This window comes from Tinamus guttatus, unplaced genomic scaffold, assembly GCF_059628265.1.
Source record: "Tinamus guttatus ecotype Peru unplaced genomic scaffold, ASM5962826v1 Tinamus_guttatus_pri_ptg000602l, whole genome shotgun sequence".
Classification (NCBI taxonomy): Eukaryota; Metazoa; Chordata; class Aves; order Tinamiformes; family Tinamidae; genus Tinamus; species Tinamus guttatus.
The window spans coordinates 5,216,108-5,461,403 of record NW_028289136.1 but is presented as its reverse complement, the minus strand read 5'-3'; the positions used below and the strand labels follow the sequence as shown (position 1 = coordinate 5,461,403).

General features: G+C 44.8%; 11 protein-coding genes and 1 long non-coding RNA gene across 15 annotated transcripts in view; 4 read left to right on the top strand and 8 right to left on the bottom strand.

Annotated features, from left to right (window-relative positions):
* Window positions 1–6,739: 6,739 nt before the first annotated feature.
* Window positions 6,740–56,331, bottom strand: RSF1 (remodeling and spacing factor 1). The gene is made up of 17 exons (XM_088534990.1): window positions 56,119–56,331; window positions 35,165–35,256; window positions 30,743–30,835; window positions 29,868–30,073; window positions 27,865–28,019; window positions 23,570–24,744; window positions 22,625–23,197; window positions 21,454–21,651; window positions 20,583–20,687; window positions 19,560–19,639; window positions 16,642–16,696; window positions 15,547–15,656; window positions 14,081–14,148; window positions 12,767–12,974; window positions 11,490–11,713; window positions 9,274–9,465; window positions 6,740–8,041 (listed from the first exon to the last, which is right to left on the bottom strand). The coding sequence occupies exons 1-17, from the start codon at window positions 56,306–56,308 to the stop codon at window positions 7,464–7,466; spliced, it is 4,302 nt and encodes a 1,433-aa protein (XP_088391116.1). The 5' UTR covers window positions 56,309–56,331; the 3' UTR covers window positions 6,740–7,463.
* A 307-nt stretch (window positions 56,332–56,638) lies between these two features.
* Window positions 56,639–63,476, top strand: AAMDC (adipogenesis associated Mth938 domain containing). The gene is made up of 4 exons (XM_088534988.1): window positions 56,639–56,701; window positions 60,331–60,481; window positions 62,434–62,529; window positions 63,256–63,476. The coding sequence occupies exons 2-4, from the start codon at window positions 60,347–60,349 to the stop codon at window positions 63,394–63,396; spliced, it is 372 nt and encodes a 123-aa protein (XP_088391114.1). The 5' UTR covers window positions 56,639–56,701; window positions 60,331–60,346; the 3' UTR covers window positions 63,397–63,476.
* A 4,957-nt stretch (window positions 63,477–68,433) lies between these two features.
* INTS4 (integrator complex subunit 4) lies at window positions 68,434–96,032 on the bottom strand. Its single transcript, XM_088535027.1, is given in 24 exon segments — window positions 68,434–68,626; window positions 70,469–70,589; window positions 71,122–71,265; window positions 71,553–71,712; window positions 72,605–72,624; window positions 72,626–72,665; window positions 73,000–73,130; window positions 74,745–74,825; window positions 75,730–75,823; window positions 77,820–77,977; window positions 79,164–79,297; window positions 81,112–81,227; window positions 81,967–82,109; window positions 83,563–83,768; window positions 86,423–86,597; window positions 87,469–87,540; window positions 87,946–88,066; window positions 88,329–88,417; window positions 88,987–89,037; window positions 90,183–90,368; window positions 90,923–91,029; window positions 91,834–91,951; window positions 95,428–95,622; window positions 95,898–96,032. Coding segments are annotated over 24 exon segments (2,907 nt in total). The 5' UTR covers window positions 95,952–96,032; the 3' UTR covers window positions 68,434–68,435.
* A 1,547-nt stretch (window positions 96,033–97,579) lies between these two features.
* On the bottom strand, window positions 97,580–100,794 carry KCTD14 (potassium channel tetramerization domain containing 14). 3 transcript variants are annotated; one of them, XM_088534945.1, is made up of 2 exons: window positions 100,729–100,794; window positions 97,580–98,264 (listed from the first exon to the last, which is right to left on the bottom strand). In XM_088534945.1, exons 1-2 carry the CDS (start codon window positions 100,792–100,794, stop codon window positions 97,593–97,595), a joined length of 738 nt encoding a protein of 245 aa, XP_088391071.1. In that variant the 3' UTR covers window positions 97,580–97,592. The 3 variants fall into 3 exon arrangements, with proteins under 3 accessions (XP_088391071.1, XP_010213833.2, XP_088391072.1); XM_010215531.2 differs by having other exon boundaries at window positions 100,738–100,794; XM_088534946.1 differs by having other exon boundaries at window positions 97,580–98,274; window positions 100,742–100,794.
* Window positions 100,795–114,097: 13,303 nt separating this feature from the next.
* On the bottom strand, window positions 114,098–114,500 carry LOC148592422 (mid1-interacting protein 1A-like). Its single transcript, XM_088534925.1, has one exon. The coding sequence runs from the start codon at window positions 114,484–114,486 to the stop codon at window positions 114,103–114,105; it is 384 nt and encodes a 127-aa protein (XP_088391051.1). The 5' UTR covers window positions 114,487–114,500; the 3' UTR covers window positions 114,098–114,102.
* A 4,298-nt stretch (window positions 114,501–118,798) lies between these two features.
* Window positions 118,799–119,569, top strand: LOC148592421 (mid1-interacting protein 1A-like). Its single transcript, XM_088534924.1, has 2 exons — window positions 118,799–119,202; window positions 119,536–119,569. Exon 1 carries the CDS (start codon window positions 118,799–118,801, stop codon window positions 119,180–119,182), a length of 384 nt encoding a protein of 127 aa, XP_088391050.1. The 3' UTR covers window positions 119,183–119,202; window positions 119,536–119,569.
* A 3,095-nt stretch (window positions 119,570–122,664) lies between these two features.
* NDUFC2 (NADH:ubiquinone oxidoreductase subunit C2) lies at window positions 122,665–125,213 on the bottom strand. The gene is made up of 3 exons (XM_088534920.1): window positions 125,028–125,213; window positions 123,371–123,514; window positions 122,665–122,756 (listed from the first exon to the last, which is right to left on the bottom strand). The coding sequence occupies exons 1-3, from the start codon at window positions 125,164–125,166 to the stop codon at window positions 122,707–122,709; spliced, it is 333 nt and encodes a 110-aa protein (XP_088391046.1). The 5' UTR covers window positions 125,167–125,213; the 3' UTR covers window positions 122,665–122,706.
* A 974-nt stretch (window positions 125,214–126,187) lies between these two features.
* Window positions 126,188–137,163, bottom strand: ALG8 (ALG8 alpha-1,3-glucosyltransferase). Its single transcript, XM_088535030.1, has 13 exons — window positions 137,065–137,163; window positions 136,121–136,199; window positions 135,383–135,576; window positions 133,854–133,963; window positions 132,863–132,930; window positions 132,192–132,318; window positions 130,871–130,974; window positions 130,629–130,749; window positions 130,139–130,278; window positions 129,400–129,539; window positions 128,372–128,469; window positions 127,481–127,553; window positions 126,188–126,842 (listed from the first exon to the last, which is right to left on the bottom strand). The coding sequence occupies exons 1-13, from the start codon at window positions 137,142–137,144 to the stop codon at window positions 126,611–126,613; spliced, it is 1,566 nt and encodes a 521-aa protein (XP_088391156.1). The 5' UTR covers window positions 137,145–137,163; the 3' UTR covers window positions 126,188–126,610.
* Window positions 137,164–141,615: 4,452 nt separating this feature from the next.
* KCTD21 (potassium channel tetramerization domain containing 21) lies at window positions 141,616–142,800 on the bottom strand. Its single transcript, XM_010219880.2, has one exon. The coding sequence runs from the start codon at window positions 142,738–142,740 to the stop codon at window positions 141,958–141,960; it is 783 nt and encodes a 260-aa protein (XP_010218182.1). The 5' UTR covers window positions 142,741–142,800; the 3' UTR covers window positions 141,616–141,957.
* An 18,115-nt stretch (window positions 142,801–160,915) lies between these two features.
* USP35 (ubiquitin specific peptidase 35) lies at window positions 160,916–180,353 on the top strand. Its single transcript, XM_088534922.1, has 10 exons — window positions 160,916–161,606; window positions 162,573–162,708; window positions 167,492–167,621; window positions 168,968–169,069; window positions 172,543–172,701; window positions 173,100–173,293; window positions 173,412–173,505; window positions 175,152–175,258; window positions 176,881–178,102; window positions 179,970–180,353. Exons 1-10 carry the CDS (start codon window positions 160,925–160,927, stop codon window positions 180,138–180,140), a joined length of 2,997 nt encoding a protein of 998 aa, XP_088391048.1. The 5' UTR covers window positions 160,916–160,924; the 3' UTR covers window positions 180,141–180,353.
* Window positions 180,354–190,045: 9,692 nt separating this feature from the next.
* The window catches only part of GAB2 (GRB2 associated binding protein 2), a 108,020-nt gene continuing 52,769 nt past the window's right edge, over window positions 190,046–245,296 (bottom strand). Inside the window, exons 2-10 of one of the 2 annotated variants that reach the window (XM_088534980.1) lie at window positions 235,246–235,546; window positions 204,334–204,574; window positions 199,804–200,390; window positions 198,478–198,572; window positions 197,243–197,525; window positions 196,008–196,098; window positions 193,997–194,099; window positions 192,960–193,085; window positions 190,046–191,087 (exon numbers count right to left, since the gene is read on the bottom strand). In XM_088534980.1, the coding sequence (XP_088391106.1) occupies window positions 190,944–191,087; window positions 192,960–193,085; window positions 193,997–194,099; window positions 196,008–196,098; window positions 197,243–197,525; window positions 198,478–198,572; window positions 199,804–200,390; window positions 204,334–204,574; window positions 235,246–235,546 (1,971 nt within the window). In that variant the 3' untranslated portion in view covers window positions 190,046–190,943. The remainder of the gene's footprint in view (window positions 191,088–192,959; window positions 193,086–193,996; window positions 194,100–196,007; window positions 196,099–197,242; window positions 197,526–198,477; window positions 198,573–199,803; window positions 200,391–204,333; window positions 204,575–235,245; window positions 235,547–245,296) is intronic. The other variant, XR_015913941.1, reaches the window with a different exon arrangement.
* Window positions 195,110–245,296, top strand: part of LOC148592420 (uncharacterized) — a 381,317-nt gene continuing 331,130 nt past the window's right edge. Inside the window, exon 1 of the long non-coding RNA XR_015913942.1 lies at window positions 195,110–195,139. This is a non-coding gene — a long non-coding RNA (uncharacterized LOC148592420). The remainder of the gene's footprint in view (window positions 195,140–245,296) is intronic.

The following is a 245,296-nucleotide window of genomic DNA, read 5'->3' as shown; positions in this document are numbered from 1 at the left end:
GCAGAATTCCCTGTGGTAATTAGCAATTGCACAACCCCAGCGGCAAGTGAAGTGCGTGTTGTAGGACAAGACACGTTCGTGCTGTGGCTGCAACATCGCTGTGCAGTTAGATACAAAAAGGATGTAGGAGACGGAACCCGCAAAGAAAAATCACAAGTAGGAAAATCATCCCTCCAAGGCTTCGGCATTATCAGCTGCAGCTACTCAAGGGAAAAAACACCATCAGCTGGACTGTCCTAACAAAAACCAACACCAAATTCCAAGGCGGTATCACCGGGAAAGGTGGAATAAAGTGCAGCAGCCATTATTTTAAAAGGCAAAACCAAATCCCTCCTGGAGGTGCGTGGACCATCGTGATTAAAAAGCAACCTTACTTCTTCAATACATATTATACATTGTACATCAAGTTATTTCATTTTTTTATTATGACAATTTACATGTCATATTTATATGAAAGAAATGACAGTAGATATTATAACAAAAACATTATGAAAGAAAAGTTACACAATTAGGCCTACAAGCTATAAAATGGCTTCAGGCCCAGCTTATACACAAAGAGATCTGACCAGACTGTAGTGAGAGACAACGCTGAACAATTCATTAACAAAAATATTGGCACCAGCCTTAACATTTTTTTTTTTTACTTCATTTACAAGGAATACAGTATTTAAACAGTTGCGTACTGCAAATCTAAAAACATTAGCTGTTATTAAACTGCAGTTAACCCTTTGAGCACTGAGGCCACCATGACTTCCGTTTAAAAAACAAATTAATTCATCGTGTTTACATGCATGTGATATTATTCATGGGGAAAAAAGAGCCAGTGAAAGCACCACCTAATTTATGTGCAACAAGAATAACACTTCCAGTTTTTCGACGTCTTTTCCCCCCCTCCCACACACACAGTGTGTGTGTCCCTCAGTCCTTTCCCTTTGACGCTGCAGCAAGTCATGATTGCAAAGAGATTTCAAAATCAGGGTTCAGGACTCAAGAAATGCAAGGGTTAAACTCTACAAAGAGCCAAGCTTTGGGAACTCGCATTTAGCTCTCCAGGGAAACAAAAATGAGACCAATGAGGCCGTTTTTAAGGAACTCTGGGTTTCTTTGCACCTGTAGAAACAGCACACAGGAGTAAGACTAAACTGCATTTCACCTAAGTACACTGTAAATTTTAAGAGACCTCTCTGGCAGTTTTGATCTACTTCTCACAGCGATTTGGAGGGTAACTATTCTGCTAGCAATGACCTGCTCCGTGTTAACGGGGACAGAGAAAATACCTCGTGTTCACGTCTGATAAACAGCGTTGGTGCCTATTTGAGACCATCACACACACCAAGAACAGCGGCTAACACTAAACGTTGAATCACTCGAAGACCATCTCATGGCTGCTACAGATCTGTTCTTAAGGAGGACTGTGAGACGCAGGTAGGAACTGTGCTGGCATTTAAAACAAATCATTTTAACCAAAGTTAGGGGGAGGACTACCATTTATAATGAATATAATATAGGAATAAGATACTGTACAATAATTTAGAGTCCCTATAAGGAGTATGAAATGGAAAACTAAGCAAGGCAGGCAGCTTTACGATCCAATTTCCTACCACTAACTTAGGCAGCAGCTTAGTCTCTAGAAAGGACCTTATATTGCTCTAGGAAATGGTGCCCTGGTAGCCAGGCCTATCGTAGGCTTAGTAGAAGAATTTTATCCCCTTCAAGTCATTCAAGTTCAGACAGACTAACCAACCCCCGCAGGGCCTCTAGCTACCACGATCAGGATGAGAAAAGGAGAGTATCAGGATTATTTTCTTTAATACCTTCCGTTTGAAGTATAGTCCTTAAAGGACAAGTCCGAAGCGGTTTTAGGCTCATCTAAGACCTGGCTTGTGAGTTGCACGGGGCTGCACCCCCATTTTCCCCTTCCACTTCACCCACTCCCCGTCTCCTGCGGCTCCTCGGAAGCGCATCCGGCCGGCAGGAGAAAGCGACTCGGTCTGCGCGCGGGGAAGCAGCGGGACCGACTGTTCACAAAGTGCTGCAGAGTGCACGGAAACGAACCGCAGCCGCGGGGCAGCTCCCGCCCCGCGCTGCTCCTCAGGAACCTCGGGGCTATGGTAGATACATTTGCAGATACACGGGTCTTTTTTAAGCCCGTGTCCTCTCTCTCTGCTGTATTGCCCCCTCTCCTGAATATCAGCTCAAGGGTGGGGTACCAGCATTTACAAAAATGATAGGCAAAAACCCAAGTTGTAGGACTTAACTTCCTTTTAATTGCAGTTATAACTGGAGCCTTTACACCACGTATTCCATTATAAAAACTTACCTACTTTAGAGTGTTCTGTTCATTCCCCCAGAAGCTGTACAGTTTTTTTTAAGCATCACGCTACGCAATATACATCTTTTGCAATATACAAAATAAGTTAAATTACTCTGAAGCTTTTGGACAATTAATTCCCAAGCACACTCGTTTTTGCTGCTTGGAATTATCAGTTATTTTAACCTGATCTAAACTAACTTGGTAAGTGATGCACAGGTTTAGAAGTGACTAGTGATCTTCAATACCTCAACTGTTGCATTTCTGACCTCAGGAATAACTCTCGGTGAATATTTCTGAAGCCAGAGCTCTAGTTGGTCCTCATGCTGGAGAACCCAACTCTAAGGCATCCAAAATTAGTTAATTAGATTTTTTCTTGCATCAGTATATGCTAGAACAAAATTCTTTTTTCCCCATCTTCCAACATTTTAAGAGATGTAGTTCATACCTCAACTGTTATGGAAAAAAGTAAGATTGCCAGGAAAAGTGGGCTTGATCTTGCAAATCAGTATTTCAAACAAGAGTCCTAAGTGCTTCCATGGAAGCTTTAAATGCCTAAGGAAAGGCAGAGCTGTGCTCTTCCACATGAATTGCTGGAGTTTTCTCCACCAGAATGCAATAGTTGGCTTCAGAAAGTTATTGCTTGTTTGAAAATATTTGATTTTTTAAAATTATTATTAATAAATTTATTTAAGGATTTTATATACCCAGTGACCTGTAAGCCTTCTTCAAATGTAAATAATGTATCTAGGGTTCACACTACACATAATATCCATCACAGAAGCCTCGGAATAGTAGTCACTGCACATGTACCAGAACCAGTTTTCAAGGCTTAAATTACCATGTTGAAATAGAGAATACAAATATCTTGATCTGACCAATTTGGGGAGCATGACTGCCATAATCTAGCTTACTGTGCACAAAGTGGATTTTAAAAAGCAGGTGCCATAAAAATGTTTCCCTTGTTTACCTTTCATACAAGAAGTTTGTGAAAATATGCAATTTGAAACAATTCTTTGAAAACTTTAGACCAGCCCTTCCTACTGAAGAGCCTGAAAACCAGGTTGTAAGTGTCTGAAAACAGAGGTAAATAATGGACACCCTGACAGTGCACTATTAAAATTATTAAACATCTGTAAAATTAAAATTATTACAGCATCTGGATACCAGTAGAGCTCAAATGATAAATAATAAGCTAAATGGAGACAACTGTACCACTACCATCCTTTTTTTTTGGAACATCCTTGTTTTGTGAACATATTTGCCTTGAGGTTCTTTGAGTAACGTCTCGCATTTCGGACAGAGCAGGTAGCAAAAAGAAACAGAAAACAAGTCAGACTAAGACACCAGCTGCCACTACACAAAGAGGAACCGAGAGCCTTTAATCCAGACATACCTCAAGGGTGATGGAGCAGCCACAATTTAGAAAAAAGCAGCGCTGTTTCTCTCAAGTGCTAGTAGGACAGAGCATCTTTTCATTCAAAACAAAACCCAGTAGGATGTGATAATGTAATTTAACATGCACAGGCTCAAACTCTCAGGTGTTCAGGGTGGATTGCCCAGCACTGATCTTCCTACAAGACTGCAACACCATGGGGCTTATTTTTGGTAGTCTGGGAGTGTTTTCTGCTTTAAAATCACAAATATGCTTAGGATTAGAAAACTGAATAGCTAGAAGACAACAACCGCAGTGAAATTTTAAGTTCTTAACTTCTCTGGCTTGGTTAACACTCAGATCTCATACAGAGTTGATGTTACTGATCTGCCCGAGCTGTGTCACGCACACACAAAGTCCATTCCCCCACTCAAGTTATAGCTTCTTTCCCTCTCCAGTACAAAAACTGCACTTAAAAATCATTTCTTCCCAACCCGTTACACTGAGGAGTGTTCAGTTAAAAGAACAACAACAAAAAAAAAATCAACAAAAAAACACTTTTAGTGACAACCTGTATGGAATAAACAAGAATTTGTTTAATAAATGTTTTATATGATCAGTCAATAGCTGTTTTTCTCCTGCTGTTCAATCCATCACGTTAAAAAAATCCCTGGCCAGTTTTATTCTGTTTCTCATATGGTTTGAACACTTTCTCGTTAGTCTGAAGCAGCGCCTGAAGACGAGCATGGAAAGACATTTCATTCCTGATGTCACGAGGGACAGAGAAGAGCCCAACACGCCAAGGACACCCGAACGCCTGGAGGACATTTCCCCCGTGGGACCACACGTACGTCAACAGCAGCAGGAACCCCCGAGGGCACCATCAGCTGCCCCCATGCCAGAAAACACCGTCTTTCCCGGTAAGATATTGTACATTTTCCACCAAGCAGGAAGTCTTCAAAACGGGAAAAGATACAAGTTTGAAAACATAGGAATTGTGGGGGGTTTTTTCCACAGTTTCCACTTGGATAAGATTTCCCACTGATCTAAGCTGGTACTCGGGACCCAAGGGGATGCAGGTGGCCCAGGTAGCAAACGTGGCTTCTCAAACACAGAAGAGTAAATTTATAAAAGTGACCCATAGAAAGTAAAACTTGTAACAATTTCTCTTTCCACATTCACAAAACTTGACCTTCCTTCAATGCTCCAATTCTGCTTTCCGATCATTTCCGCTTTTACTTAACTCGGCACTCGGTTGTTTTCCTGGTTGCTATGGTCAGTATTTTAACTCCTTTGTATTTTCCTACAATTACAATTGCCTGCCCGCTAAATACTTATCATTTGGAGCCGACTACAAGCAAGAACATTGGCTACAGCACTGATCAGATACTAGAAGGCTCCATCAGGCAGCAAAATAAAATCTTATGGCACTGACAAAACAAATGAGAAATCATTGGTTGCCCAGTGTTGCTGCACGTGAATTTGACAGTTTGCACTGCAAATATTAAAAATGTTGAGCAATTATTAACATTGAAAAGTGGAAGCTGTATGTTCTCGCTTGTTTTAAAACACAAGTATATTAGAAATGTAGAAGCATTTATGCATCACCCAGGCAAAAAGTAGCTTAAAATGCTACTTATGCCTTTCAGAGCACATTCAAAACTTCTGTGCCTTTTCCCTAGCCTGTTTTAGCATCTGGTTGTGAAAACTGTTAATAGTTAACATAGACCAGGTGGAAAAATATTTAATCTTTAAAGGAATTAAATTCTCATTTAGAGAGTGACTTCTCTTTTTTAAATTATTTTTAGTCACCAGCGTGGCTGGCATAGCAAATATTGAATGTGTTTTCTATCTTTTTGCAGCTCTGATGATTCTAGTTCCATAGCAGGATACCTGGACTGCAGTAATCCAGGGACGCAGGAGTTACGGAGCGGTTCTGATAGAACTCGGGGAGAGGTGGGGAAACCAAAACAAGACGCTCAAGGCCAGAAGGTCGGTATTTTTGGATCTAGATTTCCTACAGAGGTATTTAGTAAAGGCCTAATGCCAGTTTTATTACAAGAAAACAGAAGTGCTTAATGACTAACTAGTAAATACAATATAATGGTAGGGAACCAGGTGGGGCAGGAAAGGAGAACTCACTCCTCGGTGGCAGCAGCAGTTTTGGTGCATCCATTGCCGGCAACGGACATAAACACCAGGCAAAAAAATCCAAATCTCAGAGCAGAAGGATTAATAGATGTGACCTTTTTGGATTTCACCATTTGGCAGATTTGCTTTAGCTGTGTGCTACGACATGTACAAATGCTACAGCCTGTATCTTAATTCAGAATAAAGAGAAAACTGAATGGTACCCAAAACAAATTTCAGCTTTGCTCTTTCCTATGTGCTCCACATTTTTTTTTCCTTTTCTATTTTAGTTTCCTTTTTTAAAAAAAAAATGAAAGAAAAGCACAAAACACTTCATGCCCCCTGAAATGTTGATGTCTTGGAATCCTGCGTTTTCTCTCAGAAATACTCTGCGCTCTTGAAATCTGTCGGTCACATGACGATTATTAAAATGCATTTTGAGAAAGTTCCAATGGCCAAAGGCCGACACTACATTCAAAATCCAGGCAGATAAGGAAAATCAAAACGAAAACACACACAAACCCCAAACAGAAAAACCTCCAAAAGGAAAACTGTTCCATTTGTTTACTTCAATTTGAAGTAGATATTAAGGACACGAATGGACCAGTCGCGGCTTATTTGAAAATCCCTCGATCGTTTGGTGCGCCGGAATCCTGCGGTCAGCGCTGCGGTACGTACGGACACGAGTCACTCCAGACGCTCCCGCAGATGGTTCAGCGCAAGCGGCCGGGCAGCAGCTGGGTTGGGGTGTCTGTGAGAGCAGCCTGTCACGATGCCATCCGAGCCACGGAGCAGCTTCATCTCCACACGTCCTCCCCGAGACGCTGGGTACCAGAGACCGTCTGATGGGCTACGCGTGAGACGGCTTTAGAAATTCACTGCTAGCACGTTCCGACTGCCAGGAAGTTCATTACAGTACACTCTACTGTACAAACACTTTAAAGGATGTTTATTAGGAAAGTCTGCAAGTCATAATGGAGAGTAGAGTTCTTGTTTATGGTACCTTCTTGGCCTCTTTATTAGCTGTGTTTACCTCCAGTACTAGAAATCAAACTGCTTCCAGGAAGGTGATTACTAAAATGAGCTATGGTATGTTAACCTACAACTCACAAGATGCGACAGTACAGACATTAATTTTTTAAACTGTCTGTTAAGTTGTAATCTAAGTTGTGAACATTTAAATATAATATATATCTCATATGAAAAAGCTAAAGCACAAGTGCTTCTGTACCCACCCCCCCAACACACCCCATGAGCCAAACCCACCCCCATTCCGGTTTGGGCCCTGACCAATTTGGAATGCTTCTTAGGCCACCCATTTGCACAAATTTGTATATGCACTCAGGAAATATAAAGTCAAAAATATACAAATCTCTTGTTGTTATAAGGGGTTTTTTTGTGTGTGAGTGAAATTACCCAGGACCATGGACTTGGAAGGAAAAGGGGGGTAAAAGAGGGAATTTACAGCAATTCATCTTCAAAGTTCAAAACTGGTCACTTCACAGAAAGACTGCAGGACTGGTGAAATTCTTGCTTCTAAAAAGTGATACTGTAGTGGAGAATTTTCTAGGAAAAATAAAACAGCTTTTAATAACTGGCCCGCTGGTATGAGCTACCGTGGAATAAATTAGCACAAAAATGGAAGTCTTATAACTGTTCACTGTTACAGACGTAATCAACAAGGTCAGTCACTCTCAAGAGTTCATCCTCGTCTTCCTCGGGCCCCACCGCCTCCTGCGCGCCGCCCGTGCCGTTGGGCGCCAGGCTGGCGGCGGCCGTGCTGTCCTTGGGCGCCGGGGGCTTCTCGCCGGCTTTGCCGATCAAGTTCTCAATGGTTTTACCCGGGCTCTGTCCGTTGGTGGAGGGCAAGTCCACCAGGCTGTAGTCCAACGGGCTCTCCACTTTGCCCACGTTGTCGAAGTCGTCGTCGTCGTCGCTCTCTATCCGGTAGCAGGGCTTCTTGGCGGCGTCCGCGGGCGCTGCCGGGGCCGGCGCCTTCGTGGCCGGAGCGGCGCTTTCTGCGGCGCCGCCGGCGTTTTCGCAGGCGTCCTCGTCGTCCGTCTCGATTCGGTTCAGCCGCTTGCGGACAGGCCTCCCCTCGTCTTCCTCGTCCTCCCCTTCCTCTCCGTCGGAGTACTCGTCTGTGCTCCGCCTGCGCTTCCGGATCAGCCGCTTGGACTCCTTGGCGGATTCGTCGTCTTCGGAGTTCTTGGATGTGTAGCTCTCTGCAATAAGCAGCAGACTTAAAGCCATTAGCAAATCTGAGGGCAGGCAAAACACCCGCACTCGCTCCTAAAAGCCACTTCTCCCTCGCAAGACGCACTTCAGTCTCCTTCCTCGCGTCCCCAACCCTAGGAGGTACCTTTGTCAAAAAGCTGCCTTCCTTTTACTTTTTACAGAAACAGAAGATGCAAAGACCAATAATTTGGCATTTTGTTTCCAACCTGAGGAGCGCCAGAGGCTTCCGAGGCAGGTGAATTTCCCCATATGATGATGGCTACGTGGCAGGAATAGCCTAGAGCAGCATCACTCAGAGCATTTGCATCACCCTGTGGCTGAGGAACCACAGACAGAAAAACAGCCAACATTATTTGCACTCCTCTTGCTTTTTTCCCCACTGGAAACGCACATGACATATATATAAAAGATATTAACGTATGTTCTAGCTGCTAGGGATGTTGCCAGAATGTCAGTATTTGCGCCATACTTACATTTCCAGTAACATTGTTATGTACTTAATATCACCTCAGAGCTGTGGGAAAATGCTGGAGTGGTACTTGATGGGACAGATTGTAGTAGGCAAAAAGTCAGCACCAAAAACGCCACAGAAATGGGATGGATTTCACCCAAAAAAGACAGTGTTACTCAGAAGTTGTTCAAAGCCAGAAATGCAGGCAGCAAAGACTTTAGTCACCACTTATTTTATATCAAAATACAGCAGTCCCACTCTATAACTCATATTACTCAGAGCAGACTTATTGGTGAGGGAAATAGCAACTATGACCTGTACTTAAACCAGGGGATGGAATGAGCTTTAGCAAGTACAGAGCAACACAGGGTAGCAAAACTACCAGCACAAACACAGCTAAATGCCAGAATTAAGACCCTCTTCTCCTACAGAAGAGAATCTTTGAAAGCTCTACGGGACGAGGCCTTGTGAGCTCTTAAACAGCAAAGTGACAGCATAATCCCTTTAATTACAAATTTTGGCATCTCAGACATAATTTTCCTCCCAGACATGGCAATTTCAGGCTGCAAAGACAGAATTAGGGACAACGAAGTCTTGGAGAAGTAACTGCAACGCTGCATTATTAGGTATGAGTGAATTGTTTGAGAGGGGAAGTTTCAGAGAAACATTAAGGAACTCTAGAACGAGGTTTCCCTCTGCTCATTTCTGAACTCCCCATTATTTCTCTCTTTAGGATAATGCCAGCGAATGGTGCACGGCTCATTTTACCTTCACTGTCCGAAGTGGAAAGCCTGCGTTTATGCACTCGCCGTAACTCCTTGCCGTATCGGACGCTTTTCTGGGAGCCGTCGCTTTCAGAATCTTCCTTGTAATTAACTTGTCTCTTCTGATTCCGCCTCGATCTTCTCCTCCTGGTTTCCAGGTAATCATCATCACTGTAATCTGTGTAATCAGCACTTTCTGTATAGAAAAAGAAGTTTGAAAAAGAAAGAAAGAAAAAGAGGCCATGTGCATTATTCCATTAAAATGAAACTTCACAATTTATGGAAGCTTTAGGTCAGCTCCAATAAAATTAAGTGTTCTGCAAACACGGGAGAGCCTCAGCAATCACGTCCCTCTACCTTGACCTACGCATTGGTTTCCCCCATGTGCTGCAAACTTAGAATAGCCTTTTTTAAAAGTCTTCTCACAAACCTCCCTCTTTTCGCCCTCCAGCTCCTCCAGAACATGTTGCCTTCCTGTCTTCTTCATTCTCTCACATCCTGGTGCCAAAGATGCCTCCTTTAGGATTCCTGCCAGCTGCAGCAACCCGACCAAATCCAAGCTGAGGACCGACACACTTTTCACTTTCCCTGGCAAGTACTCTCTGTCCATTGTTTCAATATAAATAAATTCCATTCTACTCAAAAAGCTTTGACAATAGGTACATTAAAAAATACTGACAAGACGAAACTGAGCTCCAGGTAAGATATGATTTTGGAAACTTTACATCGTTAACCACAGAGCTGGCTTCAATGGTTCCTACATTTGCTCAAAGCAGAAACTTTACGGAAGGAACTTACCATCATTCCCTGTTCTCGCTGCACCAGCGAAGGGCAGCTAGTGCCCTTAAGAATTCATCTTATTTACATTTTCGACAGCTGAAAAGAGCTACGAATCAACTGTAGCTGCTTTCCTCATTTGCTGTTTTTCCAAGCAGGATGTCCCTGATGGTTTGGTGCAGGGTTCTGGTTTGGTCACATACATCAGAAAACAAATGAAGTTGCATCTATGCATTGCAGAGTAGATGAGCAATCCCTTTGGACTTCTGGTTCTTAATCTTCATTAATCACAGCTTGCAGCTAGTGTTGCAATGCATTCAGGACAGGGAAACAGCAACTATTTTAAGGGTACGTACCCGTCTTCATCTGTCCACGCATTAACACTCCTTTTGGAAACTTCAAGGTAACCTATTCCAACGGGTCCTTCCAGAAGGACTTGGGAGGTAAAACACCCCGGACAGCAAGTCAACACCCTAACGTACCTAATATCGTAATTTCACAGTAACTGCTAAAGATTTTTGGCAATAATAGGACTGGATCTCAAATGAGGGGAAAACACGGAGAACAACCTTCATAAAAAGATGCTAATCACTGAAAGCTACAGAAGGAAAAAAAATCCCTCCTTTTGGTTCAAGCTGGTTCTACTGGTCTTGTCCATGGCCAGGCATTATTTTCATATTTTAAATTGTACAAACAGAAAATAAACAGGCTGAAGGACAAGTAGAAGGACGTGAATTCTTAGGTGCTCCTGTGATGCAAGAATCTATAGTGACTAGGGACCAAAAAAGATAATTGTAGAAGAGAGAGATTGTGTTAGTTATACAGTTTGCCTTCAAGCCTGCCAGACAGCACAGGATGCCACTCAACAGTTCACTACAGCTGAAGGAATTTTTCTTTCACACAAAGGGAAGGAAAACGTATATATATTTTTTTTCAGAAGAAGCCTTTTTTTAAAGGTATTCAGAAGGTCTTCAAAGAGATTTAAGAAGTAAGTTTTCATCTCCATCTTTACCCTTCCCTGCAATCATGTTCAGAACAGGACGGTATGGGACACCTGTAACTGTCCAAAAAGGTGCCCTTTTGAATCATAACATTGAGCATATATTTAAGTACATATTTATTTAAAATGCCAAGGACCTAGTGCTCAGTACTAGCTTCCTTCCTGGCATTCCCAGCAGAACACTCTGAGAAGACAGAATTTTGAACACCACAGTTTTGTGCAAGTGAAACAAGTACCAAATGAAGTGGATTTTACACTTATTAATTCCAATGACAAGCAACTATTAATTTGCTTTCCAGCCAGGAAGCAGAGATGACATACAACTCAATACAGCTACTGTGAAGGTAGCTCCGTACTACTAAAACACCAAGAAACCGAGACTCTCATCCTCCCTCTCTCTAGTGCAGAGTCCTTAATAACTTTAAATTATTTAGTGCACTCACCAGACTCTCTGCTCGAGTTCTCCTCGGAATCTTCCTCTTCATCATCTTCAGAGTATCTTTTTTTGACTGTTTTCCTTCGTAACCGCCTGCTTTGCCTCATGGGCCTGGAGAGGTGGCGCCGGGACACGCGGGCACAGAACTCGGAGTCGCTGTCGTCGTTGGACGGCGGGTCCTCTTCGCTTTCATCCAGGTTTTCCTCCGATATAACAAACTCATCCTGCGATCTGTTCCAAGGGAAACCAGTTTGGGAATACGATGGGAACACAGGTAAGTCACATACACAGAGCAGGTCTTGGCTTTCACAGTAACGCACGTGAAATCAATGGAATATTGACCTGGCTGCCAGCTGAATGTGAATTCATCCAACAGGCATTTAGCAGAGAACTGAGCTGAAATTGCATGGATACACTTGAAGCGCTATTAATTCTGTGAGATTCCTGCAAGCCACATTCATTAACAGGAAATTTCCAGCACATTTAGCTCAGCTATTCCACAGAAAAGTCCTCAGCACAGTCACAAGTGAAAAATCACCAGTCACTTTATAGGGCTATATAGCTTTGAATGTTGATAGTAAAGAAACCAGCCCTCCCCTCCATTACTTTTTATTATGCCTTTATTTATGTCTTTTATATCTTTAATGTAGCATGAAGGGGCCTATTTTTTTTTCTTTTTTACATCAGGAATTCCCCAGATTGATAATGAGAAACTCCAGCGGAAGAGTTTCCACTCGTCAGTGCTGTGTTCACTGTGTTCATTCACCATTTAAACCTTCACATCTCGTATTTGTTTTCCACACCATAAACTGCCTCTTTGGGTGCTTCCTAAGACTCAGCAAAGGTCAAGAACTGATTTCCCAACCTAACCGTGAAGTTTCACACGTTCTAAAAGGAGAAATTCTACTTTTCAATTCTTTATAGGGAATTCAGGCCTAACAAATCCCACAGAACTGCTGTAGTTTCAGTATGAAACAGCTTTTTTCTAGCTGTATCTTTTTGATTTCTGCTAGAATGTTACATCAGTCAAGAGCTTGGAGCACCTTTGGCTCTAACAAAACTGTGCACAGAATATCACAGTGGGGCCTCAAACACACCAATAAAATTTCCAGCACAAGTTTTGCCTACAGGAGAGGCTGGAAGATTCCAGCGCACAGATTTAGAGAGCAGATTATCCCCTATAACATGGGCACAAATTCCTGTGGCAGTTTTAGGGGCGCTGCAGAATCACAGGAACCCACAGGTGTCAGTGACTCGTGGTTGGAAGCTCAGCTGCAGACCTACCCATCACTGATCTTGAACTCATCTTCGCTCTCCTCTTCGTCCAAATTACTGTCGCTGTCCAGATCGTTCAGTCGCCGTCGTTTCTTGCGACGTGCTGCAGCAGCCCTTTGTGGTCGCTTGTTTTCCTTCCTCTCCTCCTCTAGGATTGTGGAAATGTCTTTGCCGCGGTGACCTGTGATGTTAGACATGTCTTTGCCTCTACCAATGCCTGTCAGAGACAGAAAGGAGAAAAAAAAAAAGTTAATTTTTAATTCAACTTTATATTTGTTTTCCTCCAGGCCAATAATCTCAGCTTCTGTTTCCTAACCTTTTCTGTTAAGGAAATGCATTTTTTTTTGCCTTGCATGGCTTTGTCTAGAGTCTTGTTCCTAACATGCAGAGCCCCAGACGTGATCACTTGGCAATAACAAGCTCAGTGTAGAAGACTGCAGGTGAGGGTCAGCATTCTGATACTGAACCTCAACTCAACATTACACCCAAAGTTAGTGCCTTTTGAGGGGTACACACGTCAGGAAATTCATCTTTGCTTCATAATACTTCATAATTAATTCATAAATAATACATCTTACAAGTGGACTCCTTAGAAGATGAAGAGTTTGAAGCTGCACTTTGACCAGGGAGCAGAGTTGCTCAAGAGCTGATTTTATGATATGATGTCTTAAAACACCTACAGTCACAACAGGTGATTTTTAGGCTGCCTGTTTCGATCCACCAAGTTACAAATCATATAACTGAAATATTAACAATTTCATGGGAATTTTCGCCAGGCTGATTAAGGTGATGTAGAAGAAAAAAATCTGTCCAACATTTCTCAGATATTCTTGAAGAATATCTTTTTTTCCCCCCTTATGTTGCCTTAGCAGACAACAAGGAACATTATTTCACTTTATTCACAACACAGTTTAGAAGTGGTCACATATCTGAATTAACATTTTTAAGGCTTTATGGACCAATTTTTCAGTGGGTAAATTGCAGACCAACTTGTGCCCAGTTTCTAGAGGTGACGAAGGTCAGTATCAGAACTTGCCAGTGAATCTCTATTCAGAATTTAGTGAATAATTTTTAACACTTTTCTTGCAGTGCTTATTTACATACTCTCATTTAAGCATCCACAAGCTAAACTTACATATCGAGACCAAAAACTTTAACCTGGAATGCCCATTAACAAGGGAATTTATTTCATCTACCCTGTGAAAAACTAATGTGTGCAGTTGAGAAGAGAGTATTACATTTGTTGCCTCTAGTATCAAAATAAATCTGGTCTCAGTATTTTATCAGCATTGCAATGAAAAACAGGTAATATCAGAAACATACCTCCTCCATCAGCCTCCTTGATATCATCCTCGATTGCTTCATCAATTGCCTCATCGAATTCATCAAACCTAAAAGCAACGTGTCATTTACTACTTTGAAGAGAACACTCAATTACATTATGAAAACACACCTCAAAACCTAAAACCGCTCCAAGAAATCAGACTGTAAGGATAATATGCTGAATATGAGATAAAATAATAATTTATTGAAAAGGTGTTTTTATTAGTTCTACTTGCTAGCAGACTATTTATCACTGCCTGACTGTCCTAACGTTGATTTATATGAACAGGAAACCACTTAATTTTACAGAAGATACTACTGAATTTAACACTACAGAATTTGAAAGAACTTGTGCATTTTGTTTCTTCAGTGAGGAATTCAAAGGGTTAACAACATTACCTTGAAATATTAGATACAAAAAGTGCAAATGTTATTAACCGCACAGGAAAGGCATTTTGCTTAGATGCTTTTTCTTCATTTTGTTTGCTGTTTTTTTAAGTAAAAATGATTAGCATTTGGATAATGCTTTCAGTGAAGATTCAGATCTTCATTCAACTAAAGAAAAGAAGATTCCATTTATGTTTATCTTGGTCCTCCAGTACAAACTCTACCAGGACAAGGAAAAAAAATGATTTAACAGTAGTCTGTATTCCAATAGCAACCACAAAACTCTTTCTTCTTTAAAATATAAGGTGATTTCTGGTCTCTCTATATATCCTTGGAATAAATGCATGTCACCTTTACAGTAAGGCAAGTAACTCTGAAATTATTTGCTCCAAATTACTCAAACCCTATTTACCATCCGCATCATTAAGACACTTTCTTGGAAATGTGAGGAATTACTTTATGCTGCCCAACTCCTAACAAGTATTCCGGAATCAAATGCGATACAAAGGTGTACGGAGGGCTGATACATCTGCAGGGAACCAGCACACTACACAGCCCGGGTTTATCTCCAGGTGGAATAAGTTTTTCAGCATTTCTTTTGCCCCACTGAAGGAAAACAAGCAAATACTCCGTGGCACTAGGAGGGCTTCACTGTGGACACAGGAGCTGAAGTGACAGCAGCAGTGCCTGTGCCCGTTAACTCCAAGTTGTGTGTGTATGGTGCAGTCTGTAAAGAGATTCTGACAGTTTGCATCTGAAGATTTAAAGTCAGGGTTTCAAGAGCAGTGTTATATTAAACATTATTTCCCCCAGATAATGTCTCTTTGCACAATGCACGTTCCACTGAAGTAATGCCAAATATTCCACAGGTCAGAATGTTTTCTCATGGTCAGATGCTCCCTGACCCGTCACAAATATAATAACAAATTTATGACTGGGACATAATGTTGCTTAAAAAATATACTTAATTTCCAAACCCAGCAGTGACATCTTCAGTATGACTTTTGCTTTACTAAAACTCAGCAATTAAGCAAGGTCAGATTGTGTTTTCTGAAGAGCTATTTAAACAAGCTGCCTACCTATAACTTATGCACTTCCGGGTCCTAGTAGACCTCCTTTCGAGCAGCTTTGATTTTGGCTTTTTGGAATCTTTCTTCTTTTCTTCCTGACCTTCTGGTATTTCTGGCTCCTGCTCATATAAAAAAGAAGGGTCAGAGAGCTTGATCTCCTCTCCCTCCGGATTTGTTAGGAGTGAATTCACACTAACCCATCCTCATTTCAAGTTGCCATAGAATGATTCATTACTGTGTTTGCACAAGCACTTGCTCGCATTGCCTTAATGGCAGCATAACTCCAGAGATACATAGCTCAAGGATTCAGGTTATTAAAACATTGTGTTTATATTAAAATATTGTGATTATAACTCAGGTGATACTTTCACAACTTGCAAAGGCAACAACCAAACAAATCGTTGCTGACATAGAAACCCCAGGACTGGGCATCTCTGCTGCTATACTTCTCCTACACAGCTCCTGCTGACTCCATAGGGCCAGCTGCTAAGGTCTTATATAATTCTAAAACCTTTACATCACAGAGCTTCACTGACATTCCAGGCAGGTTATTTGTATGACATTTTCCCAAGTCATTAATTTTCAAAAATCTGTCCCCAGGCTGAAATTTTCAAACATTTGCTTTCAGTGAGAGACACTTTCTCAAATTTATAAAGTCTTTACCATTTTGGTCACCAGAGGAAAAGGGAGAAAGGTTGCTTTACTACTACAGTGAGAGTGGAAAGTCTACCTTTAAAACAAAGACAGCAAGTTTTGTTTTAAACTCTCCTGCAAGAACAGACTTGGGATCTGTTCTTTTTGAATTAAGGCATCTGGCTAAGGCTAAGAAAACCACTTTAAAGGTATTAAAGTTGTGAGAAAGAGCATAGGAGAGAGCTCTGCTCAAAACCAGGTGTTAGCAATGGAGGGAAGACAGTTCTGAGACCCCTCAAATGATGGAGGATTCTGCACTGCCTACACGATAAAGCCCCCTAAGTTTCCACTGTAAATTCATGCTCAGTCTAAAACAGATATTAACATCCTTCTTGATGATCTAATATGCAAACACTGCAATTAAAAGGTTTAAGAAATAAAGAATAAAATGATACAGTCATACTAACTTACCTGAGGTGGAATGATGTTCTCTATACTGATGCCCACATAAACCAGCCGTTCTTTTCTTTAGGAGAGAAAAAGAAGAAAATAACCTTGAGAAAGGCTGCAGAGATATCAAATAAGGCTGTAATTCTATGAGGCTCTTACTACATGCTACAAATGCAAAGTTATTTTCGTTGGAATTGTATGTTCAATATAATTGAGTTGCACTTTCCCACACGTGTGATGGATTTTGCCAAGAGTTCTGACAAACAATAAACAGCATTTGATGATTGGGGACCCCATGGAAATGATTCAACTGGAGTGTAAAAAGGCAGTTAAAATATTCATCTTGTGATAGCCATTATGTATCAAGTCCATAAGCACCACTAATCCTGGCGATGCCAAAAGGCAGAAGAGGAATTCAAAATCGTCTTGATCTGAAAATACTATCAGAAAAACAGGATGCAATTCAGAAAGGTCAAGGTTGTGATTCTAGACTTAGGCAGGAACGATAAAGTCAAGAAACACCATGTAGGAAATAACTGGTCTGAACAACGACTGATAGAGTCAGGCTGTTGCAGAGACAACTGCAGACAGAGATCCTGTATCCTGTGAGCAGGAGAGCAGCCTGGGGACCCCCAGAGGAAGCCTCCAGACACACACGAAGCAGCTCAACACTTCAGACACCCGTAAGAACGGACTAGTCATAAACTATTCCTAGAAAACCCCGGAAAACATTTTCTTTCACATAAGTAGTTGTAATAGTTGCTACAGGGAAGCAATGAAAGGATGTATGAAAAGAAGGAGTCCACCTGATTTGGACTGGGAGAAGAGAAGAAATAGTCCCAAGGGGGATTCTCTATCAAGAAATCTGAGTATCTCGAACATGAATTAAAAGGGGTGTCCACAAAGGCTTAACAGCCCTTCCTTCCTGCTGGTGACAGGACAGGATTACAGAGGTCAGCCCGCACGTGAGAAAGCTGCAATCCTGCAGCGTGTTGTGGGGGCATCTTAAATGAACAGGGGGAGCAAAATAAGACTTTGCAACACTCTGATCTATACTTTTGTCAGAGTCATTACAACGACCATGAGATTGGAAGTTTTCATTAAAGAAGATTTATGACACGACCCTTTGGAATGCATAAGGAGAGCGGAACTGCTGTCTCGGTGCCAGTCCGAGCCTTGAAAGCTGCCAGTTAAATGGTAAGGAATGATCCAAAGCCAGAGCTCAGCAGCACCTCTGCTTCAAAAGCACAGCAGCACTGCTTCAAGGCTCAGATAAGTGTGTTCCTGGTAAGATACTTGGCTATTTTTTTCCCTCTTTGCCAAAAAAAGGCAGGCCAGAGGTCCTGTGACTTTGCAGAAACACTACACTAAAATAAGTTACTTGGAGCATGAAAATATATTAATTTACACATGGAGCTGTGATAAGGAGGATTTCTAACATAATTCTTGCTTCCTTCAGTCTTTTTACCTTGTAATTTACTAAAATAAACCATCATTAAGTTGGAAGAGACTTCAACATTCAACTATCACATTTTTTTTTACAGTCAAAGTTCTTTTCTCTTTTTTAAAAGACTTTTAAAAAAATGCTTATCAAGTGCAGTACAAAACGTCAGGTTAATTTGGTGTGAGGATCAGACTGCAAATGAGTTGTTAAACATCTGTTTCAAACCCTGAAAACAGCTACAATATGAACTGTATCTTCTTCTGCAAAGATTAGCAAACCACATATTAATGCAATACTACTGTTCCAAGCAAGCAGGGCCGACTGGAGAGGAAAAGCATTTCTTGCAATGTTTGCCATAAGGATATTTACCACAGTGAAACCATGTTCACTGGTAACGAGGCTTCCCAGCAGGAAACAGAGCAGCCAGTTCCTCTGTGTCCCACGTGTCTGCATTGAGGCCGTGCATAATTTTAGCTCCCTCATAAAAGAGCTAATTCTTTCATTTCCAAAGCTACAAATTCATTAGAATTAGCAGGCCGAGAACAGTTTTGCCACAGCAGGAGCTAGACTCACTCTGAGCAGAATTAGATGACCCCGTGCGAAGGACAGTGGAGCCTCCACTGCTGAGGTGGTAACGAAGAGGAGGTTTGGAAGGGAGCTGGGAACAGGCCAGGCTTGCGCTGCGCTTCCCTGCACAGAATCCCAACACTCCCTCGTGCCTTCGCTGACGTTACTGTGGGTGCTACCAGCACAAACCTGCTGTATCCTCAACTGCTTTTGCTAAGAGCAGGCTTTTCTAAGACCTCGTACTGCATTCTGAATTTTCCCTTTAAGATACAATCCCCAAAAGTTTAGCGACGTGCCTAAATGTTATTAAATTTTGAAAAAAATCTGCAATACACATCCTAAAAGCTGCAAATTATGCAGGCTGTGCTTCATGATGCTCATTTTCAGGTCTGAAAACTGCAAAAAGGAGTCCAACTGATAGAGAAATTGTAAGCACACCAGCCTGGTTTACACTGAGCCTTTGATAATGGCAGGAGTGGGCACAAAATGTCTTTGCAAGCTGCAGTGCAGCTGACCCACCACTACTGCAGCTGCATCTTGCAAAGCAAAGTTGACCAACCTAAAGCAACAAGGTTTGTAAAGCTCATTAATCTGGACGACCCTTGCAACAAAGGCAGGACTGACTGAAGCGTGCAGCCAAACCAGTGCTGAAAACCGTTCAATCACAAGTGTGTGAAAGCCAAACTGTTGTTCAGGCACCACCATTAAAGCTTCGTACAAATGCAATTTATTCTCTTTTGCAATTACTGGACTCCTTCTCCTCTCTTGTAAACTCTGCCATCACTGTGCCCCCAATACCCTCTCCAATAAGTAGGAAATCAAAGCAGTTTCTCAGTAATTCTCAGTCCCATCCACACTTCCCTCCCCAGCCCTCAGTTCTTTAGTGCTTGCTCAAGAACTTGCTGTGATCCCAACCGCAGAGCAGTACCTGCGCTCCGCACGCTCCTTCTTTTTTAAGACAACATCCAGATCTTGTAATTGCTCTTCTAACTTCTCACACAGCAATTTCTAAGGGAATAGACATCAATGATGTTTAGAATGAACATATTTGTAACGTATTTGTAAATTAATACCAAATTTTCATTGCATTTACAAAGTACCCTCATAGGAACCAGAGGATTTTACAGGCATAGCCACTACACAGTTACACATACAGTGACATTTGTGCCTGGCACTTATCTCAACCTTTAAAAGACATATGAAAAAGCACGTGTGCACCAAAGTAGAAAGCAGAGATGCACTTCAGCATCATCTTCTTACCAAATATTTCAGATCTTACTACATCAATTAATACTCATGGGCCACATATAAAAATAAAACTTTTTACAAACCCATCACTTGCCTTTTTAATGTTCGTTCCTCTCTCATCATACTCTTTTCAAGATTTTTTTTTCATACTCCACAAATTCAGTAATTTTTCGTATTATAAACAACAAGTAGCACTAAAGCAAAGAGATGCTTTCCATGCAAGCTGCAAATACCAAATCATGTATGGAAAACATCCTGGAGCATTCCAGACTGTGACTATTTAAACAGAAGATAGCTAAATTCTCTGAAGATAACTAAAAACTGATTCACAATACAATGTGATCACAATGTGATTTCCCTTTAGGGAAAAATTAAGCTATTATATTTTAATGCTACATTTGCTTGAAGTAATTTAATAAAAGATAGAAGAAAGCAAGTTGTGCTGGAGATTTTCACCTACACACCAGGAACACGCATTTGATAGCAATAAACTTAGTTTATCACTAACAGTAGAAAGGAGGGGAAAGGAGTAATATTCCCTCATAAAACTCCATGGCCAATGGGGAATATTGGCTTCCCTACGATCCATCACGGAATACTATTTAACAGAAAAAAAAAGGGGGTAAAAAATAACTTATTAACAGATCTCCACAACCAAAAGGAAGGCTGAAAAGAGGAAACTGGAGTCAAAGAGGAGTCGTACGTGCTGGCAAGGTGGGCAGAACCATTCTCCATCAGGGATTATCATCAGCGGAGGGCGCAGGCAGGCTGTGTGGTATCCGCTGTCGCACGAGTCGCACAACAAAATCTGCGGAAACAAAATGAAACAGGAGCATCTTTTGGCAAGCCTCTGCGTAATGAGTTCCAGAAGCGGCTTCCTCGCCAGCACAGAAGCACTTTGTAAATACTCTGAGCTGTGCCAAAACCAAGAAATCCTCTATCACTCATCTCTGGATGTTCCTGGAGCCAGGAGGGGTTTTTCACGGGGAATTTTAGAACTGTGATACATAAACTCTAGCTTTCCTCTTATGACGTGCTCTGAGGCACGTCCGAGTTTTGCACGACTCAGATCATGGCCATTCTGTGGCACTGGGTAGTGCTCTCTAGATCCTGAACCAAACTACACCCGCACAAAACGGTGGTATGAACAGTTCTGTCTGTGCACCCCTGTGCCCGTGAAGGGAACGTGGCCGCACAGCCAGGAGGGAGCCGCAGCATTCCTTAGCAGTTTCCTCAGCTGATTCCATGGCAGGACTGTGGAGCTAAACTCAGACTCCCAGGGGCATACAGAACTGGGAAACTATCAATTCACCCACAGGCAGAGCTCCAGATACCCCTCTCCGCTAAAACAAGTGACCAAGTTGACACGAGCTTTGTGAATAGCCACTGCAGTAAGAAGTTCTCTAATAAATGAGTTTAACCATGGGCTTCTTGTAATAATATCATGTAAAACCTAAACAGTATTCTCACAAAACTCCTCTCCATCCCCCAAAAGATGGACGTACCTTCAGATACGCTCCTGTTCCACCCTTTACTGCCAAGATGGTCAACAGAGGCTTTCCCCAGAGACCTACCAGCTCGGGGTGGTTGGGAAGACCACACTTCTTGCACGGCTCGTCGTCGTCAGCAGGCGCAGCTTCTTCCTCCTCCTCCTCTTCCTCCTCCTCTTCCTCGTCTGAGTTTTTTTCGCTCTCCGACTCCTCGCTTTCTTCGTTGCTCGAGTATTTCCACCTGCCGCGGGTCCGAGTGCCCGTCCACCGAACTTTGCTCCTCTGCGAGAGGCCATTTCAAAGAGAAGACACAGAAAGACTCACGTTGCTTCTTCCCAAATCTTCAAAATACCTCATTTTCTCTAGAGCCAAGTGAGTCATTTTAGCCAGCACAGCTGCAAATTTGCCGCAACACCATGCAGCGTTACTCAATTAATTGTGTTAAATTAAGTTTAGGCTTCATAATACTTTATCATTTAAAGACACATTTTTCTAAATGAAAAGAAATACAAAATATCCAATTAAAGATTTGTGAGTTTTTTTTCCAAGATGCTGAAATGACATCTTCCACACAAGTAAAAATACTAAGCCTTTATTTGTTGTTTTCCCTTTCTGCTCCATACCCAGAAAAATAGAGAGGATCAATGAATAAATGGGTATTATAATTACATAGATTTAAAAGCAAACTATAAACATGCACATTTAACTTCCTTCACCTCATAAACTCAGTATTATTTTCACTTGGCATACTTTTGAGACTATGGCCCCATAAGCAGGAGTTTATTGTGGGGAGAGAAAAAACAAATTAAAAAAAAGACAACCCCACCCAAAGCAAAATGTATATCCCATGTATGTGAAAAGCTAATTACATTGTAAATCCACTGCAAAAATAATTTTATGACTCTTCTCTATTTTCCTTTTTTTTTTTCATATTAGCTTCCTCAGATAGGAAATAAATCTGCAGAAGCTGAGACTGATCTGACTGTTCCACTTTCTGAAGGAATTTACTCAGGTGGATTTGGTCTAGTTGGTTTCAAACCAAGTTAAATGAAAGATCCTATAAACTGGTAAATCAACAGACATTCGTACTCACTTAGGGGAAGGTTTTAGACTAATCCACAAACCAGAATGCAAAAGATACTTTAACAAGCTGACCAAACAGACATTACCCTCAATATCCTCATGCATCCTCATGTTTTCTCCTTACAGATAAAACTGTCTTAATCTGGATTCCCAGGTAGTAAAACAATATTACCTTAACTTTAGAATTTGACTCCTTCTCCTGCTTTTTTGCATCATCTTTCCGTTCCGGTTTTTGGGCTGCTGCAGGTTTCTCCTCCTCCTCTTCAGCTCGTTTTTTGTCTGATTTCTGATCCCGAGTCTCCACGATTTTTGGAGTAGGTTTTGATATTCTCGGAGATCGCCTTAACGTGCGGCCAACGCCGAGCTCTTCTGGTGGTGGTTCTGCCTTTCTCTTCCTACTGGAGATCCTGATTGTTAACTTAATTCCTTCTTTCTGTCTTTCGGAAGTTATTTCCTTATTATCTGCTGCACAACTTTCTTCTTCAGAAACTAGCTTATATTTAAATTTGCTTTTAGGTGCTGGAGATCCCTTTTTGCTCTCTGAGGAATCCTCTAGATTAGAAGCATGGGCATCATTTAAACTCTCTGGTTCTGTCTTGACAGCCTCTGGCGCTTCCTCTTGTTTCTCAGGGTCTGCTTTTTCTTCTACTTTGCTTTCCTCAGGGACTATACTTTTAGTATCAGAGCTCTCCTTTTCTAAAATGCACTTCTTTGATGGAACAGGGGAAGTAGATGAAGGGGGCACCTCAGGAGATGATGATGAAGGGCGCACCTCAGGAGGAGAAGATGGAGGGAGCACCTCAAGAGGAGAAGATGGAGGGAGCACTTCAGGAAGAGAAGATGAAGGGGGCAGCTCAGGAGGAGAAGATGAAGGGGGCACCTCAGGAGGAGAAGATGAAGGGGGCACCTCAGGAGAAGAAAACGGAGGGCACATCTCAGGAGAAGATGATGGAGGGGGCACCTCAGACAATGATGATGAAGGGGGCACCTCAGCCAGAGCAGTTGAAGGAGACGCCTCAACAGAAGTAGTTGAGGGGGGCACCTCAGCAGAAGACAAAGGGGGTGCCTCAGCAGAAGACAATGAAGGGGGCGCCTCAGAAGACGATGCAGGAGGCACCTCAGCAGAAAACGATGAAGGGGGCGTCTCAGGAGCTTTGGGAGAAGCAGGTTTCGCCTCAGACTCACCTTTAATTTTCAAACTCTCTTCATCAGCTAGTGCAAACTTGGGCAGTTCCTTAGGAGCAGATGCATTTGTGGAATTTTCTGGCTTTTCTAAACATTCATTAGGCGGCGATCGCCTGTCCTTTCTGATTTTCACGGCTAGTTTCTCTTCAGTTTTTTTGGCACAGTCTTCAGAGTTTGAAGACTCTTCCACTACCATTTCAGTAGTTATGCTGTCGAGGGACTCTTTATCCACAGGACTAGATTCCTCTTTTAAAGGCACTTTCTGAATATCAGAGACCACAGACCCCACCTCTTTGACCACAGTTACTGCATTTTTCTCAACATCGCACACTTTCATAATTGTACTAACAGAGTTTAAGGAGTCTGATACCTTCTCCCCACTTCTACCATTTTTCTCCTTTAACGAACTGCTGTCTTCCTTCGTGGTAGGAGAGTGTTCCGACCTATTATTTTGTATGACAGTTGGGGTTATTCTTTCACTGCTGACCTCTCCATTTACTAGCACTTTCCCATCAGGACACAAAGCAGTAATTGTAGGGACCCTCTTAAAAGTCTCTTCTTCTGGTTTCCCTTCTTCCTTCAAGACATCCTTCGTTGGAGTTACACATTTACACAAGGACCCCTTTATTGGACTGTCATAGTCATCCGTCAGCTTGATCTCTCGCTTTTTAAGTGGTATTTTTGCCTGTTGATCATTTTTAAGTTTTTCACTTTCTTCCGCAGATTTCTCCACAATTTCTTGGGGAGTTCTGACATTAACACAAAAGTCTAGTCTCTCTGGCTCATGAACTACTATTTTGTCAGTACAAATTTTTACTTCTTTTAAGTCTTTTGGTTCTACTTTGTTTTCTTTCACCTCTACTTTAACAGGTTTGACATTTTCTTTAAATGAATCGCTTTCTTCTTTGACTGTTTGCTTTTCCTCATTGTATTCTGACAGTTTCTCTAATTTTACTATTACTGGCAATTTTATAATTTCTTTTTCTTCCACCTTCTCAACTTTCAACATATTTTCATCTTCTTTGACCAAAGGAAGAGGAAGGTTCTCCAATTCTTTTGACTGTTCCTCCACCACCTCTCTTTCTTCTTTAATTTTTAATTGATTTTCTGTTGAGAGAGAAACACAGCTATGAAACAACTACTTAAAGACTTAAAGAACAGATAATCCTCAATCAAGACAAATGTAAATCAAAAACAAACACACACACAAAAACATCATCTTTCTCCCCAGCCCAAATGAATCTTCTGTCCTGAGATCATTAAATTAGATCTGTTTAATGACAGTGTTACACAGGTGGGCTAATTAATTCAAGTCTCACTTGAATTTCTGAATTGTTTTGCTAGCAAAAATGTGTTATTAGAGCCTATTTCAAGTGATCTACCACATACGAATTGACCTTCTCTTTGCTGACATTGTTATTTTAGGAAACATCTATCTATTGTATGTCAGGAATTCAGAGAAAGCTGAATATATTCAACCCTACATTTTATGACAACATTCACCCAGATTCTCTGTTTCTGGGAAGCAACTAAATCTCCAGTGTGCTGTCCAAACGCAGATCATGTACAATGGTCTACGTTCTCTCCAGGTGCAGTTTTGGAAACAAGCCCAGTAATGGCAGCGTATTCCAGAAAAACCTGCACACCCTAAAGTATTAGATTATATCTAGTTTTGCTCAGTCAATTGAAAATGTTAAAGCTTAAAGTACAGGTCCAGCACCCAGAGAAACAAATAAGTTGAGGTATATAGTAATAAAATAAACTCATTTTTTTGTTTTGAGTTTTTTTATTACTATGTACCTCAACTTATTGTTTATCATTAATGTAGCCTCTTAATATCCTCAGACTTTATCTTATTTTTTATGTCATCCAGAGATAAAACTCATTGCAGAAATAGCAAATATAGGAGTACTCCACACATGAGAAAAGCATCTGGCAGCAGTTATAACAACTGTGCCCTAACTCTGAACAAAATATTTCCCCCTCCACCTCTACCAAAACTCTCTCCCCTCTGCACCATTCTACTTTTTTCCAAGTTAAGAGTTTCCCAAAGTGGTAAGAAATCCTACAGGGGAAAGTACTTGACAGCCAATTTAATTACATTTAAAGAAAACAAGAGTATTAGAAAAGATAGTGTGGTGAGGAAGAACTCATGCATTTTAGGATACCTTCAAACCCAAGGCTGGTATCCAAGTAACTCTCAGCAGCGAATACAGGAGTGAGGGAGATGCTAACTCTTAGTCTACCTTAAGCAATAACATTTTAAAGGCTCAAGGCCACTGTTTTTCCCTTAGCGATGTGACTACCACTCAGAGCCCTTCAAATGTAAAAGTTGTCCCTCTACAGACACGTTCTCTGCATTACTGAGACTGGGAGGCCTTTTTGGTGTCTACCTTCTGCCTTCTCTTTACTTCTTTCTCCCTAGACTTTGTTCTCAAAGAACAACTTTTTCTCTTTTTTTGCCTACTGCTCCCTCCAAAATTTCTAACATTAAAGATCACCAAATCTCTGAATTTCTTCTATCCTGGAACACAACGATCTTTGCTGTAACACTGTTTGCATCAAGTGGGCTAGTAAAAAGCAGAAGCATCCATTTGGTTCATAAAAAATAACATGAACTAATCCCAGGATTTCTGAGCACAGTCCTTGAACTAACAGGAAAAATTACTGAAATTTCTGAAGCTTCTTGACTCATATGGTCTAAATAGTGCTCTGTAAATATACTGACTGCACTTACATAGCTGCACCTATAAATTATTGACTATATGCATTGGACTGGTACTAGGACTAAGTTTTGCATCAATATAATGTACGTAATGACTCAAGTGATGGCTGGATGGCCAAGTATCCCATAGAGCTTGGGGACTTCACACACAGGACAGAGTCTCTAAAATATTTTCAGACGGTTCCTCTTGAATCCAATCCAACTAAAACACTACTTGAAAAGATCCAAAACAGACGATTTATTAAGCTGGCTTGACCAATTTTCAGTGAGCCCAAGGCCAGATCACTCTGTAGAACTGACTCAGTGGTATCTGTCACCATGCAGAGGTTGTCACTTGTTTGCAACATCCCATCCTGCAAATGTCTTAGACTGACAGATGCTGCTGCTCATGTTTTTTGCAACCTACTGTAATTTCTACAATAAGTCTTTTAATGCTTCCAATATTTAGCTAAATGTTTTATCAACTATTACTCAAATATTTAGCTAAATGTTTTATTCATTTCTTCTTTCCACACTTTGCTACTGCGAATAAAACAGCAAGGCTTCCCCTTCAACACTGAGAATCAAGAAAGGCTTTGGCTAAATCCATATATCCAATTAAATTAAACAGATCTGAAGAAACTCACACTAACACACTACAAATCTTAAATCTTATTTCTGAAGGAGAAAATGTTTTTCCGTAGAAAATGTTCTTCTGTGTTTTAACAAAATGTTAGTAGTGCCTGGAATAAAATGACTTAGGATAACAAACCCTTAACTTCTCATAACCTGACAAAAAAAGCAGGTTTTTTTAATACAAAATATTTTGGGCTAACTGGTACTTAGTAAAATAAATGCACAAACCAACTGGATACCAGATATGTGCAATGACATGATAATAAGGAAGGAAAAAAAGTTCTTTGCTGATGAGGACAATATAGTAGAGGCAGTTACGGTGTATCTCATATCCGAAATATTTTAAATTGTTTTAACTTAAGCTGACGTCTTTTTGAAAAATCATGTTAATTAGGAAACACCTGAGGGAATAAACGATATATATTTCTCATTGAAACTCAAAAGGCAAAAATAAACAATGCACCCAAAGTGTATTGATATCAATCATGGCATTGCACAAACAGATTTTTTTTTTGCTTTTGAAATTTTAATTTTGCTAGAACAGGGCAACAGTTGGACAACAGTTCAATGTGCCACAGAAAATATACAGTAGCAAGTATTTACAATATTGCATAAAATCTACAGGAAAGATAAAATTACTAAGAAAACAATGTATATACACAAGTTTCTTTATAAATAAAATACTGAGACTAAATAAACTCTAAAAAGTTCAGTAATATCAGCTATCTGGCATTTCAAAGTATTCAACATTTACTTGATTTACCTTGAACAGAAACATGTACTTAAAAGAAGTCCTAATCTAAACCAGTCAGTTTTCAGGAAGTTAAAATTCTAACAGTGCCACGGAGCAACATTTAAAATTGGAAAAGAAAAAGAAGCTAGAAAACCTTGTGGAGATGCTTCTTCCCCCTTTTTGGTTTCTTCATCTTCTACGCTTGGGCTTTCACGGGACGAATTCTCCTGCTGACTGTTGTTCTTCAGCAGGGCAGGATCTATTTGTGCTTTCAAGAGCTCGAGGGTCTCGGCGAGCTCATTTCGGTTTCTGGATGACAGAAGAAAAAACATATTGCCCAATAAGCCACTTACTCACCCCAAAGGGATTCATTAGAAAGAAACAAACGTCGTCTGCTTGAACGGGTGCTGTCCAGGAAACCATGGGTGTTACCTGGAAAACAAGAGTAGCCAAATCCTTGTCCTCTCGAAGTGGCTGCAGTTTTGCACTCCCATTTGCACTGCTTCCCAATTTATCCTTATTTTAATAAAATTACCTTATCGAGGAAGCTTAACCAACTTCACTCTCAAGTCCTGCTGGCCTGGATCCAAGCTGCTACTATTGCTCTTTCATTTGTTACTCTTACCAGTCTCCCCTGGTTTTACTTTGCAGTTTCATCTCTCTCAGTGGAAGACCTTGTAGTTTATTGCTCATGCACCAAAAAGGCAAGCCTACCATTCAAGGGAAAATTTCAAAAGCAATTAAATCACTCACGTACCTATAGAAGTACCCTATATATATTTAGTAAATACAAAACATCTAGAAAAATCCATCTACTTGACCTACAATAGGGAGAAAAACTTCACACACTCCTATACATGTGAGTCTCAGTACACTGATTTAAACTAAATATCTAACTAGAAAAAAAGAGCCTTAATAGACTATTTGAGATCTGATTAACAGATCATAAGGGACTAGAATATTAAGGCTCTGGTATTACTCCTTTTCAAAAGTCAATACTCAGCAAAGTGTTTTATCCCAGTTTACAGAAGGGAGCCTGGCAGGTCAAACACGCGGATTTTTGTGGTTTTAAAACCCCGTCAAGTTTTAGACTCCATTATTGCTTTTTTTCTGCTGTGAACGTGGAGCACCAGAATTTTCTCAGCAGAAACTCAATCCTCTCTACTTTTGGCACTCACTCTGGAGTCTGCAATACATGAGACAAGATAGACACAGTTCAGCTCTGGGTTGATTTATTTATTTGATGTATTTACTTCACTCACATGCAACAGCTGTCTGGTTATTATTATGGTTATAAAATAATAACCCATCGATAGTGTTTTCAACAATTCTGTATTACCTCCCTGGTCATAAAAGTTCTGGATATGTAAATAAGCCACAGATAAAAATTAAAATGTACAAAGAGAAAAAAATGAAAAAAATACAGACAGCATTTGACTTTTTTTAGATCTACTTCTAGCTTTCTACTTAACTCATCATTATCAACTCCGAGTGAACACACACTTGGAACCAGTTAAAAAAAATGTAGATAGAGATAAACCAGAAATGGATCAAACTGATTATTTTCCACTAAGAAAGATCCCATGTATATTTTGCTTAGATAGGAAAGTGAAAACCAAGATATACAAAGCAAGAATCACACAAAACAAAACTTGCAGCCCAACGTATCATGAAAAGATTATCAGACCAAACTGAGACACAAGGGCACTGGCACATCTTGTGCCCTTGCACCATCTTGAGCCAAATTCTACTGCAGAAGGTCTCTGGTGCCTTCCTGCATGGACTGTGAACCATTTTCAGCTTCATGAGGTTAAAACTGCAGTGTGATCCTCCTAAGAGCAAACTGTCCACTGATGACTCTCCAGTTAACATGGAGCAATTGTCCTCAAGAGATTCCTCTGTTCATATTCTACAAATTGTAGCTTCATAGAGCAGAAAATCTATATATAATTTGTCTGTTATTGAACCAGGGAGATGTTTGTCCTCTTAATTAAGATGATCCACATTCTTTCACTAACATATACACTTAAATACAAAAAACACCATCATCTGTAATTCTACTCTGCGAAAAATGGAGACTGAAATACATTTCTGAATCCCAGTCACAAATAATCACCTTATGACAAATAAAAACCAAGGGAAAAAAAAATGGAATACCTAACAATGCACTTCCAGGTGGATCCGTCCTGGTCATCCTGTTCTTCTATGTACATCCTGACATTATGTTCTTGATCCAGCTGGTACCAGTACATCAGGCCATCCTTGTCCCGCCCGATGGGCTGCAGACGCATCGCGTCCGCATCCTCCTCATTGATAATGTTCTTAAACTTTAGATTGTCATCAAACTGACATTCACAGAGATACTGAAACAAAGCAGAAAGTTGGGAGACTTAAAACATCAAAGTCTAAACAGAAATAACAATATCAGCTCATTTCCTTTTCAGTGTAACGTGAAACTTCTTTTTAAACCACTCTTCAGGTGAGTTCACTACAGCTATTCACATTTCCAGGTTATGTTCTTTTACAATCAGAGATAACTTTTAGATTTTATCACTGGCGAGTTAAGAAAGACTTATTATTATTATTATTATATTTTGCTTATTTTTTACACAATATCAGTGATCTCATTCTAAAATAAGACACATAGAGAACACACAGAAGTTGAAACCAACCCTTCTAAGTTCCTCAAGGATCAAGAAGATGAAGTCCAGTCTTTGTCTGTGAACTTCAGATTAGCACATTTAATTGCAAGCTAGGAAGCATTTTATGAAGTGCACTCCACAGACAAATATATACTGCCATAAAACACTACCAACAAGAACAGTTTTGTATGAAGTGTTCCACTCAGCTTGGGCCTCTCCCACTCAAATCAATATCATGGCTGTTAAAAGATCAACTCCACATTTAGCACAGCCAGCTATGGAGCTGTCAAGCTAAATTTGCAAGGCTTTAAAGTGTAAGAGAAAGCTAATCTGCAAGATGTTTAAGCAAGAGAGGAAAAGTCAGTCAAAAATTGACTTATGAATATGTACCTTCAGAATTCCCAGTTTGCATTCAACACTCATTTCTAAGTATCCTTTTTTCTCCATCTCCCAAGCCCAAGTGCTGTTGAATTCTTGGCATATCTGTCACAAACAGAATATTAAGATAATTAGGATTAGTGCATAAAAACAAGTCTCAACAATTACATATTAATAATACCTTAGTGTAATAATGACTATATATGATCTCTCAGAGCACTGAAAGTCCAAACGCCTCACATAAAAATAAAAAGTAAAGCAAGGTAGGTCAGCAAGCCCCACTGATACTGGAAGAGTGTTGCTGAAGCTAGTGGTTGATCACCACCAACTTCTCTAGACCTCTTAAATGAGGTAGCACAATCCCAAAGTGGGGAGTAACGAAGGCAACTCCTTGTCTTGCTGTGCAAAATCTCCCATTTTGGTTTCTTTGAGGTCTATTTGGCAAACAAGCTCCCTTGGGTAGATGTGTTTTCTTGTTACACGTCTTTGCAGCACTTACCACACAAGCCAACAGGCTCTCCTGGGGCCTCTGAGCCCTGCAAACTGCACTGCAGATAACAAAGGAACTGAGTCACTCCATGCTGTGAAATTAGTATTCTTTAGGAAATGCTAAATACTTTAAGCCTCAACCCATTTGATAAATATTTTAAAGTATTGTGAGAATAACCAACAAATTTACTAGAAATAAACGAAACCCCATCAATTTGGAAAAAAAAAATGAAAAGAGTAGCAGTAAAAGGTGGACAGAATCAGTGGGAACTCCAAAAAATCACAGTGTAAAAGTAATTTCCTCTCCTCCCTGAACAGCTCCAAATGCTTAACACAACTCTCACAAAAAGAGAGGAGATGTAAGCAAAAACACAACGTCTTATCAAGTCGAGACACAGCAGTGGGATTTCCAATGGATGAGGCCATTCTAGTGGAAATATCCACTAAAATGGGACAGAAGTTAGTCATGAATACATCAAAAAGAGTGTTTTGAAGTGCCACTGTTAATTCACGACTGTCCGAATTAGCAGGCAAAGTACTGCTACATTTTAGCCTGCAAGGAACCAAATCCTGCTGGATGTACAATCACAGCAACGTAGTCTTCCCATTGCTGGGAGGAGCTAAATAAAGCTAAGGAAAAAATAAACTAAGCCTGTAAACCCTGTCTGAAAACCGCTTTTCCTGGAAAGAGCAGCAGCAATAACCCTAAAATTCACCAGCCTGAAGCACAACCTAAATTGACCCAATGGTAAGCTAGTTAAGGGAGCTAAAATGAGAAGACTATTTCTCTTTTTCCTTTGGGGAGTTATGGTTTCTGCTGGTTTTATCCCTGCACTTTCTCACTCCGGGGTGAGAGAGGCATCCCTGTGAGCACATGGTAGAGGTTCAGGTCTGCACAGCAAAAGGGAAGCTCTGGACCCCCTTGCTGGCCCAGCCTGCAATTAGACCCGCTCAGCTCCACCAGAAATCGGAATTTAAACTATATTTATGGTGTGTGTAGACTTCCCTTGCATAAAACCAAAGCTCATAATAAGGGAGACACTTGCTCACCACTAACAAAACCAGGTTATTCTGCCTTTGCTCCTTCCTCCCTTTCAACATGACAAACAGATGTATATGAAAACCCTTGGTATAAGGGCACATGAGAGATATAAGAGCTGATGAAACATCTGCTCAGAGATGGCCACGTTTTGAGATGCTGCTTTTTACAGACAACTACTGCCACAGCCCTAAAAGAAAGATCTCAGTGATTCAGGCTCCGCTGAAACGTTGGTTCTGCCTTCACAGAGGGGACATGTCGACCACTCAAAAACCTGCTGCTTGAAGGAACAGCTGGTTTCTGTATGCTCAAGAGTGGTCAGTATTTTCCCACCCTGTAAAAAGAGGTCATACATAACTCTAAAATATTTCTAAAGCAGCTACGTGGGCATCTGACACTTACTACTACCATGCTCCAATGTTCACTGCAGACAACAGAAACAGGAGGGTGAGAGACACAGCAGAGAGCCCGCCCGGGTGGGACTCTGGACACCTGAACTCTAACAACTGGAGAGGAAAAGAGTGCTCAGAAAGAGCCCTCTGAAGGGCGAGGGATCCAGCTCGACCAGAGCCCTCCTATCTGCACAAAAACCACAAGCTACGTTAGACAAAAGCAGTTTTATGGCAAGTGACAAGCCCGAGTCGAGCGAAAGACCTGCTCAGCGCAGCCGCAGTGAATTCAGCCGTGGGTTTCTCATGAACAGCCAGGCTGGACCGTTCCCCTTAGCTGTTGCCATTGACAAGCAGAGTATTTTTATCCCAGACCCACCTGAGCGCGTGGACTCGCTGCATGGAGGAGCACAGGCAGCTCCCCGAGCCCTGCAGCCATCTCCTTCCCTGCTCAACCACCCTGACAGCTCCACCAGCAACACGGGCGAGGAAAGAACCCGGCTGCCACGTGAGCTCGCTAGCACAAAACAAATTGGGCTGTCGAAAGACCACGTTAGCTTCCTGCCACAAATTCAGCTGCTCAAATCCCAGTCACTGCTTAGGGAGAGTATTTTATGCCCGCCCTTTAAAGCAGGGCGGTCGGATAAGGCTTAAGTTATAGAAATTTGGCATACAAAACATACTAGCAATGTATCTTTTACATATGTATGCACATCTACACACATTTTGGGGAGTGTATGAATTGGAATGTCCTCCTATTTCCCTCCCATATAGTAAAAGAAGTCGGTCGCATCCAGAATGCATTACCCAAACTTGAGCAACAGCAACATATCAAGAGCTTCTAGTAGTGGAAAAAGAGGTCAAGGCTGCCTTTTAAGAGCATGTCAAATACTACTACAGACAGCTGCTGAGAGCACTCTCAAACCTTCTATAACTTTGCAGGTTTCCCTGTGTTTTGTGGCATCTTCTGATGCTCTTTGTTGTTTTTCTAAATGACTCCCATTACTTATATTCCATTTTTTTTTTGGTCTCATGATTCCTTTGAGCTACAGGCTATAAGAAATTGCCAGGTACCTTTGGAGTCTGGTAAACGAAGCCGAATTTATCACTGCTTAATGGGGACAACTGTTAACATGTTTACACTGTCTTAATGGGGATAATTTAAGGGGATAGTGGGAGAGTTTCCCTATTTTCCTGTCCTTGCAATGCAGTTTTCCAGACTACCCCCTTATCAATTTGCTTTCTCCCTCTGCTTTCTGCTTTTCCCACATCTGCTCCAACAGGGTATCTAAGTTCACTAGTCAGAGTTGTGATTTCTCATCTTTGAGGTATATAAAGGAATTTAAGACAGTACTTAGTAATACATAAGTCACACAGATGCTATATATAGATGACTGTATGTTATTATTTTAAAGCACCATCGTAAATGCTTTACAACTCTAATACTTCAAAATCTACAGAATTCAGTTAGGGAGTGAGATTTAATGCAAGGCCTTTCAGCAGGTTGTTTCCTGACACCCTGCCAGTCCTCTATCCATCATCATCTTAAGACTACACAAACCTCTTGGCAAATTCCTAACTCTGTGAGGCTTCTGGACAGCACCAAGGGGACAACCTGTGACTGGATCTTCCAGGAACTATAATTACTACAGCTGCTATTGCCATAATGCCTGTATTTCCACATATTCTTAGCAAGATGACAATAACATGACTTTTTTTTTTCTTTTTTTGGAATAGAAAATATTAATCAAAATACCTAGAAGGGAAAGGCTAATTTATTAATTTTGAATATTTGCATATTTTCCTTTTCTGAAGCAGTGCAACTTCTTTAAGCTAAAAACCACTTGCATGTAAGATGCCCAGGAAAGTACACCCACAATTAAAATATCAGCATAGAATTATCTCTGCCAGTAGAGCAAGGAGATGACAATAAAGCAATGGGATGCTGCATTTTTAGATTTGTAAGTTAATTGTTTATAAATAATTACATTGCCATCCTTTTTGTACAATTCTGAGCATGCCAATATAAATCACTGTGATATTTTCGTTTCTTATTAACACACCAGAAGAGAATTCCTGTATGGTCAGCCCCTGTAGTGATATTAACCAAGTGATAATGATTAAATCACACTCAAAAACTTGCTGTACAGATGCATATTTGCGACGGAAATCCGTTTAATTTAGCTTGTTAGTGGGCTAAGAAATCTAATTCTATGGGGAAGGCTTTGAGCCCTCCCCAAACATGTCATGAGCAAGGATGAAGCTACGTGCTCTTTTACATGCAAAATATATTGTCAGCTTCCAGAGATTTATGTATTAGATGGGCAGAAAGATTGAACCTAGGCAGGCAGAAAGTTAAGCTGGGTTCTTATGCAACTGGGGCCTGGGCAAGCACAGCAGTGTTGACCACAGCAGAGCCCCAGGCTCGCTGCAACTCGCAGCAGGGGCTGCTGACACAACAGCTCATCACTCGTCACCATTCCAGCAGTGCACAACAACACGACACACGTATTGTACCTTGATCAAATACTTCTCCCATCTGTCTGCCGTGACAGACTTCCCAATCTTTCTCATCAGTTTCAGGTGAAGCTCCACCAATTCTTTTGGAACTGCAGCATCGAGAGAAGAGGGGAAAAAAAAAGAAGAGGTTATAAAGGCTGATGTAAATACACTGCAATGCTAAAGACTGGCAACTTTGAAATGCTGCAACAAATGGTGTGGTTTTAACAAAATGTAACTTCGAGTCAATATAGGAGCCATTCCATAATAAGAAAACAAAGGAAAACTGGAATACTTACATGGGTCCTTTATAGTTTAGATTTACAACCTTGCCCGTCCCGTGCCCTCCCTCAAATCCCAGTAATAAATATGCAGCAATCCCAGCAGCATTAGAAGAACAACAGCCCAGGAACGACGTCCCTTGGGCACCTACGGAGAGAGCAGGAATGCCGCGTACTCCAGCGGGAGCCGCGCACTCCCAGCTGTCTCCGAAAATCCACCGGCATCCGTGCCCCAGGCCTGGAATATCTCCAACTCCCAGCTATTCCGGGCTGCGTGCACACCGAGAGAAACGTTCTGGAAACTCTGCCCTCCCGAATCCAGCCCTGCCGCCCACAACGGAGGGGGCAGAGCAATTTGTGCAGATCCCGGCGCCGAGCGCGGGAGGCTCCAGCTCCCGCCGAGCGCCCCGTCCTCGGCACGGCCGGAGCCGCCGCGTTCCGGCCCCAGCAGCGCCCGGCTCGGCGCCCGGCCCGCGGCAGCTCCAGCTCGGCCCGGTTCACACGGGAGATCTGGAAACCAACGTGGCACCACCAAGCGGCAAAGCCGCGCCAGCCCCAGGATCGTCAGCCTCAAAGAAAAACTCAAAAGAAATGTTTGTGTTTTCTTTTTTTTTTTTTTGCATTTTTATTTCTATACTGCTTGCTTAAAAATTTATTTTCAACGCCTTTTCATTGCTCTACGCGAAACACAAAATTGAAACCCCAAAATGTTACAATTACTTATCTGCTGCTCTGGTAGTATTACTTTATATATGATAAACAGCTGAAATAGCATTTTTTTTCCTAAACTAGTCATTATTCAGATGTTTTTTCTACTGCTCTGCACAAGTTTTGAATTTCGTTGTGTTTTTTTATTTATTTTTTAATATTCAAAAATATTAAATTTCACCCAACTAAATTGATGTTTTTCAATCAAATCCCTTTATACTGAGGTAAATACAACCTGCGTTTAAAATCTGCTTGGTGAAAGCACTAGTTTTCTTTCAATTGCTGCTTTTTTGAGGGAAATCATTGATGTTTTATAGACAGCAGTCTAATACCTCAACACAGGCCCATATATGAAGTAGCAGCCCAGTATCCATAAACAGATATATCTAAATGGAGATAATTCTCCAGCAACTTTAAATCATCCTGGCTGTTTTCCTTTTATTCCATTTATATCATTTACCTTTTTTTTTTGCATATTGAAGGAATCTAAGACATCTCCTCCTTGGTTTTCTTCGTAGTGCATGTCACAACTTAATTTTTTTAAAAAAACAGGTATCTTAAAAGGAACGGGCCCACAAGCCCTAACCCTGCTAGGTGCTGGGCACTTGCAGGGAGTGAAATGAAGCCCCAAGCACTTTACACACATGAGCAAGTCCATTAAAGCCAGCTCACAATTAGACTTCAGCTTGTGTTTGTGTTAGGTGGAACTGAGCCCGAGTACTCAGAAACTTCATGGATCAAAGCTTTTGTTTTGCTTAAAAAAAAAAAAGAAAAATCAGACCACATTTTGCACGGCTGCATATGCACTGGAATCCTATTTTATAGAAGCATGGATGGTTTGTTTAGAAGAATTCAATTCATAGTCCCTCTGAAAAACAATCCCTTGTTAGGGTGTTAATATTGGAAGACATGGAGCACGTTCACAATCCAAGAACTGCAGAGCCAATTTTGCACATCCTTGCTCAACATTTAGTCTAATTTCTACTTGTACCTACTGAAACTTCCCCTTCTAGACCCCCTGTTTTGGGGGCAATTCCAACATTTCAGGTCTTGCATTTCTAATAGCTCAAAGCTGTACTGCTGCAGCATCTTTTACAAAGAAGCTTCACAAAATATCTCAAATCCCCCTTTTTTAGTACCTCTCTAGGAAATGAGATGGGCAGGAAGGGAGAAGAAAACCACAGGCCAATTTCCAGGCAGAAAACACAGAGTCAAATGCAGACTGACCAACCAGGGTGCCCAAGGAAGAGCAGGAACAGAAGCCTAGGACATTAAGGCAACAAATTTTGAGGCAAAATAATAATATAAATAATATGTAGATCGCACAAAACAGTATCCACCTGGTTTGCAGAAAAAAATATCAGTTTAAGGAGGGGATGGTAGGAGGTGTGAAGGGTGGTGGGAGCCCATCCGTCCCGCAAACACTCGCCGGGCAGGGAATGGAAGATCATCAGCAAATTAAACTGTATTTGTGCAGTCCTAACAGCGCGTTGAATCTGGATCTCAACTAACTTTCAATCAACCTACTTTTGTCCACAATGTAGAGAGAATTCTTGACAAGAGTTTGTTGAAGAGAGATACCAATAATGATCATATTTACAACGTTCCTATGGCCCCATTTATAATACTATTGAGCTTAGCATAAGGTGCAATTAGTATTTTTTTTTTTTTAATCACAACAGTAGAATATCATCTCTTCTGTACAAGGGGGAGCAGCAACACACACTTCAGGGACTCATGTTAACTAAAAATGTACTGATTTTGCTTTTGCTTACAGTTTGGTGTGACGGAAGGACCGATAAATATTCTTCTTTACGTATTATTCCATTGCATATTGGATTTCTCAGCTGCTCTGAGATAACATCCATTGCAAGGCTTTGAGGAAAAGCGTGTGATGGAACACAGACCAAACAACTAAATCCCAACGAGATCTCAAAGCTTTCATATTCATTTACACTAATTTCAAGGAAAGAAAAAAAATAAGTTTCATAGCAGCTCTCAAATCGCAAGGCATAGCTCAATACTTAAGAGGTAGAGAAATCCCCAGGGCTAATAAGAACCAGAAAAGCACTATTTTAGAGGAAGAAGCATCTGTTTAAAGAATATTTTTAAAAAGAATAAAGAATAATTAAACCATGGTGCCATTGCTAACTATTCAGAAATTTATTTTTTCCCACACAATCGTGGATCAAGGACCCTGTTGCAGGTACCCATTAACCTTAATCGTGTTTCACCTTTACTTACGTTCCCAGCCAAATGTAAAACACCCACAGGTGAACTCATCCAAACCGGAGCCTCAAGAAACGGAGGGGGAAAACAGAAAATGGAGACAGGGAAGACAGGGGGAAGTTTGTTATCGTGGCAATGGTTTCAAATAAAACCCTGTTTCAGAGGAGATCTGGAGCGCTGGGCATGGCAGGGGATGAGCAGGGTGACGGCGGCTGGGACTGGAAGGCTGCAAAGACCCCATGGCCTTTCCCTCCCTCCAGGATGAAGGGAAAAATCCATGGAACCCCCCAAACGTCTCCGCTGGGGGAAGGGAAGGAGAAGTGACGTTTGGGATGCAGAGCCTGCCGGCAGCTTTCACGCTTCGCGAGCTCAAACAGGTCTTCCCAGTTTTACTAGTAAAACCCTTTGCCGGGCTAACCCGTTTTGGAAGTGAAAAACAGAGCTGCTCCTTACGATTCATGGAGCAAACACTTCCATCACCAGCTTGCCCCTTTTTCGGTCTTTCTCCCTTGACAAAATTCCATCTTCACACTGTGGCTCCACGGTTAAGCAAAGCCACGCTGGAGCAAAGCTGAGATCGTTGGGATCATTAATGGACCGTTTCTTGCCCATTTTTCCACCAAATGAAGCCAGCTCACACTAAACTAGAGTAGAAAATGTGTGTGAGTTACCCTGCATGACATCCCATGCAAAGCTTTAGGGTAAACTTACCCCCTGCAAACAAGGCATTGAGCACATGTTCCCTTAAACCAGAGTCCTGGATGAGAAGTGCAAGAGTGTCCAAGAAAACGGCAACCCTGTGTCTACCTCAGTTAATATTATACAAATCTCTACTATGAACTAGACAAAAAGTGATAGTGAACTTCAGAAAAATACCCGCAGTGCCAAAACAGGCGCTCATGTACATGCAGCGTGCTTGGTATTAAAGAAATTTGAAGTATTCGACCCCTTTTTGCATTTGATCCTTTGTTTCCATGCACAAGAAAAAGCAGCAGTTCCTGTTTCAAAGAACTGTCTAAACATCCCATCTCCTGAGTCACTTTGTTACCATCCTGCCTCCAGTCCTGTGCCCATAAAAGAAAAAGACTGCAGAGAAAGTGGGGGAAAAAAAGAAAGAATTAACTGCTCTCTTATTTTCACTTGGGAAGCAGAGTCATCAGACGGGCTGTGATCAAACTGAGGAACCAAAGAGAAAGAACAAGTAACATTTTAAAATCCTGTTCCTAGAAAGATCTTGGCAGGCATAAAAACAAATAAACAAACGAGCAAAAAACCACACGCTCACGTTTAAATGGCACTATGATCCTGGCCAAGTACTTTGAAATCTTGACGTTCAACTAAACCGTTTTCATAGAAATATCTGAGCACCTTACATGGTTTTTCTTTATAAATACCCACTAGGAAACACTCAGCCAGCCTAGACCATAAGGAGCATTCTCCATTCCAACATCATTATTCAAAAAAACGGATATTTTTATCCTGCTGCTTATCCCTTTCCATCCACATGCTGAGACCCCAGGACAGCCCCTCTTTCACTGCCACTTACTGACAAATTGCAGCCCAGATGAATGTGCCTGGAACTGGGATTGAAAAGCTCTACCCTTTCCCCCTAATTCTGTTATTAACTCATGTCCCCGGCCTACAAAATCTCGCTATGAGATTCCCATCTGACTTCACTCCATCCATCCTAGCTGCAACTTTCAATTCAACTCCAGCTATGAGATTTCTTCAAACATTTGCAGTCTATGACCCACCTATCCCATTTATTAAGCACTCTTTCTTCCGCTGTATTTTACCTTCTCCAACTGCCCTCGAATCAACCTGATGAGGATGTTCGTGTCCCCTGATGCCCACACTCCTGCCGATCCCTTTCTCAGCGCACCGAAAGCTGATGACAAGAAACTCATATGTGTTGTCATCAGCATAACTCTGCCACAAACTCAAGAATAAGACTCAATGTTCACCAAATCCTGACTGGAATTAACACCAGAGTCAAACTAGTCTAAACAAAATCCCTACACAAAAGTTGAGCTGTTTGCAGTAGCCCCTTAGTAGTTAAAAGATCCATTTTTCATTACAGGTCCCCTCTTGTTTTCATGTTCATTTTTCTTAAAAAAAAGCTCAGATATTAAGCTTCAGTAGAAGTGATAGGAAAAGACTGATGTATGAATAAATAAATTTAAGATTTAGGAAGGAAACCATGTTGTGCTGCTCAAGGAATAACCCAGAGGGAGAGAAAGAAGAAAATGACATTGAGAACAACAGTGTAGGAAAAAATAGCACGTAATTTATTTTAGAAACTGAAAATAACCCAGGAAAGGAAAGACAGCAAATAAAAGCCCACTTTATGATTTCAAAAACATTTACTGTATACAACGTGGGCACAAGTCCACAAATTGCAGATATATCAATGCCCAGTTGAGAAAAATCTGGCAATGGTGTAAAAACAAGTGCAGGGCACCGAAATGCAGGAACCAAAAGTAGCCATTAAAAACTGTCACACACTGCCATTGATCACCCTTGAGTCACTTCTGGCAACCACACCAGCCATCTCGGCTATTTTAAATCAATACCACTCAGATTGCTGCCACTTAATTCATGTATAAGCAATAACTTGACTCTCTGAAGCTACTGGGACCGCAGCCTATACAAGACGGAGCAGCAGAGACATCTTTCATCCTGGCTACTTATCACAAAATAAGAACTTTTACAAGACGAGCAAAAGTACATTTCCATTCCATTACCACTTATTAGAATTTACTCCAAAATCAGCAAACTAAGGCAAACGGCAACAGGGGCACAAGTTATGGGTGGCTTCATAAAGATGTCCTAGGAAAAGCACAAGGTGAGTTGGATTCCCCAGGAAAGGTTCACAGGAGGTTGGTCAGATGCAATTCCTAATAGGAATAGTGGAGAGAGATGTCTGGAAACACAACCTCCCTCCAGAAAGTTCAATGGCTGCATAAAATGGGAATTGTCCAAGGCACCTGGTGGCTCCTGAGTGGGAGATTCGGTCACCCTTGTCAAGGACACAGGAGCAAGAGGCTGGTGGTGACGTTTACTGCTGCCCAAGGAGGTTCCAAATTACTCCTGCCTCTCCTATGAGGGTGACCCTGCTGCAAGGCAAACAGCCTGGCAGAGAAGGAATTCCTCTTCGTGCAGCTGTGCTACGGCACAGAACAAAATGTGACGCTCAAGGGCCACAGAAAGGACAAGCAAAGAAAGGACATGCAAGTCCCTCCTGGAGAAACGGAGACGGAGTTTTAGTCTCTTCTTCCAGGCCCCAAATTTCTTAGATGTTTTTCCCTTGAAATCTGGGAAAGGGGAGCAGCAGAGCAGGAGGATTCACCTGAGGAAATGTTGGTATTTGCATCTGAGCTGGTTCTCTATAATCCATTACAGCCCACGGAGAGAGAAAGAGCCACTTGTAGGGAAGAGTCGCTCGTGCTGAAGCAGACATCTGAAGCTGGTCAGAGGAACCACTACATCTGGTGAGATTAAATCTCTTGTGGAGTGGCAAGTTGTTGTGGTGAAAACCAAGATCTACAACATACAATGTACATAGGTACTGTGTGGAAAGCTCCTCAGGCTTAAACAGTACCTAAACTCCTGCGTCCACTTCAGACACGGAATTGCAGCTGCAGAGCCGGCCCTCGTTCTTCAGGTCTCTGAGGGCACAGACAGGTCTGGCAGGCAAAAAGTAATTCACCAAGCACGGCAGCATTTAAACTGGAGGGAAAGAATATTTACCTGATTTCATTGAACTAAATTATAGCACCCTCAGTGCAGTGAATAAATGGAATTCAAGATTCAATGTACGAAGACAGAATTGCACACATCAGTATTTAAAAAGGCTTGGAGTCCTCAGTTCACGCTCTTAATGTGCTCTTTAGGCTGTAAGTTGGATGTGAGCTCTTCGTTTTTTAGTTCATTCCATGAAACTAGGACAAATTTAAAGGCATTTTCTTTCTTACTCTATTTAATTACTACAAATACCATCCTGGTGACCTGAGCTAGAGGGCTCAGGTACTGGCTGAAACCTCTGGCTTTAACTGAAGATGGATGGTGATTACACCACAAAACCACAAAATTGTATCCCATTTCTCTCCCATTTGAATAAATAGATGATATTAAGAAAGTCAGAGCAGGGTGAATGAAAACCCACTTCTCAGTCACATCATTTTATTTTTCATTTGTGCAATAACTTTATAGAACAGTATCAACAGGTGAATTGTTTCTTGGCAGTGTCTATGTTCAGCGTCAAGACTTTCCTGAAAACCTAGTCCTACAGCCTTAGATCTTCTGATACAAAAAAAAATTGAAATTAAAGAGGGTTCTAAAACACACCCATGCGATGAAAATTTAAATTTTATATTTTGCAAAAGGTTCAACAGTAATGCATTTATATAGGAAAACCAATTACCGAGTAAGCATCGAATATTTTACAAACAGGGGCATTGTATCTATCATGGTATGAGTGTTTTTAAAGCAGATTCACGTAGGCAAACTTCAAAGACAAGGACTATGCAAGTCATCCTGCAATTCTGAGCACATTTGCCTGTCAGCTGGAGGTCACGGTGCGTTTGCTCTGCTCCAAGGTAATGCCAGTTCATTAATTTATCAGCATGGATAATGGCAGTTCAAGTGCAAACGTTAAAATATCAAGAACTACTAAAGATCCAGGAAAAAAAAAAGCATAGTATTTCTGCAATTTGGGCAAATTACTCATAAAAGAGCACATTTGTGGCAGTTTACAAGGCTTTCTATGAAGGGAGGCATCATACAATTGGGAATTAATTATACACATGAATTTGTGTTCACAAGTTAAAATTTTACAAATTAATCCAATTAACACCAAACTTGAGGCTACTTTTAAACGGTTTTACAAAGACTAACAACTTTTTCTCCATTGCTTAAGAAACCCAGGAAGCAAATGAGAATAGAAATTTAAGAAGCAAAACTATCGAAGACAATTTATTGACCAAGGGCAATTCAGAAATAAGGAAATCTGCATGCAGCTTCAGACTGACTTTCTTTAAAGGAAACTACTTATGTTTAGTGATACTTGAACAGCAGTACAAAGCCAGGAGCTATAGAAGTTTCATGCCTTGAAACACAAGCAAAAACTTCCACAGCAAACTTATGTTTTGACCTGTTAAAACTATTAACATATCTACTCCAGGTGATGTAGCTCTTTAATTGCAAGAAATGATTACAACTTTGGGGCTGCTGCAGCGCTGCATGGGTAGCCAAGGCCATTGGCTTTAGGCTTGGTATCTATTCTCTGTTTAGACCCAAAATAAAAACAAATTTGAAAATACGAAGTTTCTTAAAAATCTTTTGGAATCAACAGACCCTTCCCTGGTGGTAGGGGCAGCACTTGGGACATAAAACGAGGCAACACGTCAGAATTACAGCTCATAAAACCCAAGGCTCTGGTCTGGGCAGTGACTACCATCTGTTGCATCGGCGCATGGGTAAATGAAACCCCTCTGCACTTACAAAATTAGCTACCCCCAGCTTATCTTTAAATCCTCTATTTAAATTTGAGACCAGCTTAACTGGAAGCAGGAAACTTCATCTCCCTATTCTTGCTTTAAGCACGTTTACTACACCTGATATTTGTTACCTACAACTCGTTGAGTTCTGGCCTCAGGAATAATTTGCAGTAATTAATTATGCATTACGTGAATAACACCTAAATTTGAATTATTTTAAAATTAATTCATCTATCATTTTTCTGTTTTGAAAATGGAAGAATACATCTCTCAAAGACTGATTTTGTATACTGTTAACTCTGAAGTTAGCAGTATACATTTTTTCCAAACCTTTCTTAAAGTGGAGACACTTTCAATACAATCACACCACTCTACTGATCTACCTGCAGTATCTTTTAACCATAGCTAAGCCCCCAAACCAAGATGAAGGCAAACCAAGCAACCTACAAATCTCCCACGTTTTAGGTATGAGCCTCAACCCATTCTTAACCTAGTTAGTATTTTGTCGGCTTTTAAATTTTAGCTCTACATTGACTGGGGCTCTTTCCTCTGACTTACTACCTGGGTACCTAGAATCTCCTTTGAGTTGTTAACAGCTAATTTCAAGCATTTTTTGTGGGGGTATGTATCATAAAAAAAAAAAAAAAAAGCAAGGTATGCTTATTTATAAACCTCAGTTTCAATCAGTGTTGTTAACCCTTCACAATACTTCTATCTCTGATAGTGTGGGTTTACCTTTCAACCCCAAAGCTAAAAAAACCCTCTTTTCCCTTTTTGGGGGAAGGAAATAAAAGAATTCTCTTATTTCCAGTCTGTTCCATATCCCAGCTGGCCTGAGGTTTCCGATGAGGCTTTGCCTCTCACCTCGTAACCGCTGCGGCGGTTGCCCCGGCCAGAGGGGTTGAGGGTGATTGCTCAGAGCAGGGATGAACAGCAAGCAAAGCCGCCCCCTTACCCGAAATCCACGGTACAAACGCAGAATATCGTCCATTTGAGCTGTGCTGTAAACCAGAGCGGCTAAAAACGTGATCCGTGTCTCACCCGATTCCTCCTGCCGCAAAAGAGGAGCTTTAGAGAGAGCTGGGGATGATAATTACTGTTTTGGTTAAAAGAGATGGAGTTGTTATGGAGCACGACCAACCCCTTCGTCAATGCCCTCTTTGAAAGGCTTTTTGCACATATAAATAAATAAGCGTTTGGTCCAGCACGATCCACACATCTCTAAAAGAATTCAAAGAAAACAGAATTATATTTTCCTTTGGAGGATAAGTATCTCAAATAACTATTGGAATTATGAAATTACAATTTCATAAAGTTTATCAAATACACATGTAAAAACTACTTGTTTTCAATTCCCCAGACCTTTCTTAGACTCTTCAGGGTGTATTAGCATATTACAGGCTTTTTTGTTTTTCCACTTCAGTGGTCTGCTATGAGCTTCTATGGTATTTTTACTAGCCGCTTTTCTAAACTTCTTGAGGACACTGAATGAGCACCTAAGCCTGGTAATTTAAAATGCTTTCAACTTACTAGTACACTCCAGTTATTCATATTTCACCTTTATTGCCAGAAAAAGCACCTAACTAGAAGGAAGATAGCACAGATTAACCTAGCAGTGACACCTTATGCAATGTTGTTCTCAGTTAAGTACCTCCTTTAATTACTGTATTAAAGCCAGAGCTCTACAACACCCAGGGTTTCCACATTCTGCCTTTTTTGTGCAAGAATCTCTTTTGCCCATTTGCTCTCCAAATCCACCTAAGACTTCCCAGCTCCCTTCTTTCCACTGGCAGCTCCAATTACACCCAGGATAAGGTTCAGCTCCTGCTTGGCACAAAAACGTGGACGTTTTGGCCTCGCACAGCCCTTTGCCACCTCTTTGTCAGACAGACGGGCGTTCTCAGTCCATCACAGCAGCACCTAGACCAAAGTCAGCAATTTGATTCTTTGTCCTGGGACTAGTTCTCCTCTCCCTTCTTATAAAGGTTGCTTCTTGCAAAATTTTAGGGTTACTTTATCAATTTTTCTTAACACATTTTCCCTGGCTACCCTTTCTAACTTCCTATTTTGCACTTCGCAGGTCAGTTAATACTGCTTGTCGTTATGGAATTTCTCTAAACACACTCATTTCAAGGGATATTTTTACCACTTATTGGAAGTATCTTCTGTCAAGCAATGCATTCACATTGACACCTTATGCCACCCAAAGTCCATTCCTTTTCAATGACTACGTCCATGCAATATGCTTCCTTCTTAAATAAATACACAGCACTCCAGGCAGACATTCCAAAGTGCATCCTGCTGCCACACCATTCTCTACCTTAGATGCTTTCTTGCAGTACACTCTTCAGAACTAACAGAACACAGTGTTGTAAGTCCTGGGATCAAAGGTTTCCACATTTCTACCATTCACTGATTCATCTGGCTTTGTACACCCCACAGTTTCCTCAGGGAAAAAAAAAAATCACTCTAATCCTGGTAGTTATTAATACTATTATATGTAAATATTAATAAAAGGCAAAGAACATGCACTGGCACTTGTACTACTAGATAGCTGGAGATGGCTTGGATAACAGCCAGGGCAGGACCAAATGGACAAACAGAGGAGAGGAAATCAAGTGGCAACTTACACATGGGTTTTGTTTAAGCAGTTTCACTTGGCATACTGCTGCTTGAGGGCTCTGCCAACTAAAACTGACTGTTCTGCCTGGAAAATGGTAGAGATTAAGACACCCAAGATGGAGCAGCAACTCCAGATGATAACTGCTCTTTTCCAGGAAGCAGGAAAGATTTGCAAGGCCAGGACTGGGGATGTGGAGAGAGGCTTGGCCTGCTTACCTGTTCTTCAAGCAGCAAATGAGCCTGTGAGTTCTGTGGTAAGCAGTGCTTTTATTCAAGGTACTGTGAGATTTAACCAACCATAATAGAAAGAAATCTAATACTGAAATAGTGATATCTTTAAAAATCATGCCTTGCTTTGAGAAATTGTTCTCACTTGACCATTACAGACATCAACAAGTCACCTTTTCTACTGCAGCTTCAGCTTTAAGAGATTTTTTTGGCTCCTGGGGAAGAGAAGAAACTGTCAGGGTTGTGCAGAAAAGGGCCAAACTGCATCTAAGACAGAGAAATTTTAGAGGCTACAGAGAAATTCTAGAGGCCACTAGAAATATTTGCTAATGCCAAAGCATTTGCCATGCTTTGTAGAGCAACTGAGGCTAAGAAGAGCTCACTGATTTATTTGGAGAGGGGAGTGGAAAAAGATGAGAGTGGTGTGAGAGAGGGTGGAAAGAACAGACTTACAGAGAGATCATGTTAAGTTCTGCAACCGGGACGAAAGGAAAAGAGAAAAAATATGTACGTCTTTGTGTAAGTTTTATTGTATTTCATATATCGATTTTGACATTTGGAATCAAGTTGTACATGGCAGATTTTATTAATTCCACAGCCAAACGGGTTGGTACTTCCCAAACAAGGAGGCACCAGCAGAGGCGGCAGCGCAAGGGAAGGGGCTCCGGGATGGATGATCCCTGCAGGCTGCCTGGATCAGGGGATATTGCCGGATGGATTGCCGATGTTGGACCCAACGCTTCCTCCCGAAGGAGCACAGCAAAGGCACCGCGAAGGACACGCTCATCCCGCTGTCCAGATATGCTTGAGGTGTTGAATATATCCATTTATTCCCATTGCCATCACCTTGGAGGAAAGAAGCTGCTCCATTGCTGTCACCTTGGAGGAAAGAAGCTGCGCTGTCACTTGGCTTCAGTGTTGCCCAGGGAGAGATGATGAGGTCAAAATAATTTCTACAGGGCACCGCTCTTCAGCAGGGCTGTATATTCATCATTCTCCACCGTCTGCACATTCTTGCCTGCTCAATCCTTCAGTCGCCCTGTCCTCTCCCTCCTTCACACCGTCCAGAGGACCTTTCCTTCTTGCCTTCCATCTGCAGCAGGATATTACCCTGTCCTACCAAGGATCTCTTTCTCCAAAGATCTGCCAGGCCTTCAGTCATGATTTTGACCAAGAAACATGACCTATCAGCTACTTAAGAGCACAGAAACACCATAAATATTCTGTTTTAATCTTCATATCAACAATGCTACACATGTTCCAGGAGTTCCCATGGGATGCTCAGTTTGGTACAGACCACAAAAAGAAACAAAAAGCAGCTAATCCCAATGCCATCTTAGCAAAGGACTCAAACACACATACCAGGTATGGCACCATACACATGCAGATCTGCTCGCTGCTCTTACACTACACAAGATTCACTTGAAGTAATGGCAAATATGAGAGCGAGCTCCAATCCAAGAAGCAGGAGAAGAGATGGGAAGTTCCTGAGCTGCAAACTACTGGATGCAGGAAAAATATCCTGAGAAATTCTGTTTTTTGAAGGCATCTAAACAGCATCAAGATATTGAGCACAAAACAAGTACCAAAATACAGTGCCTTCTGCCTTTAAATCTGTATTCCTGAAGGTCAGCATAAAGTCAACTGCAGTTTAGATTTGTGTAGCAACTCGGATATTTAATAATATTCACTATTTTCAGACAGGGAAGAATCTTACTGAAGCTTAAGATTTCCAATACAGATGCTATTTTGAGCATGTTGAAAAGATGAGGCCCCATGCTGGACAAAACTCTTAACTTGCATGGAATGGTATCATGACACAACTTACTTGGTTTTATATTAAGCTCCCCCACAGGGTCAAGCAGAATGTGCACAATCCCTAATATAGTTGAGTTTCAACACTGTCCCTGACCTAAATATTGCTCTCAAAGCTTAAAAACTGGAGGAGTCCGGCCAGCTGACACAGTAACACGACACTGGGAATGATATGAAGACTCAATGTGGAAAACCGAAGAGTTAAAAGAGGGATACACATCCATGCTCTATTATGAGACAGTTAATCCCAAAATAAAGTCATTTCCTCAATGAATAACTGAAAAGTTTAAGATCAACGGGGCTCATTCACATAATGTCAAATTAATCTAGAATGACTAGAAGTAGAGACAGGAGGAGTTTATTCCCCATTAGAGAGCTGCTTGCCATAAATTCATGCCAGGAGTGATTACTCGTGCTACTTATTCCCTCAGAATTCAACCCTGTTATACTGTCTGACCATCAACAGCTGGAGCCAATCCTCAGCAAATCAGTCACCTTGATGGCTAAAAACATGGAGTTACACAAGTTCAAGCAAGCTAGAGGAAGAGAACCCCTCTACACTACTCAAAAAAGTAATAAAAAGAGAAATAGAACACCAAATTCAGTAGTCTCCTACACATATATCCACATAAACCTCAGTTTTAAAATTAGATCCTCAATATTTTATGTATCCTCTGGTAGTTTGGTTGAGGTAAGCATACTGTATTTTATAATGGGTGGATTTAGAGATTTTACAAAAGAACTTCTGAAATTTGGTTGGGTCACTCAGTACAACAGGACAGCAACAATCTACTTAGAGTCTATCCATATTCAAATTATTACCTAACTGCAGAGATAACTTATGCAGTTAATAACTTAATATGACAGTTACTAACTTAATATGACAGTTGAATTTCCCACTCGTACAGGAAGGAGTGAGCTGAGATATAAGCACAAATGCACATCTACCTGCCAAGCAGATGGAACTGCTACCTCCAATGAGCTTGGCAAGAGCAAGCTTACAACAGTGAAACATCCACACATTTTATATGTGTTAATTAAGAAGATTCAACATTACTTTTGCCTAAAAACATGCATTGAATCCAGAAGTTTCTCATTGCCAGTCTACAACAAAAAAAAAGTACATTTGATCTCAAACATTAAATGTTGGAAAATCAGTCTTATCAACTGAAAACTATGGGCCTGGATGGGATGTACCCAAGAGTGCTGAGGGAATTGGCAGGGTTATTGCTTGGAGGACTGGAAGAAATTCAGCATCACTCCCATCTTCAAAAAGGGCAAGAGGGAGAAGCCAGGAAGCTACAGGCCAGTCAGCCTCTTCCATCCCTGGCAAGGTGATGGAGCAGCTCATCTTAGAGACCATCTCTAGGTATGTGAAGTAAAAGAAGGTGATCATGAGTAGTCAGCATGGATTCAGCAAAGGAAAGTCGTGTCTGACAAACCTGACAGCCTTCTACAATTAAGTGACCGCCTGGATGGACAATAGGAGAGCTGTGGATGTTGTCTACCTTGACTTCAGCAAGGCTTTCAATACCATCTCCCAGAACATCCTCATGGGGCAGCAAAGGAAGTGTAGACTGGATGAGGCGACAGTGAGGTGGATTGAGGCCTGGCTGGATGGCAGAGCCCAGCGGGTGGTGATAAATGGGGCCGAGTCTGGTTGGAGGCCTGTGGCCAGTGGTGTCCCCAGGGGTCAGTACTGGGCCCGGTGCTCTTCACCTTGTTCCCAGAGGGCACCCTCAGCAAGTTTGCAGGTGACACCAAACTGGGAGGAGTGGCCGACACCCCCGAGGGCTGCGCTGCCATTCAGAGAGACCTGGACAGGGTGGAGAGTTGGGCACAGAGGAACCTCCTGAGGTTCAACAAGGACAAGTGCAGGGTCCTGCACCTGGGAGGAATAACCCCAGGCACCAGCACAGATTAGGGGTTGACCTGCTGGAAAGCAGCTCCACAGAGAGGGATTTGGGAGTCCTGGGTGACAACAAGTTGCCCATGAGGCAGCAACGTGTCCTCGTGCCCAAGAAGGCCAATGGGCTCCTGGCTGCAGCAGGAGCGTTGCCAGCGGGCGAGGGAGGGATCCTGCCCCTCTGCTCAGCTCTGGGGAGGCCGCACTGGAGCATTGGGGGCAGCTCTGGGCTCCCCGGGACAAGGGGGACCTGGAGCTGCTAGAGAGGGGCCAGGGCAGAGCCACAGAAGATGACAGATGAGAACCTATCATATGAGGAAAGACTAAACAAGCCTGTCTAGTCTGGAGAAGAGAAGGCTGAGAGCAGATCTGATCAACATGTTCAAGTACCTGAGGGGTGATTGTAGGGAGGATGGGGCCAGGCTCTTCTCAAAGGTGCCCAGTGACAGGACAAGGGGTAATGGGTACAAGTTCAAACACAGCCAGTTCCAGCTCCATGTGAGGAAGAACTTCCTTGGTGTGAGGGTGCCGGAGCCCTGGCACAGGCTGCCCAGAGAGGCTGTGGAGTCTCCTGCTCTGGAGATCTCCAACCTGCCTGGATGCCACCCTGTGCCCTGTGCTCTGGGTGTCCCTGCTGGAGCAGGGGGTTGGACTAGATGATCTCTAGAGGTCCCTGCCAACCTCAACCATTCTGGGATTCTGTGAAAACTCTGCTCTGCTCTCTTCATTAAAAACGTACCTAATGTCAAGTACGAAACTCCGTAAAACTCTGCTTTCAGAAGCTACAGAGCTTCTGATGGTTCTGCCATGCGACTATCAACAACTAAACTGACTAGGCAGATGTTGGATTTTTTTTCCTGGAGAACTCTTAAGTTTAATGCTGGAAAGACTCCCAGCCTGGCAATACTGAAATTATAACAAGTGACAGTAAAAACCCTGACAGTTAAGCCACTGACACAAGTGACTTCAGTATCTAAATTCTTTTGAAAAAGGGATATTAAGTGCTTAGAAGATTCAGGAAAATGAAAGAAGCTTATCAAGAAGCTGCTCGTGAAGCTTGGTAGCTCCAAAGAATAGGACTTTTGAGCACCATAGTAATAATAATAATAAAGCTATAAATGGATTGCACAGGTGTTCCACAATCCATCTGCCTCTAACCTCAGTTCTCATTAAAGATAGAAAGAGGAAAGGCGAGAAGAGTGATTTACTCTATCAAGTATCCTATCAAGCATCTGTACCCAATTATACTGAGCCAACAAGCTAGGGGAGTTTTTATTACCAAATTCCAAACAAAACACATTCACACAGTAATTAAGAGACAAGCTTCAAGGCTGGGTCAATCTGTCAAGAGGCAAAGGAGATGGAAAAGTTCAAGCTCAGGTGAGAAGGCAGCAGAATCCCCTCAGTTTGGAGATCCACACACTGAAAAAAAAAAAATCACCCTTCGCATCCTCCCTGGCACCTTCAGCACAAGCATTACTGGAACAGGGCAGGAAAAAGAAAAGCAAGGTCACTGCTTTGGCAGGGAAATGTGCAAAGCGTGCGCACTTGTTGGCGTTTCAGTCTAGCACAAATCAAACCCTGTACCACTATGAAAAGCTTGCAGAAAAAAGTGATGAACTGACACAGTTTAATGGTCTTCAGAGCCTGCCATTCACCTCAGTGAGAGGTTCTCCCATTCACGAGCCCGGGAACCTGGCAAACCAGCCAGCGTCTGGGGTAGCCACGTGTAAAATTAGCTCTCTGCCATGGAGCTCACATTCTGCTAATATTTTCATTGACAAGAGCCCAAGTGCTTAATTAATGCCTATACCGATTCTCCAGCTATTTACAAACACAAAGGAGGAGGCAATTTGATACCTTGGTTCCTTAAACACGGCACTAAATATAGATCTAACTTTTGCTGCCCTCCATCACATACATTTAATCATACAACTGCTTTTCTGCTATGAGTGGAAAACCTTAATAAAATAATACAGCATGTGTCTGTCAGAGCAAGGAGAGCATGTGTGATGATTTGTTCCAATTTGCACAATTTTAACACCGGAAGTAAGCAGATGCAATAGAGATAATGTCCTATGGCACCCCTTAGGATCAGCTGTACTGCTACCTTAATTTTCCATCTAAAAGTTAAGTAATACCAGGGTTAATTACATTTTTCGTGATTTCTCCAAGCCCTTATAATACATCCCAGTTAAAATCATGGGTTTATTGGGTTACTTCTTAATAAATCCCAAGAGAAACAATTCACATTGAGGCACATCAGCTGACAAATTTTATGAACTACTAACCTCATAGCAATCTAAATAGATGCTCGACTTTCTTCCTTTCCAAAGCAGTTTAAGATTGTCATGGTTGCAGTCCAAGTCACCATATTTTACATCAAGCAAGGATGAGCCTTCTTAGAGGCAAGATTATTATTCATAGCAATAAAGAAAATTATTCACCAGATGACAGTGGGTCTCATTACTTTGAATAGTTGCAGCTTTCAAATGAGCCACCGGCAGAAGTTAAACTATTTTATTGTACAGTCTTCCTAAAAAGCTTATCCCACCATCCTCTGTGAAACCATTCAATAATGACTGGTGAAACCAAAACCGCTCATTGATGTTTTGTTATACAAGCACATTATCCACCAAATATCAAAGCACTCCTTGCAGAGTGGTTTGACCACCTGAAGACAAGATCACATCCTGGTACTGACAGCTAAAAGCCCTCAAAGAAACCTCTGATACTTCCTAGGTGCCCACAACTGCTCTGCATCCATTCAGCATCACTTTCTGCAAGGGAAAGTTGTTCTATGGTGGTCAGTTTAAAAGGAAACTTAGAAACCTTTGACCATCAAGACTGTATTGATCCCAGTCTATACAAAGCCCAAATTATCAAGTTTCTTCTTTGACTGCAAAATTCATCTGCAGGGAAAATCTCAAAAGAGATCCCTGACAGATTAGATTTAAAACTTGGTTCAGATTCTTAGAAGTTGGAGAGGGAGAGCACTTCAAAATTCTGCACCAATATGCTTAGATCTTGTTGCATATCACTGTCAATGCAAATTCACAGTCAAGGAGTGCCAATATCCAAAGCAAAACTGACTGTACATAACAAATCCAAATCTCTCCTGCTATCCAAATAAAGCTACAGACAGCTGGCAAACAGAAATTCAGAAAAAAAACAGGATTACTTCAGTTTTCACTCAAGCAATTTAACAAATACACAACTTACACCTTTACAAGAAACATTTAGAAGACTAATTTAAATAATTAGAGAGAAAAGCAAGTCATACAGAAACGAAATGATTGCAATATTTTTTTCCAAAAAACACAAAAGACTCTAGGTAAGAGCTAACGGCACCACAAAGCAAGTTCAATAAGTTGGTTTTACCAAGCAGAGAAAACGAACGAAAAAACCCCACACTATCACACAAATCATTGCACGAAGCTTTAAGGATCACCTAAATCTTAGCTTTTCACCTCCACACATTCTCCTCTAAAAGACAAGTAGATACCCTTCATAATTGCATCCAAATGCATGCAACATGTCAAGGAATTTAGAGATTGTGTTTTCAGAAGCTAGAAATTTGCTCCCATTTCTGCGGCCTGTCCTAAAACAATGAGCAAAACCTGATTTCCCTCCAACTCCCACAAAAATAAGGGGAAAAATACAGAGAAAATTTAAAAATAAATAATAAAATAAATAAAAATCAAGTATAACAGCAAACCATGACCACAAATCCACAATGCAAGTCACCTGAAAGCTTTTTAGAAACCAATTATCTGTTATAATTGATAACTTTAATTGCACGACTAAGGCGATTATAAAAAAAATGAACAAACGCACAAGTTCCATATACTTAAAACACATTTCACTATCTTGCCTTTTAATGTTTAATTTATTCCACAATTCACCTCAAAAAATTGGTCTCTCACATATTCATTTACATTCAGGGACACACTCAGCATGAATCTTTACAAACATGACTTTAAAAGCAGCACTTTCACTAAAAAGTCAAGTTCTTTAAAGTACATTTGTGGCTTTTATTTGTAAGTTCTGTGACAATTTAACAAAATGCTGCCTATTCTAACAAGGTAACAGTATATAAAGGTTATGCAAAGACACATAATGTAAGAGGTAGAGGCGGCCTGCAGAGTTGAAAACACATTCACATATTTACAAAAGTTGTTATTTTTAGAAGGCGGGGGATCACTAATGGTCTTTGTTTGCATTAATCAGGCGTTGGACAACGTAAGATTAATTAAATGCACTGTCTTGTTATGTGATTTTATTTTAACGGTGGCTATTGCAAACTCACAGATAGGATGTTTGCACATGGCTAAAGGAAATAATAAAAAAAGCAAATTCCTTTAAAAGAGGAAGGGCCAAATCCCAAATGTGTGGAAAAGAAACGCGGGGTATAGATTTCACGGGGGAGGGAGGCGTTATATGCATGGAAAACTATAAGGAAAAGCCGGAGCAAGAGCAGCGCAGAGCCGGGATCCTCCGGCAGCAGGAAGTTTCTCCGGGGGCTGCCGCGCGTGCGCCGTGCGCTCCGCGGTCTCCCTATGTGGCAGCAGGGCAGAGGCGAGGAGCAAAGCGCTAACACGGAGAGCAACAAGCCCCTTCTCCTCCATAGATCCCCCTGCAGCGGCCTCCCCCAGGCCGCTGTCTTGTCCAGGCCCTGCCGTGTTCCGTGGCACGGGAATCGGGAGAGCCTGGCGACCCGAACGGCGGCCGCGCTCCGAGGGGAAGAGGAGGAGCAGCTCCAAGGAAAACAGCGGAGCGCGCACAGACGTAGCCCACGGCTCGGCCTCGCAGGTGGCGGGTGGGGAAGGGGCAAAGCAAGGAGAATATTCCCCCCCTCCCCCCCAAAAATAAAGAAAATAACAAAAAAAACCATCCCCAAGAGCTGGAGGAGAGAGACGGAGGCCGCGCACAATGGAGGCCCGTGCCGGTGCCGGGGAGGTTTCCCGCAACGGCGGCCGTGGGGAGCGCCCGGGGCTCCCCCTCCTGCTGCTCCCCAAAGCTCTCCCCATGGCGGGTACCGGGGGAGGGGGACACCAAGGAGGGCCACGGCACTGACTCGGCCCCCAGCGGCAGTTTTGGGGAGGGAGAGGAGAGGGACACGCACAAATATGGGGGGGGAGGGGGGGGACAGCAGAGCACCCCCCCTCAATGGCGCTGAAGGAGAGCGGCCGCCGCGGTTAGCCCGATTAACCAAACGCAGCCCCGGTTAACAAAAAGCAGCCTTGATTAACCAGAAAGCGGCCTTTTCAGCTCATTTTCTCCTCCTGCAGAAACCCCACCCGTGCCAGTGGGGGGGGGGGGGGAAAGCAAACCCGAAAGCGGGGGTGGGGGGACGACACAAGCCCCCCTCCACGGGGCGGGGGGAGGGCACCTCCCAGGCCCTTCCCCCCCGGCACAAAAAGAGCTTCCCCCCCCCCACAACCGAGACCCCGCGGGGGGTTGGGGGCCGGGGGGGCCCTCCCCCGCCGGAGCTTCTCCCCGGGAATCCCAGGCCCCTCCTCTGCCTCAGCGCGCTCCACCCCCGGGGGCAGGGAGGAGGCGGGGGGGGGGGGGGAAGAGCCCCCCCCCAACCGTGTGTCCCCCCCGTTCTTGGCCTCGCCAAAACGCGGGGAGAAGCGATAGGGAAGGAGGAGGCGGGTAGGAAAAGACAGCCGGGCCGCTCACCCTGTTCCGCGGGCTCCTGCGGCGGCTGCAGGACGCGCTCCAGCTCGGGGAAGGGCAGCTCGGGCAGGTCCAGCAAGGCCCCGTAACGCTCGAGGAAGGAGCAGACGACGGCGAAGTTGGGCCACGAGCCCGGGCAGCAGCGGCCGGAGGAGGGAGGCGGCGATGGGGCCGGAGGAGCCGCCGCCGCCATCTTGGACCTGAGGATGGAGAAGGAGCCGGCGCGGGGGGAGGAGATGGAGGGGCGGGGGGGGCGCTGGCGAGCCGCGCTCGGGGACCCGGCGCGGCGGCACCGCTATCCCATAATGCCCCGCGGCGGGTGGGCGGGCCGCGCGCGCCGCGCCCCGCGTGACACGGGAATGAAAACAAGGCGGCGCGCGGGGCGACGGCGCGGGGTGGGGCGGGGCCAGCGCCCGCGGAGCCAATGGGAGCGGCCGCGCCGAGCGCCGGCACCGCCTCTCCTCCAATCGCACTGCGGAGGCGGGGCGGGGCCGGAGGGGGCGCCGGCCAATGAGCGCGCGGCGGCTCCGCCCCGCCCGCGGGGAACGGCTGAGGTGACGCGCGGGGGTCGCGCGGGAGGCGGCAGGTGCGTAACGCTCCTAACGGTCGCAACGGTCCTAACGGTCGCAACGGTCCTAAAGGTCGCGGCGGTTCTCGCGCTCGCAACGGGCCGCCTCAGGTCGCGCTCGTCGCCCAGCCGGGAACCGCGGGGCCGCCCCTCTGACAGGGCCGCCCGCTGACAGGGCCGCCTGGCGGGGGGAGCGAGGCCGCTGCTCAGCTGCTGCGGCCCGTCGGGTTTCGAGCGCTTGCGTGTGCCACCCTGCTCGTAAATCAACCTCCCGCCTCGCTCCTCTGCGTTCCCCGTGCTCCCCCCTTCACCCTGCCCCGCTCCTGCCTCCCTCGGATCTTTGCCCTTTGCTCCCCGGCCTCCGTCTCGTTTTCACGCCGCTTTTCTCCGCCTTTTTTTCTTGAAGTGAGGGGACACCCGCTGTCACCTCGCGCTGTCACTCTTCTTCCCCAGGCTACGCAGCAAAATTGGCTTGCTGAGCTTCTTCTCTTTTGCAGTTTATATCTATACCCTCCCTACCCCGTTTGTTTTAACCTAGTCTGCTTTCATTGCATTTTTATTGCCATTTAGTTTAAAAATCGCCTGAATTTGTTTTCCTAACTTAAGTATTGTTTCTGCAATTATGCTGAGTGCTGGGAAATTGCACACTGCCTCTTGCCATGGTGCTCACAGTCGATTTTGGCAAATGGTCTTTGGAGAAGTTACAGGAATTGCTCTGCCGAAAGCTTCATGCATGTCAATTTAACCTGTTTCTCTTTGACTTCAGGATGACATTAATTTTATGGAACACTTTATTTCTGTGCTATCTTACATTTTGCTGTGGTGCATTACTGCTGTTCCCCCTTTTCTTCAATCCAAATTGCTGCTGATGATCACTACTTGAAAGGAAAGTTAACTTCCTGAAAATAAGGCATGCCAGAAATTTTAAAATCCACCCTGTTGTTGCTTAGTTATGCTTAAATTTCAATATTCATTGGCTTCATTCTCAGCCTTCTGCTATTTTTTGTCCTGTCATCTTTAGATACTATGTCATTTCTTTCTTTCAATGTATTGTCCTCCTATAAATGTAAGAGTTGCTTCCTTATAGGCTCTCCAGTTTCTTGTGTTCTCATTGATTTTAAACTCTCTTAGCTTTGCCTATAGATTCCTCAGCCATTTCTCCTCTTCATGTTTGAGCTTCCACAGTTCTCACAAATTGCTGGTTTAATCATGTTTGGTAGCTGTAGTTCATTGTCTCTTTTCATCTTGACTGATACTGTACCTTTCAGCCAATGTCACAATGAAGAATTTAGGAATAACTCGTTTATTGGAGAAATATTTTTCTAATTCTTGCATGCTAGTGATTGGATCATGGCCTCCCTCAAGATTGGCCAAAGTCTTCTTTAAAAAGTTAATTCTTATTCACTTACATTTTAGATATCGTCATTAGTTCAAATAACAACTTGCCCTTACTAATATTTTCTGGCTCTATTATAGGAAATTGTTTTTAGATTATAAACATTTATTGGTTTTGAACTTTGTTGCTTAGTGCCAGATAATTCCATATTTTGATATGGTTGAAAAAAAAGATATTATGGAGTCCCTAGTTTATGTTTGCTACCCCTTTTGCAATTTGTACTTCTCTTTTGATTGCACAGTGCCAAACTTTTAATACTTTTGCTTAGGAAATTCTAATAATTATTATTCATAATAAAAATAATTCCTAATTATTTTATTGTTCTTTTCTTTTTGTCTAACCTCCAGATCTCCTAACTCCAGCATTTTGCTGTCTCCTTACAAGACTAAATTAAGTAAAAAATATTTTCTTTCTTCAGAGCCAACTTCTGGGCAGTTGGTTCTGCCTTTACACTTTGGTTGATGGGTAATCTCCATTATGTTGGGATTACTGTTACTTCTTCTATTATAATCTTAACTCAGCAAACATCTTCAGGAAAACACAAAAACAACAAAAAGAAGGCACTTAAGAACATTAATATGAGCCCAATGAATCCAGAACAGATAAATCTAGGCAAACTCACTTACAGCTGCTTCGCAGAGCACCCACATCATGGACTTCAGAAAGGATCAAGCAAGAAAATTGCGCCTTTATTATGTGGAAGTAGCAGCTCTGGCAGCCTCATTCCTTTGCTGCATCCACAAGAATTGTATTTTTACTTCATGCAACAACTGAAGCAGGATTCTGACATTCATTCCTGACAACCAGAGGAGAACATATTCTGTCTGGCCATACTTTGTAGTTTCCTGCAGGAGATTGCAGCTCTTCTAGCTCTTCAACCTATCCAAAGGTTGCTCTTTGGAGGGGGCTTATTTCTTTAATCAGTAGCACCAGGGTACCTAAGGTTGATTTTCCTGGTGAATTTGAATAATTTAAAATAACAACTACAGCAAAAATAGAGTGTGAGAGAATCTAGCTATTTGGAAGGATCTACCTTTTTGTTGTTGTTGTTGTTTATTTGGAACAGCAGAGCTCTCAATTACAGATGCAACCAACCTTTTTTGCTCTTTTATTTTTCTGTGTTGATTTCAGACCATCCTTCCTTCTCTGCCTTACCCTGAACTGGAAGGGCAGAGAGGTCATTGCTCTGTCAATTCACTGTCAAGCTAGTCTGAAACATTTCTAAAGTATCACTGTGTGACAAATATGTTGCAATTTAGTGCCACAGTCATATTGCAGCTACCTGAAGTACTGCAAAGAGCATGGGTGTCTTCATGGTACCGTTGAGCAGTTCCTTCTAGGGCACTGTCCCTTTCTGCTGCTGCCCAGCTATGACTGCGATAGCAGATCCAAAAATCCAGGTATTAGGCTGTGTGCCTAATACCAAAAAGCAAGATTAGTTTTTATGTAGCACTGATAAGGTCTCAGCTGCAGTACTTTGTCTAGCTTTAGGCAAAAGACATTTAGGAAGGATGCAGCCATTTGCTGGTTTTCAGGGAGAAACAGAGGAAATACTGCAGAGATTCAGGAAACAAGACTGACAGGCTGAAGAGTACTGAAGTTTATCAAATCTAAAGGAAAGGAAAAGAAGACTAAGAATGGATAAGTGTTCAGGTAGTGGAAAGATAGAAAGGTAGTGGAAATGATGAAGATTAAGTTGTCATCTGCAGTATAAAGCATTAAAAATAATGTTTTTAAAGGGGAAAAAAATGAAGATTTAGCTTTGACTTTAGAAAAGACGTTATTCAGAAGCCTAACTGCACCAAGAAATTACCTAGGGAGACTTGAAGTCTATAGGGAATGACTGGTTATAATTGATTCTATCTTGGGAAAGAAGGCCTGACCCTTTCAGGTCTCTGAAGCTTGTCTGATGTGGCAGTAGGAGGACTGTTGCTTTGTGGATGGCTTTTCTATTCATTTGCTGTACAAATGAAAAATCAGTTAGAGGCTGACATGTAGCTATCTTCTTGTTTTTGCTTCAGTATTTCTCGAGCTTTGAACTACAGCTAGTAAAGTAATAATGTGTATGTTTGCTTTTTAACCTCACTCGCCATCTCAAATTAATGAACACTCAATTCAATTCTGTCATCACAAAATCGTGTAAATAATGTCTATAATAGCTTTCCCTTCCAAGCTCCTTGCGACAAAAACTTTCTAATTATGTGCTACATATGTTAGCCTGATATGATGTATTAAATATCCTTTTTTCCAGACCTTGATTCAACTTCATGATGTCTTCCCCTGAAATTGCTTCCCTTTCATGGGGTCAGATGAAGGTTAAAGGCTGTCCTACAACATATAAGGACTGCAAAGTGTGGCCGGGAGGAAGCCGAACCTGGGATTGGCGAGAAACAGGAACTAATGTAAGTTTGCAGTTTAATTATCACCTTCCGTTTTAACCTGGACTCAAAGAATGGTCAATGGAAGAGTTATTACAGTAGCAACCAAATGCTCAGCAGGCTGCCTGTTGCTTCTTTCTAACCATTAGACTTTTCCTGGGAAGAAATGGAGAATGTCTAAGAAGTCAATGTGCAAAGAGGTCAAGGGGCTGCAGACGCTACTTCGTATGGGTGACAGGGAGTAGCAGCTATTGCCACCGGGCCTCACAGACAGCTGCACAGGTTGGACCACTATCATATTTATCTCAGAGCCCTCAAACAGTGTTGTGATAAGATGCTAGTAGCAAACTTTTTCCGACTTCTCATGGAAAGCTCGCAGCATGGCTAAGCACACAGTATCTTGTCTCCATAGCCACGCTCTAAGTGCTTGTCCTCACAGGTTTTGTGTTCTGTAAACTCCATCTGTACATGCTCTCATAACCATGTAAAACTGCTTACTGATTTTCCAGATTTAGAAGCATCTCCATTGGTTCTAGGGAGATTTGTGTCAATAATTCTTCCCATAATAGGTCTTGCACTTGTATAGCTGTATTGTTTAAAGAGAAAAAAAGTTTATAAGCAAAGGTTAAAGTGAAAAAGGCCTGCTGCCCATCCACTGCAATCTGCAGCTGGATCCACACTGCTGGGTCCTGAGCTCTGTGGAATTCGCTCAGCAGAGCTGAAGAACCTTGGGTTTTAGAACTTTTTATATCAATTTCTGGTGACATTTTTAAGCTGTCAGTGTGCAACTTACAATATATATATAGTACATAGAAAAAGCTAATGCTTTGATGCAAAGATATCTATACTTTGCAAAAAGAAAGATAGCTGTAAGGTAGCCTTTTTTTAACCTTTTTTATCTTGCTGTGTGTAAGAATAGCTTGATTATGAAAAGTGGAATTTTCACTTCTTCGCAGTTTGAAGGACAGGGTGTTTTTATGCTTGTTTGATGAGAGAAATTCAATTTTTTAGCAATATTGTTCTCTGATTTTATATGCCCACATGACTGGAGAAGCAGAACAGATATAATAGCTGAAAAGTTCCCAGATAGTTCCCAGCTCAATCCCATTTTGATGTTCAGTCAAATCATTTGAAAATTTTAAGTTCATAGAAGTCCTTAGAGTCCTCCAGCTAAGAAACAGTTAAGTCTATGTTAAATGAAAACCAGGGGAAGGAGGTTGTGTTCTTTAGAGAGGCAGGTTTTCTGGCACACTTTTTGCATCATGAAGAATCAAAGCCCATCTATTTAGGTTTTCCATTAGATATGCTACTTCTATGCTACTTTAGGTCAGGTTTATGCTTCTTACACCCAATTGTTAAGCTGGTGTTTTGACATTAATTAATCCAAGTAATGTAGTATTTTTCTAAAAGACTAAGAAGGATAAGGAATCTAGATTTATGAGCATCTCCATAAAAAGAGCTTTCTTTAGAAGTCCACAATTATCTCCCTACAGCAAAAAATTAGTCTCAATCCACTTAAAATCCTGTAAGAGAAACAGAGAGAGGAAGAAATAATTTATAGAATTTAAGATACTCACAAAAAACCCCACACAATTGCAAGTTGAAGAGGGGCCAAACTTAATCAAAAGTTGTGCCATATTTTACTTCTAGCCATATAGAGATACAGAAAGGGGGAGGAGAGGAATAGGGGGAATGGGGAGTTAGTGTAACATAATAATATTTTATGTAAACATTATAGGTGTATTTATAGATTCAATCAATCAACTATCGTTCTTTGTCTGTATATAACCACACATAGCTTTTGAAATTACCAGTATTGTCATGTTGATCACACACACAAGGGAAAGAGGGTTGTTTCACCTTTTAGTTTACCTATTTTAATCTGTTAAGCTATGTACTGTTTCAGAATATAGCTGAATCTTTTCTGGTTTATGCTTTCAGTAAAAAGTCTACTATTTTCTCCTTCTGATATTTAGCATTCTCCAGGAGTGCAACCAGCTGACCTTGAAGAAGTTGTCAAGAAGGGTGTTAAAACTGTAGTGATTGGTCGTGGCATGAGTGAGGCTTTGCAGGTGGGTTATTCTGTGATGAACATAAACAGGAACTGTTTGGTTTTCCTTCTTTTCATGTATACAGGACAAGGGAGGGTGCAAGGGGAAATCAACTGGGATGCTAGTCTAAGAAAAAAACTTATAAGGCCAAATTAGCACATCTGAGCTCCTGCTGGTAGCCACTGTCCTCCTGGAAGTAAATCCAGCAGTGGTGAACAGTAACACGTTTAGGTTCTGCTACAGGAGCAAAATTCAATGGAGAAGTTTTTAGAATGTCCCTGTTCTCCCCCAAACAGATTATTAACTAGCTCTCTAGCCTCTTGTAAATTCTGTTAATTAAGCATTTTTGTTACTAGTGTTGGCAGTGTCATTTCAGCAGATAAATTAACTGCAGAAAGCTCAGAAGTGCTGATCTTCAAAAGAAGGAATTCTGTAGCTTTTTGATGCTGTGAAGAACACCTTATTTATATTCAGTATTTGTTGGTCAAATTCTATTCCTGACCTAAAGAAGGGCCGTATGCAATACTACTAAGGATAAATGGGAGATATATACATACAAATGTTTTATTGACCAGAAAAATTGGTCTAAATCTTAAAATTTCCTAGCATATTACCAGTTTGATTACTATCAATATTTTTAGGCCATCTGCTAAAAACTGTGTTCAGTAACTATTTTTTTTTGAGCTATACTGTGTATGTGGAAAAGATTCCAATACCCGCTCTTCCCTTTTCCTTTCCTCCCCTCAGGTACCATCATCCACTGTGGACTATCTCAAGAAAAATGGGATTGATGTGTTGGTCTTGCAAACAGAGAAGGCTGTAGAAGAGTACAACGCACTGGCTGCTCAAGGTGTCAAAGTGGGAGGAATCTTCCATTCAACGTGTTGAAACCTTAGTTAGCACTAAGGCCTTCCCCGACCTCAGCCAAGACACGGATGTACTTTCTGACTGAATCAAGTTACAGTCAAGAGTGCAGACTGCAGTGCAAAGTGCCAAGGCGTTAACGTAGGCTGGAAATCTAAAAGGCAAAGATAATTTAGCAGTTCAGGATTTGAACAAATTGAGTGCTCACAGTTTATTTATGAAGGAGAATCGTTTAGATGCAGGATATATCCATACGCTCTTGAATTTGACCTTTCTGAAGATTGTTTATATTTTGGTTACTTATTTTTTTGCCTGTTTTGCTAAATTAAAGCTTAGGTTGTGAATATTCCTATTGGGAAATAGGCCACAACTACATTGTTAAGTATTGGAATAGAGCTATTAGATATTTGGTGAGTGAATGATAAAATGGAGCAAAATGTAGTAATAAGCATTACTGAATAAAGCAGTACTCTGTCATTAGTCACCGTATCACTAAGCTTTAAAAAATCCCAACTCTGCCTCCTATTGGTGATTTCATTCAGGATATTAACTATGTAGATCAATTTCTTTGTGATGAATCAAGAATACCACATAACTTGGCACTTTGAAATTCTACATTGAACTCAAAAAGGGAAAAAAAGCTTATGTGGTATAAACATAAAATGTGGACTGTAAGGAAATTTCCTATTAATTGTGAATATTAAAGTGTAAAATGTGTTTCAATGCAAAAGGCTGTAGCTTCTTAAAGCAATGTAAAACGTCAGCCTGTAGGAAATTAGTCAGAACTAAATTGTTGCTATTACGATGCTGCAGGCAAGCTGGGAATGGCTGTTGGATACTCAGTCACCAGGTAATGATGATCAGTTAAACACTATGCCAACAATTATATTGCTACAGTGAAGATTTTAGAAGTTTCTCACACATTTTGACCATTCCTGCTGTTCGTACTGTTTCTCCTGCTTGGTGCGGTCTGCTAACATGACACATTTTAAGTTACTTATTGTAGATTCCTTTTCACCAGGCTCACTAGTTTTTGATCTAGTCCATTTATATTAGCAAAAGCACAGAGATAACTAAAAGCCTTGAGGCTCTTAGAGCAATCCAAAGTGCTGATGCGGAGGCTTGCATCAGTATGAGACTGAATGACTTTCCCAAGACCCAAGAATAACCTTTCGCAAAATTACATGTTCTTTTTTTCTCTGTTTGCTTGTGCCATTAAGCTTTAAAAACCTCTTACTTCTTAAAATACAATCTGGTGTGAAAGCAAAGAAAAAGTGAGTACTTGGCAATGTAGAGTTTTTATCTTACAGTCTTTTTAATTGCAGTAACACTTTGTAATAGTGTGGCTACACTGAAGGCTAAAGCTTATGTAAAATGGCTCTGTCAGGTAACTGTTAGAGGCACTTTACACTGTTTTATGCTGCAACCTTCTAATTGTGCCTTTTATTTGGCAACTAGCAGGATACGGAAGACTCAATTTCAAAAACAGGGAGGTGCAGAGTGGGAAAAAGAAAGATGGATTTTTCTCTTTCAAGGGTACACTGCCTCCTGCTAGCATCAGTAGAGAAGTTCAGTGTCATCACAGAGCTAATGTGCTGTGTCTTCCAGCCCCATGTTTGTCACAGGTTCCCGAGTCAGCTTTGTCACTGCCACAAAAGAGCCTGCTCCACTCACTGAAATCCAGATTTCCTTCTCCCTGCCTGAAGCTGCCTTGCTACACGGTTTGAAAGAGCTGGGACCCACTCATCAAAACTGCTGTCTCTATTACAATGCTGTTTTCAGCTCACACCATAAATACATATATATATATATATATATATATATATATTTAGTTAAAATCTTCAAACCTGAATCATGGGAATGCAGTTTACAGAGCAGGCTTATCCACATCCACCACTTCTCTGCCTCCCACCATGAAATCCAACCTCCCTGTAGGCCGTGAACTCCCACCCTGACATGCTCGTTGAAATGAAGCCACCTCTGGGCTCGGCGCCAAGATGATTCCAGCGCCGGAGCCGCTGCCGCGGAGCCGCTGCCGTGGAGCGGCGCAGGCCCCGGCGCTTATCTCTGCAGAGCAGCCTCCGTGAGCTGGCAGCGACGGCTCGTCTGACTGCAACATGACCAGCATTTTTAAGGACACGAGACATCATCTCTGCAAAGCCCCGCAGCACTCTGCCTTTAAACTCTGATTTCTGAAGTCTCATAGATGCTGCAGAATGAAACTGTAAGATGCAGACAGCCCTGTCCCCAATTCTTTGTGCACATTACAAAAAACCAGACTGGAACAGGTGAGAGACAAGGATGAAAAATATTGATTCTTTCTCTGTCTGGGCCATAAATTGGAAAAACTGGGACAACCCCTGAGACAAGATGCAAAGAAACTCACACTTGTGAGAAACAGCTCAAGCTCTAGGGTCCTAATTGAAATGCATCCAATGTTCATTTTTCTTCCAAATAACTTTTGTTTGTATCTCTTGCAGTAAGTGTACCTGCCTACTTATTTTTTCTATATCTTTCAAGTAGGATATGCTTGAATTAATGGCTTCAATTTGCCCCAAATAACCTCATTCACAGTTTTAACTGTTCTTGACAGTTGCATTATTTAGCTTCAAAGTTCTAAGAATTGGATCTGTTCATTTGAAGCAGTCTGATTAGGGATTTGAAATTAAAAGCGTAGAGAGAAAAGCTCCCTCTCCCCCTACAGTTGCCATGTGCAATTAAACCTGAAAAGTTAAACAAAACGACACGCTTTCACACCATTATGGTACATCCTGGTGCACTTCCATAATGAAAAATCTTCTCTCTCTGCCAAATTCCTGACACTGCAGCTAATAGAGAGGGAAAAGGCACCAGGAGGTTGGGGAATTACCATCCTTACAGTTTTCAGCAGGTTCTTGGCCCTTGCCTCACTACAGCAGTGGGCTGGAACAAACTTCATGTTGCAAGACAGAAAAGATCTAGCAGAATCTGGCTGCATTTGGATGATGGTGATCTGAAATCCTAAGTTTCTCCTTGAAAAGAGATGAAAAAAAAATGTGAATTACATTTTTATACAAACTCCAGAATTTCTGGGAGCAGAAAATCCTACATATCTCAAACCTGGATGGGGAAGAAAGTGTTCACCTACAGGTGAATCATCTAAGGTCTGTACCTTAGATAAGAACCTCACATTACTTACAAATTACCTTTTGGATTTCCTACATGCTAAAATGTGATGTGAAAAGTGCTACTTAGCAGTGAAAATAAAATAAATCAGAAAAAAAAAACCCTCAGAAGAATTCATGTGCATTATTCAATAAAAATAAGGTGAAATATAGCAAGAAAGTGAGAGAAAGCTAAAATCTTCTCTGAGGTGAGAAGAACAAGGCAGAAAGCTGCTGCAGCATCACATATAAGGGATGTTTATAATTCTGCTTATCTACATAGCAGGAAAAACAGGGGCAAATTTGAATCTTGGAAGGAGTACAACAGAAAAAATAGCATTCACCACTGAATTTTAAAATCTTAAAGTGTTACAGAACATTTCCTTTGATTTGGCCAAAATTACAATGAATTAGTCATCTGAATAGGCAATATTTGAGGAAAAAACAGGAATCAGAAAAAAAAAAAAGAAAAGATTAAAAAGAGAAACCAACTATCAAATATACTCTATGATAAGACTGGAAAATTTCTTATTGGTTTTAGATTTTCAAGGGACTTTAGACATCCAAGATTATAGATCAAAATCTTTTCTATATCCCTTCAGTATTTGATTTCCAATAGTGACAACACAGGAGAGGGATCTTCACCTTGTGTGTTATATGAAAGCAGTTCATAGGGGAGCAAAAGAGCAGGAATTTGTCCTAGTGCTCAAAAGAAAACAAAGAAAAAAAAAAACAAGGTTTTGATACTGTAAATGAAAAAAATGTCACATCCAGCACTGAAATACAAAATAGAGCTTGTAAAAGTAGAAATATTTAATATATTAATATCCAAAGCAACTGAACAGTTACAGAGTCAGCCTTTGGCTGACAGTGCATCAGTGTTAAAAAAAGAAATTTAAAAAGTCTTAAGAGGACAGACCCACTGGGGTCTATGTGCTCATGCTTACAGCAACAAGAAACAGGTTAGGAGGAGTTTTCCAATTTTATTGTAGGAAGGCATATAAGGACTTCTGCATAATTATTTCATCTTTGTACAACTTGAAGGTATTTCTTCACTACTTTGCTTACCTGCTAGAAATACACTTTCTGTTTTTTCCCAGGCAGTTAATTTGATAAAACACAGGTAACACTTAGCTGCTGTACTGTGAAGTTCCACGCTTGAAATGTTCCTGGAAAATCCTCTCGAAGGATTGCCAAGAATCAAGGAGGTTCCTTAGTCTTAGCCCGACCTGATCAGAAAGGGCTTCCTGTTAAGCTAAGGGAAGCTGCTTCCAGAAACACGGACAAGTTCACCTGCTGCTGCTGCTTAATTAAGAGTGTGCTCAGCTATTTCAAGCTGATCAGAAAGGTTTCAACTGCCAAATTTCCAGAAATGAAAAACTAATCAGACTTTCTAATCTCAGCATGATTGGTCCGAGAAAAAGATCAACATACAGGAACAGATTCCGTAAAACTCAATGGAACAAGGTCGGTATTTTTTTCTACCTGTGTTATTCCACCTCATTGCTCCTGGAGGCAAAATAGGCAACTGAAAAGGGGAATTACAAGTCAAAGATAAGGATGTATGGCTCCTTTCAGGGAGGAAAAAAAAAGAAAACTTAACTTACTTTCAGAGTATTATAAAATAACATGGATTTAAATTCCTAAGTATTTACACAGTAAATACCTCAGGCAAGAAACCTAAAAGCCTTGAAGAAAATTTTTTCATTGGTGAAGACCATGGTATCTGTCCCAGTGAATGAGTTACTGGAATGTTGGCTGAGAATTCCCTTGATTTTGTTGATCCAATATAGAAACGTCCGCGGTTGTCGGAATTGTTAACCAGCCCAACAAGTGTTGTACTGATTCACTACCTTGGGAAACAAATCGTTTTCCCGTATCCCAACAGTCCCATAAACAGGTGCTTTTCCGTGACAGACTTCACCGCCTGGCAGGTTTGGGCATGATATAAACCTTGACGGGTTTGCTGAACGGAATGGTGCCCTCGATGCCGTTTTCGGATGGCGGGAGAGCCTCCATGCTGTCGCTCCACGTGGATTTGGGAATTTTAGCAGCCTTGCTCCTATTGGAATTGTAGGCCAGCAGCAACCTCACCTCAATCTGACACGGCTCTGAAGAGGGAAAACAGAACAAGCCAAACACAATGGTCATCACAGAGCAAGTAACCAGTACTGAGTGAATCTGTGAGAATTTAAAATTGGTCAAGATTTTATTTATTCTGGGTTAGAGAGGCATTCTAGGTTTATAAAATCACAACCCCAAAGATGTCTTGAAAAAAATATTTTTAAATTAATTTTGAAACTTTATTCTGTCATTACATTCAATACAGCAGCATTAAGCACTATCTTTTTCCTCCTATTCTTAGTCTCAGCTTAAAACAAACACTCCTAAGATAAACTAGCAAATCTCAAAAATAATTATCAAAAGGTAGCAGGCCTAATTTATTTCCCTAAATTTATTGCAAAAAATAAGTAAAATCTAGAGAGTCTGATCAAGACTCTCAAACCAGAAAATTACTTAAAGATTCTCCTCTGTTGCAGGTTTTTTACATTTCAACACAGCTTTTTTCCTTGTTTTTCCATCTCAGCAGTTAGGCAGGTATTGCTAATATTCCTAATTCCACAAGATGCATAGGATGAGTTTATTTTGTTCTCTCAGTGCTCACAACGAAAACAAGTTTTCCTTTATAATATGACTTTGAGTCATACTGAGTCAAAAATTTCCCTTGCAAACTGAAAAATTGTTTTAGCTTTTCCTTCAGTCGACATTACCAAAACCTCTTATTCCCAGTGTGTTCCTCTAGGCTCCTTCCAGTTTCTCTATGTAAGTTTTAAGATGCAGTGCCCAAAACTGGAGTAACTGCTGTCGCCTCTCTCCACATCCATCACTTATCCCACCTTTTACGTGAGGACAGTCCCCTTGCTACATTTCCTCTGGTCTTCAATGAGTAACTTTCTTGAATTCGGACAATTTCTCCGCTTTGCCAACAGCACTTTGAATTCTGACTGTGTTCTCTCAGCTGCTGCCAGCTTGGTATCATCGCCGCATTTTACATGCTTAAGTTCCAGTGTCAAAGCTAATTAATTAAAATAATGACCAGGGGAGATTCCAAAACAGAATTGCTTGGGAGCAAACTGAAAATGCCCTTCCAGCAAATACTGCAGAACCAGAAATAAGCACTTGATTCTGCTCCCTCTGGCACAGGATCAACCTTTAAATCCAGATACTTCCAGTCTTAGAAACAAGGCTGTTTTTTCTTCTCCAAAGCAAAACAAAGCAAGCAGGGTGAATGGATGTGCTATGGAAGTGCTGTGGAAAAATGGCTAAGTGAGAAAGAACACTGCAGAAAAAAAAAAATGTTGACTAAAAATTAAACCACTGAATCCTATTAACCAGAAAATAAACTGCATAGAGGAGGGAAAAAAAAGCCTGCATTTGAATAAATGCAGAGGGCTTAAAAGCAAACAAGAGAAAGGGAGCTGTGGAAAAATATTCTTTGATTCTGTTGTTTGAAATCCCACAAGCCAATTCCTGAAGCACTTGCATATGAGGGCAGCGTGAATGCCAGCTACAGCTCAACGGGAATGTCGGAGTCACTTACTCCACCAGAGATAGAGGGGGGTTTCTTAGGGCATAAAGGGTGACACTTTACTCAGCGGTGAAATTACACCGTGAGTACACACAGCCCCAAGGCTCCCTGCCACGCTCCAGTACCTGTTGGAACCAAAGCAGTGAATTTCAGTGAATCAGGTCAGCCGACTCCGTACTTTTAGCTGCGGGTGCAGACCTGCCTCCCACAGCTAACCTCCTCCCCGAGAGCCTCCAGCAAGACCACACATGGAGGTGGCATCTTTGTGCCCAAAGGGTCAAGCCAGGGAACTTTTCTGCCTCCAGAACAACGTTTGCTGTTGCTTGCAGCAGCGCCGACGCGCTCCCTTGTGCCATTGCCTCACCTGTCCAGGCCGTGTGCGAGAGGTAGACCTGTGTGATCAGCCTGTGCCTCCCGGGACCTGGGTTTCGGAAATCAGCTGGTTTGGGGTGGATTAACTGTGCTTGTCCATCTGGGTACAATACCTATAGGGGGAAAAAAGCAACGCTGAGGGACAGCTGCACGGGGACTGTGACGTGCACTGGTTTCTTCTGCTTTTGGCCTGAGTTCGGAAGCAAGTCCATAAGGAGGTGGCATCAGCTTCTTCCTCCGTGCTCTAGGCAGAGTTTTTGATTTATTGTATAATGCATTTTTCTTAACATCCTTCTGCACCCACCTACTTCTCTAGGTTTTAAACACGTGGTTCAACAGCAGGAAGAAAGCTAAGTTTTAAATACAGAGAATCGAGCACCTAGATATTTCTGTGTTTCAGAACAGCTTCTTCTCTCCTCTTCTTGCCATTAAGCAAGCCAGATTTTCAGCAGCATTCGTTCATGCTGGGGTTCCTAATGCGTGCACTACATACAAGCCACTTTCTGCAGGAGTGTTAAATTACAGAAACCCAACATTGCTACGAAGAAAGTGCACAATTATTTGCAATTGAGAACAACTGACGTCCTTAGGCCAACTCCCCCTGGAACACAATCCTGCTTGCGTTCATGCCAGGTGACTCCTTACCTGAACTTTAACAGTTCCCTGGGGATCCTGTACATGTTCCAGAGTTGCATCAACATCCAGCGCCACGACCAAGCCCGACGTAAACCGCAGCGGGTTATCCGATTCCCCTGTAGGCTCAATGATAGTTGCAGTAGCTCTATGGAGCTATGAGGGGCAAAGTGATTTGCAAAAGTGAGTGACAAGAAAAAAAGACAACAAGCTATTACTGTTCTTAACAGAGAAAATTCTGTGAACCAACTTTGGGTAATTTTAGATACGGTCAGGAAGTCAGGAATTACTAAATCTGTATTTTTAGCAACAGTTCTGGAGATTCTAGAAATCTAGTTCAAAGAAATAACCCTTGTGACCGATCGCCAGGATGAAACATGGTCTGTTGGTTTCTAAGACAGCTCAGAAGAACGTTGCATTTTAGTTCTTCACATGACACTGACCTGCTCTGGAAGAGGAAGGTGGAGGAAGGTGCTTTGTCGTAGTGTTGTTTGAAGGATCTTGACCACTTCCGAGGGCTTGGAGGTCACGAGCCTGGGCATTAAGTCCAGCAACTTATCGACAAAGCTGCCTTGCATGTGTGGGAGCTCTGAGATGAAACACCTGCAGGTGTTAAGAATATATTCATGAAAATCAAATGCTTACCCCAACTTTTTTTTCAACAGTCTGGTGATTTTCAGTCAAGTTACTTTATTTATAATTGTAGAATTAGATACAGAGTGACTTTGTAAAACAGGCAGTCTTCAATTTCAGTTTCAAAACTAGCAAATAAGTATTTTTTTTTTAAGCATTCTGTTACCATCAGTTCTGCATGTAGATTCCCCTTCTGATGCATATGCACCTCACATGAGGTAACAATTATTTTGGCTAATGTTGAGATGTCCATTTTATCAAGAACTGGAGATGCGGTTCTGCTCAGTCAGCTCTGGGTATCTACATCTGAGCACGTTGTCTGGATTTCCTTTCAAGTCCATCCAAAAGACCTCACGCCTCAGTAACCTGACCTATTTTAGGCATTGAGACTAGGACAAGATGAAAGAAGCACCTCTGTCTTCGCAGTAAGTGTCTGCCCAGGTGTCTGCTTCGTAAGCAGTGGTCTATAATGTCTATAACGTCTATGTGTATAGTGCAAACAGCTACAACTGGGTGACAGGATTCCCACCCTGAGCACGCAGATGGTTCATTTGCTTCGTGTGAAGTGAATGAGAGATTATGTGGCACCTCCAGATGCTCTGCATCTACCCGATAACTGCTTTAACTGCAGGAAAATCCAACACAAACGCTGAAGAGCAGGACCTAAAAGGGTCTTCAGCATAAAACTGCTGCTGTTAGTATCCTGTGAGGAGGTGGAGAGACCTCATTTCTGAATTATATTTCTGAATTATTCTGAAAGTCAAGTGTGGAACATAGAGAGGACATATACAAAAATCACCATCAGCTTTTAAAAACATTTTACATCTAAAGGAGAAAGTAAAAAAGCAACAGAATTTCTCACCTCTGAAAAGAATCTACTTCCTTGCAAGAACTTTTCACACATCCCAAAAAGGGGTTCGGCTCTGTAACGAGGAAGACATTCCTTTACTTATTTATTTTCCAATGAAGAAAGCTGGCTCTATACCTGTAAGCATTTAGGAATCCAGTTCAAGCTTACAGAAACTAGCAGATCTTAAAGAGGCCAGCAGGGCATTCTCAAAGGCAAGAACTAAACCAAACCCAGGAGACCAGAAGCATTCCCATCTCCTTCCCTCCTATCAAGCCCCCCAGAACTCATTGTTTTATGCATCCAAGTTACCCTGGGCATTCATTTTTATTACAGAAAGAAAAAGCCTCAGGAAACTAAGTTTATCATTACCCCTAAGGAAACCCCCTCTTTCAGCACGTCATCCTCACCCTCTGGTGGTCCGTGCAGTCACTATGAGCTGTAGAGCCTTGGCCTGCAGTCTCATGTGGTGGATAATGACCACCTGTCTGCCTTCCACGCCGCTGTACATGAACTCCATTTTATAAGTCTCCTCCAGGATCTGCCAGACACCACAGGGGACACAAGCCACGCGGCTCCGTTAAACTGTGCTGCAGATGTGATCCCAAAATCCCGCGATTCCGCGGCGCGACGCAGCAATCCCACCGGTCCCGCTCAGTTTTGCCTTTTAGAGCGGATTTGTCCTAATGCTTTTGGAAACAGCTTCACACTCAAAACCACTTCTCGTAGTTCCCACCTCCAGCTGCAGTATCACAAGACAAGCATCATTCTAGGTCCTTTTTAGACACACAGTTAAAAGCTTAGACAACACATTGCAATTTCTGTTACTGTAACGTTGTACCTGTAGAATAGATGGGCTTAAGCAGGCAGAAGTACTTAAATCAGTGTAATTGGCTTCACTACAACCAAACTGAACCCAAGAACTGGGGACTTATTAAGCAGGAAAGATTCCTGCACCTTGCACTGCTCCACGGTCACAACAGAGAGCAGCTTCCCAGGGGTCCACAAGCAGCTCAGAAGGGCACCCAGGAAAGACGGTTCAATCAGAGAAGATTTAAGAAGCCAATAGGTTTTTGTTTGTACTGGGCCCTGGGGAGAGCTGTCAGCAGCACACAGGGTTTTGATCCACAGCCTCTTATTACGTTCTAATTAACTGGAGACTCAAAATGTCAATATTGCCTCCCAGCAGATACACCGACTTGCCTTTACCCTTGGTTTGCTTCCAGATTTTATTAGCTTGCTTTCTCCTTCACTTTCTCTTTTTGGTAGGGTTCAGCTTTGCTTTTTCCAGGATCCAATCATTTATAGTAATTGGACCCACAGAAAAATTCAGGTTGGAAAGGACCTGAAGTGGTTACAACAACTGGTTACAACACTCACTGTCCTCCCCTTGGCCACAACTGCAGTCACCTCAGCAGAGAGCAACGGGGTTGTTCAGGGGCGATTTGTCCTTGGGCAATGCATTTTGGCTGCTGCAAACACTTAGAAATGGCCCCTCAAGGGATGGATCCTCCATGCCTGCTCAGGGCTGAGGTTTGGCCAAGCAGCCTGCAGCTCCCTGGATCTTCTCACCCTCTGGAAGATGGGCAAGACCTTTGCCTTTTCCCAGTCATCACGAACCTCCCTTTATGTATTTTATATCCGTCCCAATATATAACTGCAAATACTGTAATTTAACGCACCTGACCCTACGCACCCATTTGAGTGACATCCTCAGAGACATGAAAACTGCGGATCAGCAAAGCGACCTAGAACAAGTCTCAGGCTTGACTCGGGCAAAGAACAAGCCTGGCTTAGTTTGCTTCTGCGGTGGTTTCCAGTGAGTGTTCAGGTACCTTAAAAAGCTGATATGCTACAAGGTGACGTTCTACAACAAGACGACTGACTCCACATGTACATCTCACCCTACAACCTACCATTTTCCTAAAAGAAAAAACATTTTTAAGTGACCCAGAACACAGCAGCAAAGAAGTCATGCAGAGGTCAAAGCTAATATTAGTATTATCCCACGTTCCATTTACTCCACTTTGGTAAACGAGGATTTACTAGAGCAGACTGCAACAGAGGAAAATCAGAAGCAGATTATTGCTGCTTGCTGAGGAAGGGTTTGTACCCAAGATCTCCCTCCACAGAGGCTCAGCAGCTTCAGCCTCACCTGTCTGGCTGCAGCGGATGCCAACGCGTTTTGTTTCAGGTACAGTGGAGCTGCCACGTTCCACAGCTTCTCCTGCAGGGCCTGCAAAACAAAACCATGGAGAAATACAAAATATCACAGCCTTGCAGCTAACGTGAATTGCTTCCCCCCAGGCAACACCTGGAGGAAAGCCTAACCCCAGTGCCAGCCTTCTGCATGAAGAGCACGTTTGGCAGAACTTGTGGATTTAGCTGCTATTGTTCCGAGCTGCAACACCACTCATCCAAAATATCCTCTCTGGGTGGTGACTGTATTCCAAGGATTTGTGGGCTGCTATAAGATATTCCATCTGGCAACTACACATTTAGCAGAGAAGCTGAAATACACTCCTGGTTTTATGAGATAAAGCTTTTGTTGGGCACCTTCTGGAAACTGGTTTGTGAATTCATGCTTTGTGTATGTGTAAATACATATACATATTTATATATATAATATATAATTATATATACATATATATACATATATATGTATAGGTCACCTTCAAACACATAAGAATACCAGCAAACTAACCTAAACACTATCCCCAACACTACCACCAATGTATAGCTCAAGAAGTAAAGCAAGAAATTTGAGTTTCTGCTTACAGGAAGAAGCTGACTGAAAGCAGTCACTGCTATTTTATCAAAATAACCAGTTCATCAGCTAATATAAAACAGTTAGAACACTTCAGCACTGTACATTTCTGACAGAAAACAGATTTACAAGCTCTGCACTGGAAAAGCATCCACGGACCAGCTCTACAGAGCAGACATTGCAACGGTGCACTCATTTGCAAGGTTGCTGCATGAATAATTTGCTGCGTGAGGAAAGCAGGGACACTGAGTTGCCCCAGGGAACCTGCACTGAGGTTATGAACAGTTTTCTGCACGAACATCAGGAGAGGACGAGCAGGAAGGGGCTGTGGGCATTTCACACCAACAGCCCCCAAACGCAGAAGAAACCCAACCTTGATGAGGAGCAGCTGGCACTGAAGGTAAGTTGCAGTGAAATCTGCCATCCCTGCCAACTCTGACTGCAGCTCCCCAAGCCTCTGAAGGTCCCTGAAGAAAGTGGGAAGAAAAAAAAAAAAAAAAGGAGAAACTTTAAATCAGACAGCACAAATTTTCATCTGATTGCACCAGGGTGCAGCAACAGCAGTGCTGAACCAGCCCGCTCCTCCTGCATGGTCTCTCTGCTCATCCTCACGGCACCAGAAGTCAAATAAAAATGAGGCAGCACAAAGCAATTTGCACCTGGGGACTCTGCAGCAGCTTCTCCTGCTCCTGGGGGCTGTCATGAGCCCGGCAGTGCAAGCCACCGGTCTGTCAACCCACATAACTCTGCAGCCCTATGGGAGCCACAGAGTGGAGCGCTTCCAGAATTAACTTCACATTTCTGCAGCAGCCAAAGACCCATTTGTGCTACTCTGCTGGGAAATTAACTCCTCGCGTTGGCTAGAAAAGAATGTTCCCAACATGCTGGGCTCATGCAACCAGGAACATCTGAGCTGTAGCATTTTTAAAAGCTATAGCTTTTGCATTCTTAAAATGAGCTTCTTTATGTCTACTGTACTGATAATTGTACCACACAGCAGGTTTTATCCTCCAGAAAAATGATAGCCAATCAAACCCAAAAACCTTCCTGACACTGAGCCCTTAAATAAATTAAGGTAGCTTATTTTCCATTCTGTAATTAAAATAGGTTGGATAAGGTGGGTTCAACACGTTGTTCTTATCTGCATTTTGCTTTGCTCCAGAAACAAACTAAAACCATCTATTTCCATGTTTCCCATTATTACAAAAAAACAAAATTAAAATAAAACTGGATTTTTTTTTCTTCAGCCGACTGTTCTCTCATTTTAGCTGTGATGCTCCCATATTAATGCTGCAATCCCAAAACCCGGGCTCTGCCACACAGGAATTTTGCTGGCAGCCGAGACACTCAAGCAATCCATGACACTGTCTGTGAATGAGCAGTTGGTTTAGTGCAGTTCCTGGGTGGTGACCCCAGCAGAAAAAAAAAGATCCCACCACCAAAAATCATAAAAATTATTTCCATTAGGTCCTTTACTGCATGTCAGCAATGCTTGTGGCCATCTATATGATGCTCTCTGGCATAACTCCTATACTCCAAAAGGGAAACGCTCACAGTCTGTGAGGTTTCTGTTTTATTGTGCCTATGAGACTCTGGACATTCTGCCAAAGGACTAAGATGTTTAGTTCTGTTTAAAACATTTAATATCCTGAGTGTTTTGGGACAGCCTTGTAGATGGTGCACAACAGCTTCTAAACAGTCAAGAAATTTGCTTTTCACAGGGAGGTTTTCAGGGAGGAGCACATGGATTACCCTCCACTGCAAGGGAGTCTAAAGGTAATGTAAAGAAAAAGTAGCTTTTTATGAAAAAATAAAAGTTGCTGGGAATTCTTTATTCACATTCTGGATCCAAATACTGCATTTTACATTTTTTTTTTCCTGACACAAACTATGTATTTTTTTCTACAGTTTCTTTTTTGTCAAGCAGACAAATCCCATGGAAAGGATCCTTTGCAAGTGTTCTGTTTGTGTAAGTCAGTGCCCAGGCAAAATGGAAAAGGCAAAACAGAATGTGCATTCAGAAGCCACTCGGTATGTCCTTATCAACTGCAAACAGCAATGTAAAATAATAAAGAAAAAAACATGTGCATTGCAAATAATACACCCAAAATAAGGATTCAAAGCTGTGAGCCTAAAAAAATGAAAGCATGTTTGACCACAGGTGAACAGTTCAAGGGCACCCTTACCTGACCAAGCTCTGAAAAGATCTTCCCCTCAGTCACACACAGATATGTGGTGTCACTGAGATCCTGGGTTTTGTTTTGAACATGTCACGATTCCTTTTTTAAATCACCAACTCTGTCAGGAGGTTCAGACTAGGTGCCCAACAGCAAAGTAAACTACTCGCATTTCCAATCACTGCAGCTTCTTCAAAGCAATCGGGAATCTGAACCCAGTTTAATTTTATTTAATTCCCCAATTTCCTTGGGACTCTTCCACAAAGGCACCGGTTTGCAGCCTTACCGGATGGTGAATTCCAGCAGCTCCTGGACGCCCTGCGGGTCGAGGTGCTGGAGGTTGTAAACCCTCTCCAGGCTCTGATGCAGGAACTGCTGGCAAGGGTCCTCGTTTGGGGTGATACTGGGAGAGACAGGGGAGGACACCAGCTTTCTACCTGGCAGCTAAGCAAAAGAAACACATGCACAGAGAAGAGCTGAACACGAGTACAGATGCTCCAAAACGCTGCCTCGCTGGCTAGGGGCAAACACCTGACAACTCCAACTTATTCTTCAGATTCATATTTTTTGTCAAGTCTTTTGTGTCTGCATCTGCATGGTTTTATAATCACCTTCTGGACACACACCTTCAGTTTAAATTCCAACATCCCTCGGAGAGAAACATCTTCCTAATCTATAAACTATGAGATGCTGAAGTTGAGACCACACAGAGTGCAGCTCATTTTATGAGCCATAATAAGGCTCATGGCCAACATCAGCACCACTTCTATTTCCACGCAGGAATAACATGATCCAAAGTGGCAGGAAACATATCTTACCCATGAGTAAACCAGGTAGGGAGGATGCAAGGCAAACATTAGCAAGCTGTGCATAGGCTAAACTTCCTTTCCCATCTCTGCCAGCAAGTTCCCAGGAATCCTGCCCTCAGGTGCTCCCTCCTAACCACCAAACTCCCTGTTATTCTCAGCTGGGAGTTCCTCCAAATGTTACAAACTCCATATTGTAACAATTTCACAGAATCACAGGATGGTTGAGGTTGACAGAGACCTCCAGAGATCATCTAGTCCAAACCCCTGCGCCAGCAGGGACACCCAGAGCACGGGACACAGGGTGGCATCCAGGGGGGTTGAAGATCTCCAGAGAAGGAGACTCCACAGCCTCTCTGGGCAGCCTGTGCCAGGGCTCTGGCACCCTCACACCAAGAAAGTTCTTCCTCACATGGAGGTGGAGCTGCCTGGGCTTCAGCTTGTCCCTGTTACCCCTTGTACTGGCACTGGGCACCATGGAGAAGAGTTTGGCCCCATCCTCCCTGCATTGTCCCTTCAGGTACTTGAATATGTTGATCAAATCTGCTCTCAGCCTTCTCTTCTCCAGGCTGAACAGACCCTGCTCGCCTAGTCCTTCCTCTTACGATAGATGCTCCAGGCCCTTCATCATCTTTGTTACTCTACATTGGATCCTCTCCAGAAGCTCCACATCTCTCTTACAGCGGGGATTTAGTAGGTGACTTTTCTTCATGTACAATTCAACATTCACCCCCTTCACAGCTGGGGTTAAAAACCAAACCCTTCCATCCCCAAAATGTTACAGTGTTGGCAGCAACAAAGCCCAGGCCAGCGGTTCCACTCACTCGCAAGGGAGGCACCAGGTGGGAGAGGCTGTCGCGCAGGTAGGCGTAGTGCCGGAACGTGTGGTCCGAGAAGAGCGCGGGCATCGTGGGGCAGCTCTTAGCGGCGTTGAAAATCAGCACCAGAACAGCAATGTCTATCCAAATGGATCGTTAAGGGAAAACGAATGACAAAGCAGCTCGTGGGGGATCAGCAAGTTAAAGCAACAGCTCCACAAGCCTTTCCTGGCTGGAAATTCTTCAGGTTTTTCTATACAGGGGGAGGGTGCTGAGCAAAAAGCTGAGAGGCAGCTGTATGAGGAGATGAAAATGAAATAAAACATGTAAACATTGGAGAATGGGCCATATTGCAGAAGGGATGTTCCTGCCAAGAGGGGATTGCTCACAGGCAACACGAAGGACGGGAGCCAGGAGAACACGGGGTCTCGTGGTGGTGGTGCTCGCCCTTCCCCATCTCAGTTTACTCTCTGCTTACCTGTCTGGTACCCAAGTAGCACCTGAAAGAAAACATTTATCTCCGAGGCTTTGAAAACTGCTCTTTCTGCTATGGAGCAAAACCCCCTGAAAAATATCCCTCTTACACAGATTTATAAACTGAATCAAGGATTTGAACGTCAAAAAATTCTGGAATAGAATAACAAGATCATTTTCACAGTGCAAGAGCTAGAGAAGTACAAAAGGTAGCAAAAAGCAGCCAAAAAGCTGAAACCTTCACCTGCAAGAGGATAACCCCAAGGGTAACATCTCCAACAAGATCCCAGCCCAGAGCTTGAGATGGGCAAGGTCCTCGTTTGGGACAGAAGCAGGTTCAGACCCTCTCTCCAACACAAGAGACCTGAACCCACATTTCCTTCTTCATGAAAATCTGCAATAGTTATAGGCTGCCAAGGATAAAGGCAGCAGCTTGAGAAACCAATTCCCTCTCTTTGACTAAGATCCTTTCCAAAATTTAAGCTGAAACTACTAGCTAATTTGATTGAAACTTGCTAAACACTTTGAATCAAAGCAAAACTACACTTCCATATAATTTATTCACTTAAAAAGAAGAAAAAAAGCAAAAATGGGGAGAAATACCACCACCATCTCTACTTTGTGTTTTCTGGCTCCCAGACTTGTCTTCAAAGAATATCTCTCCATAGGATTTGGTAGGCAGCTATCTCCAGAACATCCTAAATAATATTCTCTGGTTCAAAACTATCCATTTAAACCACAGTCCTTTTCGTAGAATCATAGAATGCTTAAGGTTGGAAGGGACCTTTTCCCCAATGTTCCTTCAGTCCGCAAATTTACTCAAATTACTGGTTAACCGTCATATTAGTGATATATCTTTCCACCCAATTTTAGCCATTTTCAGTGCTCATACATTATTTACTTGACTTGCATAGAAGTTCTGCTGATGGCCTCTGAATGGAGATAAATAAGGACTATGCTTAACAGAAGGGGAGAGTTGTTTCAGTCTAACATCTCTCAGTATCCATAATCTCAATTATGTTCTCTGGTTGTATAGAAATGAGAAGAACGAACAACAGAAAACCAGGATTCCACATTTTTAAGGCATTTTCTGTTAAAGATGATGCTGTAACAGTTTATATTCTAGAGCATCAGAAGTACAAACATAAGGATTTCTGATTTTGAATTATTTCAAAAAGATTATAAATTTAGAGCATGATAGGGATTTAGCCACTGCTATAATGAAAAATGATAGTGGTGGTGGGGGGAGTTTTACATAAAAAGTTTAAAGAGTCTTTAAGATTAGTGCAAACTAGGCAAATGTTTTTCATATCAAAGGACACATCTGCAAGACCTAAACCTTGACCAATTGCTTGATAACTAGACTATTCATTCTAGAGAGGAAAAAAGGCTAATTATACCCCATAGGTATTTATGAAGGTGGTTCTAGATAACAGTCTTTTAGAGTCAAAAAGAACTACTGGTTTCATTGGAAAGATACAGGCTGGGTCATCCATGTCTGGTTCTGGAGTGTCAAAGAAAGGATGTGTGCTCAGGAGCTCCGGGACCAATGGAAGCACCAAAGTTGGATGTCGGCTCCCCAAGAACTTTAAGCATCTGAAAACACAAAGTTTAAAATATTTTTAATAACCACATATGCTGCAAAACACAAGAATTTAAAGCACTGCTTTGCTGTATTTTAGTGGCACCCTGAAGTGCCAATCAACCTCAAAATCCTCATGTCCAGGCCTTTGAGAAAACTCATGGCAATGCTGTCTCTTTGGGGCTGAGTATTTGCTTTAATGCTTAATGGCATCCAAGAAAACCAAGACAACAGCTTCAAAAAGCAAGGAATAATAAACACAGTTTATTTAAACGTAATGTCAGGCAGAAATATGTCCAAGAATACTGAACAGCTGGAGCTACTCAATCCACAAAAAGCTATTCAGACTAAATGATAATAGCAAATTTACTTTTTTTGGTTGTTTGTTTTGGAAATAAATAAAAGAGTGGAAGGTTTAAAAAACAAATAAATTGATGGCTTTCAATTGAGGGTTGAATTAATCTCTTCTGGGAACTCTGGGGATGTTTTGAGGTGGCTGCTTCTGAGAGGGGGCTGTTTCCAAGAGGAATCCATCAGTGCTGGATTTCTAGGATGAGTACAGCCATGTATATAAGGTGCAAAATCTGTATGTGAGGTGTGAGCATGCAGACTTCTTGGTGCAGCTGCTCTTCCAAACATTTACAGCACTACAGGATATTACACCTGCAACCACTTTAGCTAGTTAAGAAGTTGTTTCATTTTTCAAATACTAAAAAGTACAGCAAAGCAAGCAGATCCACTGAGCACACTTACTTCCATATGGATTCTCTGTCTGTGGGATACTTGGTCAGGTTTTTCAGGAGCTCCACCAGGGCAAGGTGGATGCCTTCTTTAGTGGAGACATTGGTGCAACACAACAGTTCGTGAAGAGCTTCCCGAATGTCCCTTGAAGAATCCTAAAAATCCAACCCAAATACCTTTGAGTTCGAGAGACAGGATACGTGTGCATAAACACCTATTTTAATCATAGCAATTCCTCTTCTTTGGATGAATTAGTGCTAGAGGCATCCAAAAAACAGTGCACATCTCCAGCTGATCTGTCACTACTAGCAGCAACAGTCCAAGGGACAGTCCACAGGTTATAGCAACTTGCAACTGGTTTATAGACATATAATAAAATACATTAAAAAGAAAAAAACAAGCTCTTACAAGTTGAGCTGTTTACTTCGTGCAAATAATATAGAATCCTTGATGTTCCACTTTTAAAGTCACATTTTACCCATTTTATTTACAAAGCAGGAAGATATGTACAGCAGAGCTTCTTCAAGCAGCATTTTTGGGCCGTGACTGAAGTCCAGCTTAAATAATTACATTCCTTCAGCCAAAAAACCACCTTGTGGTTTCATATATATGTGTTACACTTCATTGTTATCAGCATTTGTGTGGCGTTGCTGGAAAGACTGTGAAAATTTGACAGCAAGAACTGGATGCATTTCAGTGGTGGATTTGTTTTATTTATAACTTGCTAAGTATCAACAGCACATTCATCACAGCCTTGCACAAAGGAAGAAAGAGCAGTCCTCTTGTAAAGGCTCTTAAATGACAACACATACAAATGATCAAAGGAGGAAAACACTTCCTTATTCTGGCAGAAGGGAACCTAGGGATAGACATGCTATGGTTGGAAAAGAATATGTCCTCTAAGGACTGGAATGAAATGACACGGAAATGTTACATTCTGCCTGCATCACAAGGACCCCAGGAGGGGTAAGATGGAGACCAGAGAGGCAAAAAACTAGAGAAACAGATGGGAGAACAAGTCAGCTAAAGACAAGGAAGAACTATGTGAAAAAACACAATACAGAGCTTCAGCCTTGGGAGAAAGGCAAGGAGCAACCGCTAGAATTATTCAGAAGCTCCAACCCACCAACTTTTCCATATTTGCACCCTAAAAGCAATGCAGAAACTATTTTTTTTTTTTTAATCTGAATCTCTTATCTGAGATCTCTTATCTTACTTGAGGATGGATCTCACTGCCGAGACAGAAAGCAAGCAGCTTTCAGAACTGACAAAACCAAGAATGTGAATCAGGCTCACACTTCAGCCACCATAGCGTACAAGATAAATCACTACAGAAGCATTAAGATAGTACCCTAAATTTTTCCAGTCTAACTAGTAAATGTTTGTGCCTTCAAGGACAGATGCCCAGCTTGAACATACATAAACCAGGTACAGAAACGTTTGAGACACATGAAACTAGCTGCTGTGTTTGCAAGATCAGATCATACTCCATTTGTTGCAGAAATAAAAGAAAAAAGTGGTTTCAGCTCAAAGGATGAGCCTAATTAGCATCATATAATTCTAACGCCTTAAAAGACAGCAGAAAAGCTGATTTTTGCCCACTCTTACCTCCAAGACAGCCAACACAGTATCCAGCTGGTCTTCTCGCAGCGTGATGTTGTTGGAGATTTTTCTCATCGTGTGGATGGACTGCAGCCTCACCTCCTCGATCTCGTCGTTGAACATGTCCACTAAAAAGTCGAGGCATTTCTCCGCAAAAGCAGGAGAAGACTGAGCCAGCATGCAGAGGGCCTCCACCGCAGCGATCCGAACCTCTGGCAAAGGGAATCGGTCATGAGGATGGTTTAAAGAGCTGCCACCCCACGGTCACCACTCAAAATACTCAAGGGTTGAGCTCAGGGCAGGAGTTGCTGAAGAAACCTTGAGGACAAAGGAGACTAAGGCAGCATCCCAAGTCCTTTCCACAAGAAAGCCTTCAAATCAAGAGCCATCTCCATTAGAGCAATTTTATTGGTATAAATATATCTAGATGGATTCCTTCTTAGCCACCAATAAATATTAAGCCTTTCATAGCATGTTTTACAAGTATAGATATAACCCTGGTATCTTAAGCAAACTAATTTAGATAATTCAGCTCTGCTTGCTTTATTCTGCTCAACACTAATTGCTCAGAGCGTTCGTTGCATTTTTAACTTGCCGTGTAGAACTTTATGGATTGCTGAAAAGCCCTGGAGTGGCAGCATCTCTGCAGCAAACAGACCGAACTTCATTTCTTTCATGACTTTGGATCCCTCAAAAGGGAAAACATGCCACTAATTATTAAAACAATGCATAATTTAAGGAAGAAAAGAGAAAAACTGTCTAGAATGCAGTTATGCTGTAAAACACTGCAGAACTTTGAAGAATACCCAAATATAACGAGCTTAAGGGGAGATGAGATTTTCTTCTCTTTAGCCATCCACACTAGCTGCAATAATATTTATAGTCTGGGATCACTCGTATGCTGGGATCTTAAAAATAAGAATTTGACATCCTGCAAACATTATTGTTTTAAGTATTATTTCTATTTTTCACCCAAATTAGCTCATCTTGAAAACATTTATTTAAACTTCTAAGTTGCTTTTAGACCCATTGTTCTTAAAGAACATATTCAATTCCCGATGAATCTGATTTAGTAGAAAAACACAAACACAGCAAGGCCCCTGCTTATCCAATAACAAAACGTTTTTGCCACATCTGCTAGTCCCTGTGGTCATTAAGAACAAGGTATTAAAGAGAAAAAATAAAATAAAATAAAATAAACAGAACCATTTTGCCAATATTGCTTTCTATCTACATTATTCAGAGATGTGTATATACACTACCTCTATCCATTTTATTGACATTCCACAAAGGCACCAGAAGCCAGGGGACACAGTTCACAGATTAACAGACTTGTTCCAGTGAATAATTTTTATTGCTAAGTCAGGAAGAAGCAAAGTTGCTTTTTCAGACTTCAGGGGGAGTTCAGCTATTAGGAAGACATGCTTTAAATCAAAAGGATTCATGGACCAATAAACCATTTTTTACAGCACAATTAAAAGAGGCATTTTAGTCGTAGTGTTTTTATACTTTCTAATTTAGCATCATTCTTCCCATAACATTAAAAAGAAATTCAGGAAAAATGCTTACAGCTCAACCTTGTCAGGATTTACAAAAATACTAGCTCTTCTCAACAGCTCCTTACAACACAAGTATTCAATTTTCCCATTGGAAAGTTGGTCCAGAAAGCCTAAAATACAGACTTTCCTGGTTGCCATGGCATGACATGAGCGTGCTCAATGCTACAGCCAAAAGCCAAGCTCAGGAAGGCCTGTTTTACACTTTTACACTCAGAACTTACCTGGGTCAAAAGAACAGAGCCAATATTATAAGCTGGAGAAAGACAACTAAGGTCTCCCAATCTATTATAGCAAAACCACGAGACACCAGGATATTTGCACTATGTTTACTAGTAGAGGTGATCTGAGAATGTAGATATTTCCATTAAAGAAAATGAATTATTGACAACACTGCTCAAGACAAAAGCAAAAGCTCATCAGAGCTCTGTGTTTCTGAAGACATACAGAGCCTTGCAGCAATTTGCAAGTGGAATGAGTTCTAGCTGGCCAAGGATAGAACTTTTATACCAACGAAGACTAAAAAGGGCTTCGCTTGTTTAGTTCCTTGTAAAATTAAAGCTGTCTCTGTATTTACTAGGGGAGCTAGTCCCAGAGAGAAGTACCACCCTATTTAACCCAAAACTTCCCACCCACTAAGAGCAAATAGTCAACTATGGATGAACCCGGTCTGGAAATTAGAAGAAAACTGTTCACTTAAGCTGTCAGATCCTTAAATAGTTTGAAATATAATTTCTTTCTTTTTGCTCTGTTAATTCTAGCTTTTGTTAGAATGCAAAGCTGCTATATTCATGCAAGAAATTATTACTGGACTCCATGGTCACAGGTCTCTTGTAGTCTTATTTTATACAACATGAAGTTGTAGTAACATATCTCAGCAAGTCTGATTTTCCTTCCTCCAGAGAAAACTCCAGCTTCAAAGAATAGGAACGAATGTTTCCAATTTAGGACCACAGCCAGCTGTTAAATTTAAGTCAATAATAAAAAACAAAAAATTCCAGTGCGTTTCTGAACAAAATAAGCAACTATTTTTCCACCCAGACATCTCACTAAAACTTCACTGTCACGGAAGCTATTTCTAGATGGGTACTCAATGGAGAGCTTCAATTCAAAAAACTGTATAATGTTAGAACACCTTAGAAATAATTGGAAAAAATAAGCACAAAAAAGCAGCGCTCTGAAATCCACAATCCTCTCCCCAGAACACACACAATTGCCAAGAAATTTCTCTTTTTTTACAGAATAAAAGATGAAAACCCAGCCAGGACATACATGCTTCTGTAGTCAGTGCCTAGCAAGTTAACACTCACCATACATCTCATCCTCCAGGCCGTGAACAAAGGCCCCACAAGCTCCCGACTCGATGAGGTTCACAGCGCCCGTGTCGATCTCTTCTTTGGGAGCATCGTCTCCCCATTTCCGGCCACTTGAGAACTCCCCAGAGCTGTAGAGCTCTTTGGCTCGTTCATGTGCAGTCCGTTTCCTCTGTGCCAAGAAGTTTTTCAGTTATTTTCTTTGTATTTTTAATGTTGGGAAAGGATGACAGTTAATATATTGCAGTTAACATGTCTCTACACGCCATAAGAGCCAAACTGGGTCAGAGAAAAGGCCCCTCCAGTTAAGCACCCCACAACTTCTCTGCAAAAACAGATGCAGACACTTTAAACCTATTAAAACACAATTACACACCTCAATGGCTGTCCATGCTATACAGAGTTAACAGTGTGTAAATTGAAATGTGGTTCTCATTCAGCACATTTGCTAATCCTTTCCTCCAGTCTGTAAAGCAAGCTGTGCAGCACTTTGTTGAAAGATCCTTAAAGTATTTCACACAGCAGCGCACCAAAAAATAGCAGCTCTGGCTTCATCACTATTTTGTAGATAGAGGAACAGAATTTAATACCTTAAGTGAGAGGGTCACTTAAGGAATTATGCCTAAGTTTTGCTCACAGGGCTCAGGCACCCCAGTCTCTAGCTACCCATGTCTCTGGAAATGGATCTTTAGGACATTGCCGTAAGATTCCTCTGTGGACTAGAATGCAGTCTTTCCATCCACAATAAATAAAGCTTTTAGACAAAAGGTTGTCAGGAGTGCATAGAAATGTTTCCCATTCTTCTGGGAAACCTGAATAGCCTAAAGCTGTTCACTGCAAGCTCAACTAATGAAACCTAAAACCAGCAATTGCCTCATTGCCTTTAATCAAACAGAAAAATCTGTCATCATCAATTAACTCTTGGTAGCCCTGAGGCAAGCTAACCACACACACACACACTGCATTAACAATACCTGTTGTGTGATTTTAGTACACTACACACAAACAAACAAAAAAGCAAACAAACCCGAATATTCACATACCCTCAGATCTGACATGAGCTTCTTATCAAGGGTCTGCTCTAAGAAATGGGAGCTAACTTGTTGCATAGAACCCTAAAGAGAAAAAAAAAAGTATTATTGCAACGTATTATTCTAAATTACACCATGTATTTCCTGACAAATCTCAAAACAGGCCACAATTATTTCCATTCACTCTAATAGATTTATATAGTGCTCAGTGTGTTTGAAAGGCAGGTGGAGAGAATTATTAAAAGTATTTTCTGTTGCTTTTGTTGCTACTGAATACCCAGCCCTCTACCCTGAAAGAATCACTGCAGAGTTCAGCTGAGAAAGTATCTTTTTTTTTCTAGGACAACTCAACCTTGCACATTTTCTCTTTCCTTGAATTTTGGTAAAAAATGATGTAAACAGCTCTTAAACCTCCATTTCTTTTCAAATTTATGAAAAAGAGGGGTAATACAACATGAACTACGCTCAGATACAGAGAATGCCACTTACCAGTAATTTAGCAGCTTGCACTCTAACAACCCAGGAGCCATCACTAACCATGTGACAGATTTTTCCAAACGCATCATCCACCAGGCGAATTTCCTCATTAGAAGAAGGAATTGGGACGATGCTAACAGAGAAACATGAAAAAAAATGGTGATCTGATGCTATCCAGCATGGCAGAAAGCAAGAAATAGCTATTCTGAATGCCTAGGGACATGCAGTGAGCATCAGTAGCCAAAATGTCCTCTAGCTCAGTGATTCTCACCAGGTATCAGCATTTTGTACACGTCAGCTTTCTAACAGTGGCTCCTGAGATTTATCACTGTTTCTGGGATTAGGATTATTGATTTGCCACCACTTGGAGTCATTTCTCTCTATAAAGCACATACCTTTCAGGGTACAGTTGGCTGAGGACCCAAATGAGCTGAACGGCAGCACTTCGTACTTGCTCATAATCGTCTGCCAGCAGCTTGCAAGCCTGAAAAGATTTCCAGTCAGATATACCTGAAAACACCTCCAGCACTGCTGATCTCCCACAATGGATATCGGATTCCCACCATTAATCAGTCAGGCCAGATTGCAAATCAAGATGAAGTCGCTCTCCCCTCCTGCTCCAAATTTGATCAGATAGACTAGCCCTAAGGGAGTCAGCTAGCCACATGCAGAACTCCAGAACCTGTACAAGAACTGACCTGCTCAGCCCTGCAACCTCACCAACAAAGCAAATGAAACCTTCTTGCATGAAAAGGGGTTTACTCTTTGATGATATTACAAGATAAATGGAGAAAAGACAAGATGCTAGATAACTATGGGTATTATCTCCCTCAGTAAATAACATATTCCAATCAAAGTATACGTGGCAGTGCACTTGAGCAAAACAACATGCAAAGTGGACTATTTGCACCACCACATAACAAAAACACAGCTAGACTGCACACAAAGTACTCCATCCCCATTCAGTGACCTCAATCTCTCCAAGCATGTATTACAAAATCTGAAAAGTAATATAGACAAGCAATATAAACAACCAGAAGAACAAAGTTTTACCTGACAGTAAATAGCCTGTTGTAATTTTAATCCTCTTTCATGAAGCTGAAGCTACAGGAAAAAGAAAAAGCAAAGTTTAAAGTGACATAGTTTTATATAGTTTTAAGGGACACAGACTTAGTTTTCATGACTGTTTTTTCCTGCTATTTGAATAACATTACTTCTCTGCATTTCTTGATTCCTGCTATAATTAAGCCATTTCATGATTTTGGCCATGACAAGTATAACCTTTACCTAGGTATAAACTTAATACACTTCAAAACCACTTCATTTTGATTGTTAAGAAAATAAGGTAACATCATCTGGGCATCCTCCCAACCTTCATGCAACTTTTCAGTATTTCAGTCACAATCGAAAGAAATTCAATTTCATTTTTTAATCCTCACTCACAAAATATGGATGTAAATTAGTTGTTGCCGAAAAAATTCCATGGCCTGTAAACCTTTTCAGTTGCTGAACCAGAAAATAGTAAAAATTGTTCTACTAAACACAGTTTGGTTTTGTCTGGAATAAGGTCATGTCACAAACCTTACGCACAACCAAATGGATAATATCTGCCCCAATACAGTCAACAAGAAATGAGATGGGGTTTTGCTGTTTTCATTTCTTCAAAGCACGACATGCCAGTGAGATAACGTAACAAAAAATTAAACACAGTAGCAAGGAAAATCCTTATCAGGAATCCTAGAAGTGGTTATTGACACTGAATTCATTTTGAATACTCTCCTCCTTCAAACTATACACAGACAGCAAAATTTCCACTGTAATAGTAAATTTAGGGTCATAAATCTTGCTATAGATATGGTTGAAGGTCATTATAAAGGTTACCTAAGCAGGTTTTTAAAAAATGTAATGAAAATCAAGGATGAGCATAACCTCCAGCACAAGGAGATCCCAGATAGATGAAAACAAAATCTTATCCCCTCAAATCCATCTCATCCTTGACTATAGCTTTTCCAGATATAGTCAAAACAGATATTGTCACCAATCACCAATATGCTTTATGAGATATCAGTTGTTATTCTCACATTTCAAGTCCCATCTTATTTCTTTCAGGTAATTTTGACACATTAAGTAGGCTTTTATCAAGATCATTACACAATTTCTAATCTAAATCTCTTCAAATCAGTTTCCATTCATATCAGCTTCCTGGCACAAACCCACACAGTTCAGTTCATTATCCAAGCAACATTTACCATGGCTTTTATAGCTGCAGTCCTAACCCGGGGATCCTGGTCACTGAAGTGATCCCCTATGATCTTCTGGACGTCTTTGGCAGACTGACTTTCAGCTTCTTTTGCAACACCTTTTTCCACTGGTCCAAGACAGCCAATTAACTGAAGACACTTATTTCTTACACCATGGGATGAATCTGTCAGATGCTATGGAATAGAAGAAATTAAGAGATAAAAACACTGTTAAAGTGTTTTAAAACTATTTTAAAGCAATTTTAAAGCTAACAATTGTAACTCTAGAGTTATCTCTTAATCTCTTTAAAAAATATTTTAAACATTGACTTTTTTTTCCTGTTGCAGTGATGAATATATAGTTTGAAATAAACTATACGTGTGATTTAAACATTTTTAATTGCTTCATCTCCTCAAGAGGAGGCTTTCTCTTAACGAAAGGAACTATCTATCAAGCCATACTTTTAGTTGTGTATCTAACCATCATCTGCTTAACACAAAAATGTTTATCTAGTACCTAGAGAAAGAGACAACAACAGAGAAAACTCAGACATCTCACAAACACTGGTGTCATGTACAGACTCCTCAACGAGACTTGACATTGTGCTCATACTCTGTGCAGTTTTGGGTTGCTCCTTTCTTCAATACAGAACTGGGAGCTCCTTCCCAACAGGGATTCAACCCAAAATCATGCAAGAGCAGAGTCTTGCCACTGCAAAGGATTTATTTCCTCAGGAAGGCTACGTTACCTTGCAGGCTACCTCCACCAGTCTCATTCTGACAGGGGGATTCTCCGTGAGTTTTGTGCCGATTACCAAGAGGGTGTCCAGCAGCTGAGCAAGGACTTGGTGAGACTCTGCAAAGCAAAAATGCAAAGCAGTGAAAGGCTGCATAGCTCCAAAGGCACCTCACGAGAGGCAAAATCATTCAGGTTGGAAAGTTCTCCCCAAATTCTTCTCTTCTCTACACCAAACAAGCCCAGTTTCCTCAAATTTGCCTCGCACACTCCAGCCCCAACCAGCTTAGTGGTGCTCTGCTGAATTCACTCAACCTTATCAACATCTCTCCTGTACTGAGGGACCTGAAAATGGTTGCGGTATCTCAGATGTCACCTAAGCAGCACTGAGTAAAAGGCAATAATCTTGATTTATTGGTTATGGTGCCATTAATGCAGCCCAGGAGATAGTGTACCTCACTGCTGACTCAACTTCAGGTCCCAGACCATCTCTGCATTACCTTAAAATAAAATTAAACTGCAGCAAGTAACTACATGATGGTAAATATGACATTAAGACAAACACAAAAACCTACTTTTCCAAAAACAAACGTTAAAAGATGAACACATTCCTGCATTAATTCAGATGGGCTGGCCTGAAACATCAGGAAAGTACTCCACTTTAAGTAAGACTCTCCTCTACAACAAAACCCTATACCTTGGGATGCAAAAGCACACTGCATCCTCCCCCAAAATAAAGTTATGTATAGTAGACCATTCTGAGGAAAACGTTTCTTATCCTCAGAACATGATATTTTCTACCCCTGCTCACAACAGTAGGAAATAGGTAATAGACCAATAATTCCCAATTATACACTTCGGATGTCTCCTAAAGTCTATAAGATTCTGCCTTGATCCTGACACAATTTGAAACGTGTGACTTACTCTCATTCTGAAGCGTGTTGATGGCATCATCCATAATGCAGTCTGGGGAAAATCCTGCAGTTTTTGACAACAAACCCAGCAAGGAAGCAATCTTCAATCTGACAGAGGCATCGTTCTCCTGTGATGAAGCAACCACAGTCATCTTCATCCACTTCTCACTTGAAAAGCATTAAAGGTCACACGCAGTAGGACCCATACGCAATTCAACACATGGGATTTGAATTTCCCTGCCATTCTGCTCCCTCACTTCTGTCTTTTCTGTCTTATCTTATCCATACTGTTCTATCACATGGTAAAAAATTAACCATATTCGAATGTTTCTGTGGCAGCTTCCAGGACGTTCTGAAATAAACATTCTACTAATATCAGCATTCTTCAAAATTGCTTTCATGTTGTTTGAAAATTGATATTCTAAACAACTAGGTTTTCAAATACAGAATCACAGGATGGTTGAGGTTGGAAGGAACCTCTAGAGAGCATCTAGTCCAACCTCCCTGCTCCAGCAGGGACACCCAGAGCATGGGGCACAGGGTGGCATCCAAGCGGGTTTTGAAGATCTCCAGAGCAGGAGACTCCACAACCTCTCTGGGCAGCCTGTGCCAGGGCTCCGGCACCCTCACACCAAAGAAGTTCTTCCTCACATGGAGATGGAACTTCCTGTGTTTCAACTTGCACCCGTTACCCCTTGTCCTGTCACTGGGCACCTTCGAGAGGAGCCTGGCCCCATCCTCCCTACAATCACCCCTCAGGTACTTGAACATGTTGATCAAATCCCTCTCAATCTGCTCTTCTCCAGACTAAACAGGCCCAGCTCGCTTAGTCTTTCCTCATACGACAGATGCTCCGGTCCCTTCCTCATCTTCGTGGCCCTGCCCTGGCCCCTCTCTAGCAGCTCCAGGTCCCTCTTGTCCCGGGGAGCCCAGAGCTGCCCCCAATGCTCCAGTGCGGCCTCCCCAGAGCTGAGCAGAGGGGCAGGATCCCTCCCTCGCCCGCTGGCAACGCTCCTGCTGCAGCCAGGAGCCCATTGGCCTTCTTGGCCACGAGGACACGTTGCTGCCTCATGGGCAACTTGTTGGCACCCAGGATTCCCAAATCCCTCTCATGGAGCTGCTTTCCAGCAGGTCAACCCCTAATCTGTGCTGGTGCCTGGGGTTATTCCTCCCAGGGCAGGACCCTGCACTTGTCCTTGTTGAACCTCAGGAGGTTCCTCTCTGCCCAACTCTCCACCCTGTCCAGGTCTCTCTGAATGGCAGCGCAGCCCTCGGGAGTGTCGGCCACTCCTCCCAGTTTGGTGTCACCTGCAAACTTGCTGAGGGTGCCCTCCGGGAACAAGGTGAAGAGCAGCGGGCCCAGTACTGACCCCTGGGGACATGGCTACCCACAGGCCTCCAACCAGACTCGGCCCCATTTATCACCACCCTCTGGGCTCTGCCATCCAGCCAGTCCTCAGTCCATCTCACTGTCCCCTCATCCAGTCTACACTTCCTGAGCTGCCCCATGAGGATGTTCTGGGAGATGGTGAAGTCTCTCAAGAGAGACTTCAGTGTCATTCTCTCCATAGTGACAAATACTATATTAGTAGGGAAAAAAAATATCTATTTCTAAACCTATCTGAGAACCCTTTTCACTTTTCGGGCCAAAATTAAGTCCTTTTAGCAACTGCCACTACTGTTGGCTTGCTACTCAAATCAGTTTACACACATTACTCTTGTTCTGTTATTAAAAGGACAACCCTCCCTATGAAATCAGCAATTTCAGAAAGGCTGCTCATAAAGGCACTTTCAAGAGTTTTATGAATAAAAACTACAGTTTTATCCTTATCAAGTTATGAACAGCCTGCCCCACAAAAAGGTATTTTTTCCTTCCTTCTCATGGGAAGGAAATCAGAGAAGCTGATGCTAAAGTCTAAGTATATAACTGGTGAGAGTAACACCTGTAAGCGACGTGTCCCTAACCCCATTCCTGGCTGTGCTCAGGAGTCAGGAAGAGACTTCCAGGATCATCTCAGACCACGGTTTGAGCACACACTGTGTTTGACAGCAGTATTAGCTTATAGTTTTATACCTATCAAAACATAAAGACATACAATGGATGAGCAGGAGGTTGCAAAACCACTTTAAACAAAATAATGACCCCACAAACAGTTCATCATCATACAACTTCCAGGGCAGTTACCGCTTTTGGCGCTAGGTTTTTGAAGGAGCTGTTTAAGCGCTAGTTTTCTAGCAGTACTAGCAGACAAGTTCGTTAGGAAATGTTTACCTTAAGCAAAAAAAAAAAATGGCACCAATAGGACTGTCATAATTTTAAAAATCTGACTTCTGCTACAGGCTGTGAAGTAAAAACTTAAAAATCGGATCTGGTCTGTAAATTTAAGAGTCTTCCTTCTGACATGAGCTGCAACATGGAAACTTCAGCAGCATTATTTGATCAGGAACCAGAGTTTTATCCTTGAAAAACCATGGAACTACAGCAAGTTAAGGGCCTTAAGTTGCACGTTTTTGAGTGTACACTACGGCAACAATAAAAAGAAGTTTTAAAAAAGAATAAAAATAGATAGATAATAATAGATAATAAAAAAATAAAAAAGAATAAAGTGAGAGAGAAACACTCTCAGTGTGCAAGCAGAAGCAGGTAAAGCATAGAAAAAAAGGAAAACAACTTACAGTTTAAGCATCAATTCAAAGTAGGGTAAACGTAAACAAAGAAGCTAGAAATAGCACAAAGACATTTATGATGACACCTTGAGCCTGCAATGTAGCTTTAGCTACAATAAAAGTTTTGATTCATCAAGTGAAAGACCAGTGTCTAGATACTATGATGCATACAATATTTCCCTTGTTATTTTTCTGTTAATTTTTAATTGTTGAAAAACTGAAAAGCTTTTCAGAAGCATCACACTAACACTGTTCTGACCACAGCACAAGCAAAAAATTACTCCGCAGTTAGAAGAAATTAAGAGCAAGACAAGGAAATGTTGGCTGGGATAAAGATATTGGCTGTTAGATAATGTTGGGACAGATTTGGACAGCTTGGTGCTCCGGACAGTTTCTTGAGACCTCTTTTGTCTGTGTGAGCTTAGCTTCAGACTGCCTGTGGGGATAATATGGCTCACATTCTTGTTGCCCGGCACCTGGAAATATTGGGATGTGACACAAACAGCAGTCGTGTGGGGAAAGGGTCGCTCCTCTCATACGGGGCTGCCAAACACAGAATCACAGAATGGTTGAGGTTGGCAGGAACCTCTAGAGATCATCCAGTCCAACCTGTTGCTCCAGCAGGGACACCCAGAGCACAGGGTGGCATCCAGGCAGGTTTGGAAGATCTCCAGAGAAGAAGATCCCACAGCCTCTCTGGGCAGCCTGTTCCAGGGCTCTAGCATCCTCACAGGACAGAAACTCTTCCTCACATGGAGGTGGAACTGCCTGGGTTTCAACTTACACCTGTTGGCAGCACAGGGCAGACCTGAGCGAGCGCTGCTGCGGCTCCATATGGAATTGTTACGTTTGGAAAACAGCTTCAAGACCGAGTCTATCGATTCTGCCACCCTTTTGGGGGATGGGACCCCGGAGAGGCCCGCGTTCGGCCCGCTACCTTGTAGTAGTGCTCGAGCAGGATGCGCACGACGCCCTCGACGCTCTCCGCCTCGACGGGCCGGCGGGCGAAGTGCAGCAGGTGCTGCAGCGCGTCGGCGGGCGACGCCGCCTTGCACAGGTCCACGTGCAGCGCCGCCGACTTGCTGGGCTTGGCGAGGCGCAGCTTCTTGGCCGACAGCTCCTCGTGCTGCTGCTGCGGGGCGGGCAGAGCGGCGGGGTCAGGGGGCGCCGCGGAGCCCCACACGGCCCCTGCCGGGCTCGGGAAGGGACGAGGACGCTGTCCCCAACAGCCCCGAAATGGGGGCGCTGGGGACGCGGTCCCTGTGTGCCCCCACCCAAAATGGTGGCGGCTCTTGGCCCGTGTAGGCCCCACTCCGCGGGCCGAACGCAGCAGCCTCGGGCGGGCCTCGCGGCCTCCCCCGCCGCCGGGGCTCTAGGGGCTCCCCTCGCGGAACCCCGTTGCGGTACCTGGACCACTTTGGTGAACTCCTCGTACACGCGTTTCTTCAGGTGCGCCGCCATGGCGCCCACCTCGCCTTGGCGTGACCCTCCGCGGCCGCCGTCCGTACCCGCCTTCCCGCTCTGACAGAGAAATCATAGAGTGTTCCGGCGTGATGGACCAAAGCCGCGTCCTCTCCTGCCACGCCTGGAGGTCACGCTCTATGGTAAGGCATGCCGGAAGGGCGGGGGGGGAAGTGCCTTGTTGCCATGGGAACGGCGGCGGCGTATGGCGGCCTGCAGGGCCCATAAACGCCTTTTCCTGCATTTTTTAACCCCCAAATATTTGCGCTGCTGCGTTTTTTAACCCTCAAATACCTGCCCGGGACGGGGTAGGAGGGAGGAGCCAAGCCAAAAAACAGACATAACTGGGAGTGATTCAACTCTAACAGCTTAAACATAAAACCCTGCAGGTTTGGGTTTTCTATTGGAGGGGACATCAGTAAATAAAGCGTTTGTGTGACATTCAGAGAGCTTTCAATATACATTTATTTAACAAGCTGCAGGTCGTTGCCAGAAACTGGAAGAAATCTGTGTCTTGAGAAGAAAACACAACCATAATCCAGACCTGCCCTGATGATTTTTGATATCCCCAGAGTGATTGAAAACAAACAAAAAACAAAAACAACATTAAAAAAACACTTTGGAATATTCAAAGTTTTTTAAACATTTATGAGCTAAGACCCAATCCAGCGTCCCTTAAGGCAAAATCACCACTGAGGCCCTTGGCTTTGGCAGTACTTCCTTCCAGGCAAATCACTGTGAGTTTTCCTTATTCCTATAGAAGTTTTTATTAAAAAAAATAATAAAAAATAAAGAAAAAGGAATAATAATAGATGCCACAAGGGAAAGCACTAACAGTATTGCCTGAGGTGAGAAAGAAGTAGGTGCCATTCATTAGATCCCAAGTCCCTTGGATCCATAACAGCATTTTCACCTTGTGTTGATCCCACACCATAGCACAGGGCTCTCTGTCCTTACTTCAGAATAAATAATAAATACAAATAATAAATACACAGGCAAGAGAATGGGCTATCTACTGGAGGAGCAAGAGGGAAGAGTGGGGCACCAAAATCCTTTCTTTTAAACCCAGGATCTCGTATGAAAAAGAGTGAGAGCCAGAGCTTTGGGCTTTTTGTTAAAGAACCAAATGCAAGTTGGCAGAAATTAAGGCCCTTTTAGTGATTTCACTGGGAATTGCAGCTGACTTTTTCACCAGAAGAGATCATACCTGGCAATATAGAAGCAGTGGCCAATTAATCACAGAGTCTGGTTCTCTGAACTTATAGTCCGCAACATACAAAATAGAATAAAATTCATCCTTTTCCTGATAAATGGATTGTGTCTGCAGGATCTGTTATTTCTCAATATAGTCAGAAAAAAATGATCAAGATGTGCAAAAGGGGTAAGCATTTTGGAAAAGGTCATACCACATGTCTAAACATATAAATATTTTAAAATGTACTAACAAAATGGTGGCTCATTAGCGCTGTTTAATTAGGCAAGACATATCCAAGCAAATCCTTTTCCTGGCCTAGGCATCTCTTCCCATCTCTCCAGCAGCCCATGGCTTAGTCTCCACAGCCCAAGGCTTAGTCTCTACAGCCCAAGTCAATTTGATAGAAAAAATGCTTTTCTCCATGCCCCATCAATGGTGGCCCTTGGCTACCACCAGGTGAACAGGAACTTGTAGAAGAAGTCATAGGACTTGAAGCGAAACCCTTTTTCGGCAACATGGGGCTGAAAGGATATTTTGTACCCTTTGGCCTCCACGTCCATTTGAATGCAGTCCAGCAGGTCAGAAATACCCGGGCTTGCCTTCCAGGGACCAAATTTCACCACGGATTTCTTATCCATGTCCAAGCTGTTCAAGGCGTCCTGGCACTTGGCGGCGTCCTCCTCCGTTCGGACCACGCACACGATGACGCTGGAGCGCCGCGACGCCACCGCCTCCGCCCGGGCGATGCGGATCATCAGCTCGATGTTCTCGCTGTAACTGGGCACCCGGGCCAGGAATTGCTTCCTGGCCACCAGCTCCCCGAAGATCTGCGGGGAGTCCTCCAGCTGCTTGACGAGAGGCTCGATGTCGTAGAACACGGCCTCCCTGTACACGTCCTGGATGCACTGCGTGGGCACTTGGTTGCTACGCAGGTACTCCAGGATGTATTTGAAATAGGTCCCCGGCCTGTCGATGAAGAACCTCCCTTCGGAGTCAGTCCTCAGCTTGGGCTGCCCAGTGAACATCTCGGCGAGCTTGGAGCCAGGGTGTTTCTTTAAGGTGCTCAGCGTTGTCGTGTACATCTCCCCGCCGACGTTTAACTCCACTATTGGCGACAGCTGCAAAATCACAAAGGGACAAAAATAACACAAATTACCTCTCTCAAGCAGTCAGCATGGAAGGATCAGGGAAAGGGGAAAATTGTGATTGCAGCTGAAAATTACAATCGCAGTGTTGAGCAGCTGTATGAGTCCCCGTCTCTTGGTTGACATATGGGAACATTCGGCCATCTGCTATAGGCCATTTCTTGCACGCAGAATATGTGTATGGCCCTCAAAACCAGTGCAGCAGATGTTTGGATGTTTATAAAGGGATTAGTCTTTATCACGTCTTCAGGGTGTGGAAAAATGTCACTTTCCCCTAGTGGGGAAGAGGAACAAGAAGCTGTCCAGGGGAAGCTGCTGTTAAGGCTGTTAAGACTGAAGAATCTATATGGATGGATCTCCTAGGTCCACACAAGTGGGACCAAGTGATCTCAGATCACCAGGAGCGCCTGTGGGCTCTCACTCTCCTGATGTTTCAGTGCAAAGGAACAAGGACAGAGTTGAAAAGATGTCCAGCTCTCTCTCACCTGACTTAATGTTTTCTCCTCAAAGTCAAAACTGAAGTTCTTTGGAACTTTAGTAATGTGCAAGGTGGGGTTCCTCCTTTTTTAGGAGGGATTATCTATAAACACAGAACTAAGACACTAAAATCCTGCCTGTGGCCAGGCACAGCAGCTTCTTAAAAATATGTGATAGCTTCAGATATGAAATAATTGGTGCAACTGAAATGAATTCAAGAAGACAGAATGTAAAGCCTACAGTTCGGGTTTGTTTGCGTGGGACACTGTGCATTAAAGGTATTGCTCTCAGAAAATAAATAAATAAATAAATAAAATGGCATTGGAGGGGTCTGAAAGCCCAGAAAAGCTGGGCTTGCAACAACCTTCTTGACCATTGGGCGCAGAAAAATGTAACAGCCTCCGTTTGCTCTCAGCCAGTTCCCATAGCACTCAGTCCAACAACAGCAGAGGGAAGGGACGAGGCAGTGCCGTCACGAGCCGGGCTAGCACCACCCCTGCCCTTGGGGAGGCTCGAGTCAATAGGAAAGCGGTGTTTTTCCAGGAGCTCGCCTGGGCGTTCTTGGACTGGCGCACGCAAGGATCGGTGCCGCCGGTCACATGCTTGCGGCGAGGTGTGCGCCGAAGCGCTGAGCTGGATCCAGCGCCCGCTGCCTCGCGGGGACAGAGCCGCGAGGTGACGTGAGCTGCCAGCCTCTGCCCTGGCCACCCTCGCACCCACCTACGCACTCCTGTCGCTTGCCTTGTGCCAGCTCCGGCTCTGCTCCGTTGCTGAGAGCTGCACCGGCTCACGGAGGACTTAACAAGCAACAGAGCTGGCAAAATGAAAGGGCTAAGAAGAGACGAGCCAGAACAGAGGGCGATTTTCCCCTTTGAGAAAGCCTCAAGCTATCAGATTTAGCAGGAGCAAGCCCATAGCCTCAACAAGCCAGGAGAAATTTCATCCCCACAACCAGCTTTGCAACAACTTTGGTGACTTTGCCTCCAGAACAGTCATTTATACCAGAGGAGCATAAAATGATCCTAATTAAGAGCACACAGTGATTTCCACCCACAAAAAAACACACAGCCCGAAGCGCTCTCTATAGTAAAGCCTCCCAATTAGGGAAATTTGCCATTAGTCCAAGTGACAACAAGCTGCTCAGCTTTACTCCTTAACAGAGATCACTTGGCAGGAGAATCTCACACTGCTGAGCCTTTCGTCCTTGCTCAGACAGCAGGTCAGATGTTTCACAACACTTATTATTCTTATCCAAGAAAAACTTTTTCTTCACTAATTCAGAAGCCCTACTAGGGTGATGTTTGGTCAGATCTGGATTTATATCTTTGGGCAATTTCCAGATAATGGGGGTTACAGGACCTGGTTGATTCCCAGCTCTGTAATTAACCACCTCTCTGTGCCCCAGGTGAAAGATGAAGAGAACAGACTTTTATATAAGGGAAAGAGAGAAGACAAATCAGCTAGTAATAGATTAAGATGAGAGGAGAGGAAAAGAAAAAACATCATCTGATCTCTGCCCTCTTTTCTGCCTAATAGTTTTCTCCTTTATTTTTCTTGTATTGTAATTCTCACTGATTTTTCCTTAGAAAAACTATTGCTCCAAGGTAAAGATTCTGCAGTTCTAAAGCTCAGGGTCACTTCTGCATCATGAGAGGCTCTAAGGACTGTTAAAACAAAACTGAAGCTCTTTTCTTTGAGGATGAGACAAATTTTAGTTAGCCTCAGAATAATCCTATCTCATGAAAAAGAACCATTCGGGTTATCTGCTGTGGCCAGGTCTTGTACCCCGGGGAGAGACGTGCCTCTTCTGTGAACCAGCCGGTGCAAAAGGAATGAGTCAGACACGGCTCCTTGCCTAGGTTTCCCCCTTTGGCCACATACCTGGCAGTTCCTAGTGTCTTTTAAAGAGCAGGCGAGGGGGAAAAGCAGCATAACGTAGCCCCAGCACCCCGGCCCGCGCTTCACTCACCATTTGCAGGCTGCTGGTGACCTGCTTGCCCAGGGGTTTGTGCTGGGAAATGCTCATGTCCCCCCGCGCCGCGGCGGCTCTGCGGACAGGGAAACCTGTGCTCGGTCCTGCCTGGTCCTGGGTTGCTGCCAGAGCACTCCCGGCTCTGCTCCAGCCCTTTGCTCCTCGGTGTGTCTTTGCTTCCAGGGTTTTTTCCTTTTTTTCCGAGCTCCCAGCACTGCTGCTGCCCCGGAGGCTCCAGCTGCCTCCAGGCACTGCCCTGTTACAGGTTTCGGCTCTAAGGAGAGGGGAGGGAACACTATGGAAGCGGAAGTATTTGCTCATTCTGGCAGCCAGCGAGGTGCAGGGTGGCCCTGGGCAGGCGGCCCAGCACAATCCTCCCGTAATAATATCCGTGCAGTGACGAAAAGCCGGATAGTCCTCCCCAAAGGAGGCCCAGAGCAAATCCAAGGAGTCCAACAATGGAGGCACCTGTGACCGTTTCTACCTCAACAACCCATCGTACCAAAACCAGTGATTTTTTCCCTGGCTTCTTGGCCTCTTTGCACTGTTTTCAAAATGCAGCAGTTTATCAAAACCATTGATCCCATTTATCATACCTGTCAATGTCAGATCAGGGTGCCTGGAATACACCAAGGTGGTATTACCTTGTGCAGGATAAATAAAATGAAATCTATGCCTCAACCATTATTTTATAATAGGTCAGAGGTCTGGCTGGCATCTTTGCACGTTGCTGTTTTCTAATATTTAGCATTCATAAGGATCAAGGCAGGAAAGCCCCACAGAGTCAGTGACAGTGGGACTGTTCCTCGCCTGTGTGGGAACACACAGCACATTAAAACTCCCCAGGAAGAGCTAGAGACCTGAAGCCCACAGCCAAAATTCTGCAGAGTTTCTTGTTCTAGGTGTTTCTGAGGGCACCGTTGCTTGCAAATTGTCCTAAGGTTACTCACCCTGTATGTGTCTCTTTTTCATTATGGTAGCAACCATACGTTGTGGGCATGACTGTCCAAGGGTGTAAGTCAAAGTCTGTAAAGAGACAATGACTTTTATTAGATCAACCGACACAAGACTTTGCCCAGGTCTGTCAGCTTCTTCTTCAGCTGGATTTTCTCCAGTTTTGTTTTTGGACAGGCTAATAAAAGTTTACTGCTTCCTTCATCAACTTTGCTGCACTTTCTTTCATATTGCCAATGACCAGAAGTCCAGATGCTAATGACCAAAGTAAAAATCTTGGACAAAGACAGCACTTCATTAAAATCTTCCTGGATGAGATTTTGGTGGTAAAAAACGACAGCGGGGCTTATAAGGAAACCTTATGTGCATTTTTTTTCTGTATTGTGTTCTTACTTGACTGGCTCTGCATCTTCCAAAGATTTTGGTGGATGTACATCCTTCCAAAACACAGCATTGGCCTGAACAGAAAGTCAAGATGCAGAGTAAAAAGTATTTAAATTTGTACTGATTCAGTAACTCGGGAGTAAAACTAGTTTTCTGCCCAGGCCCCATGAAAGCTGGACAAAGACTCTTCTCAGTGCTTTGTGAAATCAAGTGAACCTCTTAGTGAAACCTGACTTATACCTTTCCTCTGCTGTCCTAAAACCATCCTGGGAGATCTTCCTTGTTAATAACCCGTGTCTTAGTTATCCTATTCCTTTAAATAGCAGGTCTTGGATTTTCCCTTTGCCAAACCAGAAGAGTTAACAGTGCTGGATGCAGTAGAACAGGAGTTCTGCTCAGACGTTGTGTTGTGACCTGTAAATGCCTACTGGAAAACAACTGGGAAGGTCTCAATTTTCTCAGTCATTGATTCCCGCATATCCTGAACCTTGGGCTGGCTCATATCGGTCCTTCAGAATTACCTGGAATATAAGTGACAGAGTCCATGATTGCCCTTCACTGTCCACTTTGATGTAGGGTTAGTAACCAAATGCACCAAATCCTTACAGCCTCAGCAAAGGGTGAGGTTGCTAGCTGCCATCAAAAGTGTTTGCTGCTGCTAGACTGGCCACACATGGTCTTTCTGTTTGATTAACCTACTGCTCTGGTTCCTCCACTCTCTTACTTCTGTTTTTATATCTTAGACACTTTTGCTACCTCATTGTAGGACAAAGAATCAGCCCTTAAGTTTGCGAAGCTTTTTGAGATATTTGGTTGAAAGTCACCATGTATGTGAAAAATCTGATTGTTATTATTTGTGTTTCTTCTGGAACTTTTTAATCCTACTAACTTTAAGACCTCCTTTAAGATGGCATTTTCACCCTTGCCATGCAAATTACTCCCAAATGGATTTTTCCTTCCTTTTTGGTAAGGACTTGATTTGAACTGCCAAATTCTCCTGATCTAAAAAGGGGCCAAACCATTGGCATATTGCTACCTACCAGTGGGGATTTGGTGTCTTTCTTTGGAGCTGGTCACACCAGAGGTGGCCTCCTGGGCTACTGGGACCACACAGCTGACCTGTTTGGTGTGACAGTTGCCACTAATAGAAGGTTTTGCAGGGCCAACATCTAGTTCTGGGCTCTGGATCAAAGCCCTCTGTGCCTGCACTGAGTGGAAACAGTTGTTCTTGCAGTTTTTCACTCTTCTTTTGGCCCCACGGTCAAAGCAACACTGAGGAAATCAGTGGGTGGGGAAGCAACCCATGAAAGGCAAAAGTGGAATCAGGGTTTTGGAGAAGGCTGGAAGAAGCAGATCTGAAAAGGCTCTCAGCAGCACATGGTGATGGCAACAACTAGCCCAGGCTGGTTTGAATTTCATTCTTCCCTTGGGAAGGAAATCCAAAGCCAAGACCATGAAAGTCTCCATAGCCTTGGGCAAGCAGGGTCCTGGGATTCCCACAATCAGCAGCTCCATTGTAGCTGCTGTTCCATACCCCTAGGGAGGTCTTGGCCATCACTGTGCAGTTTTCTGGAGGTTGGCTGGGTTTCTTCCATCAGGGAATGGATCTGGCTCTTCATTAGGCTGGAATTTCCACCCAGGATCTCTGCTGGGCTTTATGTTTGTCACCAGCTGGCCTGGCTCCCTGCAATCCTTCATCTTTTTAAAGTTGCACCTGATGAACTGATGTTGTTTTGGGGATCCACCTGTGGAGAAGGAGACCTCCAGGAGTGTTTGCTGAGTAGATCTATCAGGCTCTTTAAGGACTTGGGGAGTGGCCAGGTAGGAAGACGCAATGTGATGGTGGGTTAAGTTCCCAATGTTCCCTTTGATAGTTGCCACTGCCTTTCCACTAGAAAAACACGTCCCTCCCAGTGGCATTGTCCTTGCTGGTTCCCAGGGAGGACTTTGCATTCACTGTGTGCTGGGGACACCCAGTGCAGACCAGTGGGCACCGCGCTGCTGCCACCGACTGACTCTGCTTGTTCCAGCTTGTGTTTTGAGCACCCTGTGAGTCAGCAGAGACTACTTGATGGATCCAGGTGAGAAGCTAAAAGTGCTGTTAAACCCTGTGGCTGTAGCACCTTCATTTCTTAACAGTGAGGGTGACAGAGCACTGGAACAGGCTGCCCAGAGAGGTTGTGGAGTCTCCTTCTCTGGAGATCTTCCAAACCCGCCTGGATGCCACCCTATGCCCCATGCTCTAGGTTTCCCTGCTGGAGCAGGGGGGTTGAACCAGATGGTCTCTGGAGGTCCCTGCCAACCTTAACGATTCTATGATTCTATGGTGAGACCTGTTGGAGAGACTGGCTACCAGAATGGGTCATAGGGCCACCAGAGAGACAATGAGCAAGGACCAGCTAGACATGCTCCATTCTTCTCATGGCTCCCAGGTGACACAGAGGGGCCTCAAGCCACTTGTCCATTCTGCTCAGGGTGCCTACTTGCCCTCTTCTTTGGTGGCCGCTTCAAAAGCCAATTTCTCTTTAACTCCTGTGTTTTAATGATAGAGGAACATTTCCAAGACTGCAAGATCCTTCAGGCAAGGACCATCACTTCACTCTCTTTGCATAAAAGGACTAGTCCGTGCCTGGGCCTTGTATAAGCAACCATGGCAAGAATTATTAGAACAACCAAAATAATCCTGAGAACCTCTTCTCTGCCAAAGAGGGAATAGGCTGACAATGGCTTCGGGGGGACTCAATCTGTGTTTTTGAAAACTGTATAAATATGTACATAACAATGAACTGGAATAGCTCTGTGCTGCTATACGCCTCTGATTGGAAAGCAGTATTGTCCATAAATATATTTTAATGGATTTATTTCCTTAACACATTGGATTGGCATCTTCCATTTAAAAGAATTAGGTAAACAGCATTCAAATTTGTTTTTTTTTCTCTAATACGAATAAATACTCTAAATCCAAGGGCAAGAGGAGAATAAAATGGTTACAGAAAGCAGATGTTGGGACAAGAAATGAAATGAGAGGTTTGGATGTGGGGAAACAGCTGGAAGGCAGCATAGAGCAGCTCTCACTTGTCTTTCTCCACTCGTTCCCTGTAGTGCTGGCATCTGAGTTTCTTGAGGAGATAAAGCTGTTTTGGTTTGGTCCTTTTGCCTAGAAGAGCAAGGTGATGATCTATGGATGATCTCCACCCATAATGTGATATTACAGCAGAAAGGGCACTTAAGTTGTTTCCTTCAGGGGATCTCTGTGGAGGAAATTCCCATGGAAAGCTAGGACACAAGCTGGATTATTTTAAACAGCAGTGGACGTGCTAGCAAAGGAGATAGGCTACAGTTTGTGTTGAGGTGCAGTGCCTCTGTCATCAGTCATAAATACTTGGGATCCAAGAGCTGGCTGACACATCAGCTCCCACTAACATTGCCAAATTTTTCCCCATATGGCCAAATCCTGGGCATTTGCTCCAATTGCAGCCAGCAGTGGCCAACAAGGGAGAAACCTGCACATGGGGAAACTTGTAGCCTTGATGAATGAAGTGCGATATGGCTGCAAAGGAAAACATACAGCTGGTTGCTCTAGCTCTACCCAGAAAGCTTGGCAGGTGGCTCCGTGCTCCGGGAGCCACTCCTAAATCAAACATCACCTCTTATGCAAACATCACCTGTTGCTTTCTGGTCGTTTATCAGCTCCACCCACTTTCACGTACCAGGGAATGTGTGACCCACAGCCTTAGCAGGCATCTGAACTGGCTTTGACCAAGCCCCAGGACACCATTCGCCACTGAAGGGTCAAAGTGCCTCCTGGCCAAGCGAGGACATGTCCTGTCCCCAGTGGCAGGACAGGGTGAATGGGGAAAGGCACCCTCACCAAAGCCAGGCTGATAGGTAGCACTGAGAGTTGCTCAAGAGTCTTGTTTGTGCCATGAAAGCAGGATATGAGTTAACGACTCATATTGCCATCAGGTAAAGTAGCTCAACAAGCCATCGCTGCCCACATTGCTGAGAAACCACATTATCTTCTCCTAAATCTTCTGTCCATTCACTTCTTTCATTTGTTTATATCCCGTTCAGCTTGTAGATTTTCCTGGAACAAGACCTGTGTCTACAGTCTATGAGAGACATCCACTGTGCATGTGCACATGTGTGTGTTCAGTCTCTGCTCTGTTTGCAATGATCTGGCAAGAAGCCTGACAAGACACGCCAGTGATCCCTTCTTGTCCATATTCCTCTATGTTCTCATGGATTTTACCTTCCTGAGCTGTCCCCCACCTCTGACATTGCCCTATGGAGGGTGTGGAGGAGAGCAGAGTATATGGGTGCTGCTATTCCCATCTCCTGTAACACATCAATTCTACCAGTGTTGTCAACGTTGAGTGCCTTCAACTGGCTGCTCCATCTTGAGGAAGACTGAGTGCATCCTCTGCGCTGGGTTTTTCTCCTGTCTGAGTTCAGGATGATGCTCTCTGTCTAGCAGGAAGCAGAAGAACCTGGAGGAGAGAGATTCGCTTCGCTGTGGGTTGGCAGCCCAACAAGAAGGTCTATGCCAGGTCTTATTGCTGAGCTACAGCGCTCTCTTCACAGGCTGGTGGTGGTGGAGAGGAAAGGTTGGGCTAGTAAAGGAAATGCAGGGTTGGGAGATAAGACCCTTTGCTGCCAGCCAGAGGAGTAGAAATAAGGAGAGCAAGAGAAAACAGACTTAGGTTGTGTATTGCTCCATGGGACCCTGTGAAGCGATAGCTGCAGTTAGATGTGAAATCCCCATTTCGCACAGTGAAGGGAGAGAAGCAATTTTTTTAGGTTTTACCCACGCTTTCCACATTCTAGCAGACTAGAGTAGGTGGAACAGGAGGGTTTCCTGATGTTCACACCATGGGAGAAATGCCATGTTGCCTACAACAGAGATGACATGGTCTTTCTGATGCCTGCCCTGTTTCAGTGGTGGATGCTTGGACACAACATTTGCATTAGTTTGTGGGTACCTTAGTTCAGTTATCCAAAGGGCAGGTCAGTGCCTATCCCTGGGTGGTGCTGTGCTCTTCAAGGAGTGTCCTCCTCTAAGAAACCCAAAGAGAACAGGATGCATCAAACAAAATTAGAAGTAACAAGGGTAAAGACCTGATCCTGGTTGGCAGATGAATCACAGAGTGGCCTGAGAGAAATTCCCACTTCTCTTCTGGTCAGCACAATATACAGGGTCTCTGTTAATGCAGCCAGAATTATCATCAGTTTTAATCTATTAAAGCAGCATGGAACAGCTCACATTTAGTATTGGAATAATACAAACTGCTGCCTGGATATTGGGTGGGTATAATCCTGTCTAAAGAACGTAATCACCTGGGTCCTTCTGTGCAAGAATCATGAAAGAGCCGGTTCTTCTGGGGTGTTGTTGAGATGGTGCATGGGTTTAAGCGGGGCTGATTTCAGTACAATATCTGCCACTGGTCAGGATGCCAAGGCAGGGTGTTAGTGCGGGGGAGCTGAAAATACATTTCATTGTTAAATTGTGAAATGCATTTTTAAAATACTTTCTTTTAAATGCTTTTAGAGTTTCACTAAAAGAAAACAAAAGGTTTTTTTTTTTGATTCTTTACAGTGCAATGGAGCCTCGCAGTGCTGCTCAGCAATCAGAGCCCCCTGACACGGGGAAATGTGAGCAGGGGCACATGAACATGTCATGGAGCTGCTTCCAGGTAACAGACAGGGACGCGTGAACCATTTGCAGAATGTCTGCACATTTTAAATTGGAAGTTTTAGAGCTGATGAGTCTGTTTCTGTCTCAAGGGCATTATAGATAGAGAGAGGAGGCATGGAGAGCAGAGCCCAGCATGAGCAGCAACACAGGGCAACACAGAAACAGAGCCAGTGACCCATAGCGTAGTCATAGTCCTCCTGCCTGCCAGCACAGATGCTCTGAGATCTCTGGATTCTTTAATCAAAGCAAAATAATAAAGTTCGGTTCTTAAAAAAAAAAAAAAAAAAAAAAAAAAGCTGGAAAGAGGAAAGAAGAAAAAGCAGTTGAGTTCTTTACAAAAAAAAAAAAAAAAAAGGAGAAGGGACACCTCCCTCTAGTGCCCAATAGAGTAAGACATTCCCAGGGTGAAGTGTCTTTCTGGGAGGGAAGAAGTCACCTGTGCTGGGCCCAGCCTGAGGCTGCTGCTGCTCCTGGCAGAGGGAGGAAGGGGAAGGGCTCGCAGCCCCCTGCCCGCTCAGCGGCCGCGCGTGCAGAGCCTTTGCTGCTGTGGTGCCCCACAGCAAGCAGGGTTCGAAGGCAAGCCGAGCCCTCTCTTCCTACTTGCTCCAACTGAGCATCCTCCCCTGCACCCAAGCTCTGGAGGTACCACGGCCTCTGAGGGAGTGAGGTGGGAGAAGGCACTTGCTGTGGGTCGTCCTGGGGCTGGCAGGGGTTTCACAGAATCGCAGAATGGTTGAGGTTGGCAGGGACATCCAGAGATCATCTAGTCCAACCCTCTGCTCCAGCAGGGACACTCAGAGCACGGGGCACAGGGTGACATCCAGGCGAATTTGAAGATCTCCAGAGCAGGAGCCTCCACAGCCTCTCTGGGCAGCCTGTGCCAAGGCTCTGTCATCCACACAGGAAAGAAGTTCTTCCTCACATGGAGATTAAACTTCCTGTGTTTCAACTTACACCCGTTACCCCTCATCCTGTCACCAGCCACCACAGAGAAGAGCCAGGCCCCATCCTCCTCACAATCACCCCTCATGTACTTGTACATGTTGATCAAGTCTGCTCTCAGTCTTCTCTTCTCCAGACTAAGCAGGCCCAGCTCGCTTAGTCTTTCCTCAGCGAGTTGACCCTAGGGTGCCATGTGAAGGGTGAGGTACTGGGTCTGCAGGGCTGCTCAAGAGCGGGCTGCAGGAAAGGATGTGCAGAAGCCAACACAAGTGAAGAGATGGGAAATCGGGAGCCCAGGAGGGGAGGGGATGCTGGTGGAAAGGAGAGAAGAAGACTGGGAAAAGATGCCAGGACCAGGTCCAATTCCCAGCTCTCTGCACAGGCGGATGACATGACTGCACCAAGGTTTTGTAAGTTGTAAGAGCCAGTGGACTGGTAGGTGGCTGTGGCATGAGACCCCCTCAGCAGGACTGCAACTGAATTCCAACCCAATGTAAAACCAAATTCCCACTCCCTGATGGAGAAAGCCAGCTCACTCCCCTATACCAGTCCTTGGATGTGGTGGCCAAGGCTTCCCCCATCCGCAGGGGCTGGGGAACAGTAGCTGTATAGGAATAACAGCTTTGGGAAACACAGGACGCAGATGTTCAAGGCTTTGTGTTTCATTTCAGATCAGCCTTGGGAAGCAGTTCCTTTATCAGTGTCATAGCCCTGTGAGCACACAAAGAAAAAACATTGCTTCAAAGTCACAAGTGCCTTCTACGAAGCAATAACACAAAACACTCATTTCTGCTCTTCCTGCCAGAAAGGTATGTGGTTGGGAGTGAGGTGACATGAAGCAGCAAGGTTTCTGTCAGCATCAATAGCAGGTCAAATGCAATGGTAAAGGCAGCGCCAAGCTGGCAACTGGCCAGGCTCCTCAGTGATCCCTGAAGACATCCCTGGGTGGGACTTGGCACGGGAGAAAAGCTGCCGTGTGACTGTGGGACATCCATCACCCTGTGGGAATAAAGAACAGAATTTGTTTGGGATATCTTCATCTCTGGCCACATGTTTTCTCTAGAACTTGGGGTTAACATTTTTGAAAGACGTTCAAGTTTCCTGTTGCTGCCATCTGCTTTCCACGGTCTTGATTTTATTAGAAGAAGGATCAGAGCTTGGTTTAGTCCTAACCCACACGTGAGTGTTGGTGTGGGACAGAGATGTCTACCCAAGGGGTCAGGCCCTCCTGTGCAAGTGATGAAAGTCCCACTTGACAGTACTTTCAAGAGCAGGGGAAGGAAGAACCTGAGCTATCTGCAGCTGGAATCTCAGATTTACACATTTGGAAATCTGGAAGTGTCCACATTCTGCCTGACATCGATTCTGTTGCTATACACCAGGTTCCCTCAGAGAGAACACGTGAATTTACTGGAGCACCAGTGTCTGGTAGCTCCTGGACTCTGGAGCATAGGGACCTCCACAGCACTTGACATTCTCTCTCAGGGGAAGTTTTGGGATCTTCCGTGTCTGCACAGCAGCAGCCAGACACTGCTTACCTGGAAGCTGGGGAGTCTTGGGGGAAATGGGGTGTGCACATAGTGACTTTAGTTCTGAATGACACAGCCTGCACCAGTCATCCGTTCAGGAGGAGATATGCAAGAGGATATACCTATCAAAAAGCAGCAGAGGACCGGGATCTGTGGATAAGATCCGAAGAAAGTCCCCCAGGAAGAGGTCAATGTATGCTTTGGCACTGTGTGTCCTCAAGCTCTCACCTTGTAGGCAGGGCGATGTTCTTCTGTTTGACTTCCCTCTGTTTCTCACAGTCCAGGTAAGGTCCTGAAACAGCAGGGGCATGGGGACATATGGGCTCCAAAGGCAGGTTGGAGAGAACAGTGTCCATCTTCTTCCACTTCCTCCCTAGCTTGTGCCATCTCCTCCCATCTTTGTGAGGAATTGCAATAGGAATGGCTTAAGTGTCTCCCAGTATTACTCATGGGCTCCACTTTTTTTTTTTTTCCTATGAATGAAGACGAAGCCTGCCAGCTTGTCAGGGTTGAGGCAAGAGACAAACCTGTTTCTGAAATCCTTTCTTGTCCTGGTAAGAGTGGTGTTAGTCTACATTTTGGGGTAATTGCTTAGGCAAGGACCATTTTCAGAGACCCCCAGGTACAACTGCTGCAGCGTGGCCACAGAATGACACAAGGAGCAAGGTTTGGCACCAAAATGGTCATGGCAGCCTGGAAAAATGCCTTGAATAAGTAGGCAAGTGCAAGACAATGTGGGAATCTTCAATGCAAACAAATGCTCATTTCTGTAGCCACAAGACTTGAGCACTATCTAGGCCAATCCGTGCTCACATGGCAGAAAAATCAAAGCCAACATCTTGTTTAGAGAGGATTTCTGCACCAACGAGGAAAAAAAATCGCTCTGTTTTAGGTTCTCTCTGTATTTTGCTTTCACAGCTCCCTTTTCATATGTTGCTGCTGCTGTTTCTGTAGATTCACCTTTGCTTTTGGATACGGTCTTGGAATCCTGAATGGAACACTCAGTTGAACTACAACAAAATGGGCAGTCAAGAGAAAAGACTCTGAAAGTGCTGGTGAATGAAGCAAAGCGACGAGTGCCTGTGTCCCCAGGGAAACATTTGAAAATGATCTTGATCTTGTGAACTGACCTGTGTGTAACAGTCTTCTCAATCTTTCCCTTTTGGGTTTAGAGTGGTAGAGGTTTAGTATCTATCTCATGCCTCACTTCTGGGGTCTGCTTTAAGCATAACAACACCTTTTCATGAAGAGAAATTGGACATCAGGCTTTGCTGCTTTTGCCATCAATGTTTCTTTCTCCCTTCAGTTCCCTGTCCTTCTCAAAAGTTTTCTCAATATATTGTTGCAAAAACTCATCTGGCCTCTGTGCATTGGCTTTCCCCAGCACGGAGACTTCTCTCTGGGAGAACAACACCTGGAATTATCTCCCTGAGGGAGATAATATCTCCCTGAGGGGATGTGCTGGAAGAGCAAGTTTCCCCTTCCCTGCCCCTGGGAAGACCCTGGGGCACTCACAGGCATCTTCAGGGCGTTTGTTTTATTGTCAGGGAGTGTGGGAAGGTCCCCTCCAAGTCCAGGCAGCAGCTGGAGAAGGGGTTCAGCATTTCCAAGAGCCCTGTGAGAGCTCACGGTGCAACAGGGCAATGCACTCACCTGCAGGCTGCTCTTTGCAAATAAAAAGGCAATCGGCTGAGCTGCTGCTCGGACTTCGCCTGAGTTGGCTGCAGATCCTGGTGCCTTTTGGTTCCCAGATAAGGATGTGGCCATGAAGGGAGCTGCTGAAGGAGCTGCTGTGCTGGCGATGGTGGGAAGCGCGCTGAACTGTGTCTCCCTGGACAGCTGTCCCCTGTCTCCTCTTCTTCAATGCCTGGTGCACGAATCCTCCCCAAATACTTTGCCCAGCTACAGGTTAGCACTTGCATGTCCCACTGCAGTCCCGTGTGTAGGGATCGCTCAGAGAGGCAGGGGATGGGCTGCAAATGAACAGTCAGTGCTGGAGAGGGCATCTCTCAACTTTGTGTGACTTCCGAGGATGTCCGTGTTGACTTTGGGAAAAAGGATTTCCCAGTGACCACTGAGATGCCTCTATTCCAGCCATGCTGTCAATGGTGGCCTGAGCTGTGGTGGCCTCAACTGCCTGGTTCTGTCCTGGTCACAGGGGAGCCCAGAGGCGCCGCCCGGGACCGGCCCCGGGTCCCTGCTGAGCGGGGTGGCAGCGCAGAGCCTGGGCGCCGCGGCTGGGCAGGGCTGCTCCCGACCTCCTGCCTCCGTGGGGGCAGCCACCGGGACCCCCACCTGAGTGACATCCACGCACGGGGCCCCGGGGCATCCAGGCTCCCTCCAGCCAGGACACGGTCCCGGCTGCAGGAATTGCATCATCCCGTCCCCATCGCCGGCACAGAGTCCAAGGCCGGGAAAGCAGCGGCTCTGCGTGTCCTGACACGGCCGTGCAGCGGGATCAAAACAGCCTCCTATTTTAGGAACATCCGGCGGCCACAGCTCAGCCCACGGCCGAGACGGGTCATGCTGCGAGGATGAGAGAGGGCCCTCGGCAGCCTCCCGGCTCCGTGTCCTCCACTGCCTCCATGGAGCGGAGCCTGGAGGTGAGAGATGCCGGGTGCCCTGTGCCGGGGAGGATGTGGGAGCTCCGGAGAGCGGCGCGTTGCACCCGCCGGGGAGGGAGCTGCACCGCGGAGCCCGGGCAGCGCTGCTGCCTGCAGGCGGCCGCGCTCGAGGGCAGCAGCTCCGAGCACCCCCCAGGTCTGCGGGAGATGGAGCACAGGAGCTGGAGCCCTCACCTGCTGGAGCTGCTGATTTTGCTGAATCTATGAGTTTTCATGAATCCTGCCCCTTTCCCCACCCAAGCAGAGCTCAGACCAGCCCAGGCCCCTATATTAGCAAGGGTCAGGATGGGGCTGAAGCCAGGGACAGATTCCAGGAGGGATGTTGCAGAGAGGACATGAGGCTGGGCAACATGTGTGCAAGGAGAGGGCCAGCATGTGCCACCAGAGCTGACGCATGGCCATGCCCACCGCAGCAACTTAAAACTTTAGCATGAGTAGATGAGATTCCATACCATGGGAGATCCCAGCTTGGGACCAGCCCTGCTGGGCGGGAGCAGGCTCTGGCCTGGCTCTGGGCATGTCCTTGGCCTGAAGGAAAGCACCACCATGGACAGGCACCTTCAAGGCATTTGTTTTATTGTCAAGGATGGGGGAAAGTCCAGCCCAAGTCCAGGTACCAGCTGGAGAAGGGGCTCAGGGTTTCCAAGGGCCTGTGACAGTTCTCAGTGCAATGGGGCGATGCAGGCGCCTGCAGGCTGCTCTTTGAAAATAGAGGTAAGTCTCGAGCCCAGGAGCTCTTCGCATGGACCCCCGAGACGACGGCGGGTGTCTCTGCATGCAGGGACAACAGGCAATGAGGCTCTTGCAGGGTCAAACCCGTCGCTGTTGTGCAGTTCCAGCGGGAGCGAGGAGCTGCCTCGGTGCATGGAGGACGAGGAGGTCTGTGGGAAGAGGCAGAGATGATGTGTGCTGGTGGCACCTCTCCTTTGTGTCATCCACACCAGTGCTGCAAGGGCACCTGCCACAACCCCAAACACCCACACAGGGCTTTTTTGTGCCCGGGTACCCAGCAAGGGACCCAGGTGCAAACATCAACCCTCCAACACGGTCAGCATTGACCACAATAGAGGAATCCCAGTCCCATCATGGAGCTCTCAATTTGCCGGCATTAGGAGGGGTGTCCCCGCCACGTCAACGCAGTTCCCCAAGGCGCCCTCGGCCCCGGACCCCGTCTCCCTTCGGCCCGTTGTGCCGCTGTCGGCGCCAGCTCTCACCTCGTAGGCCGGGGCACCGTTCACCAGCTGGGCTGCCCCTCGCCGAGGTTGATCTGCTCCAGGATCTGGCTGTAGCGCCGCGTGAGCGCGTTGGCGTCCCTGGCGAGGTGGGTGAGCACCTGCTGCAGGCCGTGCAGGTGGTGGCAAAGGCGCTCTTCCAGGTCGGCGCCCTCGGCCTGCTCGGGCGCCGGCTGCGCGCCGTCGTCGGGCGCGCTCTGCTCGCCGCCGCCGCCCAGGCCTCTCTGCACCACGGGCCTCATGGCCTTGAGCAGCTGGTAGCGCTCGTAGAGGTCCGTGCGGGCGCCGGCGCCGGCCTCGGGGGGCTCCGCGAAGACGCCCCGCAGCAGGCTGGGGAACATCACCTCGCGCTCCATCCTCTGCGTGGCCGACAAGTACTGCTCCATGGCGCGGCGGCCGCGGCTGCGCAGCGCTGCCCGGGGTGCGCTCGCCTGGCCCGGCCTGGCCTCCGCGGCGGCTTCTTGTGGCGGCGCCGCCGCGCGGGGCGGCCGTCCCTCCTCCGCGCGCAGCCAATGGCCGCGCCGGCCGGCGGCAGCAGCCAGGCTTGGCCGCGGCCACGGCCTGAGCCCCTGCGCGGCCTTGGCCCCAGCTGGCTGCAGGCCCCGGGGCCGCTGCTGCCCGGAGCAGGACGTGGACACGAGCGCAGCAGCACAGGGAGCTGCTGCTCCCCTCCGGGGTAGATTGGCTCCCCTTATGCAACGTTTGGCACATGAATGTGACTGGGAGGTTGTGAAACACCGTTTTGTAGCCACTAGTGCAGAAGTGACAGCAACCATAAGCAACTGGGGAGACATTTGGAGAGACTCCACCGTCGGCGAGACACTGGGTTGACTTCGGCATTACAGAGAACCAGGGCATCTAATTAGTGTGTGACCATGAGCAAAGCCCAGAAACACTCCCCTTCTGAGACTTCCTCCAGCCGCCGGGTCTGCTGGTTCAAGACCAGCTAAACCCATGGTGGGGACAGTCCTGCAAGCTGGGGCACCTGCTCATGTGGGAACGCTGCAGCCCCCGGGAGCAGCGTGGATCAAGTCTTCCCCCATCAGGAGATGTGGAGAGCTCGGCCAGGGTCCTGCGCAGGTCTGTGAGCCAGCGTGTTTGGCCATGGAGACACAGGAACGCCTGCACAGGGATGCCCCTCTCACCCCCGTGCTCCCTGTCTGTGCTCCCAGAGCGGGATGAAGTCAACCCCACATACAGTGCTTTGAGGACCCCATCGTGGTGTCCCACCAGGGTCTGGAGGAGCCAGGGGCTCCCGACAGCCAGGACAACAACCCGGCCACAGGGATGGTGTCATCCTGTCCCCATCACCAGGGCAGAGGCCAAGGTGGGGAAGCGACCAGATCTGCCTGCCCCGACATGGCTGTGCAGCTGTGTGGCAATTGGGCCCTATTTTGGGAAGGTCCCACAGGCCCCTTTGGCCTCTTGCTCCTCCTGGCTCTCCCAGAGAGGAGACCACGAGTGTGCACCGTGCTCCCGGCAGCCCCATGAGCGTCCACAGCGCCGTGCTCCCGCCTCTCCTGCATGCCCAGCCACGGTGTCTCCTGGTGTCCCAGCAAGGCGGAAAAATCCCATTTCTGCCATGCAAGGACTTGTCTCTCCTGGACCTCCTTGTATTTGTGGAATCTGTGTTTTCTTTTCCCCATCCATAGCAATGATTTGGGACTCTCTGAGCGCTGCACAGGGTTGTAGTGTCTGGTACATCCCAACATGCATAAATCCATGCCCAGGACCAAGCACTGGGGTAACTCCCCAGGCACCTGCAGAGTTAGAGATTTAACCAAAGAAGCAAGCACAGTGCAAGAAGGCTGAGGTGAGACGTGACCAACATCCCACACAGAGACTTGGCGATCTCAAGGACAGCGGTCATGGCCGTGGGTCCCTTTGGTGTCAGGTGCTCTCACCAGAAACCTCCTCATCTGCAGTGCCTCGTGCTGATGGCCCACCATGCCTGGTGCTAGCCCAGGGCTAGCCCAGGGCTTGGGATGCCCAAGGCTGCACAGGGTGGCCCCTTGGCCCCTCAGTCCCACAGTGCTTTCTGGTTGTCAATGAGGCAGGCGAGTTACCAGCAGCAGCAGCCCAGAGCTCACACCATGGCTCACTGATCCACGAGGAAGCCCAGCATAGACCTTATTGCCATAAAGCTGGTCATAGGCTGTGTTTGGGACTCTGGACTTGGCTGGACTCCTTTCCAGTGGCCCTGAAGGCTCAAAAGTGACCTGGGCACACTCTTAGCATAGAGCTGGTGTGCTAGAGGAGCTTCAAGGAAGCCTCTCAGGTCAGTGCTTCTCCTGGGCCTTTCTAGGGTCCAACAGACTCATTGATGTCCCCAGGCTACAGCTGTTTCCCACGCCAGCGTTAGTCCTGATGCAGCAGCACTACACCCTGTGTAGTTCATTCCAGTCTCCTCGACCTCTTTCCTCAGGGTCTCCAGGAGGAGCAAGACAAGGAGGATGGGCCAGGACATAGATGGGTCCTTGAGCAGCTCCTGGTCCCATCTTCCTGCCCCCTTATCCCACAAGGTTTCGCCAGCAATGTGTGGGCGAAACATACAGTTCCTGGACTCCTTTCACCTTGTTCCTTCAGTGTGAGACACTGGATTCCTCCTAGCACCCTCAGAAAGGGCTTCTGCCCTAGTTCTTCTGCAAATCTGTTGCTGCAGCCCTCACCCCGAGCAGCCGTCTGCTTTGAGCAACATCTGGGAATATTTCCTAGCACAGCTCCAGCCCAGGGAGCGTCTGTGTGTTGTTTCTTCATCGCTTTTCCATTGGGGACAGCTGTCGGGCCCCAGCACTGCACAAGGGCAGTCTCTTCCCTTGTTCCTGGGAAACCAGGGGACTGAAGTTGCTCTCAGCTGCTGCTTCAGCAGAACTTCAGCAGAACTTCTCAAAACTTCTCAACTTCTCAAGAGCAATCCTCTTACCAGCAGCCCCGCTGTTGTGCCAGGGAATTACAGGGAACCCAGGCCTCCTTCTGGCAAGCCCTGATGACCCCTGGGAAGGGCTGGACCCTGATGGGGGCCAGACATGGGTTGAGGTGGTTACTGGGCCCTGAGCTCCCTTGGCTCCCCAGCCCCTGCTTTTGGCTGCCGTGGTATTGCTGGGTGCTCGCAGGGCTGCCAGGAGCACGGCGCACGCTCGTGCTCTGCCCTCCCGGCCAAGGGGAGCCAGAGGCCAAAGGGGCCTTTAGGACCTTCCCAAAATAGGGCCTGATTGCCACACGGCTGCAGGGCCATGTCGGGTCAGGCAGGCCTGGCCACCTCCCCCCCAGCCTCTGCCCCGGTGACAGAATCACACAAGGGTTGCGGTTGGAAGGGACCTCTGCAGATCGTCTTGTCCAATCCCCTCCTCGAGCAGGGAATCTAGAGCACAGGGTGCAGGATTGTGCCCAGGTGGCCCCTGAATATCTCTAAGGATGGAGACTCCACAGCCTCTCTGGACAACCTGTTCCAGGAGTTGGTCAACCTCAAGTTTACCTCATGTTCGGAGGGGTCCACCTGTGTTTCTAGTTTGTGTCCATTGCCTCTCGTTCTGTCACTGGGCCTGACTGAGAGGAGTCTGGCCTATTTTACACCCTCCCTTCAGATACTTATACACATGGATAAGATTCCTCCCTCCATTTTCTCTTCCACCTTTTCCTCATGTGAAAGATTCTCCAGTCCCTTCATTCTCTTGAAAGCACTTTACTTCTTTAGTTTGGAGGAGCCCAGAACGGGACACCTCCAGTTGTGGCCTCACCAAGACTGAGTAGAAGAGGAGAGGGCCTCCTGCAGCTGAGACGCAGCAGAGGATATGGAAAGGGGACTGGAGGGGACACAGTGGGCCCTGAGATCTGCAAAACCCTCCAGGAGCCCCATGTCACCCCATGTCCGTGCACTGAGAGCAGGCACAGACCAAATAAGTTTCTGGCAGGATCTGTAATTCCCTGAGGAGAAGAGGCCCTCTCGACCTGGAAATGCTGTTCCTAGTGCAGCTGGGGGAACTAGGGTCCATCTGTGCTATGAGGGCTCATTGCTGACCCACAGTCAGCTTGATGTCCACCACGACCAACAGCTGTTTCTCTATAGATCTGCTTTCCAGCAGGTTATCTGCCAATTAGCCTAAATATATTTATGTAAGTACATGAATATATATTATATATAGTGACTTCAGTAATTAGATGCCTGGTTCTCAGGTAATGCCAAGATTAACACAGTAGCTTAATGACAGTGCCTTTTTTCTGAAAATTCCTCCCTGGCTGCTGCTGCTACCTGTCACTTCTGTGTCAGCTGTGAGAAAACCACGTTTCAGGGTATCTCAGCAGGATCTGCACAGCACGAATGGCGTGATGACATGAGGGGGACGTAACGGGGCGAGGGGGGCACGAGCTCAGCGCTCTCCGCACCGTCTCCAGCAGCAGCAGCAGCACAGCGAGGACGGGCCAGGAGGGCCCTGTGCTGCTGCGCTCGTGTCCACGTCCTGCTCCGGGCAGCAGCGGCCCCGGGGCCTGCAGCCAGCTGGGGCCAAGGCCGTGCAGGGGCTCAGGCCGTGGCCGCGGCCAAGCCCGGCTGCTGCCGCCGGCCGGCGCGGCCATTGGCTGCGCGCGGAGGAGGGACGGCCGCCCCGCGCGGCGGCGCCGCCACAAGAAGCCGCCGCGGAGGCCAGGCCGGGCCAGGCGAGCGCACCCCGGGCAGCGCTGCGCAGCCGCGGCCGCCGCGCCATGGAGCAGTATTTGTCGGCCACGCAGAGGATGGAGCGCGAGGTGATGTTCCCCAGCCTGCTGCGGGGCGTCTTCGCGGAGCCCCCCGAGGCCGGCGCCGGCGCCCGCACGGACCTCTACGAGCGCTACCAGCTGCTCAAGGCCATGAGGCCCGTGGTGCAGAGAGGCCTGGGCGGCGGCGGCGAGCAGAGCGCGCCCGACGACGGCGCGCAGCCGGCGCCCGAGCAGGCCGAGGGCGCCGACCTGGAAGAGCGCCTTTGCCACCACCTGCACGGCCTGCAGCAGGTGCTCACCCACCTCGCCAGGGACGCCAACGCGCTCACGCGGCGCTACAGCCAGATCCTGGAGCAGATCAACCTCGGCGAGGGGCAGCCCAGCTGGTGAACGGCGCCCCGGCCTACGAGGTGAGAGCTGGTGCCGACAGCGGCACAACGGGCCGAAGGGAGACGGGGTCCGGGGCCGAGGGCGCCTTGGGGAACTGCGTTGACGTGGCGGGGACACCCCTCCTAATGCCAGCACATGGAGAGCTCCATGATGGGACTGGGATTCATCTCTTGTGGTCAATGCCGACCGTGTTGGAGGGTTGATGTTTGCACCCGGGTCCCTCGCTGGGCACCTGGGCACAAAAAAGCCCTGTGTGGGTGTTTGGGGTTGTGGCAGGTGCCCTTGCAGCACTGGTGTGGGTGACACGAAGGAGAGGTGCCACCAGCACACATCATCTCTGCCTCTTCCCACAGACCTCCTCGTCCTCCATGCACCGAGGCAGCTCCTCGCTCCCGCTGGAACTGCACAACAGCGACGGGTTTGACCCTGTGAGAGCCTCCTTGCCTGTTGTCCCTGCATGCAGAGACACCCGCCGTCGTCTCGGGGGTCCATGCGAAGAGCTCCTGGGCTCGAGACTTACCTCTATTTTCAAAGAGCAGCCTGCAGGCGCCTGCATCGTCCCATTGCACTGAGAACTGTCACAGGCCCTTGGAAACGCTGAGTCCCTTCTCCAGCTGGTACCTGGACTTGGGCTGGACTTTCCCCCATCCTTGACAATAAAACAAATGCCTTGAAGGTGCCTGTCCGTGGTGGTGCTTTCCTTCAGGCCAAGGACCTGCCCAGAGCCAGGCCAGACCCTGCTCCCTCCCAGCAGGGCTGGTCCCAAGCTGGGATCTCCCATGGTGTGGAATCTCATCTACTCGTGCTAAAGTTTTAAGGTGCTGCGGTGGGCACAGCCATGCATCAGTTCTGGTGGCACATGCTGGCCCTCTCCTTGCACACATCTTGCCCAGCCTCATGTCCTCTCTGCAGCTTCCCTCCTGGAATCTGTCCCTGGTTTCAGCCCCATCCTGACCCTTGCTAACACAGGGGCCTGGGCTGGTCTGAGCTCTGCTTGGGTGGGGAAAGGGGCAGGACTCATGAAAACTCATAGATTCAGCAAAATCAGCAGCTCCAGCAGGTGAGGGCTCCAGCTCCTGTGCTCCATCTCCCGCAGACCAGGGGGTGCTCGGAGCTGCTGCCCTCGAGCGCGGCCGCCTGCAGGCAGCAGCGCTGCCCGGGCTCCGCGGTGCAGCTCCCTCCCCGGCGGGCACAACGCGCCGCTCTCCAGAGCTCCCACATCCTCCCTGGCACAGGGCACCCGGCATCCCTCACCTCCAGGCTCCGCTCCATGGAGGCAGTGGAGGACACGGAGCCGGGAGGCTGCCGAGGCCCCTCTCTCATCCTCGCAGCATGACCCGTCTCGGCCGTGGGCTGAGCTGTGGCCGCGGGATGTTCCTAAAATAGGAGGCTGTTTTGATCCCGCTGCACGGCCGTGTCAGGACACGCAGAGCCGCTGCTTGCCCGGCCTTGGACTCTGTGCTGGCGATGGGGACGGGATGATGCAATTCCTGCAGCCGGGACCGTGTCCCGGCTGGAGGGAGCCTGGATGCTCCGGGGCCCCGTGCGTGGATGTCACTCGGGTGGGGGTCCCGGTGGCTGCCCCCACGGAGGCAGGAGGTCGGGAGCAGCCCTGCCCAGCCGCGGCGCCCAGGCTCTGCGCTGCCACCCCGCTCAGCAGGGACCCGGTGCCGGTCCCGGGCGGTGCCTCTGGGCTCCCCTGTGACCAGGACAGAACCAGGCAGTTGAGGACACCAGAGCTCAGGCCACCATTGACAGCACGGCTGGAATAGAGGCATCTCAGTGGTCACTGGGAACTCCTTTTTCCCAAAGTCAACACGGACATCCTCGGAAGTCACACAAAGTCGAGAGATGCTGGTGCCCTCTCCAGCACTGACTGTTCATTTGCAGCTTGTCCCCTGCCTCTCTGAGCGATCAGAAGTGGTGCTTTTTCGTGGCTGAAGCCTCTCCTAGGGACAGGGAAGGGGAAAGCTCCTCTTCAGGGGTAGAGAGCAGTGTCCCCATGTGCTGACCCAGCAGGGCTGGTCCTGAGGGGGGTTCTCCTCTAGCAGGGCTGCCTCAGCTCCTGGTGGTGGACGTGGCCCGTTTTCAGTCCCCTGGGATGGAGGGGGACAGGTCCTTTCCTCACACCCATTTTACACAGGCTCCTCTGCTCTTGGGCATGTGGATCCCGGGACACAGGGATGCTGGAGCTGAGGGCCACCTCCTGCGTTACAGCAAGGACACACTCCTGCTCCAGCAGCAGCAGCTCTAACACCCAAGAGCGACAGGACGGGATGGGAATAGGGAGCTGAACCCGCAGCCGCATCCAGGGGGTATGAACAGCTCCAGCTCCTAAAGCTTCTGGCTTCCTCCCAAAAAAAGGCGCTTGAGAAAGTACCTCCAGACAGTGCACAGTGCAAAAAGCTGCCCTGGCTAGAGGCTGCTCGCTAGGGAATGCAACAGCCCTGGAGGGATCTTGGCCCAAAATCCCACAGATTGAGAAATCCAGATTGGTAATTTAAACCAACAAAGGAACTTTGATAATGGTTGCAACAAAAGCTGGAGTCCTCCTCCTATCCGGATCCTCCCCTGTACCCGCAAAAATGCACTCTGTGCTTGGAACCATTGCTCACAAGGGGAGGTTAAGAGAGTCACTACCCAGTAACAAAAAAAGGCAAGGAGGAGGTGTAAATCTGCAAAAATACTAGAAATTTCACAGGGTTTTCAAGACCGTTTTCATAAGTTTCCTTGGTGATATCGAACCATTGCTGACTTTGCTTAAAGACCCTAAAACAGCCTCAACAATTTCTTTTACATTTCTGTGTTTTCAGACCCAAGCAGTTAAAACACATTTGGAAACTCTCTGGCCTTCAGATGGGCCGAGCACTTCGCCCCCAAAGTGAAATTCAGAAGAGCTGCAGATCTCCAGCACATCTGGAAAACACCAGGGTTCGAGCTGTGGATTCAGCATCCACAAACCAAGTTGGGAAGTAGAAAGGTTGGATCCTGATCTTCCTCCTCAGCAAGGAAAAAGCAAAGTGAGGAGGCAAAACATAGAGGGAATCAATTACAGAGGGCCTATATTGCCCCTGGCGGTACAGAACTTCTTAACAGTCAACCTCTGGCTTTGATTCCACTAGTGTCCTCCAGGGCTGATTGCTCCAAAGTTAGGGAAAAAGCTAGTGAGAATCAGAAAGCAGGAATCTCTCCATCCACCTGTTTAAGTACTCTACATAAACAACGTTCCATTTTCACAATTAATAGCCTTAATAATTCTTAAAAACATAAAAAGAGATAAATTGAGATTATTACCATATTACAAATATCAATGCTACACGCACGACGATATAATGTCAAAGTAAGGAATAATGAAACACTTACGTATTTAATCATAATTTTAATTAAATGAAAATGAATAAGCCTTTTTTCCCAAGCTCTGTGCGTTTCAATGTTACTAAGGTTCAGCTTGTTTAAGTTAGCAGTGGGAACTGGTTGGGAGCTCTGTGTTTGGTGACACAAGCTCGCAGCTGCTGAAGAAATCCTCAGCGAACGGGATAGAAATCCTCCAAAAGCTCTCCTATTTTCTTCTTTTCTGCAAAAGGCAATGAATGGAATTGGGAAAAGAAACAACACAATATTTGAGGTAGATTTTGAAGTCTCAAATAGCAAAGGGTTATTTTATTGACAAAAACCAGCTAACAAGGTCACCAAACACTTGTCTCTTGCTACCTCCGGTGAACTATTAACTTGATGCAGAAACTGAGTAGGAAACTTCTCTTCCTTTTCCCACCAGTAAAGGGAGCTTGTTCTTCAGGGTTATTTCTACAGATTATCTACTGACACAGCCCAGGGCAAATTTTTCTTACTTTCACTGTTTCTCTTTCACTGGCATGAATTTAGTCTGCTGTGGTGTTGCAATTTTTATACTAAAATAAGTTTTTCAGAATAAGAATGAGTTATCAAGGCAGCTGGTTTGCTGAGTGAGAATGTCTCTTTTTAAATCACATATTTATCTCCCTTTTTATACATCAGGTTTCCTGACTACTGCTGCAATTGATGTTGCAAATCAAATGCAAAGTATGATGGACTCGCCAGTAAAGAATGGATTTGATCAGTAGCACAGCAACATATTGATAAATATTAGTGCTTATTAGTGTCTACATTATGGCAGATCAATGTTTTTCTTAAAATAACAACTCACTATACCTTGTATCTTAAAGTCCTCGGGATGTTGCCTGACATACTCCAACAGCTCCCTGTCCCGCTTGGCGTGTATATACTCTGAACGTTTTATGAGGTGGTATCCAACAAACCAGCCCACCGTCGTGAACAGGATTTGGCGGTGGACACCTGGATTACGACGAGAAAGTCCAAGGCCATCGGTGGGCACGAATAAAACCACATATAAAATAAAATCCCCCCACGAAAGACCACCCAACACAGCGGCAAGTGCCAGGGGAGCTGCAGTGCCCCTGCTCCCCTGCCCCACTTTGAGCTCCCTCGGCCCCACATCTCGTCCCCCCTCAACAGGCTCCTTACCCCAGGGTGCCCCCAGCTCTCCCAGTCCCTACAGATCCGCCCATACAACCCCCTTCTACAGCCCCCCATGCCCTCCAGCACCCCCAAACAGGCCCCCCACCTCAGAGCCCCCCCCAGCTCTTCACCTCACCCCTCAAACAACCCCCATATCCCTCCAGCCTCTCACCTCAGAGCCCCCAAGCCCTTGAACAGCCCCAGATCCCTCCAGGCCCTTCCATCAACCCCCCCTAATCCTCACACCCCCCCAAACCCCCTCACATCAACCCCAGAGCCCTCCTACACCCCTCAACCGCTCCACTCCCCCACCTCAGAGACCCCCAAGGCCTCCCACCTTTTACGCTCCAAACCTTCAAACACCCCCCAACCCCTCAAAAACCGCAAATCCCCTCCATCCCTACCCTTCAAACCTCCCACCTTCAAAATCCCCCAGATCCCCTCACTGCAGAGCCCCCAACCCTCAAACACCCCCAAACCCCCCAGTTCCCCTCACCTCAACCCTCCAACCTTCAAACACCCCACAGACCCCCCAGCTCCCCTCACTTCAACCCTCCATCGCTCCAACACCCCCCAAATCCCCCAGATTCCCTCACTTCATCCCTCAAACACCCCCCAAACCCCCAGCTCCCCTCACCTCAACCCTCAAACACCCCCTAAACCCCCAGCTCCCCTCACCTCAATATTCCATCCCTCAAACACCCCCAAATTGCCCAGATTCCCTCACCTCAACCTTCAAACACCCCCCAGACCTCCAGCTCCCCTCACCTCAACCCGCTGACCCTCAAACACCCCCCAGACCCCCAGCTCCCCTCACCTCAACCCTCCAACCTTCAGACATCCCCAGACCCCCAGCTCGCCTCACCTCAACCCTCAAACATCCCCCAGACTCCCCATCTCCCCTCACCTCAGCCCTCCATCCCTCAAAGACCCCCAAACCCCACAGATTCCCTCACCTCAACCCTCAAACAGCCCCCAGATCCCCAGCTCGCCTCACCTCAACCCTCCAACCTTCAGACATCCCCAGACCCCCAGCTCCCCTCACCTCAACCCTCAAACAGCCCCCAGACCTCCCATCTCCCCTCACCTCAGCCCTCCATCCCTCAAACACCCCCAAACCCCCCAGCTCCCCTCACCTCAACCCCCCAGATTCCCTCACCTCAACCCTCCAACCCTCAAACAGCCCCAAACCCCCCAGATTCCCTCACCTCAACCCTCAAACACTCCCCAGACCTCCCAGCTCCCCTCACCTCAGCCCGCCGACACCCAACGCCCCCCCAGCCCCGCCGCCTCAGAGCCCCCCGCCCCGTCCCCGCCGTCCCCGCCGCACCGGCGCGCAGCGCGGGCCGCCGGTTGAAGGCGTTGTCGAGCAGGGCCGCGAACCAGCCCGAGAAGCCGAGCCAGGCCGAGCCGCGGTTGAGCAGCGGCGGCGGCGGCAGCCCCCGCGCCTCGTCCGGCAGGAAGGCCATGATGGCGCCGCGCGCCAAGGTGAGCGGTGCCGCGCGCCGCCCGTCCGCCGCGCGCCGCTGCCGCGCGCCGCGTTCCGCCGTCCGCAGCGCCCCCGCCGCGGGAGGCCGGGAAAAGGGCGAAGAGCGAGGGGGGAAACCGGGAGAGAAACCCAGGAAAAGGGGAAAAACGGGGGGAGAAACCGGGAGAGAAACCCAGGAAAAGGGGAAAAACGGGGGGAGAAACCGGGAGAGAAACCCAGGAAAAGGGAAAAAAACGGGGGGAAGAAACCGGGATAGGGGAGCCCGAGAGCGAGCTCTACCGCCCTTGTTGTCTCCGGTGATAGCTTAAGGCCGCGTTGTGCAGAGCCCGCTTTCATAACATGGTATTTTAACATCCCCCTTTCTCACAGGCTAGAAGGAATAAGTGTTTAATTCAACTATCCCCTCTAAACGCAGTCACTCAACAAATCTAGGGGAAAAAATCAATAACTATTTGGAAAAAAAGTGTTCTTCCCCACTTTTCTCTATAGCCTCGAGGCCCCTGCAGAGACTTCAATGGCTAGAGCAGAAAGCTGAAGGACAATTACACAGTTTAAATGGAGACAAGTCGTGACTTGCAGGTAATTTATCACTTTTACAGATTCAAAAAGAACTCTGCACATGATGCTGCAGAGGTTAACACCTATATATTCCACGCTTTTCATCCTGTAATATCCAGTTACCTTCAGGGTAAGGTGCTGGAGAAATGCTTACATGGACACTGTGGCTTTTGGGATTAGCCATGAGGTTCCACAGCCCCATTTCTTCATTTAGCAGCCTTGTCTCCATAACTAACTAAATAAAAGCAGAAGAGGGAAGCATAGCAAAACCTCCTTGAACAGCCCCCGAAATAGAAAGATCAGAGACACACAGATCTGTTAAGAAACTAACTCAAAGCTTCAGGTGGTTTTCAGGTAGTCACTAACCTATCCTAAAGGCACAGCAGAGTTTGTGCATGAGATGAAAAAAAATATGAGATACTCAAGACAAAGATATCATTGCAAAAACAAGAAGTCTTTTATTTACATATTCCACAGTAAGCAGTTATTATGCTCTCTTCTTTACAGCAATAATCCCTTGTAATTTGTCACACTGATTTTTCACTAAAATGCAACAATAAGGAGAAGGCCGGGGCGGTTTTCTTCGGGACGGAAGCCTGGACTTTTTAAATGGCCAATATGAAGACAAGGGCCTTTTCATTAAGTTTCACAGTTTATTCCTGGTGTCTAAGCTACACATTATTGTCAGGAGCTAAGAGGTATTCTAGTTGGACAGCACAGGGCTGTTGGGAAGAGAAACCCTCCCTCCGGGGGCTGAAAGGTGCTTGTGCTCCTGCCTCACGGACAGGTTCCCTTTCTCACGACAGCTCCTCAGTGCTGGATCTTCCTCTCCGTGGAATAACCTGGTGGGTCCCAGCAATGCGGTTTTACTCTGCCTTTTGTCTGACAGAGGCTGGTTCAGTCAGGACAGAGACATAAAGTTTCAGCCAAGCGTAAGTGACGCCCAGAGCACAGTACACAGAGGTCAACAACAGGGGAACAAACGGCAGGGTGAGTTTCCAGGGGGTCAGGGGAAATACAATTTCACAGAAGATTTCCAAAGGCACTAGTTGAAAGAGGTAGATTGTCTCAGGCCAGTTCAGTAGAGACTTCTCTCTCCTGAAAGAGAAAGAAAAGAGTTAAAATGTTAATAGCATAAATAATGCGATTTTTCCCACTTACCACTCCCCCCCTCAACCAAATTTCAGTAGATTTATGCATCAATACTTCTTGCAAAGAACAGGCAATACATTTGACTGTAGAGAGTTTACAGGGAGTTTTCTGTAAGCATTTGGTTGTCAAATTATAGCTCTTTGTCAGAACATGTTATTTGCAGCCTGCCACTTCACACATAAAAACTAAAAGCATTTTTGCAAAATGCAATAGTATTTATAACTTCCAGCACAGATGAACAATGACCAGAGAATTCAGTGTTCTAGATGTTCTAATATCAATTTCAAAACCCACAGGCTAAAATTTTGTGCTTTAATAGTGCATAGAGGCGTGTGAGTTGTGTGAATTTACCATCCCCTGTGAGTACAGGGCAGAGGCTCCAGTTCAAACACAATGAGGATGTTTAATAGGAGACAAGACTTAGGACACGACTGTTGAGTCTAGGACAGAAGTATCATCATTTCTTGATGAGTATTCCACTAGGATAACATCCATTTGCCAACCCATTCAACCCTGATGGCAACACTGTTGCCAGTGACAGAAGTGGTTTCATTCTTGCCTTCAGGAACAGTTTGTTTAATTACCTGAATAGAGATTTCAGTGAAGAGAAGCTATAAATAGTAAACAGCAGCATCAGCAGTATTTTAATTGGAAGTTCTGAAATACAAAGAACATTTTAAGAGTTAAAAGATTTTTTTAAAAAAATTATACTAGTGAAACTCACATTATTTAATAATTATTTTCTCCAAACAGGAAAAAAAAGTCTTAGCTTTAGGTGTCTTAAGTAGTATGTAATACACTTATTTAATAACATACTAAGCATTGCAATACAGGTACTTGAGGAATCTATAAGCATATTGAACATTAATTACAATTACAATGCACAAAGGTACTGAAAGTATTTTTTTTTCATATTCAAAAAGATCAAAAAATTACAGAGAAGCTTAAAGCACTAAAGGGAAAGCCAAGCCAAAAATATCTAGCTCTAGGTTGCAGGCTCTGTAGAGGCTAGATACTAGAGAACACAAAGGAAGCTGCTCATCCCTTAGGGCTGCGGCTTCTCTATTGCAAATCAGCATCAGCCCAAACTGAATATGTCTAGATTGGAGTGTATCAAAAGGATGTCAATCATTACACAGAAGTTGCAGTGTTGTTGTAGCTATGATGGTCTAAGGGTTAAGCCAAGCAAATAGACCTTTAATTAAAATGAAAGGGATGGGGAGAAGGGAACAGCTTTTGGGCACAAAGACAGATCTGTTCTATCCTGCATGTTCTCATTTAACTTGAGATGGAATTTTTTAAGCAATGTTTCCTTTCACCAGTTGGAGGGATTGGATTTGGGGAAACATGCTGACATACAGACTATTGCAACTGTCAACTTTCTACACAAAATAACCTCAAACACATGTCAACTCTGGGAAGGGAGAAAAAAAAAGAAAAAAGATGAATGCATAGAATGAAAGAAAATATTTTACCTGGTAATGTAAACAGCAATGGAAAAAGTGAAAAATGACCCGTGGTTGTCAGAATCAAATAGATGCCAGCATCCTTTGCTCTCTGAACAGACAACAAACTAAAATGACGAGAATTTGTGTTATACTTTTGTCTTTTAGAAAATAAATTTGCAGCTACATAGTACACAAATCACAAAACACGGACTGAAGAACAGGTCAAATGGAGATCAGATGGATCTCGAGTACAGCAATAATGCCTAGCTGCTGAAGCCAGGCAACCAATTCTTTTTTCTCTGGAAAGGGCAAGCCTACAGGACACACAATATCCAGGTCTTGACGGTACTGGTGCAATGGATTTACTGCACAAATACACTAGTTGCAGGGAAGGAGAAAATGACCTTGAGAAAGCAGCCTGCTTTCTACCACCATCTGACATCAGCAAAACATTTCATCAACCCTGCTCCCAGACAATCACTATGAAATGGAGGCTATAAGGGAGACCTGAATTAATTGTTTTAGGGCTGTGTGGCCACACATGGCCTCAAGTCTGAATCCCTGTCTCCTATGAGCACAGTTTGAAGGGTTTCTGTGTTATCCTAATGGCAATCAAGCACCTGAATTCAAGCACACTGATTTTTTGTTATGGTATGCGTCTTGAAATACTGTGATTTTAAAATGAAAAAAGGAGAGAGTACATAGCGGGTAGTCTTGCCCATCAGACTTCTCAATTGCTTAATAATCTCAAGATCATGCACTTTTCATTCTCCCACTCATTCTGTTGGGAATACCTTTAAGGCACAGAAGATACTGTTTAACATCACACTAGTTCCCTGCATATACTTTTATGTGCGTGTTGTCATGTTCTAAGAAGGCTATGTTTTTATTGGTGTCTGAAATTAGTTCTGCCAGAAGTGCATTAATTTTTTTTCAGCCTGTAAATGTGTTAATTATTGAAACGTTCTTAAAACTAACGTGATCCTCTTTTGAGGATTCTTCAACAAGTGGCTAAAGGTTCAGCTAGTGAACTACAACTTCCAGAGCTCACTTACCTTAAAGGCAGAATAGCAAGCAGTATTGCTTTCTCATGCACGTGCCAGCCAAACATGAAAGAGCTCAATGCACAGAGAACAACGCACTGAAGGAAGCCTCTGGGCCCTTGAGGTTTAAACCAAAGACAGAAAACAGAGGGCTAGAAACAACAGGCAAAAACAAGACTTCAGTGAAAAGCTTAATGATCTCCGACACAAGCCAAAGGCCACAAGAGCTTTTACAACACCAATGAACACAAGTGTACCCAGGATGTGCTTTGAATCTAACCCACCAAACTTATTTCATAAAAGTTACTACTGAGGGTGCTGAAACAAAGATATTTCTGGTCAAAGGCTAATACAATGACTCATTAGAATTAAAAAACAGACAAACAAAAAAAACCCACAGCTTTGTATCCAGTTAATAACTTAACGAGTCTCAATTCCTTGCTTGTCATACAGAAAACACTGTGCTCACCTGTAGCTCCTACTATTAGGAGCACAACAAACTTCCCAAACAATTCCATCAACCTCTCTCTTCGGCTCTTGAATACTCCTTCAACCACCCACTATCACAAAAGGCTACTTCTAGCTTAGTATGCAGAATGGTTTTGATCCACGATTGTTTGATTTGATTTGATCCACACACACACACACACACACAAAGATCTCTAAAGTCTCATGTAGAATGTATGATAATTAAACAAAATCCAGTGAGGATGGGACACGTGAAGTTTACAAAAACATTATTTGTTCTTACCAATATTGATATTAAAGTACAGATTAATGTTGCTAGTGGAGTCACAGAAGGGAGGACAGTATGCTGAAATTCTTGAACCAACCCTCCTGTCATTGAGGCTTTAGGTATTTTTGTGGAGTCAAGAAGGTTATACTTTAAACCTGGAAACAAATGATAAAAGAGTACAAGCTGATAAATGTTAAAGAAAATAAAGAAGCAGTAGTACTTGTAATACAATGTAATAGACCTAAACTAAGTATATAGGTGAGCTTTTTCTTTTTAAAATGATAGAGAGGGAAGATTGATTTCTGACCTAATAACCAGAAAATGTTAGCATGCACTGTATTATATGTGGATTATCAAGAGATTTAAGGCAATCTAATTTGGTCCCTGGATTTCACATGGGGAGGGAAGACTAAAATTCAGAGATTTATGTCTGGATAAGTGCCAGATACTAAGTGCCAAATAAGTGTGTAAATAAGTGACAAATGCTAAGATTATTATACTGTACCAACAACTGTTAACGCTTTATCCATGGCATTGTACAAAGCCCAGAAGTTGGGGGCCCAATAAGCATGGCAGAGGCCTCTCTTGAAAGGAAAAAGTCGTGAAAGGACCTGAGGCAGCTGGCCCTAAACGGGAAGGAAAAAAAAATAATGAAAGAAACACCTTTTTTTAGATGAGACATGGTTTATATTTTGGATGCATTGTCTAAAATATTGAGGGAATAAAAGGTGAAAAAGGAATCATTACCAATACTATAAAGGGGCCCAAAGAAAGTGCAGAAACAAGACAGACAATCAGTCCCAAGAGAGTTGTGTGAAGAAAGCTGAAACTTCTCCACTTCAGGGATCCATCTACGAGAAACAAAAAGATTATGAATAGAGATAGCAGGGCAAGCAGGGAGGGGCACAAAGATTCCACCCTGACAGTGAATTGCTGGCACACATACAACCTTTATATCAATATATTCAGCCCTTTATATCAAATATATTCAAATGCTTACTTCAACAGCTACCTTTAGCTACATTCTGATTTATATACTATTACACTAAGGAACTTGGATGTCAGCAAATTAGACTCTGCATCAAATGTATTGCTTATATAGGACTAAATCACAATCAAGCTTCAGTTTCTTATGGATCAGGATACAGCTATAAGTAGAAGGCTGCGGCAGGAATTATTGCACATCAAGGATACATTTTATGAGAGACTGAAATAGGCCTGAAACCACAGCTGTATTGTGCTACCCATGTGCTACATGTGTGTTGCCTTGAATGTGGGGTTACTTTTCCTCATCAATAAATTACAGACTACTAAAGATCCTACTGAACAGGAAAAAAAAAAGTCTATTAAATTACAGGAAAATACCGATAACATGAGAGTAGTATGAATTCTAATTTAGTAGGACTGTAAGACTTTCTGAGTAGGGCTCAGATTAGGACTCTTTTTGAGCCTGACTTATTTTCTTAAAACCAGCTCTTGTGATCTGCCCAGACCCTACCCAGGAGCACTAGACTTCTTTTTGCTTGCAACTATTCTTATTTTCCATGTTGGAAAATTGCTTTTAAAATAGGTTATATTTCTTTTATTTGTGCTCCTCATTAATCTATGCCCTTTTATTTATTTCACACTGCACCTCCTTCATTTTTCAACCTTTATCCATCTTCTCTTTCAAGAGCCATTTCAGAGACTTCTCTGTTCGTGTGAGGAATATCAAACATTTCTCAGTGCTAAAAAAAGAAGAGAAATTCTAAGAAAGACTTTGGAATAACCTCTGAGGCTACCTAATCATTCCATATCTACTCTGAATGCTTCCTATGGCTTCAAACTGGCATCTACAGCTAGCTTGTGTTGGCTTTACTTATAAAAGAACTCAAGAAACAGGAATTCTACAGGAACAAGTATAGATCTTTCCAACACTGCTTCCCAAGCAGAATTTAATTCATTTGACTTACAGCCATCTTGTTACAAAGATAATTTCAATTTTCCTTTCTTCTTCAGTCTTATCTAAACCCCATTAATTAACATGTTCTGCCCCCCCAAAGTGAGTAAAGAAACATTTACATCTTACCTGTATTATTTGCAGTAAAACAATAAGATCGCAACAAATAAATGCCATATGCTGGGGCCACGTACACATAGATGTGTTTGAAATGCAGAAGAACAGCAAAAAGAGCAGCACCCTCCAAGTATCGTTTCTAAACGTAGAAACAAAACAAAACCCAAACTTTTCAACTTTTCTCCTTGTACAAGCTTTTAATGGCACTTCTACTGCCCTCATTAGGCAACAGAACATTCATCACAGCATAAAGCTAAATGAGTATTTGCATTATAAGTCAAAATTGCAAAGTAAATCCTGTCATGCAGCAGATGTACAGAAGGAAACTATATTTCCACATGATATTTGGAAATTGGGAGGTTTTGCAGCTTGGAGATGTGTCTTCTAAGGAGCGGTGTCTTATAACAAGATAAGATGGCAAGAAGCCATGCCTCCTTATTTAGGTGTAACACAAAGTTTAGCCTTCTTACAGGGAACAGGAATGCTTCACCATTGATAAGCAAGCATTTATGGTGAGTTCCGATATCTCTTCTTCCCCCAAACTTAACAAACAATTAAATATTCACCTTAACACACCTCAATTTTGAGCCGCTTCCAGTAAGTTCAACACGAGTGGCAACATGAAGTGAATTAACGAACCAAAACACATATGACATAACCAGAAAAGAGCTACTCAAGCTTACCTGACATAGTCGAGCAATGGAAAGAAGCATCAGCCCAAACAGAAAGCCGTTGTATTGGAAGTGAATATCTGAACTTGAGTCAAGAAAGGAATAAAGGTCTCTTTACTAGTGTCAGTTGCCTGGAAAAACTCAAGTGTATAGTCAAACATATTAAAATGGAAATTTAAGCTTAAGTTTACTCCATATAGACATAAAAATCATTAATCAATCTCACTTGCAAGAACAGACATGTGATTCACTAATACTGGTATATAATTGTGACGAAATACAGCAACTTTTAATAAAAATCTGGGTACCTGCATTCCCTGCAACTCACCGAGTAAAAATTAAAACAAATAAAAAGATTACTATGATATGTTAAAGCTTCTTAGAATACTCTCATGAATGAAATTCTTCAGTTTTTAAATTCTTAAGTATTAGTATCTGCTTGGTATCGTATTAATGGTCTGAGATGCCGCTCGCAACCTGACAGCAGGCAATTCAGACGTGGATTGCAAAGCCCAGTGCCCCAAACTATAAAACAATTGTCATTTTCTCCTCTGTGTTTCTTCATTAGCTAGATTGATGCATATTGAGACTGACTGACATTAAGAGGATATTAGAATAGCTCAGGGTAGTGTAAGGAAATAATTCTCATGCAGAATAAATCAATTCAATAGCACTTCTAAGATTTTGCTTGCCATAGAACAGATCTAGAACCATGCCCAGACTCTCCCCAGATATTTCTGTAGGAAGGTAGAGAAGGAGCAGTCAGCAGAAAGAGGAAGCCAAACTGGTCCTCCTAGAGTTCTGACAAGTCAGATAAAGTTTTGAAATTTTTCTGTCTTGCTAAATAATAATTCTAAAGAAAACACTAAGTTTTTCAGCTAGCCCTATGAACACAGTCACTGACTTTATTCTCTGTGACAGAAATAATGCTTATGGGTTTGTAGCAAATGCTGTAACAGGTTAAAAAAAAATTAAAGGAATATACTATGATTTGAAAGGATACGATCCACGATTAATAATCCAAAATTCCACAAAAGCAGAGCAGCAAGAATGAATGTTGGTTTTTCCATAATATCCTTTCCAGCTCGTCTCCCATTCACACATCTGCAGCATCTGAACAAGAGTAGTATAAAAGGAAAGATCAATTGAAACAGCTAACGAAAACATGAATTGCTAATTTAATAATTGGGAGGTGCATTTAATCTGAAGATATCTACTTTATTAGCACAAAATGCAATAATAAAATTATTTCTAAGTTCACCAAGTCAAGAGAATGACATGAATCAAGTTTAATAAGTAAAAGAATTTTAAAGTTAAATAATTGTAGTATTTTCCACATGGTAAAGCTTATGTTAAGCAGTTTAAAGAGTCTCAGGATTATGTCTTAGCTTGAATAATAAAAAATTGTCATAGTCTGTTTCCTATTAATTGCTCAGGCATGAGCAAAGTCTTGCTGTATCTAGTGACAATATACCAAATTCTATTTAAAGTCCTCAGGTCGCCATTAACCCATTTCCTTACTCCCACCAAGATTGCAAGTTATAATTTTATTGTTTTTTAAATATCTTATTACTTCTCACTGGCAAAACCATATAGCTCATATTATGCTGAAGGTGAAGTTAGATTAAAACTTCAGTGATGACTTGCACTAACTTGGTGTAAGTAGGACTATTTTAAAAGAACTAGCGCATTCACACATATCTGAGCCAGAACAATAAAGAAAAAACAAACAAACAAACAGACAAATCAAAGCTTGCCTACTTCAGATGCAGAAAGTAAATAAAAGAATTTACATGCTGTAACACAAGAACACATAACTTTGCCCATTTTAATCTTTCTACCCCAATTTTGAGTAGATGGAATATTAGAGCCAAATCTTTACAGTGGGCAAGACAGCAATTCCCATGATATCTTCCTCCATTCTATATGAGCATAAAATGAATATTTCCCTTTACTAACCAGGGCATAACAAATAAAATAAAAACAAAACACACACATAAAAAACCCTCCTCTCCCTCCTAGTACTAGCAATTTGGCCTGAAATAGCCAGTTCATTTACAAGAATATCCCAAACACTAGATTTTTGCACATTTGATCATATGCACTTTGCACATTTGATCATATGGGTATTTTATCACAAGTTTCCTTCATAGTTCTAATCTGGACGACTACAGCAATAAGAGAAATAATATGAAAAAATAGCTGGGTTCACCCAACCTGTCCTTTAATCCTACAAGGTGAACCCAACAAGAAAAACTGCACACCTCTAGTGCGTGAAAGACAGCTAAACTCTGAATGTGTACAAATCCAATCTATGTATAGTAAGAATATGTTCAGAAATAACAAAAGTAGTAACTTGCATTTAGCTTGCACTCCCAATTTCTCTTGGAATGGGTTAAAACAATTTTGATTTTCCATGTATCTACCAGCTCATTTGTACAAATGAGCTTCAAATAACCTGTTGCTATTCTAGAAATTCAAGATTTTAAAAAGACTACCCACTCTCCCTAAAATTAGAACATTAAGACTTACTCACGAACAGCATATATAAAAAGGATATCTGTAAAGATGACAGAAAATCTTTGGAAGAAGATGGTTGCTTGGCTGGAATAATTTAGGTTTTGGATAACCAGCATTTGTGGGTCAAAGTACTTGGCAATGTGTGAAAGTGCATATTCAAACCAAGCGAAAAATGGTGGATAATCCAAGGTCCATTCTGAAGTAGCCTAAAAACAAAAGGAGATCAAGTCATTCAGAATTTTGAAGACATGTCATTTAAAAAACATCATATATAGTTTATCATAGCTAGTCAGTCAACACATTTTATTTCAGCTAAATAGCTTGGCTAAACAGTCCAAGCCCTCTCAGTCTTTCCTTACACTCCAGCCCTTTTATCATGACAAGAGCTAAGAGAGGGGCAATTTAATATTACCATGCAACTTGCTCTTTTACTACATAGTCTTTCCCATTAACCACACGTTGAATTGTCTTTTGCATTTCACCAGCACAAGAACTAGCATCTGCTCCATGATTTTTTTTTAACCTGAGTATTACACAGGGCCAACAACCTGTATGTTTTGGCACCACTGTTATACAGCTACCAGTAGCCAACAATCGTCAGTATCCAATAATCACCAGCATCCAGGACACGCATTTTCTGCAAATAAATGGTTTTCTCCTCTAGCATACAAATAGGCTGACATGTCCAATATGTCTGTATCTTACATGCAGTTAAAGAATAACTTTCCAGCCCCCCAAATCCCAACTTACTTCATAGTACCACTGAGAGAGAGGTAAGTTGTGAGTGATGGCAAGCCAATTCCTATGCACTTCAAAGTCTGTGGAATGACTGAAGAAGGTTTACATTAAAAGCCACATATATGCACTTAAGGAAGAAACATTTTAAAGCAAATCACCACTGACAGACATTAAATAAAAAAGCCTACACAGCAGCTGCTGTAAAGCTGATCTAAAAACTCCGATCAAGTTATTTGAACAGCACCAAGGAAGCAGTATATAGGGCATATAGTGGAAACTATTAAATGAAAATTATTTATATATATATTATATATATAATATATAAATTATAAATTATATATATATAATAATAAATAATTATAAATAATTATTTATTATTTCGGACATCAATGCCAAAATTGGTGGGTTTGACTTAAAAAAAAATTATAAAAATAAAAACCGTACTTTTATCTGTATGATTAACTGGTTAACATTAAAGCTTTTCAATAAAAAAACACGAATGATTTGGTGCATTTGGAGAGCCTGGATTGCACATGGAAGGCTACGAGTGTGTCTCAGTACAAAACAAGGCCAGTCTGCTCTGAGAAGCCAAAGTCAACACCAGAAAAAGCTCCTTACTCTGGGGAAAATAAAAAAATAATAATAATAAAAAAAGAGACTCATATTGCTGAAAGGGCAAGGAGGCGGCATCACTGAGTAGTGCCCTGCCTACAAAAGCCATATCGTTAAGGAAACAAAAGCATAACATAAACGGGGTAACTGAACAGATTTTCTGGGAGGTTTCACAAGAAAGGCAGAGCAGGAGGGAGGATTTCTGAACGCCGAGCAGGCAACGAGCTCCACAAAGAACCGGGGGAGAAGAGGAGGGGGAAAAGAACCGCGCCCAGCCCGGCTGAGGGGACCCAACGTCCGGCCGCTGCGCAGCCCCGAGCACGGAGGGAGGCAAAAGCTCTTACTACGTGGGGATGAGGAGGCACTTGAGGAAGGAGACGCCGAGCGCCAGGGAGCAGAACCACCGCCGCGCCGCCGCCGCCATCGCGCGCTGACGGGGCCGCCGCGCATGCGCCGCGACCGTTAAACCGCCCCGCGCCGACCGTTTAAACCGCCCCGCGCCGGCTCTTACAGCGCGTGCGCAGACGTCGCCGTCGCCTCAGGGACTGTGGTGATGAGGGACATGGGTTCGGCGAAGTGCCGGGGCTTCGAGTTTTTTTCGTTGAATAAATAATTTTATTTATTTATTTTTGAGCATAAATGGACTAACGTCTTTCAAGTGCCTTCGGGTGTTTTACGAAGGCTCGCCTGCCCACAGCCTCACTAAAACCCCACTAATTTTCTATGGGCTTCCTGTAATTCTCCTCTCTCCCAGGTAAGGGCTGCAGTGACTGATGCACTTTGCAGGCTCCTTAGAGGAGAAAAGCTACAACTTCAGGAAAGGTGTGTCAAGAAGTGTGTCACAGCCAGGATGCTTTATGGCTTTATGCATATTTTATTTACTGTTTTCTAAATATATATTAGTAACAGGTTACAAGACTTACAGGAACAGAAATGTAACTTTTTTTTTTTTTTTAACATGTAGTAACTCCACAGGATCTCTGTAAAAGTGGTAAGAGATAAAAGCCTTCTTTTGACACTTTGTTAAAAAAATACTCATATCAAGTTTTGACCAACTGGAAAATTGTTAGAAACAAGAAAATAAGAAAGAAGGGTAAAGGAACTGTTCATTCCATACATCCTTCCCCCATAAATCTTTTTTCCCCTCTTGAATCCATATGAAAACTATTCCACATTTTTTCCAAGAAAAACTGAGCGCATGATCTGAAAGCTTAAATGTTTTGAAATACCAATATTTCAAATTTTAATTGACGCCTCCTACACACCCCCAAATCTTCTTCATAACTTCCCTACTTATCTGTGAAGTATCAGAAGATTCTAGATTTATTTCAGTCTGTGGCATGGGCTAAAAGTGGTACTCACCCCTCTCTGCAGCCTCGTGTATGGACTGCATCAACCTTTTCTAGTGGAAATATTTCTGATTTTTTCTTTTGAAAATATTGAAATTTGAAAATATTCTTTGGAATATTTCTAATTGCAGGTGTTTACTGCAAGTTTACACAAGCAGCAATTTATATTCATCAATCTCATCCAAGAAGAGTATGGATAACTGCAGCAGTGCACACATCCGCTGTTTGAAGCACATGCAAATTTAAGTGAAGCTTCAATTTTTCTTCTCTTTTCAAGTTACTACCAGTGTAACTTCTGGCCTGACCAACTGTTTACATGCAAGTTGATTAAAGCTGGAAAGGACCACTGAGTCATTCTAATCACAGCTTCTTTTTGTAGCAAAACCTTGTCTACATTGTTAATCTTCCTGTTTTTTTGTTTTTGTTTTTCCATGGACATTTCTAGATTCTTTCTTCTCTCCCTTCCACACCCTAGATTTCTTGACAAACACTTGAATTTTGCCAGGTCTAACTTTTTCAACCTACTCCTTTCACTTCCCTGCCATCACCTGCAGGAATAAACACTCCTCTCGCCTTCTCCTAACATCTCGTAACAGGGGCTACATGAATGAAAGACCTCTTGGTATTTGCATAGGGCTTCAGTCCCTTCATTACAATTCAACATTTTTGGATAACAAAGAGATATCAAACCTAATAACATACGGAGAAATCCATGGGTGTGGAAGAAATAATCCTAGAAAACTTAAGAATGAAAACAAAACACTACGTCTTTTTCTTGTGCTCAGGTCCTTACAGAAAAGTTAAGAAGTTTATTTGTAAAATATTTTTTAGTTTTCATTAGCAAAAAATTTCCAATGCTTTTCATGACGAGGGAGGGAATTGTGCTGTTCCCTAAGTGCTTAATATGGCTTTGTGCTTGTTCACTTTAATTCGGGAAAACTGTTGAGAACAAGAATTGTCAATGTTGTTTACTGGAAAAGAAAAAGCAAATTATACCTCTAGAGCTCAGAAATAGAAGCTATCTAGATAAGAAAGGAACAAATGCTTCAGAGAGAGAACATTCCTATAAATGCACATTATAACACAGCTGACAGTGCAAACTTAAGGAACAGTTTTAAATTTAGCTTCCTGTGTAGCTGGAAATAGCAATTGCATTTGTTTAACATATGTTTGACCATAATTCAAAGTGATTCACATATCACTTATTTCACATATTTGGTTAACATGCATTCCTCCCAAAGCTTGTTTTCACTCATGCTTTTATACTTGTTGGAAAAATTTACATTTCCGCCGATGGAAGTTATTAAGAAATGACTGAGATGTGTGAACAAGTCTACCTTTGCCTAAATTAGTCTCCTGATCACATATAATGTGGATTAAAGCTTCCAGTTTTTACATAATACACTGATGGGTTATATGGGCTACATATGGTCATATATGTCTTTCACCAGAAAATGCAGCAAAAACTCTTTAGTATTTTTATCTTACTGAAGCAGAATGGGCAAGTATCAATCCCGAGCTCTAAAGGGCATGGATGAACCCAAGCTGATAGGAAACAAAATTACTACAAGTAATCTTTTGGTCCTAACATAGGAAAAACTCCTGTTACAGATAATGTAAAGTCTACTCTCAAGGGCTTTGGTTAAAATAACTAACTAAATATACTGCCAACAGTCCCCAAAAGCTGTTAGCACTAAATTCAGCAACGGCTTATCTGCTTCAAGGCAGAGATTTTATGCAAGCAGGATCACACCTGACATTTTACAGATCATATCAGCTGTACAGGTCATCACTGAATATCCAATGCACTGGCAAACTCATGGTGGAAATAAGATTCACATTTTGCTTTGTCAGGGCCACACAGCAGCTTCTGGAATGAATTTACTCCCATTTTATAGTTCGGAACAAAAGTGTGATAAAAAAGTCCTTTCTAATGCAGCTAAAAGTAGAAGAATGTGGTGACTCAAGCTGGCATGTGGCCAAAACATCGTGCTAGAAATCCTCAGAATTCACAAGAATTGCCAGGTTTAATGACTCCGAAGGCTTTGGCCCTGCTCAGTCTTTGCCAACAATAAGGTTCCGCTTGCAGCACGCTGGTGGACTGGTTTTGCTCCCGTTGAGGCAGGGAAGTGGTCTGCAACAGGCTGCCAGTAACTGCAGAGTGCGCATTTTTGCCATCCACGTGCTGGTTTGTGTTGCTCATGCAATTACAGTCTGCTTGGGACAGCAGAACTTTGTTCAACTCACCTTTTTATTTTTCCTACAACACCAAAGTACTCCTTTATTCTGTTCACACATAAGCTTAGTGGTAACAACAGCCTTACTTCTTCAGAAAACAAGAACATGGACAAAACAAACAAACCCAAACCAAGAACAACCTTTTGGAAGCAATGAAATCCTAACCATGAGGATTTCATTCTCACATTGGGTGCCCTCTGGACCGTTGCATTTTCTCTTCTTTCTCAATAGGGGTAATGAAAAAAGTTGCAGGGGGGTCTCTCATGCACACACAGCAATCTGGTTAGCAAAGGCAGCTAAAATACTTTTAAATTTAATCTGAGAATGAACCATCTTGAACGCGGTCAGAAATTAAGCTTAGATCTAACACGCAGCTAGTGGAGTACAGTTGTAATAGCACAGACCAAGCCTGGAGGAAGAGGCTTGCCCGTTGTCATCCCCCGTTTCCCCTGCCTTAACTCAGTCAGTCTTGCACTAAAGTCAAGCAAATGGGTAAAACATCCTTATTTTTCTAACTATTTCACAACGATGTAAAAATATGGCTCAATGTACAGAGGAAAACAACCTCTGCTTTTCTAATGAAAAATACTAGGGACACCCTTGTAGACAGGTTGTCTTTTCAGATGGTATCTGTTCTACTTATGGACCATCTGCTACACTCTGGACACTGCTGAAGGGAGTCATGCCCAAAAGGCCAGGTCCAGGCAGAAGAGGCTCCAACACACAGAAGACACAGGGGGCCTCTGCCCTCTTAGTCCATCTCAGCCTCAGAAAACATTTTCAGCATCCTCCTCCAGACAAGTACATCATTCCAAGAGAAATAAAAGGACTAGCCGCCTCTGATGCCTTCAGAATGTAAAGGTTTGTGAGCATCCAAGGTAAAATGTCACCTCCACCCACAATCTTCTCAGGTTGTAAAAACATCTTTCTCTTTGCTACAGCTTCACTGGTTGTTCAGAACAGTCACATCTTTGAAGAGCTACTTCGCTGAGAGCAGAACCGAGCAGGGGCTTCCTCAGTGTTCAGAAAGCAAACAAAACCAGGTCAGCTTCAGATGGCCACGGAATCCTTTGTCGAAACCATTCAAATAGAGTCCCCTACTCATCTGCAGTTCGCACTACCCTTTACAGATGTAGTAAGAGTGTGTGCGTGTGGGGAAGCTTCTCTGCTGATCCACGAGAGCTCCACACAGGGGCAGACAACAAAGCAAGAAGTGGAAAATCTGCTCCTCGGGCTGTCCGCTGTTCTGCAGCTCCATGGCTTTGTTTTTCCCTGCACCTGATCTCCAGATACTTGATTACTGAACCGCCACATCACCCTTGGATCATTATGTTAATGATCATTCCCATTTTCCAGTCGGAAAATAAAAGAAGGGTTGAAGTGAATCCCCCCGTGCTTACACAGCAGGTCAGAGGTGGAGGCAGACACAGGATCAATCCTTAATCCAGGAACTGGACAATATTCCTTCTGTTTAGAATATGGACATATTCTGAAAGATCATATTGGTAAACACATTAAAGGAAAATCATCGCCCTGTTAGTGACTCTTAATCCAGATTAGCATGATTCTGAATTAGGCTGTAACTGTGTTTTAAAGGGAAACACTTAACCTAAGTTATCTCCATGCTGTTACCCTAATAAACAGATGCTATTACTTGTACCGAATTAGGCGAATAATCTTATTTTTCATGAAATCTGATGTATGTGGGTGAGAAGAATCTATGCAGAAACCATCCCCCATGGCTATTTTTAGTACTTCTTCCACAAACACCTGGAAACTATTGATTTGCTTGTTATCAGGCACCACCCAGAGTCTCTTCAAATTCTGCCTCGTGTACTCCTCTTCTGGGAGGCCTTCCACACTTGCAACCCAATCTAGGGTCAAATGGTTGGGATCTTGTAGGTAGCTGGATATTGAAGAGAGGTTTCCATTGAAGCAGTAGTAAAGTTTGGAACCTAGGAGCTTCAGGAAGAGACACGACGTGGAGAAGATATGAGCACTGAACACTTCCATATTGGAGGAAGACAGGCTATAGATCTGGGGTGCTTCTCGAACAGTGAAGTGGACAGTCTGCGTCTTCTGGTCAAGGGTGATGTTGAGCATGGCATTCTTCTCAGCTTTAGAAAGCTCCACCTCCTTCTCCTGCAAGGCCTCAATCAGTGGTTGAATTTGATAAAAATCAACCTCCCGTCGGAGTAAACCCATCTCCTGAAAGTCTTCGGGGAGGTCCAGGTGGGAAGTTCTTAAGAAGTTCAGGATATAGCGGAAGATCTTGCCGTCCCTGTCGATAAAGCAGTTGCCTTGGCTGTCCTTCTTGGTTGGCATCTTCCCACTGAACATGGCCCCCAGCATGGAGTCTGGAAAGCTGGTCAGGGTGGACAGGGAAGTCGTATAGAGTTTTCCTCCAACGTTGAGCGTGATGGGTTCCGACATGGTGGAAAAGTCACAGTCCTGGGCCCAACTCTAAAATAAAAAAGCAAAAAAGAAGAAGGAAAAAAAAAAGAGAAAAATAGAAATCCAACACCACACATTTAGATGCATTTACTTGTTCAAAAAGTAAACTAAAGGGAAAAAAGAGTCCTAAATATAATAGTAACGTTATGACTCATTACAGAAGATAGAAATGGGGAAATACTTTTGGAGGTTGTATCTTCAAAAGATTTTTTTTATTATTATTTTATTCCAAACAGACTTTCCACAGGGCTTTCTCTACTTCAGATTAACTAGTGCTGGAAATCATGAGTCTTCCCAAATGCTACCGTTATGTGAAATGCGCCCCACTGATGTCTACAGAAGAACTAGTGGTGTCTGCAAAGCCAGAATTGTTCCCTGCAGCCCGTATCCCTCCTGAGCACAGAATTTAGAGGAAAAAGGAGGAGCGGGCAAGAACCAGACACATCCAAGTATCTTTGTGGCCTCTGAAGATAAAGTTAAAGGACCAAGCTCTTGCCATGGTGTCCCATGACACAAATTTGCAGTCATCCTACCAGACAGGATTGCAGCTGTGCCCACGTAGTCTGCAGTTCCATTCAGTAAAAATCCCCCAGGCTTTCTGTTTCCAATATATGTTACTTTAGCAAGCATTTCCTAATTAATTTGAGCCATATCTTCCATTGACATAGTGCTGTGCAGCTCCTCTGCAAGCAGCTGAGATAAACTGAGCCTGAAATTTTATGATATCGTTATTCTAACCGTCTCTGAAAGGGACCTACCTCTCTTTCCCCTCCATCTTACATTCCTTCTCCTTTACATCAGGTCTGGCGCTTCTCTGATCCCACAGTGCATCCTGGTTAAGGAGCAAAACCACCAGGGAACCACCGGTTTCCATTTTGAGTAGGTTTCTGCTAGTTTAACTCTTCAAACCACTTTAAAAACCACATGAATGCCAGGACTGGTGCAAAGGAAGAGGAGGGACCCATGTTCCCCTTTTTCACTTCAGATCAGCTCGGCTGCACCAAAAAGCTGTGCTAAGGCTGTGGGAACCAAGCTGAGCCTCTCTGCTCAGTTCCCCATCTGTTTTCCTGTGTTTGCCGAATCCAAATTCATCCATAGCTCCCTTACAGCTTTACTGTTCAAATCCTGCAGATAATGCTGGAAAAATATATAAAAAACAGCAGAAATCCCATCAGTGTTTGCTTACAGAGATAGGAGGTTGCTCTTGTAGTAACTATGGTTGTACCACACAAAGCAAACAGCTCCCTTAAGGATATACTTAAGTGCAGACATTTCAATAACTAGTCATGGAATAAACTTAGACACTGTGACACCATTATCAGCTCTGGAGTCACACCAAAATACAGAGACAACTGTATTTTGGCACTGCAAGATCAACTCTTCTGTGGCTGCTGAAGCCAGAATAATACATATATGTACATTAATATATGCCCCCATCTCAGCAGAAGAGCATCCACTAACATCCTGAGAATACATCCTGGGAAGAAAATAAAGAATTATTTATTTTACTGTTAAACTCCACTCAGTACTATGGAACACATTTCTCATATTTCCACTCAGCATATTTCTTCCCCTTGAAGACTTCTATCCAATTTATAGAGTAAAAAGCTATTTTAAGCAGACTGAACACAGGCTTGACCTGGTCTAATTCTGTGGTACAAGTGGCTGCAATGTATTTTTTTTCCCCTAAGAGCTTGTAATGCATCTGTAAAAGAAATACAAATACAATCCAATGTTCACAAAAGCAGCCGCAAATGGATTTTTTTAAAGTTTAGCCAAAGATGAAAAGCATTCCCCAAATCACACTGCAAATAATTCAGACTGTAGAGCTAGGACTGACAGTGTCACCGAAAGCCACGTGCATTACTTCCCTCCACTGCTACCACTCAGTCTGCTCTAAACAACCCAGATTCTTCTGTTCTCTCCTCCTAAGTCATGTTTTCAGATCGCTGATCACTTTTAAGACCCAAGGAGTAGTTTTCTCATGTCCTTTGCCATCCAGCTGCAAGAAATGACATGTTTCCCTTAGCTTGTATGTGACAGCCTTCACTCAGCAATGCCCCTGTCAAGAGAGATGCCCTAAACACCACTGGATGGTTCAAATGTTCAGTGACAAGGTAAAGACTTTCATTTCACATTCAACATCCACCCAAAGTTTATTCTGATTCAAGAACTTGCTGGCTCTGCTCGTTGAATGCAAAACAGCTGCATGGGTCCAATCTGAATGGAAAATGTTAAAAAGAAAAATCTCCTAACTCCCTTTTCTCTATCAGTAGTCTTAACAGGAAGGCTATCAACAAAATAAGGCAGTAATATGAGCTCTTCTAAATCGAAAGTAATGTCTAGCAGATTAACTCATTAGCTTATCTGGCTAGTTAGAATTTTTTACCTTTGCAACACTGTACAAAAATGAGAGCTCCAACAGTCTGGCACCTTTTAAAGTACCAAAACCCAGCACAGACAGGCTGGATCCATCACTAATAGGACTTAATGCATTTAGCAACCAATGTACTTGGTTCTAGCCGAGGAGTGAAAGTCATTCTTTGCTGCCTTTCTCCTCATAAACATCACCTCCAAGGCAGATTAAAAGAATTGCCAGTTTGCTCTTAAAAAAACAGCATTTGCAGCCCCTACCCTACAGCATCAGGATCAGGCACTTCCTTAACGTCAGTTTGCAAGAACGCAGCGCAAGAGGTAACTTCAGTTTAGTGGCATTTACACAAGAACAGGGTAAAGCAGCATCTGATCTTGGCCATGGGTGGCTCTAACTTGCAGTCAAAGCCGTAAAGACAAGTACAAATTGGGTTACAGAAAATTGCAGCACAGCATTTTGTGTCGCTGCTCCCAAAGTTCGGCTTGAAATTCATTCAAATTAGATCAGCCAGAGACCTAATTGAGAGCTGAAGATGCAAATGTAGCTGAAAACACAGGATGTATTATGTGCTCTTACAGTGATTTGTATTTAAATATACTTTTCTTAAAAAAAAAGTATTTAAAATCATGGGAAATAATGATGAAATAACAGAAAGGTATGAAACTGTGAGAAATGACAAAAATCTACCTGTTTTCACTTAAGTTCTTCATGTTTATAATTATCAGCTCAGTTCCTTCATTATAGATAACACTTCCTTTGTTTAATAACTTTAGATATAAATTATCTTTGGATAAATTTTATTTCCCCTCTTAAGTATTCATCACATTTAAGAGAGCTTTAATAAGCTAGTCAATAAAATTTTGTCTACATAAATTCCCTGACTTCCTGCCTAACTTGAGAAAAAAATATCAGTATACAAATAACATCTAAAAATGCATCATTCGTGATTTGCTATATTTATCATGTTTCTTTATATTTTACTTAGGTTATTAAATCACAAATGATGCATTTTTAGATACATACGTACACATAAAGTACAGAGGAAAAAAACAATTAGAAAAACAAGCTTTCTGGTTGCTTATTCAGCTTAAAATTGGCAAATAAAGCGACAAGTAAAATGAAAGTAAAAAAACACAGAAACTAAAGCAGCAGTAATTGATTATAAGCACAGATTTAACCTTACAGGTGAGAGGGATGGAATAGGATTCAACTGCTTGGACATCAGAGGCAGCACATAAGGCAGGGTTAACAGGCTGACTGTCCTGTCAGCCAGAGAAACTCATTAATAAATGAATTAAACAGCAAGCAGAAAAGGGCACCCGCATATCCCAACCCTGGTGCTCCCCTACTCACAACCACAGCCAAATGTAGCATTGCACAGTCATTTATGTGACCTTTTTTCCTGTTTTAATTCATAATGTACCATGTTGCAGATTAATTTTGTAGTGTAGACTTCAACATCGCATCGACAAAACATCCCTCCCCAAAAACTTTGCAAATTCTGTCTATTTAAGATAGCCAGCTTAGTTAAATAATAGTTGAGAAGTAACAACAGACTGCAAAGTATCTATACAGCAAAATAAGAGATCAGTTATTTAGGCTGCCACAATGAAGAATGGCCTAAGTGGCAACAAAAGTAAAGCAAGACAGAGAACATTTATGATAGGCATCAGGAAGAACCAGATTAAAATCTATCTGGCTTTTGAGCACTGCCCAAGAGAACTGGTAAGAGCCTTATCAGTCGGAAAAAAAGAGGCTGATCAGGTAATGTGTTATAGGAAATAATTCTGGGTTGGTAGGGGACAGACTGATTTTGCATCTTACTAAAAGGGGATGCTTCATTTTGAGGTTAAAAAAAAAAAGAATCCATTTTTCATGAAATATCTAAGTCCTAATAAAAACATCTATAACTTGCAATACTGCAGTCTGGACACATGCAGTGGTACCGGCCCCTGGAACTCACCTTGACTTCACCTGTAGACAAATTTTGTGTCTTGTCCCTTTTCCAGGTGCTTTCTCAGAAGAAGTCAAGACCCTCCACTAAGACTTTGTGCCTTAGTCCCTAAGGCAGCCCTGGGCAGCCTGAAGTCACTAAGGCCGTCACAGATAGAGCAGACAAAACAAACAAAAAACACCACAGGGAACAAGCAGAAGCAAGGTAAATGGTTTTGAGAAAAGAAACGTAAACTGCTCAGTTCACCATTTACCTGACCAAAGCCAGAGCCCAGGGAAGGGGCTTGGGGCACAACCTGTAGCAACAAGGTTAAACCTCCCTTAGTGCAGCCCATCTACATTTTCTCACCTAAGCTGATCCCTAAGTCTGGAATATTAAACATTAGCAATATGGTTTCTCTCCCCTCTGTGCTTATTTACACTAATTACACAGTGCAGATTCCATGTTTCCCCACAGCCGCGGGGCAGGAACTGATCCCACCCAACCCGGGATGCTCAGGAGAGGCAAATCCAGGTCCTGGCCCCTGCACAGAGGCGGGTGACACTTGCAGAGGGCACCTCGGCTCCTACGTCCCCTAAATCCAGAGGTGATTCCCTCCCGCATGCTGAGGCCAGGTTTAATACCCAGTCGGATGAACCCAAGCAGGGTCCGCGTGCCAAGGGAAATCCATCTTTCACCAGCGGCCTGGGGCTTTGCTTCCAGACTTGGAATTTATCCAGGCAGGAGGAGACTTCCCCTCCCTTTCCCTCGCCATCCCCTCGCCTACGCGGCAGGGCCGCTGCCAGCCGGCTCTCCGTGCCTCAGTTTCCCCCACTCCACGGTATTTTTTGGGTGTCCGCAGCCCGTCGCCTCCCGCATCACCCACCTGAGCCCCGCGGCGCAGCGAGGGAGGCGCGCGGGCCGCGCCACGGTGAGGGGCGGCGCACGGCGCGGCGCGGCCGCCCGGGACTTGTAGTTCGGCGGAGCCCGGCCCCGGTGCCGGCCCGGCCCGCCGGACTGCAGCTCCCAGGCGGCCCCGGGAGCCGCCGCCTTAAAGCTGCCTTAAAGCAGCCTTAAAATTCCCTTGAAGCTGCGTTAAAGGCGGCGGGCGGCACCGCGGGGCCTGCGGCGGGAGGTAACGGAGCGGGCTGGGGGCTCCGGGAAAAGGATGCTCCGCTTGGGAATGCGGGAGGGAGGGATGCATGGAGGGAGGGATGCTTGGGATGGGCATGCGGGAAGGGTGCGGCAGGGATGCTCAGGGCTGGGATGCAGGCAGGACGGTTGCAGGGAGGGATGCTCTGGAGTCGGGATGCTCAGGATTCAGGGTCTAGGAAGGGTGCTCAGGGGTCTGGGTACAGGAGGGATATTTGGGGGTCAGGGTGCGGGCAGGAGGTTTGCAGGGAAGGTTGCAGGAAAGATGTTCGGGGATCAGGATGCAGGAGGGGTGCTCAGGAGTCGGGGTGCTCTGGGATCAGGATCTAGGAGGGGTACCTAGGGATCTGGATGCAGGAAGGATGCTCAGAGGTCAGGATGCAGGCAGGATGTTTGCAGGAAAGGTTGCAGGAAGGGTTCTTGGGCGTTAGGACGCTCAGGAATAGGATGCAGACACGACATTTGCAAGGGTGGATGCTTGGAGATTGGGGATCAAGATCTAGGAGGGGTGTTCATGGGTCTGGATGAGGGATGGATGCTCGAGGATCAGGATGCAGGCGGGACCTTTGCAGGGAAGGATGCAAGGAGGATGTTCAGGGGTTGGGATGCTCAGGGATGGGAATGCAGGAGGGTTGCTTGGATGCTGAGATCCAAGGAGGACACTTGCAGGGAGGGATGCAGGAGGGATGCTTGGGGGTCAGGGTGCTCAGGGATCAGGATCTAGGAGGGTGTTGGGATTCAGGAGGGATGTCTGAAGTGGTGGTGCAGGAGGGGGGCTTGGTTAAGGGATGCTCAGGAACCAGGCTGCAAATGGAAGGCTCATTGGGAGGGGTACTCCAGCAGTGGATACTTAGGGCTTGGGATGCAGGAGGGATGCTCAAGCTTGGGATGTGGAAAGGATCCTTGGGGATCAAGATACTCTGGGATCAGGATCTAGGAAGGTTGCTTATTGAGGGAGGGATGCTTTTGGGTTGGGACGCAGGAGGGATGTTAAGGGGTAGAGAGGTAAGAGATGCTTGGAAAATGAGGGGGCCAGGGGTCACGACCATCAAATTCAGAAGAGTGAAGATGTAAGGTTAAATTTGCCCTAGCTTGGACATTGGAGCTACTGCTGAAGAATAAAAGCAGGGATTGGCATCTCATGTATCTGTCACTTCTGAAAGATTCCCCCAAAACTTTGGGAACTTGGTGCCTAAGGCAAAAAGGGTGTGGCAAAGGGCTGGATTTTCACCTGGGAAGGGGTGGGAGCCAAAATACTTTGGGCATTTTGTGACGTAGTCAGTAAAGTTCACCATGGTCCGTTTGCCTTCTTGATTTCTGTGTTGGCTGGTGCAAAGCCAAATATGTGTAGGATGAAGGGAAATTGAGGTCTAAAATGAGTGATGTTCCCCACTGTTCTGAAAGCACCATCAAAATACGGGAGATGTCCACGACTTCGAGCCGTTAGGCAGCGTCTGATGTATCCCAGCCAGTGTCAGCGCTTGGTCTGGTAGCCTTTGGTAGAGAGGATGTGGGTTTTGACTGAGCTTTATCCAGGGTTTTTGTTTCTAAAGGAAGATAAAAGCAGACAGAAATCAGAGGAAAGAAGAGCAATGTTTATCCTATAAATATATCCAAGAAAACAACGAGCCTTCTGGCGTAGACATATTTATGGTCTCAGGGGGTGGTAATGGAAAGGACATGGGTCTGAAGGTCAGGGTGGGATCTGGGCACTCCCAGCATCACCCCTGGGGGCAGTAACGTAGCACAAGCCTGGCTGGGATCTACGGAGAAAAGCCAAACGTTGCTGAGGAATGAAAGGAAGAGGTGCTGGTCTGGGGGCCATGAGAGGCTGTCCCATGAGACCCTGTCTAGTGCAGATAGGACATCACTTTTGGTCATCTCATGCCAAACAAGTTAAAGAAATTAAAGAGCAGCTGGGATGGTTCCTTGGTGATGGTGGCTGGTGCTGGTATTAGCCGTAAAGCCACATTTTGTCTCTGACCCTTTGTCTAAGGGTTAGAGCAGCTCCTCTACACAGGCCTTTCTTTGCCCCTGGGTTTTCAGGCAGCAGAATATGGAAATTAACTTCCTCGTGTCTTGTTTTCTGCATCCACAGATGTCTGGTATTATATAACGATATAATATCAAGGGTTTTGAGGCGCTTTTTTAGAAAATGATACTGATACCTATTATAGATATGTCTGTATCTGATGGCTGGAGGGAAGGAACTGGCCTGGGAGGAGGAGTCTGTCCAGAGAAACACAGACAGCCAAATGTTAGGGCCTTGGGCTCCCTTTGGTACTACTGCACAGATTGCTTTGACATCTGGCCAAAGCCTTTCTCTCATTTGATGTCACAGTTCCCGATAGCAAAAATGTACAGGGAGAGATGAAGCTCCTAGGATTTGTGTGCACTAAAGCTTCAATGAAATATGAGAGCAGATTAGCAAAGATATCTGCGTTCAGGTAGGGCAGTCGGGCTCACACTGTTGTCCATGAATCAAGGTCATGGTAAACTGCCTGCAGATGGATGATGGATTTGTATTATGTGATGAGAAGTATAATCAGTATTTTAGGGGGGAAAAAAATGGAATAGTGAAATATATGGTATCACACAAGAAAGGAGAAGGATTCATAGTGATTTGCAGATCTAAAATGTCAATGGATTTTTGTAAAGCCACGGATTTCTATGTAGTAAATTTAGGCTGATTGCAACTAGGCATAATTAGGTTAGTTATTTTTTTAGTTAGCATTTTGTGGCAGCCCAGAAACACGTGCACAGGAGAGAAGCACGTCGTTCACCAAGGGGAACTCCTGACGTGCAGAAAAGCCCTGCCAAATGCTGACAGCCCAACGGGGTGATAGTGCTAGAACAAATCCTCATCTCTGCGGCAGCCAGAAAGCTGCCCAGACGGGTGGATGGTCCTGTGGGCAGGGGGGACAACCTCCTGCCCTGGATCTGCTGCTCCTGGTGCCTAAAGCAGCATCTCCATCGACTCCCAGCCCAGGGGCTTCTGCTTCAGTACGACAGAGGACAGGAGAACTCGGGAGAGCCTTGCAAGCCTAAATTAATTAAAACTAGTGAGTAGGAGTCCTGCAGCACTAGTGCAATCTGGCACTGAAAGGTCGTTTGGGACAGGAAGTAAATAATTTGTTATCTCCTTGAAAATAGAAGGTGGATTTCAGATTGCAGTTACGTGAAAGGATTTGGCCAGGGTTTTGTGCTGGCAAACTTTCCTTTTCATGGCTGCAGATGGGTAGAGTCCCACTTATATTTCCCACTGCAGGGGTTATTTGACTGGATTTTTCTGCAGTTGTTAGCTCTCAGTTTCTGCTCAAATCTCATACGAACGGACCCAATCCCCTGCTCTGCTGTGGCACTTTATTTGCGTGCAGCTCTACTAAATATAGCACCACAAGTAAGTGCAGCAGGGCGGGGGGACTGCAGTTAATATATCTGTGGGCAACATATCTGAGACAAGGGTTGCAAGATGCATTTGGTTGCTGAGTCTGCCTCAACCTATTATGTGTCCTTGAGCAAATAGCTTAATCTAGATGTGTCTTGATAGACTAATACAAAAAAAAAGGGTGAATGGTTTCCTTTTTATGCCTTTTCTCTTGAGTGAGATATACTTCTCTGTGCATATTCCTATAGATACACACAATTTGCAGGGCAGTGGATCCTATTTTGGTTGAAGCCTGCAGGCATTATTGCAGTGCAAATAATAAATAAAGCAGGGTTAGGCTTTAGATTATAATGGGAAACTGCATAAGAAAGAATTAAGGAAGAAGAGAAGCAGCAATTGTGTCGTTGAAAGGACTAGAGAAAGGATCTGCAGCATGTCTGTAAGTACCTAAGAAACGTACAGAGGACCATTGAACTGGAATTGCTTTGCTTACATTAATTAAGGTGATTTAATCAGAATAGCTCAATTGTCACTAACTTGAGAGTGTAACTGGACCTGTAAATTACTACAGATGGTGGGACGACAGAAGTAGGAGATACAGTAGCACTGGTGAGAAGAGCAGTGACTTTTATTTGATGATTTCTAACTCTATAGGGAAATTTTAATTTCCTCACAGTTGTTCTGAGGGTTTTTTTAGTCATAAAAAGGAGTAGGGATGTCATAAAAATGGCTTTTGGTGACTGTCCAGTACTGTCTGGTCAGGCTGCATCTATTGGATGTGGTAAATCACGAGTCACATGCTGTTGTTTCTCCTCCTTGGCTGGATAAACATTTGGTACTTTGGACCAAATTTACAATCCCCTTTGAACTTACTTTTTTTCCACTGCAAGAATGCCCTGAGACACCCTCAATTACTATGATGTTCCTGTAAAACAGATCTAGAAACTGTGTGACCAACAGGGGCTGCTTGTTTTAAGAGGATGTATACCGAGTCATGGAAAATTTTATACAAGAAAGACTGCTGTGCAGTATTTCTTGTTCTAACAAGGTGCTGTGGGCTCTCAGTTCCACTCTGCAGCAGTTCAGCATCTTGCAGGACTGAGCCCTAATTGCCCAGCAATCTGGAGCATGCAGCAAGAATAACAGTAATGTCTTGGCTGACATAAAAAAAACAATTTGAGCAGCAGTAAAGGACAATAAAAGGTGAGTCTGGTTCCTGTACTTCCAGACCTCCAAGGAATTCAGGGAAGTAAATCTTTATTTATTTATTTATTTATTTATTTATTTTTAATGAGAAGGACACCTCTTTATTTATCAACCTATCCTTATACAGTGGGATTTTTCCCACAAGTGATATTTATCAAACTATTGCGTGAAGCAGTGTGGTTGCTGTTAAAGGAAATGTGCTGAGTTTAGTGTCAAGGTTTCCTGAAGATAAGGGACATCTTCTGAAGATAAGGGGCATCTCAGACATACCTTTTTCACAGGTTTGTATGATTGGGAGTGTGGGAGTCGATACTCGATTCTGCAAAAAATGCTAGGGAGAGTTTATTGGAAATCTGATGTTGTTGGGAGTAGCAGAATGAACTGATTTAAAAGTAACTGGATAGATGTCAATTGAAATTAATCCTTATTAAAGCAAAGTCAAAATCAGAAGAGAAATAAAAGGACACCTCTGATCAGATATTAAGGTTAGACTCAGAGCCCAAGGTGACTTTTCATCCTAAGGTCTTTTGTTTATTTTTTTGCTCTTTGCTCGGTTTGGAGACTGAAATCATGCTGCTTGATGTCACTCTGCTTATGTGTCATCTCGCTCTGTGGTTATTAGAGAATGACTGCCTATCTGTTGCTTGCAGGGACACGTTTTACGATAAACAATGTCTGTTACAAATGTTGGTGATATACTTCATTTTCTTTGTGGCTTTAGAAGGAACTTAAGTTTGAAGCTAGGACTTGAAGCTAGGTTCTCCTTGACAGTGTTCTTTCTGTATTGAGGGGGATGCCTGAGTGAACCCCCTCACACACACATGCACCGTGAGCCCCTGTGTGTATTTGTGAATGCAAGATGGATATGAAGGCCATTAATGCTTGCTGATCTCGTAGAAGGAATGGACTGTCCTCAGGAATCTTTCATAGGTCTGAGCATATCACTGCATGTCAAACATGACTTATGAAGAGCAACATTCCTCTTCCAAAGCTCATTGTCTTCTCTAGCACATCTTCAAAAGATCATGAAGGATCAAGACTGCAAAACTACAGTCTTGTTGGCCTCACTTGGGGAAAACCATAGAGCACATCCTATTGGAAACTGTTTTGGGGCATGTGAAAGAGAGAAGATAATTGGGAATAGCCAGGGTAGATCAAAAGTAAATCATGCTTGACCTACCTCGTTGCCTTCCATGATGGATCTGTGGATGAGGACAGAGGAGATCTTATCTACTTTGATTTTAATAAGGCTTTTTTTTACAGATCCCCACCGCATCCTCATCTGAAAGATTGGATTTGTGGTCTGGATGGGCACACTGTAAGATACATAGAAAACTGACTGGATTCTTGGCCCAAGGGACAGTGGTTTGCAGTTTGTGCTCTACCTGGGAGCTAGTTATAAGTGGAGTTCCTCAGGGATCTATCCTAGGACCTGTCCTGTTTAGTATCTTCATCAATGACCTGAGGGAGGAGATAAAGTGCATCTCATCCGGTTTGTGGGTGACACCTCGGGGCAACAGCTGATATGCCTGAGGGTAGGGCTGTCACACTGGGGACAGGTTGAGGCTGTCATGTAATTCTACAAGCACAAATGCAAAGTACTACACCTAGTCCTAGACTTATCTAGGATGGACTAACCCCTTGCATAGGTAAATGCTGGGGACTGACTGGTTGGAGAGCAGCTCTGCTGAAAAGGGCCTGGATCCTGGAGAGTAGTATATCTGAATAAACTAGGCAAACTAGAATAAACTAGACAAATAAACTAGACAAATCTATATCAAAATATGAGCCAGATGAGTGCCCTGACAGTTAAGAGGGGCAGTAGCATCCTGGGCTGTACAAACAGAAACAGAGCCAACAGATGGAGGAGAAGTGTTTATTCCCCTCATCATTCACCATTTATTAGACAACATCTATAAAAGTGTCCAATTTGAGTCTTTCCAGTACTGGAAAGATGTTGATCAGCAGGAGGAAGTTCAGCAGAGGGCCCACCAGGATGGCCAGGGGCCTGGAGGCCACTTTTCCTGTCAGATGAGACTGAGGTTATGGGGCTTGTTCAGCCTGGGGAAGGGGAGGCAAAGAAGGAGCTCCCGGTGTCTGCAAGGAGGTCATCAAAAAGATGGAGCCCAGCTCTTCACAGCCCTGCGTAACAGCAAAGCAAGAGAAAACACACACATTGAAACAAAAGCTTCCAAATGCATTTAAGGAAAAACTTCCCACTGTGAGATAATTATGCTGAAACAGGTTGCCCCCAGCACCTACTCAGTCTCTATGCTGGGTCATGTTCAAGACAAAATCCCGAGGAGCTTGGTTTGGTTTCAGTGTTGACCCTACTTTGTGTAGGAGTTGGACTGGAAGCCTCCTGGGGCCCCTTCCCTCCTGATTCTCTGATTTTATCCGTGTTGCTTCTGCCAGAGCAGCTTTGCCATTTCATGGGGTTTTTTTTTTTATTCCCCACTGCAGAGCTTGTTGTGTGTACTTTCTCTTTTGGGTGAGCCACATATCAGATGGGAACCTCAAAGCTGCTCTTTAAACTAGCAATGAACACTTTGAGCTTCTGTAGTGTCTTCCTGTGCTCCAGGAACTCGTGTCTCTCTGCAAACAGGAGAAAGCTGGTTCTCCCAGAATTACTATGAATTATTATTGTCTGTGAGGAAGATGAAGTGCAGAAACGATAAGGTTGCCCCACTTTAAGAGCACCGCTTTTAGATCCGTGGGTCTCTGAGCATGTAGTCTGAAATTCTCTATTTTATCCTGCTAAAGAGAAGACAACCAGGCCAGAAAGGGTGGCAGAATCCAGCTCTGAAATTGTCCTTCCCTCTCCTTCAGTTGACTGTGTTATTTATGACAAATAAGACAGTGATCTTACAAACAACAGTCTCCTTCACTGCAAGCCCTGATTTATTCTCCAGGTGTCCTGGAAAACAAACAAACAAACAAACGAAAAGCTAATATGTAATCATTTAAATAATGCCTATCCAAAAGCATCTGGAACTGCGTTGGGATTGAATTAACCATCTTGCCTGTAACCTTTTGCAACCTTAGTGCTCTTTTGATATTTTACTATTGTAATGTGCATTATACGTGCATCGTACATGCATCCCTTGTAGAGTTTCCTTGGCTTCTGCAATGCCTGTTCAGTTAAGCCCTTGAGAACTGGAGTGGGGTTGTCTAAGCTAGTAAAGGGAAGAACTGGTGAGTTGACTAGGTGGGCTGGGTTTTTTGAACTATTTTGTCTGTATCAACAGGCATCATTCCCCTTTTCCTCCCTGGGTTCCACAGCCTCTCGGCTGGTGCATCATCCCTGCCGTTTTCTTGTTTGTCTCTTCTAGCCATTCCTGCTCCATCCTCTGCTCTGCATGTCCTGTCGGGGAGCTCTCATCCTCCATCCTGGCTTTGTCTCATCTTTTCTTGGGCAGCAGCAAGGTGTGTGCCCTCATTCACAGTGCAAACCTGGGTTCCTTTATCCCTTCCTGCCAACACCTTTGTAGTTAGTGAAGTGTCAGTAGGAGGGTATTACTTAAAACCCAGCCTTGTACAGCAAAGTCCTTCTTCAGAGAAGATAGACTGCAACCTCTTTCATAAGATCAGCTCAGCTTCTTCTCCTTGGTTATCTTTAAGGTCCTGTTGGCAATATGCTCATGAGAAAGCTGGTCTCCCTCTACTAGATGGTTTCCACTGGGACTTGTCTTTCTCTGTCAGCTATCGAGGGAGGTTTGTTTCACCCTTGTCCTTCTCTGCAGTGCAGAAGTGTCCTTCTCAGACCAGACCTAGCTACACCCTGAACAGCAAGACTGGGGTGACCCATCCTCCTCCCTTCTGGGATCAGCTTGAGAAATGATCCTAGAAACAGCAGAGAGCTTTCTCTCAAGGTTCAGCAGAGTCTTTGCATTGAAAATTTGTGTGAAGTCTGGCAAAGCTATAAGCAGTTAAAGGCCCCGTTGTAGAGTGGACAGCACTGGGTACCTGTCACTCCCATAGAAGTGTGGCAAGGCTACCTAGCACTGTGTATTTTAGTAGTCTGTGGACAGTAGTGATTTATGGGATTAGGTTTAAAAGATCTCTAGCTATTTTTTGACCAACCTGCCTGTGTAGCATTTCCACACTTCTGTAGCAGGCTGAGCATGGAGTGCTCCAGGGAACTAACCATGTTATACGCGTTTATGTGGTCAGAACGTCTGCTCCTGCGTCCTCTTTGTCACTTATTTGTCTGTCAGATGCTCAGGGCGGCTCAGGCTGCAAAGCTGGAGGGAGGAGAAACACAGGACGTGGAATTGCAGTGCCAATCTTGCTCAGTATGGCTCAAGTTACAACTAGGACAACCATTCCTTCCAATTCCTAGTCCCGCAAGTATGATCTGCTCCGTAAAACATGGTTTAGCCCTTACTATCTCTCTGTCACTGTTGTGCTTTCTGTTTTAAGTGAAAATACATTACCTCTGAACTTTTATTCTCTCCTCTTACTTTCCCTCATTTGTTGCCAACCAAATTGACCAGGCCGCTCCCTTGAGAGTCCTGTTTGTGTTTTACATGCAATTAAGACAATGTTAGCTATGCCATAACTTGGGTACCCTGCAGGGAAGGCAGGAAAGGGGTTTGTAGGAGACAAACCCAGCACATTAGCAGAGGACCAGGTGAGTCAACAGGCACGGGACAGACAGGCCAAGATAGTTCCTGGAGAACCACTGTGCTGTAGGCTGGTACCGTTGCCTGGCAGGGCTTTGACCATGCATATATTGTGTTTTCTTCGTCCTGGTGGACGCGAGAATGGGCAGAGGTGATGTGTGGTGCTGGCCAATAACCTGGGAGACAGAATTTTGTATATGGCATGAGATTTTTCCCAGCAATAGGCAGCTCTCTGTCCTTAGAGAAGGTGCCCTCTCACCTGGATGCAGGCTTCAGGGATGGACTGGTCCCTGGACGACATTCTCGGAGGTCCCTTTTGGACGTCCTCTGTGCAAACTGCAGGTCAGTTCAGGGGGCAACCATGATCACATATGTCTTTATCAGCAGGATTGGAAGCATAGGCCTGCCCGTGGCCTTTTTCCTTTGGCTGAGCAGATTAGAGATGGTGATGACGTCTAGTATCACCTAACGCGGCTCTTGCTGAGAGGTGTATGTCATGAGTTTATGTCATGCTTATTTTTTTCCCCTCAATATAGCAGTGCATACTTGATCATGGATAAATTTGTCCTGCCTGAGGTAATCAAAAGGATATTTGTTTTCCTTTTGCCACTCCCATGGGTTGTTTTAGACTATAGACAGCAAGTGACTGTCTCTGACTACGTATTTATATATGGAAAGGACGTGTTGTGGGTGAGTGTTCATACATCTGTTCTCTGCGATAAGTTTTAAGAAAGCCTAAGTTGTGCCTGGCTGATTTTATCACTCTTTATAATGAGATTTCTTCTGCAGCATTTCAGCATATGGCTATAAATGTGGCATAAATGAGCTGTTTTAGGGAAATCCTTTTTTATTACCTTTTATTTTTCCCTCAGCAGTTTCTCCTCTAGCTCTGGACCACTGGTGGACTTGAGCGGTGATGAATGGTGAGCGTTGCCTCACTCTGCAGCCTCCCTCTCCCTTCTGGGCATGATGCTAAAGCATATGAACGCTGCAGGTGCCTGGGAGCTGCCAGGACTGCGTCACTGCCCCTGGGCAAGCCGTGGTGGCAGCAAGGTGCAAATGTCACACGCACATCCCTGCCGTGTGCAAGACCTGGAGCCAGAGAAGGAAGGAGCCAAAGAGCTGGAATGGAGGCAGAGCTGAACATTTATAGATGCTCCAAGATTTCTTTCCATAGTAGTGGGGAAGGGATATGTATCTAAATGAGATTATCACTCATTGAGGAGATAGATATGCTTCCTCTCCAGATACCAGCGTGTGTGTTCATAGGTGTGCTCTCATCCTGTGTCTTCACATAGGACTTCACTGGGTTCATGAGGTCCAAACAACAAGTCGATATGCACAATATGTGCACATGGGATGCTACATGTGCAAGGGAAAGAGGTAGAAGTCTTGTCCTATCACTGCATTTCTGCCCTTTTAGGCTTTTGATCCTTTTAAATATGTGCTTCCCCTTCATGCTGTCCTATTGCCCAGATAGAGGCTACAGTCCTATGTCTGCTTCCTGGGGCATTTCTCTTGTTCTCCGAATATGAGGATAATAATAGAAACATCTTTGCCTCTGGAGGAGAATGGAGCCAGCAGACACCAATAGAAGACCTTGACACCACTGTCTGTCCCTTAATTTCGTGTTGAGCTTTTTTGTGCGTCTGTGTCTGGTGGGAATTGAATTTTATGAAACACTGGGCACCATCTTGAGTTGCTGGAGCCCTGCAGCTGAGAGAGGCATCCTTCTTAGGATCAAGTACAAGGTTTTGGTTGGCTTTTTACGAGATAAAAATACTCAAATATGTGATTAATCTGGAAAACTTCTATTTTTTTTTTGTATTCATTTCAGTTTGGGACCTGTAATCTCACTTGAGCATCACCAGAGGACATTTTCTGCATCCATCAAAATGCCACCATGAAAAAGGCATAAGGATTAGCATTTTTATACTGGCCCCAGAAAGCTTTCCAGCTCTGCTCCTTTGGCTTTTCTTTCTCTGCTCATTCTAGTACTGCGCTCATCATCTTCTCAGACCTCTGAAGTCCAACATGCACTTCCTGACTTTCCATCCCTTCATTCTTGCAACTGGTAGCTGTATTGCTCCTTCCATCTTCTCAGTGTGTTGTGTTGAGTTTTCTTCCTTCCTTCAGATGTTCTGCAGCTTCTTCTGTCATGTCTGTATTTGTATCAAAACCCCATGAACATCGCGGTCTCCCCTTCTAGTTCACCTGGCACTCGCTGGCATCCACCTGGAGTCTGTTCAAAAGGCAGGTGACGCAGTTTTCCCGGGTCATTTCAACATAGCTCTGCTTTCTAGCCCTGTCCTAAAATAAGCCCCCTCCTTGTTTTCAATACTTTCCATTAATAGAGATGTGAGGGATGATTTTGGCCAGTTTGGTGAAGAGACACTTCAGAATGATACCAGGAAGGGACCTGCTAAACCCTTCACTAGGACAGGCCAAGGGAGACAGTTGGTGACTTGGCATGGAGAAGGTGCAGTGTTGACCTATTGTGGATAAGTAAGAACAAAGAAAGGTCTCTGACTCATTTCTGGGAGATGCTGCCTATGTAGTAAAGAGTTCTGGTAGTTTTGGAGGCTTGTTCTTTTGAGGCCCTGAGTCTGGCAGAGATGGAGATGTCTTCAGGGTACTTCTGAAACATCTTGATGCCCAGTTCAACTTGGCCTCCTCCACAGCTCTGAATACACAACTCTGGGAGCAACGGACTTATTTGTGAGCCAAAGGGGCCAGGCATTGCCTAGGGTTTGCTTAAAAATTCGCTGGAGCTCTAGTCATTCCATTTCCTTACATCCATCCACTCTTCTCTCTGGAGAATGCCAATTTGTTATGAAGAGCTGTCTTAATCTGATGCCTCATGTGGTACATGAGGGAGGTCCTGGGCATCAAGTTAAGACAGTTAAGTCTAAGTTTAATCTGTGTTAAGTCTAAGAACCATCTCTTAAACAGCATCAGAATGCATCTCTGTTGCAGGATCATCACCCTTTTCAGATTACGTAGGGCAGCAGCTCCCACTGATGTGGAGGGGTGTTTAAGGTATGGATTTACAGACTATGTCCTTATTACTAAGCTGGATGGGTTGGATTTGTTCTTGACCAAGGGCAAGGGGCCCTATTTGGTTCACATGCATCAGGCTATACTTTCATCTCCTCTATTTCCCAAAACAAGACAGCTTGGGCTGGCCTTCCAGCTGTGCCCGTCCATTGCCTGGTGAGTCCTAGTTTCTTAAATTATTCCAAGGAACACAGCTTGGAGGGTCATGGGACTGGATTTGAGCTCGTGCTTTTTCTCTGCTGAGGGGCCAGACTTCTTTCTCTCCCCACAATATCCTCTTTCCTCTGTCCCTCTCTCTGCCTTAACTGTGGTCCATTTGTTGTCAAGTGGGAAGCCCAGGTAGTCACTATCTCCGGGCTGTAAAGCACAACAGAACCTGCTTGAACTAACCTGGCCCTCTCCCTCTCTTTCAGCACCTGGGAGCAGAGATGGATAAGATACTGGAAGCTGTGGTGATGTCTTCATACCCCAACAACGTGAAGCAAGGGCTTGTGAGGCGCGTCATTGAGGCAGCAAAGCAGCCCATGGACAGTGAACAGTGCTGGTCCATGCTCGAGCTGTCAACCAAGCTTTTTCTTACTGGAGACACCAAGTACAAAAGAGAGATTGGGAAAGAGGTTTTGGAAGTCTATGGCCACTATCACCCAGAGGAGTTTGAGGAGTTCTTCAATGTCCGCTTCCTGTTGAGTCTCCTCCAGGAAGGTTATGGGCCTCTGGGAAAAAGAAGTCATTATGTGCTAGATTACATCCAGTTAGGACTGCAGTTTGTCCTGGAAAGCCCATCAGCAAACAGCATTTTCAACTTACTGAGGATCGAAGTGCTCCGGAAAGTCTGCGAGAGGCCCAGCCCCAAGCAGTGCGCTAAAATCAGCAAACTCTTAACCCAGCATCCTCAGTGCATTCCCACGGGCAAACACCAGATCTTGTTCTGCCAGCAGCTGATACGGTGCATCGGGCAGTTCCAGTGCATCTCCGAAGGGGAAGACGACATCATGGAGTTTTTGGAGCAGGTCAACAAAGTGAGCGGTCTGCTGCAGAGGATCTGGAGGGCTCAGACTTCAGCCATCCTGCCCTCTTTGAAGGAGCTGTTCACTATCATTTCGTCAACAGGTAAGAAGTGAATAACAGGCACGAATGTAAATGCTGGTTTTGGTGAGGGACAAGACAGGTTGATATCATCCTGACATATCTGAGCTTCAATAATTCCAATCACTGCTGAAAATATAATAAACAGGGGTCCCCAAAGTGTGCAGGGTTTTAGGATAAGAAGACAATATCCCTGTGAAACCCTGCGGAGTTTGTAAGCAGGAGTTAACTGTGCTGAAATATCTGCAGCATGGAAGTTTCTGTCCTCAGCACTTTTCTGCACCAGCTGGGCTTAATGCAAAGCATCCTCTTATTGGCAGTAAGGTTAGAGTGGGGCTTGAAAGCATTTGGAAATGTCACTCTCTAATGGCTAATTGTGCTGTTCCCAGGAGTAGGAAGCCCTGTGCTTCACGGCCACTATCTCTGGAGGATGGTCATAACTCACGATGAGACAGAGGATATTTAACCTCTAGGGTTTTCTTATTATTATAAAGGGTCTCAGAAGATTTTTAGAGGTATCAGCACCATGAAAACCTGGGCTCTCTGTAGATAGGTGAGCTCCTATGTAAGCCCCTTCTAACCCCAGGAAGAGATGGGCAATTCAGTTCCCTCTTTCTGAGAACTCATCCTTTGGGTGCTCTCCAGGCAGACAAATGTGCAGCCTCATCCTGTTGTGATTATTCAGAGTAGTCAGTATAAAATGAGCACACAGAGGGAATTTGGGCAGGGAACCTAGGCAATAATGTTCCTGAGTCCGTGATCCCTGCCTCCCTTTGGACTGTACATGACTTAATGCAACATGCTGCATGCTCTGACCCAACCTTTTCTCTGCCACACTGTGATTTTGGGAATTGTCCCCCTAGCACAGCTAAGTGTGGACTCCACATTGCACTGATCATTTATGCTCTGCTCCATTAATGATTTGTCTTTTAGAGACGAGAAATGACCGTATGTGCCTGATTATTGATGGCTCTTGTCCATATTTTACAGAGGAGCAGGAAGCACCATCAAATGCCTTGGCCAGCGTGGTCCAGTTTGTCCCTCTGGAGCTTATGGATGGTGTCATAAGAAACCTAACCAACGATGACAGCATCACTGATGTGCAAATGATGACAGCCATTAGTAGGTAGGAGACACTGTATGAGTGAGCATCCTGGAAAGGTTCTCAGTGGTGTTTTTCAGTCCAGGGGAAAAACAGCCCAAAAGCTGCACTCAATTCCTCATAACAGTTTTATCCCAGTACTGCAGTTATGGAGCAAAAGCAAGTTCGTCTGGTGCTGTCTTGTGAGGTGTGGAGAAAAGTGTATTCCTAGACAATTCCCTCCAAATCCTTAGGACCTAGAGAACTAGATTAATGATATTTTGAGTTATTTTATTTATTTGATTTAATTTGATTTTTTTTTTGGTTAAAGTAAGTAGTGTTGGGGATGCTAAACATAAGACACTTTAAAGAGATTCGATTTTTTTCCCCAGAACTGTTGTTTCCCAGAAACTGTTGAGGCCTTTTCCTCACAAAATCTTCTTTAAAGAGTTTCAGGTGGAACCTCTGTCTCCCTTCAGAGGGACATCATCCTAAATGACCAATCACAGCTAAAAACCTTGGCCTGTCCATCTCCAACTGCTTTGAGTTTCTCAGCAGAGAAGGAGGTATGCCCAATTGCTTAAATGATCCCACTTTGACCTTTCTCAGATGAATGTGGTCGTGCTGGTCCAGATATCAGTGCTATCCAGGATTTATCCGTGCTTTCTGCTGGCACAGTCAGTGGAGACATCAAGGCATGATGAGGAGGTAGTGGATGAAACATGGAACATGTTAGGCTTAGTCCTCCCAAGGTCAATGCTCTTTTTGGGATCACCAGGTCCTCCTTGCACATCTCTGTCCAAGTCCTACAGCTTCTCTGTGCTCCAGGTGTAAGAGTATCTTCATCCTATAGAGTCCTTGGAGGTCTCCTGTTTAAATGGGTGATGTTAACTTAATCCAAGGAAAGGGTCTGCCTTGCTCTCACTGGGAAAATCTCCTTTCTCCACTCCTGCTCCAGGGTTCATCTCCCTTGCATAAGGTTGCATGATGGATATGCATACAATTTCTTATGGGAACTTTATGCCTACAGGAAAGGTGCCTTCTCTTCCTGAGGAGAGCCATGGTTTTCCCAGATTCCAGAGCAACCCAAGACAAAGGATTACTCAGTTCGGTTTTTAACCTTCTTCATTTTTTTCCCTTTCTTCTGGGATGCAGTTGCCAGATGTGGCTGGGAGCTCCAGTCAATAAGAACAGCATTGCCTAAAAATAGGCTCGATTGCTTCATGCCTATAAAAACATCTTTGTTACGCAGAAGGATGAGTAAATGATTACTCAGTGCTAGCCAAAACATTAAGCAGAGGCTGCAAAATATAATTATGTTCACTTGGGAGAAATGCGGAAGTTTTGGAGTGTTTATAGCAGACAGATGCCCCAGAAAGCTGCATTAACATTGACCTTTTCTTGCATGTGTGCTCAATAAATTGCAAATAAAAGATAAATGCACAGGGACAAACAGGGCCTTTCATCTTAGGACTGCATGTTGAGATCTCTAGAGTTCAAAATTTGGGTTGGGGAGGCATTATCAGAGGAGTCAACTGGAGCAAGGTGGAACTTTTGGTCAAGCATTTAAGAGCAAAGAGTGCTAATAAAAACAAGCCTGGCACCTGCTGGTGTAAGTGTACAAGGCAGACTGCAGGAGTGTGTCTCTCTCACCCATAATGTGGATGCATGTCACATAAGCTGTATATTTATGTGCATCCAGGTCTTCAGAAGTGCTTGCTGATATTCTTCTCTTTTTGGTGAATATCAGTTTCAAAGAGACAAGATGCAAAGAGCATCTGCTGCCTCTGGAAACCAGGACCCAACCTTTTAAAGGCTGAGCGTGCAAAAATCAATGGTTCCTTTGGAAAGCTGGCTTGTAAAATGTTTGTGGATCTATCAGTGTGGAAAGTGAATATAAAATTTAACTGTTTGTACTGGAGCAGTACAGGCAGCATGTATTATATATACAAAATAAAAATTTATTATAATAAATTATAATATACATAATATATATTTTTGTGTATATATAATTTTATAAAAATTATAATTTATTATAATACCTGATTATAATATTATACTATAATTTAGCCACAAATGTCAGTAAACAATAGCTTATCATGTCCTGGGACATTTTATGCCTGTATAAAAGAACACAGGTAAAGAAGGGCCTCTGGATGAGGAGTCCATATTCCTGCTCTTGCGTGCATTTTGGATGACATTTTGGACCCCTTTCGTGAATGTGAACATTGCAACCTTAAAAGCAGGAAGGGCTTTTGCTCTCACTGCTCTTCTTTCGTAGCCACTGCAGGATTTGATGGCTTTAATGACTAGGATCCCTCTTCTAATTGGCAGTCGATGTTTATCTCTGGCTATCTTATATCTCATTTGATCGTACATCAACATAAATAGCCGAATTAGCTGAATTTTCCCTCCCTGGCGTTCATTTCTTCTATGTATATGCAAAGAGCAGTCACGTCCTCTCTCTGTATTCCTTTGGCTAAGCTAACCAAGTCAGACTATTTTAAGCTCTTATAAGAGAAGTTTTTCTCCATTTCCCTGATCATTTCAACAGTTGTTTTCAACACCAACTCCTACTTCAGTTTGCTGTTTCGGGACGTGGATAACCAGATTTGAACAAAGTGCTCTATATGAGGTTCTTCCTGGCCTTAGACCATGGCATTAAGTGTCATTTTTTCAGTAGTAGAGAAGCCTTTCTTACTGCGCCCTAGTGTGGCTCTTGCCTTCTCCATGGCTGTTACACTGGGAAGTTGTGGTCATCGTTGTCTTGCTCGTCTTCAAGCAAATCAGCTCCCAGGCTTCCCATGTAGCAGTCATTTTTATTATTTGCTCCCTGTCACCACTGCATGTGTTTTGAATGAATATATTTCATCTGTATGTCCACTGCTCAAGGTCACAAACTTCTTCCTTGTGACAGACTTTCTCCTCTGTTGATGGCTCCCAGCTTTGGGTCATCACAAATCTCACAGCTGCATTCCTAATATTTCTGTCAATGCCGTTAGATCCTGAAGAACATTGCTTACAGCATCCCTGCAGCCTCAGACTTCTTCATTTCCCTCTCTCCTGGAACCAGAATCTTACCTAATTTGCCACTCTTCTGCTAAGCCAAGTTTTCCGTTTTAACTAACTGCTTCCACATACATGAATATTCATCAGGACCTTTGCTGCAACCCAGTGTGATGGGATATACTGCATGTCCTGTGACTAGAAAATCCAGCATCTTGTCACACCTTAGTTTGGCACAGTGTGCCTGTTGCAGCCTCCTGTGGCATGGTATCCCTTCTTTCCAGTTATTCCCTCACTGCCTATCTTCATTATAGGAACCATCGTGCTATTCTTCAGGAATATGGCATGAAGCCAAAGTTAACAGTCACTTAAATCCACCAGAGTTGAATTTTACATTCCCAGTGTTTGCATTTTCTGGGATGGAGGTTACTGACTCCTCTTGACTTCAGTGCATGCTCTCTTCGTGTTTTGTTTTCATATCAGCTGTGGTTGTTTCTGCTTCCATTCTCATACCCATTATCTGCCTTCTCTTTTGTCACCCTGATCAATTCCTTCCTCTTGCTGAAAACTGAGGCTGAGGATGTGTTTAGCTTGGAAGTCACATCTAGAGGCCATATCATATCTTTAATCACCATCACATCCTGCGTGGGTAATGACTGCACGTCTGTCCTTAGTCTCTTCTGATGCAAATGTCTGCAGAAGCTTTTTTGACATTTGCTTTATCATCTGACTTGGCTTGACTTTTGGCATTTCTCAACGCTCCAACATATACTGCCCTTTAAGCTTCCTTTACTGATCAGCCTTTTCTATTTTATTTTTTTGGTTTTTTTTTATTGCTCTGTAGACTCCACTTATGCCCAATCTTCTCCCTGTTGTGGTTATTTATCTCAGTGGCTTTTGTATATTTTGCACAAGATGCAGATTTATAAACAAGGGGAACCACTTGGGAAAGACAGCTCGACCGGGGTGGGAGACTAAAGGACACCTGAGATGACACCTTCAAATCAAAGATGCTGAAGTGATCAGCAAAGTTTGACCCTTGGAAAGCCCAAGCTTTATTAACTTCCCATTTTATGTTTAACTTCACACTTAATTTAAAAAAAAAATCATCACTCTGAGACTATTTTTAATGGCTGACCTTTCTGTAAAATCAATGTTACTTGCAAAAACAGGTATTAAATATTGTGATGTCTTGTTTGTTGTGTGGATATAGTGAAGAAAGTTGTTAGCTATAAAATTCAGGAATACCTGAATGCTCTCATGGTTATCGGTGTTTTTTTCTTTAATGTATATTTGGGGATAACTGTCTCCCACACAGAAAAGACAAAAATCCAAATCCTCATGGTATTTCCTTGCTAGTAATAATCAGGAGGTCATTTCAGTATCACGTTCTGTGAAGGTACCAATGCAGAGACTAAATGTACTAAATCTAAGGGTCTGGAAGAGACACCCATCACCACCTAATTAGATCAACCTTATCTTTTTTTAAAAAGGTGTTTTCTTTTCATAGACTCCTCTGAAAGATACTCAAGGAGGTCCACAAAGCAATGCAATGCTATAGCTGTGGTATGAACTCGATTTCCAGTTCATGGAAGTTAATGGAAAACCTTCTGTGGATTTGAGATCAGGTCCTCTCTTCAGTCACAAAATGCAGATGACATGGGGGTAATTCTATTTCAGGAAGGGTTGTGCTTTGGAAAATATTTGAAATGGTTTGTGGGGAGGCCTCTCTCTTGCTTGGTCATTCCCTTGACTGAGCACAGTCTGACTTTCACCGTGTAAGCATTAAGTTACTACTTAAAGAGTTTGGATTTCATTTTAGGATGATTGACTGGGTATCCTGGCCCCTGGGAAAGAACATAGACAAGTGGATCATTGCCCTGCTGAAGGGTTTGGCTGCCGTGAAAAAGTTCAGCATCTTGATCGAAGTGACTCTTTCAAAAATTGAAAAGGTCAGTGGGCACTTGTAAACACTGCTGCAAACAACAGGGTCCTCCTTGTATCTGTGTGGTCCTCTTCCTTGCCTTACCAAAGGAGGTGAAGGCGTGCCTAGATATGAATAGAAAAATTAGGGACCTAGTTAGCCAAAGCTGCATTGCTACCTATAAGATGTTGGAGTGATACCAGTTTTGCAGCTAGAATTTATGTCCTCCAGAAAATCCCATTTTACATGTGTGCTATTTCTGCTGGAAGGATCTGGGTGCTGGGAGTCGGTGTGTTCCTTGCCTGAGCGTGTTGCCTAAGGATTTTTGTCGAGAGCCCAAGCTGAGGCTTTTTAGGGTCTGTTTTGCAAAGCCAATGAGCATGGTAACAGCCTGCACAGTCACCAGTTTTTAAGCCTTGAGTTTGTTTCATTTACTAGCACAGGTACAATATGAAAATGGGAGAAATCCCCTATTCCTATTACTATCAGCTATTTTGATGGTAAATACTTGCCACTACCTGAGAGTCAGAGGACTAAGCATATTGGTGGTCACTTTGGATAACACTTTCCATGTTTCTCTGTGCCTCCTTTTTCTCTTTCGTAAGATGCAAAAGTTGTAAGATGTCACTGTAGGAATGCAGAATGTCATGAATAACTGCATTTGTCACTGTGGTGCCCCATATGCCTTTAAAAAATATTTTGAACAAAATTGTTGAATGGGGGGACAGTAGCATAGAGTTTCCTGCATTTTATTTATCTTTTCTTTCACAGGAAAGGTACATAGCCCTTAACATTGTATGTGATTCTTGGAAACTTTCAGAAGCATAATCTGGAAGGGTTAGTGAGCATTGCTGTAGGCCACTTGCACCATTTTTTTGTAGAGTAGGACAAATTTTCTTACTTGTCCTCTGCTTTCTTTCTATTGGCCTGAAAGGTTGTAGAAAAAAATCCAAATAAATATTCCAAAAAAAAAAGACTAAAGAGGCACCTTTTAGAAAATACAACATTCCTCCATGTGTGCATGACCTCTTCCATTGTGGAAAGCCTGAGAATCAGTAGTATTATGACTATACCAATAGTCCAGAGATTAGTGCCTTGTTGTACTAGACATGGTGCAGGCCTGAAGCAGCAAGGATGCTCTTCATGGTATGTGTAGGGTGCCCAGAGTCCACACTCAGGACAGAAGACAGCTCTGCAGAACTTGCTGCTCTACTGTTTGCTTCAACATCTAAGAGTAGAGATAGACTAGAAGTGGCGTATATGATCATGGGCCAGCTGAGACTATTCAGTGCCTCTGTTTTGTGCTATGCCCTTCTCGTGTGTGTTGCTCTGCCATCCTGCCTTCTGATTTATTTATCTTTTCTCCACCACCAGGTCTTCTCCAAGCTGCTGTACCCCATCGTGCGAGAGGGGGCTTTGTCCGTGCTCCAGTACATGCTGCTGAGTTTCCAGCACTCCCATGAAGCATTCCACTTGGTAAGGCTGAATCCAGGACTTGGGCAAATGTGTTACCTTGTGCGTAACTATCCCATGGTGAACGTGGGAGCTGGGAGGGAGCCTAAGGAGCTGAGGTACCATAGAATTATAGAACCAATGTGGTTGGAAAAGACCTTCAAGATCATCCAGTCCAACCATAAGCCCTTCAACATCATGCCTGTTAAACCATGTCCCTAAGCACCTCATCTACATGGTTCTTGAACATTGCTAGGGACGATGACTCCACTACATCCTTGGACAGCCTGTTCCAACACTTGACTCCTCTTTCCATGTAGAATTTCTTCCTAATGTCTAACCTGAACCCCTCCTGATGCATCTTGAGGCCATTTCCTCTGATTCTATCTCTAGTTATTCTGGAGAAGGGACTAACACCCGCCTCCCTACAGCCTCCTTCCAGGTAGTTGGAGAGAGGGATAAGGTCTCCCTTGAGTCTCCTCTTCTCCACACTAAATAACCTCAACTCCCTCAGCCGCTCCTCAAAAGGTCTGTGCTCCAGCCCCTTCACCAGCTTCTCTGCTCTTCTCTGGACATGCTCCAGCACCTCCACGTCCTTCTTGTAGTGCAAGGCCCAAAACTGAACACCCAACCTTATCTGTCCAGATGAGATATATCTCTTCAGGAATCTCCGCACCATCTTCTGCAGACCAAAAAGTTGCATGGGCCCTGGAAAGCCGATGCTGAGATAGAGGAAAGTCCTGAGTCCAAAAGGAGTCTGTTGTGATGGACCAAGAAACTGTGCTGGATAAGAGAATGCGATGGAGAGTAGAAGTGCAGCTTTTCTTGGTTCTCTCATAATTCCTTCCATTTCTCTTGAGGCTCATCAGCCTGATGGCTCATCTCTGGTGATAAATCAATATAAAGCTAGTGGGGGCTTGGATCTCCTGATTTGCAAGATGTGTCCAGATTTACTGTGTACAGCCTCAACAGTTTGCTGCAGTGGGAGAGTGATTTTGATGTACAAATGAACAGAGCCTTCAAGTCCTTTCTCAGCTTCAGAACTGGCCAGTCGAGGACACAGTTAGTGTGAATGTATGGCATGGCCTGTCAAGGCACACCAGAGGCTTTATCAGAAACATTTGTAGTGGTTTTGCAGTCATTTTAACCTGGCATTTGTTAGCTCTGCAGATGAAGGAGGTGGTGCCCCTCTTCTCCTGGTCTTGGGCCGTTTGCTCCTCTCAACCACTCTCCCTTGTGCCAAGCCATTTGTATGTCTCTGTGGGGAACTGTGCCGTCAAATAAATCCAGGTGAAATGCAACCTGGCAGAAAAATCCACATGATCAGCATTGCCTGGCTTGGCCAGGGTCTGGATCGCCACTGAGCTGCACAGTCTGGCCAAGGAGAAAGGATGCACAGGGGTGGCCTGGGACAGGGTCATGCTCACACAGGCTGGTTTAGGGTGTAGTTTCATGCTCAGGTTAAGAAGATACAGTCCCATAACTTTTTATTGCCTAGCAAATTTTGCCAGCCTGACTTCGGGCACGTTATGTGAGCCTTTGCATTCAGAGCATCTTGGAGGGCTCAGGGTTAAGAGAGAATATACCCGTAAAAAGGCCTTGCTGTTCCTCAACAAGTTCCTTACCCTCCCTTGGACTCACCAGCCCATCCCACATACCCATTCAAAGCGTTACCAATATCCTTTGACACACATTGCCACTTCTTGAAGCAATTAGGTATCTTTCCAGAGCCCAGAGAGGTTGTGGAGTCTCCTTTTCTGGAGATCTTCCAAACCCGCTTGGACGCAGTCCTGTGCCACGTGCTCTAGGTGACCCTGCGTGTGCAGGGGGTTTGGACTAGATGACCTCTAGAGGTCCCTTCCAACCTTAAGCATTCTATGTTTCTGTGATTCTATGATGATCTTCCAAGAGTTTCTCAAAATCAGGCAATGTCATTTAGAGCCTGGGTCAGAACGCTTCCAACTCATGAATTCTCTGCTGTTAAACTCCCCTCAAAAAACAAACCAGCCATTTGAAGCAGCATTTGAATTTTCTCTTTTCATTTCCTCAGTGATATTGTATATTTTATTTTGCTGTTGATACTGAGGCTGCTGCTTTCTGATGCTGCCATTGGAATGCTGTTATTGAAAAGCAGAGCTGAAGGGAAAGGCATGCTTTCAGTGACTGAACCAATAAAAGGAACATGGGAAAAAGATTCCTATTTGGCTTTTTTTCCACCTAAAGTTCACAGAATAAACAGATAAGGCTGGAAAAAATTGAAGAGAGCCAACACGATATTTTTCTCTTCCTCAGCTGGAGACACTTTAGAAGAGCCTGACTTCTTGAGAAACCCTTCAGTTTCTAGAAATAGGACTGTTCCAAAGGGTTGTCTTCATCTGGGCGTCCAAAATTTGGAACACTCCAAAAGTCATCCGTTTCTCTTGGCCTGGAGTTTCCATCTCTAGCCTAGCAAGCACAAATTTCCTCCCACACATTTTTTTTTTTTTTCTGTAAAAAAAAGAACACAACCCTGTCTTGCTTCTTATCTCTCTGTGTTTGCACTGGCACTTTGGAAGAGTTCTGAGAACTATTCCTATCACAACGTAGCACAATACTGATTTATAAAATGGTACACTTGCTTCCCTAACAAAATTTTCCACTTGGAAAGAAAATAGTTAAATAACAATATTTTGAAGGAAAAAGAAAAAGAGAGAGGGAAAAAAAAAAAGAGAGACAGGAAGAAAAGAGGGGAGGAAGGACCAGGAAATGGCTGGTATTCTATTCCAGACTTGCTCTGATGTAAAATAACATAAAATATAAATATGAAAAATGTTGCGTGAATGCCCCAAGGTCACCTTTTCACTCAGCTTTAGCACATATGCAAGATTTGGAATAGTTTATTAATTCACTGCTACTACAGGGTCAGCAGAGGGGGCCCAAGAGCAATTTATCTTTGCGTTTGGGCTGGTTTATTCATTTTTAAAAAAACCTAGATTAAGGGCGACACTTAAAGCAAAATAATAAATGTGCTATTTATATCCCTGTCACCACCCATCTGGCCATGCCAAGTGCAATTTCATTTATGCAGTACAAAACAAATATAGCACATCACGTTACTCAAGACATGTAATGCTCTACTTGTAGGTTAATTTACCTGCATTGGAGGTGTGAATCCCTCTACTTGGTACTTAGCAGTAGCACTCTTTTCCAGACCATGTGTGTGTTTTAGCAGAGATTAATCTGTACGAAGAATGAAATCATAGCAGGGCAAAGGACAAGCGCAAACCTGCATGTTTTATGCAACATGAAGCGCTCTAATGCCTATACCCCCAAATTTGCTCTTCTAAAGTCAACGGGAGTTGAGGTCAATGAATAAAAGATGAAGTCCTGCGTGGGTCTAAAGTGAACTCCTGCACTATCCTTGCTGCCTGGGGGTGAATTTCATTCGCTTGCGTGTGTGTTGCAGCTCTGTGAGCAATTTGGAGCTGTATGTGACCGAGTGAACTTTCTTTTTCCAGCTGCTCCCTCACATTCCCAGGCTGGTGGCCTCTCTGAAGAAGGAGGACTCCAACTCTGCCACCAGCTCCCTGGAGCAGCTGGCTGAGCTCATCCACTGTATGTTCTTCCGCTTCTCTGGGTTTCCAGATCTCTACGAACCAGTCCTAGAAGCAGTTAAAGTAAGACAAGCACTACTTGGCTACTTTTCCAAGCTATGTGTTATATATAGATGTGGCACGTTAGACTGCTGTTTAGCACAGAGGGACTGTCTCACTGGTGGGGATGTCATAACTGAGTCTCTCACCTCTGACAGAAGAAAGTTTGAGCCCCTTATAGGCAAGCTGGCTGTGTTTTGGGTAGAGAGACTTACAGGGGCCTGCAGAAGTCCCTATCATATTCATGGGTTTTAGCTCTTGTTTTGATTGCGTGTTAGTTCCACTCATAGATGCATGTGCATGTGAAGAGCAAGGGAAATGAGTTTTGCCATGAACACCTCTTGCAGAGGAATACTGCCATTTTTGGCAACTGTTTTTGTATCAATAGGTACTCATTTGTGACACAGATCTCTCTTTCCAAGGCTCTTCCGATTCCAAATGAAGACCGGATTAAGCACCTCTTGGGACAGAACGCTTGGACCTCCCAGAAGAACGAGCTGGCTTGCTTCTACCCACGCCTGGCTTCCAAATCTGAGACAGGAAAGATTGGGTTAATTAACTTGGGAAACACCTGCTACATGAACAGCATCATACAGTCTCTTTTCATGGCTTCGGAGTGAGTTTCCACTCCCTTATTCCCACTCACAACTGCTCTTGGGGTGTTTGCCACATTGACGGGGCTCTTCCCAGACGGATTTTCTGTCTTGTTTTGCATCTCTTGTTTTGTTTTACAGCTTCAGGCATTCGGTGTTGAATTTAGCAGAGGGCAACTCCCAGCCCCTGATGACAAAGCTCCAGTGGCTCTTTGCGTTTTTGGAGCACAGTCAGGTAATTATTTCATGTTCTAGTTATTTGTTTGGACTGTCGGCTGCGGAAAGGCTCGTCTCCAAGTCACTTCCTGCCTACCCAAACGTGCTGATAAGGAGCTGTGGATCTTGGTGGAATTTTATAAAGGGACGAATTTTGTTTATATGAAAAAGGCGGATTTTGGGGGTGGGGGAGGCAAGTAAATCGCGAACTCTTAGCACACATGAAAGTGAGCTGCATTCACACCAGGCTCCATACTTTCAGCCTGTGACATTCCTTGGTTTGAATGATGTAATAACTAATAATTTTGACAGCAAAATCCATTTGTTAATAGTTTATGTACATGGCAGACTGAAAACCCTATTGGTATAAGGGTTTCTCTTTCTTGCTATGTAGCAAGGAAGAAGATTGGATCAGCTCAGCTGACCCTGTGCTTCACAGCAAAGTGTGAGCAAATTATGTGGGACTGATGGGATTTGCCTTAAAAGTGGTTTTGCTAAAAGGAAGACAAACAGACAAAAAACTCTTTAGATTACAAATGCTTTGAATCTTCTTCCTTTAGGGAAGCTAAAGGATTCTGTAACCCGTAATCAAATTAATTATGAATGAACATTTAGCTGGTATGTGCAATGTCCATAATACACTATAGTAAACAGCTAGGTTTTGCATGTCAGAGCTCTGTGACCAAACTGTAGCCTTATGGAGATGAAGTAGGGTTGTATTTAGCCCCTGTTTTGAAAATGTATTTTTCTGTCCCTAAAGAAACTTGATACTGAAAGTCCCTCAACAGTGAATGTTCCCTTGTAGTGAAACCGTTGTGCTCAGTTCCTCTGTTTTCCAAGCCTTGACTGATTGTACTGACTCATTGCAATGTGGTAACATTTCATTTCAGGGGGCTTTGGAATAAAATAAAATTAAAAAAAAAAACTTAAAAAAGAGAGAATCAGTAAAATATCCAATTTATTCCTCCTGCATCCGCTTACCAGCTGTCCAACCAAGGGTTTAAAATAGTATTATGGATTGTATCAATTGCATTCTTTTCCTAATATCCTAGTAGTTTCCTAATAAGATTGAAGTTATTTTTCTTTTTTGGGCTGTTGTTAAAGTCACTTCTCTGCCAAAGATGTTTCTTTTTCCATGTTAATTAGACATCAGTTTCCTAAGGGCAGAGATTACATTATCTGGTAATGCAGATTACGTGCCTGCAGTGATCAGAATGATGGGTGGAAGTTTAGTGGATTTTTGTTTTGTTTTGTTTTTCTATAGAAGGATTTAGTGAGAGATATCCTGATCAAATTAAATGGAGCATCAAATTAAATTCAAGCTGAATTAAGTAGAAGTCTCTGGGCCGGGAAAACAAACCATTTAAGAACTGAAGGAAGAAATAAACACAAGGAAATTTTATAGAAGTATATATAAAATAATTTCCTGGTTAGAGTGGGTGAGGAGAAGCTCTTGTTCTTTTAATAATGGAGCACAGGGATGTTCAGCAGAACTGAGAAGGGGGAAATTTACCCTTCCAGTTGCAGGTCTGTTGTGCTGCTTTTGCTTAAGGGGAAGCCTGAGGCAGAAGAAGGTGACATGGCTCCTTCCTCCATCCCCCCATGTCAAATGGGAACCTGGACCCCATCTTAAAAGCTTTTCTCCCCCTTCTCTTTTCCCACCAGCGACCTGCCATCTCACCTGAAAGTTTCCTCTCTGCCTCTTGGCCGCCTTGGTTTACCCCTGGCGCTCAGCAGGATTGCTCAGAGTATCTCAAGTACTTGCTGGACAGGTATGTGGTAGGCGCCGTGATTTCATAGCCCCATGGTCACCAAGGACAACCGTGTCCTTGGTCTGACCTCTGTGAGCACCTCCGTGCTATCCTGTGTCGTATTTAATGACAACCAAAGCACAGGCAGCTGTTCTCATCCCGTGGCACCCCTGGGTTATCTTCAGCAAGGACAGTGGAAGGTGTTTAAAGACTAATATTGCTTGTGCTTAGAGCATTTCTGAGCCCTGTCTGACACACGTTCTTTTTTTACACATCAGGTATATTATATTAGCCCTGGGTACTGGAATGAATGACGTTTCACCCAAATGACTGGTATTTAGAAACAGCAGTGGAGCCAGGAATAGCAGCTGAGACCCAGAGGAGTTCAAAGAGTGGAGAATTTAGTGCCTGGGGCTGGAAGGCGGCGAGACTAGTCCCAGAATCCTTAATAAAATCCTGCTTGTGCTGCCCAGTAGATAAGCTCAGGAAATCAGTTCAGCTTGAAAATGTCTGCCTTTACTGCACAAGCAAAGGGGAACAGCTGTGCCAAGTTCAAAGAGAAACCAGTTGCTTGTCTTTCAATGACCAGACACTTGTTACTTTAGCCTTTCTCCTACCTAGATCGTATCTCCAGCATCCCCGTGATCCTCCTGGACGTGGGATCATTAGCACACAAGCCCCTCTGATTCCAAAATCCAGGCCTCCCACCCGGACTCTCTCCACGCATGTGAAGGTGGTGAGAAGTTGGAAAGGCACCGTATAGGGGCTGAGGATGGAGGCACTAGTGGCTGGATTCGATGCCTCTGCGTAGACCTGCAGAGCTGTTTGAAGTGCCTGGGGGTGTCCTGCCCGGCCTCCAGCTGCTGCTCCCCAAAGGAATGAGGCTCCTGCAGGCTCTGGGCCGTGTGTACCAGCTGTGTGCAGATGTGCAGGGGCCTGGGGTGTGTGGCAGCAATTCAGATGGCACCAGCCACCTGTGTATATGCAGCTTAACCTGATTTAAACCCAACAAGTGAAACTATCTTGGTGAATAGAAACAATACATTAAAACTGCTGCTTGGTTTTGAACTAGTATATAATGAAATCTCTTTTTCTTTCTTTCTTTCTTTCTTTCTTTCTTTCTTTCTTTCTTTCTTTCTTTCTTTCTTTCTTTCTTTCTTTCTTTCTTTCTTTCTTTCTTTCTTTCTTTCTTTCTTTCTTTCTTTCTTTCTTTCTTTCTTTCTTTCCTTCTTTCTTTCCTTCTTTCTTTCCTTCTTTCTTTCCTTCTTTCTTTCTTTCTTTCTTTCTTTCTTTCTTTCTTTCTTTCTTTCTTTCTTTCTTTCTTTCTTTCTTTCTTTCTTTCTTTCTTTCTTTCTTTCTTTCTTTCTTTCTTTCTTTCTTTCTTTCTTTCTTTCTTTCTTTCTTTCTTTCTTTCTTCCTTCCTTCCTTCCTTCCTTCCTTCCTTCCTTCCTTCCTTCCTTCCTTCCTTCCTTCCTTCCTTCCTTCCTTCCTTCCTTCCTTCCTTCCTTCCTTCCTTCCTTCCTTCCTTCTTTCCTTCTCCTTTCCTTCTCCTTTCCTTTCCTTTCCTTTCCTTTCCTTTCCTTTCCTTTCCTTTCCTTTCCTTTCCTTTCCTTTCCTTTCCTTTCCTTTCCTTTCCATGAAAGATTACATGAAGAAGAAAAAACTGGAAAAAGGATCTACCAAAAACTCAAAGAATCTAGCTTCATGTCTCAGGCCATCGAGCAGCATTATTTAAACAAGACATTAATTGAGAAGATGTTTGGGGGTAAAATGATTACAAAAATCCGCTGCTTGAAGTGTCTGAATGTCTCCTCTCGAGAAGAAGCCTTCACAGACCTGTCCCTGGCGTTCCCTCCACCAGACAGACATGTGCTTAGCACAGGGAGTGCATCTGTTTTACCAGTGGAAGAAATCGGCCCACAGTTTATTGAACCTCCTGGAACCTCCAGTCAAATAATGGGATCGCCCTGGATCAAGAGGAAGCCTCATGTGTCTGGGGACCATGCAGCCAACATCGTGCCGGTGGAAACACTGGGTTTCCAGGAGCCAGGAAACCAGGCCACTTCCTTAAACAGCAACGCTGTTGGCACGGATTCAGCCAAGGACCCCCTCTTGGCTTTTGGGGAGCAGACATGCAGTCCCAAGGACTCCAGATCTGTACCAGATTTGATCAATTATTTCCTGTCCCCGGAAAAACTGACAGCAGAGAATAAATATCATTGTGAGAAATGTGCTTCCCTGCAGGATGCTGAGAAAGTGGCTGAGCTGACGGAGGGGCCGCACTACCTCATCCTCACCCTGCTGCGATTCTCCTTTGACCCAAGGACCATGAGGAGGAAGAAGATCTTGGATAACGTTTCCATTCCTTTGGTGCTGAAGCTCCCTGTTCTTGTTGCCCCAGAAGAAAGCGAGGATGTTTGGCAACGCAGGAAGGACAGAGCTGCACCGGGCAGCAGTTTTGTGTCTGTCATCTACGACCTCTGCAGCGTGGTGGTGCACTCAGGGATCTCCTCTGAGAGTGGCCACTACTATTGCTACTCCAGAGAGTGCAGTGACACCATCGCCCATGGGCAGCCTCGAGACGGGGCACAGAAACCCGCCTCTGACAAGCAGTTGGACTTTGAAATCCAGTGGTACCTCTTCAACGACACCAGGGTTTCCTTCTCCTCCTTCGAATCGGTCAGCAACGTGACCTCTTTCTTCCCCAAAGACACGGCCTACGTGCTCTTCTACAGGCAGCGGCCGGGCAGGCAGAGCTGCCCCGTGCACGAGGCTGGGGCTGAGAGCAGCCGTCCCCACGGAGAACCCTCCCTCAACAAGGACTTGATGGAAGCCATTTCCAAAGACAACATCCTCTACCTGCAGGTAACCCCCCTGGCCCTTTGAACAGTGGCAGAAGTGTGTTCCTACTGCCGATAAAATCAATAGCCCTGTTTCCACTGATCTTGGTGGCAACGGGATCTGGTTCTGAGGATAAGTCTGTGTGTGCAGATACCCGAGTTATCTCAGAGCTATGAGTATTGTTCTCTGTATATGGCTCCTATGGCTATGTTTGTGGCTAAGTGATGGCTTTCCCACACAGAATCCCAGATCACAGAAGGGCTGAGGTTGGAAAGGACCTCTGGAGAGCATCCAGGCCAACCTCCCTGCTCAAGCTCACCCAGAGCACATTGCACAGGATCATATCCAAGCAGGTTTTGAGTATCTCCAGAGAAGGGCACTGCACAACCCCTTTGGGCAGCCTGTTCTAGTGCTCTGTCACCCTCACAGTGAAGAAGTTTTTCCTCATATTCAGGCAGAACTGACTCTGGTTCAGTTTTTGCCTGTTGCCTCTTGCCCCTGAAAATAGTCCCTGTCCTCTTGACACCCTTCTCTAAAGATCCTCCCTCAGTCTTCTCTTCTCCAGGCTAAACAGACCCAGCTCTCACAGCCTTTCCTCACAGGGGAGATGCTCCCATCTCCTAATCATCTTCGTAGCTCTCTGCTGGCCTCTCCAGTAGAGCCATGTCTCCCCAACTCCTTCATCACTTAAGCGAGTCGCAAGCTGTGGTTCCCTGTCTAAGGCTGCCAAGATAGAGCAGGAGGGAATTTCGATTTTTTTTTAACCATACTTTGCTACTAGGGCTATCTACACCACATGCATTGCCTGCGGATGACGTGCTTCACGGGAAAGTGTGGTCCCTGCACAAATTTCTTCCTGTTGCCTAGCCTGATCAATTGGTAGCTCCCTGAGCCATATAATGATATCTCTGCTGACTTTCCCCAAGGTTAGGCCTGGCTTTTATTTGTGCCTCTGTTAAGTAAGGGATAAGCAGCTGCTTGATCCTGACTAAGTAACAGAAACATGTTTTTTAATGCTTCCAAAGCATGTCTGCAGATGGAGAGCTGAGTTCATGTAAGTTGACCAAAGATCTGCATCAAATTTCCTACTAGGTATCTAGAAAAGATGGGTGAGCTGGGAATAAAATCCAGGACAAGTTACATTAATAGACTGAGTTTAAAGATTTCCAAACAGCACAAGTATCCTGTAGAAAGTGAATCATCTGAAGGAAAGCCAGATTGGAGGCAATGTGAGGAGTTTGTCTCCCAGAGGTTGCTAAAGGCAGAGGGTCTGATGCTTGGTCATCTGTGGCCTGCTTGGCCTGTGGTGTCCCCCTGCCCCTCTATCTCCTCACTTCTGTGGCACGTCATGCTTGATGACAGCTCAAGAGATGAGCACTCAGCTCTCAGAGGAAAGTGGATACTTAATCTCAGTTAGATGTTAGAGATCCGTGCTGCGCGATCGCTCCAAAACCTGTGGGTCTCCAGGGATTCTGCAGCTAAGCATTCCAGTTTATGAATCCAAACTCTGCCCGTCATTTATCACTAGCTGTTCCCCTCCCACTTTGAGAAGGTTTGAGGATCCCATTGACTTTCACAAGTGGATCTGTAGATGAAATATTCCTCTGTAATTTATCCTTTAATGCTGAACTGTCCCAGCTGATACCCCAGATCTCCTGGTGAAACCTGCCCTTGACCTCTCTGATTTGTCTCTCACCTTCCTGAATTTCTCACCAGGACCTGATCTGAGGCACCAGGGTCTGATAACCCCAATTTGTTGCAGGCTCCTAGCGATGAAGAAACTGGCTCCTGGCTTCTCTCCCTGGAGGGAAGGTTGGAGCAACTCTCTGTGCCGTTTAGCTGCAGGTAATGTCAATGTCTTGTCTTTATTTCTCCCCATTCCTTCACCCAGGAGCAGGAAAAAGAAGCGAGGAACAGAGCTGCCTACATTTCCGCCTTGCCGAAATCCCCTCTGTGGTGGAGAGACTTTGACAGGGACAAGGATGACGACAGCTCATCGGGGGGCTGCAGCCCCGCTGCTGGGGGAGGAGGATCCGGCTCCTTTCATGGACTTGTCTTTTAGGGATCAGGTTAAAGCAAACGTGTCTAACCCAGCTGGCTGGGCTGACCTGAAGCCAGAGGCTCCTCTTTCTGACACCAATGACAGCAGAGAAAGGATTTGGCCTTGAATCTCACAAAGAAAAGGACTCCATGGCTGATTTGGAGACTATGTGGCTGCACGGAGCCAAATTTTGGCATCTGCTGCTTTCTATGCACTTGATCTTAACGCCTTAAAGTAATACTAGTAGCTAAGCATCTACGGAGATGAGCAGCTGATGACAGCTCGGAGAAGTGTCCTTTTGCTTAAGCATAGCCTTGTCTTGTTGCTGTGAACCATGCCACCAGCCTGGTGAGGACGGGGCAGAGCCAGCGGAGCTCTAGGTCTTGAGACCTTCCATGCACATCCCAACTGCAGCCTGAGCTTTCCTGCAGCACCGACTCATTTTTGGGGTGCCTCTGCTTGACTGTGTATTTTTTAATGCTTTTTTGAGAAGCCAGGTGGAGATAATGTAAAGGAGCTGTGTTTTCTAAAAAAAACCCAGCGCTGCCAACATCCGTCAAGAGGCTGAACCCCTAAAGCTGGAAGAGACTGACCCTGGTCTCCTTGGTCTTTGTGTGCTTCATCAAGCCCCCGTTGTGTTACCCGTTCCTACAGTGACCTCCCCTGGCACTTTTGGTGTTATTAATGTGCACGATGGCCCAGACACACAGGCCTTTGTTCAGGAGTGACTTCAGCACTCCATTACTTTTTTCTGCTGCTCTCAGTTCCTGGGTTTCTGGGCCAGATGTGCCATTCATAAATTGGATTTTCTTTTGGGATACCTTGGGTTGAGCACTGATAAATGGAGGCCCCCCTGCCAAAACCACTAGCTGTTTTTTAAAATGCTCGTTTGCAAGGACAGTAAGCCCAACAGGTTATATTATAAAAACAAGTATAATATATAATATATAAACCAATGCATTATATAAACCAATATATTTGGTTTTGAAGGACATAGGCTGATTTTGATGGTCAGAGGGTTACCCCTGGGTTGTGTGTCTGTATGAATGTAGCTCTCTCTAATGCTGTTGTCCAATGAGTTGTCCTCACTCATGCCTGTAGTAGAGATTTCTCTAGCTCAAGCAGCAGAGACTTGTGCCTTAGGTCCTGTTTTCAGGGCCTAATCCTGATGGGGTGGGGGGAATATTGCACTGACATGCAGTGAAAGGCAAAGCACAGAAATTGCTACAGTTGATGCAATTGGGAGGTCTACTAGAGATGACATTTTGTGGCTTGGGATCTGATCTCTGGCATATACTATAATATTCTTTTATTGTCTTTCCTATATATGAATAAAGGAGATGATGAATCAATTCAACATGGAGTCTCACTGCATGCATAGTGTCTCATACTGATAGCTTTAAAAATGGCTTTGGACATTTCTGTGACCTTTTGGTTGTGGATGGTCTCCTGTTACCCATCCACTGCTGGGCATCCTGCTTTGGTGGGTCTCCAGCTTGCTGCTTATCACTGAGATGAAAGAGGAGGGAAAATAAACTCCCAATCTGAGGACCTCATCTTCTATTTTGCACATGTGCATATTAAATGTGAGACAAATAAAGAACCTTCAAAGCTGGAGAATTATATTTAAGCTAAATTAGTTATGAACGAGACATCATTAAATTCAAATCCAAGTTCCACTGGCAGACTGTAACCCCATTAAAATGATTATGTATATGAATAATGGACCATATCTATTGTATTTGCTGGAATTAAGCTGGATTTGAAATAGTGCCAATGGGAAATAAATATGGATCCAAAGTTGAAATTATACAAGAAGTACAATATTTCCTGCTATTAAAAACCATCTTTTAAAAATCCCCTGTCGAAAGAGGTTTCCTAGAGCTTTCTTGTTCCTGAAGGTCACCTTTACAACAGGGTGTCACCTGAAGGCATTTAATGAGACCTGGTCCCAGCTGCGGTTGGTGCTGTACATTAAATCTGTGGGAGACTCTCTCTGCCTTGGTTGGCTCCTAATCTAAATAATCAAGGCATTTAATGAAAGTAGAGGGAAGCTTGGCCTAAATAAGTAAGACAACATGGGATAATGGAGTCTGCTCTTATTAGCTATTCCCCAAAGCTTGTTTCCTGGGAAGAGGAGGATAATTGGTCCCTCTCTGTTTTCTCCATGCCATTCGGGATCACAGATTCCTCTGTTATGGTCTCCTTGACATGACAAAGGTCCAGTTAATTATCTCACAGAGAGGCTGTTGGTGTTGATAAGCTCTTCTCCAAATATATCTCTTCTTGTTCTACTTTTATGATTTTTTTTGGGGTGAGCTGACCCAAACCCCAAGCAGCATTCAATGTGGGATCACAGCCTGGGTATTTTCAATGGCATAATGTCTGTTTTGGGTTCTGTTCATTTCCTATAATTCTTAGCACTGGATTTCCCTTCGGGACTGAGTCCTGAGCCTGTGTTTTCATAGTATTATCTACAGCTGCTTCAATATTATTTCCCCTCAAATAATTGCTAGATATAAAAAACATGATAGAATTAATAATTTACTAAATATTTAAAATGCATTACTATTAGCATTAATATTCATACACATTAATTATATCATTATTAATACCAACAGGAATGTCAATAAACTATAACATTAGTAATATTATTAATATACTATATATTGGTATGATATTATAGTATTGCATTATTATAATAATATAGCGGTATTATTAATATATATGTTAATGTAAACTGCACACTGAGCTCTTGTATTTTGGTGCCTCAGATTTGACTAAAGACAGAGCAGTGTGTGTCTGGGTGAATGCTTCCTCAGTGTCTGTAAAGCAGACTTCTCATTTCTCCTAAACTTGATGCTGAACCAAGAACACAATTGCATGTTAAGCAGGGTGGACCTGCACCCCACTTCCTGACCACTGAAGGCCTCGTATGAAAACGGATTGCCCTTTCCACTTGGTGTATGTTATCAGCTGCCAATATTTTTTAAAAGCTTGATTGAAAGCCTTTTGCTACAGAACTCCTCAGATTTTTCTGAGTGTGACTTGTGAAATATAGATGTGTGTGGCACAGCCAGCCCTATACCGCTGCCTGCATTTATTGCACGGAGGGTACAACCCAGACGTTAGTGATCAGCTTTTCTTGTATGAATAGCCTATTTCTCATGCTATTACTTTAATGCCTCTAACATCCCCTCATGCTTTTATTTGGATTAAGTTAGGCTCAGCTGCTACACTGGCATCGTCTACAGCTGGGAATCAAACATACCCAGACCATTCGCTGGCACTGGGGCTAACTAGCGTGGAGCATCCGTGCTCATACCGGGAACCTCTCAAATAGGGTTTCTGCATCCACTTTGCCTGTTAGGAATGAGCTGTGCCAGCTCTGCATGGGATCCAGATCCACAGATAACAGACATGGAGAAACCTCTCCTTTGAACGCAGAGCCAATTTCAAAAAAAATCTGGAAAAACAGTCTTTAAAAAACCAGTCTGGAAAGATTTTAGGGTTGGGCTTGGTGTTTCATTTTGCCCCTGCTCCATCCCCCCAGGTGCAACACTGTGAGGTGCCAAGGGCTGAGACTATGCAGGGCAAACTCTGGGCTCATTCCCCCTTCTCCTGTTGGGCAAATAGAGACATTTGCACTTTTTGCCTGCAATAGCTGGCATTCCCAATGCACTTTCTTTCCCCTGTTATGCTCAAAGTGCCAAAAGATCTTCCTGGCTTCTTAGAGACTTCCAGCATCACTGTAATGGGCTGTGTGGGTTCTCATGCTGGTTCTGAGCTGTAGATGCATGTGCAAGATAGATAATTGTATTGTGGCAACATGTCCAAAGTGCATCCAGTGCCAAAAGAAAAGAGGGCACTGGGAAATGCTGCTGCCAGCTCATCCTTGTCTCACTCTTCTGGGTAGAAGGATCTGGTTCAATTAGAGAAAGGGTTTACCTGGTGTCCATGGCCACTGTATCTTCACCCACATAGTGGGACTTGTTTTGAGGTCATTTGAGGAGGGATGGATGCATTGAAGAGAAGAGCACACACACAAAAAAGAAAAATACCGGGCATGGGAAGTGCTGACCAGAAATTATTACCCCTTTTCTTCCCCCCCGAATCAATCTTTGGAGTCAGCAGTGAGAGAGGTCTTTTATTATTATTATTGTCATCCTTTTATTTTCCCATTGCTTTTCTGCTGCATATACAGTACTTAAAAACGAGATCACCTTCACATCAGGTAGGTACCATGTTTATTACCAGCAAAAAAAGTATTATCTAGGTTTCACTCAAGACTGATTTACAGGATAAATAATTGTTTCAAATTACTTAAAAAAAAACAAACAACAAACCCCCAAAAGAATAAATTAATAACTTAAGTGATTAGCTGTCCACAGTGATTTGAAAACTTAATAACCATTCAAACAGTGACACCACAAGAAGACACATACTGTACAGTTTGCCACAGATTACTCTTGTCCTTCCTGCTACAAATGAAAAAAAAAATCCTGTTTAAGAACAGTCATAGGCTTCAAAACACACAAAATATCACTGCGATAGGCTGCCAGTGCGACAGCTTCAAAGCCAGGGCTCCGGCTGCCCTCGCAGCGGTTGAAGAAACAAACAGATAAAGCTACCCTAAGTGGATGGGGTCATTCCCACGCAATGGTCACTGAAGTCACAGGGGATCGGTCGACTTCACCAAGGGCTGGGTTGATCGGGATGTCCTACTCTAAAGGTTTGGTCCTAACCCTATGGGGATCACTGGTAGACTCTCCTTGGAGTCAGGGTCCTACTCCCTTTCCAGGCCTTGGGCAGGCTTCAGCCAGAACTTCAGAAATGCTCTTGAAAGGGACATTGCATTTTTTGGGATCATAGAGCAGTAGAATGTCAAAACTGTGCCAAAGGTTTTTTTCTGTCCATCCCCTCACTGGAGAAAAAATACTTCCCCCTTGGCAATTAGGGATGGGTTTTTAATGAGGTGTGTAACACGGAAAATTTTGTGCCCTTTGTGATGCTGGGCCTGAAAATGTTACAGGGTGTCATCACCACGCGCTACTCTGCTGCAGCGTGCAGACTTGAATCAGCTCTTTCCATCATTAGATGTTGACTAATTAAGTCTCACAACACATCTGTGAGATGGGGAAACAAGTACTAAAAATACTCATTTTTACAAACTGGAGAGAAAGTGGGATGATATCAAGAACTCAAAGGAACTCTTTCCCTTCCAAAGATACACTGCAGTGTCACCCAGAGAACTACAACGAAAACAATGGTTTCTTATCTCCTGGCCTTGAGGGCAGACCTCTCACATGTAGCCAACCATCTGATGTAGGGATGCTCCCATAATTTCTTAGAAATGGGTCACACAAAAAATTAAGAGCCCTCCCATGTGAGGCAAGTCCCTAGAGAAGCTCTTTTAGCTCAAGAGATGGAGCCATGCTGCCCAGTTTCTGGTCTGCAAATTGGTGGCTGGCATTGAAATTTGGATTTGGTGCATGCAGGGAAGATGCCGGGACAAGCTGGCCATGGGCCAGCAGAGTTAGAGCTGTATCTCACGACATCTTGATATATATCAAATTTTCTCAAAAGAAGCCACTAGCTTCTGAAGTAGCAACCCTATTAGTAAGTTAGACATCTCCAGGAGTTGTGAATAAGGAGATAAAATCTTGACTACATGGAAGAGAAACAGAGGGATGAATTGCTCCTGTCCAAGAAAGAAATCGTTACCAAAAGGTATAGATCTCTAACTGCATGAGCCTCATTAACAGTTGGGAGATCGATGCATGAATGAGAAAAGGTTAGTGCTTTCTGGGCACTCCAGGGCTCTAATCTGCCCTGGAAGCTCTGAAAGGAAACACTAGTCTTGGCATACACTTGGTGTCTCTTAAGGAACCAGTATTCAGTAGGGTGAATCATTTGGATATTCATACAGCAGAGATGACTCTGATGGCCAAGTGTTTCCCTTGGCCTCATGTCCCATCTAGGGATAGGGTTAGGTTCTGCTCTTTACCCATCTCAGTATGAATGGAGCTTCTCCACAGCCATACCTCAAAGGCTTATCTAGAAACCATCTCTACATCTCTGCCATCTCTTCATAGCTGCAGAAGAGGCCCTGGCCCTGTTTAGGTTGCTAATTGGACATTAGGAGGACCTTGGGAGCTTCTGGAGGGTCAGAAGTATAATCCAATCCTATTGCTCAGAGTGTGATCCAGCTGGGTCTTGCAAGCCTCCAAGGGTGAAGGTGACACAACATTTCTGGGCACTCTGCTTGTCCAAATGCCCTCTTGCGCTGATCTGACCATGCTCTTTGCCTGGGCTTTGAGTCCCCACCACTTTTCTCTGAGGGCTTCTCCTGCACAGCTGCAAGCTGCGGCACATGTTCTGGAGCTCCCCAACAGTTGGACTGCCATGGCCTGGGGTGCAAGGCTACCCATGTGGGTGAACCATGCAGGGCCACCAGAAGCTGCATCAGCTCGGGTAAGACCTAGGATTGGACTGAGTGCTCCCCTTGAGGCATCACAGGACCTTCAGAAGATCCGAAGCTCCTCTCCACAGCCCACAAACCTTCTCTCTAAATCTGACTTGTAACTCATGCCAAGGATGGACTGTATGAAAACCACGACTCAAAACTTATTGGGAAACATCTCCACTTTATTTCCTCCAGGTCTCATGCTCCCGGGTATGGCCCTCTACAGATGTTGGTAGCTCTAAATCCATCCTAATTATTCCCCTGAAATTCCAAGACTTAATCACCTTTTGGTGCTCTCTCCAGGTTTGGCTTTGTACATCTGACACTCAGCTTTGCCCATGCACAGTCCACTCTCACACATGTTTTCTTTCTCCTACTTCAGACTAAGTCTGGCATCCATTTATAGCAGGAATTTTTTTTCCCCACCAAGCACTAAAATGGCAGTTCTGAGCAAATCGATTACAAGGCAGCTCATACACTGCAAGAGCCAGACTAGCTGGGAGCAATAGTCACCCGCAACAAGGGACACACTTTTGGAAACAAACTGCCTTTAAAAGTACCAGCTTTGGAAGAGGAAGGAGCTTTGTGCCTTGTCCCCGATAGTTCATAAGAGTAGATGCAAAGGTCAGGATGCTGGTCAGACATTCAACCTTTGTCCATGCACACACACACACATATCTCTTGTTGTAAACGGGACAGTCCAGCTGAAGAAAAGGCTTTGACGTACGGACTCAAGCCAGACTTTTTGCTTGCAATTCAGATGAATCGCTTGCAATGTTCTCAGCTTCCTAAAATACCTATTTCTAACAAAAGAGTCAGTCTTACTTGAGCATCCAAGTATAGAGTGGATGTGACAAACTTAATGCCTTCAGGACAGAGTTCTTGGCAGTCTGTGTAATTAAACCAGCTGCTTTTCAATATGGTTTAATGCTAAATACTTCACAAACATTAATCATCGGGGACTGGTGTAATGAGCTCAGCAACCAGCAGGAATGACTATTTCTACCGCAGCCATTGATTACTTGACTGCTTTTGAGCTCAGGAAGGGCTGGCAGAGTTAGGTCTAGAGGGATGAGGCAGAGCACTGCAGAGTGCACAGTTACTGTTTAGCGTGTAGGGGCCATATACTTGCTGTTCGGCAGGAAAAAATAGAGGAAAAGGCCTGTTTCTGACCAAAGTAAAGGGGAAAACAGACCTCAGTGCAAACAGCGGTGGCAAAGTAGCTATTTTAGTGTTTCCTGTGGGGAGCTAAATGCAAAGGACCAGTTATTGGTGAAGCTCACAAAAGCAATCTTGCCATTTGGACAGTTTTCCATGGAAATCATTGAAAGTTTTCAGGAAAATCAATGCCTTGTGTCCTTTGATTTCTCCATGCTTTAGGTCTGGTACATGACATCTTTGCTTGGAGCCAGACTCAGTTTACTCTCTAGAATAATTGCCCAAGAATATAAGAATAATTTTACCAAGAATAATTATTTCTTACTGAGACCTGAACAGCAGTGTAGGGTGCTATTCCTAAAATTATTGCTGCAATCCAAATCACACAGAATGGTTGAGGTTGGAAGGGACCTCCAGAGATCATCTAGTCCTGTTCAAGCAGGGACACCCAGCGCACGTGGCACAGGTTGGCATCCAGGTGGGTTTCAAAGATCTCCAGAGAACTGGAGATCAGAGCTGACTGCATTTCAGTGTTATATGAGGTGAGCAAATACATTCACTAGTATAGGCCAGTGAGCGAACACTGCAGCTCCTCTCCCCTGATCTGATCTTCTTCTGTGTTCATCATCATAGCTTGGAGGATTAAATAGCAAAATTGGCTTCCTAATGAAGTTAAATTTGCTTTTCACAGGGATGGTGCTTTTGTTGGTGGTGTTGCATTGCCCAATGCCCTCAGTTAGGTGGATGTAAAACAGGTCGGTGGTCTCAGCTCTTCTTTCTGCTTATTCTCCCCGTTTCTCAGGCACTTGTGTGATGCCAAGACCAGACGGTCTGTTCGTGTCTTTTTAATGAGCTCAGAGGATTTCATGGGATGCTTTACGGTGACTTCAGTGGGATCTGGATTGGGCCCAATGTTTAGTCTCCCCTGAGAGGTGGTGATGAAAAGGGCAATAGAAATACAATGTACTGTACTCTGTTCTTCATTTTATTACCTCATTATGTAAGTGTGCAAGCCCTCAATGTGAGGCAAAGGCCCTTGCAAGCTGTAACACACTCCCTGACCTTCAGAAAGCATATGGCTATGTTAAATCTTGCCCTTTGTTTTTATTTTATTTCCCTAGATGACTTATTTTTATTGTGAGTATTATGATATTTGCTTTGTTATTCCTGAAAAGGCCAGCACTGCAATGTATTAACAGTTTGTCAGAGCTTTTCTACTAATTTCTCCCCTTTCATGGTAAGGGAGAAGAAGATCTAAACTGGTGCTGGCAGGTTGAGACTTAGTTTGCAAGGCAGCACCCAGCTCTAAAGGGACTGGTTTCCTAGGCTCTTGTGGCTTGTCATATCTGGCTCTTTCCAAACTCAGGGCAATGCTAAAGAGATGTGCTGCTAATGCCAATAATCAACATTAATGATTGTTTGCTGGTGTTGGAGAAGCATCCAGCTAGCGCGCTGGGAGGGGTTCCGCCTGAGGAAAGAATAGCTGGTCCAAGCTATTTAATAAATATTATTACCTAATCTTACTAATGTCTCTCGTTTGGCTCTCAGTTCGTGGTCAGCCTGTTTATCCATGTCCATGCTCAGAGTCTGGCAATCATGCTGCTCCATGACAATCATTAGTCCTTCCTGTTTTTATGAAATCATGGATTATTATCTCCGCAATAAGCTGCCTCTTCCTTCTCCACTCTCCAAGCCCGGCAGCTGCTCCGGGAGTGATCCCAAAGCCTAGATATGTCAAGCAAGCTGGGAAGGGGAGCAGCAGGCTCCCATCATTAGCTGGAGTCCAGGCTTGTTAACATCACCCAGCTGCCTAACTACGTTGAAGAAACAACAGAGTTGTCGCAATTAAAAGTGGGGAGAAAACACTCAGTTCAGTCCACCGTGCCCAGCACAAGCCACTCCTAGTGCGACATTAAAGCTTACATGAAAACACCCCAATGCCCATCTGCCTTGACTCTCCTCTACAGCCTCTTCCCAAGCCTAAGGCCTCACAACTGATCTCCACTCCATTCCTCCAAGAAACACCCCATTGGTGCCCTTTCCCAAGTCCAGCCTCTCCAGCACAGCATCTGCCTTCTCCATGTCCTCTCAAACAGCCTCACACCCCTTTCCTCTCCTTCATCCTCATGCCAGTCACAATACACAACGATCTCCAGCGCCTCTTCTTGCTCCTAGTAGCCAACCGCAATGCTCCTCATGATGGCCATAGATACAAGGCTATCCCTCTATGGGCTTCTCTTGCAGCCACGAGAGGCAGAATTTGGTTCCTAGGGCCAGATTCATGGGCAATAGCCTTCAAAGAGAAGGTGATCAGAACTTAAATCCTGCAGTCAGAAGTTGGTCTCTTCAACGCATTATTTTTAAGAGATCTTGGAAAGCATCAGTGGAAGAAGACACCCCAGCAAGCCTGGCTGTTTTTCCTATGAGCATGCGTGTGTGTGTGTATGTGAGCATGTGCAGATGTGTTTGGACACATGTGGTAGGGGGATGAGTTCTGGGCTTCAGAGCCAGCTTGGCTGGTGGGTTTGGGACACTCTTTGAACTCCTGACAGCTAACAACCACAACCATAAACACAGGGGACCATCCCAGCAGGAGAAGAATAGCTCACAGACATTTTGAACACATCATTATTTACAAGAAATGTGACAAGAAAAATAAAGACATGTGAGAATGGCCCTTGCTCAGTTTTGGGACAGGGTAGGAAGGGGCAGAGAAGAAGACAACCATATGGAGGGCACAAGGGAATCTGAGCTGGGGAACAGATGTCTTATGAGAGAAGCTGCCAAACCTGCATGGTACGGTTTGGGGGTACAGTGTGGAAGAAGACGGGGAGAGATGATGCAGTGTTAGCACATACAAGGTGGCTTTAATAGCTGTAAGCAAAAGATGTGCAGGATGAAACCTGGTATTGCTAAGTTAAAGTTCCTGGACAGTGAAACCAGCAGCTAAAGCACAAATCTAGCCACCAAACATAGTTGCTCTTTATCACTGGCAAACAGTATCTGCCAAGTCTTCCCCTGAAATTAAGTTTTGTTTTGCCTTGAAAGAATAAAAAAAAATAAAAAAAGAAGAAAAAAAAAAAAGAATCCCCCCTCCCCGCTGCAGGCAACAGTCTTAGAAACCAGCCCAAGTGGCACCAGCAACCCAGACTGGGAAAAGCTCTTGGACGTTTGCCTGTCTAGATGTTCATCGTGGGACGCTACTGCTTGGTGCTCTTGGCAGGCTCTGAGGACTGCCGCACATCAGTCCACTCCTGCATGGTGCTCTGCAGGGCCTGTGTCTTCTCCTTGTCCACTTGTACGTAATCCACCTTCTCATCCGAGGCGACCGATGAGGTGGATGGCTGTGAGCAGGAGAAAGACAGTCAGGACTGGGCATTCATCCAGCTCCATCTCTACCTTGCCGGTCACCCTGGGCCTCTGTCTTCTCCCCACAGTCTTGCTGGGGGTACCACAAGGATGACTGCAAGTTCCTGCGCTTTCATGAAAACTCAGGATCTCTTCACCACCCTCCCTTCTTCTCAAAGGATCTTGGATAAAGCATTCCACCCTGGACTGTGTCTTGGGTGTATGGGTGCAATGGAATGGCAATGGGACTGGGATGCAATGGGATGACAAAAACTGCATCTGGTTTCTACCTGCTGAACTAACTCTGAAACAGGAATACTCCGTTGCCATCATGCTTTCTAACTGCTGATGCTGCTGCATAGGACTAAGAGTCCAAATGAGTTCATTTTTTGCAAGTATAAATCTTGTGGGCACATAAAAAAATTCCAACTCCATCTCTCTTAGTGGTGTTGACTCTACAGAGCTACAGTACCAAATTATTTTTATTCCCAAAGAAACAGATACATCTGCAGGTTCACTCAGGAGACCTGCTGGGTGATGAGATTTCTTTTCTTTTTTTAAATTTTATTCTTTTTCTTGAGCCTGGAATTTTGTCTTTCTCTACAAGTATGTCAGAGGATCCAGCAGCTGAATTGAAGCAAACTGACATTTTAAAGTGGACTAAACCCATCTTTTCAGGGTGGGTTATTATTTAAGTTGGTAATACCTGCAGAAATACTGCCAGGCCAAAAGGAACGATCAAGGGACGATTGTCAAATAATACAAAGGGCCAACCAGTTTGGGATAAAAGGGGTCAGTATAGGGCGCAGGTTGCCTAGGGAATGAGGTGGTGTTTGAAAAAGTTGAGTCCAACTCACAGGGGGTTCTCATAAAAGTTTAAAAACTGCCTTGTCCTTGTGCGACCAACTTGCTCAAGAGCTGCTTTGCTTGTGCTCACATCAGCCTGGCCCTCTTCTTCCTCCCCACCATGTGTTCAGGGTTGCACCTAGCAGGACCTGCCTTGGGTCCCCCCTAGCCCATTCCACCCATGGGCATCTTCTTCCTCTTAGCATGTGGCCTTGCTGGGAAGGCTGTGACATCTCCATCGTTGAGTTTTGCCTGTCATCTATGGAGAGATGGTTTGCCTCGGATGTTGAGATCCCCTGAGGTTCTTTCTTGCCCTGTTTTTTATCATTTGTTTTAAGGCCATGTTTCCCCCATGTTTGAACCCAATGAAAAGTCACTAACAGCTATGTCTGTAGGAGGATCCCCGTCCATGTTTCCATTTGGCAGATGCATCCCGTTTCTGACCCATCCGTTCCCAACAGCCCTTTCTCACAGGGCAATGGCTTGATCAGCTCAACAGAATCTGGTTTTTAAATAGGAGCTTCACTTTTGGAAAGCTAGTTTTCTTCAGACCAATTGGTGCCCTTTAAAAGCACCTGATCTGCAATAGACAGATTCTCAGCATTTTCTAAATGACCCCCTTGAAGTAGCTCACATGGAAAACCCAAGCCAGAGTTTGGAAAACTGCTGTTGTGAAGCTCTAGAAGAGAAAAATCTTCTGATACTTCTTGTTATGCCCTCTGATAGATTTTGAATAAGGCCTGACACAAAATCTATAATTTATAATGTAATTTCTGTGTTCATCAGTATCCATGAAACCCCTCAAATGCTTTTGGTTACACTTCCAGCAAGACACTCAACAAAAACTCATCCTGACCTAGAACGAATATAGCAGATTCTCAATAAATTGACATCTCTGAGGTTACCATGCCACTAAGTAACCTACCCAGCACTCTGGCCCATATAGTTGTCAATATGGATAAAAAACTCTAAAAATAAACCACATCATTATTTTTAACCAGAGGTTTAGAAATCCCATGTACCTTTCTGTGTGGTCCTGGTGAGCTTGGCTGGAAGTCCAGGGCAAGGTAATCCACACTCCCTGAACTCTTTTTAGGTGCTGGACTGTTGGTGCCACTAGGAACAGGAGAAGCAGAAATGGGGTTTTGCTAATGCGGGAAAGAGACAGGAGAGATAAATGAGTGTTAAAATGGGAAAGAAAAAGAAAAAGAAATAACACAAATCTGGCACAGAAATGGCTTGGTTCTACTTTCACAGGAGGATATGCTTTCACCCAGGATGGATATGCTCTTGCTTATCTCCTTGGTTCCAGCTCCTCTCTAGGACCAGGGTCTGCAAGACTGCTGGAAGACTGAGGGAACTGGACTCAGTGGGGTCGTACATACTCTGTCCTAACAAATCCTATAAGTGCACACTCTCAACATGATTCTTTGGTGCAATTTTATTGCTTTTTTTTTTTTTTTCTGCTGGTTTTATTTGCATACCTAGGGTCAGATGTAGGTTTAAGCATTTCGCTGGAACCACACCTTAGTGAGGCTGGACCAGCATTGGGATCCTTGCTACTCACAGCTGTGCTCCACAGCCCTCAAATTTCCTCTACACAACCTTAAAAATATGCTTCAAGTCAGCAGCTTTGTGCTGAGAGGCAGAACTCCCTCCCTGTGAGCAGCACCACTCCCTGCTGCTGCTCTGATAGCCCCTGCCCTAGACATAAACACGACGTCAGCAGCTACTGCAGGGGGGAGAAAAAAGAATAAAAATATCTACTTAAATCAGGAAAATGCATTGTGACAATACATAGATGTTTTTATCACCTCTTAATGCCTGGCAAAGGGAGTGGTATGAATTCCTGCTCTCATATAGAGTCATTTTAGGAATAAATCCACTGCTCTACGTAACGATTTGTGCAAGGAGGTACACTACATTCATCACTGTGCTAGCGAGGAATTTCAGAGCTTCCAGAGTCAAGAGCTAGGAATGTGTCTACAGCACTGGGAAAGGCATATGTCCCCTCAGGACTACATACATCTCCACTGGGGCCCTCTGAGGAAGAGCTTACCATTGCCACGTAGTTCTCCTCGCTGTCTCCTGAGTCAGTGCTGGTGATGCTCTGCGAGGAGACAGGGCGGCAGTACTGCAAAGAGCCGGCGTTGAAAGTTTGGCTGTAACGAGAAGTTAATTCGTGTTAATTAGCCATTGCTGGTGTTATTTGCCCATTGCTGAAGAAGAATGAGAGAAGGCAGCACTAGATGTCTCCAATGATCGCTGTGCTCAGATCTAGTGATGGGGTCCTACCAAAGAAAACCTAGTGGCAACGACAGTCTCTCCAACTCAGCCTTCCTACTGTTCAGAAAAGCTCTGGGCTTGGTCTTTTAAGCATTTTTCTCTCTAAGACTTTTTAACAATACCTTGCTTGCTATGTATCCTTTACTCTCCAGCTATCAGATACATAAATCCAGGCTCCATAAACTCTTTTATCTCATAGGAAGTATTTAATTGTGTAGGATATAGAGCCAGCCTCCATGGAGCTACACAGCAGGCTTTTGACCTCCATCCTAATCACAGCTCCAGGCTTTGTTTATTGTGCAGGAGCCTGTCTGAATTTTATTTTATTCTATTTTCTTTTTTTCTGTGGCAAAACAAAACCTCTAAGGCGTCATCTTGTTTTCAATTGGCCAAATCTAATTATATAGAATAACATAACGTAATGAGTGTCTGGTATTAAAGCTTGTGTCTTAAAAAGCTATTTGTTGCCTTGCAGTAAAGGCAGGGTCATATGATTAGCTGATAAGGAAAAAATCCATTATCTTCTACAGGGTCAGACGTCTTGTCAATCAAATCTGACTCCCTCTTTCCTGATGCAGTGATTTCAGCATACAGCCCTCATGCCCTGCAGTCAGTCTCCACACAATCCAATTTATTAGAAGAGTCATAACAGCCAAGCCTTGCTTCTTCCTTTTATTGGACAACAGCAGACTATGAATTAGCAGCAAGACTGGAATTGTGTGAATCCTGTTATTTTTGGCGGAGAGACTTTGGTATGAAGTGCTTTGGTTTCATTTTGCAGACTTCCTCCAGGCTAAGCTTTGCTTTCAAGGCAATCAAAACAGAAATTGGTGAAACTCTGTGAGTGCATAAACCCTGCATTTCTAGATTAAAGCATTTTTTTTTCTTTTTTTCTTTCTTTTTTTTTTTGCAAGAGGTGGTTGTGAAATTGCATACTGCATCCCCGGTTGAGCTGAGTCGGGGTCACTCAGATGTGCCACGAGTCTCTGCAGACCACAGATCCTGCGTCAAAGCCAGAAATCTGTGGGTGGTGTCAGACCCTAGAAATAGGAAATGTCTTCAAGTGATCTTAATTAGCTGCTCTGCCACTTGCTGGGTTTTCATGTGGAATCCTAACCCAAATTAATTCATACACTGCCATCAGCTATGGCGTGGGGAATACAGCTCCAGCTCTTACTGTGCTTGACAGAGCCTGTGAGAGGTCCAAGACAGGAACGCTCCTGCTTTGACAATATCTGACCCAAATCCAAAGCCTGACAGTAATTGAGCAAAGGAAATCACCATGGCATGGCAGAGTATTCTTAGAAAGTATTGTAACATAACCGCTCAGTTCTCATCCTCCTCCCAGATATCTCCTTCTGGTCACTGATGGACGCAGGATCTTGAAGAAGTTGGATTCACAGTACAAATGTTTTTATGTTTGTATGTTCATGACCCAGCTCTACAGATCTGGTTTCTAAAATTGACAAAACTCCAAACCAGGGATGAAAAGAACATCTAGATTTTGGGAAAATTCAAGTTCACATCCAAACTTTGGGCTTACTTCTAGTTTGAGTTGGGGTGGCATGTTAGAGGTGTGTCCCTTTAACAGCAAGAGGTGGTGGGCAAAAAGAAACCTCTGCAGTAGAGCAGCTGCAATCCCTGTGACATTCAGGCTGAGCTGTGTAACCCGTGACAAAAGAAAGACTATGACTACATGTAGACATCAGTGACAATGACAGCCAGCAGCGTCATAGACCTGTCATCAGAGCAAAGCAATCAGCCATACCCAACCAGGTACTCACGTAGGCCTGGACCAGGATTTAGTGACTGGCGATTTGAAAGGAAGCTCATCGATGACTGTGTTGTTCCTCAGGTCCAGAGGTGATGGCTTTGCTGAGAGGGAAGACAATTTATTCAGAGGGAGGACATTCCCTACAGTTCAGCTCCCACCACTTGCATGACAGGGGATGATTCCCAATAACATGCTGGTAGTTTTCCATTCTGCCCTCAGTTTAATCAACCCACCAACCCTCCTTGCTGAGGACAAATATCCCGATCCAGAAGCCCTGCTCATGCTAGGATCATGGGAAGTGAAGGAACTTCTCCCTCTGAGCCACGACACAGTCCCTCCTGTCAGTCCCCAAGGGTCCCCAGCAGATGGGTGGCCCCAAAAGGGGAATGTGCTTTGCAGAAAATGGAGATGTGTCTTCAGGTCTAGTTAGCCTGGATCATCAGAGATCTCTGATGTCCTGTTAGGCTGGAAAAGACTCTCTCCACCCTTGGCCAGCCAGAGCTAGACAATATCAGCCTGCTGCTAGCATGTAGTAGCACGAGTAGTCTCTGGCCAGAACATTTCCCATGGGTAACTTAAAAAAGGAAATCTTCAGTGTAATATGAAAGCTCTTCTAATTACGGTTAGTTCATTATGTAGAAGAAAACACCAGGCTTGTTTAGTGTCCTAACCCGGTTACATTTTGACAGCTTGCAGGCAGCCAAATGGGAACTCTCCCTTCTCAGTGTTTCCTTGGCTACGGCCAAAATTCCCTGGATGGTCCAGGCAGTGGTCAGAGATGTGACTTGGAGGGTGCAGGCAAAGTTTGAGGGAAGAGCTGCCTAAAGCTAGCCAATAAGAAGCACTAGGTGAAATTCGGATCATCTGTATACGACCCAGAGATTTTAAGGCAGAACATACGGAGCGGTGAAAGCAAAGGGGTGACTTCCTGACTGTTAAGCACTTTCTGTAAAGGCCAGGCAGAACCTGGGCTAGGCTGTATAGTAAGCACCAGGAAAGCTGCATCTTCCCCATAGTCCTCCTGAAATCAGTGTGTGATGAGGAAAGCAAAGATCTGAATGTCTGAACATGCTGTGGTTAATGAATTACACCCTAAATAGGACTAGGGAGTGACCTGCATGCCTGAAGTCCCTGGAAGATACTCAAATACTGTTGCTCCATGCAGCATGCACAACATGACAGATGCAGATGGAAATGTCACAAGATATTTCCTGGAAAGCTTTCACCACAAACAACCATTCTTACCTTTCCGGTCGGGTTTAAGGTTGCGGTTGACTGGTGGAGGCTGGATCTCACTCAACCGTCTGTGGCACTGCGCCATGGCTCCTCCTTTATGCACTGGGAGGGTGGTCGAGGACAACCCTACTAAATCAAAGTGATGCGGCCCAGGGTTCATGGGGATGTAGAGGTTTTGGGCATTGTCATTGGCTTTCTCCGTGTGGATCAGTGATGATGAACCAGGGTTCATCGGGACGTAGTTGTCCTCAGAGTCGGCGCTGTGGGAGCGGGCCACTGCAGCCTTGGCTTGCTGGGGAACATGCAGGAGGCAAGGCGTCAGGATGTGCTGAGTGCATTAGATGCTGCTCAACCCCATCCCAGTATAAATCCATCCCTGTTATTGTCACTGCACGCTAGCACTGGCAATGGGCTTGGTTCTATCTCAGGGCTTTACATGTGCCTGAGCTGCTACTTCTCCTGCTTCAACCTTCGTTTGCAAGACATTGAAACATTCCGACCTCATAGAATGGTCTTAATCCTCCAGACTTGAGCGCCTTCTCATGAGTAGAGTGATTTGCAGAAGCAAGGTTAACCTGGGAAGTGATTTTTCCCTAGGTTGTAGCCATGACTAAAATGCAGTTTGAAAGGCTGCTTTAATATCATTTCCAGCTCAGGAAGTCTTAGAAAGTGCACATAAAAGACTGGCAACATTTCAAATTCAGCTCAATAGCATCCCAGGATTATACGGGGAAGCCAAACTCCTGTGCTTTTTTGGGTCAGAGCTCCAGGCAGATAACCGTGGAAGCATCCAAATCAAAGCTCTGCCTGCACTGCCAGAAAGTTAGGGGTTGTCCCTCCATCTGTGTCCTGCTGGTCATCACTGTAGAGACCACAGCAAGCTGAACAAGAAAGGCCCAGATCCACAGAGATATTCAGGTGTAAAAATCCCTTGCAGATGTGAGACCGTGGATTTGACTGTCAGGAAAAGTGCCTGCAGTGGGTTCAGGCACAAAATCTTATGAAATGATGCTTCCCTCATATTTAGGATGTGTATTGTGGAATAATTGCTGCACTTCAGATCGCACAAGGGAAAAAATAATTTCCCTATGGACAAGGTTTCAACTAGATCAGTAATAAATTCATTCTTGAGTCAGCTCTGTAGGACTGAGCTCAGATCCCGCCAGGAACAGACTTGTCTCCTCTCCGAAGGCACAAACAGCCTGTGGCCTACAGCACTGCTGCTGATTGCAAAGCCAACTTACCAGGTAGGAGTTGTACCCATCGTTCATAGACTCAATCGACTGCACAGCACCGCTGCTCCCATGCTGGGGATATTCATACGTCTCACAAGAAGAAGCTGCAACGCAACCACAAATGCACAATGTGTACTAGAGCAACTGCTAATAAATGTGGCCCCTGGAAACAGAATCCCATATCCATGGGATGTGCTACCTGTTCTTGCTCTTTGTAGCACACAATGTTGGCAAGAAGACAGGCTTTTTGGCCTGCCATGTCTCCTTTGATTTCCACTCCCTACCATGCTCTCTTAAATGCTCTCATCTCTCATCTCTCAAATGTGTCAACACAGCTGCATGTGCAGTCCGGACCTAGCCTGGTTCTGTCAAAGTACTGAAATATCCCAGGGTTGAAAACATCAGGTAATGCATATCGTAGAGACAAAACTGGGTTAAGGGAGATATGGGGTGAGCATAGGGCACTACGTTCTTAGTCTGTTCCTAAACACTGGTCTCATCTTGGCCTAAATGATGCATGTTGGTATTTAGGGACAAGGTGATGGAAGAGGTGTTTCAGAGAGATATGTATATCATTTTTGGTGTATTGTTGATCCTGCTCTTCCTTCTAAATTAACTTGCAACTGTCTCAGCTAGCTATGGAGAACTACCAAGGCATAACATAATGCAGTTATATGATCCGGGCTAGATTGGGCAATCTGGAGAGAAATAGCTCTACTTTAGAGTTTTCGTGTTTCTTACAGGACTAGGTGCAATGTTTGAAAAGGGTACACTCATCCATGCATCCCTTTGAGGCACTTGTCTGTGATGATCCTGGAGAACCATGCTCTGCAGGCAAGACCAACAGGAAGGATGGCTCAGCCAACCTGGGAGCATCAGATCCGAACAATATGAAAAACTACTTCCCTGTGTGGTGAGCAAAATCAAGGCAGCTACAGGTTGAAGTGAGTTCCCCAAAACCTAGATATTAATTGAACTTAAAACACACACGCTAAAAATGGCAAAAGTCTGGGCATCAGCAGCAAAATCTGGTGAAAAACCAAAGCGGTCCATGTGGGCACAAGCAGACCTGGGGTTTTATTTCAAGGCACAGTACAGTGAAGAGCCAGCAGAGCAGCTTGGGTCTGCAGAACACCAGAGGATGTCTCTGAAGACCACAATCCATTTGGTAGAAAGAACCAGGCCAGATCCTCACCTGTGAGATCTTCACTGTGTTCAACCCCATCATGCTGCCTTATGCCAACAGAAGCACTGGCCCTACAGGAACGGAGCTGTACCGTGTCAGCCGATGCCACTAGCTGGTAGCAAGACACTCCTGTCCATCCCCAAACTCACCTCTGTGTAGCCTGCTGTTCTCCACCGTCGGTAGTGTGTTTCTCCTGGGAATGGTGGCTGCCATGGGGGCCAGCCCTAAGCTTTCGCTGGCCATGGGTCTCTGTGGTGGGCTGCCCCACCGCGGCTCCATCTGCCCAGGCTTTGGGGGTCGTGGGGGTGGCGCGGTGGGCGACTCACTGGCGCCCACAGCCAGAGCGTTGTGATTCTTGTCCAGTGTAAATGTCCTGGGGATCTGATAGAGGGAGAGAGGGGTGGAAGGGATGTCGTAGGACTCTGTGGAGAGCTCCCCAAACTCCTTGCATAGGGTGTTGTTGGGAGTCTTAAAGGTGTAGACTTCCTCGTTATCTGTTTCGGAGCTTGTGAGGCTTGACTTGGTGTGGGTGTAGGAACCGAAGCTGCGCGGGAGGTCGTACGCACTGTCCCTGAACTCCGAGTTGTGCCGACTGGGTTTTGGCAGGCTATAGAAGCCGTGGACCTGCCCGCTGACCCCGTTCATGCAGTGTCCGTTGCCCTGGGAGAGCTTCTGAACAGCTGTGTCGCTCCTCATGAAGAACGAGGACCTCGCGGCTTGGGAGAAACTGGCACTCCTGGGGAAGAAAGGGAGAAGGAGGCTTAGATGTTTGGGAGAACCTGTCCTGGGTTTGTACCATGTACCTTGGCCATGTAGCTCTACTGCACGGCCACAGCCCAGACCTAGATCTGTCCCCTCACTTGCAACCATGTCAACCCACGTTGATCACCCATGCCCATGCAAACATGTTCATATAAACAGAATTAGTTGAGGGAGACAAGTGTGTCTAGAGCACATTTCATGAGCCAGATGAATCACACCCCAGAATTGCTTGTTCTTCCCCAAGTCACTATAAATGGGGCTAAGGCTGAGAAGCTCTGGTGGAAACATCCTTGTTGCCACCATTCCTGTAGGTTTGCCACACAGCACCTTTTCAGGGCAACCAGAACATCTCAGAGCCAGCTCTGACCTCATGAACATGCCAACAACCCTTTTCATGTTAAATCACCTTCAAAATACCTAAACGCCACCTATAATTTCAGCCTCTTCCCAGGGGGAAGCCTACAGAACAAGTCGGAGGTGCAAGGAAATAAAGCTCCATGAATGAGCTTTTTATCTAGGCATAAATTGCTCCAAATAGGTTTTTTTTTTTTTTTTTTTTTTTTTTTTTTTTTTTTGCATCAGGTGAGAGCAAAACAGTGGAAAGAGCTTAAGACACTCTGACCAGATCTCTTGCATAGGGTCCTGCCTGGGCAATCCCCCAAAACTGGGAGGTGAGAGGGTGAGTAGCCAAGTGTCTCTTGGACCCCGTGGCTCTGCTCATACAGGGCTCTCATCTCAGGGATCTCCCTTACGGTCCCTCCTCGCCGCCGTTACTGGACTCTACCATCCCTCACTGTTTGTTATTTAAGCCTTTGCAGCAGGTGGTGACAGAGACAATTTCCTTCCTTCGTCCCAGAGAACTGTAGGAAGTCAGCGATGGGTAAAGACATGTTTTGCTTTTCTCTTCCTTTCATTGTGGCTCTATTTAACTGCTTTCTGTCTGGTGCTTACGGACCTGAGCCGTCATTTCCCCATAAGCTGTAGGATGGGGTGTTGGAGGCTCATTTTTGGTGCCTCTGGATGGCTCTGCAAACCACGCAGCCTGGAGGAGATAAGCTACAATCTCAGAAGCTCCTTTCCTCACCTGGGACCTGGATTTTGCAGCACCCTTCTCAGCCACAGGGCAAGAAGAAGTAGCCTCATGGTTTAACTCAGATTTACAAAACCTACTGAGTTCTCAGGGCAAGGGGCAGGTCCCTGCTTTGTTAATGATACTTTGATTTGTACGGCGGTCATGCCAAGACACACCAGCAAGGACCAAGGCCACATTAGGCCAGGCGCTGTGGAGACCTGGTCCTCTAATGACTGCTCATTATTTCTCGCTTCTCTGCTATCAGTAGATCTCCTTCAAAGCCCTCTGGAAAGCACTGTGGCTGCCTGTTTTATCCCACTGCTATCACATTCTCCTTTAAACACTTACACTCTGCTTGTTTTTTTTTTGCAGAAAATCACAAGTTCCATGGTCTTGCTGGGCCTGTAACCCCATCAGAGAATTTTTTTCAAATCAGAGGAAATCTCCAGTTGGCCACGTGAAATTTGGACTTTAGACTTTTATCTCCTGTTGCTTCAGTTCCCCCCTCTGTAAAGCAGATTCACATCCTGCAAGATGTAAGGAAATGCAACTGCTGCTTGTGAAGTGCTGGGATGGGAAAGCGAAGAGCACTGGAGATAAGCACAGAGGGGAAGGGATGGCTCCATCTTTGGAGAAGGCTGGGACTGGCTCTGGAAGGCATGGGGCTATTTCTAGCAGTGTGGCTGAATAAAAGATGACCAGGCTGGCTTGCTAGGGGAGCTCTCTGAAGCAGGGTCCCAAAGAGGTGACCCTGCAATGAAGATCTAGGATGTATGCACCAAAAGAGCCAGTTCAGGATGAAGGGGCAGCTTTGTGCTGGATGCATTTGCTCATACTATGCATGAGCATGCAGGACTGCACACAGGTACCCACAGAGGGAGTGTAGCCAGCCAGGTCCCATCTAAATATCTCTGCATATACTCCGAAATGTAGGTGCCCTTATTTAAAGCTGAATCCTGCCTGTATCAGTCGCTGACGGTGAGAAGAAATGAAATACCTGTGCAGGGGTGGGCTCACCCTCCCTTGGCTTGGGGAAGAGTGGGGAGATGCTGGTTTGCAGCGAGGGTGCAGGGACAGCGACTCTCTTTCCTGGAGCCATCACGAGATGGCGCTCAGAAATAAAACTTATCCGGGGGGGAAAAAACCCTGATGCTCCCACAGGACAAATGAACCCGCCCAGACTTCGACGTTCAGTCCACCCATGAAATATCTGAACCCTGGCAGGACCTGAAGTGTCTCAGGGGTTAATTATTCAGCATCGTCTGCCAAATAGCTGCAATCATCCTCATTTTAAGGGTGAGTAAAGGAAGACTCCAGAGCTGTGAGGGGAGCACTTCACAGTGACCGAGCAGCCTGGCTCCACGCGCTAACCACTGATCACTGCAATTATTTCTTGCTCTGCTGCAAATGCTGCCAAAGGCCAGTTCACCTCTGCCCAGAGTAGATGAGGGGAGAGTTTGCTGTGGACCAAGCCCCGGCTTTTGCTCCATCCTGCAGGTTTTGGCAGCTCTTCTCTTACGAGAGGTGTCTAACAGCTGGAGCATCGCAAAGCTTTTTTAAACACTGTTCCATTAAACCCAGCTGAAGTTAATTTTCTCCCTCCTCCCCCCTGTTTTTATTTATTTATTTATTTATGTAGTGACGGGCAGCTGCAGTAGGAAAATTCAGCAGAGGTTCCAGCCCGGTCCCTGATCTCCCACCAAGCCAGCTGGGCTCGGACCGCTTCTCCCTTGGTCCCTCCTCATGCTCCCACGTGCCAAAACTCCTCAAGCCAAAACTCCTCACTATTTAAGGCAACTGGCTCGCTCTGAGGGTGGAGAGTTGCTGTTCACTCATAAATACCATGGGCTGCTGCACAGCCTTTGCCTGAATGCTGGGCTGTGGGAACACCATGTGAAACAGCATAAGGGTGGTGGGAAACCCACCCGCCTGTCCTTGCTGTTGAGCTTCCTTACAGGAGGATTAAAGGTAGGAATTAGGACCCTACTTGCTGAAGGAGTGAAAAGTGAGGAGAGGATGCCCCTGAGGGGAGAAATTCCTGGTCAGTGTTTCCAGCTCCCCACTGTTCGTCCTCCACAGCCCTCGGGTGAAGAGTGGGTTACAGACCCAGAATCACCCCCAAAACAAAGGACCCTTTAGGTGTCCTTCCCTGCAGGATCATCTCTCTAAGCCACTTTTTTCTACGTACTGAAGGCACCTCAAGGGCTCCAGACTCTCTTTTTCGACCCTCTTCCAAATGGGAATCTGCATCCCATCACATCTTGCCCTACGAATGTGGAGAACACTTGATCCTTCACCTCCCTGCAACATCTCATGTAGCAGGGGCCTCTTATCGCACCTCCCCACTGCCCCGTGTCCTCCAGACTGTGCTAGTCTGGCAGCCCTTCCTCAGGGCATGAAGTCTCCTCCAGACATGTGGGGACACAGAGAGGCTCTGCAATCCCTCCGTGAACTGTGGGACTGTTGGGATGGAGGCTGCCCTGCCAAGGCTGCTCTGGATTATACAGTGAGCCAAAATAAACTGCCAAAATATTCCAGAGCTGGGTAACGGGGAACTCAGAGCTACCACTGCCCTCCTCTGCCTGCTCCTTGGTCTCTGACTTGGAGACTGTGCCTTGGTGCAGCAGAGAAGGATGATAACGTAGTTTGAGGTGGATGGGGCCATGGGAGGTCTCTAGTGCAGCCTCCAGCTCCAAGCAGGGTCAGCTATGAAATCACACTAGGTTGCTCATGTCTGCACAGTTGGGTCTTGAAAACCTCTGAGGATGGAGTCAGCTCTCCCCCGCCTTCCCCCAGCCTTCCCTTGGTTATCCTCCGAGATTCGCCCCCAGAAAGCTCACAGTACCTTGCATTTTCTGATTTTCTACTCATGCACTGGTGCAGGAAAAGGTAGTCCTGAGGGGCACTGGCAGACAGGGTGGTCTGGATGTGGTTGGCCGGCGAGTCGAAGGTGAACAAGGTGGGCTGGCTGGAGTGGGAGGGCGCTGAGGACTTGCGGTCTCGGAGCAGGTGGTGGTTGGAGCTGCTCAGCTCGGCCGGGGAGGAGCGCGGAACGTGGTTCATGGAGGCGATGCTCCTCAGGGTATCTGCGTGGGGAGAAAGCACACCAGGTCACGTATGTTTGCCAGGTCACATCCGTCCTAGCAGCTTCAGCCGTTATGCTGGCTCTTGGGTGGCCCTAGGTCTCCTGAGAGGTTAAGGACAGAGCTGGGTTGGCAATTCAAGCAGCTTGGCTCCACAGACAGGCTTCCTAGCCACTGGCCAACCTGTCCCAACAGGCTAGGACAATTCACAGAATCACAGAATCCCAGAATGGCTGAGGTTGCAAGGGACCTCTAGAGATCATCTAGTTCAACCCCTTGCTCCAGCAGGGACACCCAGAGCACAGGGCACAGGGTGGCATCCAGGTGGGTTTGAAGATCTCCAGAGCGGGAGACTCCACAGCCTCTCTGGGCAGCCTGTGCCAGGGCTCCGGCACCCTCACACCAAAGAAGTTCTTCCTCACATGGAGGTGGAACTTCCCGGATTTCAACTTAAACCTGTTAGCCCTCAATTCATTGACTACTCAGTCAATTCATTGACTACTAGCCACATTCCTCACATGCCCTTCCTGAAACTGAGAGGCACATCAAGACTGCAAGTCTGGCTTTTGGTGTCCCACTGCAGGTCCTTGGTTTGCCAGGCGACACATGCTGCACCGTGATGGAGAGCCAAGCAAGCGTCCCAGGGACCTTCTCAGTGGGAGGTCTAACACCTATGGCTGGAAGGGACCAGACTCAGTGACCCAGGCAGCTCATGCCCCTAGGATTTTCCTTCATTTTCCTCATGAATGCTAGTTTACAAATGTACTCTTGCATTCACAGAGATCTGTTGGATTTGCTTGTGGTTTTGCAGTCAAAGAGAACCAGAACCCATGTTTGCAGCAAATGCAACCGGAGGCACCAAGCTGGGGAAAATATTGAGGTATTTCATCATATTTAGGTTAGGTTGACATATTAGGTGACTACAACCTTCTCAGCTCCCACATCATGCTCAGCTTAGCTCAGCCAACATGATTTAAAGTTCTTCCCAGACTGAGAAAGGGAAGAGGTCATCGCTGCAACCAGTGTACAAGATGGCAAACTGAGGCACGGATCAGGAATGTGGATGGCCAATGGACAGCAGACACCAAAAAACATTCTCAGGTTCTTCAATTCTTAACCATTTTTGTGACTTCAAAAGACTTTCTGCAGTTTCCTGTTCACAAAATGGGAGGCAGGCAGAAAGCTTAATTTCCAGTCCCTCCTTCTCTTTGTTCAGGGAGAAATGCACTTTAAAATTAAATTAATTTCCATTCAGAGTATCCTCAAGGTCAGGAATCATCATCCTACTACTCCAGCTCACTGATAAATGAACTCCAAGAATTTGAACAAGGAATGAATTTTTACAGCCAAGCTGCAAACCCCATTAAAAAAAAAAAGTCTGCAGAATATATTGGAAAAGCTGATCCATCTTGGGCTCCAGAAGCTGCAGTGATCTCTCTGCCATGAACACACTCCCAGCATGAAGAAAATGCTCATCATATGGCACTGAATTCACTCTTTTTCATAGCTGTGATTTTAACTGATTTGCTGCTGATGGAAAATGAGCTAAAGGAAAAAAAAGACACTCTCAGAGAGGCTCAATCCACACCAGAATTCAGTTCTTTTCCTGGAGTGATCCAGAGGACCACAAAAAGGTGGTGTGCTACCTCCACCTGATGTCTTGCTATATGTTTTTGAGGGGGGGCATGCTGGCTGAATTAAGAGTGATCCAACGAACCGGGCGGATGGTGGGAGGCAAATTAAATACAGGCTCGCAGGAGCATGCAGCGGGACGAGGCTTTGCATGAAGATTAGCCTTGCAGAGGGAGAGCCTGAACTCAATTACGCTGGCAAAGAGCACAGAAACGAGAGCAGAATTTGTCCCAGCTTTCAAATAAGATTTTGATCACTCCACAACCCATTATCCGCCTCCACGACCGTCGGTAAGTGCCTTCTAAACACTGCATTTTTTTAACCCTTCCTGAGAGATAAGGCTAGTGGGAAGATAAGGATAGTGGCGATTGCTCCAGCTGAAGGTCCCATGAGCCAGGACGCCGTCCCCAGCGGTGACAGATGTGCAGCAAAACAGCACATGGAGCACTCTTTCCCTGGGTAAATTCACCCGGATTTTGTCAGTCAGCGACCAAGGACTTTCTGACTTGTTTCCCCTAGGGTGATATCAGGTGTCTCTTCAAATTTGCTTTCAGAAAGTGGCCGATGTGTAGGATTTTTCAGATTTTACAGTTTTTCAGCCTCTCTATCCCCTTCTTTTCTCAGCCCTCAAATCCTACAAGAAATTTTGGTCTTGAACTCCTCCCTGAATGTAGAAATGTAATCACAAGCCTGCTTTAGCTCTCTAGCTCTGTGAAATGGCCACCGTGGCTTAGACAAAGAACTGCTTTGCACGGGGCGATTTTTCACCAGCTTCGAAAATTGTGTCAAGATACAAAATCGATCTGTCTGCCGCTCTTTCCCCGCTATTACATTTTTTTTCCCTGCGATACTGTGAACTTCTACTGAGACAGAGAAAGTACATTAATAAAAGCCAAAGCATGTGGCTTGACTCTGTTGTTTGGTTTGCTCTGAACACAGGAAGGATCAATATTTAACATTGACATTAATGGTGTGGGATGAGAGTTTAAAACTCCAACTCCCCTCTTCTTTGCATGGTCATTAAAGATCCCTTGGTGCTTTTCATGGGAGTAAATGACTGTCTCGGTGTCCTTGGACAAAAACAGTTCCTTGACCCTCATTCTTATTAAATATTTATCCCATACTAGTGCAGACTGATCCTCACTGAAGAAGGAGCCTGCTGAGCTTTGGCTGTATAAAATAACTAGCCTTGAGGCCAGCCGGTGTGGCAGAGCCCACGTCCACATTGCTAGCCCAAACTGCGTGGCCGTGTCCAAAGTGAGGTACCTGGTCCTACCACCTCCCAAATCATGATTGGCAATTGCCCATGAGATTAGTCCTGGCCAAGACCCTTTCAAGAATGGGGGTCAAAAATTTAATATATGGATAATGGCAGGTCAATGCCATGTCTCTGTCCCAGGTGGGTTTACTCTAGGTGCTCTGCTGCTGGTAAGAGCAGAAGAGGCATGAGATGGTTGTCCATGAGCTGGTTCTACTCCCACTGCAGCGTCTTCCATATCAATGTCTGGGCTAGGTTTTGGGAACTATTGCCCACAGTAACCACCAGGGAAGCAGTTCAGATGGGACCAACAAGCCAAGCTGGGGTCCTTCTGTCCCCAGTTCTTCTCCTCCTGCAGGTTTTGTACTTCCAAAACCCATCCACTTACCCCCAGCTGTATCAAGACTGCTGTTTTCCTGGTGCAGGCAGTTTGTAGATCAGGGCATGGTTTCCTTAGTGGTCCCACTATTACTTCGACATCCCCAGTGCAGCCATTGGAGTGTGTTTATACTGCTAAATAAAACATGCCTTCTCTCCGACCCAGAAGCCACGTGGCCTGCTCTGACTCATTCCTACTCCCTTCCCATGAAAACAGTGGGATGTGCCCACAGAGTGGCCCTTGATCAGTGCTACATCCCTCTGGGCGCAGTTTGGAAGGACATCTGATTTAGTAGTGCTGACCTGGACAAAGAGCAGGCCCAGGCTCCGCTTGACAGTGGCCACCTCACAGATGCTTCTTGCTCCTTCTCCATCTTGCTGCTCTTGAGCTGCCCTGCAGCATTGGACTCTGAGAGCTCCTATTTGCTTTAGGTAATTACCCTTAGCACCAGCCTAGCTACTCAGACGACCATTTTAAAACCCATCTCCATCCTCTGCTACGACACCCCATGCCATCCAAACTTTGCCATGGAGGAGATGTTTCCTGCCATAACCCTGCTCTGGTAGTGGTTGCCCTGCTGTGCTGCAAATTAAAAATGCAATATTTGTGGAGGCCATGCTACCCACTGAATCCTTCACTGCTATAAAACATACCTGTTTTTTAAAATCAGCTTGATTTTGGGGGAAATTTGGAGCACAGAGCAAAAGCAGCCACCACTGAAAGCAGGATTAATTACTCCGTGGTTATCCCGGTTACTCGAAAAGCATAAAACAAGACAGGGGACAAAGGGGAGCAATGGGCAAACTCCAGTAAAAGCATGCTGCTTCCCCAGGGGAAGCCACTCTATTGATGGCAGCATCGATTTGCAAAATGAATTCCCACTCCACTTCCCACAGTGACCCGGACGCTGAAAGCATTAATGAGAGTGAATTCAGAACTCACTTACACCATTAGGTTTGCGAGATGGACTCCATAATAGCAGGTGAGAGATAGATGGGCTCGTTGGCCTGCGAGGGTATTGCAAGGGCTGGAAAGATAAATCCTACCGCTGCAGAAGGAGACTGCCAAGACTGCTTTTCATTTTATTTTGTTTTGTTTTATTTGTATTTATTTATTTATTTGTTTTTCTTTGTTTTTATACTAGAGAAAAAAGGCCGCCTTGTGCGCCTGGGTCAGACATCGACAGTGGGTCCTTCTGGCGGGGCGGAAAAGAAGACAGGACCGCAGTAAAGAAAATCAAGGCAGAAAAATTATCTTTGATGAGTACTAAGTGCTTAAGGAAAAGGCCAAGACACTTGTGCTTTCATATGGGCCTGCCATAGAGAGAGGTTATCATGTGGGTGAGCCCCTACAGGGAGAATTACGAGCCCTGGGACAGAGGCCTCACAAGACCTTGAAAGAGGTCATTTCAGCTCCCTGCTCTGAAGTGATGGCAGTAAAGGCTTCTTTCCTCCACTCATTTAGATAATAACCTTGCAGCTCTGCAAGGCTTGCATGGCCTGGTGCTGGGCACCAGCTGCCTCCAGCCATCATTTCTGTGTGGAACAGGGACACGAGGACAGGCTGGCCAAGAGCAGCCAACACCTAGAAGAGCAATGCCGTTCCTGCAGTCCCTTGCCTTGTAGGGATGGGGACTTGGGCACGTGTCCCCCGCTGCTGGTCCTTGTACTGTTGGCCGTCACAGACGTTAGGAGGCAAAATGACCCTAATATAGGGGCACAGTTCTCCATCATTATCTCAACAGGCTTGGTGACTTCAAATACCTCAAAAATCAGATGTGAGGGCCCTCAGTGGATACCTTTTGCTTTTGTGCTACAAAACTACTTCTTCAGTGGGTTGGGGCACTGTCCACATGTTTTCACACGCCCTTTAAACAGTCAAGCACACAGTAAAACAGTAATTAAATCCCACTGAACTCTTGGTGGACAGAGTGGCAGGGAGTGAGGCAAGCTGAGCAGTGAGGACATATGCCCGTTTGTGTCTCTGGGCCTTGGCACCTAGGATAAGACCATGGTCCTCATTTATTTAACAGCATAGATGGAGCCTTCAAATCCCTTGGCTTTAGGCTGAGATCTTGAGTTTATGTTGAGGGAATGCATCAAGCAGAGCCAAGGAGGAATCAGATCCTGTTCCAGTTCCTATTGCCATTCCCAGGGGGCAGAGTTAAGGTTATGTGGCTGGGCCATATGGGAAGTGTCATCTTAACCCCACGTTTCCTGGACAGTCCTCCGCTGAGTTCTGGGAATTCAGCTCTCACGGTCTGGAAGAGGCAGTGCTGGACGCCTACAACTTAAACTTCATGTCAGCAGCAGAGATTTCATGCAAACGTCTCCTTGGGTTCATGCTACAGATGTTGCACTGATCCCTGCAAGAAATGGAGCCAAATGCCCAGCTGGTGATTTGGTGCAGCCCTGCAAAACCCCATGTTGCAACGCTGGCTTTTGTCAGCTGAGGTTTGGCCCTCTGCAATCCAGGTTAAGACGTGCCTGTTCAGCCATATGTTGCAACAAGGGAAAAAAAAGCTAATTGAGACTCCATCCCCGAAAGAGAAATATGCAACTAGAAGCATGGCCAGCAACGGTATTGACTAGGCTGGGAGCCAGGAATTTTTTATGAATGTTTTCGATCCCCAAAAGTGGCATTTCCCTCACTGCTGACAGCTCTCAAATTCCCTTGCTTAGAGTGCTTGACTATTGCTATGTACACATATTTTTACACAATGTTCCTGTGCTTATCTGAGTAAAATAATTACTCAGTCTCTTTTGGAAATTGTTGCTCAGAAAAGCCTTTTTTAAACCGTAGCAGCTAACGTGACGACAGCTTTCCCTGCCATAAGTCACAGGCTGCAACTGAAATTCCTTGCACTCACAGACTTGAAAAAGTGCACCTGGAAAAGCTGTGGTTCTTCATCACAGTTAAATCTCCCAGCTCCTGTGGACAGTTGCAGAGAGGACAGATGGGGTTTTCAGCCTGCCTTGAGCTGCATGCAGTTGCCCATGATTTGTACAGAGTACTGGCCTGTGTGGGGACTGATAAAACTAATAAATGCATTTTTGGGTGATCTCTGTTCTGTGCAGAAACAAGAGTCTGTGCTCTAGAGGAGCACATGGTGCTAATCGATCCCGCCGGTCATTAGCAATTCATCGTTTCACCTTGGGCTTGTGCTTCCACAGTGTGATACCTGCCTGTGATGGGAAATGGTGAAGCCTTAGACCTCTCTGCTGAATTTGTCTTGACTAAAACTGAGAGCAAATGATTTTTTTTTTCAGGCGGGAACAGTATAAGCCTGCTAGAAACAATCCACTAAGAAGCAACTGGGGAGAGGAGGGCTCATGCGCAACCCTCCTTTCCAGTTTTTTGGAGATGCTCCTTCATTTATTAGCAGACATTGATGTGCAGTTTGGGTTCCTAAATCCTGTCCTGCATATCCTAGGGTTGCTTTGCACTTGTGCTCAAGGGACACAACGGGAAAGTGGATTTGGTTTCTCAAGATTCTGATCTCAAAGACCTTGATCTCAAAGATCTTGATCTCAAGACCTTGATCTCAAACATAAAACTTGTCTCAGAGGTTATAGGCACCACAAATGAGTGAAAAGGCCACCAAAATCTCTGGGATGGAGACCACAGCAGACCATCCCGCTCCTTGGACATGGGAGCACAGAGGTCCTCTCTGGGTGGGACGTATCTGGAGTGACTTCCCATAGCAGCGAGGGATCCTGCCCGCATCTCTGCTGCCAGCAGCACGTTTCTGCCAGCCCTAGCAGAAATACACAGCAATGTCTATTCTTAAAAAAAATGACAAACAACTCTAACGAAACAAGGCACTTCACATGCTTCTCCTGGCACGGGCAGAACAAACAACCAGCAGAACAAACAACATGTCCGATATATTAGTCAGCACATGTGATGCGCTGCCAGAAGGCCTTAGGATGCCGTGAGGACAAGTGTGGCATAGCAGGAATGTTTATTTAACGAGCCTTCCCCATTCCCTCCCATTTGGATGGCATTTGGACAATCTGTTGCGCGAAAGAGGGACAAACGCTCCTTGTCAGTTTGAGGATGCTTGGCAAATCACCTCCTAAATGTTTAATCTGACAAACCAGGGGCGAAGTTCACTTGAACCAGGCACTTTTCCCTTCTATTTCTTGCTGATGGGTTTTCCTCATGACCCGTCTCTGTCTTCATCCTGTATGATTTCCCCTTACATGTGGTGTCCTTCAGAGCTTCACTGAGCATGAAAATCCCTCACCCATCTCTGCATCTCTAGGGAGCGTGAGGGCTGAGAAACCCATTGCGTTGCTGTCATCTAAAACCCAACCCAGTTGCTAGGCTGAAACTTGACCGTGGAGCTCCAGAGAAACACGAGGGAGCTGCAGTCCCGAGCGGAGGATGGAGTGGAGGTGACTGCTGCTGTTGCCATCGGGACGTGCCTTATCTGCTCCTCTCTGGGCTGCTCTGTTCTTGGTTTCCACCATGGAGACCAGCGCCAGGCCCTGCTAGAATTTCAAACCTTGCACGTAATCTATGCTGAAATACGACCCGAAACAGATAAATCACGCTGGGAGAGAAAGAAAATGCATCTTATGAGATTTAAGCTCTTTTGTCAACCAGTGAGTTTGATGGAGGAGAAAGGTTTTCAACACTTCATGATGTGTGAGGGTGATTTTATGCGGGGAAGAGGAAGGCGAGCTGCATGAAAACACTTGGTTATCGTAATATCCAGCATTGCAGGGCCCGAATTTCAGGTGTCAGGCTGTGGAAGTCCGCACAGGGTGGATATCAGCACCTGCACTCCCAAAATGGAGAAGGGGACCTGTATCCAGCATAGCTGGTGGTGGGAAATGGATGCTTTGAGGGACCTCAGATCAGGTAGAACTGCTGGCCATGGGCAATGCCTCCTACCTGAGTGCCTATGGGAGTTTTTTCAGGAAATGTGTCCATTTTGGTATCTCCAGCACCTAGGATGGTGTCTGTGGGATGTCCAGCTCCTTCTTGTCTCGAGCTTCCAAATCTTGGCTGCTTCTACTTTGGGGCCCTGTTACCCATGTCCTGCCATGGCGCTCCTCACTGCTACCATTGGCGTTGACTACATGGGCCAAGTTCTCAGGCAATTACATTTGGATAAACTTTGTGCTATCAAACCATGGAAACAACATGCATACTTTCCACAACTGTCCATTGAAAGGGCTTTCTTTCTGGAGTGTTTCTGTTGCTTATTTCCATGTGCTTTCTAAAGGCTGTACAACGCAGGGTGCTACGTACTGGACAGGGACAGGAAGGGCATCCCCATTTTACAGACAGGGATCTGGTGCACAGAGGGACTAAGGGCATGTTTTTCTTACCGAATTTCAGTCATTTAAATGACACTTAGCCTGAACTACTCTATGTTTATTCTGCAGACAATGGGAAGAGACCTTCAAAGGATGAAACATCTCAATTATCTTAAGCATCCAACACAGAATGGGGAGAATTACCCTACAGAGGTCCCTGCACCCTTCCCTCAGCCACAGAAGGTCCATCCCCAGGCTTGGGAGAGCTCCTTGAGCATGAGGTGGTTGAAGTGGGATGCTGCAAGCCCTGAGCACCTTCCTACAAAGAACACATAGGAGTGCTAAGGGGGAACCTTGGGAGGCAATAGCCTTGTCTGGGGCCGGAGCAGGGACCATCCTGCAGCTGGGAAGCAGAGCAAGGAGTCTCCATCTCCATAGGCTGTACCCGTCTCTGCAAGGCACATCACCACCTTTTCCTTCTCATGACATGCTGCATAAACAGATGGTGCTGCTCCACGTTGCTCCTGTGTGTCAGACAGAAACCAGTTGATGGGAGATGCAGAGAGAGGGAGACAAGGATTAGAGGAAATGTATAACATCCTCTATGCCCATTAGTGCCAGTGATCTGACTGAGTTTGTAGGAACAATTAAAAAAAGAAATACAGAAACGCGGGTGCTTTCTCCAGCATTGCCAGCCTCAGAGGAGCATGGGAATCGGGAAAGAAAATCACAGTGCTGGAGAGCAAGAGCAAGAGAGAGATGAGGGAAAAGAGCCAAGTCAGATCATCCTGACCTCAAAGCATTATATATCACAGTTATTTTAAAAGAAATCAATTCTTTGAAGGGCAAAGAGGGCGGAAAGGGACAGGGAGAGACTGCAACATAAAAGGCAGAGCTCTGCTCCTCCCGCAGCGGCCTTGTAGGGTGCAGGAGATCGCCCCACCACGTGTGCACACAAGCATGAAGAGAGAAAAATGCAAACACAGCTACTTTTCTAGTGTAAAAAGCACAGAGATCCTTGGAAATGCAGGAGGGTTGGGTATGTGAGGGGGCTGGATATGCTGAGAATTTCTTGTTTGCCACAACATGGGAAGTTCGAGGTAAGCAGGCTCTGTCCTTCAGCAGAAGAAATGGGCACCTGCCTGATTCAGGCCTAGGACTGTAAAAAAAAGCCAAATCAAGGCTAATTCTGCTCTCCCATAATGTCATAAATCTCTGGGATGCCAACCAAAAGGTGTGATGGGTGCAACACTGCCATTTTCGGCTCCTTATGCCTAACCCTTGACAGGATTTGCACCCTTGGACGCATCTTCCTACCCTGTGCAGCTGCATGGAGCATCCAACATGTATTCTCATTGCTTACCAACACTGCTCCCATGGGATGACATGCTCAAGAATTTATCTGCTGGTTTCATCCTGCAACCCTGGACTTCGCTCCAAAATCACATCCCTGCACTGGGGAAGACCCCTTGGTGGCAATGACCCAGATGTGTGTCAGCAGGAGAGAGCAGGGAGCAAACGGTTTATCAGCATGCCCTGTGTGTGGTGGTTACCCTTTAAAAAGAAAATCTACCCCTTGGTCTATGAAGCTCAACTTTTCGTGTCAATATTTGGAAGACTAACATTTGGCCTAGAGACCCTTTTCCCTTCAGATTGGGCTGCCTGTTCCACGTAGCAGTGTGCATATATTTTTCTTTCAATTTTCAATTGCTTCAGTGCTGAAGATGAAAGGAGAGAAACGTGATCCTGGTTGATGAGCAACCTTGCAGTATCATGCCTGGCTATGTGCTTATCTCAGGACTCTCTCAGGCGGCAACAAACTAAACCCGAGAATAAAGAAAAACAGCAGAGCAGGCAGCATGGGATGGGACAGGCTTCATTTACCCTGCAGAAACATCGTCTCTAACCCTCTGTTTTGCGAATCATCATATCTAAGATTATAGTAACAATTTGATGAAGTGGAATAAAAATTAGAAAAGAAAAAAAATGGGTTCTTAAATTTGAAATAGATGGAGAAAGCGTAGATACCAGTGCTCAGATGTAACTATACAAAAGAAGAAGTGGCCTCAAGGACACCGTAACCTTTTCCAGGGGAGGTACCAGGTTGCAGCCATGGACAGGGCAGTGCAGATTTACCGAATTAGCTACTTTCTGTGTGCAGGTGGCACGTGCAGTTCTTGCTGGCGGTGGGGCCCTCCACAGTAGGGTTTGGGTGGAGGCCTGTGTAACCTACTGCTGCAGGTGCTGCTGAAGCAAATCCCCAGGAAATGCCATTGAAAGAGACAGCACAGTGAGAAAACTTTTTTTTTTTTTTTTTCCATCCAGATATAGTCTTACTGCAGCCCCAAACTGACTCCTTCTCACTGTGCAGAATTAAGTTCAGGCATCCTGTTTTGGGGGATGGGATTGGTTTTGTAAGCTTTGGCTTTTTCAAGGGGAAAGTTGGCCCCTTGGCCACCAGGCCAAAGCACTCATGGTGGAGTGTCACTGCAAGAGCCACAACAGCTCTGCCGTTCGGCATGCTGAAAGCCCAGATGGGCTCTGCAAGAGAATTAACACCCTTTGGTCTGTCCTTCCATGGAAACTAGAAAACATTGTATAACCTCCCATCCAGGCTGCAATGCAGTTATCATAGAATCATAAAATCATTATGGTTGGAAAAGACTTTTAAGATCATGAAGTCCAAATGTACACCCATCCCACTTAACCATGTCCCTGTGTGCCTCATCTACACATTAAATCGCTTAATGACAGATCTCACCTTGTATGATAGTGGCCAGGTTTGATTTTAACATTGTGGTTTGGCCTTTTTGTTGAAAGTATCTAAATTTATCCTATTGGTGGCCTGGATGCAACTCCACTGATGTAAATGAGAAAGAGATGGATGATTTGAAGGAAGGTTGAGGAAACTTGACTTGGTTTCAAACTGACCTTCCATCTTCCCTCTTATTCCCAGGAAAGCCTATGATGGTGAGCACTACGTGGGAGATGAATTAAGAGAAGGTGGAGATATCTCATGAGGACCCAGCACCTTGACATGCAACTGTGACCTTGTCCTGGGGCCTGTGGGCTGTGCAAGGTATATAAGGAGATGAGGTAGCATCATCTGGACCTGCACAGCTGCTCTTTGGAGCACACCAAAGGGTGCCCAATGCATCTCTGTGGTGGTCCAGGTGGAGGGCCTTGGCTCCTTGGCTTGGACATGGTCGTGGGGGTTTAAGGAATGAGATGAAAGAATTTTACGGCAGTGAGAGGAACACACAGCAAGCGCAATGTGGACGACTTGCCTTGCTTAAACAAACATCAGTGCACTTTTCACTTGCCGGCAGGCTGCTCAGCAGGGGAAAAGGGTGAATCACAGCGTAATCCCAGCCAGGACTTCCTCCGGCTACCTAATGGACCGCCTTAAATTTTATAACCAGTTTCATGGAGACTGCAGCATACATCTTCAGTGCTCCAGGAGAGCAGAGGAAAACTTTCTCTATGAGGAAGTGTGAACCTGCTTTACTTATGCATGATTTTGTACCATTTCTATTCAGGGGAGTGCACGGGAGGCCCAAATATTTGCACTTTGTATTACAGAAGAACCGCCAGCCTATTCTCTTTACAGAAGTAATTTATTTCCATCTCTCCTTACCTTGGGGGAGAAATATTAAAGCTTGTTTGCAGGGGAATCAATAAAACAGCCACACTTTGGAAGGCCTGGTTCAAGAGCACTTGGCCAAGGAGTGATAGGGAAATGGAGAAGATCCTCATCTCCTCTTTCAGATCTCTCTTCCCTTGTTGGCAATTGCATCCTTGTGTGGGACCAGAGCCCAGCAGTCCGGACCCATTTTTCTCTCCTCTAGCTGTGTTTAACATTATTTTTTGCTCTTTGGGTGATATGTTAGCCAAGAATCTTCCCCAGGGAGTTAGCTGCCTGCCAGTAAAGTGACCCAGGGGGCAATAAGAGCAGGGGTTAGTGTGACAAGGGCACTTGGGAATAGACAACAGCAAAGGCAAAGATCTATGGAGACAGAAAGGACCTTTGGGACTATCAGGTCAGCAAGGTCACAGGATGCATACCTGGTCTGATCTCACGGGTAACCCAGGTTAGAGCTGGAGGTTGGACTAAAGTCTTCCTTGATGGCCCTTCTGGCCCAAATTATCCTATAATTTGGATGGATAGGGATCAGCACGCTGCAGCCAAGGTGTGTCCTATATGGTTGGAGACTCAAAGAGAGTCTTTTTTCCTGTCTTTTCCTTCTAGGATTTCAGCTGTCATTTATCCAGTTTGTTTCCCTTGAATTCTCCATGGAAGACTTGAGGCCTGGAAGTGTCTCGACATCCTGAGAAATCCAACAAGTGAATCCTGATTCACCTCAGTGAGAATTTGTATGCTGCTAAGGGGTTTAGGCTTTTTTTTTTTTCAATAAGGAGTCCCAAAAGGACTCAATTGTCAATTTTAGACGTGTCTGGTTTCAGAGGCTGGAAGGGGGAAGGGACCATCTCCTGCAAACCAGGCCTTTCTGTAGGGCCTGGTACCAAATAAAAGAGACAGCCCCAGTCCCCTGTGAAGGAAGAAAAGGAGAAATAAAGTGATGAAGGGTTATATTCAGCCCTCCATATCAGATGCCCCACTTAAACATTGCAGCTACCTCTTTGCACTGCTATAAAGGCTGCTGCCTGGCAGCTCCTGATGGATAATCCTGTACTTTCCTCATCGAGTCATCCAAGTCCCACCACCTCCACTGGGCACTTACACCACGAAGACCAAATACAGCCCAAAAGAGATCCAGCAGTAAGCCAAAGGAAGCCCAGCCCCTGTACACTGATCATTTTCTGATCAAGGCAACCCAAAACCTCCCTGCCCTCCATTTCTCATCACTTTTTTCAGTCTCCCTTCCTGCATGCTCCCTCCTTCCTTGCTGTGAACATCCCCCAATATTAATATTCCTATAGCAGTTGCCATGTGAGTTGTCTTTTAAACACGGCTCTGATTAGACTTGCAGGAAGCTGCTTTTGCTGCCATGAGGTTACACATACCTGTGACCCCCAAAGCTTCAGGCACACAGAGTTTCTCGCACTGGAAATCGTGAGTTCACTTACAGGTCTTCAGTACTGGCTAAGCCCTGTTTTTTCCCCTCCTCTTTCTTTAAGATGCAATGGTGGCAAAAAAAATGACTTGGAAATTATTTTCCACACGCCATCATAATCAAATAATATGCTAATGCTATTAGCATGGGACCTTGCATCATAAATGACTTAGAATCATATTCTCTTTCAAAATACTAGAGTTTCATTTAAATTGGTCTCCACAGCAACGGAAACAAACTGGAATAATGTTGGATGAAAATCTCCTTCAAGCTGGAGAATGAGGCAAATGAGGAATTTCACATTCAGGCCCTGAGAGGAGAGTAATGAACACAGCTCAAGCTGTTGTCCAACCCCCAGCCCCAAAACTGAGGTTGAGCTTGTGCCAGTTGTCTTCCACGCAACCACTTCTCAGCCATAGCTACATGACAAAAGGACATGTGCAACCAGGAGGCCTCTCAGAACCTCAAAGCATCCTGATGGCAAAAGGGGCAAACACACATGAGGTTGTGCCTCTGTCCAGGAAGCATAAGGAACTTTTCTTAGTCCTCCTCCTCCTCCCAGATACGTTCTGGATGGGCCTAGGGGGGACGCATTTGACAACTGATAAATTAGTTCTCACCTGTTAAACCCAAGGCTGGCTATTTGTAAATGCCTGGGGGAATACAGCTCCCGGTCCTGGGCCACACTATCTTATTTTAGGGATATACAAACGCATGCCACAAAGACCATGCCCACTTCTGGTGTTCATTAGTTAAAACAGGAGACAATGCTTTTGCTGTTGTCTTATCTACTTAATCTGCAAGCTCTCTGGAAAGGGGACAGTCTTCCACAAGGACCCAAGATGAGAAGTGACTATAGCATCCTCCGCCCCATGCTCAACAGACAATCACATGGCTCCATCACATTCAAAATTCTTTCAAAGCTCATTTTAAGATGAGATAAGGCTTGCGGTCTCGCGGCTGGAAAGCTGGCCTGCAGCCTCATTCTTCTGAGAGTTAGAAACTCTCAGAAACTCTCCCACTTGCTAGGAAAATGCCTTCCCATCTGCCTTACACCTGGTGGGTCTTGGGCCAGTGCTGCTCCATAGTGAGATAATTCCTCTCCCTCCCAGATACGGTCCCTACTGTGGATTCATGGTGAACAACGCAACCCTTGCAGCCTTCGTTTCTGCTAGGCAAGGGCCAAAGCACTGTTACTTTCCTCTTGAAAGGCAAGTTCTCCATCCCTTCACTTGCCATCTCTGCACTTGTTCGCTCTGTGGTCACCGTTACATCACCTAGCGCTGTGGGAACCTCACTTTGGTCAGGGCTTCTAGCCATTTCCGTAATAAAATGAATATTAGCAACCCAGCCCACAGGAATGCCTTTGATTGAAGACAGAAAGTGGGAGTTGCCTTGCTTGAGAACAGCTGAAAGTTCAGGCAATGAAAAGAAAACAGCCACAACCAGCTTCCCAGCTCTGTTTGTAATTATCTGGGCTCCGGTGGGTGTCAAAACATCTGTACTGGTTTGGCAGGGATGAGGAACCGTGGCTTGTGCCAAAGGCGAGAACTGGCGTAGGTTGAAAGCAGGACAGCAACACATTAATATGATACTGGTGCTCAGAAATGCGGGGCCAGCAGCCTTTCCTGCAAGTCTTCATGGGATTCCCCTCTGGGACATTTCGAGAGCTCCCCAAAGAAGTGCTGTTAGTTAGTGTTAGTGCTAATAAGTGGGTAGTTAAAGGTGATGCTTGTCTTGCACTCCAGGGCTGTCTTGTCCGGCGGTCAGAGTTTACCAGGAGGCACTACAAGGTTTGCCAGGAGACACCTCGCCATGGTGAGCCAATTTGGGACCCGTGCCCTGTGAATCTCCCATCCCGAATCCCGTCCATCATGTACATGGCAAGAAGAGCATGCATGAGAAAGGGAGCTCATCCATAGAGAAGGGAAAGATTTGAATTTAGATTTAGGATCTAAACCACTTGACAGAATCATCTTGAGAGAAACAATTTTTGGACTTCAGCATTCCTCAACCCATGGCTCAGAAGCAAAACATCCTCCGACATCTGAGTACTGAGGCAAATCCTCTCTCCTCTGGTGCCCAGACTCCCACATGAGCAATCCCATGGGCTCTGCTTATTAAACAATCCCCCCTTCTTCTTCCTCATTCAAACACTGGACAATGTGGGGCAGCAGCCCATCCTCACAACCCACAACAGACAGTATAAAGACCCCAATAGGCTGGTAGACCAGTGAAATAAAGATATCATCTGTCATCCTTCTCTACAAGACGGGCTGAAGTTCACCAGGTCCAGGGCTCTTGTAGCCACTGCAAAGATGTAGTCCTCCCTGCAGGACTTTTCCAAATGCAGAGGGAGGAATTACTGCCTTCTAGATGAGCACAGAGAGGGTAAATGACTGGTCTGCACCATGTGTCATTATATAAATTATAGTCACCCCTGTGATGGTGCTCATCCTTACACACACTGCAGAAGGTAATGGCACCCCAACCAAAAATTAATTCATGTCCCTGGTGAATCTCAAATGTCTTGTGTTTGGCCTAGAGACAGCTGACACCCCTTAGCTGGTAAATGCCATTTAATCAAACTGGAAGCTTTCCAAGGGATCATTTGTAACTGCATGCTATTGGAAACTTTTATAGCAAAAAAAAAAAAGAGAATTAAAGAAAAAAAAAAAGAAAAAAGTTGAGCGGGTCATGGTGTTTTGTTTCATTCTTGTTAGAGTGGATTTTTTTTTTTGAGTGAATCACTGCTTTGACCAAAGCAGATTATCATCATCATCCTACCCCTGGCTTTTAAACTGTGAAAGTGCATCCTGTCTGAAACTCTGATTTTTAGTAAATTTAGGATTTTTTTTTCAAGTTCCCTAGATGACCAAGATCCCAACTTGGTGTCCAGGGTACTTGGTAGAAGGAATAGATCTGATTTAGATCTAGTACTTGCTGGCTCTATTTTCCATATCACTGAGTTCTTCACCCATGGGATGAAATATGGTTTGGTATTAAAAATGCAGTATGCTGGAGCTATTTCTCTCCATAGATGCTGGGAATAATAAGCCATAATATAACGGTTTGGGCTACAACCACACGAATGTAGGAATTACCAGAGAAGAAGCCAGTCCAGCCCAGCTTTCTGTCTCCAAATGCTTCAGAGAAAACCGAGAGCTTCACAGAGATCATTCATGCAATAATGCATCCGTAAGAAAAACTGATTTATGCCTCACTTAATCATTTATAATCCTTATTAAAGCAAATATTTTAACTTATCTAATATAACTGTGGGTGTTCCTGCATGGAAGTACTAATTCTTTAATCCATTTTATCTGCAAACGGAACCACCGAATATTATACGGGTCTGCAAACACAGGGACAGTCTTACCTTCAAACCACACTGCAAGGCACCAGAAAGCAGTGTGTGTTCCCATTACTGGGACATGTCAGTGGAGGTTTTACAGCAAGAAACACTGATTCTCTAGGGCCAGGAGTGAGCGAACAGGTCATGAACCTCTCTTCATAAAAACATCAGCGACGGAAACAGGAGAGGGTAGTGGATCTGGCAAACAACATGCCAAAGAAATTCAAACCATTTGCAAGCCCATACTCTGATTTATTTTTAAAGATAAGAGTGATGATGAAATTAAGTTTCTGGAAAATTTAAAAAATGCCAGGAACAACACATGTCAGGAAGGGAATATAAAGACTGGATGAATAGGATCTCAAATCTTTTGAGGGGGCAAATGTCAATGCCAAGGAACAGACATAGTGGTATTTAAAACCATAATCAAGCTCTAAAAATATGAAGGAGTTCAAATTAAAATCAAAAATCACATTGCTCCCTTCTTAGAATCATGGAACAAAGTTTTGGGATGAGGAAAAGCCTCAAAGTCAAAGGCATTGGGAACAAGGTACTAACAAAACCCTCAACAACTAAGGAGATACCACGTCCTCTCCTCCTCTGCTCTAGGACAAAAGGGTTTGAGACAAACACCTGGAAGAGAGGCTGCATTTTGACCTAGAAGATCATGCGTTGAGCAGATTTTTACCCTTACACCAAACATCAAAGAAGCTATCAAATAGCAAAAACACTCATCATAAATTTTATGGATTTCAAGTGAGTATTTAAAAGACTTCATCATGACTCACTTGAGAGCAATTTGAACTATTATTGCAAGCCAGCAAAAATAATTAACATCATAAAGACTTTATATCAAGGTTGAGACTGCGCAGTCAAAATATATGCAGGCTTGAGGGAATGGTTTACACAGATACCAGCATTAAACAAGGTGGTGCTCGGCAGGGCAGGTGATCTGCCCTGAGATAAAGGTGCAGATGGAGACATGGACAGCATTTTAACTATACCCAAGACTTTTACAAGGGATGAGGTATTTGTGAGCAACAGCTCTGTTGGTGCACATGTCCATACTGGACATTTGCCCAGCATTTTGGAAAGAAGATTTATTGTCAGCTATGAAAAAATAGCAAATATCACGAGTCACTCAACTCAAGCTTATTTTCAAAGCAGTGGTATACAGGAATGGGGGCAGTTCTTATATCTAAGAGCAACACAATGGAAGGCAATCATTCCAAAAATTGGTAAAGATGTCCTTCGTTGGCCATCATGTAATTTGGTTAGATGCAGCTGGAAGACCAAACGATGAACTTCTTAGGTGAAATGTTATTTTCCATCTTAAACAAAAACAAAGGGTGGGAATCAATCAAAGATGCAAACAAGTCACACGCATTCCTCAGCCTATGATATAGAGATACCAGACAGAAAAGGGAACTGAATCCAAAGAAAGGGCAGAGACATGCCAGTAAGCTTCACCATACTCTGAAGGCTGATATTTCTATGCAGTGCCAATTCACACACACACACACACAAAAAAGCACAGAATCACAAAATTGAGGCGGTTGGATGGGACCCCTGGAGATCACCTAGTCCAAGCCTCCTGCTCAAGTGGTGTCACCTATAGAAAGTTGCCCAGGACAGTGTTCAGTTGAGTTTTGAACATCTCTAAGGATGGAGGCTCCATAACCTCTCTGGACAACTTGTAAGTGTTTGACCACCCTCCAAACAAGAAATATTTTTCTTATGCTTAGCTGTAAGTACTTGTCTAATACTCCCTGGCTTAAAATGAACATGGACTAGCAGTTAAGCTGCTCCTTGGAGGCCTTTTGGAAAGTGCAGTTCTCTCCTAGACCTGATACCCAGAGCGGGAAGAAGCAGGAAGAGATCAAGGAAGGAATGGCAGAACTGAATGACATCTTCTTTTCCTCAACAGTCTAATTTCTCAGTGAGCTTTTGGGGAACTGTAGCCAAGTGTCCTATTTAAGATCTTCCACAGCTTGCAAGAAGCAGGTACCACCAACACCATGTCTCTGGCAGCAGATGCCTACAGATAGGAGATGGCCAAAGTTCAGACTGTCAGGTACAAATGGACCCCAAGAAATAGGAAAAGAGGGTCCAGGGAGTGACTGGTGCCCCTTTTGATCCCCTGGGCACCCTAGATTTGGAGGGAGAGTTCTTTGGTCAACACAAGCAGAGTAGTACAGTGTGATGAAGATCAAATGAACGAAACACAGCATGAGCAGCAGATCCAGGTACGTTGCCATCTGTAAAAGCCTGAGGTGCCTGGGAGGCATCTGTGTGGCCAAGATATGAGTGTTTGAAGAAGCACGTCACAGCGAGAGCATCTTTTCAAAGGGCTACAGCAGCTGTCGCTGTAGCAGAAGAAGAAATGCCCCTATGTGCCTATGCTATGTCTAGATAAATTCCTCCAAGCAGAGGCTGTCTTTATGTTTGATGCCTGTACAGCCCCTGGCATAGCAGAAGACTGGTTCCATGGTAGGACCTATATTGTGAGTGTCTCCAAAGTGGCCTGAGATGCGCTCAACCATTCTTGGAGTGGCCAATACATAGCGAGCGAGCGCTCCTGGACATGGGGACCTCAAAATGCTTCTGAATTCCCTGGATTGGGGTAACCCAAATGATAAATTGTAATAGTTTCAGCTCTGACACCGCACTGCATTAAACAATGCAGAAGTATGTCTGGGGAGCATGCAGTAATTATAACTGAAGCGTAGAAACCATCTAGGGAAGAAGTGTTATCTTTGCAGATAAAATCAGTAATAAATGCTACCGCATTCATAAATAAAAATCAGTCTGGAAACAAACACTGAATGGTGTCACGGAAAGTTCATAGCAGTCTACAGCTTCATGGCTCCTTCCTGCTTGCTCCATGTGCATTCACTCGGAGACTTTAAAGGCTTTAGAAACCTTTCTCTTTACTCAGGCTTATTTTTAATTGGAATCATAAAGCAACACAAAACAGTAAACAAGCAGGCATAAGGGTCTGGGAAGTGAGTTTAAATCTATCCTGGCTTTCATCTCATGTTTTACAAAGCAGAGCTCAGGATTTGTAAGATATGGCTGGTATCAAAGGTTCGGAGGGAACAACATGAAATATATGGAGTGAAAAAAAGAAGAAGACTGTCAGTCTGGGAGGAAAAAAGTAGCAATGTAAAACGATACCCTTAACTATCAAACTCTGTGTCTGATTTGATTTTTTCCTCATACTTTGACTTGCTCATGTGCATCCACAGGCTGCATTTCACACCTTCGCAATGAAAGACAAGGCTGGAGGTTTGTCCTTGTGCTGCTCTCTGCCCTTCAGCCGAGTTGCTGGTTTTGCAGACACCAGGATGCAGCTCCATGCTCCCCAGCAGTGGGGACAGCCATGTCCTTGGCCAAGGAGCTCTGCTCTGGGAAAACAGCACCCTTCAAGGGGGTGAAACAGTCGTGGCCACATCAGCCACATGGGGACAAGGCAGAGAGTTTCGGACAACCCTTCTTGGAAATACGTGTAGGCGAATTTCACTGCGAGTTTCTTCCCAGCTGGCGGACACCCAAAAATCCTCCCTCCCTGGTTTTTGTTCAGACAGGGCTGCTGCTCCAGTCCATTGCTCCAAGTCTATCAGCTGTTTTTGTTTTCAAAGGCTTTGCATGTTTTTTTTTTTTTTGATCTAATACTGATACCGTCTGCCACACTCATTTTTCCACGGTCAGTAAGTCATCTCAAAAATTCCTCACCGCCCATTAAACTAATGGGGCTGACCTGACTTGCACAGGGCTTGTAGCAATAAAAGCCAATTACGGGTCAAATAATTATTTCAAATAGGTTTCTGATTCTGGGTACCTGGCCCAGGAGACAGCCCCTAGGCAGGGCTGAATGCAGCTTCTCAGCCTCTGCTAGGAAACCTGTGCTGGAGAGCAGTACTGGAAGATGTTTCTAATCTCATGAAAATGCTCTTGAACTCCATGTTTCTTTCTCCTCACCTAGCTCAATTCTCAGCTCTCAAGTGTTTTTCATGAACGCACAGGGTCTGAAATTCCAGTCCCAGCAAATTCAGTGGTACTTTTACCAGAAAAGGGTAGGATTTTCCCCATTAGGTCCAGTTCTCCTGCTCAATAATTATGCTCAGAAGAGAGCAGTGGGACACCCTTGCTCTGGATGTCTGCTGGGGAATGGTCAATAAGAACTGCAGTACGTGGTTCTTGGTCTATTCTGAAAGCTGAGCATAAATTTTCTTTCCTGATGTTTGATGTTTTTATTATTTGCTGTAGATAAGAACATTCTTTGCCTATAAACCTGGGTGCTCCCACAAATGGCCACATCCTCTGAAAGTTTATCTCAGCACTGGGACGTAATCCTACCAAGAAGGGAACAGTTAGAGCAGAAACTCTGATCATGAATCTTCCAGGGTGTCTTCTGGGATGGCAGTGCAGTTCCTGTCAAGAGCCAGAAAATGCAAGGCCATCAGATCTTTTGAGTTCTTTGAGCCCTCTACCAGCTCTCCAGTATGTCCAGAGCCACAATAAAATGCTTAAATTCTAATAGCCTAAAAAATCCTATCTTCTGAAATGCTAAATTCTGAAAGAAATGTTGATCAACCACTGCAATCCATGAGGTTCAACTGCGTGCCTTAGTCCCCCGAAACCAAAAATTTGACTTTCTAGTCATGTAGATACCCTAAGATTTTTTTCCCCCTGCTCTCTGGTTTCTAAAGCCCTCTGTAACCCTGCTTTAATCCTTTCTCTACACTCAGGTAGGACAGAAATTTGATTTTGTTTTTAACTCGACTGTCAGGAGTGTTGTGTTGAATCTTGTCTTGCAATGCTTTTGATTACATGGCATGGTAGTAGGAGCTGAATACAGCAAGAAGAATAAGGCATTATAGAATGTCAGGGGCTGATCCTCGTGTGGTGCAAATGAAATGATGACAAATGACACCATTCGAAGATCTGCCTCCAAATATCTTGACAGTCTTGACAGAATTCCTGGCATGGTTGAGATTCTTCTGAGCATAACTTTAGGACGCTACAAGGTGGATGCCCCCGCTAACTAATCATGGTTCCCTATGGAGTCAAAGGAAAGAAACCGGCACTTTCAGGGTACGACTGATCCACCTCAGTTCACACATCTATTCAAGCATGAGAAAAGATGCTTCTCAGATAGTCTTATTTCTCTTTACAGACTTCAAAAGGACTGGTGGGTGATGGGCTTATATGGATAATAAGTAGTACCCACCACAGAGCCCTCTTTGCAAAGGTAGCATGGATTTTTTTGGAAATGACCCTAAATCTTAACAGCAAATCCAGATTTTCAATATAATCTGATTTTGGACCTGGACATAAAGAAGTAAAATCTCAACAAATTTCTATCATGCAAGATTCAACCCAGAAAGGTTAAATCCTATCCCAGGTTCTGCCTGGGTGGCCCCCAGGGAATCACAACCTGTCTCAGTGCTTCCTTCCCCTCATCTACAAACAAGGAAGGGCAATAACCCTGCAGGGCTTGGAGGCCAGCTGCAAAACTGAGCAAAAAGCCAGAGAATCACCTCGGGGTAACCAGCTGATGTATTTTTTTGCTTTCAGCCAAATGTCTTATGAACAGAGTGGGGCTGACTGAGCAGAGCAGTGGAGAGTAGAGAGTTTTCACCCAACACCAGGCTATTGGATTGTGAAATAAACATATTTACAACCACCACTACATGTCTTGCTGCCAACAACACACCCAGACCAAACTGTTTTAGATGGTTCCCTCCCCAAAAGGCCAAGGGAATTCACTTCAAGGTGAAGTCACCAGAGATCGGAAGAGACAGCAATAATCTTTCCATGTTTCTTTCTTCCAGGAAGCAAATTTCCAGGTTGTTAGTAGCTTTCTGCTCTTCAGAAGACTCATTATCACCTGAACTAGCTAATTTCCAAAGGAAAAGAGGGGAAAAAAAGGCAGCAGGCACTTAACCACTCTTGAGCTGCTCCTTTGTGCCAGAAGCACTCCATCTCCAATTTTGTTTACACTGAAATAAAAGCTGAACAGTGTCATATCTTAAAATAACTTGCTGTTTGTAGCTCAGGAAAACCAGGGTCAGGGAAGTCTGAAACAAATTTAAAGAGGCAGTATAACTTAGACATGAGCTGGGACTTACAGATAAGGAGATATCTACATACACCTAAAGCTTAGCTAAATGCCTAGTCTGAAGTAAGCTGGAGCAACTAGAACTCTTCCATTGGTTTTAGTGCAGACTGGGGCAGGCATGGTTCTGAGATGAGAGATCTACATTTGTCCCACCAGAGCAAATCTGCAAACACAGATAATTCCCTTGTTAGGAAAGCTCAACACATGTTAGAGACAGATGAAGGGACTGATCCAAATACCCTTGAGATGTGCCAGTGGATCTAGGTCGGAAATAGGCTGTTTTAAAAGAAGGAGCTCTGTGACCCTGAGTGCAGAAATTACTGACTGAAAGGCTACATCTTTACAGACTTTAGGATGTTGGGCCAGAGGAAGGGCTCAGGGCTCAGGAACTACCTGCTCTGCCTCTGCAAGTCTACCATGACTCCCGAAATCCCCATGACATTGTCCTTCCAGCTCTGGCTGCCTCCAAGTCCGAAGCAGAGCATGGTATGGTATGAGGGAAGGTTAACGAGCTTGAATAGGTGGGATGCATGGAGAGAAACAAACCATGACTGTCCCGTCCACCCTGAAGGTTGAGCTCAATCATATCCTCCCTTGGAGTGAGACGATTTTCAAGGATGACACATATCAGCTGTTAAAGATGAAGTCAAGGCCCATACACATGAGTGTTAAGAATGGAAGAGTCAAGCCCTGGCCGAGTTTGAGGGACTAGGCCTCTGCAGGAGGTGCCTGGCTGCTTCTCAGCTGCCCTTAGGTGGCACTGCTGGCTGGAAATACCAAAATGCAGAGCGTCCATCACAGAGGTGCTTTCAGGGATACAAGGGGATCCCCCACACCTCACTCTCTGCCCAGCAAATCCGTATCCATTACTCGGACCCTGCACACCACTTGCATACATCCCAACACAGTCATGGATTGCAATGCAACAAGGACACGATATCACGGATGCTTGTATGAAAGGAAGCAGGCATGTGCCAGACACTGTAAGAAGGAAGTACCTGGACCTTACTGCGGTCTTTACTATTTCCCCTACACTTCAGCTTGGCCTGGCAACATGAAACAAGGTAGCAGCGGAAAAGTGAGGGCTCTCACGGGCCTGTTTCCTTGTGTGTGTTCCCAAAAATGTGCTCTTGAATGCGAGGAATGCCAAGGCCTCCCTCCATACAGATGATAGGTCAACCTTCTCCTGCTTGATTTCCATCACTCACCTCCTTCAGGCATCCTGCTCCCTTTTTCGCTGGTCCTGATACCTGCAACCTGTTCCCTGAGCTCTTGGGCAGCTCCCGTCCTCTGGAAGAGTCTTTGGATGTAGCTCTGTCCAGCTCATCTGTAGCTCCCTTCCCTGATGTGCAGAACAAACTCCCTGTGGGAGGTGCTGCTCGAGCACTCGTGCAAACCCAGCCTCAGAGAACCAACCATGCAAAAGTCATAATTGGCTTTATACTGGAATGAACACATTTTGGGGGATGAAGAGAGGAGGGAGTAAAAGCAGCTAGATGAGAGCTGTGTCACAGGCTAGCAAGCCTTCTGTGTAGGTGGGGGAATTCAAGAGATGCATTGGCTGAGGAGCAGTGGGACAGTGGGACCTGTCATCCTAACAGACAGGTTAGATGGGCACTAAAGAGATAAATCTTTTCTGATATGCTGGAAAGGGGTAACCGTGGAGGGGTTGGGAAGGTTGAGCAATTTAGCACCAAAGATACAGCAGAAGCAGAAAGTTTGGGAATAGATCTTAGGAGGTACTGATGTGACCATCTCTGCTGGATGGAAATGAACTGCTTCCCAAGCCGGAGAGACCCCAGTCAACAAAGCAAGGACACATCTGTCACAGGCGTTTCAGTCTGGACCTCTTGCTGAGTAATGGGAAAATGTGAAAGATGGCACCTGGGAGCCTGCTGGGAGAAGGAACAGCTGAACACAGTCACCTGAGTGTCCATGTACACTGAGTCGCTGGCGCCTGGAGGCCTGGAAAACTGCTGGTGTGAGCAACTTGCCTGACTTGAAGGAACAAGGAGATTCCCCTCTACTCTGGGCAGCTGGGAAATCATCAGCTCTTCAATCTTTCTCTTGCTGCCGGAGGTGCTGGCGGAAAGACGCTCAGGTCTCCATCAAACATTAATGCTCATCCCTGACTTACACTTGGCAAGAGATGATAAAAGCATCGTCAGAGCGAGTGATTGATCTGACCCGTGATTTAAAACGCCAGCACCGTGCCACAGAGCTGGAGCAAGAGGTAAGGGACTTGGCAGAAAGCCTGGGATGAGCCTCCACGACGAGGTGGACAGTGAAGCGTTCCTGTGCCGAGAACGTCTTCCTCCTCTTCTGCCAAAGTTTTTGCCTTTGAACCCGGGCGCTGCCATGAGTCTCTGCTTTGGGGGAAGGACACACTGGGGCCAGACTCTTCTCTGGAGATCCCACCCGAGTGTGACCCTGTGCCCCGTGCTCTGGGTGTTCCTGCTTGAGCAGGGGGGTTGGACTAGATGATCTCTAGAGGTTCCTTCCAACCTCAGCCATTCTGGGATTCTATGACACCAGTGAATGAAAATCCATGTCCCCTAAACCAGCTGTACAACATAATCATGAAATACAAGCATGGCTTGGAAAAGATCACAACAACATGCTTCTGGCTGCAGAAGAACATGCTTGCGCTGGGTGGGAGAGGCCACCGCTGCCAAGTTTATCCCATCAGAGCAAGAGCTGCATCTTATCACTTTTCCCACGCCCTGCTCGTCCTCTCCGAGGGATGGGAGCCTTTGGCTTGGATTAAGGACATTTACGCATCCATTAACATATTATTACTGTTTTTGTTTTGATTCTTACTGCTGCCCAAAAGGCCAAGCTGAGATCAGGACATTATTTACTAGAACAAACCCATGGTGAGAGTGTTGGCAGACAAGCCTTGGAAAACTGGCCATGCCCTATGAAGGGGATGGTCCAAAGAGATGGGAATAGAAAGAGCTGCAGAGAGGTACCAGAAGTCACATGGTAAACCCAGGCAGAGCTAAAAAACATCTCCAGCATCTCCTAAAAGAGTAATCCGTGCACATGACTGTCCTAAGGACATACTTTTGTGTTCACTTGGATGCATATTTTTTCAAGAGAAATTAAATTATACACTGCCATAGCTTCATCTCTAAGTTGTATGGGAAATACATGGCTGAGTTTTGTTAATATTGCCATTAACCAGAAAGGGTTAATGGCACATGAAGTATGTTTAGCAGGATTTTTTTTTTCTCTCCCAACAAACAAATCATACGAGAAAATGAAGTTCATGGCTGAGATCTGGCTGCCTGCCCACTAGGGCAGGGAAAATACAGATGGTTAGAAATATAAAAAAAAAAATAATCATGAGCTTGTGTTTCTTCATTAGTCCATACTAAAGGTCTCTGGGAACCCTCTGAACATACAGCAAATCGCAATGTTCAAATAAACTAGGGCAACTGGTCCCCACAAACCAAGACCAGCTCTGGTATGAGGCCAGCACCAAGAAGTGGCCATCATCCAGCAGAGACCAAAGATGATGTTTTTCTTCAGGCGATACCTTGTATGTACATGGGTTTGTTAACACACACACATACACAACACACTCAGCTACTATCATCAGTCTGGAAATGCAAAAAAAGTGAGCCTGATTCCTACCCTGAATTAAGCCCCAATCTTGAGCCGATAAGAGTAGGCAAATTTTGGTGGGTTGTTGCCTTTTGCTACATTCCTGGCCACCAGTTGGAGAAAGGACCATGGTTTAGATTAAAGAGAGTGTTGTAAGAACAGCTTCCCTCCACTCTTGCAAACAGAGTCTCTGGCAAATATCCTCATGTCAACAAGGCCCATATTGTATTTGAACTGATTGAAGTGCAACCACTGCAAATTGCATGCGTGTGTAGACAAGTTGGCTGTAAAATCAGTGCTGTGCAGTCTGGGCTTTTGTGGGTGAAGCCAGAAGAAAGTCTGCCTTCCTCAAGTCTTGTCAACTCTCCCAAACCCGTGGAGCAGATGAGATTCTGCGAGGCTCCCTTTTTTATTTCCAAAATGTTAATTAGCTATCAAAGTAAATAGGTGTTAGCAGAAACAAAGAGCTTTACAGCAGTCTGAGTAAACAGCTTAGAGTGAGTTTAATTTTCTCTTTCTAGGCAAATGTGATCTCTTCACTTCATTGTTCTCCAGTTACCTTCAGGGACACAGAATGAAGCTCCAGTGACTCTGGTGGGTGCCAACTCTTTGGTAGCACTGGGGTAGCCAATGCCACCTGTGGCTTCACTTAAACTTGTCCCCCTGAGGTTGAAATGAGCTTGCTTTTGATGAACAAGATGCATAACGCTCTCAGGGACTAACTATTATAGCAGTTCAGCTAAATGTAGCAACTACCCTAAACTCCATCCTGTTTCTTAATCCTTAGAGCTTTCTAGTCTAGACAGGGCACGTAGGTTTAATGTAAAAAACAGGCCTCATGCAACAGAAAATTTACAAGCTCCCATGAAACTGCAAACACCTCACAGAAAGAAGCATCAAAGGGCACAAGCTCATTTTGCTTTTCTTCTTTAGGCCACTTTTGAAAACTGAGCCTAAGTCACATCTTTGTGGTATTTTGCTGGTTGTGTGGGTGGAAGGTTTGCTGCCAGGCAGGACAGTTTTTATGATACTTTGGCGTGTGCAGCCACTTTCAGTTCATCTGTTTTCTTGCTAGTTGTACTAGAAAGCAACTAAAACCCTGAGTTTTCTTCTCCTGTCAAGGGGACTGGTGAAACCTGCATAGCAAACAAATGCTATGGACACTCATTTCAGCCTTGAGATCTTCTGCTCCAAGCACTTTCCCATCAATTTCCATCAAGACCTTTGACAGCATGCACAAATTAATGGCTGGGTCATTCTTCTAATCTCACATAACATAAAAAGATTGTGGAATCATGCTGGATTGTGCTTGTAGGGACTGGCGACAGGACCAAAACCAAAAAGCTGTCACGCCTGAGCAGATCTCCCTCTGCCACCTAGGCTACACTCTAAGCGGCTCCAAATGGGAGAAATATACTTGCATGATAGTACAAACTACCATGAATCCAAGTGAATTTTCACTTGAAACTCATTCTCGGTTGACATGGAGTAACCCATGAAGCAGGAGGTAAAATACCACATGATCACAGCTTGAGTAGATATCTTTGCTGGTGGTAGCGCTTTCCTTTCACAGCTGGGTTGCTAATGATCCAGCCGGATACATCCTGGCTTTGGATCCAGACCCCAGGTAGGTTTTCAGGTCAGCATAATAAAGTCACGCAGCCTACTTCCCTCGGAACAAGAACAACCAGAAAAATGTGTACAGCAGCTTCCCCGGCAGCTTCTGATCTTGTTCCACCACGCTGACTTCTGCTAGGAGAGTGAGGTTAGTTAATTAATTGCTACAATTAGCATGGGGAACTATTCCTGCCCATGATGGTTACCTTTTCCTCCCCTTCTTGGTTCATCCAAATTACTGACTCATTTATACAGAGACTGCAAATCCTGCAAGTCACAGACTGTACAAATCCAAGCACTGAAGGGCTTGAGGAAGAGGAGGTAAAGGTGCAAGATAGAAATGCCAGAAGGCCTGAGCTCTATTTCTACCTGGGGACTGCTGTGTTCTCTCCATATCCCTTATCCTCCCCTATTTATCATCCCATGGCTGTGATGAGTGGTGAGGGGGAACTATGGTAGCTACAGAGCTGCAAAAATTGCTATGCCTATTTAAATTCTCACTAGATCTGATCCATCAGGAGGGATGTAGGTACGATAAGATGGACAAGACTCCTACTACCCACTGCAAAGATCCTGCAAATTCTCTGTACAGTCTTGGGTCATGGGTCCTTCCACAAACACTTTGGGAGATGGATGGGAGCTCAGAACCAGGATGAGGGCCATCGCAAGTCTACCGTAGTGATCCCATGGGCTGCCTCTACTTAGCAGCGATGCTGAAGAGAAGCTGTATTCCAGAGGTGACTGTGGTGATACCATTTTGCTGAGCATCAAAGCGAAGCACTAGCCCTGAATAATTCATGGGTGCTCTCTGATCTTTTTCTGCAGCATCTGGATGCATCTGCTGTGTTTGCTGTTGCAGGCCATTGCAGGCCTTTTCTCAGATGACTCAGAAATTTATTCTTTGGCAGCTGGGTACTGTTGCAAGAGGGTAATTTTCTTACAGTGTTAATGAGCTATGATTTTATTACAAACTGGGATTTTTGTTCCTCTTTTGCTGATGTCACTCCATGGTCCTACAGGGAATAGAGTTTGGATCTCTGAAGCCTAACAAATCCTATGTTCCCTTTGGGACAAATGTACTTGCAAGCATGAGATTGTTTTTCCTCGTGATGCCCTGGCTTATATTTCACTTAAGCCCAGTATTGATCCTGTTTTCTCTGGACTAGGAGCTCATTTTACTAAACTGGGAGAAAAAGTTCCACCAGCTGAGCGCAAGCAAAATGAAAAGTCTTGAAACAAAACAGCTCCTTAAAAAGGTGTCTGCAATTTAGCTGACCCTTGATGATTGCGATACTGACATCGGAACTGGATGTAATTTATTTAGCCTGACCTTTCTCTGCAAGATTATGCTCACAGCATTATCAAGGATTCTTTATACCACTTGTACAGTCATTGCCAAGGTGACGTCCCGTTTAATGCGTCAATCGCTGAAGATTGAATTCACGCTATTGTGATGCTTTGTTTGCTGTCCTGCCTGACAATCTTTTGGCAGAGTTTCAGCTTGTGCAGATTGCAGCTGCTCCACTATTGACCAAAACAAATTAAAGTTGGACATTATTATTGGGAGATTTATGTAGGCAGCATCTGTGAGTCTTTCCTGCACTAGACTGGGGTCTCCTTCTTGTAGGTGCTTTGCAGGAAAATGGACTCGTCTTTGCTGTGGGAAGACCTTTTGGGGATGACATGGAAGGAATGTGATGAAAGGAGAGAGAGGGGAAATTCTGCATGTTTAAAGGATGAACACAACAAAGAGTTTAAAAGAAAAAAGAGACTTTTAGTTTGCCATTGGCAATATCTTTTAGCCACATCATCAGACAGCAGAAGCCAAGCACTATCAATTGTGAAGGGAACCATGCCTACTCTTCCATTTAGTTGGTTTTACAGCTCTGCTTGCCAGCTGAACTCCTCAGACCCAACATTCATTACTATTATAACAGGAAAGCCCTGTCTAGAAGCTAGATAGATCCAGGAATCCCACAGCTGATGCCAGTGGCAGAAGGACCAGCAGTTAACCACAGCACTGCACTCCTGCCCCCAGTCCCATTCTACTCCATCTGGAACTTAGGTGGCCCTTCAAGGTGGCCCTGTCTCAGCTAACTAATTTTAAGAGACTCAGAGGCCTACAGATATAGAAGAAGATGAGTCAGATGGCTTGCAGGGTTAACAACTACCCCCTTTTTGGGTATCAAAGGTAGGAAATCCTCCTCAAGTCTTTCCAAAGACTACTCCAGCATCACACCAGGTTGCAGCTCCCCTCCCTCAAGTCTGATCTAATAGAAGAGTTGGACTCCCCAAGGAAGAACAACATGGGAAATGCCATAGACTGTGGAAACAGCTCCTACTGTCTCACTGTACCTGTGTTCTCCTCGGACTGGTTGAAACCACAGATCTGGCAGATGCTGCGAACCCATTTGTTCATGTCGTCCTCTGTCTCAGCCACCAGGTAGAAGGTCCTGTCGCTCGTCTTGATGTCAAAGATATAGCTGTCTTGCAGCTCCTTCTTGTTGAAGGTCAGTCCTGCATCCACTTGTTCACAGAAATTGAGGTTGATCACACGCAAGGGTTTCTTGGAGTGATCATTTTTGTAGTATTCTAGGACATCAGGATCACCACTCATCCGACCACTGCGCAGGACAAACCAGCGTTTCTTCCATGCCTGAAACCAAGAAGAGTGAGAGTATGAACACCAGGGATTGTTTCATAGCTCAAATCATGCAGGGCCAAGACACCAATAAAACCCATGATGGCGCAGATGAACACAAAAACTTTTGGCCCAGTAAGGTCTAAGACACTGTTTAGTACCTCAGAACAAGAGGTGCACAGACCCAGATCGCTTAGGAATTTGATACTCAAAGCTCACTGGTTATCCAGGAGAGTTAGGTACCAAAATACTGTTAGGGCCTAGGGTTCATACAATTTCAAGAAGTGCTAGTCCTGAGGCTGGAGCTTAGAGCGACTTTGCTCCCATGGTGAAGCTCTGCTGCACCTCTCATGACCTGAACACCCTTTGCTCCTTGACATGAGATAACTTGTGAGAAGGAATTACTGGCAATAACTGAAAAGCCTTCTAGTGATTCACAGGAACCCAGGCTCTTTGGATGCAGCATCCTAGGTATCCTGCCCTTCAGAGAACCCCTGAGAGCATTATAATGAGCATTTACAGACACAGGGCATGTCAATCCCATCTCTGTTTAAATGCCAGCATAGAAAGGCTAAAAAAGCCAATGGGAAACTGTTTTGTTTTTTTAAATATCAGGAATAATGCCAGGAAGACCGTGGAGAATCCAGGCTTCATTTGTTTCCAGTATCTTCTGTTCCCTTGTACGTAGGAAATTCCTTAGCAAAGAAAAGGTTATTGATTCTTAAGAGCACTGCTGGCCGGCTGCCCTCCAGCCCGGCTTCACCAGGCAAAACCGCCCCTGCCGGGCTGCCCCTGAGAACAGCCTCAGGGTTTTATGCTGTTTTAAGCAAGCTGGAAAATAAATGTCACTCGCAAGCCCCATCTGCTCCCTTGCTCTTCTCCTCCCCTGTGCGAACACCTGCTTTGCACGGAGGAAGGAGCTGGAAGAGTGCGACCACGTGGAGAGCTGTTTTGCACTTCAGCGCTCCTCCGCCAAGAAGGAAAACATGTGTTTGTGGAGAACGCCTTGGACCAGCTGCTGATGGGGGAGAGCAGGAACGAAACTGGGGCCTGAGCTGAAGCTTTCGGCAGCATGAAACAAATGGGGCTTTTGAGGTTGTGAAGTTGTCCCCGAGGCAAGCTCTGGAGATACCTCTGGGTTGGTCCAGCAGCTGAGTCAACAAGGGGGTTTGAGACAGGCCACCATGAAGGGTGGCACAGAGGTTCAGTGCCCCAACAGGAGACTTGAGGCCAACTATGTGGATACCACAAGTTGGGTGAAAGAGCCCCTGAGCGCTACCCCATCCTCTTAGCTCAAGCATCCCCACATGCAGCTGGCAGCCCACAGTTCCTCGGTACTGGAGACAGGAGTGGTCACAAAGACCGAGAGCGGCATGTCACAACTTACACACTGTGTGGAGAATAGTGCCTGTCTAAGGGATATCTATCCTGCAGGCTGGAGTTTACCCAGCTGGGAAGCTTTCGTGGCTGGCTCTGCTCTAGCATCAGACTCCCCATGCCTGGGGGAGGGATTCACAGGCCAAGGAAATCCCTGTTGTAAGACCTTACAAAGGGCTGATCTCAGCTCTCGTGACGGGAGGAAGGGAGGGATTCATGCAAGTGTAGCTTTTAAAAAATTGGTTCCCCGGTCTAAGTCATTTGTGCAAGTTGCTTTTGGAGGCGGGGAGAGAGGCAAGTGTTTCCTAGGATCAGTTCAAGATCTAAACAGGGATTTGTGGCAAAGAGGGTCTCCAGATGCAAAGTGGGAGGTATTGGCTTGGCTTGGTAGCTTGCGAGGACCTCATGAACTGCCTGGACCTTGGTCTGAAACATCTACTTGTGCTGCATTGAGTGGAGCTGGGCCATGCGCATTGGAGCAGAGCTCCTGTCCAGCACCCACAAGGGGACATTCGGGGGCCACACACCATGCCCCAGTCACCCAGCTCAGTTGTTTCTGTCCTGGGGCAAGGAAGAGCATCCCGCAGGCTCTCAGAGCTCCAGCTGATGTTGTAAAATGATCTCCCCATTCCCTTCCCTGCACTGAACAGGATTTGAGTCAGGAGAACCTCAGGGCCTCTAACCAAATCCACATATCTTGATGTTTGTGGTTCACCCAGGATTCCTCAACACCTTCAGGCACAGCCAGGTTGTCACATTTGTGGATCTTTCCCCCAGATCATTTCCCTGGTCCTTGCTGCAACGTAAGGTCATGTCTGCTGATGAGAGCTACTCTTCCATGTCCCGGATGAAAGTCAGAGTGAGCCCCTATCTCATACAACCTGGGGGCCCCTGCTTTGACCATCTTGTGTAGTTACTCATCTCCCAGCACTTGCGCTAAACCCATTTCCGCCAGCCAAGCACGAAGAAGGACGACAGTGTTTGTCATGGATAAAGCTTGGTGTTGAGCCCGCAGCATACTGAGAGAGTGGCATGCCGTGATAACGGTCTGCTGGAGACGGCTCCGTGGTCCGGTGCCAAGCCAAGTAGAGTGGGTTTTGTTTTATTCCTAAGTTTCACACGCGGCTTTTCTTTTTTTTTTTTCTTTTTTTTTTTCTGAGGGGAGAGTTGTTGTTGAACAGAATGTCAGCGTTATCTGTTAAAAATTGCAAGGAATGAAAAACAAACTCACCAAAAATATTTATAATGGAAAATGAGAGGCCCATGAACAACAACATGGGCTGAATATGGCCCACAAGGATGACCGGGGTGATGTGAAGTATTGCAGGTGCTTCTGAGTTACATGATGCAGATCTTGGTTTCCACCAAGGATACACTGGGTAGGGATATGATCCCCACTGTTCTGCCCTGGCTGTGGTTGCTTGATGAGATTTGGCTTGCAAAAAAAGAAAAAAAAAAGGCAAAAAGAAAAAAAAAAAGGCACCAGCTTTTGGGGTCAGATGATTCTGAGAGGCTGGGTCATGAGTAAGCACATGACTTCTCTAACAAGGAAGAGCTGGCAGCCACAAACATCTCAAATAACGTGAGAGAGAGCCAGCAAGGTGGACTGTGTACTAAGGACCTCGGCGACAATAACCAGGAGGGGATGATGGACCCCAGGAGGCTTCCTGGAGTTCGGCTGGTGCTGATCTCCCATGTTGCTGGTGATGGACATGTGCTAGATCTCAGTAACTTAATGGCATTAGGTCCCCAGGGCTACCAGGACAACCCTGGTACAACAACATGAGAAACTCGGAGAGGTAAAATCAATCCAATCTCATATTTGCTTTGGCAGCTAGTGAGCTATCCCAGCCAAAGTTTTGTCTCTGCTACGTACACACTGGAAACAATTTACAGGAGCGTCCTTGCCCTGTGTTTGTGGGGATGCACTATGCAAAATGACTGCAAATCGCCCAGTAAAAGTGCAGTCCCATCTTGCAAGGGACATGGGATGAATTTGCTGGGCAGTGCATTGGGAAATGCCCTCGTGTCTGCTGGTACATCCAGAGTCAGACTTTGCTTTTGGAAACACACTCCCTGATTGACTTTAAACAAGGTCCAAGGCTCAGTACCTACAAGTGCATCCAGCAGACAGTGATGCACACTCATAAGAGGGCTCACCTCACACCATTGCTTTGCTTTTTGGAGATCTTGCTGGCTGAAATAAGGAAAAGACATTTCTACAATCGTTTCTCTGAACAATCCAACTTGCGCTGTACTTCTCAAAAGCTTAAAAATATTGCAAAACAAACTCATGAAGATTCATTCTAGCTCCAGGTACCAAACACGGCATTAACTTCCTCCTATTAACACCCAGTCATTTCTTTGAAGCCACGCTACACTCATGGAGCAAGAAACAGGTACACATCAATGAGTGGTCTAGAAGAGGATCAAATCTTGGAGCCACATGAATCACTGCGTAAATGAAAGCCCATTCAGCCCTGGTTCTTGTTACTTGGCTTGCTGCATTTCAGCCTCCAGGAGACAAGCCTTGGAGCACTCCAGCATGGCTGAGAAGTTATATTAAAAAAAGAAGAATACAGTAACTAGGCTCCCGAATTTAGGGCCTTCAGGGGAAATTCTGGATGAAATACTGCCAAAGATGCCAACAACGTTACCACTGCTTCCTCTTTTATCACTGATATGAGACCCACAGTTTCCCTACTTCTCTTTGGTCTGCATGCTAGCAATGGAAAGCCCCAGGCAGTTGATATTTGGCAGAGAAAATGGTAACCCACACAGTGTGATTTTAGTGCATAAGTCCTAAAATAAGCTAGTTAAAATGGAATTACTCTATCCAGGCACGGATTTACTGGGAAGCTAGAACTAGACCACAAGACTCAGCATTGCACCCAGCGTGGACACTTTCTCTGCCTCTGCATGGTGTCTTTGTGGACCTCCCTGACGTTAAGAGTAACTGCTGCTTTTCTAAAACAGCTCTGACCCAGAAAACAACAACAAAACATTCTCCTGCCTCCTCTCCTGGCACCTTTCAGATACATTGTGTTCCCACCAGCTAAAAGACATTTTATTGGATTTCACTGCTGTAGTGAGAGCTAATGCCACGTGTAATTGAGAGGAAGAACAAGGGCTGGGCTGCTGTCTCACTAGGATGAGGGTTTTGTTGTGTTAGATGTGCAGTCTGAAAACATGGGGATGATTCCCGCAGGGTTTTGTGGGCTTCAGCTCAGCTCCATGGTGTGGCACTTGGGCCAGAGCAAAGATAGATTCCTTTGTGCCTAGATTCCTCATTTTAGCCTCATTGAGTCCCTGTAGATCTTGAGGGAAAGCACTCCCACTCATGCTACACCAGATGTGCTGCAAACAGCTGTGCCAGATGAGGAATTTCTCCTTCCCCAGCTCTTCTTCCTGAAGAGCCAGCTGTGGCTGAGCAGTTATACAAGCTCATCCAGGTGATTTTAAATAGTTTAATTTGGTGATTTGAGGGAACCTGTCTGAGTTTTCTTGGAGAGGATGAGGAAACCTTCATCCTGCCCTCCCTGTCATTTGCTGTATCTAGTACAAGTGCCTTCAGCTAAGCTGGATCCATTTACCAGTTCATGTCGATGTGGGTGGATCAGCCCTTAAACTCAATGCCTCTATCTTCTAAGACCCGTTTCTGAGCCAAAGAAATAAGCCTTGGCTCTTCTGGTTATTCTCTCCTTTTTATAAGAGGATGGAAGGCAAAAAGAAAGAACTAATAGAAAACTATTAATTCTAAAGAGGTTTTCTTTCTTTTTGTGAGTTTTAAACAACAGGTTTGTTAAGTGAGTGTTTTAGTCCTTCCCCATGGAGATGCTACACTTCTGCTAGCAAATGAGGCAAATCCGCCTATTCCTAGTTCTTACCCATTTCCAGCTTTTCTGAAGTCACCAGCCCACCTTGCTCTCGGCACGGTCTAGCCAAGAGCCTGCACTCCAGTCCCACGTGGCTTGAGCCAAGGGTTGTGTTTGCTTAACAGCTTTACGATGTAGAAAGGCCAATAGTTTAACAGCCATAAAATGGTGCCTGTGTGGCATAAATTTCCAGCTGTGTGGCCCTTTGTTCACATCAGGTTGCTTCGCTGTTAAATTACAGCTGCTAGAGGTCCTTAATATCATCGACAAACATTTTGACGCTTCACAAGTACTTCTTTTTAAGTGTATTTAAAAAAAAAAATAAAAAGCAAAAAAAGGCCATTGCTGCCGAAGCAATGTAGATTATCCTTGGTCTCTGGGAATCAAGGCTGCTATTTAACTGTTACGAGAAGCTCCATCTGTGGCTATTAAAGTCTCTTTCCTTCTCAACAGCGCAATGGCAAGTTAATGCTCAGAAAATTGACCAGCTTCCAGCTCGAGGATACCTGGAATCTGGTTGTTTTATGGCTTTAAGAGTTCCTCAGTTAGCAGAAAATAAAGTGGTGCTGATGATTTTATGGGTCGAGTGCACTGAGCTGGGCCAAGGACAAGGTTCATGGTGAGGAAACCTATGAGCTGTGCAAGTCCAAGCAAGCAAAAAGGGGTCTGCAAGCCTGATGGAGAAGTGAGGAAGAAGGAGAGGGAGCAAGTGAAGCTGAAGCAAAATAGAAGCTCTGAAAGCAGAAGCCAGCATTAACTGTGCCCTGCTGATGGGATCCTGTTCCAGACTGGGACTCCTCAGCTTGCAGTTGTAGCAGGGGAGTCTTCCCAGTCCATCAGGACCACGTCAGAAACACACTGCAGGGTGCTGGTTTGAGAAGGTACTGGCTCAGGTGGGAGTAAGGAAGCCAGGAAATTCCAACCAGGCAAGGGGTTACTCTTGAATGTCTGCACCACCGTTAGAGGAGATCTTCTGGCCACACCATTAATGGTCTTTCATATCCCCTGCTGTTGTCCTTAGGGAGAAATGCTGCAATGGAGCTGATGGCATGGGCACATTGAGTTCAGATCATCCTTTATCATAGGTATATGATATAGAATCCATAGCTATTTATATAGGTGGAGGGAGCCTTGGTCTGTTCCCACTACAAGGTTCAGGAAAATGTTCAGCAAGCTAAGCAGCAGTGTTGAGCGCTATTCTGATGCCCATGGGTTTGAATTGGGCTGCTGGGCCAAGCAGGGAGGGTGACAGACACCTGCAGCGACTAAGAGCTCATGCAGATGCGAGCAGTGGCTTTGATGTGCTGCTGTCTACAGCTGCGCTTCTCATCCGCCTCTTTCCACGGGTCTCTGAGCCAGCCCCAAGATCTTTTCCACTGGGAAGTCTCTCCCTTTTAATCTGTCTCTTTCTCCCCCAGCCTCCACCTGGGTATCTGGGAGTGCTGCACGCTGACAGTGTGAAACAAGTGCTCCAAAATCTGATTTGACACAAGTCACAGGGCCTAATTCGAGCTGGCAGGTAGTACGTGTGACCTAGGCATTACACTGGGCGAATTTCCCAAAGCAGGATCAAACCTGCGACCAAGCAAATCCATCAGGGAACCCATCAGAGGGGCGACTGGGCACTTGTGTCCCAGACTTGCCCAGAGCCAGAAGAACTCGGGAGGGCTCTGGCTGCGTCCCTGTCACCAAGCTGCTGACAAGGATGCTAATGCAAACGTGCAACCTGCTGACCATTCCCGACCTCGCGGTGCCCCGGTTTGCACCCTGCGGGTTGACACGGCCCAGGACGGACCCCGTCGTGCGAGGGGTCGCACGCCCCGTTAAGCACATTCGTCCCCCGGCTCTTGGCACGTTCGGGTGGGCAGCGAGGGAGCGGAGCGCCCAAGGAGTTCACACTCCAGCGGTGTGCGAGGACCGTGACACCTCCACGAGCAGGAGGGGAGGGAAGCAGGGACAGCCCAGCAGGCTGGGAAAGCGCGGTGAGGAGGGAGGCTGCAGTGCAGGAGGCTGCATGGAGGAAGAGGAGAGGTGGGGGAAGCTGCTGGCAGCATCGAACGTGGCTCCGTGCATGGGCTCAGGCACGTTCCCTCCCTCTGAATTTTGGGGAACAGCAGCCCTTCAGCTCCACCAAAGGGGAGGAGAGCATCGCTTATGCTGGGGTGAAACCCTAGAGAGGAGGAAACTGGGCAATACACTAGGCAGTGCTCTTGGCAATCCCCAAATTTCTCTGCAAATCTTCAAGTCGTGGTGTGACTGATCCCAAAGGCTGGGAGCAGAGCCCAAGTTTCCCAGGAATCAAACCAAGGCCAGCAGCCTTCCTGCATCATGGCAAACTCAGCCCAGGGCAGGAGCCAAACACCCCCGGACCCACCAGAGAGAAAACCAGAGCATCTGGCAGTGATGCTCACACATGGGTCCCTGTGACCTCTCCGTTAAACCAGGTCTGAGTTTTCATCTCCGAAGCCAACAGGAGTTTTGCCATAGCTATAATTACGTTACTGAGCGTAGGAGCCTGGCTGCATTTGTGGCTCAGTATTAACATATTAATCACGCCCCCGGGGCCTGTGCCACCAAATCTATTAGTCTCAGTCATGTCACGTTAGCTTAACCTTTTCTGAAGCTGACACAGGAATTTGCGCTAAGCCTCGGTGATGTTTGTGACGGTGTGAGGGAGGCAGTGGGGCGTTTCCCTGCAGGCCAGGCCTTCTGTAATGGTCAAAGAGGAATTTTACAGAACTCCCGACGACCCTGAGCTATGTGGGGAAGCCTCAATTTCATCTGCTGCCGGGCTGTCAGCCCCATCCAAAGCTGCAGGGCGATGAGATCAGTGTTGGCTTCCCCATAGATGGAGCCCTATGCCCTACCTAGGAAGGTAGCTTAGGAAAAGCAGGAATCACTCCCAACAGCTTCCATGCAAAATCCCATCTCCTGTGTGAAATCCTCTTCCCCAATCCCATCCTGCGGGGTCCCAGCCTAGACCTCCAGCTCTGGCAGGAGCTCAGCTGGCCACGCTCAAAGCGCTCTTTAATGCATGTGCTGTGACACTATCAGCCGGGTTTTTGTTCTTTTCTTTCGCTCCGCTCCTGCTCCGGAGAATCCGAGCTGAGCTCTTATCAGTGGCCTTATTGTTTTGGCCGCTCGCAACAACAGGGCTGATTGTAGACAGGCTTCCCGCACCGGTCGGCAGCCGGGGCTGCGCTACCTCTGCACTCCCAGGTCAATGGACCCCTTGTTCCCGAGGCTCCAGCTGGGAGAAACTCATCCCTGCAGAAAGGCACTGGCACAAGAAGTCGTCACCTTCTAGATCTCCTCTTTGTGGGGAGCCACCATGCAGGGAAAACTTCCTGCTAAGGATTCAGGCCCTTGTAGCTACCTGGAGTGCATGCAAATATCTTGAGTTGGGAAGACGCCTGGGAAGAAGCGTTCCTGTCATGCCCTGAGCCACTTGACTGATTGCAACAGCACCAATTGCTATGGGAGACACCACACGATCATCCTAAACTAACCCAGTGGCATGCTGGCATGGGGACATGGTCAACTACTATGGCCTGTGCTATCTGTCCCATGCTATCCATAAAGGACCATCACAGAATAACCTATATCGTGACCTATATATTAATGCTTTCTGCATCCGTAGGAGTTGCTGTGTTCCTGGAGCCTTTTCTTCCCCTTATCTGATGGCTATAATGATGATGTTTTTATTATTCATGTGAGAATTGAGCTCTAACTCAAAGGAACTGTGTGTTGGAAGGAGACAGGGATTTGTAAGGAGGAGTGCGCAGCGGGCACGTAAATCCCACATGTCTGCTCGGGTAAATGTGATGCCAGCCAGCAGAGGCTGGCAAATTACCCCCGCGTGCACAACTGCAGCACGGCAGCAAGCCCGGCAGAGCGAGGCTGAGTCACTGTGAACGTGCCCTGGGCTCCGGCTCGTGTCCCTGTGTGGTGAGGATGAGTGGGAGCATTCGGAGCGCGAAGCTGCAAACCTCAGCGCTGCTCCCAGGTCCGGCACTAACCCTCCATGGGATCCCAGGAAAGGTGCTTTCCCCGTCTCCCTTCCTGTTGTTCATCTGCCCCGGTTGTTTTGAAGCTTCCCAGCGCTGTGAGTCATCCCTCTGCCTCCTGCCCTTGCAGGATCTTCTCTACACGAATCTTCTCCAAACAACACGCAAACACCTCGTCCTCACCCATCGCCTGTTTACTTGCAATCCTCCACAAGTTTTGCTTTGCAGCAGGTGGTGCTTATTTGCTACCATCAGCTGCAACAGCTCGGCATCAGCTCAGGATGCTGCCCTGTGGCAGCCATGCAATGCACCACCCTGAGGTTTTCTGAAAATTGCTCCAAGTGGAGGGAAAAGTACAAAACCCAACCCGGCATCAGCTCGCCAAAAGCCTGGCTGATAAAATTGCACCTGGCTGTGCTGTACCCTCCTATACTATCCCTACACTACATATGCCATCTCACTTTGGAGACTGGGATCGGCCCTATGGCTTTCTGTGGTTTAGAAGG

Bases quoted from the DNA above. Each gene is read 5' to 3' on its own strand.
- RSF1 (XM_088534990.1), bottom strand. From the start codon at position 56,308: ATGGCGGCGGCGGCTCCTCCGGCCCCATCGCCGCCTCCCTCCTCCGGC. The intron at 24,745-27,864 runs GTTTTCTAGCTT...CTCTCTCAACAG, and splicing joins GGAAGAAGCATCTCCACAAG to AAAATCAATTAAAAATTAAA. The intron at 20,688-21,453 runs GTAGGTCTCTGG...TTGTTTCCGCAG, and splicing joins TTCCCAACCACCCCGAGCTG to ATTTTGTTGTGCGACTCGTG.
- AAMDC (XM_088534988.1), top strand. From the start codon at position 60,347: ATGATGTCTTCCCCTGAAATTGCTTCCCTTTCATGGGGTCAGATGAAG. The intron at 60,482-62,433 runs GTAAGTTTGCAG...TCTGATATTTAG, and splicing joins GGCGAGAAACAGGAACTAAT to CATTCTCCAGGAGTGCAACC. The intron at 62,530-63,255 runs GTGGGTTATTCT...TCCTCCCCTCAG, and splicing joins GCATGAGTGAGGCTTTGCAG to GTACCATCATCCACTGTGGA.
- KCTD14 (XM_088534945.1), bottom strand. From the start codon at position 100,794: ATGAGCATTTCCCAGCACAAACCCCTGGGCAAGCAGGTCACCAGCAGC. The intron at 98,265-100,728 runs GCGCGGGCCGGG...GTGATTTTGCAG, and splicing joins GCCTGCAAATGGTGAGTGAA to CTGTCGCCAATAGTGGAGTT.
- LOC148592422 (XM_088534925.1), bottom strand. From the start codon at position 114,486: ATGGAGCAGTACTTGTCGGCCACGCAGAGGATGGAGCGCGAGGTGATG.
- LOC148592421 (XM_088534924.1), top strand. From the start codon at position 118,799: ATGGAGCAGTATTTGTCGGCCACGCAGAGGATGGAGCGCGAGGTGATG.
- NDUFC2 (XM_088534920.1), bottom strand. From the start codon at position 125,166: ATGGCCTTCCTGCCGGACGAGGCGCGGGGGCTGCCGCCGCCGCCGCTG. The intron at 123,515-125,027 runs GTGCGGCGGGGA...GTCGTAATCCAG, and splicing joins GCGGCCCGCGCTGCGCGCCG to GTGTCCACCGCCAAATCCTG. The intron at 122,757-123,370 runs GTATAGTGAGTT...TGCCTTTTGCAG, and splicing joins CGAGGACTTTAAGATACAAG to AAAAGAAGAAAATAGGAGAG.
- ALG8 (XM_088535030.1), bottom strand. From the start codon at position 137,144: ATGGCGGCGGCGGCGCGGCGGTGGTTCTGCTCCCTGGCGCTCGGCGTC. The intron at 135,577-136,120 runs GTAAGTTGGGAT...TTTTGTTTTTAG, and splicing joins TCTCTCAGTGGTACTATGAA to GCTACTTCAGAATGGACCTT. The intron at 128,470-129,399 runs GTAAGTGAGCTC...TCGTCATTTTAG, and splicing joins CTTGCTATTCTGCCTTTAAG to TTTGTTGTCTGTTCAGAGAG.
- KCTD21 (XM_010219880.2), bottom strand. From the start codon at position 142,740: ATGTCGGAACCCATCACGCTCAACGTTGGAGGAAAACTCTATACGACT.
- USP35 (XM_088534922.1), top strand. From the start codon at position 160,925: ATGGATAAGATACTGGAAGCTGTGGTGATGTCTTCATACCCCAACAAC. The intron at 169,070-172,542 runs GTAAGGCTGAAT...TTCTTTTTCCAG, and splicing joins CCCATGAAGCATTCCACTTG to CTGCTCCCTCACATTCCCAG. The intron at 178,103-179,969 runs GTAACCCCCCTG...TCCTTCACCCAG, and splicing joins ACAACATCCTCTACCTGCAG to GAGCAGGAAAAAGAAGCGAG.